Source organism: Tiliqua scincoides, chromosome 3, assembly GCF_035046505.1.
Source record: "Tiliqua scincoides isolate rTilSci1 chromosome 3, rTilSci1.hap2, whole genome shotgun sequence".
Classification (NCBI taxonomy): Eukaryota; Metazoa; Chordata; class Lepidosauria; order Squamata; family Scincidae; genus Tiliqua; species Tiliqua scincoides.
In genome coordinates, this window is record NC_089823.1 from 45,344,953 (window position 1) to 45,633,310 (window position 288,358).

Below are 288,358 nucleotides of genomic sequence, written 5' to 3' on the forward strand. Positions count from 1 at the left end.
AGAAAAGCACCTTGAACTAGAAACAAAGAGAGAATCAGTGAAGACAATACAATCCCTGCTAGCAGGGATCCATGCTGCTAGATTTTTTCTAGCAGGGATATTTTGGAACAATTTACATTTCCATTCACTTTTCAAGGGCAACCCCACACAGAGTGCCTTACAGTAAACTCTGAGTTATTCAGTGGTCTTTCACTTTTATAGCACTGAGTTTATCCTTTCCTAGTTGTGTTATTCGGAATTCTCCCGGAACATCATATTGCATCTTTAAATTACTCCCATTTCAGTGGTGTTTGTTCCCTGCAGGAGGGACCACTTGTTATGATCTGTATCTCTCATTTTAATCTCAGAAAAAAGCTTGTAAAATTGGGCTAATAAACACACATAAATAGTGAGGAGCCCCTGCATATACGATTAGCAGTGGAAATGGCGGGTGTTGCTTAGCACTTTCTGCTGGCATTGTAATACAACAGTTCGTGAAAATAGTGTCCTAGATAAGTTGAATTTTTATTAATAGATGCTTATTAATTTGATGTTAAAGGACAGCAACTTCTATAACTGTACATTGTTGTACACTATTTGTGTGGACATTTACTCTTTGAGGAATACCCAGTGCTTTTTTTGTAAGAAAAAAGGTGCAGGAACTCACAATTTGTTAATCTTTTATTTATTTATTTATTTATTTATTTATTTATTTATTTATTTATTTATTTATTTATTTTTAAAACATTTTTTATTGGAGAAATAAAATATTTTTTATGTGCTTCCCCCCCTAAAGATGAACTTACTTCTGAGTAGACATGCATAGGATTGGGCTGTCAATCTCCACATCCCCTTTCCCCAGCTACTTTTTCTACACATGGGGAAAAATACTGTACGGGTGCACTTGTAGCGTGTAGTATGTAGTGTGGCACTACTTCGAGGAGAGGAAGCAGAGAATGGATTCCGGAAAATGGCTTACATGAGTTCCATGTAGTAAAATTACTCTAAGCAACTGTGGGAGTAAGAACAAAAAAAGAATTCTTACACGAGAGGGGTCCTTAGGTGCTCATAGAAACAGCTACGTTTGCAAACAAGCGATTAAATATGGTTTAATTCAGAATACTCTGTGTCTTTGGGAAGGCACTTGGCATGCAATTGTATGTTCTCTGCTGCCCTGAGCAGCTGCTGTGCATTGCTGGAGAGGAGCTGCAAATGCTGGCTGGCGGAGGGCATGCTTGTGGGGGAAGGATGAGGAGGATCTCTGGCAAGGCAAGGTTGTACACACCTAGAATCCCTTTTCACCTGCCCTTAGCAAGTGAAAACGGGTGCAGATATATATCTCTGCCAGGATTGAGAGCCCAATCCAAGGTATGTCTACTCTGAAGTAAGTCTCGTTCTAGTCAATGGAGCTTACTCCCAGGAAAGTGCCTAGGATTGCAGCCTAAGAGCCCAATCCTATGCATGTCTACTCAGAAGTCCACTTTAGTGAATGGGGCTTACTGTGGATAGGATTGGGCCCAATCTGTGCCCAATCTGGGCCCAATCTGTGCCTGTCTACTCAGAAGTCAGTCCCATTAGAGTCAATGGGGCTTCCTCCCAGAAAAGTGTGAAGAGGACTGCAGCCTCAGAGCCAAAGCCTATGGCTGTCTCCTCAGAAGTCAGTCCCAGTAGAGGCAGTGGGGCTTCCTTCCAGGAAAGTGTGGAGAGGACTGCAGCCTCAGAGCCCTTCTTCTGCCTGTCTACACTTTCCCAGGAGTAAGCCCCATTTAACACAATGGAACTTACTTCTGAGTAGACATGCATAGGCTTGGGCTCTCAGGCTCCAAGGCTATGCACCCTTTAAGAACATAAGAACATAAGAACAGCCCCACTGGATCAGGCCATAGGCCCATCTAGTCCAGCTTCCTGTATCCCACAGTGGCCCACCAAATGCCCCAGGGAGCACACCAGATAACAAGAGACCTCATCATGGTGCCCTCCCTTGCATCTGGCATTCTGACATAACCCATTTCTAAAATCAGGAGGTTGCGCATACACATCATGGCTTGTACCCCATAATGGATTTTTCCTCCAGAAACACGTCCAATCCCCTTTTAAAGGCATCTAGGCTAGATGCCAGCACCACATCCTGTGGCAAGGAGTTCCACAGACCAACCACACGCTGAGTAAAGAAATATTTTCTTTTGTCTGTCCTAACCCCCCCAACACTCAATTTTAGTGGATGTCCCCTGGTTCTGGTATTATGTGACAGTGTAAAGAGCATCTCCCTATCCACTCTGTCCATCCCCTGCATAATTTTGTATGTCTCAATCATGTCCCCCCTCAGACATCTCTTTTCTATGCTGAAGAGGCCCAAACGCCGTAGCCTTTCCTCATAAGGAAGGTGCCCCAGCCCCATAATCATCTTAGTTGCTCTCTTTTGCACCTTTTATAGTTTCACAATCTCCTTTTTAAGATGTGAGGACCAGAACTGGACACAATACTCCAGGTGTGGCCTTACCATCAATTTGTACAACAGCATTATAATATTAGCTGTTTTGTTCTCAATACCCTTCCTAATCATTAACAGTATTAATGATCCCAAGCATAGAATAGGCCTTCTTCACTGCCACCGCACATTGGGTCGACACTTTCATCGACCTGTCCACCACCACCCCAAGATCTCTCTCCTGATCTGTCACAGACAGCTCAGAACCCATTAGCCTATATGTGAAGTTTTGATTTTTTTGCCCCAATGTGCATGACTTTACACTTACTGACATTGAAGCGCATCTGCCATTTTGCTGCCCATTCTTGCTTTCCCAGGAGCAAGCCCCATTGAGCACAATGAGACTTACTTCTGAGTAGACACACCTAGGCTCATGCTGCAGATTGGCAGCACCAGCCAGCTTCCTTCCCCTCCTCCTCTGCAAAGCCAGTACCTGGGCATTCCGTGGGTGTCGCAGCCCATCTCCCTGGCTGGCTGGCTGGCTGGCTAGCTGGCTGGCTGTCCGTCCTCCTCTTCCTCGGCATCGGCGCATGTCCCCCGTGCCCTCCACGCGTGGCCTTCCAGGCTTGGAAGCTGCGCGGGGAAGCAGAGCGCGCAGGGAGGGGAAGCAGGCTGGGCTCAGGCAAGAGCTTGGGGATGGGGGCAGGAGGGGGTCATTGTGCGGTCAGGCAGGGGCCAGGCGCTCGCACACCCTGCACCCCCAGCACCCACCCAGCGAATGCCTCTGTTTTGCTGCCCCCCAATGCCTCTGAAGGGGAGGGGCACCTGCAAAAAGGTGCCGGAACTCCGTCCCCCCGCGTTCCATTAGAAAAAAAGCCCTGGGAATACCAAGTAATGCAGGCTTCCATGAATTTCCATTTCATTTTATAAAGTAAAGGTGAATGCAGTATATATTTGATTTTGGGTTACTCATCTGCAGAGTGGAATTTGAAATGGGACGGACTGTAGTCATTTAGGTCTACGGAGGTTGCCATGCAGATCATCTTCAGAAAGTGGAAAGCTCCAGTCTCACCACACATTGAAGTTCAGCTGAATGATGTTAGATTGACAATGCAAGGAAAAAGGATCACTTTGATGTATGAGAGGCTACAGGAAAGCATTTAAACATACAACCAGAATTGTTGAATTTAATTATAATTAAATTTTGAATAGTCTTGGATTCCAAGGTCAGACAGGTCTTATACTTCCTTTCTACTTTCTTCTCTTATATGCTATTGAGAGAGAGCGCGCACTGGCGTTGCTAGGGGGTGCGGGCCACACCAGGTGATGCACCCTGGGGGGGTGACATGCCTTGGTGGGAGAATGCGCCCTGGTGGGAGGAAATGCTAACATTGCAGCATTAGGAGCTACCGCATCATGCCATACACCTGAGGTATTCACACCCCTAGGGAGGTGTGGCTAGCCTCCAGGGACGTCGCCAGGCATCTTGGGGAGAGAGCTGGTCGGCAGCTGCTCTGCTGCTGAGCTCTGCTGTGCTGCCTCCTAATTTGCTGCTTTTCTGCAGCTGTGAATGAGGTGGGTGAGGCAGCGTGAGGCTGGGACGGTGTGTGAAACATGGTGGGGGGAGGTGGGAGAGAATGCTGGCTGGGCAGGCAGAGGTGCTGCATCTCATCATGGAGCTCTCTCCATGTGCAACCTCACCCCAAGGACTACATTTCCCAGTGTGCCCCTCGCCCTGGGCCCTGGGCATCCTGGGATTGGTCAAGGCTGCTTGGGAAGGAAGGAGCCAGCCTGCTCCTAGAGGTGGGGTATCCAAATGCCCCAGCCTGCATCCCTCCGTCTTGCCTGGGGGAACAGGGGTGGCATCTGCATGCTGGGTGTATGTGTGTGAGCAGCCCCCATCTACTTTGGGGTGAGTTGTAATCTTGCTGTATGTGGCTGCAATCCTTTCCACACTTTCCTGGGAGTAAGCCCCATTGACTCAAATGGGGCTTACTTCTGAGTAGACCTGCATAGGCTTGGGGTCTGTGTCAGCTTAACCCAGGATCCTCACCTTTTCCTCCTCCTTCAAAAAGAAAAAAAGCCATTCTTGATGGTGTTATCTCCAAAAATTGATTAAAAATAAAAATCCCCATTCCTTTTTAGCCACTCCCCTTTTTTCCTCCTGCCTCCTTTTTTTTGGGGGGGGGGTACTCTGTTGGCTGCTATTGTAAGACAAAAGGCACAATCCTAGCTAGGTCTACTCAGAAGTAAGTCCTATTGTGTTCAGTGGCACTTACTCCCAGGAAAGTGGGGTTAGGATTCCAGCCAAACAGTCTCCAGGTCTCAGTTTGCATCAGTTTGTAATTAGGAGATACACACAAAACAAAGTCTTCCCCTCCCCCAGCAAATTCATCACTTCCCCCCTCCCTTTCCAAAACCCTCCAGGTGTGCTGCTAACAAACTCAGTGCACAATCCTAACCAGGTCTACTCAGAAGTCATTCCTATTTTGTTCAATGGGGCTTACTCTCAGGTAAGTGTAGTTAGGATTGAAGTCTCAGAGTGCTGGCAGCCTTGTTTCTAGTGTATAATTATAACACCTTCATTCTCATTTTGGGGCTAATTGAGGTGAGGTGTTGCAATGGGGAGCTGTGGCCAATGGCTACAAGGATCGGGGAGATGTGAGCCTGAAAAGTTTGAGAATGACTGCCATACACCATTGGATACAGAATGGCAGGCGGAATGCAATGCAAAAAACGGAATTGAAATAGCTCCTTTCGTTCAAAGTTATGGCCAAAAAACCAGAAGGAAAAAAATGCATGGAGCCCTATGGAAAGTGAGCCGTGTCGTGCGTTTACTCATGAATAGGCTTACTTGGCATAGTCCATCAGAAAGGGCAGGCTGAGAGGAATCCAATGACACCAGAATGGTCCTGATCCAATGAATGCAACCCAAAAAAAACACCAGAGAAGCTCCCCCCTCCCAGCTTCAAGTCTGAGCCGGAAACGAAGCCATGTGGCTGCGTTTAGTCATGAGTAGGCAAACTTGCCTTAGTCAAGGCAGGCTGAGAGGCTCCAAGGATGTCAGAATGGTCCTGATCCAATGAATGTAGTCCCCAAAAACACCAGAGAAGGAGGTCCCTCCTCCCAGCTGCGAGTCTATGGAACTCTATGGAAAGTGAAGCAGCCTCACTTCACGTTTACTAGCGACTAGGCAGACGTGCTGTGACTGGTGGTCAGGCCAGGCAAAGGGGAATGTGAGGACACCAGAATGGTCCTGATCCGATGGAGCTGGAGTGCAACAAATGCTCCAGAAGGCAGCCTCTCCCCCCCTTCTAAAAGGACAAAAAAAGAGGCTTCAACTGGTAAGGGGAAGTTTTCTATTTTGCACTTGCAAAGCCAGGTGGCTCTTTATCTTGATATACTTGAAATAGAAGAACTCTAAACTGGGCACTGGGAGGGCTGAAGAGCTCACTGATTCTTTTTGGGGGGTTGTTATTGCAGGCAGACTACAGAGCAAGCTCCATTGACCACTATGGGACTTACTTCAGAGTAGACATGCATAGGATTGGACTCACAGGCTGCAATCCTACCCACACTTTCCTGAGAGTAAGCCCCATTGACCACTATGGAACTTACTTCAGAGTAGATTCACTTGGTGGAACAGGACTGGCTCCCCCTTATTTAATTATTTCACTTATTTTAATTTAATTATTTATAATTATTTATTTTAATTTGCTTGATGATGTCACTTCTGGCCATGACATCACTTCCAATGGGTCCTGAACAGATTGCCATTCTAAAAAGTGGGTCCCAGTGCTAAAAGTTTGAGAACTGCTGCAATAAGGTGTTAGTAAGTTGACAGGTGGGGTGGGGTGGGGTGCGTGTGCGTGTGACTCTACACATTTTCAAAATCACGGAAATCAGAATTTGGAGGAATAACACCATCATGTTATATATCAATCAATGCGTAATTTCATGCAGAATACAATGAAACAAACCACATTTAAATATCTGTGTTCTAACAGAAGGTACAGCCAAAAAACCGGTGGGAGCGGGGCGATGGTACATCACCACGCCCACCTGGGGCGTTGCTCCGCCCACTACATGGGGTGACGTGCAGGCCTCCCGCACCAGGTGACGCGAATCCTAGTGATGCCACTGAGAGAGAGAGAGAGAGTCTATTAGTTTGTGAATTGATAGATGGGTAGGCCAAACCTAACTAATGGCCTCTGCTGTATCCACTGCGGGAAGAGAAGCTGCTGTAGGTCTCCCTGAGATAAGGGGACATTCATTCCATTCCCCTGCGGTAAGCCCCAGCAGCCGCTATGGAGTTGCTCAGGCTTGCACCAGCAAAATCTCTGGTGCAAGTGTGAGCAGTCCTGTGTTGGAAAACAGGACCAGGAAGGGGACAGAATAAGGTGGTAGCCCCTGCTGCTGTTCTAGCCCCCTCCCTGCCCTCCCTGCTCCCTCACCACCTGGAAGGAGCTTACCTGATCTGTGGGTGCTGCACTGGGATCTGGCAACTGCAGGTTGGTGCAGGCCTTAGTGCTGGCCCCAAGAGCACCTGTACTGTTGCTTTCCAGCATGTTTTCAATAGTGCATGCACTCCTTCTGCCAGCGATAGGCCAGTTAGGATTTCACCCTGAATGGAATGTACATGTTAAATCCATGGAGTACACAAGGAAGGAGTGGATCCATTAAGGATGGAGGGGCGCAGAGTACACGGCTTTATTAGTATTGTAATTTTCTAAAAGGCAACAAAATCTCCACAAAAAATATGGCAGGAATGTTGGGCACATTTTTAGCCAATGTGGCTGCAAAACACCCACATCCCATGTAGGGACTGACATGGGTGGCTGTTTCTAATGCAACTACATGGGTGTCTTTGTGTCCCAAGCCATCTTCCGGATTGTTTAGCTGCAATGCCAACCAACAGTGGGCAATGGTTGGCCATTGCTGCTACTTTGTGTGCTCTGTCTTTTGAAGGATGAAAGGAACAGCTATAAATGGTTTGTGCCCAAAGGAGATACTGCTTTAGTCACAGACCTGAATATATATTGTGGAGCAGGTCATACATATTCTGTACATATTCTGTTCTCTAAACCTGTGCCAATCAGCAGTTACGCTGAGCTCCTGAATATGCTCAGTCTGTGCCTGCAAGCAATTGCCACTTCTTGCGAAAATGTTGGCACTGCCAGCACAACAGAAGAAGTTACTTTTGTGGCACCTTTGCCTGCCATGTCTGGTAGAACTACAATCATGAAAAGCGGCACAGAACATGTGATGGCATTATGTCTGTTTTTCAGTGGCAGAAGACTAGGAGCTGTAATTAGCTCCCTGGCAGTCCTCACCCTGATTCAAATGTCAACTAAGATCCAGTGTGGGGGGGGGGGAGTCAAATGAATCTTTTTTAGCTTAAATATAGGCTGCTACAACACCCACCACATTACTCTTCTTAGAGAAGTGTTTTGCTTGCCTTTGATCAATGTCTTGTCAGGATTGATTTGCCTCCACAGTCATCTTGCTGCCACACAATGGTGCCCCTGCTAACACTCCGTCACAATTCTGACAGTGTCTCAGGAGACAGCTAATTAACAATGCTGAGAGAGAGACAAAAGCTCTGAAGGCTGAGATCGTTATGATATGCTAGATTTATAAAGTGCCTCACTTAATACATTCATTAATCAAGCCTCCACACTCCTGATAGAAAGAGTTAAAAATTAGTTCCGTCTAATACACAAATGAGCAGAGGCCATGAAAATATCTGCTCAAAGAGCATGCCTGGGGTCATTGGCAAGCGAATGCTAACCCAGTCCAAAAGAAAATCATGCCAGACATGAACAGACAACAAGATCTCCGGTAATAGTCAGGCCCTTTCTTTTCCTTCTCATCCTAAAACGCCAGCACCAATCAAAAGATATCATGAACAATACCAAACTTCATTCCTAATTGTATTGGCTGTAGATTCCTCTGGGTGCATAAGTTCTGAGGTCCTCCAACTTCACACACCCCCCCCCCCAGCTAGGGGCGTTTGAAAATGGTGTTACCGTATTTTTCGCTCCATAAGACGCACCTGACCATAAGACGCACCTAGTTTTTAGAGGAGGGAAACTTACTTCTAAAGTAAGCCTGCCCTCCCCCTGTGGCGCCTGCGCAAATGAGGACCTTGCCCCTGGTGCGGACCTTGCCCCCTTTGTTCTCCGCCTGCCCTCCCCCTGTGGCGCCTGTGCAAATGAGGACCTTGCCCCCGGTGCAGACCTTGCCCCCAGTATTCGCTCCATAAGACGCACACACTTCCCCCCCCACTTTTGGGGGGGAGTGCGTCTTATGGAGCGAAAAATACAGTACTTTACTCGGAAGTAATCCTATTGTAAGCATCTGCATCTACAGATGGGCTGTAATTCTACCTTGCTCACTGGAAATGAACACCTCTATACACAGCATATCCTATACCATAAACAGTAGATATTACCTATTTATAAGATTTATTTATCACTGTTCTCTTTAATAAATAAATCTCCCAAGGCAATTGACAACAAATACAGTCAAAAATTCTGACAATAAACAATACCCATAAAACAAAATATAATAAGTGTACAGATTAAAGCCTTTTAAAAGGCACAGGAGAAGTGCACACACAGAATGAATGAAAGTAGCTGATTTTAGTAGCTGATGGAGGTTACCAGCATATGGATAAACAGTGACTTGGTCTGCATCGTCAAGAGGACACAGATGGCTCCCCAGTTTAACACCCAATCCTTCCTACCCAAATCTCCCTGCTGCCTATGCAGCTGCACCAGTGGAGTATGTGATGTACCCATGGGGGAGGGAGGAATCAGAAAGCTCTCCTCAGTATAAGTGAATTTTTGTTCACTTATGACAGTGAAAGACTGGGAAAGCCTCCACCACCCCTATGGGTCTCCTAGGATCTATGCCTGCTGTTTAGCAGTCATTAAGTCCAAGGTGTGTAACGGCAGTGGTAAGGGAGAAGAAGAGGTTAGGATATCACTACATGCAAGTGCTGCCAATACCACCCCAGTCTGTCTCCCTCCCTGCCTTCCAACCCACCTGGATAATAATAAATAATAATAATAATACAGGTATTTCTATACCGCCTTTCTTGGTCCTCAGATTTCTCCTTAGACTTTATTCAAGGCAGTTTACATAGGCAGGCAAATTAAATCCCCGTAGGGATTTTTACAATTTGAAAGAAGGTTTCTATCTTTCAAGAAACCACAACATTCAGATGTTTCTTTCTTGATCTGGTCACACATTCTGGCCTCTATCCTCCCACGCTCAGAGCAGATGGAATAGCTCAGTTCAGCTTGTCAGCTGCTTCAAGGACGCACGGTGCCGGTGGCCTCGAACTGGCGACCTTCGGATGTTATCTTCAGGCAAATGGAGGCTCAACCCTCTAGACCAGACCTCCTGCCCAAGGATAACCTTGTCCCCCTACTTGCCCCATTCCACCCTCTTTGCCATCACACTTACCTGTGTTGATCCAGCAGTGAACCTCCTGCACTGCCACCATTTGTTGTGCACACCATCACAAACCATTTTACTATAGCTGAATTTGGTTAGGGTTAGGTAAATCTGGTAAAGCTGAATTGGGTAAAAGGCCCTCCTAGCCATAAGCTACCACCTAAGATGTAGAGGAGCATTACTAGATCCAGGAGCATCTCCAGATGTCATTTGCTCATTCAAGGGGAGAATGACCCCCATCAAGAATGGAAGACTCCAATCAGGGCCTATGGCCTGATCCAGTGGGGCTGTTCTTATGTACTTAAGACTCACCTTCCCTGTATCATCAGGTCTGTCTGCAATCTGCACTGGGGATTCAGCTTAGTTTTGTTCACTCTCATTCAGTCTGTAACTGCATCTAGGTACCTATTCAGGGAATTATTTACTGCTCCTGAATTGAATGCAAAAGAAAAAGAGCTGGATGTCATCAGCATATTGATGACACTGCACTTTGATGAATATTCTCTTCCAGCTGCATATAGCTGTTGAAAAATTCTGGGGACATGATGGAACCTTGGAGTACCTCCCAAGCTAATTGCCAGGGTATGGAACTGCAGTAGTCTCCCAGTAGTACTGTACTGTTAGGTGGGACTGAAATCACCACAATAAAATGCCTCCAGTTCCCAACCCTCCTAGGCTGTTTAGAAGAATTCGATGACCTTTTACAAGTCCCAGAAGAATCTAAGGGTCATCTTTCTCCTAGAAGCGGATAACTGACCAAGAGTCCTCAAAACAGTTTCATGCTGCCAGACAAACTATTGGAGCTGGGCCATTGCAGTCCATGGGATCCAAAGGTTTGAAACAGGTACTGAGTTGCAACCTCTTTCAAAGAAAGGGGCATTCAAGCCTTCAATCAAAGAGACGATGGTCATAAATAATACAAAGCTCCAATCTCTCATTACAAGCTTTACTAAACAGTGAGATTCTAGGCATGTTTTCTCAGTAGTAAGCCCAACTGAGTTTAATGGAATTTATTCCCAGATAATATGTATAGGATTGTAGCCTAAGAGGGGCAAGGCTGAATCATGTACAAAGCACTTTGCCTACTTCCTCAAGGGAAACCAACTGAAATCGACTCCCAGCAGCAGCAAGACAGCAACTGGATTTCTTAAAAAGGCTCTGCCTCCTGCAGAGGAAAGGTTTCCATTTTAATTCAGCATAAGAAATTAACCACAAGAGGTTAAGAACATGAAGCTTTTTCCCCCTGTAAATTCTTGTGCTTTTGTATTTTTCTGTTATGTCTTTTTTTCCCAGTGATCCCAACCTGGAGGATAGAATATGGCAGAGCAGGGCTACAATGAACCCACTCCCTCCTGCCTGGGTTCCTCCCCCACCCCACCCCGCCTTCCAACCACCCCCAAGGTCTCTCCGCTGCCTGGAGCTCTTACCGTGCTCTAGGCGGCATCTATCTGGCACTGGGTTCAGCACCGGCACTCACACCTTGCTGGGTGCAGCAGACATGACTAAGAGTACGTTTGCTACACTCATCGTCAGCACTGGTGCAGCCCCACATTAGGATTGGGCTGTAAGGGCCCAAACCTATCCCCGGTGTCTGCACCATGGTACAGCAGTGCTGAAACTGCCACTGCTATATTCTGCAAGACCTGGGAAGCAGCCAGAGGTCTCCTTGGGTAAGGAAACTTGGGTTCCCTTTCCTGGGGTGACCCCCAGCAGCCCCAGTGGGTCTACTCAGAACTGAGGAGACTTGTGTCAGGCTCTGAGACCGAGAGGCAGCTGCCTCTGCCACCATACCACCCCCCCAGGTCTGAACCGCCTCCCAGGCCACCCTTCCCCTGCCCAATTTTGTCCTCTTCCTGCCTTCCTCCTACCCTCCCCCCATTCAGGAATGCTTCCCCGCCACCCAGCAGGAAGCTCACTGTCTCTGGCTCCTGTTTGGTGCCCCTCTGGCACAGAGGCCCAGCACCAACTGCCATTGGTTTCTCTGCTGGTGTCTCTCTACTTCTGGCAGCCACAGCCCCAGTGTAGGATCAGGGTGTGAGGCTACAATTCTGTACAATTGGCCTTCTTTACTGCTGCCACACATTGGGTCAACACTTTCATCGACCTGTCCACCACCACCCCAAGATCTCTCTCCTGATCTGTCACAGACAGCTCAGAACCCATCAGCCTATATCTAAAGTTTTGATTTTTGCCCCAATGTGCATGACTTTACACTTACTTACTTTGAAACGCATCTGCCATTTTGCTGCCCATTCTGCCAGTCTGGAGAGATCCTTCTGGAGTTCCTCACAATCACTTCTGGTCTTCACCACTCGGAAAAGTTTGGTGTCGTCCGCAAACTTTGCAACCTCACTGCTCAACCCTGTCTCCAGGTCATTTATGAAGAGGTTGAAAAGCACCGATCCCAGGACAGATCCTTGGGGCACACTGCTTTTCACCTCTCCCCTTTGTGAAAATTGCCCATTATTATTATTAATTATTATTAACAGTATTTATATACCGCTTTTCAACTAAAAGTTCACAAAGCATTTTACAGAGAAAAATCAAATAACTAAATGGCTCCCTGTCCCAAAAGGGCTCACAATCTAAAAAGATGCAAAAGAATACCAGCAGACAGCCACTAGAACAGACACTGCTGGAGTGAGGTGGGCCAGTTTACTCTCCCCCTGCTAAAAAAAGAGGAGCACCCACTTGAAAAAGTGCCTCTTACCCAATTAGCAGGGGTAATTGACACCCACTCTCTGTTTCCTGGTCTTCATCCAGTTCTCAATCCAGGAGAGGACCTGCCCTCTAATTTCCTGACTGTGGAGTTTTCTCAGCAGCCTTTGGTGAGGGACCGTGTCGAACGCCTTCTGAAAGTCCAGATATATAATGTCCACGGGTTCTCCCGCATCCACATGCCTGTTGACCTTTTCTAAGAATTCTATAAGGTTCGTGAGGCAAGACTTACCCTTACAGAAGCCATACTGATTCTCCCTCAGCAAGGCCTGTTTGTCTATGTGTTTTGAGTTCTATCTTTGATGAGGCATTGCACCATCTTACCCAGTATAGATGTTAGGCTGTCTGGCCTTTAGTTTCCCCGGTTCCCCCCTCTTTCCCTTTTTAAAGATAGGCATGACATTTGCTATCCTCCAATCCTCTGGCACCATGGCCGTTTTGAGGGACAAGTTGCATATTTTAGTCAAGAGATCAGCAACTTCATTCTTCAATTCCTTAATAACTCTAGGGTGGATGCCATCAGGGCCCGGTGACTTATTGATCTTTAATTTATCAATGAGGTCTGAAACCTCTTTTAACCACTATCTGACTCTATGCCCATATCTTCTGGGTCATATGTATATGAATTAGGGAGCAGCTGCATAAATAAGTTCCCTGATCTGCAAACAGATGTCAAAAAAGATAGTTGCATGCCAGGCACAAGTTATAAAATATACTTTTTCCAACAGATAAATAATAAAAATGCCAGATAAATATATTGTAAGACATGGGCCTCATGGTCCCACTTAATTTCAAATTTCCAGAATTTTTTATTATGACATTTTCATCCAGTCTTCCTTTCAAGGAGCTTGGAGCAGTAAAGATTATCTGCCCATCTTATTCTCATTACTATCCTGTGAAGTAAACGAGAATGATAGCCTGGGCAGTTTGAGTCAACTGCTGCCCAAAGCAACCCTCAAATTCTACTGCCAACTCCTACTCTCTCCAGTGTATGCACACCCCCTCAAAGTGCACTTTGAGGTGGCCAGGTGGAATGGCTGGGTAGGCAGTAGGCCAGGGATACAGGACAGACTGTGGCAAAAGAAATGTAAGAAGGTGATAGGGGAGGCCAAGCGAGACTATGAGGAACGCATGGTCAGCAACATTAAGGGGAATAATAAAAGCTTCTTCAAATATGTTAGAAGCAGGAAACCCGCCAGAGAAGCGGTTGGCCCTCTGGATGGTGAGGGAGGGAAAGGGGAGATAAAAGGAGACTTAGAGATGGCAGAGAAATTAAATGAGTTCTTTGCATCTGTCTTCACGGCAGAAGACCTCGGGCAGAAACCGCTACCCGAACGGCCCCTCCTAACCGAGGAGTTAAGTCAGATAGAGGTTAAAAGAGAAGATGTTTCAGACCTCATTGATAAATTAAAGATCAATAAGTCACCGGGCCCTGATGGCATACACCCAAGGGTTATTAAGGAATTGAAGAATGAAGTTGCAGATCTCTTGACTAAGGTATGCAATTTGTCCCTCAAAACGGCCACAGTGCCAGAAGATTGGAGGATAGCAAATGTCACGCCTATTTTTAAAAAGGGAAAGAGGGGGGACCCGGGAAACTATAGGCCGGTCAGCCTAACATCCATACCGGGTAAGATGGTGGAATGCCTCATCAAAGATAGGATCTCAAAACACATAGACGAACAGGCCTTGCTGAGGGAGAGTCAGCATGGCTTCTGTAAGGGTAAGTCTTGCCTCACAAACCTTATAGAATTCTTTGAAAAGGCCAACAGGCATGTGGATGCGGGAGAACCTGTGGACATTATATATCTGGACTTTCAGAAGGTGTTTGACACGGTCCCTCACCAAAGGCTACTGAAAAAACTCCAGTCAGGGAATTAGAGGACAGGTCCTCTCGTGGATTGAGAACTGGTTGGAGGCCAGGAAGCAGAGAGTGGGTGTCAATGGGCAATTTTCACAATGGAGAGAGGTGAAAAGCGGTGTGCCCCAAGGATCTGTCCTGGGACCGGTGCTTTTCAACCTCTTCATAAATGACCTGGAGACAGGGTTGAGCAGTGAGGTGGCTAAGTTTGCAGACGACACCAAACTTTTCCGAGTGGTAAAGACCAGAAGTGATTGTGAGGAGCTCCAGAAGGATCTCTCCAGACTGGCAGAATGGGCAGCAAAATGGCAGATGCGCTTCAATGTCAGTAAGTGTAAAGTCATGCACATTGGGGCAAAAAATCAAAACTTTAGATATAGGCTGATGGGTTCTGAGCTGTCTGTGACAGATCAGGAGAGAGATCTTGGGGTGGTGGTGGACAGGTCGATGAAAGTGTCGACCCAATGTGCGGCGGCAGTGAAGAAGGCCAATTCTATGCTTGGGATCATTAGGAAGGGTATTGAGAACAAAACGGTTAGTATTATAATGCCGTTGTACAAATCTATGGTAAGGCCACACCTGGAGTATTGTGTCCAGTTCTGGTCGCCGCATCTCAAAAAAGACATAGTGGAAATGGAAAAGGTGCAAAAGAGAGCGACTAAGATGATTACGGGGCTGGGGCACCTTCCTTATGAGGAAAGGCTACGGCGTTTGGGCCTCTTCAGCCTAGAAAAGAGACGCTTGAGGGGGGACATGATTGAGACATACAAAATTATGCAGGGGATGGACAGAGTGGATAGGGAGATGCTCTTTACACTCTCACATAATACCAGAACCAGGGGACATCCACTAAAATTGAGTGTTGGGCGGGTTAGGACAGACAAAAGAAAATATTTCTTTACTCAGCGCGTGGTCGGTCTGTGGAACTCCTTGCCACAGGATGTGGTGCTGGCGTCTAGCCTAGACGCCTTTAAAAGGGGATTGGACGAGTTTCTGGAGGAAAAATCCATTATGGGGTACAAGCCATGATGTGTATGCGCAACCTCCTGATTTTAGGAATGGGTTAAGTCAGAATGCCAGATGTAGGGGAGAGCACCAGGATGAGGTCTCTTGTTATCTGGTGTGCTCCCTGGGGCATTTGGTGGGCCGCTGTGAGATACAGGAAGCTGGACTGGATGGGCCTATGGCCTGATCCAGTGGGGCTGTTCTTATGTTCTTATGTTCTTATGTCTCTGCTAGTTTGCTGCCTCCTACCAGAAGCAAGTGGTTCAACCAGCCTCATGGCTGGATCAGACCTGTGGAGAGATATGACTGCTCAGGGTTACCTAGTGAGCATCATGGTTGAGTAGGATTTAAACCTGGATCTATCCAATCTTAGTCTAACATCTAACTATAGTAACAAGAAGTCAGAATTGGAATACATGCTATACCAACCAAAATAAGCTGCCCCATGGCAAGTGTTTCCCATTCCTACTATAACAACTAGGAGTACTCACCACATGATGCAATGTGTGATTGAACATGCCCTTGATCTAAGACAGGGGTGGCCAACCTTTCAAAGTTAGGGCTCCTGGACCTTTAACAATTGGGTAGAAGAGGGAATTTCAGCAGGTGCACCAGACCAAGGCAGGAGGTCTGGGCTAGAGGGTAGAGCCCCCGTTAGCCCGAAGATAACATCAGAAGGTTGCCAGTCCAAGGACAGCAGCTCCCTGAACGGCAGAGAATGGCGAGACCTTGAAGCAGCTGACAAGCTGAGCTGAGTGATTCCACCTGCTCTCGGTGTGAACAAGAAGCGTCTTGGTTGCCCTCCATGTGAGAGATGGAGCTGCTTGTCAGCCTGCATGGGAGAACTGGAGGCCAGAAGTGAGACCAAACCAGGAAGATCCATTCTGAAATGTGGTTGGTTCTTGAGAGAACCTCTATGTTTGTAAAAATCCCCTTGAGGGATTTAGAAATGCCTGCCTATGTAAACCGCCTTGAATAAAATCAGAGGAGTAATCCGATGACCAGAAAGATGGTATATAAATACCTAGTTGTTATTATTATTATTATCTCATAGATGACAAGCTGCACCTGCCGGAATTCCCTCTTGCTCTAAGTTTTTGGCTTCTGCTGGGTGGAGACAGGAAAAACCACCAAGTGATGATGCTACCTCAAGGTTGTCTGAAGCTACCATTAGGGCTACCCTCCCTGCTGCATTTGCCACCCCACCACCTCCTAAACCCACACTCCCCTTATCTTGTTCCTTCATCTGTGTGGGCTCTTTAAACAAAACAGGAAATGTGGCACACCCTAGGAGTATTCCGAACACGCCACACTTTCTGCTTTGCTTTAATGCGGCGGAAGGGGGGGTAGCTCTGTTTGCAGCAGACTGGAGAGAGGTGGGAAGCATCTGTTCACCTCTCCTCCCAATTAGCAACCTGATGCAAATGTCATCATTCATGTCACAGATGGGCCAACCATGTGCTGCCTCACAATATGAGTGTTCCTAAACTTGAAGATGTGAAGAAGTCATGTTGGGGATACCACTCTGAGCATCATCTGTGTGGAAGACGTATATGCAGCCCAGCTCTGACTAACTGAAGATGGATCTTTCTCTAGTTGGTCTGAAATTTAACAACAAGAATCCTCCAAGGTAAATAGTCCTCCCAAAATTACCTTTCCAGTATTTCCAGAGAATGCCTAAGATTCACTTTCCTTCAGAAGAATCAGGTGGGAAAAGTTAGCTTGCTGAGGTATTAAATAAATAAGTGGCTGGTACTCTAATGATAAAAGCATTAGGAATAGAAACCAAGAGGATAGATTTCAAAAGGTGGAGGTCCCAGGATTAATTGTAACCAATTACAAACCCAGACCCTTCCATTAATAATCTGCTGTGGGCAGTTTGTCCCTGAAGCTACAAAACTGAGGACCTGAGAGAATTCTGCAATAACCATTCTTTTATAATGGCTGACAACAAGGCTGCTGAGACAAAAGTAATGAAGCTGGCCTCACACCCCCTTAATATTGCAGGTACCGTTGGATTGTTAAAACAAGGAGACCATCTTGAGCACACAGAGCAACAAGGAGAAATGGAAAGGTTTAGTGTATCGCCTGCTGGCCTCATCTGCGAGACCAGCATTTTAGGTGATCTCTCTGGTCAGCCCAGCAAAAAACACATTTTTCATCTAGTGTTCTTTTCTTTTAGTTACATGCAGTGAAAATTAATTGGGGCAGACCAATCTGGCTTGAGGTCACAGCGCATAGGCACTGCTTTAACCCTCTACCCCTACGTTCATTTCCTGGCTGAATTCATGCCCATCCACCCCCAGCCAGCAGTTGCTACGAGTATAAACAGAGAGGGGAAATTTATGGCCAGAATTTGTGCCTGCAGATTTCCCTCTGTGGGCAATAGTAGCTTGGAATGATTTGGATCAAACCCCTCAACCCTGGCGCAGTTGCTTTTGGGGGGAAAGAAGAACAATAGCTAGCATTTGTATAGTGCTTTCAGGTCATGCAAGGTAGTTTGCATCTATCATTTTAACATAAGAACGTAAGAACAGCCCCACTGGATCAGGCCATAGGCCCATCTAGTCCAGCTTCCTGTATCTCACAGCGGCCCACCAAATGCCCCAGGGAGCACATCAGATAACAAGAGACCTCATCCTGGTGGCCTCCCTTGCATCTGGCATTCTGACATAGCCCATTTCTAAAATCAGGAGGTTGCACATGCACATCATGGCTTGTAACCCATAATGGATTTTTCCTCCAGAAACGTGTCCAATCCCCTTTAAAAGGCATCCAGGCCAGACGCCATCACCATATCCTGTGGCAAGGAGTTCCACAGTCCAACCAAACGCTGGGTAAAGAAATATTTTCTTTTGTCTGTTTTAACTCTCCCAACACTCAATTTTAGTGGATGTCCCCTGGTTCTGGTGTTATGTGAGAGTGTAAAGAGCATCCCTCTATCCACTCTGTCCATCCCCTGCATAATTTTGTATGTCTCAATCATGTCCCCCCTCAGGCGCCTCTTTTCTAGGCTGAAGAGGCCCAAACGCCGTAGCCTTTGAACCCGTCCCTGGTTAAAGCTCAGTCTTGAGCAACTCAATCTATCACCCCCCCCCCAGCTGCTGCCAATGTAGCCATGCCACCACTGCATCCTGTTGAGGGGGGTTCCCAGAGGTCTCCTCCTCCGGGATAAGCCTCCACCATCTGAATGGTTCTACTTGGACCTGTGCCAGTGATTAGGTATGAGTGGACCACAGAAGGCAAGTAGAGCAAAGGAAGGGGAATAGGGTATTGACGGCACTGCCACCCCCGATACCAGGACCTTCCTGGCCTCAATCCTCCCTGCTCTACACCCAGGTCTCCACCCCATTCCCCTCCCTCTCTGCCCTGCTCTGTGTCTCTCCCCCCCCCCCCCCGACTTGCTGGCACTGGGGTTTGTTGTGAGGCTGCTGGCAAACAGCTACAACTACTTGCCACAGAGGCCAAGCTGCACTGAATAGTGTGTTACTGTTGTGACATGTGCTGCTGGAATGGTAGTTCCAAGATAGGATTGGGGCCTTAGCCATTTTACCAGCTGTCAAGATATGGGGAAGCCCAATCAACGAATTCCCACATCACGTCTGTTTTTGTCTTCAGTCTCCTCCAGCGTGGTGGATAGGGTAGTTAAAAGATTATATTAGAAGGCTCTCCACAACACTCATTTAAGTGGGCAGACCTTTTGGGGGTTAGGAGGACTCTTGTCCTCATCCAAAGGGCACTTGGGATGTTGAAAATAATTGCTGTAGAAAGTCTTGCTGTCACAGCAAGGTTGGGGTGGGGGGTTAGAACAGAGTGCCTGAAGATCCACCTGGAACAGGGACAGACCTGAGTGCATAATCATCTCTGGGGCAACCAGTTCTCTCTGCAGCTGCTCTAACAATTGTGGCCTGTAGTTCAGGGACATTCATGCCCTTAAGGGAGAAAAAGAAAAAGAAAACATGAATTGGATTGCGTAAAAAGAACTTCACACTCTTTAAAAAAAAATGCCTAGGCTCAAAGCCAGCTACGTTCTAATTAAAAATTTGGAGCAATGTAAATGATTTAAATATGCAAATTAGAGTGCATCTGGTTCTTAAAAGGTGCTTTTCTCTAAACAGGTTTCAGGGCAGAACCTCCGATAGAAGCTGCATTTGGTGTTTCTAATATCCAAGTCACTATCAGTGGAGACTTGTATATCAAGTCAAGGCTATATTTGAAGTACAAAGGCAGTGTAAATTTTTGCTGAGGATTATCCCTGGAGACAAACGCTTCCTGCATTATTTAAAAGTATCCCTGATGCATCCTTGTTAATAAGGCTAGCTCTCTTGCTAAGCCTGCCAGCCAGCAGGCAAAGAAAAGCAGAGCAGAGCAACTAAAGCCTCTTTCCCTTGCACCCGTAAACTGGGCCTGTTGCATCCAAGTCTCAATGATGTCAAGATCCATTTAAACAAGCACCAGGGTTGCACTTCCCGGTCCCTAAAATGTGTTAATCACCTTCAAGATACATGATCTTTCTAAATCTGTGAATACCATATCAGAAAGTGGATTTACCAGGGATTCCCTCTGATACTAATAACTTTTACAGAACAGTGAATAGGGGGGCTCTGCAAACTGGGTAAAGAGTCATCTTTTAAGTGACAGTTGTCAAATGTTTATCAAGGGGAAAACAATTATCTCTATTCATCCCAGCATAGTTTATTTTTCCCCCTCCTGCAGCTCTTTGCTGGTGTCTCTCTTGCGTCTTTTTTAGACTGTGAGCCCCCTGGGGACAGGGAACAATTTTTTCATTTATTTTGATATATACGCCACTTTGTGAACTTCTCTTTTGTTGCAATAGTTTGCAAATATTTTATTATTAATAGTAAAATAAATAGAGTAATGTTATACAGTATTGCATTTTGTCAGCTCACAAAGGGATAATTTTGGTTTTTATGAACTGATATCAATGTACATTTTAGGGTAGGTCTGAGTAATCCATGTGCCAGCAATAACAGTATCGCACTGGGGATAGTTCTATTTTATCTTAGACTCCCACTAATGATATAAAGCATCTCTGAGTGCCACACACAACTGGTACAAGAGTGCAGGACACCATAGCTGCATTGTTTGGGAGCAATTTCCTGATGTAAGCAGCAATGCAGAGGATCAAGCTGAAAGTTTCCCCCTTACCTTAATGACTTTTTTTCTAAAGGATTTTCCTCTTCTTAGAGCAGCATAGTTCTCTGAACAAGCCATTCTCAACCTTTTTTGGGCTAAGGCCCCCTAAGGAACCCCTTAGGAACTTATGCACGGGAAGGATAAACTGGATAGAGAGATGCTCTTTACACTCTCACATAACACCAGAACCAGGGGACATCCACTAAAATTGAGTGTTGGGTGGGTTAGTACAGACAAAGGAAAATATTTCTTTACTCAGCTTGTGGTTGGTCTGTGGAACTCCTTGCCACAGGATGTGGTGACGGCATCTGGCCTAGATGCCTTTAAAAGGGAATTGGATACGTTTCTGGAGGAAAAATCCATTATGGGTTACAAGCCATGATGTGTATGTGCAACCTCCTGATTTTAGAAATGGGCTATGTCAGATGCAAGGGAAGGCACCAGGATGCAGGTCTCTTGTTCTCTGGTGTGCTCCCTGGGGCATTTGGTGGGCCACTGTGAGATACAGGAAGCTGGACTAGATGGGCCTATGGCCTGATCCAGTGGGGCTGCTCTTATGTTCTTCTCAGGTTTGAGGATTAAACAAGGATTGTCCATTAGACTGCAATGGTTTATTTAAGTTTAGACAGCACATAGTATTCAATATGTTTACATTCAATACATGTTTACAGCCTGACTCTGTCAGGATTGTAGTTTACCACCTCCCACGTCCATGGTCTTGCCCACCTCCATAGTCTTGCTTCTTGTAAACTCAGCTAAGAGGCATGTCCTGTGCAACCCAGATCCTGACTCCAAATCCAAGGTACACATTGACAGGGACTTGGAGGTGATAAACAGGGGAGGAGAAGAGGAATCGTACCGATAGTGGCTGAGAGAGCATAGCAAGTCACGGTGCCACTCCCAGGTGCCTAAATTTGTGGCTCCCAGGGACATTTGCACCCCCTGCCCCCCAGGGTATGCCATTGCCTCCGCCATCAGGTGCCTTAAGAGTGGTGTGCAGCTAGTACATTGCAGGCTAGTGCTGCAATGGTGTTAAAAAGACAGAAAAGTAGCCACCAATTCAGGTGTGGAAAAAAAGAGAATTAGTCAGAAAACACTAGAAAGTAATACGTTAGCAATGTCGTTATATGGATGCTCTGTAAAAAGTGATTGCAATCGTAAGAAATTGGGAGCAGCCCTGCATTCAGGTTCTTCCTTAGCCATTATGTTCATTGAGTGACCTCAAGCAAGTTACTGATTTCAGTCAAGCCTACTTCACAAGGTTGCTGTGAGGATAAAAGAGGGCAACTCTTTGAATGGTGCCCTGAGTCCAGGCAGATAAATTAAAGGCAGCTGAAGATTAATAGGTAATCTGAGAAAGTAATTCTTTATGCATTAAAGACAAAATCGTTTTGCAGAAATGTATGCAGTGTGAGATTGTTGGAGCAAATACTATGCTGCATGAAAACAGATCTTGGCAGAAGTCTATTCCATTTGAACTGAACAGATTCAGATTCACCTTCTAGTCACAATAGCTAATGAACCAATGTAATAAAGTGACAGTGAAGACTGTGCACTGATGGCACCCCAATCAACACTTTTCTTAATGTGTCACCATCCTAATTACAATTTCCTTGACCTCTGGTTTGCTAATGAGTTATCACTGAAAAAACCATTTTAACTAAGATTTCACTGGTTGAAGGTGGGATCTAGCCCTTGACAATTTTGAAACCATTGTTGGTATTATGCCAGCAGATCTGGTTTCTGATCATTTCATTATTATTAAAGAAATAATAAATATTAAATATTAAATATTAAAGACAGACTGACATCAGATGTCAGACATCAGATGTGGCAGATTGTGTCGGGGTTTCTATGGGTGCTAGGGGTGTTACTGGGAAGGGCTGTGCCAGCATTACTGGGAGGGCTGCCCTGACATGGTGTTGCCTGGACTCACTTAGGATGCTTGATGTTGGCGCAGTGTCCAAATAGGATTGGGCTGTAAGCCCACTGAACAGGTTCTGTTTACTGAGCATCTAGTTCACTGTGGATGCTAAATAAATTAACATTTATTTAAGAGCTGAGGTGGTCAGGGCTTTTAGAACAGAAAGGAGGTCACATCTTACTGATTTACTGCATACCGCTGTGCCTGGCAGTACAGTCTAGCGTGGTATCACACTTATCTAAATAGCTCTGCTATGAATGGGCATGCTGTAAGACACATGTAACTTGCACACACAGGGGAACTCTATTGCATATGCTGGAATCAATGCAGTGGCCTATGACACAACTGGAAAGGCAGGGATCAAAAAAGATAGCACACTACAAAGTACACAAACAATCATTCATACAACTAGGCCCCAAACATCAGTGGTTTCCTAGTAGGAAGAAAAAGAAAGATGAAATCCTTACAAGGAGAAGGAGGCATTTCTGTATTATGATACAAGCAGAGGAAGGGCAAACAGAGGAGGAATAAGATGTTAGCATCTTGGGGAAATTGGAGGGATTACACGGGGGATACAGGGGTTGAAGAACTGGGGGACCACATGGTAGTGAGAGGGGAAAGAAGACTGATAATGGGAAGAAGGAGGAGAAGAAGAAAAGCACCAAGGTTCCAGCCTCAGTGCGAGACCATGGCTGAGCAAGTGTCCTCTGTAGCCGGAACCAGGGCTACAGACATGGAGTAAAAAACTCCTGCAGGCTATGAAAGCATTTCACTTGCTGCAGTGGAAGGCATATCAGTCTCCCACTTTCCAATCACTCCTGATGTTGAAAAGAGACTTGGTGTTGCATGTCTCCTAGATGCAGGTCCAGTAGAAGCATTAATCCTTGTTCTAAGACATCCCCCTTCAGTGATGACAGACCAACGGGTCCAAGACTCCCATACACACCAAAGAAGAAAGGAACAGAACACCAAGCATGTCATTGATTTGGTGGCACACAAGACACATGAGTTCAGGGGTTTTATGGACCAACAGCCAGGGTTCTAATGCCAAGGGTACTTCTCTGTAACTGCTGGGGTGAAGACTGCACTATTGTAGGAACCTCAGGGCTAGGTTGCCAAGACACAGCCATTTCCTGGTTCAGTGGTAGGGAAGGGAGGAAGTGAGTTTGAAAAGCACACCCAGTGACTGTCACTGAAAATAGCACAAGGATTTGATGCAAACTGCACCTCACCCCCTTTCCCTGCCACAAGGTGTCCCTGATTAGATAGTCCCTTTCCTGTTTTTCTCTAAGAAAGTTAACTGTTCATATAAGAGGATTAATCTTCCTACAATTAGTTTGGAAAATGTTCCCTGGTGTCTCTCATTTTCGTAACTACAACGATCCTCGTCTTTCCTTCGCAGAGCATTTTCCTTTAAAAATAAGAATAATAGTAATAGATTCTACTCATATTTATCATAGATAGTGCGTGGGTATCTTCTGGTTTCTGTTGGAAGCTAGGTAGGAAGCGTCCTCGAACTGAGTCAGACCACTGGTCCAGGGTTGTCTAAGCTGACTGGGAGTGGCTCTCCAAAATTTCAGACAAGGATCTTTCTCTGAAGATGGCTGGGGTTGGATCTGGGAACCTTCTGCATGCAGTGCCCTAAGCTTCCCCTACCCAAAAAGTTCAATAATATTAACTGTGCTGCAGAATGTTGAGCAGGTAGAATTGCCTCAGCACTTCAGCACATTTTAATGTGCTTTCCCGATTGCAGGAGGTTACCCTGCACATGCCCGATCTCATCTGATCTCGGAAGCTAAGCAGGGTCAGGCCTGGTTAGTACTTGGATGGGAGACTGCTTGCGAATACTGGGTGCTGTAGGCTTATACCATAGTCTTTCAAGACTGAAGGTTGCCAACCAATGTGCTTTCCCACATTAAAATAAACCTCCCTACAAATAGAAAACAAGCACACCGGGGAGAACAGTTGTTGCTCAATGCTTTGTCTGCTATGCAAGTTCTCTGTTGGAGAGAACTTTTAGGGCACAATCCCAACCCCTTATGTCAGTGCTTTCCAGCACTGGCATAGTGGTACCAATGGGACATGTGTTGCATCCTGCAGTTGGGTGTCACTTACGGAGGCCTCCTCAAAGTAAGGGAATGTTTGTTCCCTCACCTTGGAGCTTCATTGCCCTTATGTCAGTGCTTATGTCAGGGGTTAGGATTGTGCCCATAATGTTGGAAGGGTCAAGAAAAAGATGTGGTCCTTCACATGCTACCTGAAGTGGTACAATCCATTCTCTCACTTCTGTTACTACAGCAGCATGAGCAAACGGGCTACTTCAGTCCCATGGAGACATCTCAAGGTCATTGTACACACACTTTCTGCATGTAACCAAAATGATTGTGTGTGTGTGCATATAAATGGGTGTAATTATGCACTGCATGGTTTCCTGACTGAACTTTTAGAGACGCTGCGGTTGCCCAGCTTCTGATTTTCGTGCTTCTTTTGCTTCCCCTCCCGCCCTTACTGTCCTGTGTCATTGTGATCATTTCAAGAGAGTGGTTGAATCTCCTGTTTAAAAATACCAGGTCCCGTCTTCCCCTTTTCAAAGGTTGGAGGTGTGCGTGAAAGAGGGATTCCTTCCTGCTGACTATAAGATGGAAAGCAATTTGCATAAGTGTACCAGTTTGCTGGCTGCAGCCAGAATCGCACTTGTAGCCAGTGTGATCCCTTACAAGCAGGCCTAGCAGTGATAGTCCTGGAGCCCCATTTTAAATTCATGTTACTATTTCTGAAGGGAATATCTGTGGAGCACTAAGGTAACCCATGGCAACCATCTGCTAAACTGCAATTCACACTGCCTAGTTTTATCAGAGGACTGGTGAGTTATTCATGCAAGAGTGTGTGTGTGTGTGTGTGTGTGTGTGTGTGTGTGTGTGAGAGAGAGAGAGAGAGAGAGAGAGAGAGAGAGAATGGGGTGGGGGAATCAATAATAGATTCCAAATATAGGTAACACAACCACCTTCTTCTGGTAACTTTGTTTTTTATTGAATGGACCCCATTCATAGCAAATACCTCACTGATCCTTTGTTAATAATTTGCTTCTAAATATAACCACGTTTCCAAATTACAAAATGACTTCCAAGTTTTTTCTAGCCTCAACTCCTGCTCTCTAATGAGGAGGATCCTTCTCTGAAATGTTGAACCATTGGGAAACATTTGGGGCAGTACTGAACACGCAAAGCTCACTAAAGTACCATTTCCGTACTGATGATCTTACCTATTGTCTGCTTCTCCTCTAACAAGGATACATCTTCTACACTACATGATAAATTGAATGTCCCTTGAGCTTTCCAAGGCTGTTCCTGTGAAAGGCTGAGATGGAGTCTAGCTGTGCTTGTCCAATGAACTGTTCCCCACAAGCAAAACAGTGCATTCCAAGGTTTTTCACTACCACATATTCAAAAAACTGGATTCCATTTAACACAATCTAGAAAGGGGGCTAGGAAAGGATGTCTCCTACACACCAACACCTTCCGCTCCTGTTTGGCTCCAAGTGCTTCAGGGGACATCGACTAAAGTTGAGTGTTGGGAGAGTTAGGAAAGACAAAAGAAAATATTTCTTTACTCAGCGTGTAGTTGGTCTGTGGAACTCCTTGCCACAAGATGTGGTTATGGTATCTGGCCTAGACGTCTTTAAAAGGGAATTGGACAAATTTCTGGAGGAAAAATCCATCAGGTTACAAGCCATGATGTGTATGTGCAACCTCCTGATTTTAGAAATGGGTTATGTCAGAATGCCAGATGCAAAGGAGGATGCAGGTCTCTTGCTGTCTTGAGTGCACCCTGGAGCATTTGGTGGGCCACTGTGATATACAGGATGCTGGACTAGATGGGCCTATGGCCTGATACAGCGGGGCTGTTCTTATGTTCTTATGTTGCAGTGATGTTATCAACCCATGTTGTCAGTCAAGAAAAGTTACAGCTGCTGCCTCCATAGAAGAGAAGGGGTAAGGATTAGGGTTAGGCTCTCTGGTCATTTTTATTAGCAGTCATGATAACAATGCCTGGGCCGAGCCAGAAGTCCTGATTTTTCTTTGCACAAGAACCACCAAGGCCTTCCTATTCATTACTGCAGGTGGTACATCCATTTTGAAGTCTGCTGTAAAATATCCTGTACAACATACTACCTGCCTTTTCTGGGTACTGCTCATTACACTTCCAGTTGAGCTCCAAAGCATCAAACTGGCAACACAGGGAGCTGTTAGGTAGGCAGGCCTTTAAGGACAGGGGTTTCAATGTATGTGACATTTTAATCTGGCTTCTCTAGTGATCACACTATTAATAGATAAGAGCAGGGTGGTGGAATTATTGTACCCTTTCCTGCTAGAGATTGAGGATACCACTTGTGAGAGCTCCCCTCACTCACTTTTGCTTTAACAAAAGCACTCTACAAATAAACAGGTGCCAAACTTTGATGGCAGTCAAATAAAAGTTGGCACCAAGACAACAACTATTTGGGGGGAAAAGGTACTATGCAGAGGTCATATCATCTGGCCCAGGCCAGGGTTGTCAAACATAAGGCCCAGGGGCCGGATGCGGCCCGCGGAAGCTTTTTATATGGCCCTCAGGCTTTCAGCTGCTGAGTAGTGCTGAGGTGTTACTGCTGAAAGAGCAGCCCACATGAAAATTGGGCTCTCCCGTATCTTGAAATATGATCAAGATTCATATATTTTCTTCTGTTATTTGCAGCTAATAAGTTCCTAAGTGAGAAAAAAGTGCTTATTTTTGGTTATGACCTGTTTAATGACATCACTTCTTGCCTAATGACATCACTTCCAGCCCTATCATGAATGCTATGTGGCCCTCCGTATGAAATGAGTTCGAAAACCCAGATCTGGCCTATATAGGAGCTGAATAAGTGCATTTTGAAGTTTGTAGTCTTTTAAAGGTAAGTTTAAGATAAGATTGAAACAATAATTACATACAGCTTCTTGTGTGCATAATACTGCCACTGCTTTGTTCTTCTTGTGGATATTGCTGCACTATCTCAGTGCAGCAGGCAACTGACACTGGAACCAGAGTTGTGCCTTAGCCATTTTTGCACCTGAAAAAAGTCAAAGTGATTTCTAGACCCACCCTGGGTCTTTGGAGTGGGTTCTTTTTATGATTTTTTAGTGGCCCTCAGGGACTGTTAGAGGCATAAAAATAGCACCCTAGACTGTGGTTCCTGAAGCAATTCAGTCTAGTTCTTCCTAACCACATTTGTAACACTTCACAAATCTTTACAAAATTCCCTTCCTAGCACTTTTATCTCTGTGAAATGTTCTGCCTGACACCCCTGTACATTTTCTTTAGCCAACTGCTGTGGAAATTTTGTGTGCTAGACTATGTCGCGGTTATGGTGGTGAGATCTGCCATGGAAAGCCCTGGGCCAGTGATGTGGCAGGCACTCCACTATTTGGCAGCCTATGGCTGCCAGTGCAAACTCTGGAAGCCTCACATGGGCGACAGTGGCCCCCACTGAACTTCACCTGCCCCTTATTATCACCAGTAAGTCAGCAGCAGAGAGGGGAGGATTGTGGGCAGATCACGGTGGGGAGCAGGCAGGACCACGGAAAGGAGGTGTAGGATCTCAAGATCCTATCCCCCCTTCCCAGCCTGGTCATGCCCCCAGGAGTATCCTTGGCTTTACATCAGCAAAAGAGCTGGTGTGAGTCCCAGAAGACTCATTGGAGGCCAGGTGGCCAACAGAGAGGTAAGTAAAAATACTTTATACCGTTCTCCTGGGCCATCTGGTTGCATGCACACACACACACACACACACACACACCATAGCATGCAGCGTGCACTCCGTTACTGGGCTGCATGACTTAGGCTGATGGGGGACAGGATTGTGCTATTAGAGTTGATTTTTTGAAAAATGACAGATCACTACACTACACACTGAAAGCTGTGTAACCATGCAGACTTAAAAAACTTTGTTGAATCAACCAGATTTTGACTGAAATGCTAAGAAATGCTTCTACAGCTGTGAAAGGACTATTGATGTCTTTGTTTTCATATTGCGCAGGGTTGGCTGAACAATCAAAGTGAGATGTCCAGTGCATTTCTCCAAACAGTCATAGATAGCATTTAAGGACAGCATGAGAAGGTAAGTTCATGATTTTTTAAAAACTACGGTACCTACTTTGGTGCTTAAACAAACTGAAAGTGTGATGCTAATTAAGAAAGGACATGAGATTGTGTGCAGATTTTGTGGTCTATCTTAGGGTCTGTAGCTCAGTAGTAGAGCACCTGCTTGGCCTGAGGAAGGACCCAAGTTCAGCCCTGGCATCTCCAGGTAAGGCTGGGAAAACCTGAAACCTGCTGCCGGCCAGTACTGAGTTAGATATACAAAGCAGATTCTATGTGGTTATATGTAGCTTTCTAGATATAACAATGCATTTCCCACCTCTGCAAAACTCATTCTACTTTCCTGCTCAGACTCCTATGTTGCACCTAGTTGTTGCCTAGCTAGGCCCTAGCTGTTGCCAACAATAAAGCTAGCTGTCTTCTGATAAAGTGGACTGTTGTCCACAAAAAAACTTATGCTGAAATAAATTAGCTAAACTTTAAGATGCTACAAGTTTCTTTCAGCCCAATCCTGCACCAGTCCCAGAGATCACCTCCAAGTAAGAGAACATTTGTTCCCTTGCTCAGAGGTAAGCCTCAGCTGCCTTAATGGGTCTAATTGGACCAGCACCAGTAATTTAGCTGGCACAAGTCCAAGTGGACCCGGGAAGACAGCTCAAGACTGGGAAGGGAGAAAGGTTATCGGCAGTGTCACTGCTACCAATACTGCCTTCTTCCTGGACTTGATCCTCCCTCTTCCCTGCCCCGATCTGCACCTCATTCCACCCCCCTCCCTGCCTTGTACCCTCCTCCTGCCCACCCCCGCACTGACTCACTGGTGCCAAGATTTGTTAGAAGGCTGCTGGCATGTGGCTGCTGGCAGTGGCGGCCCAGCTATGCAAAATGGCATGTCACTATTTGCAATAGTCATAAAACATGCTGCGTCACCAGAACTGAAGTTCTGGTGGCACGTAGTACCCATAAGATTTGGCTGTTTGTTGTTTTTGCTACAACTCCCTAATGTGGCTACCCTCTGAACACTGTCTCCTGTTGTGTTTTTGAGTGCCTGCTACTGGAACAGTCTTTCTGGAAGCTTTGTTGTGAATACGACTGTTTCCTGAACATCTACACACAGGCCAGATCATGCAAATGTGAACAACCCTCACCTCTTTGTTTAGAACTTCCTTTGAAAGTTGCTTCTTGCCAGTTGCCCATACATTCAACTTACCCACCCACTCACCCCTGAAATCATGAACTCATTATTGATACTCTTCTAGATTGAAGGGAATCACAATCAGGGTGACCTGTCTCCCAGTTTGAAAGCATGAAGAGAGATGACGGCACCCCTTTCACTTTTTCCTGAACAGTCTTTCTACTAAGTAAAATTTTCCCTCATCAGCATAAAGCTATTTGCTCTTTGCTGCTATGTCACTTTATAGATTATGCTGGACTGTGATTTCCAGACTCCCTGTAGCTGCACATTTGGGCAATGTCTTTAAAACCGGCCCTGCATGGAGTACAGATCTAGGTGGACTGTCACAGGGTAAGTGTTAATGTCACCAACTCCTAGGAAGTGGAAAAACACAAAAGCATGTTTCTTCTCAAAGTGCCTGCGGAGATAATAGCAGTTTTCATGGAGTGATCACACAGTGAAGTGAGGTAGAAGCCTTTGTTTTAAGGCTGCTTCTCATGATTTGACTATTGCTCTGTTTTGGCTGATTGTATTATTGCAAGCATAGACCATATGGGTATTTTTCATAAATGATGCAACCACATGAACTAGGTCTTCAGATACCACAGATTTGGAAGGGATCCACAAGGTCATCTAGTCCAACCCCCTGCCTGTAGCAGGAAATTCTCCTAGAACATGGTATCAGACATAAGGCCCACAGGCTAAATGTGGCCTGCAGAAGCTCTTTATCCTGCTTGCACAATAGTTGGGCTCTCCCAGCACCACCACCAGCTGCTCTCAGTTGCTGAGTTGTATTATTGAGGTGTCACTGCTGAGATGGCAACCTGTGTGATAATTGTGCTCTCCCATATCTTGAATGTAAGATGAAGATTTGCATATTTTCTTTTTTGTGATTTGCAGCTACTGAGTTCCTAAGTGAGAAAAAAGTACTTATTGCTGATCTGCTTAATGATGCTGCTTCCTGCTTAATGATGTCACTTCTGGCCTTCAGGAGGAATCATGAATGCTATTTGACCCACTGTATGAAATGAGTTTGACACTCCTGTCCTAGAGGATCTCCAGCCAGTACCTGTCAAGCCTGTGCTTGAAAGTCTCCAGTGAGGGAGAATCCACCACTCCCTCGGCAATCTGTTCCACTCCCTTCCCGTCAAGAATTTCTTCTTGATATCCAACTGAAGTTCCCCTCTTGCAGTTTATACCCATTTGATCTATTCTATTCTCAGAGGCAGTCGAGAACAGGTTTGTTCTTCCATGTGACAGCCCTTTAGGTATTTGAAGAGCGCTGTCATATACCCTCTCAGCCTTCTCCAGGCTAAATATACCAAGTTCCTTCAACCTTTCCTTGTTGGGCTTGTTCTCCAGTCTTCTGATCATCCTCATCCTCTTCTCTGAACCTGCTCCAGTTTGACTGCATCTGTCCTAAAGTGAAATGCCCAGGTGCTTCTTCTTATTTATTTATTTCTTAAAAGTACATGTGTTTTCTGCCCTGTACAAAGGATTTAGAGAAGGTTGCAATCAATGCAATGTATCCTTAGCCTATTTTATCCTCACTGCATGCCTCCAGGTTTAAATGTTCTTCTGGTTTAAATGTGCAGGGAGTGGAGAGCACTACCCTGTGGTGGAATAGCGCTAGAATTGGGGAACAAGGTTATGGCTGTAGTATCTGCTTTGCAGATGTCTGTGGGAAGCCCACAAGCAAGGGAGAAGTCATACTTTTCCCCCACCTTTGCTCCCCTGGAGCTGGTATTCAGAGTCATACTGCCACTGAAATTCAAGATAGCACTTAGCCATTGATAGACCTGTCCTCCATGGATTTTTCTAATTCCCTTTTAAAGCTATCACACCACGCTGCAGCAACGAAGTCCAGAGACAAATAATGTGTTGTCTGAAAAAGTCTTTTTGTGTGTCCTGAATCCTCCTAAATTACTTGGATGAGTAAGTTAATGGAGTGTTCAACTCAAATGGTTTGGAAGACCACATTCTCTAATCAGCACATGTCCTCTTTCTCCTCCCTCCACCATTTCTTGGATCAATATCCCTCTTCCAGCATTGCCACCAGGCTTTTGCTACACTCATTTTTGTGAAACATGTCGTTAGGCCCTGAAGATAATTCAGGGCAGCCCAATCCTAAACTGCCCGGTATGTGGGGTTGCCGTGGCATCAAAAATGACTAACGCAGCATCCTGAGCACAACCGGGCAGCCCCTGGTGGCTCCTCGGGGGAAAGGGGCATTGTCCCCTTCCCCCCCCCCCAGTTAAGGCAAGTACTCCAATAGGGCTACCTGATTCTGCAGCAACCCTTGGGCTGCCATAGAATCAAGAGCCTCTGTGTTGGGCTGCACAGAACAACATAGAGCTCAGGATTTGGTGGAGCTGAGCTCCACCAGTCCCGCCTTCCTCCCACCCCAGGCTCTCCCTTGGCACACCTCCTCCCCACCTTCCCTTGCCTCCCTCTGCTCAGGTATGCCGTCTCCCTGCCTCCCCCCCACACCCCCATCTACCTCTTTGCTGCCCAGCGGTTCAGGCAACTGCTGAATAGTGGAGCACTGGCCTTCCACTGGTGCTAACCCAGCACTGGCTGACAATGGGCTAGCTCTGGTGCTGGGTCAGTGCTAATTCCTGCAATTGTGCCTTACGGCAAGTTTGCAACAGTGCATGCCAGTGGTAAGCTGGTGTGCACTGTTTAGGATTGGGCCCTGAGTTGCCTGGTTGTAGTAGGGATGCAACAGGCCACACTGGGGCTTCCAAAGGGCCTTATGTTTGACAGCCCTGATCTAAGGCTAGATGGCAAGTCCGAAGGAGTCTGAGTTTAATTCTCTGTTCTGCCATATATTGCTAGGCTGACCTTGGGCAAATCATTAATTTTCTCAGTGCCTCCATTCCCCTTGAAGGAACTGAGGGATAATAGGTTTCTCTCTCACAGGGATAATAGGTTTCTTTCTCACAGTGCTGTTGTGAGGATATATACATTAAAGAATAGGAGGCATTCATATATACAGCAATAATTGGACTAACATCTATCAGGCACAAAGGAAAGTAAGCTGGAGCCACTGGTGCAAAGACAGACAGTGAAGCTAAGAGAGAGAATGAGGTAGTAATAGAAGTTAAGTGGTATGGTGTCCTGTGGATGTGTCAGGGGAAACAGAGAGAATGGGATGAAAGGATAGATGGAAAGAAGCTACAGGTTCCTAAATCCCCGGCAAATGCATGAATCTAGCTGTAAGAATTTGATTCAAACAGGCAATGCCCAATGCGGCAGTGGTCTTGGGTTAGCTAATCTCACATCCTATAGATACAATTAATACCTACCCTTTTGCCAGAAAAAAATGTGACACATTCTATGATCACATCATTGAAACACTGATTGTAATGATCAATGTTTTAGATCAGTGGTCTTCAACCTTTCCATGTCATGATCTAAATAAATAAATAAAATAAACTGCAAGACTGGGGACCCACCATTGGTCCTGCCCCCCCTCCTGGGACCCTATCTGTCCACTCCCTTCCCCCATCACCACTCACTTCCCACCCTTGGTACTTCCAGCACTGTTCACTGTTACCAAATATTCTTATTAGAGAGAGCAAAAAAAGTTACTATGAAGCCTGGTGCTAGTGAAAGCTTTTAGCACAATTGCTAAGAACCTGAGCAGGACTGGGACACAATCTTCTGGTACCTGAAGGGGTACACCAAATGCCTCCCCCTTTACCTGGTGCTGCTGTTGTCTAGTCCTCTTCAACATTTTTTGTTTCTGTAAGTTGCCACAACTCCACAACTGAGATGTCCCAACCCCAAGGTTGAAGAACACTGTTTTAGTTTATGAAGCGGACTTCATAATCTAAAACATCAGAGCAAGTTGGGGAGACCCTCTGCAGTTATTAACCAACTGGTTTATGAATGGTGAAGATTCCTCTTATAGATGATTCCTGGGATCCTGATGCAGCTGTAGCTGATGACATGGAAATGAGAAACAGACCCTATGTTACAGATATGCAGAAATCTCTCAGTGAACAGGAGTCATTCATTTTACTGAACTACTGCTTTTTTTTTCTTTTTTTTAAGGGCATATGGTTATATTCTACTTTATTGTGGATGATTTTATTTCATACTTTTGAGTAGCATACTACTTTCAGGAGGCATTGCTAAAATGTATGTAAATCTTGGCAATAAATAGGAGTATTTGGTTTTGGTATTTATGAAATAAAATGAATTAAAACCAATTTTAGCCAATAAAACAAAATAAATCTTTTTTGGTATATTGCTAAGTATCACCAATTTCATGCCATGCTGACCAGCCGCTCCTTGACCTCTTCCAAATGTCTTCCATCAGCTCGGGCAGCACAAGGCCTTCTGGGGTGCAATTCCACAGGTAGGTGCAGGCTGCAGGGACAGCTTCCTGCCTCAACCTGAACAAGAAGACCTTCCTCAACCCACTGCCACGTCAACAAAAACAAGCCCAGGAGGTCACGGAAGGTGTGACTTTAGGCTGGATGCTAGCATAGGTGTGACTCTCTCAGAGCCACAGGGGCAACATCCAACCTCAGCCATGGCCCGAAGGTTGTGGGTGGACCTTCCTCACCCTGCCACCATGGCATGCCACACCACACTAGCAAGAATGAACCTGGGCCAGCAAGCGTAGGCGTGACTCTGCAGGTGCCATCAGGTAGCTTCAAACCTTACCCTGCTATCATGCCAGCAATGTATAAAATTGTATATATTCTTCTGTTTTCCAGATTTGGAAACAAATCACCAATTCTCTACTGTTTGTGGACTGCATCTGGTTAAAATATATTATTTTTCCATTAATTGTTATTTTAAAAAAAATTTAAAAAAATTAAAATGTGAGTTGTATTTGAATAAAAACACAAAACACCACATTTTGCATTTTTATTCAACAAATTATAGAAAAGAGTGATTTTCACCCCTAGCAATAAAATAAAATAAATAAAAAAAGTAACACAGGGCAGCCTTCTATTAAAATTACTGTCCTCTGCTTTCACTCTGTGGTTTTTTCCTTCCCACCCCAGTCTTCAGAGTGGATAGTCTAAGAACAGGGTAGGAAAAAGAGTGAATGTGCATTTAACTCTTCCCCAAAGGCCCCTGCAGATGTACAGCACAGATTTTGGTTTTTAAGCCAGTGAGAATGCTATATAATTCTCTGAGCAACTATCACTTTCTCTCCTGTATTCATATCCATCCGATAAAACAGCAGCCCCATTAATTATAGTTATTGTACCCAACCAATTTGTCAGTTTGGAATGTGTCTCAAGATCAGAGTCTTCTGTTTTGCAAATAACCATTCATATTTGCCCTGTCTGTAGCAGTGGGAGACAATTATCCTGAGACAAGACTGCATTGAACTGATACAATCTCTTAATTATATGGTACTCTGTATTATGCTATACCATTATTATAGTAATAACCAAAGAAATGAATGCTCGCTCTAAGAAAAATTGTACTCCCACCCTTTGAAACTTGCCTCCAGACATCTGAAAGTCACCCTGCACATGTTGACACCTGGAGGGATGAAACCCTGTGTCCTCTAAAAAGTCCCAGCTAGCACACACTGCCACAATGTGCCTGTTTCATCTCACAGAATACCACGCCTACTTCTGCATTTTGCATTGGCTTCTGTCCCACAAACCATGATTAAGTCCCCTTTTATGGTATTAACCCAAACTACTTGGCAAATCAGTTTTAATTCTGACGTTAGTCCCTGCTGTGAAAACAACAGACCGCTAAAATAGCGAAATCTGTCAATCAATAGAACTAGAAGCATAAATGTAGGGCTCTGAAAGCTGATTGGTTCTGGGAACTGTATGAAGGAATTCATTCTCTGAAAACAGCCATAGGCCTTGCTGCATTTAGAATCAAGTGCAAAACTGGCACCAACAACTCTTATTACACACACACACACACACACACAGAGTGTAGATGTACTGTGCACATGAAAATGTACACTTAGTCATTGTAGATCTCCTAGTATCACAGTAATGGATAATGTTATATCTGTCAGTACAGGCAGAATTAAATTATATTTCTCTCTTCTCCATTCAGGAATTCAGGAGGCAGGCTGTGCAACATGGCCTTTCCCAGTTTGAAGAGACACTTGGCCAACAGTCTGAGGCTAAGAGGCAAAGAAGGAAGGCCCATAGCCAGGGCGACAGGCCAGGGACAGACTGCACTTGCTCCCAGTGTGGAAGGGATTGTCACTCCCAAATCGGCCTTTTCAGCCAAACTAGACGCTGTTCCAGAACCACCTTTCAGAGCGCGATACCATAGTCTTTCGAGACTGAAGGTTGCCAACTAACTATTCAGGAATTGTTCCTTCCTCTGTACCGAAAGACCTCTTAAGGTGAGATCACTTATATATTCAAAGGATAGCATACAAGTTACCACTAGATAAGCTGAACATGCTGAAATTGCCATAAGATGGGATGAGTCATCATTTATCACTTGTTTTTATCACATTAGGGAAAAAATGTCTATGCAACTGGAAGGTGATAAGCTTTCCATAGGCTGATTTTTACTTCCTGTGTGATGACAAGTACTTAAACTAAACATGGGAACACACCTTTGAGGCAGGTGGGAAAAAACTCCTACTATTATATCAATATGTAGATTGCATTTTTTTCAAGATGCGTAAACAACTCTCCACTGAACGTGTTCGTGACAACATTTTGTACTTAGGGCTTAAATTACAGGTGCTGGTGAGCCAGCTTGCTTAGAAATGCTTCTTCCTAATGCAGTGGTTCTCAAACTGTGATTCTGTGGCCCGTCAGTGAGTGGGTCACAACTCAATTTTTGGTGGTTCATGAAACTGACATGGTAGATTAGGCTACATGCATCAAGGGTTAAACAAGCTGCTACTTGGAGGGAGCACTACACCCAATCACCATTATAGACCGAAGAACGGTACATTCCTTCTATCTGGGAGGCCATCCTCTTCCACTGAGCACGCAGCTTCGGGAGGGACGCACATGGAGCGGTGAGGGAGGAAGGGGACACCCGCCTAGCCAGCCAGATCAGCCGAATCAACCCTGGCGATCAATGGGGTGACAGATGTCGCAGCCAGATCGCCCTCACATCCAATCACCATTATAGTCACACAGGCTCGAGTGGCTAGTAAAGTGAAACATTCTTTGTAGGTGTGTCCCAATGCGAAAATGTTTGAGAACCACTGCCCTAATGTATAGAAGACCAATTTTGGTGACACAGGGAACAAAGCCTTGTATTTACAAGTATTTCAGTTGAACCCTGACATAGAAAAACATGTTTCTGAGATAACCCTGTTTGTGCCAGAAAATACTTGTCTAACTGACCTTGGTCCACATGTGTCCTATAGGACACGAATGAGTGCGTCTGCTCCCCCCTCCCAGTGCCCTTTCTAGGTTTAGTGATTGCGTGTGGGTGAGTCTCAGCCACACTACCTCCCACTTTGGGGAAGACAAAGCAGAGAAAAGCGACAATGGCTGCAGTGAGGCTATGATGGGAACAGGCAAGCAAGGGAAATGGAGAACTGATTGGAGAACAATAAGCAGATTAGAGACCAGAAAGAGGAATGGGAGGAGAGACTGGGGACAGTGGCAGGGGAAAGGATAAAAAACTGCCCACCCCTGGGGAAAGCTGTGATCAAACTAAGACCCAAAAGGAAAGCCTTCCTTTAAGAGCAATTCCAAGCAGAGGACCCTCTTTTGTGAGAAAATTGCCCTCCCCACCCCAACCCACCCCCCAGCTACCACCACTACAGGGGAAGGGAGATGCTGGGGTTATGGCAGTCCACCTGGCAAGTTAGAAACTGAGATTCACACGCAATCAGCCTGTATTCTCCAGAGGGCACAGGGCATCCACATGAACACCCCCCCATCCTAGACTATCTACTTAAGGCAGCGGTTTTCAACCGCTGTGACGCGGCATCCCAGTGTGCCGCGAGGCTGCCTCAGGTGTGCCGCAGGATCAGAGGAGGCAGGCAGCAGCTGCGCACCCGCCTGCGGGAGAAGCGGCTGCTTTCATCCTCCCGAGGCAGGGAGAACAAGCAAGGGAGCAGCCAGGGAAAGGGCTGGTCGTGGCTGCTTTGCTTCCCATGCAGCAGCTTGGAGCTTGCTCCTGCTACTGAGCATGACTCAGGCTGCAACCTGATCCTCACTTTCCTGGGAGTAAGCCCATTGGCTACTATGGGCTTACTTCTGAGTAAACATGCATAGGGTTGGGCATGAAGGCGGTTGTTGCCTGCCTGCTGATTGCCCAACCAGAGAAGCCCTGAGGAGGCAGGAGGTGGGAGCTGTGGAGTGAGTGAGAAGAGGGAGCCAGAAGCGGGCAAGCAGGTACACAGTGAGCGAGTCTGCTGGGGCCCCCAGCCTAAGGACTGGTTGGCTGAAAAGTGTTCCTGAAAGTCCCTTTTCCTTGCCAGTTTGCCTGCAATTCCCCAAAGTGACCCTCCCTGCACTTTGGGGCTTTTAGAGGAAGGGTGCTGGGCCACAATCCTATCCACACTTACCTGGGAGTAAGCCCCATTGACTATAATGGGACTTTCTTCTGAGCAGGCATGCATAGGAGTGGGCTCTGGGGATGCTATCCCATCCACACTTACCTGGGAGTAAGCCCCATTGACTATAATGGGGCTTACTTCTGAGCAGGCCTGCATAGGATTGGGCTTTTGGTTGCACTCTTTTTTCTCAAATACACAAGCAGGCAATTGGCATTTCTCTCCTCTTCTCCCCCACCCCACCCCCTTCCCCAGGCATATTCCCCCCCCCAAAAAAAATCTCACAGTAACTCCCTTACTGTCCCTCCCCTCACTTGTCCACACCTTCCAAAGATACAGAATCACTGCCTCACATTCTCTCTCTCTCTCCCCCACCCCCAGTTTAATCCTGCACTTGTTTCAATCATGTCTCCTCACGGCCCCTCACTCACTATGTGATCAACCTGCCTTGCCAACACTTTCTGGCACTTTTGATAAGAATTTGAACATAGAATTTTTCCTCCTTTTTAGAAACCACATATACTTCCCTCTCCATGCTTCTTGTCAATTTTTTTTGTCATGTAATGATTTAATTGTATTAATTTTATTAATTCAAGATTAACTGTAATGTAATAATTTAATGTAAGTAAAAAACTGGTAGTGTGCCTTGACAATTTTAGTGCCTTGTCAGTGTGCTATGAGCTGAAAATGGCTGACTTAAGGTATGCACCTTGAAGCAAGGAGAATTCAAAGGTGAAGCAAATAACCCTTTGTATTTGTCTCCCAGCTGGGACTTTTGTGTTGTTATATTAAAAGAAATAGACTGCACCTGTGAGTCTGCTGCATCTGTCTGAAACAAAAGTGATGACTTTTCCACAATTCAAGAATGTGGACCTACCCCTGTGAGTGTGGGTTGGGGCACATGCTACAAGTCACCAGGCTGCAATCTAAAGCATTTCTGGCAGTTTTAAGGGTTCCCAGGTTTTAGGGTCTGTCCCCTCCCTGTTGCTTACTAGGCTCTCCTAACAAGGAAGAAAAATGAAAATAATACCCAAGAATGAGTTTGCAGCTTCTTGCACAGGTGTCCCCAACTAGGTGCAGCTTGTGGGCTTTACAAGAATTCCAAGAAGAGACTGCTGGGGCCGCTGCAAAATGGTGCCAACAGGAGAGTGGAGCCCAGCACCAAATGCTTGTCAAGACAACAGGGCCAAACACAACATGAGAGCTGGCCCTTCGGTTATGCAAATGAGCCTATTTGCATTGGGCAGTAGATTGGGGCCTGAGCACAGGGGTGATGAACAAACACTCACCCCACCTCACTGCATAGATGGAATCAGCCTCCTTACCAGCCCCTTCCTTCACATGGCTCATGAATCAAAGCAGGGAATTTGGGGGCACTGGGAGTGATCCTGGTGTGCATCACAGTTCCTGCTTTGATTCAAGTGGCTGTACAGAAGAAGGAACCAGACAATGGGGGTGGCAGAGCTGGGGGGGGATGCAGTGGAACAATGTACTGCCTCAGGCTCCAATCTAGCCACATTTTTGTGGGAGTAAGCCCCACTGAACACAATAGGACTTACTTTAAAGGAGGAGGTGCCACTGAGAGGGAGCTGTCCTGGCATCGATGAAAATTGCTGCCAGTTTGGATTTTGTTTTCCAACTGCTTCAATGCTTGTAGAACAATTTGCAGTTGACCTTCTAGTCTGTTGAAACGTTCGTAGATTGTTAGAAGGGTCTGAGCGGGAGTTAGACAAGCATCTCCCAATGTTTTTAATTTTGCCACAGAAGATATGCCGGCATCCAAGCTTGTCTGTATTCCACCTAGCATCTCAGAGACTGTGTTCTGGGTGATTTCTTCCTTATCCGGGCCAGATAAACATACTGTTGATAAATCCAAAGAGGAAGAACAGAGAGCCTCAGACTGTTGTTTAGGGTTTGGGGGCGGGGGATGTAACTTAGTCTGTGAAAGAAAGGGCTCAATAGAAGGAGAGGCCTTTACCGAATTATTTAGATTCTTCTTTTTCCTTTTGGCACCTTTCTTATCAATCCCACTCGTCCTCGGGCTGATTCTCAGTCTTTTCTTTGAAGAGGCTGTCGGCACAGTTGGCCTTTTCTTTAAAGAAGCTGAAGAAGCTGACGACATAATGCCCTTCAGGAAATTTTACTGTGCTGTAAAACTTCTCAGTATCTCACTCAGCTCATGAAAAAAGATAAACTTTAAAATAAACAAATGAGGGAGCAACGGGAATATGGACTTACTTCTGAATAGACATGCATTGGATTGTAGCATCAGGCTGCCTGGCCTTTCACACACACCACCTTCCATCCATCCATCCATTCTTCATCTTTCCATTCGTCTAAACACCCTCAACTTCCACCTTCCAGGCGCCATCTGTGAGAAACATCAACTGTGAGGAGAAAGAGAAAAAGAAGCCAGCAAGGTAGGAATCACGATTGCTGCTTCCACCTGCTGTGGTTTTTAAAGCTATGTATAAACTATGTTCTTAATCAAGTGTGAGCCACTTGGAGCTGTTAGGAGGTGGCATACTAATGCCCAGCTAAATAAAATAGGAATTTACCTTCCACCCATCCATTAATCCATGCACATGCATGCACCATCCATCCATGCACATTCATGCATTCTCTTGTACAGCCATTTTCAACCACTGTGCCCTGGCACACTGGTGTGCAGCCAATGGTCCCCAGGTGTGCCACGGAGTTTGGTGGAGGGTCATTTATTAATAGGACCATTGGGGATATGAGCCCCCACCAACAGCAAGGTGTGCCTTGTCAATTTTCCAAAAACTAATGGTGTGCCTTGACAATTTTAGTACCTTGTCAGTGCGCCATGAGAAGAAAAAGGTTGACAATCACTGCTCTAGTACATGCCATAGAAATTCCTGAATCATGACCTTGTTCACCTATGTGAATATGAGGTCATAATTTCAGTTATAAGATAAGGGTGCAGTACAATATTAGGAATTTTTTACACACCAAAAAGGTAAAGAAAAGTGATGGAGATAACCATCACTGGATTTTGTAAAAATAATGCAGCAGGGATAGTTTGTGGATAATTTTTAATGATAGCATTAAATATATGAATTTGTGATACCCTTTCTAGCCCGGCAGATCAATACTCTGTGATCCTTAAAAACTCTAAGTCTTTGGGATCATGACAAATTTGAACTTGGTATCTGCACTGGTTGTTCTTCAATCCATTGCTTAGGCAGCCTGACAGAAGCTTGTGCTTTGGCTCTGTCCACCACTGTGCTTATTGAACACAACCCTCAAAAGTTAGTCACAACCCAATTGCATTGAAAGCATTGGAATAGGTCTTAATTGTGTCCAACATAAATACCATTGATTTCAATCATGGCTGTCATCCAATTAAATAAATCTTGTATGAGTTTTAGTCAATTAACCTACCGATTAAATGTGCATATGGAAGCAAGAAACAAAAATTCTTTTTAGATGATGCACACATTTATCAAAGCCAGTGGCAGAACTTGGAAAAAATATGCAGGAGTGTCAGTCACACACACACACACACACACACACACACACACACACAGAGAATGATTGAGAACACCTGCTTAATCAATTACAGTAAAAGGTTTTTTAAAAGTTTACTTTCCAGATAAAAAATCACACACACACAATATTTTATATATACATACATATAATATGTCAAATCAAATATAATATGTATTATATACATATAATAGTCAAATCAAAAAGATAATCCATTTACAAGAAAGAAAATAAACAGTAAAGAGTTGTCATATTGGTATATGATAAAGAAAATTCAGTCTTCTACAGATTGAGATATAAACTGTGATGACTCCTTGGTCTCCATTCCATCTCAGTGAAAAGTCTTTTCATTCAACAGATCTGTTTAATCAGTTAAACACTGCAAACCTAACTTTAGTGAGACTAGTGGCCCAATCCTATAGAGGGCCTATGGCAGCAGATTTCCTGATCTGCTGCCGTAAGACAACATCAAAAATGTCACGCTGCCATCATGTGTGTTGGAGCTGCCAGCACAAACAGCTGGAGGCGCCATGCATCAACCAGAGATGGACCCAGTCTGTGTCAGAGTAGATAAGGTAGGATCAGGGGTGGGATATGAGCAGGGGAGGTGTGGAAGAGGATTGGGGGAGGGAACAAGAAGGGCAGGGGCAGGAGGGAGTGGGAGGGGTGGATCTTGGTGGCAGCAAGGCACATTGGGAACCCATTTTTGTTTTTCCAGCCTGAGATGCCTCTTGCTGCTGATGCCAGCCAACGACCTACCAAGGTTATTTGGCACCCCAGGCCCAAAAATTTTTGGCACCCTTCCATGCAGTATGTCGTGACATGAATGAAAGTGGCCAGAGAAGAAGCACAGACAGTGAACATCTTCTTTGACTGAACTTTTTAATATTTGTATATTTATATATAACTTTTTAGCTTCATATATATAATCACACCTATAAAGAACTGAAAAATAAGTTTAAAAGAAACAAGTTTTCCAGAAAAAGAAGTTTAAGCATCTTCAGGCGGCTTCTTGGACACCTTCCTGCAGCCTGGTACCTAGCAGTGGCAGTCCTGGGAGGGTCAGAAGGGCCAAATTCCCAGGCGCCACACCTGTGGGGGTGGCACTGCTGCACCTGCCACAGCACCGCCACCACTACCACCACCACCCTACCACCTCTGGAGCCATTCTGGGGGTAGGTGAAGCCCTGCACTGTGTCTGCAGGTGCTCTGAGGACTCTGGAGTGGGAATGTTATACAAGGCTGTTATGGCTAGGTAAATATCCTCGGGGAGGGGGGTATTGCAGGGGCATGACATGTTGAGGTCCTGGGCCCTGGGGCAGCATGGGGGCCAGGTCCACAACTGGTACCCAGGGCCCATGGGGCAGTCACCCACTTCATATGCCACTGATGCCAGCAAATAGCTGGAGTGGTCTGAGGAGACCCACTGATGGCCAGATGGCCTATGGAGAGGTAAATAAAAAAATACTTACCTCTCCCAGGCTGTCTGGTCACCCCCCACTATTGCATGCAGTGCCCACTCTGTCAGCATGGCTGCAGTAAAATGGTGTAAATAGTAAAATGGTGGGGGATAGGATTGGGCTCTGCTTTGCAGCCGACTTCTGCTAGATGATGGTCACTGTATGATAGAGCTCTTTTATGTTCAGGATGACTTGTTCAGCATTATTCTTGTCATTCTTGCAGCATCCCATGTTGGCTGTCTGAATTCTTTCAAAATCAGAGATGTTGGGAGGTCCAATATAATGTTGATATATTATGCAAATACAAAATAATATAATTTCTAGATACCTCTCAAATATATCAAATCAGCTTATGAGAAGGTGATTGGCTTCTTAAGCATGCAACCAGCTTTTCTCCAGTCTGCGTTCACAGCTGCTGTGTCTACAGAATTCATTTTGCATTCCCTTCGCCCAGCCTTTTTGCTACACAAGCTTGTTCACTGCAATTTGTTATAACTTCACATTGTTTGATTTGTTCCTGCACATAGACATATTAAACTTTCCTTTTGCCTAAATCTCTTCTAAGGAAGAGATTTCCTTTCCTTGGAAAGGAAAATATTTGGAGCTGTCAACTCAAGGAGCAGTCTCGGTCCCTGACAACCTTGCTGAAATGATTAAATTACATTCATGCCAGCATAAAATATGAAGTTGTGTTACATTTCTTTATACGCTGCAAGTAGAAGGGAGGGAGGGGGACTGCAATGCCTTATGATTTATATAAAAAAGTAATATGTTTCTTTGATGCTGATATCATATCTAAGATTTTCCATCATTTGTCTTCATTGTCTCTCAGTGTGTATCAAAGTGAAGAAATAAATGAACAGATATGAGCAGAAGTATCCAAATATACCTCAAAACACAGGCCTATGATTAAAAGTTTGGGATTATTTCTGTGTTCAGGATCCTGGCTAACCTAACCTCACTGGTAAGAGGGTTTGGGTCAGAGAAGCATGAGACAGCCATACATGCATGGCTATGGTGGAAGGTCAGGAATTGAGAGCGTCCAGGAGACCTCCAGGCTGCATGAAATGCTGCTGGGAGAAAGAGCCACGTTTGGCTCTGTTGCCAGGGTGGTGGCCCTTCCTCCTGAGGTCTTGTGAGAGGTGCTCCTTTCACAAGGCCTCCCACAAATGGGCTGCACCAAGCTATTTAAGTGACAGGGAGAGAGTACAAGTGTGCACCACTGAACGACGGGAATACGTTCTGCGATGAGGTCATTAAGTGAACTTTCAGCCCAATCTAGTGCCTTTGTTGTGTAAACAGAAATGAACTGAGGAGGAGACAACCAGGCTGATGGCTCTGCTCTTGGAGAAGAGCGGGTTGGGGGGCTGGCAAAGGGGAGGAGGAGCCAGGTGTCACATGTTAATAGAACCTACTCCCTGAGACAGTGGCAGATGACCATGTGATTGGGCCATAGAGATCCTCTTCTGTCAACTCTAATTTGGCCCTAATGATTAGGGGAATGCCATTACTGGAGAAGGAGTCTATAATGATGACAAACACATTTAGGGCCCAATTTATCCAGCTTTCCAGTGCCTATGCAAGCTGTGCCAACAGGGCGTGCCCTGCATCTTGCAGTGGGGGAGGGGCAGTCATGGACGCCTCCTCAAGGTAAGGAAACATTTGCAGTGGCGTCCTGAGCATGAGCACTACCCAGGATCCATGTCATCCTCTGTGCTGCAAGACACCCCCATACTTACCGAAGTGGTGGTGCAGCATCTGGAAGTAATTCAGTGGTGACGCAATTAACATCATTGCAATTGTGCACATCACCAAATTGCTCCCAGCTCTTTGTGGGGCTCCAGCCACCCCCACCGTTATGCTACTGAACGTTTGTTCCCTTACCTTGGGACTGCATTGCGGCTGCGTCAGCTCAGGAAAGTGGGAGAGGATTGGACCCTAAGTAGGTTTTCCTGATGTTATCAAAAGAGATCTGACTTGCCATGAAGATCTGACTTGCCTGCAAAATGGTGTGTTTTCCCATAAGACGTAAACAATCATTTCGGTGAATATTTCATGGATATATGGAGGGTTCTTTGCTTACCATTTTCTCAAAATAAGTCTCTCAGGTACTAGAAAACCATGACTCAACCGTTGTTGCTGCTTGTATGATAGCTCCCAAGTTGCAAGACAAACCCTGAATATAGTTGGCATAAAAGACAAAGATCGTATACTACTCTAAGGCCAGTTGGAAAATCGGAACACTCCATGTCAAAATATCATCATGATAGAACATTTCCAGCGCATATGCATTAATGAAACTTTAGTGGTATTATCATACCTGCATACCTGCCTTAGGGACGGTAAAACTGGGTATGGGGGGAGTGGCATTGCTGTAGCAGGCTCTGCCCCAGTCTATATACATTTTTTTGAACACTTGGGAAGAACCTACATGTGTATGTTTATATGTATGCTTTTCCCATGCAATAAGGAAAAGGTCCCTGCATATGTTCAAAAGTGGGCTCTCATCAGCTGTGAAAACAAATGCCCAACAAGTGGAGGCTGCCACTGTGGTGCCATTTGTTCTGTCTTTCCTGTTTATTTGTTACAGCCAGTTTGATCAAGAGGCTCCTGTGTCTGAACTAGGCAAAGTTCTGCATTGTAATTATAATGCCTCTGATCTTTCTATACATTCAAGAGGTTTTTGTTGAAGAACACTGAAAGAGAAACTGTGCTTCTTGGTCTACAGACATCTCTCTTCTCTCTCTCTCTCTACAGTAAACAATTGCCAGTTATTTATCTTTGACAGGTGGCATTATCACAGCTGCTCAGGAACACATAGAAATAGAAATTGACTTACACATGTACCCAAACAAGCAAGCTGAGCAATTGTTGACTGTGGTTGGTTGTGGGGCACTTTGGGAAAATGGGTATTTTATAAAAGGGGAAAAAAGAGATAACCCAGGGTTCAATATAAAGTTATCTAAACACACCATGGTGCTTAGAGCAGAAGAGAGTGCAAGCCAAATTTCAGAAAAAAAGGCTCTAGAGGACAAGCAAGAGAGGAAAATTGAGCATGGGGCACAAAGAATGGAGAGAATGGCCAAAGCATAAGGTTGCACAAGCAATGAGTTGGAAAGAAGAGACAAGTAGAGGAGGCTAGATCTAATTTGCATTACTGTTCACTCACTGTGAGGGAGTTTGCTCTCTACTACAGAGACTCTTAGCTAATGTTGCAATCTCTCTGAGATGGGGGGGGGGGTAAATTGCTGGCACAAGTCCACGTGTACCCAGGCCACAGGATTAGGTCAGGGAAGGGGTCTAGGATTTGGTGGCCACTGTTCTGCCAAACTTGCCCCCTTCCTGGACCCAATCCACCCTCTGCCCCCATCATCACCCCACCTTGTCTCACCTCCTCGCCAACTTACTTGGGTCAACAAGCTGGGCCTTGAGCCATCACCATGCGAGAGGCCTCTGCGGCCTCCCTGCTGGCACGCCAGCTGCGCATAGCTTCACACACTGCTGGAGGTCTTTTTGCCATAAGGCTTGTTCTGCCAGTGGAAGTGCCAGACAATATTGGGTGGCAGAACCCCAATCCTATCCCAGTGATAAAGCAACATATGAAAGAGAAACACACAAGCAGGCTTGTCAACTATATCTTGTTAGAACAGTTGTGCCATTGCATGTTAAATAGCAGGCAGACAAGTGACAGGTGTCAGTGAGGTCTGGCTGCACCAGTTGATTCACACTTGGTCGCAGAGTTTGCAAAGCAATAGAGTTCTGACTGGAATGGGCCGCTCAGCAACCTTACCCAGCAGCAGCCAGGCTCATACTAGTCATTGGAATGTGTCCTGGGGCAAGACTAGTAGGAGCCAGGAACCTCCACATGACCTGGAAGTGGGTCTTCCAGCTGTAAAAATAGCGCTAGAGGCTTGGAAACGGCACGGTTTTGCCAACACGGTAAAACAGCTTGGAAACAGCACGGTAGGAAACCCGGTTTGGCAGGTTTTTTTTTTTGTTAAAGCCCTTTAAATTTGTCCCCCTGGTATCTGCTGGCACCCTCGCGGATGCCAAACCTGTGGATACTGCAGGTTCACTGTAAGCATTTACTGAGAGTAAGTCCTATTAAACTCAGTGAGACGTCTGAATTGTGTTGTTAAGTTTGGCTGGGTTGTGCCCCTAGTATTTTAGAAATGTACATCTCAACTTAGTTCAGTTCTTGTGCCAGACTTTTCCTCAGTTGGGAAAATATTCTGTGTCAGCAGTACCATGTGGTCAGAACAAGAGAAAGCTTTCACAGTTCCATGCTTTTCAGAATCCCTTCTACTGTGTATAATTCATTCTATATGAGCACCTTGTAATCTTTAGTGTAGAAGAACTGGCTCATTTTCTCTATCAGGAGTAATAGCCATCTACAGAATCAGGCCAAAACCACTTCTCCTCATTTGGCTTCATGCTCTGTAAAAAAAAACTTATGAAGTTGGGTTTCTCCTTTTTTTCAGAAAAACACCTTCTGGTCAGAAAGAGGCCTTCAAGTGCTATGGATATGTGACTCCAAAGGAGTAAGGACCCAATCCTATCCAACATTCAACTCTGATGCAGACGTACCAATAGGGCATGCACTGCATCCTGTGGTTGGGAGGCGGTCACGGAAGCCTCCTCCAGGTAAGATAACATAACGTGCATTACAGCTGCACCAGCACTGAAAAGTTGAATAGGATTGGGTCTGAAGTAAGGAATGTGATACAGTGAAAGAAAAGAGGATACTGGACAGTAGCCATTGTTCAGTGGCACAACACCTGCTTTGTGTGCCAAAGCTCTCAGGGTCAAGGCAGCTTCCCATGTCCCTGGCTGGATGCATTAAGCTACTGAGGGATAATTTTGAACTTCTTAGTTCTAACAAAGATTAGTTGGCACAACAGGATTCAAACAGGATGTTAGGTAAGAGTGGTGCCTTACTTTAAGGGCTGATTGCATATTACACACAAACACAGCTGATAGAGTCCAAACTCATATCTTATTTATTTAAAGTTTCAGGAGTTAATGCCTCAGCAGAGACACAGTAGGTAAAGAACGGGTTTCATCTTCTGCCTTTTCTATTCTCTGTTCAAAATTGCCCCCTCCTGATGCTATTCTGTCAGTTATCAGTATGGCACTCTAGCTCTGTTGCAAATGTAGGTGGGACCCCGGTATCCACTGATTTGACATTCACTGATTTGACTCACCACTTATACCGGGGTCCACCTTTAAATGTCTTGTAACAAGGGGAAAAATGCACCAAAATCCAATTTCCTACCTTCACATTGTGAAATCATTCTGGTTTCAAGCTTCTCAAGGTTAAAGATAGCTTTAAAGAACCATTTCTGGGTTTCATGCTCCTCCATAGTCACCCCAAAATGCATTGGTATAGATGCTATACCACATTCAGCCACTAGATGGGATGAATAATGGAATCTAACGGAATGAAATTATTCCATTAGATTCCATTATTCACCCTATCTAGTGGCTGCATGCATGCAGGGTATAGCGTCTATACCAGTGCTTCTCAAACTGTGGATTGGGATCCACCACGTGGATTGTGAGCCAGTGTCAGGTGGGTCCCCATTCATTTCAATATTTTCTTTTTAATATATTAGACTTGATGCTACCATGGTATGTGACTGCATTTGGGGAAACGTTACAGACCTGAACTTTTAAGAAGCTACTATGTATATTCTTTTAATAATGATAGTCAATAGGACTTACTCCTGGGTAAGCGTGGGTAGGATTGTAGACTAGAATTTTCCTGCTGCATGACGTCACTTCAGGTCATGACATCACTTCCGGTGGGTCCTGACAGATTCTCATTCTAAAAAGTGGGTCCTGGTGCTAAATGTGTGAGAACCACTGGTCTATTCCAATGAATTCTTGGGCAACAACAGAGAAGTAAGAAACCTGGAAGTAGACCATTAAAGCTATTTTTTCACTGATTTAGTATCCACTGATTTTTTTTTATCCACTAGGGGTTTCAGAATGGAATCCCAGTGGATAATTAGGCACGATCTGTATTTGTCTCTTTATACATAATGTGTAGTTAGTCCCTTAGAATGAGACATTCATCCCATCCCTTGCTTGGCTCAGAATTTTCTGCCATTATTTGCTAAATGTCAATTTTCTTTATTTTGATTCTTGTTTGGTTCTTAATTTTATTTAAGATAAACATTAATCCTTAAATTTAGAAATCTTTTCAGTGGTTTATTTTTGGTTTGTGGTTCCCTACATAGTCAGCATTTTTAATGGACGTGCATATGTGAGTGAATGGAGAACACTCAAACAAGTACTAAATCTGCTCATAAATGTGAAGTATATGTGCATGCGTGGTGCCTATGAGGTACATGTGTACAATGTGCAAGATGCACAAGGTTTCTGGCAGCAGGTTAGCCTGTGGACAATAATGAAAATTTGGAAAAGAAGAAAATATTTCAGTTTTACTTTAGCTTTACTGTTGTGACAAGGTGTATTTTTCACTCTTTGAGAGAATACTTATGGGTGAGGTGAGGATTCTAATCCAATTTAGGGATTATGTGGAAGGAACTTGTAGTCAATTAATGCAGAACACTGGCATGTGTTCTTGTGGTGCCCCTTTCATCCTTCACCCACTAAAATAACGACAAAAGCTCGCAAAGCTTTTTGTGACAAACCTACAAGAAAATGACAGCCTTTTACTGTGCTGCAAGAAAGCTACAGCTCACCCAGATTTTTCTCATGGATTTTCTCATGGAGCTTGCCCTGCTTTTCTCATGGATGGTTCAATACAGGAGTGTGAAACCAGAAGTGGGAAAGTACAATGGAAAAAGAGGCAATTTAAGTGAAGTTTCACAAAACTAGTATTCTGACTGTGCCATTCTGAGCCAAACAATGCATTACACTAAAGACTTGTGATGGGATCTTCTGATGTGGGGGCCATTTTGAAACAGGGTCATGGTGTACTTGGAAAAGGTTAACCTCTCCTTCTCTCACACTATAGCCTTTTATGCAAAATTTGGCCCTTCTATGGCTGCTTTTCAGGAAAGAAAAATACATTAGGAGATCTAATCCACTAATTTTTTGTTTGGCCTTTTACTGATCCTAACTGTTTGAGCCAACAGGATCCTGAATTTATATATATATAATAACTAGCTAATTGAAAATCACTGCTGACTCATGAACTAAGGCTCAAATCTTAACCAACTTTCCAGCACAGACACAACTGCTCCAGTGGGGCATGTGCTGCATCCTGCAGTTGGCTGGCATGCACGGAGGTCTCCTCAAGGTAAGAGAATGTTTGTTCCCTTACTTTGGAGCTGCACCTCATCTCGGTGCTGGAAAGTTGGTTAGGACTGTGTCCTAAAGCTGTTCAGGTAGATCCATAATGTTACGTATGGACTTTTCTCCACTCAACCACTGCCACAAAAATGGACACCAGGTAATTCCAGCATGTGGTGTCAATGAGTCACCACTATTTTTTCTCAAGAGAAGAACTCAATGTGCTCAAAAACACCAGAGCCTAAGATTCTCTATTGGCCATTCCAGCATTACCTTTCCTTCCATTCTTTTTTTGGAATCATTCCCCTGAATCAAACAAGTCATATAGAAAACATGCATAGAGCTGAAAATGCATGGGGCTTTTTCAGAACAAAAAGCATCCATCAACGAGATTGTAGATCCAGAGAAGAACTGCAAGATGTGGTTGGTAGTGGGCACTTACTTCTGAAAAGCTAACAATCCTACTTACTAAGTTAGAACTTATATTGCTGTTATTTCTCCAGATTAATAAACCCATGGGCAATAAATACATGATCTACATTTGCTTTCGTATTCAATATATTTTACATGAATGGAGCTCATGAATAACTTACAACATTGACAAAATAGTGTGTCCATTATAAACCATTATTCCAAACCCAGCAGAATTTGTTTTGCTAGTAGTAGGTGTCACGACCTTCTGTTCCTAATAGTCTGAAAGGATTTTGCATTTCCTGCTCATAAGGGAAAAGCATCCAAATGAGCTAGATTCTGTTAACCACAAGTGTTTGTTATGAGCAAAAAAGACAGAAGGTTTTAGTTGGACAGCATCAGATGTTCTCCCATGAACATTTTCAGGATGAAAGGTGTATTTTTAAAGGGTTCCAGAACCTCACCTTGCTTATCATGTTTACTGGCTGTTTTAATGCTATTCACTCCCTGATCGGCAATGGCTTTGGATCTTTTTTTTTTTTAAGATCTTCCTAGATCTTCCTGGAAATGTGATCCCAGCCAATCAGGGATCATGTAGTATACATCATGCTGTCCAAATGCTATGTAACCAAACTTGTTTGACTACAAGACAATGTCACAATTTAGAGTGAGGACAGTGTTTCATACTCTCATTCTGAATGGGCAGACACTTTCACCATCTTCGCAGCATCTGCCAAATAACATTAAAGAGGATACTATTGTATTTGATGAAAGTTTTTTCCCCCCGAAAAGTATCCCCCCCCCCCAATCATTTCAGGTCTAGCTTTTTGTATCAGTGAGGTCTTGTTTAATTTCTTCTCTGGTTCATTTTCAATAAGATTGTAAATATCTGGAAGAATTTCTCCTAATTTTGAGGAATGTCCATTGCTTAATTAAACAAATAATTAATTGTTTGAACATTCCTTATCAAGTAATAGATCAGCAGTTTAAAATGTGAGTGATAGATTGCAAGATCTATCACTCCAAATTATAGACACAGACAATGTAAGCCTAAGCAGCCTCTTGAACACAGAAGTCTTAAGTGTCCCATGTCAAAATATGGGCCTATTTCATACGAATATATGAAGACTCTTTTACTGAGTGGGACCATTGGTCCTTCTAGCTAAGGCCATCCCATCCATGAGACCAACAGAAGTGGTCACCTCAAACTGAAGGGCTGTTTGCCTGTCTGCCTTCACTGCTCCTCATCGTTGCCATTCCTTGGCTTGAAAAAGAAAGAGTGGGAGAGAAAGGAAAAGGAAATGTGAAGGGGAGGAGAGTACTAAACTAGAACATTGATGTGTGAGAAGAGGAAAATCTGGCACATCTTGGGCTGGCTCTGCATCTAGCTCAGTATTGTCTACGCTTATTGGTAGTGGCTCTCCAGGGTTTCAGACAAAAGGGTCTTTCTCAGCTCCACCTGGAAATACCAGGGACTGAACTTGGAACTTTCTGCATGCAAAGTGTGTACAATACTCTTCCACTGAGCTGTGACTCCTCCACTTTCATACTGAACCTATGGGTCACATCAAGAAATACCTGTTGAGACATAATGAAACTTTTCATTTCTGAGTTGGCCAGAATGTTCTTTTTGGTGTCATCTTTTTTTGAAATGAAAAATCACAAATGGATGGCTTTGTGTTTTCATACCTACAACGAGGGCTGGGCCAAGACCTTCTGGTGCCTGAGGCAGCATGCCAGATGCTGCTCCCGCCCTTACCAGGTAAGGAATGAGCCTCTGCTCCTCCCAGTGGAGGTGCGGGGGATGACACACAGAGGTGGGTGCCCCTGGCCAATATGCTGCCCGAGATGACTGTTTCAGTTGGCCTCTTTGATAGACCGGCCCTGCCTGTTAGACATTTTATGCTGCCCACCAACATTCCAGGTTGCATTATTATCTTCTGCTTCCTCCTACTATGTAGTTCAACGCAACAGATCAGACACTGGCTGAGGGTCCCTGCCCATCTGAGAGCCTATCTGACCAGGTCATATTCTAAATCCTGGATTGTATGGACTCTTAGCAGGGCTCTTTGTATGGCCTTAATCCTCGAGACTGATGGCATTAGTTGCACTTGATGTGCCAACAGGAGGTGCCATGGGAAATCAGCGCAGAGCTTTGTCCCAGGGCCCCCCAGTAGCCTGACATCAGAACTGCACACTACGTTTTAGCTGGAGCTAAATTCATAACCCGTTTCCAGTGCTGTGACATCTAGAAGTAATAATAAAAGAAAATGTAGCATTAAGGGCTGATTTACAGAATATTTTCTCCAAGCCATCTCAGCAGTCCAAAATGCCACTCGGTACATATTTATGTGAGCCCGGCAATCACAGGTAGAGATCCATAGCGATGGCTGTGATTGCAATGCCAATTTTTGCAGCTGCTGTAGCCACAGGAGTTGCCGTAGACCTTATTGATGGTTGCCTGGATCACAGATTTCTCCATATGTGAGAGTGTATACACAGCAAGGGCTCTTTGAGGTTGCAGGCATGAACGAAAAATTTATTGTATGATGAACTAGTCCAAGATAATTACAGTCAATCTCAACATAGACTGGATTTGGGGTCACACCTTTAAGGTCAGGCAATACAGTGTCAAGACAGGTTTGAGCCCCCCCCCCCCCACATCTCTTTTACAAACTTAGCACTGGCCCCACGGATTGGAAACGGAGTCTCCTTTTGTGCGCTGGCTCAAACGTTTGTGTAGCATTCCTGTTTCATGGCAGTGTGTTGCCTCACAGTTGGCAGCCTAACAAAATGCTTTCTCCCTCCTCCAACTTCTACAGATGAAAGTCTGACTGTAGATGTGAGGTATTTATTTCCACCAAATGCTGAGGGGAGCTCACACACCTATTTCATGACTCCCAAGAGCCGACAAAAATGATTAGCACGATGTGGCCACAGTACAGTTCAGTCCTACTGGGGTGAGCCTGCAAATGGACTAATTGGGACAATAAAGGAACTAATGAAACTTCTGCTCACTGTGCATTGGCAAAGTTGTCAGAATGCAAAAAAAAAAAAAAAAGGAAATGTTCAGCATTCGAGGCATTTCTGTAGGTGTTTCTAGCAAAGAGGGTGCCCGCTTAAAACACATTTTGACTTGAACACAGCATATGCTTATTGCATCTGTTAGCTTCTCCTGACATAGTAACTATGGGTCTAATTCTCTCCAATGATCCAGCACTAATGCAGCTATGCCCACTGGGTATGGGCTGCATCCTGTGGTTGTGGTGGGGGCAGTCATGGAGGCCTCCTCAAGATAAGAGAATGTTTGTTCCTTTACCTGGGGGTTGTATTGCAGCTGCATTGGTGTCAGAAAGTTGGATAGGATAGAATTGGATTGGGCCCTTAATTTATTATAGTCCTGTTCAGTCATTATGCCTTAGGGTAGAGCAGGGGTGCCCAAACCCCAGCCCTGGGGCCACTTGCGGCCCTCGAGGCCTCTCAATGCAGCCCTCAGGGAGCCCCCGTCTCCAATGAGCCTCTGGCCCTCCTGAGATTTGTTGGAGCCCACACTGGCCTGACGCACTTGCTCTCAGTATGAGGGCGACTGTTTGACCTCTTACGTGAGCTGTGGGATGAGGGCTCCCTCCACTGCTTGTTGTTTCACGTCTGTGATGCAGTAGAGGCAGCAAAGGAAAGGCCAGCCTTGCTTCTATTGCAAGACCTTCATTCATTCATATAAGTTCATCTTTAATATATTCATTTATGTAAACTTATGTAAATTTATTCAAATTTTAAATGTAAACTAATTTTTTTCCCCGGCCCCCCGACACAGTGTCAGAGAGACAATGTGGCCCTCCTTCCAACAACTTTGGACACCCCTGGGGTAGAGTGACATGTCCTGGGAGCAATGGAATCATACCTATTAGCCATGCCTGATGCCATGCCCCCAGGCCTCCCTGCATTCAGCGTTTGTCTGCAGATGGCAACAATGATTGAGGAGGGCATCTCCACTTGATGTGGAATCCTGGGGGCTTAGGGTTTCACATCAAGTAGTGGACAGCTTCCCATGTTTGGTGCTGCCACCTGCAGGCAAACACTGAATCCATAGATGCTTAGGAAAGGAACTGCGATCTTCCCAGCGCTCCCCTATGTATTCTCTATTCATGTAACATCTGAGTAAGGCTAGTGGCAGCTAAAGGAAAACTTTATGTTATTTAACATCAAACTAGACATGGCTTTAAACATGTTGTTCCCTTCCCCAAGGAGCTTGCTTTGGTTTGTTTGCTTGTTTGTGTCAATAGCAGCTATGGGGGTGCCTCATCCAGACCAGAATCACAGCACAGGGAAGAGGAATTTAATCTTTTACTCCTGCCACACTACCAATCTTGATTGGGGGTGGGGGAGCTGCAGTTACTCTTTATCTCAGAAAGGTTACTGCCATTGGTACCAATTCCAAAGTAAAATTATTCTGCAGTTGGCTTGAATTCAGGCTGACAACTGAGAATGGACAAGACAGAATGAAATACACTGATGAAGCAGGTTCTCTTGCTTTTATTCATAAGCCATCTGCTGTCAAGGAGGTTCCCCCAGAGCCCCATCCCATTTGGTTCTTGGCTAGGATGAGATTTGAGGGTGACACTTGCCTGGGATGGACTTTACATGTGGAAAGACATGCTAGTGACTTTGGAAGATCTCTGGCTTCTCACGTGATATGTAGCTGGCTCCATTGTCTGAGCCAGCTGGTGCCATGTGATTTGTTTGTGTCCATAGTTCTGGGCATACTGCTTATAGCATTATTTGGGTTGATTTCTGGGAAATTAGATGTGTGGAAGAACTTGGCCTGGCATAGGAAATTGGCTATCTGGTCCATCTCATTCTTAAGCAAGAAGGAGATCTTTCTTCTCTTGCCCTTCCCCACTGGCCAATGGGAACTGTTAAGGTTATGTTTGTATGGGATGGTTGGTGTAGGATCCCTGCTTGTCCCAATGTGAGCAGGTTGCAAGAAAACCAGCAAATACAGCAGAGTACTTTCAGCAGATGTATTAGAGCAAGGAATATCACAAGTAGAGTAGTCAGTTAGCAGTCCAAGAGTCAACACGAAGAGCAGTCAGTCCAGGTATAACAAATCCAAATCGGTTTCCAACAATACACAGTCAAAGGTTCAGTCCATAAGTCAGTAATAACATATACAAACAGTATCCAGCCTCCTCAGTCACTGGCAGCAGTTCCACAGTTATCTCCATCAACCCCTACTGCTGAACCGGAAGCTCCAGCAGACTAACCTTATGTAGTCAGCTTAGCCAATCAGTGCTGGCTTGGTCACACCCAGGGTGTGTCAGTCCCAGGTGCCTGCTGATTCTGCTGACTCAGCAATCTACACCTGCTTCCTGAACCAACTTGTAAGCTGTGGTTCTGCTTCCCTCAGAACACAAAGCTAACAGGAACATCCCCTAGAGGCCCCATGATGACATGGGCCTCTGGGTGATGCTCCTATTTGTACATGGGGGTGCCAGTCACAGCAGTGGTGTCGGTCAACAGACTTGTGCCACTGTTTCCACCATTACCAGGGAGTGTTCAGGGGTTGGGTTGGCTGGGTGGGCCCTCTGATGAAATGGGCCCTTGGTTGATGCCTGACCTAGCCAACCCTCAAGGTCAATCCTGATTGTTCCCCAGGCTAGATCAGACTGTTTATTCCATATAGAAATTGGAGGATAGAAACTGCATTTTTTTTTGTTCTCTCTGCAGGGTGCTGCTGTTCAATGTTTGTTGTAAAAGAACAGGGCAACCACCGCTAGTCCCATAGGAATTGTTCCATGGCTTGCTTAAATCTATACAAAGCACTGAAGAAGAAAAGATCGAAACAAAAACAAAGGCCAAGAGGTCAAAGCACAATCAAGCTGCTTTTCAAAAGTTTTTATTTCATATAGCATTTTGCAGAAAGGAAAATGGGATTTTTCTTTTCAGGATGGTGTTGGGTATTTGTTCCAGACAACAGAGCAGCCACCGGGAGGAAATGCACACAGAGAAATATTTGTTCCAAAATAGCAAATGCTACAGAGGAGAAAATGCCTTGGAATCGACAGGGGTGCTGCGTGGCAAGAAGATAGACAGGCAAAGAAAAAAGAAACAGGAGAATGAGAAAGAGGTGTGCTTTCCCGACATAATGCCAAGTTCTGCTGCCTGGTTGCTGGGCCAGCAATGCTGAAAAGGACACGTGGAGCCTGATTCTATAAGACAAATGTAGTTCTCCCCAGAGGGTGGGCCCTACAGAGAAGGCTTGACAACAGAACCTGCCTGAATTCTGTGATGTCCTCCAAAGTCCCCAAGGGAAGCGGGATTAGGGGCTTGAACAGAATGCACAGCATCGTTCCTGCTTTGTTTTTTGCAGAAGCTATTATTGGACTTGAGGAAAAGAAGCAAAGCAGAAACTACAGTGCCCCTGAGAAAGACAGGCACCCACAGGGAGACAGACAATTCCTTCCAAAGCCTCTCCCTCTCCTTGTATAAACTGTGGAGCAAAGATGCTTATTAGAGGGTGAGAGAAGAGCCGGCACAGCTGTTGCTTCTTGAAGTGGAGAGCAAGGCCAGGTGAAAGCCTGAGGTGTGCTTGAAAGCCTGAGGTGTGCTTGCCTGTGGCTTCAAGGACTAAGTAAAGATACAGATTTGTACATGAGACAAAGTGAAAGCTCACTCATGCTGGTTTTAGTTCATGACACTTTGTCATTAGGCAAATGAGGGCAATTGCCTAGGGCAGCATTGGGCAGGGCAGACAAAGCAGATCAAGCCCTTGGGTGCCTGAGATGAAATGGTGATCTAGGATTCTTTCACCTGATTCTTCTGAGTATGCACAGCACATCCCAATCCCCCACCTTCTAAATCTCTGTCCCCTGGGCATATGAAGTGCAACCTATTTTCACATTCCCCAGCCTTTCACCACACCCAAGTAGCTTCCCTCCCAACTTCCATGGCTTTCTTCCCCATCCCATCCCATAAGCAGCAGCTTCTTTTCTATGGCTTCTTCCCAATTCAGCCCCCTTGCCTAACTCTCTGTTGAACTGCTCATCAGTGAGCTAGCTCTAGAGCAGGGGTGTCCAAAGTTTTTGGCAGGAAGGCCACATCATCTCTCTGACACTGTGTCGGGGGGGGGGGGGCGGGGAAAGAAAGAATTAATTCACATTTAAAATTTGAATAAATTTACATAAGTTTACTGTAAATGAACATATTAAAGATGAACTTATATGAATGAATGAAGGTCTTGCAATGCATGTTGGCAACCTTCAGTCTCGAAAGACTATGGTATCGTGCTCTGAATGGTGGTTCTGGAACAGCGTCTAGTGTGGCTGAAAAGGTCAATTCGGGAGTGACAATCTCTTCCACACTGGGAGCAAGTGCAGTCTGTCCCTGGTCTGTCTCCCTGGCTATGGGCCTTCCTTCTTTGCCTCTTTGCCTCAGTCTGTTAGGTAAGTGTCTCTTCAAACTGGGAGAGGCCATGTTGCACAGCCTGCCTCCAAGTGGGCCGCTCAGAGGCCAGGGTTTCCCACTTGTTGAGGTCCACTCCTAAGGCCTTCAGATCCCTCTTGCAGATGTCCTTGTATCGCAGCTGTGGTCTACCTGTAGGGCGCTTTCCTTGCACGAGTTCTCCATAGAGGAGATCCTTTGGGATCCGGCCATCATCCATTCTCACGACATGACTGAGCCAATGCAGGCGTCTCTGTTTCAGCAGTGCATACATGCTAGGGATTCCAGCACGTTCCAGGATTGTGTTTTTTGGAACTTTGTCCTGCCAGGTGATGCCGAGAATGCGTCGGAGGCAGCGCATGTGCAAAGCATTCAGTTTCCTCTCCTGTTGTGAGCGAAGAGTCCATGACTCACTGCAGTACAGAAGTGTACTCAGGACGCAAGCTCTGTAGACCTGCATCTTGGTGTGTTCCGTCAGCCTCTTGTTGGACCAGACTCTCTTTGTGAGTCTGGAAAACATGGTAGCTGCTTTACCGATGCGTTTGTTTAGCTCGGTATTGAGAGAAAGAGTGTCGGAGATCGTTGAGCCAAGGTACACAAAGTCATGGACAACCTCCAGTTCATGCGCAGAGATTGTAATGCAGGGAGGTGAGTCCATATCCTGAACCATGACCTGTGTTTTCTTCAGGCTGATCGTCAGTCCAAAATCTTGGCAGGCCTTGCTAAAACGATCCATGAGCTGCTGGAGATCTTTGGCAGAGTGGGTAGTGACAGCTGCATTGTCGGCAAAGAGGAAGTCACGCAGACATTTCAGCTGGACTTTGGACTTTGCTCTCAGTCTGGAGAGGTTGAAGAGCTTTCCGTCTGATCTGGTCCAGAGATAGACGCCTTCTGTTGCATGTTCCAAAGGCATGCTTCAGTAGGACAGCGAAGAAAATCCCAAACAAGGTTGGTGCAAGAACACAGCCCTGCTTTACTCCGCTTCGGATATCAAAGGGGTCTGATGTGCAGCCATTGAAGACAACAGTGCCCTTCATGTCCTTGTGGAAAGATCTGATTATGTTGAGGAGCCTGGGTGGACATCCAATCTTGGGGAGAATCTTGAAGAGGCCGTCCCTGCTGACCAGGTCGAAAGCCTTCGTGAGATCTATGAAGGCTATAAAGAGTGGCTGTTGTTGCTCCCTGCATTTCTCCTGCAGTTGTCTAAGGGAGAATACCATATCAGTGGTGGACCTGTTGGCTCGGAATCCGCACTACAATTCTGGATAAATGCTATCTGCAAATACCTGGATCCTCTTTAGTGCAACTCAGGCAAACAACTTTCCTACAATGCTAATGAGAGAGATGCTGCGGTCTTGCAATAGCTCAAGGCCTATAAAAGGCCTTGCACCACAGACATGAAACAGCAAGCAGTGGAGGAAGCCCTCATCCCACAGCTCACGCAAAAAGGTCAAACAGTTGCCTTCATTGTGTCGGGCCAGTGCGGGCTGCAACAAATCTCAGGAGGGCCAGAGGCTCATTGGAGACCTGGGGCTCCCTGAGGGCCGCATTGAGAGGCCTCGAGGGCCGCATGTGGCCACAGGGCCGGGGTTTGGGCACCCCTGCTCTAGAGTCTTCCAGTCTCCACCTCCTCACTTTCTTTTTCCAGTCCCTGTTCCACTGCCCTTCCTTTTCAAAAGGCAGAGAAACGGGAGTAGGTGATCAGGAAGACAAGAAAGGAGAGAAGAGAAATGTTGGTGGTAGCAGCCACTCCCAAGTGACATTTCACCACCTTCATAGGTGAGACCATAAAGTATTATCTAACAAACCCTAATCTCTAGACTTCTGCTGTTGGTTTAGTTAGTGATAACAGCAGCGGTGACAATACGGGCATCCCAATTCTATCCTCTGCCAGCACATAACATGCAGTGCTGTCAATGCAATGTGCACTGCATGCTATGGTGAAGAGGGGCAAGCAAGAGGGCCCAGAAGCGGAAGGTAAAAATCTTTTTTATTTACCTTCCTGTAGGCCATTTGGCCAACAATCACAGACCAATGCCCAATGACATGTCCAAGGAGAGTCATGGTGTGCTGGACCAGAAAAAGGGAGATAGGATTTTGGCATGACCCACTGAGGAGGGGGACAGGCCTCCCCCTCCTGTCCCTGAACCATCTCCAGTCAGCCGGCAACCCCCCAATCCTCCCCTGGAATTTTACCACTGCCACTTTACCTGCTCCACAGCAGGCTGAGTGAGCTGGTGGCACAAGCATGTGGCTGCAGGCCATTTGCGCCAACAGCATCTTTCTCACTCTCAACAGCAGCATAGCTTTCACACTGTGAGACCAGGACTTATGGTGGCAGATTGCGAGATCTGCCACTGTAAACCCAAAATAAGATTGGGGAGCTAGTTGTATATGTAAAATTAGGGATATCTCTCCATCAATGTATTTATTCATTTTAAAAAATTTATAACCCTGCCTTTCTCCAAAGGGACCTATATAAATGTAGGTGGAACATTTTTAGAAGAAATGCTCACATGGCTTATTTTGTAGATTCTACAGGGTGACAGTACCATTGTATCCTAGACAAGTGTGTTCCAGCCAAATGCATCCAGGTCATTTGTGTCCCCGGATATTTGTGCCCAGTTTTGTTTTTGTTTTTTTGGCATTCTGGACATTTCCAGAATGGGCAGGAGGTCTGGCTCAGTTGGTAGAGCTGCCGCCTTGTATGCCTGAGGATCTGAGGCTGCCAGTTCGAAACAACCAGAAGTACCCAAGAACTGAGGACACGCTAATATACTGATGAGCTGACCCTCGGTGGCAGAGAGGAGTTGCCATCAAGTGGAGCGTGGGAGGCGAAGGGCCAGAGAGAGGCCAGACCGGGAAGGAATCCAGCTGAAAGGAGGAGTTCTATGAAAGACTAGAACTATTCAATTGTAAAAATCCCTACGGGGGTTTAGAACAGCCTGCCTATGTAAACCGCCTTGGATTAAAGTCTGAGGAGAAATCTGATGACCAAAGAAAGGCGGTATATAAATACCTGTATAAAATAAATAAATAAATAAATCCCCCCCCCAATATAATATTTATATTAGATGTACTTTTTATTTTTAAAACACAAAGTTAGATGTAGGGCAGCCATTTTCAACCACTGTGCCGTGGCACCTTGGTCTGCCACAGGAATTTGGGGGAAGGTGCAATCTGGGGAATTCATGCAATCACACACTCAGTTACCTCTTGGTAAACGGGACAGATTAGATAGGGTGGGGCTGTGTCTCAATGGAACAGCAGCTGCTATGTATGCAAAAAGTCCTGGGTTTAATCCCTGGCATCTCCAGGTAGGGCAGAGACAAAGTCCTTTCTGAAACCTTGGAGAGCTGCTGCCAATCAGTGCTGACAGTACTGACCCAGTTGAACTAATGGTCTGACTCAGTATTAGGCAGATTCCAATGTTCCTACCGCTTGCCAAGAGAAAGCTTAGCACGGAAGTTCATGAAAGCACTTAATAGGCAAGTCAAATTCAATGTTCTGTCAAGATAATTTTCCCACACGTTTATATCCCATTGGGGTCAGTTAGGACAGGCACTTGTTAAGGGTCCACCTGATTGGGCCAACTCCTGAACCCTCAGTAGTGATGGCCGTGTTTGCACCCAGTGCACCATCAGAGGGTGGATGGTCCACAGGTGTGCCACAGGAATTTGGGGGAAGGTCATTTATTAGTAGGACCAATGGGGATTGTAGGCCTCCACTGGCAGCATGGTGTGCCTTGTCCATTGTCAAAAACCTGATGGGGTGCCTTGCCAGCATGCCATGAGATGAAAAAGGTTGAAAATCACTGATGTAGGGATAGGGCTGAGATAAGAGGCTTGGCATCTTTAACATGGGGTTTGTTGCCCACTTATAGTTTGTTAGTTTGTTGCTCAGTTATAATGGCATGCAAATACGAGGGTCGCCCAGAAAGTAATGCACCACATTTTTTTTCTCAGCCTACAGTAATGGTACGAATGCGAAACTTTAGATATACATTATTTGAATTTTCAGGAGTGCGCTCACAAATTTTTGGTTTCTTCAGACAGATAGTGTAGCTGCAGCAGTGTTTCGAAATGGCGTCTGTAAATGTGGTGCATTACTTTCTGGGCGACCCTCGTAAATGGGACGCAAAACAAAGAAACAAAAAACCCCGGGCACGAATGTCCACGGACGCCAATGACTGGGATACATCTGATGGGATACAATAAACTGGGACGCAAGTATCCTAGTACAGTTCTACTGGTAAAACAACTCTTTGGCTATCCTTGGATAATCCTTTGGCTATCCTTGGATAATCTGGGGCAGTCTCAAGAGCTGGCGCTTCCACAAGTGAAGTGAATTGCCTTACTTAGAGTGTCTTTAGGAGTTGCACTTTTCATCAGCTTCTTAGTAGAGTCTCTGAAAATTTTGCTTTTACTAATAGGAAGAAAAGATGGCAACCTAAGAGAAACTGTGCAATAAAGTAGCAACAGCATAGCAGCACTAAGACCAGCAAAGGGAGGAAATCTACTTTCTTTTCAGCTCACTGGAAAAGGTGCATGATATTCTTTCTCATTTTTTCCAAGGGCCATAGGTGAAGGAAACCAATGAGAATGCCAAGAGAAAAACAAATCAGGCACCATTCCATAGGGAGGACTCGGCTTTCAAATAATATCAGAAAACTTATGAAACGTATAACCTTGGTGCCCTGGAGATGGGTTAAAAGGTTTCTTCATATAGGCAAAACTCCATCTTATACATATAAATAAGGGTTTCTTCTAAAAAAAATTTGCAGAAAAATGTGTTCTTGCTCTGAAAAGAATATTGGAGCCAGTAATACTGTTTTCGGCTCTCAAGAGCAGCTGCCTTCCTTGACACAAGAAGGAGGGCTTTGTGCTCTGTCCTCCAGCAGCTGTATTGAATGCTCATGGGCCAGGTGCCCACAGAATTATGGAAATGCCTATATAGACAAGAGAAATGGGTCAAATTTTTATTTCATTTGCTTTCCCAGGGTTTAAGGTTGCAGACTGATCACATAGTGAAATGTTGGGCATTATCCATGCAATGGCATGCTGGGACATATTTTTTGTTTCTTAATCAACAGCAAGAGGAGAAATGTAACATGTTTTCTGCTATTACTTTTGGGGCTAAAAGAAAGTCAGGAGCTATAACATTTGCCACTGACATTATGAGCAAAATCAACACTGCCATATAGGTCCAAGATATACATTACCCCAAACTCATAACTTTGCTCTCTCTCTCTCTCTCTCTCTCTGTGTGTGTGTGTGTGTGTGTGTGTGTGTGTGTTTAAGGTCACTAGGGTGGTAAGACATAGCTAAATCATGCAGTGGGGGATAGGGAGTGTGATTTCGAACAGTGTCCATTTCATCCCTGATCACACCCCTTCCCATTGGCCTTGTTAAAGTGGAAAAAAAGGCTTTTGCTTAAAATCAATTGGATTTTTTCTCTATGCTTTTAAAACAGTGAGGAGGGCACAACTGGGAGCAAAACCATGGTGGAGATAAAGTTGAAAAGACTCACCAATGTTCTACTCTGTTTTGCAGCCCATAGGCTGTTATTTATTTTAAGAATATGCACATTAGGCCATGTTAACTATCTAGGGCAGTGTTTCTCAACCAGTGGTACTTGTACTTGTACCACTGGTGGTACTGGAGGTGATGTCCGATGGTACTAGCAGGTTCCCCAGACCCTTGCTGCCGGGCAGCAAGACCAGCAACGCAACATGACAAGCAGGGATAGGAGGCTCGGTTCAAAAGGCAGAGCTCCAGTGTGCACTTTTCATGTACTCGGAAAAGCCCTCACCATGAACTTCTTACTAGTGTTTATTGAGTCACGTCTGGCGTCCCAATGTGGAAGTAACTGGCGATGACTTCATTACCAGTTATGTCTGGTGATACTTCCAATAGGTGGACCATGCAAAGTGGGACAGCAGGGGACAAATGTTGAGAAATGTTGGTCTAGGATAATTTGTAACTTGGGCCTAATGCTGTTCATATTTAGCAACAGTCTTGTCAATATTTTAGCACTGCAAACTCATTTGTCAGTGACAATAATAATCTTGAGATTGGTAGTGTCTTCTCAGCCTTGAAAAAATTATGGATTCCTTCACCAACTTTTTATGCTAAGAATGTTCCTTTTGTTGACAGATAAACTAACCTCCCAATCCTATCCTGGGCTGGCCCAGAGTGCACAGTGGCACTGGTGTGCATGCTCCACTGCATGCTATGTATAAGCTGGAGTCAGGCAGAAAGGTAAGTACAGAACTTTTATACTTACCTATCCCACCACCCCCGGTCCCCAATAGACCTACTTAGATCTACACCAGCTCTTTTGCTGGCATACATCCAAGTAGATCCAAAGGGGCATGTTGGGTCCTGGGGCATAGGAACTGGGGCTACTGCTGTCTCTGCCTGATCCTCACACAACACCCCCCCCCCCGCTACCTTACCTGCACTAGTGGAGTATCCAGACATTTCTGGAGTGTGTATGGAACCCCCAGCCTTTGGTCCCTGCAGTTCCGAAGTGCACAATGGCAGCACAGCTTTTGTACTTCTGTAACTTAAGGCAACTTAAGGGGCTTAAGGCAATTGATCATGCAGTCTACTGTTGGGCTGCCCGATCCTATTCCAGGCAGCGTTGCTGGGTAGTGGCGCCAAAATGATGACCACTGTATCCTGCAGCCCCACAGAGGCCACTGGAGGTCTTCTTGGGGAAGGGGACTTTAAAATGAGGGGACATGGTCCCCTTCCCCTGAGTCCTGCGCAGGTCCTGCAATGGGGCTATTTGAGTCTGCATCGGCCGTTTTGCTGGTGCAGACTGGAGAGCCTCCACATCAGGCTTTGCACCACTGCCCAGTAGTGCGACTTACCTCCAGGCACTCCTACAGCGTCTTCACTCAGTGCTCCACTGGTGCTGCGGACATGCATTACAGCACGTTTGTGACACCCAGTGTCAGTGCTGGAGCTCAGTGCCGATGATGGGGGAAGTTAGGATTGGCCCCATAGGCCCTTGATAGAATTGGGCTCTTAGGCATAGTACTGGCAAATAGCTTGGTAGGAATACATCAATGGAAGGATTGTACACTTAACCGAGATATTTTTTAGACGAGTAAGGAGCAAACTAGTTGATTCAATGGAGAGCCACAATTCTTGTAAAAAGTCCAGCCCTGGGAGAAGGAGGTTGATGTAGATTAGACCTGTAGCACTGAACTGGGCTTTTCTGCAATTGCTTTTTACATACAGTTTATTTAAACAGGCAGAAGACTGAATCATTGTTCAACATCGTCTCACGTTCTTTGGCCTCCAGATTCCACTTGAACCTTTGCTACCTGCAGGGTTGAATCTAATATTTCAATTAATTGCTATGTGATTGGAATGAATTTTAATTCAGTTCCTTCAAGTGCATCTCAGAACAGGCTACCAATTCCATGCTGCATATCAAAAGACTTGTCTTGCACTCAAAACTCCCCCATTTCACTCTCTAGTAATAAAACTTTGCAGAGCAGGAATTTAGCATGAATCAGAACTGGAATGTAGATCTGGCACGGTAATCTAGTTTGAAAATTGCGCTTTCTGAATGCAGGCCATGTAATACAATTTCATACTATGCTAAACCATCAATATGAGAAATTCAGAGAATATGAATGAGGCTGGGACCAGGGGAGAAGCTGAGTGGGCTGAAAAAAACAGATAGTGTATATATGTCATCCAATCAGTTTAGTGACCCTTTAAAAAAAATAACAGTTGTCAAAAGTGGATCTCTCCCTGACATATAGCTGCAGGGAGCATGAATAAAATTCCAAATAAGTGGGTACAGTATTGGGGCACAAGCAACCAGCAACAGTTTCTTAAGTTGGAATGCAACATACAGGGTACCTCTTCAGACTGCACCTAAAGGAAGACTAGGTGCTGCCTAAAGACCTTCATGCAGTACAATCCTATATATCAGAAGCAAGTCCAACTGAGTTCAAGTACATAGAGGATTCCAGCCTCATGGCCCAATCCTATCCAGGGTCAACCTAGAACATGCAGTGCAACTGACTCAGCATATTCTGCATCTATGGGCTGGGCAGGGACCAGGCTGCCCAGGAGAAGTTAATATGAATTGTGAGATCTGCCAGCATTATGCTTGAATAAGATTTGGCCATCACTCATTGATTCCTAGCTCGTTAAGGCCTTATGAGGATGTGGTGATGGCATCTAGCCTGGACGCCTTTAAAAGGGGATTGGACAAGTTTCTGGAGGAAAAATCCATTACGGGGTACAAGCCATGATGTGTATGCGCAACCTCCTGATTTCAGAAATGGGCTATGTCAGAATGCCAGATGCAGGGGAGGACACCAGGATGAGGTCTCTTGTTATCTGGTGTGCTCCCTGGGGCATTTGGTAGGCCGCTGTGAGATACAGGAAGCTGGACTAGATGGGCCTATGACCTGATCCAGTGGGGCTGTTCTTATGTTCTTCTGTCCTATGTTCACTTTCCTCAGAGTAAGCCCTACTGAATATACTGGAACTTACTTCTGAGTAGACATGCTTAGGGTTGTGCTATAAGACATTCTACCCATTGCTATGACCTCTTGCTATCCTTGGTTCCTCTGAGTCCAGTTTGTCAATATCACATTCCAAATTGCCCTCTGGAAAGAGATTTTGCCAAAGGTTAGTAAGGCACCTTGATATGACCCCAGGCACTTTTTGCACACCTTGCCACAAATGTGACTAGATTTGTTGGACACCATCAGAGGAAAAAATTCAGAAGTATCGACTTACTCGTGCCAGATGTTGATGATAGCCTTAGCAGAGAAATGAACGTACGATTTTGCTTCATGTTGACTCAGTCTATTGACCTAGCTTGCTCTGTATTGTCTACTCTGAATGGCAGTAGCTCTCCAGAGTTTCAGACAAAAGTGTTTTCCAGTCCTTTTACCTGATAGTTTAAAAAAACAACAACTGGAAAGATCAGGGATTAAACCTGAAAGAACCATGTGCCCTGCCCTGAATGAGTTACATGTCCTCTGAAAAAATTAAGCTGACCCTCTTCAAGAAGTCCTTCCTGGATAGAAATATTGCATTGACATGAAGCAAATACGAAAACTCTGATGAATAAGAAGCAGGTATGGCTCTCACTTGGGTAATTTTCCTCTGATCAAAAATTAATTGTATTTATTCACAGATTTCTAAGATACCATATTGCCCACAGGCATTGAAATATTACACAGAAACAAACAATTAACAATGTAAACAAACAATACTCTCATGCCTTCTGTGGCTGCAGCTCAGTTGTAGACCATGTACTTTGCCTGCGGAAGGTCTCTGGTTCAAACCCTCTTATTATGACATAGGGCTGGGAAAGACTGGGAGAACCTGCTGCCAGTCAATGTCAACAATACTGAGATAGACCAATGATCACTCAGTAGAAGGCAGCTTAAATGTCTGAGACAATAGGACTTACCACTGAGGAAACATGCAGGAGGTGTGGTTTAGAAGTTAAGCTGTTGCCCTGCCCAAAGATGCTAAGCGGGAGTAACCCTGGTTGTGCCTTGGAGGAGAGACGGAAGTAGCTGACAAAGCCGTTGTGAGACGATAGGGTCACATGGAGTTGCTGTGATCACGGGACTGTGAGAGGCGAAGGAGTCACTGTGATAAGCCGCTGCAAGGCAGAGGAATGTGGAGGTCAGCTGCCAAGAATGAAGAACAACCTGGCTGATTTGTGGTTACTCCTGCTGGAATCTTGGAGGACAGTTGTGCAGCAAAAAGAATGATGACCACATTGTGCAATAAAACATCTGGAAAATGAAGCGTTCTATGAGCTTCTTATACAGAATATTAATTGTAAAAACTCCACTTGTTAAAATAAAATGAGTTTGGTCATAGCCTGCCTATGAAAACAGCCTTGGATCTGTAAGACTCTCACGCTCTGTGAGAGTCAGTGAGAAAGGTGGTATATAAATACTGATGCTGCTGCTGCATAGGACTGGGCTGTAATGTATTTAGAAATTACAAGAGGCACAGAGCTCTGTGCTTCTCCTTCCAGCTCTTGCTTCCTTACAATGTCCAGTTTAGCATAACAGATGATGTTACATTATCAAATTGCACTACCCTACTCGTACCAACAGCCAACAATATGAGGTGGAGTCAGGCGACACTATGATGATGTCACGTCATGCATTGTCTTGAACCAAATGTAACTTATGCAAAAGAGAAGAAAGACTACAGAACGGTAGTAACTCTACATCTCTCCTAACATGTACTTCTGCCCTTAATAATCATGTGCAACGTGACTACACAAGAAAAACAAGTTTTGAGTTTAAATCACATTTCAGCTGCTATTACTCTTGACACACCTTCACTATCTCCTCTTTGACATTTGACAGACTTTATCGATAGCTTCTTACTGTGCAGTAGGGAGAGCTGGTGCCAGTCTGGATCACAAGCAGCTGTTTGGATGCCCCTACTGTGTGCTGATTGTCTATATCGGGGGAGGAACATGAAAGTTCTCAGTGTCAAGGAGGTGCCTGTTTCAATTTTTCTCAACTCCTTTTAGCCTCTGACAGAAAGACAGAATGGGAAGATGAAACCGTGAGAGGGAAAATCTCTAGCCAAACACTTTCTGACCTCATGAGGAGCAAGCTGTTTGAGACGAAGAACATATTGTTGATCAAAGGAAGTATGTTCCCTATACACGTGACTCTATGATTTCTGTTAGCAGTTACAATATTCCACCTCTTGCTGCAGTTTAAAAAACAACAAAGACCAATGTTCCTTTGGTTATGAAGAAGGCACACTGAATAAGATCCCATTCCAGTTATCCTGAGTGCCTGATCCTTGGATATACTGTACTGCTATCTACCCAAAGCAAAACTCTGGTCTTTTAAAGTTAATAAATACACACTGGGACCAGCAAATACAATAGAAGTCAGGCACAGGCTCTCAATGGAACCAAAAGCATTCTCCATGGAACTTGGGTCTTTTGATTCAAAGGTAAATAAGTCTGCACTCAACCAGTAAGGAGGCCTAGGGAATTTGTGCTGGCTTCTGTGGCTCCTATGGGCTAGAACAACTCAAAAGGATGCAACATGACAGTATCCAGAAAATCCTTTCCAACCCTGTCCTCCCAGAATGGTATAATGATCCTGTATGGCACAGCTATGTGGCTTAGGGCCTGGGGAAGAAAGCACCAATGCCTGAGGCTTCCAGGTTTGATCAGAGATAGGGCTGGTTATAAGACACATGAGGGTCTTGAAGGACTCAAGCTTGAGCCTCTGCTGTCCCAAACTACCTTAAGTCACAGGGTGTCAGGTGAACACATACTTGGAATCTAATTGTCTTACATCTATATACATATTTTGAAAAGGTTTCTTCAAATGTATCTCATTTATTTGTCATACTTGTATTCACCTCATCTCATAGTAGGAGAGAGCACGACTTGCCCAAGTCCACCCAACCGGTTCTATACCAATCAGATGATTTTATTCTTTCCATTCAGATCATAGTTCACAGACCCAAGACACTGCCAATGACATGATATTGACGAAAATAATGACACAGATATATCAACAGACTTTCCTATCAAGTAACCGTTAAAAGAAAATCTGTAGCAGGATTAGCCAGCATACACTGTTGTGTCTGCTGACAGATGCCCTGAAAATCTGGAAACATGCTGATTTATCTTAAAATAGATTTCCCCCTCCCCTATTTGATCTGGGAGACAAAGCTCCCAGACATAGACAGAGCTCCCCAACATATACAATACCACCGGAGAGTCATTTTGTGTCTGCTGCAAGCTGGCTTCCTGACCCATCAGTACACTGTCAGTATAAATATCTCAAGACACTCTAATTATACAGTAAATGCCCACTTTTTACTATCACAGTGATCATTCCACTGTACAGCTACAGTAATTGCTGTGTTTTTAAATGCAATCTTCAGCTGCCTTTGTTTCTAAGATATTGAAGACTGGTAATAAAAACAAACTCTCACCAGATTATATTAAGAAAGACTGGATTTGGCTGTTCAATGAAATCCACACTGATGTAGCCAGCTTTCAGTGGCAGTCTCCCCTCTTTTAAGAGCATGGATTGGATAACAATTTGGCCCAGATTCTACAATCTCACATATAATCTTGAGGAGTTGAATGAATTGTGCTTCTTCAAGCTAGTAAAGTTAAGGGTGTGCATGATTGCAAGATAACAGTTTGAATACAGAACTAGTAATATCTAGTAAAATCTTTATTGGGATAAACAGAGACATAGACATTAAGCAAACTTTCGAGTTCCAAAAATTTTCAAAAAGCTGAAAAGGGGAGACACACCAGGGAAAAATTTACATTTGCTCCCAGTGTGGAAGGGATTGTCATTCCCAAATTGACCTTTTCAGTCACACCAGAGGCTGTCCCAGAACCACTTTTCAGAGCACAATACCATAGTCTTCCGAGACTGAAGGATGCCAATGAGAAGCAAAACTATGGTGTAATAGCCCCATATTTAGAAAAATATTTTCTTTTTTCTGTCCTAACCCGCCCAACACTCAATTTTAGTGGATGTCCCCTAGTTCAGGTGTTGTGTGAGAGGGTAAGGAGCACCTCTCTATCCACAGTATCCATCCCATGCATAATTTTGTATGTCTCAATCATGTCCCCCCTCAGGCGCCTCTTTTCTAGGCTGACGAGGCCCAAATGCCGTAGCCTTTCCTCATAAGGAAGGTGCCCCAGCCCAGTAATCATCTTAGTCGCTCTCTTTTGCACCTTTTCCATTTCCACTATGTCTTTTTTGAGATGCGGCAACCAGAACTGGACACAATACTCCAGGTGTGGCCTTACCATCGATTTGTACAACAGCATTATAATATTAGCTGTTTTGTTCTCAGTACCTTTCTAATGATCCCAAGCATAGATTGGCCTTCTTCACTGCCGCCGCACATTGGGTCGACACTTTCATCGACCTATCCACCACCACCCCAAGATCTCTCTCCTGATCTGTCACAGACAGCTCAGAACCCATTCGCCTATAAGTGAAACCAGCAAACATTAGCCTATAAGTGAAACCAGTGTCAAACCAGCAAAAAGACCTTAACAAAAATACAATGAATGTTGATGAGGTCTTGTGCAGGTAAAAGAGAGCAGTCACTGTCACCTATTTAGTACAAGCACCAAATACCTTGCCTTACATAATCCTTTCACAAGGTATTGAAATTGAATCTGAAACAGAATTTTGCTTGACTTCATAGATATTTAGTTTCATTTAGTAAAGAATGAGGAACAAGGTGTTATTTGCATATAATGACATGATGATGGGGGGGGGGAAATCAGTGAACTCTTTTTTTCAAAGCTTTAAACATATTTTATTTTATGTATGTTCCAGTCAGAGTTTTGGAATAAGGGATGTAAGTAAATAAAAATTCAACAAAAATTCAAAGCTCATAGCTTGTATTTTTGGGTGGCTATCATAAAAGACTTTCCAGAGTGAGTTGTAGCAAGGTAGTCATTGCAATGACAGTCTGCTGCTATTGACATATGCAATAAAATTTACCAAACTTCATAGCTTGTTTGTCCTTTTAAAAGGCATACGAAACCAAGGTGCTGCCTAACACCGAGGCAGACTATTCACCCATCTAGTTCAGTATCAAAAGTGTAGTAAAGATATTTTCAAGCATGGATCTTTCCATGGGAGGTGCCAGGGACTAAGGGCCAATCCTGTTCAAAGGGCCAATTTCCAGCACAAAAGCAACTGCAATGCAGCTCCAAGGTAAGGGAACAAATGTTTTCTTACCTTGAGAAGGTCTCCCTGACTTTCCCAGCACCAAAGAATGCTGTGCATGCCCATTGACTTGGATGCATCAGAACTGGAAAGTTTATTTATTTATTTTATTTATTAGATTTGTACTCCACCTTTCTCTCCGAAGGGCACCCAAGGTGGCTAACAATCAAACATTAAAATACAGAATAAAATTGGATACAGAGGAAAGTTGGATAGGATTAGGCCCAATATCTGGAACTTTTTGTATGGAAAGTAGGTACAACATCTCCTCTAAGACTACTCTCAGATGCAAGCTTTTCTAGTGAGGTGATATGCCAAAACCTACAGTACCATGAGTTTCATGCAAGTTTGTTATTTTCCAGTGCATCTTTATACCAATCATATCAGCACTGGCCTGTCCTTGGCTAGCATTGCTATTCACTAGATAGCTAAATGAGCACACATTTCTACATTTTTTTTAAACACAATGACATTGTTGATAGGATTACTTTCCATTTCTGCAGGTTTCTCTTTTTTTTTTTTACTTATACTAGTGATGGTTGTCTCATAATGCCTTGCAGCTAGTGAGAAAGGAGGTAGCTTTTGAGTAGAATATCCCAACCTGTCTTTCACTGGAAGTTATTCTGAATTCTTCAGCCATCTGCATTTGGCCTTTATTGATACACCTGGGATTTTTGGATATGTACATGACTGTTCCAATGGGAAATACCAAGCTACTGCTGGGCAACTGTAAATCATACAGTGTGAAGGAAAGGAGTATGTTATAGCTGTTTTTACCAACACACTTCTGAATACCTGGCTGGTTTCCGCGCAAGTATTATGTGGAAAAGCATGAATAAAAAAAGCAGTGGCATTTTGGTTTGTGCATAGTTAAAGCTGCCCTTGAATTCTTGACAGCATAAGTGTGTGAAAGAGATGATCTTCTTAAACAGCCTGATTGCCCAATTCTGTCCTTGGTTGGTCTGCATGGTGCAGGGCTGGTGACGCAGCAGCCGCTGCATCCCATGGCCTGGCTGGGAACCAGGCCAGCTGGGAGAGGAAAGTGAACTTTTTAATTACCTCCTCTGCTGCCTTGTCCTCTATGGGCTTACTCAGATCGGTGTCAGCTCAGCTCTTTTGCTGGTGCAGATGTTAGGCGAAAGGGGATGTGTCTGGATGGGGGGGGTAACATTCAGCACCCACTACTGCCACCACATTCTGGTCCTCCCCAGTTTGCCTCCCCCATCATGACTACACCAACAGCCTCTCTGTGGGGTACCACTGTCTGCACACAGCCTTCTGGGTCTTGCATTGGTGGCAGCACTGCAGAGACCAATAGACAAACTTATGTTGACTGCGTGGTATGCAGGCAGACCTTGTGATGTGCCAGCATAATGCGTGGATAGGATTGGGTCATAACAGATTCAGCCTATTCAGACTTTAAACTTAGTGACCAAGTTTATGCTTGTGTTTAGGATCAAAGTCATCTTGGGCTTGGTGTGATGCAAATTTAGTGAATACAGCACCTTGAAAGCTTTCTGAGAGAGAGAGAGAGAGAGAGAGAGAGAGAGAGAGAGAGAGAGAGAGAGAATCTTTAAACACAACATTAAATAAAAAAGGGGAATTCTTGAATTATAACATAGCTCCATTACAGGATGACAGTGGGAAAGCCAGTGAATTTGCCTATACCTCAATTATTCTGTCTTTGCAATGGGGATAAATAACAGGCTTGCCTTGAAAATCCTTTTGAGGATTTATAAATACTTTCAAAGAGTTATGAATGTAACAGCAAGAGTAATGAAAGCTAATCTATTTTTATGTTATTACTGAGGTCAGGAAGGAGAGCAGGCATTGAGATTAAAGGGTTCCAGACAGAGCACACAGGTGCCTATTAACAATCTTTAGCAGACTGTGCTTATTATAATAATCTAATTTAACTGAAAAGGGATTAATATTATAATGCTATAAAGTCATTTCCATGGTTTCTTTATGTAAACTATTGTTACCATGCATTAATGCAGTATGCTGAAAGAAGGCTGAGAAGAAGAGGATGTGGAAGCCTTTTACAGTATTAAGGAGTACTTGCTAATTTTTGGCTCCTTCTAAAGATCTAATATATTTCTATGGTTACTCTCTGCTAAAAATATCAAATGTTCAGTTCAGACAGTACAGGGCCATGCTACAGAAAGTATATCAACAGAAGACTTATTCAGTTCTAGTTTTGTCATTTACTGGTTCTTGAGTTACATCATTTGCACATTTTAAAGGATGTGCATTAAGCATGTGTGCTCAAGGAAAAATAAAGAGAGAAAAACAATAGTTTAAATAGTGTGAACAATTCCACTTGCCATTCCAAACACACGCAATGATAACTCAAGTGCCAGTGTTTAACCAGAGAAGACCCTTCAGTGGATGTACTATTGGGAACAAAGTAGAAGAGTACCATCTTCCCACTGGGGGTCCCAAGCAGGTTTTCATATACCCTGACAATGCATTTAGATCCAAATGAGAGGAGAAGCAGCTGGTGGAGGCAGCAATAGGGAAACTGCAGACAGGAAAAGGGTTAAGTAAGCATTCTCCTCCACTGACTCCAATCACACCCTCCCACAGCAGCTTTTCCAGTTGAAAAAGCACTGCCATTACAAACATTTACCCTTATTATGTAGGTACTTCTTGCTACATTCACGCACATGCCTAAACACACATTTCTATTTGCCTAGACATAAATGGAAATTGAGGCTCAAAGAGCCAAGGATAAGGAAGACATTCTTGAAAAGGTAAGGTGGCATAGGAATAAAACAGGAGCACCTGAAGCTTCCCAACTTCTCCCCTAGTACTCAAGGCGTATGTTAGATTGGCTACATTGGTGGGGTTGTCAAATATTGGAACAGGGAAATGCTTTTCCTGCTGTTGGGCTTTGAGACTTTTTTTTTTTTAAACCTCTTTTTGAGGTCTTCTTCTCCTCTTAACCTGGGGCCAATATTTGCTCCCCCACTTATTCTCCCAAGCCACAATTCCAGCTCTTCTGCCTGAACTATCAGGTGTACTTCATAGGAAGGCAAGGGCTCCTACTGCGCATGCCCAGAAGCTAGCAAGAATGGCAGCCATGAAATTGGAACCCAATTAAATTCTCCCCACTCCTGTAATCTCTTTAATCTCCTTTTGTGGCACTCAAATTGAAGCAACTATTTAAACACATTCACATGGGTTTTTGGGGTATGGACAAAAACCCTGTTGTCAGCCTGCCTATTGCACTCCAATTGTTTCCAGGTCCAATACCACATGCTGGTTGTTACCTTTAAAGCCCTAAACAGCTTGAATATCTAAAGGACCAGCTGTTTTCATATTAATCTGTCTATTAGTTAAGAACACCTAGAGTTCTGCCCCACATACCCAAACCTGGAAAGGTTCACTTTACAAACATATGGGACAGGGTCTTTTCAGTACCTGTGCTCAGGCTCTGGAACTCCCTGCTAAAGACCAGGTTGTTCCACTAGGAACATGGTGTTTGGGACTGGCTGATGCTGGTGATTTTTTTAAACTGGTATACCTTTTTGTAATTTATCATACAAGTGTTTCATTGAGTGCTTTTATTGTATTTCTTTTGTGCTGTGCACTGCTTTGGGGCTCTGCTTTTAAGTAAAAAGTAGTTTAGAAATGCAAAAAAATAAAACAAAAATAAAACAATCCCTTCCACATGTGATCTCTACTGCATCACTACAACCTCCACACAATTAGCTCACAGATAGCTCTGCCCAGAACCTCTGTTGCTTCACTTCTCTCTTGCTCATGTTCTCAAGGAAAGACCCTTTTCACTTGCATCATCCTGCTGTTACCTTACTGTTTAAATACTCTTTCCTGCCCTATCTAGATCTCATGAACTCTCTGTCAGAACATCGTGACTCACAATGACTCAACATGTCTTCGGTTACAAAACTGCCCAGTCAGCATCCTGAATTAGTTACAACAGAGTTGTTCATCCATGCTCCTCGGAAGCACCCATTGTCACTCTGGCATAGTTGATCCTGCAGGTAGAAACAAGTAGCTAGACTTTTGCATTAAGCTTCCTTACAGGCTAGATCCTGCTGCAGCTTGTTTCTACTCTGCTCTTGCAGGAAGCAAAAGGCACTGCTATTAGGGATCAAGGAAGGGTACTTGTGCTGCAGCTGAGCTATACCCCTAGGGTATACCCCTAGGGTACGAGAGACTATACCCTAGGGGCCAGCGAGCATTCATCCCTACGTTAATCCCAGTGATTGGGGTCAGCACCCTGCTTCTTCTGACAGCCCTCAAGCTCAGTGACCCCGGGGCAGCACATGCCCCCCAACCCACCAGACAGTGGGTAAAGTAGCGTTGAAACTCGTATAGCAAGTCATGCCCCGGGAGGCGTGCATTTTGGTGTTATGGAATAAACCTGAAAGTTGTTATCTGCCTTTTTGAGGAAATTCTGGTCATGGGGTTGAAAGAAGGCCCCCAGGAGAAGCCCTACACGGGGGAAAAAACATAGCCATCCTGGGATGGCTGTGCCCACTCAGGGTCACAAGTGCCATTTCTGGGTGCCCGGCCAGCAGGTGGTACTGACAGTGGTGCCTCTTGGAGGACAGACCTGAGGGGTGGAAAAGGCAGTCTTTGGGCTCCTGCAGACCGTAGGTACCCTCAGTCTCCCTTCATTGACAAAGGGGTGCAGCACCATTTCGATAATCTGGACTTGTTTGGTTCCAGCTGCATCACTAATTAAGTGCTATGTGGCTATCACTTGGTTACACTGACACTCTCAGTGATGACCTGTGGTTCAAGTTTGGGTATGGTATCTGGGCGCATAGTGTCTTGTGAATTTCGTATGAGTGGAAGAATGCCCATATGCTATGCTGCAAGCCACAGGCATGGGCACCTTAATGCACCTCTTTGCCTAGGTGAGATTGCCTCGGGGCATTCTTATTGCCAGGGGCAAGCCATTCACACCGAATCTGTGGCAATGACTGTCCCAGTTCCTAGGAATCAGATAGTGGTTCACCCTCAGACTGATGGGCTGGTTGAAAGCTGAAAACAATGATCCCCACATCAGCTGGGAATCACCCCTTGCACTGGGACCTGTATTTAAATGCTTTCATGTTTGCTATTAGGGAGACTCCACAAGCATCCTTTGAACTTCTGTAGGAGAGGAGATCCTGAGGGCGATGACCCTCCTGAGAGATACATGGGCAAGTCGTGAGGACCCTCAGCTAGTACTGGCTGACAGTTATGTGAACCAATGGATAGAGTGGTCTTACACCAGTGGTCTTCAACCTTTCACCAATGGTCTTCAACCTTTTTCATGCCATGAACCCAATAAATACATAAATAAAAACAGTGTGAGACTGGGGACACACCGTCCATCCTGTCCTGGGACTTCCCACCCCTGCCCACATCCCCGTAATGCCCTCCAAGCACTGTTCACTGTAACCAAATATTTTTATTAGAGACGGCACAAATACTGACCATGAAGCCCAGCAATAGTGAAAGTTATTTTAGCAGAATTGCTAAGAACCGTAGCATTATATCACAATGTCTTGATTCCTGAAGGGGTACACCAGATGCCTCCCCCTTGTCCTGGTGGTACTCTAGTCCAGTGGTCTTCAACCTTTTGTATTCCCATAAGTTGCTGCAACCCTCTGCAGAAGCGCGCGTGACCTCTGGGAAACCAAGTGCCTCGGGAACAAAGTGCCAGGTAAGGCACTGCGAGCTTAGCATCTGTGCGAGTTCAGCAGCAGGGCGAGGAAGCCAGAGCCCCAGATACTGCCCTTTCTCTTCCCTTGAGAAGAGGGTTGCTAACCACTGTAGGGTTTTTAAGTACACCTAAATAAAAACAAACAAAATTAAAAAGCTATGCAGTCAGACAGACAGCAGCAGGGCGGGGGCTATCCAGTGTTTTGCATCGAGTGCCACATGTATGACTATATGCCTCTGGGGCATAAGTCATGGGTGTGTCCTCGGTGCAAGGAGCTCCAGGGAATCAGGGAACGTGTCCATTCCCTTGAAGCCTTGGTGGTCGACCTGGAGAAGCAGAGGCAGGCAGAAAAGGACCGTAGGGAGACTTCCGGGGACGATCGGGCTTTGTCCCAACCTCAGGCATGCAGCTCCTCAGCTGCCCGGGTGGGAAGTCTCAGGGCTGGAGGACGTCATCCTGGAGAGGAGGGAAAGAATTCCTTAGGGGGGACCCCTTCTCCAGGGGACGGGCCCGTATCTGAACGTACTCAGGATACTCCTCGGCGGGAGGAGGGTCGGAGGCTTGTAGTGGAGGATTCACTTATCAGAAACATAGAGAGGGGGGTTTGCAATGAATGTGAGGACCGCATGGCGACTTGCCTGCCTGGTGCAAAGGTTGCAAACATCACTTCTCGTCTAGACAGGCTGGTAGATAGTGCTGGGGAGGAGGTAGTGGTTGTGGTGCACCAACGACGTGGGCAAGTGTAGCCGGGAGGTCCTGGAGGCCAAATTTAGGCTATTAGGTAGGAAGCTGAAAGCCAGGACCTCAAAGGTAGCATTCTCTGAAGAGCTACCTTTTCCACACGCAGGGCCAGCTAGGCAGGCGGAGATCAGGGGTCTCAATGCGTGAATGAGACGGTGGTGTAGGGAGGAGGGGTTTAGATTCGTTAGGCACTGGGGAGCGTTTTGGGACAAGCGGGGCCTGTACAAGAGGGACAGGCTTCACTTGAACCAGAATGGAACCAGATAGCTGGCGCATAACATTAAAAAGGTGGCAGAGCAGCTTTTAAACTGATCCCTGGGGGAAGGCCGACAGGAGCCGAGGGGCATCCGGTTCAGGACTCCTCATCCCTATGGGACGAGGATGGGGAGGTTAGAGAACAACAAGGCAAAGACAGAGTAGGAGAAGAAATTGGGAATGGTAGCGCGATGGGATGTGATAGATGGTTTGGCACAATGAGAGGATTCAGGGATAAAGGAGCTAATAAGCAGCCCATCCTGGGGCATTCCATGTACAAATGCTTTTATGCAAATGCGGTGTGCCCCAAGGATCTGTCCTGGGACCGGTGCTCTTCAGCCTCTTCATAAATGATCTGGAGACAGGGTTGAGCAGTGAGGTGGCTAAGTTTGAAGACGACACCAAACTTTTCCAAGTGGTGAAGACCAGAAGTGATTGTGAGGAGCTCCAGAAGGATCTCTCCAAACTGGCAGAGTGGGTAGCAAAATGGCAGATGCGTTTCAATGTAAGTAAGTGTAAAGTCATGCACATTGGGGCAAAAAATCAAAACTTCACATATAGGCTAATGGGTTCTGAGCTGTCTGTGACAGATCAGGAGAGAGATCTTGGGGGGGGGGGACAAGTCGATGAAAGTGTCGACCCAATGCGCGGCGGCAGTAAAAATGGCCAATTCTATGCTTGGGATCATTAGAAAAGGTATTGAGAACAAAACAGCTAATAATATAATGTCATTGTACAAATCAATGGTAAGGCCACACCTAGAGTATTGTGTCCAGTTCTGGTCGCCGCATCTCAAAAAGGATATAGTGGAAATGGAAAAGGTGCAAAAGAGGGCAACTAAGATGATTGCTGAGCTGGGGCACCTTCCTTATGAGGAAAGGTTATGGCGTTTGGGCCTCTTCAGCCTAGAAAAGAGACACCTGAGGGGGGACATGATTGAGACACACAAAATTATGCATGGGAAGGATAAAGTGGATAGAGAGATGCTATTTACACTCTCACATAACACCAGAACCAGGGGACATCCACTAAAATTGAGTGTTGGGAGAGTTAGAACAGACAAAAGAAAATATTTCTTTACTCAGCATGTGGTTGGTCTGTGGAACTCCTTGCCACAGGATGTGGTGACTGCATCTGGCCTGGATGCCTTTAAAAGGGGATTGGACAAGTTTCTGGAGGAAAAATCCATTACAGGTTACAAGCCATGATGTGTATGTGCAGCCCCTTGATTTTAGAAATGGGCTATGTCAGATGCAAGGGAGGGTACCAGGATGCAGGTCTCTTGTTATCTGGTGGGCATTTGGTGAGCCGCTGTGAGATACAGGAAGCTGGTCTAGATGGGCCTATGGCCTGATCCAGTGGGGCTGTTCTTATGTTCTTAACCCCACAACTGAAGCTTTTCGATCCCACTGGTGTCCAGACCCCCAAGGTTGAAGAACACAGTGTCCTGGGAGAGCGGAGGTATATATGTACAGGTCAGGGATGTGTGGGTCAGGAAGCAGGTGAGGGACAGCCTCCCTACTGGAGTCCTTCGAAAAGCACTGCCGCCATGTCAATGCCTAGTAAGCAACCCCAAAGACCCCCAACAGGGAAGACAAGCAAGCCCTGCCCTGGGCTCGGCTGAATGACAGACAGGCAGTGATTTCTTTCCCTTGCTAGTGAATGATTGCAAGGAAGTGCGCACACAGGGGAGGCTTAGCCTCTGCTGCCCTCGCCAGCCGGGAGCGGGACTCCCCCCAGCCCGCGCTGCTGAAATCTGATCCTGCTGCTGCTCCCGGGTCAGCGGCGAGCCCTGCAGAAGCCGCCTGCTGCTTGCCTTCCTCCCTCCCGGCCGGGGCGCCGCCACTGAGTGCCCGTGGGGGGCAGAGAAGCGGCGGGAGCGCCTGGGAAGGAGCGAGGAGAAAGACCTGGGCGAGGAGGAGGAGCCTCCCGGCCGGGAGGAAGCGCTGCCCCCCGCCGCTCCGAAGGGGGGATGAAGCCCGAGCGCAGCCGCCGGAGAGGTGGCGGAGGCGGCAGTGTTCAGAGGAGCACAGCCGCGGCCAGGTGGGTCGAGGGAGCGTCGTGCGCCCTGCGCGCAAAGGCGAGGGAACGGCGGCGGCGGCGGGACTCCAGCAAGAGAGTCAGGGGTGGAGGGGAGAGAAAGCCAGGCGGCAGCGCAGCCGGGACTCGGGGCACGTGGAGGAGCGGCGAATGGGCGCCCAACCCAGCCCGGGAAGGGAGTGGCTGGAGCACCGGGGAGGGCAGGCGGGCAGGAGTCCTCCTCCTTCTCCTTCCCCCCCTCCCGTGTGTACGCGCGCGCGCCCTGTTTGGAGAGCAGGCTGGTGCCTTTGCACAGGTTGCCCTGTGGGGCAGCAGGGGGAGGAGGAGGTGTTGCTCTTGGCTGGCCGGCCACCTCCCTGCCTCGGAGAGTTGGTTCCCCCCCTTCCTCCTGCTCTGGGAATCCCGAGTTGGTCCCAGTTCCGACTCAGCGGCTGCTCATCTCCTTGCAGGGGCTCCTCGTCAGCGGGGGGAGAAGGGGGGTGGCGGCTGCCGGCGAGGCGGGAACAATAGCGGGCTGGGCTCTTCCCCCCTTGCGCAGACGGGGGCTCTTGGAGGGGAGGGGCGGCAACCAGCTCCGTCTCGCTGAGCGTCCCTCCCGCCTCTCTCTGCACCCGCTTCGCAGCAGCGCCGCTGAACAGAGTCCCTTCAGCCTTGGCCTGATAAGTTTCCGTGCTTTTCTCCAGGAAGAAGCAGGCGGGATCGGTGGGCGTCCAGGCCAGCTGAGCAGAACCGGCCGTTGGCGGGGCATCCCAGCCTGTGCCCTTTCCATGCCCACTCCTGGTTGCTTAGCATCAGGCAGCAACAGATCACCCGCCCAGCATCTGGAAGTCACCAAGGCTGCAAAGATCTTCACCTTGCTTTCCCCCCCTCCACCCAAGAGCTGAGGACTCCTATCAGACTGATTGATTCCTCCATGCAAAGCTGTTTTGATCTTCCGGACTTTTTTTTTAACAAGGGCAGCTTGGATTTTTCAAGACATCCAAAGTTGTTAGGTGCTGGATGCGCATGCCGAGCCCCTTGGAGTCCAAAGGTGGTTGACCGAGTAGATGAATGCATTTTCATGCGCCTTTCCCCTTCCAGGGAGGGCTGATCAAGCCAGGAACGGCAGCCTCCAACTGTGCTGTCGAAGCCGGAGTGGGAGAAATCAAAGTAGTTACTGCCAAATGCAATGTGTCAGGCATTGCTGGAAAGGCAAGGGTGTCTGTTTGGAATCATCCTTTAGCATCTGAGGACACTTTTACGCCTCCCACCAAGCCTGTCCTTCACTCTTTTTTTGGTTCTGTTCCCAACCCCCTCTCTCCTTGTGTTTCTATGCCACCAAATTTTTCTTTTTCTGGAAGTATAAAACCAGTTACTGCTTGACAGCTGAAGATAAAAGAATAAGCAAGAGAGGAAGTGGGAAAGAGAGCAATGCCCTTTTATCTTTCCTCTTTTACAAAGATGAGGTGCCTTCTGCTGGAGCTGACTTCTCTTCTGCTACTGGGTAAGAGGCTGCCTATCTCTGTCAACAATCTTGGGCAAGTTTAACTCACTGTTCTCATTTTTTTTCCAGCAGCTCTTTCTTGTAGCAAGACCGGCATTTATCAGGCTCATTCCGTTTTCTGAGCAGCTCCATGTTCCTCCTCTAAGCAGAGATGCTTCTGCTACTGGGGGAAGGAAGAGAAAATGCAAGACAGTGGTCTTTTTATCATTAGCAAGCTTATTTATATTATAGCTGGTGCCTCTTGTTATACGATTCTTCCTGAGCAGGCATGTGAAGCTAAAGCAGCAAAAGGAATGATTTCTGACTCTTCTCTGTTCTACCTTAAACTGAACTGGGTTTTGCTGTGAATCTAAGCCTGGAAATGCCGCAAGCTGACTTGAATGTAGTGAGCAGTTCTTTACTTTGGGATGGCACTAGGAAGAGTTTAGTTCTAGAGGTAAGCAGATTGGGTAACACAAAAAGTGAGACTGGACATCTTTTTTCTGAAAAATATGTTCCTTCTCATGCAGTGTCATGACATGGTTGGACAACATAGTTTTGGCAAGGAAAAAAAAGTCCTGTGGCTTTTTTAAAGTCTAACAATTGTATTTTGGCATCAGCTTTCATGACCTGAGTGCATAAAGTAGGCTCTGCTCAATCAACACTTATCCACAACAAATCTGTGTTGTTAGGGTGCCACATAACTTTTCTTGTTGCAGCAGACTAACAGCCCCCACCCCTTAAAATATTTTACAGCAGTAAAGGTGGAGACTTGGCAAAATTCCAACTTGGGAAATGAGACATCTCCCTCTAGCTAGACTATTCTCTGCTATCTGCTGTCGTAATTTGTAGTGCTGCTTGTATGCATTTTAAACAGCTGTTTGTTCATATCCCAGCAGTGACTATCAGTGGATGAAGCGAAACCACGTATGTCGTTCTGTAAAGCATATTGGGATTTTTCTGGATGAGAGTGCTACAACACTGTAATTGTCCTTGTACATGTTTAAGAGGTCTGAATACAAGGCAATGAAAGCATCCATGTGTCACATCTAAGGTTCTCATAGTTAGGAGCAAATCCTTTGGTTTCCCTGTGGTGCTGGAACTTGTGTTTCAACAGCGGGGTGTGCTTGCCAGAAACTTGAAAGCCTGGTTGCTACTGCATGCTACCTGGCCATTACCACAAGCAGGCAGCATCAGCTTGAGAGGCCTCCTTTGGCACTGGTAAGTTGGCAGCCGCAGCGTGTTGTGGATGGGAGGGGAAAGGTAGGGGCAGTTTTGGGCAGGGAGGAGGAAGTGGTGATCCTGGCAGCATGATCTTGCACCAAGATCTGGTCTTTTCTCTCCTCGGACTTAAGCCAGAAAAATGCCTGGTGTAGGTTTGAAGATACTGATAAGTAAAAAAATATTTTTACTTACCTCCTGCAGGCTGGACTGGCAATGATATGACCAGGTTATTGAATAAATTGGGGGCCATGAAAATTAAAGCATAATAGTCGGAAAGGAAGGGGGAGTTCCTGGTGAAGGCAAAGAAAAGGATTTGCACTCTGCTGATTCAGTCATTTTCTCTTCTCATGGAACTGAATAACTTAAAATCCTCCTAAATACTTGGAGGAAATGAAGAGCTAACAGCCAGCTTGTCTTTTCGCTTGATAGCTTTCAGACAGCCTTGTAACTAGTCGCTTGCCTGCTCACCAGCAGGGTGATAGATGAGTAGCTTTCCAATCTTTCTATGATATATAGATGCACACAGGTGAATGGGCTGGTACAGTAAGAAGGTAAAGTCTGTGCTTATTTGCAAGAAAGTAAATTCACTAAGGCTGCAGTCCTATAGGCACTTACCTGGGAGTAGGTGCCATTGAACTCCCTGAGTAGACATTCATAGGATTGTGCTGTGAGACCTTGACATAGGTACAGGTTCTGTTTTAGAGGTCTGTCCAGAAGTCAGAATGTACAATAGATTGAAATGGCTGATTCTTGCCAACTCAAAGTTATTGTGCCTGTGCAAAAGCACAGCAGACACTGTGCTGGTGCAGCCTCTGATATTTCAGGGAGCCAGTATAGTATTGTGACCAAGACAACTCAGCAGATTGCTTTGTTTGATCCACAACTCCTTTGACCTTCTGTGTCAAAAGATTTTTTAAGATAACGCTCTAGTGGTGTGCATGCTTATTTGAAAGTTTAAGTCCCATTGATTTCAGTGAGGTCTACTTGGGAGTAAATGATGACAAGATTGCTGCCTCAGGCAAAATCTCCTTGTTGAATTCTGATAGCTGTTGTGGATGGACTGGATTTGATTATTCCATAAACACTACATGCTTGAGCACTAAATCCTCTTGGCTTAAGGGCAATATTACTGTGAGTAGTGTATTCCTAATATGGTGTGTTCTCCTGTTCTCTTTTTCTCCTTTTAAAGTCAATATGCCAGCACGACAGTAGAGGGCTCTGTGTTGCCAGAGGTTCTGACAACGGTTTTTCAAACATTTCAGCTTTGACTCCAGTGTCCCTACTAGATGCCAACCTCTTAATTATCTTTCTTTGATTCCTTCAGTAAAAATAGAAACTTTCTTTAATTTTATGTGAAGCACATTAGTTATAGCTTGCAGATCTGCCCCAACATCATATCACTCCTCTTTTTTTCTCTGGGCCTTGCCAAAAAATAATGAATGATAAATGTGAGATAGAGTTTGGGTTCATTCTCTTTCATAAGACTATTCCTATTTCTGAACCCTCAGTCATTTTTGCTAGGGTTGCTGGAGCTAATGTTTTAAATTACAAAGCAGGTCTAACAATCCCTTGATTGGTGTTCTTTTTGGTGGCCCCGGGCTACTTGAAAGTTGTTGAGGATTGAAAGTTGTTCAGGGCCTGCAGGCTGAACTTGATTTGCTTTGCTAAAGAGAAGAGTAATGGGAGGTCAAAAGCTTTATCTTGTTTTGTAGCTTGCATTTTCTAACCCAGTGATTCAGAATGCACTATCTTGTTGAATGTGCTAATTATATAGCATGGAACTTGGGGCAGGTGACTTCAGATCCCACTGCAATCCATCTTTGTTTGTTTTTATTTTTACCATTTCATATTAGAATTGCAGAAATGAAGCTGATAATTCTTAAAGTGAACAAGGATAAAATGGAGCACTGTGTGTAATCATGAGAAAAGCCAGGGGAAAATACTCTGTAGAGCAAAAGATTGAAAAGTCTCATCTGGCATGTGGGTATCATACGGAGGGGACTGCTGAGTTTCTTTCCCTTGCGCAGCAGTGCTTCAGTTCCAAGGCTTTAAGCAAGTGGCACTTTATCATGCTGAGTATATAATGGGGCAAAATAGGGTAAAATTGTAAATAACCCTCATGCAGTAATGAGACTGCTAATGCCTCTGTCAGGTGCTGCTAGGCATGTGTGTACTTCAAAGATTTACTAGCTTCCTCCAAAGATGCAAAGTCTAATGCTAATATCTGTAGCATAATATATAGGAAACAAAACATAATAGGCTTATGGAAAGTTAGGAAACTCATTTTCCCCTGGCTGGTTTATGAGTAGGTTTCCTCTTTTATAATAGCTAGACTCCCAGCAGTGACTAAACACCAAAGAACTGTAAATTGTATTGCAAACGTGTATAAAAGAAGTTCTGTATATTTCTGTGTAAGCCCTTCCTGCTATCTTCCCTGTTCGGGTTTTATTTTCCCCTTTTTTATAATCGCTGATTTTTAGGTGGGCATAGAAGTATCTGTAAAAGCTTCTGTATTGTCCCTTGATTGCCAGTGTAGTCAGAGTTGGTTTGTTGGATTTGGAACATGGAGCCCTGAATTCCGATGTCATCCCAGCTGTAGGCAAGAGATTGTAAAGAGATAATATCCTACATTGTGCTGAAACAGATTTGGTCAATCTACTTGAACTGGTAGCAGTTCTCCCAAGTCACAAGCAAGCAGTTGTGTCCTAGCGTTACTGCATGAGATCCTTTAACGAGAGATACAACAGTTTGAACCTGGAATCTCATGCGTACAAAATTTGTGCTCTGTGACTAAGTTATTGGCTTTCCTTTCATGAAAATGTTAATAAGATATCTCATAAGCACCTTGTGAGACTGAATGAAGTATTGACTGTAGAGCACTTTGTTACCCCAAAACTGCAGTAGAAATGATTGGTTGTAATAATCTCGCAAAACAGAATTGTTCATTCTGCCCTTATGTGGATTATGGGAGTCTTTGCCATTGCTCCTTCACTATAAGTTGTTAGGGGAATTGCTGAGACTGTGCGGCCATATGCTTCAGCCACTGAGCTCTACAATTTGATTTTACCTTTGCAGACTCTTGAGATTGCTTATGTTCCTTGGTTCACGCATGGGAACATATCTCATGTAAAATGCAGAGCTCTTTAATGAGATCCATACTAGGCAAAAGTAGTGCTGCAAGCCAGCAGTAGAAGTAATGATCCAATTGCCTCTCTCCAAAAAGTTGCAGTTTCAATATAGGGGCAAAAACAACTGCTTCTGGCCAACGAAAGGTTTCTCATGCATCTTGGCCAGTGCATAATTTATGCAACTAGTGGTGCTTTTGCTCAAGTGTAACTGGAAGTCATACCCTTTATCCAGGAGTCATATTATTGGTTTTGTTAATTCACTGTTGAGAAAACAATCCTCTGCACATGTTTAGATAGGTCACCTCCATATTTTCCAAGACAGACATTGAGCACTGAGAACTGGTTTTGAAGTTAAACCTTAAGAACTTGTGGTTTTTGTCGTGACCCTGGGATATTGGCCAATTCAAATTAGAAAATTTGATATCCTGTGTACTGTAGATGTTTCTAATGAAGTGGATCACTTCCTTCTCCTATTGATGTGTATTAGAAGTCCATGACACTAGCTCACTGGGAAGTATTGATAACTTTTCTGTTCCCTTCAAGGCAATTCCAACTTTATTCATTTATTTTCTGCTTATATCCAGGAGCAAGTTGCAGATTAATTCTGGGAGAGTTCAGTCCTTGTGTCTTGGTGACTGTCAGTTGCTGTGATGTGTTATGACAGAAATGTTACATAAAAGGAAAGCCTGAAAAAACAAAATTTTGGACCAAAGGCTAGACAATTTGTTGTTGGGAGGCAATTCGGAAAACACAGATCCAATTCTGTGTCTGAAAAGCTGTTGAATGTTTAGAGCTGGAAGCTTTCAGAGCATGTCTTGGGAGAGATTTTCCTTTGACTGTCACTGATTGCGTTTAGCAATTGAGTTGCAGTACAGTCTACATAAACAGTTGTCTAGGAAGAGTAAAACGGACGGTTACTCAGCGTAACAGTAAGGTAATGAAGCATAACTCACTCTGACATGCCTTCTGTGGTGCAATGCAAACTTTGATGTTGCCCAACTTTTAGACTGCAGACCTCCTTTTTCCTGCTCTTTGTGCCAGACAAGTTAGTCCTCTTGAGGGGAAGATAAAACTTCCCAGACACCAGTGCTTTGTCATGATTGTTGTCTGTTTGTGCAAAGCACATAGGGCCTCAAGCCGTTGTCTGACATGAGTGTCAGTAGTATAACTGCTTTTGGCTTTTAAGTTCCTAAATACACTTTTGTGAGCATATCCTATATGTGTTTTGATTCTGTGTTTGTATTGGCATCTGTTCCCCTGTTGTCTCCAGAGAGTGCTCTTAGGTACTTGCTGGGTAAGTGCTGAGTGTTTTATTAGCTGCTAGTTTTCAAATGTAGGAAAACTGCAGTAGATGTTTCTCCAGGCAGACTTGAGACTAGTGTTGTTGAGAAGGGGAATGGATGATCTCACTTCTTTCTGGGACTGGTCCTGGCTTCACCTTGACAAGCACTCCCCCTCCATACATTCAATGATAGCTGTCTTTCAGAAAAATGCCATTAGGAAGTTTTGTCATGATTCCATGAAAGAGATGTTTGCCTCTCAAATAGATGTGCAAGGTTAGAGTTTTATATAACCTGAGAAAAACAAAGAAGTTAGTATAGTAACAGCCCAGTCCTAATTAAATCCCCTCACATTGATGCAGCTGTGCCAGGGGAGTGCATGCTGCATTAATGGGGGGGGGGAGGCCTTCTCAGGGTAAGGGCGGTGCGAACCTCTGCTGCCCCACTGGATCTCCTTGGATCTGCACAAACTAGTTCGTCGGTGCAAGTCCAAGGAAAGTAAGGGAGAGGGAAGAGAAGAGGGAACAGGGTTACAATCCTGGTGCATGCTGGTGATGCCAGGTCCATCCCTCTATCCTTTCTGTCTCCTGCCTGCCCCTCATTTGCCCAGAAACCCCCTGTTCCTCCCTCCCCCTCCTCCATTCCACCGAACTTCTACCGCCGACTTCTTTGCTCTCGGAGATAGCTGGCTATGACAGTAGGCCTCCGGCACCGCTGTCATTTGTGATGGCAGTGCCAAAATTGCTGCCCGTGATGTGCTGCGCGCACACTGTATGACCATTTACAATGGCAAAACTGTGTTCTGCTGTCATAAATGGCTGCACACCTGCAGTTAGAATTGGGCTGTACGTGTTTAAAAAAGGCATGTGGCATATTGACCCCCTTCAAATGCACTCTCACTCCCACTCTCCTTGTTTATGAGGACAAGTTGTACACAATTATGCAGTGTGTAAGAATGAGACAGTGACTTCCAGCACATATGTATTTTCAAGGTCTATTTATGCGCTGTATCATAACCCTGTAATCTCATATCCTAACCAGAATGTAAATATGGGTGGAGATTGCAAGTTAGCCAGCTGTGACAGAAGCCAGGCAAGAAGAGAAGAGGGCTCAGTCTCACAGTAGGCTAAAATAAGCAAGGCAAGATAATGATAGACAGTGGATCTTGTGATCCTGAGGGAACTAACTTGAAAATTGATTCTGTGTGGATGTAGTAGCCAATGAAAGGGAAAAGGCTTGATTGTCAAAGAAGCAGCAAATAGTGTACGCATAGGAAACTGCCTTATACTGACTTCATGAGTCTTCATGAAGACTTCATTCATCTACCTGAGTATTGTTGTCCCTGATTGGGAGCAGTCGCTTCAAGGTTTCTGATGGGAACTTTTCTCTGCTTTATCTTGAGATGCTGTGATTTGAACTTGGACCTTCTATATGTTAGGCATATTCTCTACCACTGATCTACGGCCTCCAGCCCTATGGGGAATGCATAAAGTTGTGGGTAAAGCTTAGGTCCTCTGTAGGAGAGGCAGGATGTGTGGGTGGCAAAGTAATAAAAGTGACTGGAATCTGTGTTGAGTTGAGGGAGCTGAGTTGTGGCTGGACACCTAGCCATTACTGAAAAATGACCTTTAAGCTATTTTAGGTGGTTGGTGGTAGTTGCTGCCTTCCCTCATGCTCTTCAGAAACTTGTCCAAACCTGAAAGTAAGTAGATCTCTAGTATGTCAGGATCTCTAAGCTGGAAGATGCTGCAGCAGAGTGAAGTATTTACTGTCCTTCAAGGATGGCATTTTATCCAGTCTATGGCATCATCTGTGCAGCGGAGGCAATGCTAGTTTCATGGTTGTTGCCAGCTACTTGGACGTTTATTCGTATTAGTAGTAGATTTATTGATTTGCAATGGACATGTTGTTGGAAACCTGCTTTTTCAACTTTCCCAAGATTGGAAAGAATAACTTAGACCCAAATCCTAACCCACTTTCCATAGGCATAGCTGTGACACTCACGGAGGCCTCCTCAAAGTAAGGGAGTGTTTGTTCCCTTACCTCAGAGCTGCATTGCCCTTGTGGTGATGCTGGAAAGTGGGTTAGAATTGTACCCTTAATCTGCGTACAGAAGAATATACATTATGATACGAAAGAGAAGAGAATACTGTACAGTGTATGAGGCACCTCAAAGTTTGGAAGGACTTGGTACATAATGTCCATCTTTGATCAAGTATTTTGAGTTGCCTTGAGTATAATTTTTAAACATGAAAATACGTATATTAATATATTTCAGAAAAAGGTTGACTTGTCTAACTTTACATATCAGTCTCACTCTATCATGCCAAGTAATTACACCAGCTGCTATAGGTATCTTTTGCTTTGATTTGTAAGAGTGGTAGGGAAGCATGGGACTTTGGACTACCTACCTAAATAATTTGCTCCTTTTTTGTAGGCTGTTTCTAATGATGCTCCCTTCTGTTAGATCACTGTGTGGGTAGAATGTGCTTATACTTCTATTCATTCCTACAGAGCTTGCTCCTGTTCCCTCCTACTGTCACCATTTATCTTCTGTGTTTCTGTTCCCACCTGCATCTTGTTTATCTCCTGCACAACCTTGCATTAATTACTGCAAATACATTCTCAGTATTTTCGAGAGAAGGAACAATAGGTGTTTCACAGAACTGTAAAGTTGGAAACGATTCCGTGGACAGTCTTACCAGTTGTCTTGCCCTAAAGCAGGATACCTTTTATCTAAAACATCTTCGACAGATGTTGCCTAGTCTCATACTGAAAATCTCTAAGGGAAAGTAGTTATATAATATTTCAAGACAGAACTGAATGCTCTTGTCTTCGTGCCACATTGCAAAGGATTCAAGCCCCAGATAAAGCTATGGCTTGGGGGTTGTGTACATGCACACCACAATCTCAGCTGCAGATAAGATGCTGCTGATGCTGGGATACATCATCTGCATGATTCAGCAAAGCAGATGTGATACTAGGCCTTCTGTTGCTTGGTCCCTCCTGTCCAAAAGCACCCTACAGAGGTTGACTTGTTTTCTAAAAGCTTTTTTCTGCCTGTAAAGTTCTTCATTGTATGTAGTCTGACCACCCAACACTACGTGCACGTAGTTACTTTTCTCGTGTTTATCATCATTGTGTGCTAGGATCTTGTAGTATATCTCAGCTCCTGTGTTGTAATGAAAAATTAAGGGAAAGTTCAATGTACACATTAATCTGGGATTGTCCATATTTTCTTCACAGACCCATTTGCGTAATCTGAACCTCCGTGTGTGTCACAGTCCAGCAGTAACTTGTTCCATGAGTGGGAGGGAAGCCAACTATGCTTACTTGGCTCCCTTCTAGCCTCTTCCCTTTGTGGAATTCCTCATTGCCACTAAGTAGAAGTTCTTAAGTAGAAGTTCTTGATATCAAGTTCATTCTAACTTCAAGTAGAAGTTCTTGATATCAAGTTCTATCAGAGAGGAACAGGTGAGGAAGGCATATCAAACCTAATAGCTACTTCTGAAGAAGTTCTCTGGGATTCAGAAGTAGCTATTAGGTTTGATATGCCTTCCTCACCTACAGCAGTACCTTGGAAAACACTATGTTTGTTGTCCAGCGTTTTACCAGTATAGGGTAGAATGGTACCAGCTATTACGTGTGGCGTGGGAAAACCCCTAAATTTAGAAAAGCAAGGTAGAGGAACAAGAAGAATAAATGTTCTTTAAATTTAGTAAAGCTTTTGGTAAGCAAATGGTTGCAGGGGAAAATAGCTTAAAAGTAGTTTGGGTAAAGAAACACAAGAGAACGTGGGTTAGAAAATAAACAGGAATAAATATATGTACCGTGTTCAGACTTGGCTAACCTTGGCTAGCTAGACTTGTGCCCTATGGCAGTGGTTTTCAAATTGTTTAGCACTAGGACCCCCTTTTTAAAGTGACACTCTATCTGGACCCGCCTAACCTTATGAAACTTTAAAAAATGTGATCTAGAAAGAAGTAAAGATAAAAAAAAATTCTAAGTAATATTTTTTATTTATTGTTTGTACATTTGCAAAAAAAACACAAAACCCTAAATCCATTTCTTGTAGTGAGGCAGCCTTAATGAATAGCCTCAAATTCATTAGTTATGGGGCTTAGTTATGTGACCCAGCCATAACCTGTCCCCACTGCCTGTCATTGATGGGTTTGATGGGAGGAACACCAGGAAAAAGACACTCAAACATTTATCTCCCCATATGGTATTTACACAAGCTTGCAAATTGCGGGAGCTGGGCTCTTTGCAGGGCAGTTAGAAACTATCTTTTTAATACCTCAGACCTTGAGACAATTAGTTATCTGATCTTTCCATCACTTGTGTTTTCATTGGAGACTCTGTGAAACCCACCAGAAATCAGGTCCCGACCCACAGTTTGAGAAACGCTGCCCTATTGTATCCAGGTTCCAAATGAAAGCAATATTCATACATGGTTCATCAAGGTTCTTGTCTACTTGAAGCAGATCTTTTCTGACCCACACTGCTTTTGTTTGCAATGCATCCTGTTTGTTTCAGTGAGAAGCGGCATGGACCAGGGAAGCTGGCCATCACTTTTGTCTTAATTAGGAACTCATTAGCTGCAAATGATTGAGAAAAATATGCAAATCTAATATTTTATATTAATATCAATATTTTATCTAATACTTTCAAGATATGAGAGAGCCCAATAATCATGTGGGCTGCCCTTTCAGCAGTGCTAGTTCTGCTGAGGTTCACTTTGCAGTCACTTTGCAGTTCAGCAGCTGAGAGCAGCTAGTGGTGGTGCTGGGAGAGCCCAATTATCACATGGGCTGGATAAATAATTTCCATGGGCCATCTCCTGCCCACAGACTTATATTTGATACCCCTACTCTAAGAAATGGTGTCATTCAGGAACCAAGAACAGCATTCTGGTTTATACTTCCCTCTGAGTTGATTCTCCGAGCTCGTCGATTACATCAATATCATTTAGCTGCGCCTAACAACATTTCTCTGCAATTCAGAAGTAGCTATTAGGCTTACAAGTTTGTTGCACAGCAACACTTATCACAAGCATCTTGCTATCCCCGAGGAACCAGTAAAGAAAAAATCAAGCCTGGCATCAATACTTCGTATCCCACATGTATGGCATTGTGAGGTAGATGTGCTAGTAAGAGGTCCTCTAACCTCCAACGATAAGAAAATAATCACAAGGCAGACCTGTGATTGAATAGCCTCTTGCTGTATATTTGACAAACCAGAATAAACACATAAACTGTCATCCAAGTTTCCATCTGCTTATTTTGAGATCCACCAGCTTCCTCAGCAAAACACTACCACTGCAGAAGCAACAAGACTGTTCTGTACTACTACTTTAAACCAGTTTTGCCCAATGTTGCATATTTGTAACGGGGACCAAATGTGTACGCCTGTGGACCTGGAAAAAATGGGTTAAGAGGCAAGTGCAGAAGGTTTCTGGATGGAACAGGTTATGGGAGGAACTGGAGGAAATAGTTTAACTTTTGTAGCTTACCTTTTCTGTGTGGGTGGTTGAGTCTGTATGATCTTTAGTTCTAGGCCTAGATTGACCGGTAACCAGAGAGAGTTGTTGGGTTCTTATCAATTTAGGTCCCCATTCCTATCCTCTACCAGGCTTCTATATGTGAGAAGTTCAGTAGTCTGCCTTTAAGAAATCAGTTGGCCTAATATTGATAACTGTGACTCCAAAACCCATTTCCTAATTTCACAACACTGTTTCCATGTTTAGGAACTGTTTATCCAATGCTTTAGTAGTGTGCTCTCCAGGAAAGCAGACTATTGGGGTTGTAAACCTGCTGTATGCTGAATATCCTTGGGGAAAGAGGCTTCCAGGAAGTGATGTGCTTGGAATCTATAAATATAACTCCCAAGTGTTAGGAACATGTCTTTCCACCAGTCTATACTGTTGCTATAAGTCACAGGAAGTTTTGTCTGTGTACCTGTGTATGGTGTTAGCAGTTAATATGGAAGGATTCTCCTCTGTATACTGTTTGACATGTGAATAAGCTTTGGTAGTGACTGTTGGGTGGTATCCAAGGGAATCAGCTTGGCACAGAGGCCTCCTTAAGGTATGGGAACATTTGTTCACTTATCTTAGGGTTACATTCCAGTTGCACCAGTGCTGGAAAATTGGTTAGGATTATGCGCCAAGGCTGCAATCCTATACACATTTACCTGGGAGTAAATCCCACTGAATGTGACTTACTTCTGAGTGGACTTGTATAGGATTGTGTTGTAAGGTAATGTATTTGACATTGATTTTTGTTTCTGAGGACTGTAGATGTATTGTTCTTCAGGCTCCTACATAGTTTTGGCAACTTTATGTTGCTTTTCCATATCTTGAGAGGGGCGCTGATAGGATACATCCTATTTAAAACATCCCTCTTCTTGTCTACCTTTACCCTGATCTTCGGGACCATTGCTGATCTGGTTTGGGGCTCATGCTACTGTTATGCCAAGGCACAATTTTGTTTGCATCCTCCATCGTAGATTCCTCTGACTGCCAGACCAGTTCACGCATTACTTTTTGTGGAAAAATCTCACCTGGTCACTGTCTTGGTAATGCACAACCTTCCCTCTCTTTGCAAAGAGAATGTAAAAAGCAAATTGAGCTGTACTGTGACTTCCAGATCTGGGAAAAATAAATGGTGCTGTGAGGAACACTGTATAAATGTGACTGTATAACTGAACGGTGGACAAATGGCTCTTGATTGTAGCTATAAAGATAGAGGTATTGATGAATTGTCACAAAACATGCAGATGAAGAGAGAAGGGGATGCTATTATCTGTAGCCATCTAGTTTTTAGAGTCACCTAAATAGCCGTGTGTTTTAAAATGTTCACTATAAGGCAAGTGGGTTTGTTTAAATTGGTTCTGTTTCCTTCAACATGCTATAAAAGTCACAAATCTCTTAAGGTTTGAGTGTTTTGGGAAAGGACTTGGGAAAGTGACAGAATGAGTATTTAAAAATTACTTCTAGTAGCACAAATGAGAGAGAAGCTGTTGAATAGCCTTTACACTTTGCATTAGCATGGTGGTTTTCGGAAATTGTTATGTTTTTAGACAGGTTTCATACCCAATCTCTGTTAGATGTGTAAATGTACTAATAATTGGACTCTTGTGTCTTGGCTGTTGAGCATATAGACACTTGTCTCTTGTTTTTCCCTACTGATAGAGACTGTACTTCTAGCAAATTTCTCTTCAACCAAATATTCTAAAATTCTATGACTTGAACTATATTTTGCACTGAGGTGTGTGCGTGTGTGTGTTGCCTTCTGTTAATAGGTAAAGGAGCTGCATAAGTATACATTGATGTTACTGTTCATGATGCAAGTACAGAATTGAAAGAAAAACATGGGTTGTAGTCTTCTACCATGTGTGGTTTTGCCACATATCACATCTGCATTGAGTCAGAAGTTAAGGGGAGTGGTAAATTTTCATTTGACAGAATTCTCATTTGACCGTAGATATCAGGTTACTAAGTAATGGCATGTATGCTCTGAGTAAAGTTATTTGCTAAACAGTCTTCTGTATTCACATAGTCCAGGTTTGTATTCCTGTACCATACAACATGGGTGGAGTATATGCCTAATTGCTTATGACAACTAGCCCTGCCTCTGTCTTTTTGTAATATAGCATTGTGCAGTGTGGTTTAGGCTTTCTGCCAAAAAAAGGAATCAAGGCAGTTTGTGTATACTTGCATTCTGTCCCTGTATATCTGCAACTGTGGCTTAGATGGCAATGTAGCTGGACTTGGATGGTACACGCTCCTGACAATGTACAAACCTCTTGAGAATTGATCCACACACCTGGTGTACCTTTCCCTCAGGGCACAAACATTCTTGCCACTTGCAGGTTTCTTCAACTGTTTGTCAGTGCTTGCCTCCCTATTTTTAAGCTGGCTAAGCAAACCAACATTTCTTATCCAACACCCCTAACCATATTGTCTGGAATTGATGAATGTAGTACTTTCACTTTTCTCATTTGTTAACAGGCTGCTCTCTTTATTCATTTAACATCTTTGTACTGGGCAAGATAGGGCAAACCTCTGTTTTATGTGTGGGTGAATGAGTGTAGAGCTCCATTTGTGTGTGTTCGTGTTTTAAGCTGAATCCTTAGTTCAACTTTTCTTTCTGTTAATCAGTATTATCTTTTCCGTGGTCAGATAAAAAGGACATAGAATGCTTTATAATAATAATAATAATAATAATAATAACTTTATTTTTATCCCGCCTTTCTCCCCAAAGGGACTCAAGGCGGCTTACAACATATAAAAACATAATTTAAAAACAAATAAAAACATTTTAACACATCATAAAAAAACAGCAGTCAGAGTAAAAAAATAGGTAAAAAAGAGCATAGAGCAGCAGCAAGTCATAAAAGAATCAGGCCTGTAAAAAATATTAAAAGATGTTAAAAAGATGTTAAAAGGCCGAGAACTCAGAAGGCCTGTTTAAACAGAAGGGTCTTCAGGCCTTGCCGAAAGGTCTCAAGAGAGGGAGCCATTCTTAAGTCAGGGGGAAGGGAGTTCCATAGCGTTGGTGCCACTACTGAGAAGGCCCTGTTTCTTGCAGCCGCCCCACGTACCTCCCTATGCGGCGGCACTTGTAAAAAGGCCTTCTCTGATGACCTGAGAGGGCGAGCCGGATTGTACGGGAGCAGGCGATCTCTAAGATACCCTGGTCCAGAGCAGTATAGGGCTTTAAAGGTCAATACCAGCACCTTGAATTGGGCCCGGAAACGAATGGGCAGCCAATGCAGCCGCTGGAGAAGCGGACCGACAGAGTCGAACCGCCTACCTCCAGTAACCACACGGGCCGCCGCATTCTGCACTAGTTGCAGTTTCCGAACCGTCTTCAAGGGCAGCCCCACATAGAGCACGTTACAGTAATCTAATCTCGATGTCACAGAGGCATGGATCACCGTGGCCAGGTCTGCACGATCCAAGTACGGCCGCAGCTGCCGCACCAGCCGAAGCTGAGCGAAGGCCCCCCTAGCCACAGCCGCCACCTGGGAATCCAGGAGCAAGCTGCGGACCTGCTCCTTCAGAGGGAGTGCAACCCCATTCAGCGCAAGCCGATAGTCCAGCACCTGCATCGAGGATTTCCGAACCAGGAGAGCCTCTGTCTTATCCGGATTTAATTTCAGCTTGTTAGCCCCCATCCAGATCCTCACTGCCTCCAGACAGCGCTCCAGGCCCTCAACCGCCACCCTGGAGTCTGGAGGAAAGGAGAGATAGAGCTGGGTGTCATCGGCATATTGATGCTTATGCTTTATGCTTAACCATTTTCTGTGGCCATCTTACTCAGTAATCTTCAGTATAATGTTTTCAGTCATGTTGTCAGATGCCTTTCAGAACATTCCTTGGGAGTCAGCCTGAGATACAGGACCGATGGGAAACTGTTTAACCTGCGTAGACTCCAGGCTGTCACCAAGATAAAGGAGGCTGTGCTATGAGACCTTCTTTTTGCTGACGACTGTGCCCTGAATGCTGGATCAGAACAGGAAATGCAAACCAGCATGGACAAATTTGAAGGAGCATGTGACAACTTCTGTTTCCTCATCAACACAAAGAAAACCGAAGTGATGCACCAACCAGCTCCGAAGGCCCAACACCGAGATCCCACCATCATAGTGAAAGGACAAAAACTGCAAGCAGTGGACCAATCTGCATACCTTGGCAGCACCCTCTTCCGCGCAGTGACAATTGACATCGAGGTCAACTGCAGAATCGCCAAGGCAAGTTCTGCATTCGGCAGACTGCGGACCAACGTGTGGAATCACCGTGGAATAAGCCTTGCTACAAAGCTTAAAGTCTACCGAGCAGTTGTGCTAACTACTCTGCTGTATGCCAGTGAGACTTGGACTGTATACAGGAGGCATGCTAGGCAACTGAACCACTTCCACATGACGTGCCTCCGCAGCCTTCTGCGGATCTTCTGCGGCTCCAGTGGCAGGACAGGGTGCCAGATACAGAAGTCCTATCCAGAGCAAGACTGCCATCAGTTCACACCCTGCTGATGAAAGCCCAGACACGCTGGGCAGGTCATGTTGTAAGGATGCCAGACCACCGCATCCTTAAACAGCTCCTCTATGGTGAGCTGTCTCAAGGAAAGTGATCACATGGGGGACAAAAGAAGCAATATAAAGACACACTGAAAGCTTCTCTCAAATCCCTGGATATTGACACCACTGCCTGGGAAATCCTGGCACAAGACCGATCGACATGGTGCACGTTGATCCACCAAGGCTGTCAGACAACTGAAGCCAGAAGGACAACCATAGCACAAGAGAAGCGAGCACTCCGTAAAGCCAGAGCTGCAAATGCTGCAACAGTGGTGCCTACTGTCCAACTTGTGGCAGAGCATTCCATGCTCATATCGGCCTTATTAGTCACCTGCGAACACACCGTGGACAGTCCACAACCCCTTAGATGTCAAGGTCCTCTTTGAAAATGATGAACAAACATCATCAATCTTTAATGCCTTCATAAGTAGCCCTTGCCAGATAATCTAAACCTGAAACATGCCCCCTCCTTGTTTTGTCATGTGTCCTTTTTTTCTACTGATCTTTTTCTCAGCAAAACGTTTTTGAGCATAACTCAGATGGAGGTTACAACACACAGCTGTACAGTGAGAGGTCTCAGAGGTGAGGATTGGAATAAGGCTGTGTTTCCCAAACTGTGAGTCAGGACCCACCAGTGCTTTGCGACCTGTTTGTTGGTGGTTCATGAATCTGAAACTGACAAGCTGATAGCTGACTAGGAAAATGCATTGAGCCCTATGGAAAGTGAAACTGAGCCACCTGTGTGTGCTTCCTTGCGAATAGGCAAACATGCCCTAGTCCACTTTGAAGACCAGGCCAAGAGAATCACAACACAACCAGAATGTTTCAGATCCAATCACAGCACGCAAAAAAAAAAAATCTCTCAAGGAAATCCTCCCTCTCAAGGTTTACAAGGAAAAATGTATTGAGCCCTATGCAAAGTGAAACGGAACTGCACCTGTGCATTTACTCTTGAGTAGGCAAACATACCTCAGTTGTTGAAAGCCAGGCAAAGGGTGCCTGGTAAAGTGACAGTTTTTCTTTTTCAGTCTCGTAAAGTGAGGGGGGTCCTGAAAGAGTGTCATTTTAAAAAGTGGGTCCTGGTCCTAAAACGTTTGGGAACCATTGGAATAAGGTATTCTAGCTCCTGTCTCAAATGGCTGTTAGTATCTCGCTGGCTCTTTCCTCATCTCTGTCTTAAAAGAGTTTCTCTCTTTAAATGTCACTGTTCAGGAAAGGTTACCTGGAGGACCTCCACACTATTTGACCCACCTTTACTTTCCAGGCAGCTTGGAAAGTAAAAGCAAAAGCATATCTCCCCCCTCCCGAATCATATTTTGTTGCTGATCAGTTTTTTCCAGATTGCTTACAATATTCTCTTGCTTTTCCTGGAAACACCAGAAGGTTGTCTTTCTTTCTGATTGGGCTGGTTGAAACCAGGAAGAAAGGGAATGAGACCCCTCTCTTTCCTTGCCCATTCTGTTTAACAGATCTAGATGAACCCACTGCACCTTGTTGGTAGTCAGTTTCTGCCCCAATTTTGTGCTGGGCATGCCAAACAGGGCAGCACTGCCTGAGTTCCAGGACTGCTGCTTCCATGCCCTCTGATGTTTGTACTGTGTTCCATGGAATCCTGGGTGTTCCCAATAAGGTCCTCAATGAGAAAACCAGTAATGAAGTACAAGTTGTCTCGAAGGCAGCTTATCCACTATTCTTGATTTTCTGTGCAAGTGTTGGATGTATTCTTGAGTATGCACTGAGGAACTGGCCAGCAATCCCACATGAACTTAGAATGTGCTCTGGAGCCCTTTAAGATTTGCAGGGATCATGAGACAGATGCTCTGGGCCTCATCCATAGTCAACTCAGTTAATGGACAAATCCTGTCCTGTGCCAACCTGCAGAGGTCAGGGCCACTAATGCAGTATCCTGTCAGCCAGCTGGGGACCAGGTTGTCAGAGAGAGGTATAGAAAAACTTTACTTTTCTCCTTGAACATTTTGGTACTCTCAAAGCTTATGCCAGTTCTTTTGCTACTATAGCGTTAAGGAGCCCACTGGGGAGCTGATGCCATTGAGATCCAGCCTCACCCCAAACTTAACTCTCCATCCCCTGGGGTCTGTTGGTGGTGAATCTGTGGAGTGCTATTGGTGGCAGTGCTCTGTAGCATGGTGGAGAGGCTGCTGCGATGGCAGACCTTGCAGTCCACCAGTGTATCATGCAGATAGGACTGGACCTGTAGAAATTCTTCTGAAGACAGTCAGGCAAAAAACATCACCCTATTCTGCAAGGTGGCAATCATTGTGTTGGAAGCTACAGGAATTTTAAATTTCAGTACAAGAAGCAAGATGGGTTTTCTCTTCATACAGGAAAATGCTAGATAACAAGATCACAGCGAGAGGCCCCATTTGGCTTCAGGCCACCTTATCAAGTAGCTGTGTGTGTTTAACTTCTACCAGTAAGCCAGTGTTAAGGAGTATAACAGTGTAAAGTCTGTGGGGTATAGATACTTACAAGGAAGAACCTTCCTCCCTTGAATCAAGCAAGTGTTCTCATTCATTAATGAATCCCTCTTGAGTCCAATATCTTGGATGTATTGAAATCAGATAAATAAAAATCCTTTTCCTCTTGTTACCTATGCAAGCCTTGCCTACAGTTTCTAATCAGGAAGGACCAGATATGCAAAAAGAATAAATTAAATGCAAAACCTATCTGTGTTTTGATTTCTGTAAGGAACAAACACCCTGTTGTTGTGGTTGATGCTGCTTTTTCTTTGTGTCCTTGCTTTCAAGTGTGTACTCAATCTGTATGAAAAAACAAAAAGGAATTGCATAAGTTTAACTTGAGGGGTGCATCTGAATTTGATGTGAAAGTGAAGCTCTTCTTTGTATCTTTAAGAGCAATTCAGAAACTATAATTTGAGCCACAAAGAGTGATCCGGGAGACTGCAGAGATGTTCAGGTAACCCCATGATCCTGCAGTTGTGACTATAGATTACTGTTTTATTTTCAGGACTGGCCCAAGTCCTCCTAGTGCCAGAGGTGGTATGCCAAATTTTGCCCTCCCACCCTCTATTTCCCCAATGGTACATCTTCTCAGGGCCAGTCTTAACAAGGCCAACTGAAATCCTCTCTTCAAGCATATTGCTTGGGGGGTGGGGACCCATGAACTGCTATGCACCCCATATCTGCCTTCAGCCACCCCACCCCCTGGCCTGCCACAATTGAAGCAATTGAATTGCTTCAATTGGCTCTTCATTTGAGAGAGTGGATAGTTGTCAGTGAATGAGAAAAGGATTGGGGCAGCTGCAGCCCACTTCCTGTAGTGCAGCCAAAGGGGGGGAGGTTTCAAGACAGTGCTGCTTCCTCATGATAGCTTAGGAAAGCAGTTAAGGTGGGCAAGGCAAGTTGGAGCTCAGAGACCTTGCCTCCCACTTCCTTTCCTTTAGCTCCAGCGCTGTCTCCTTGCTCTTATTTCATGTGGTCCTGCTCACATCGTGCTCTGTTTAAAATAAACAGGACCATGTTTAAGGACGAGTGGGCCACCTTACTCAAAGGTAAGGAGACTTGACTTCACATTGCCTTCCTTTCCTCTCCATCCCAAGTCCATCTCCATCCTCTCCATCTCCAGCTACCTCTTAAGTAGCTGGGAGGTCAAGGAGGAGGCAGCAGAATGCATGTTGGGGTGGTCAGTAGTGGGGGAGGGGGGTAGCAGGGTCAGTGTCTGTCTCCCCGCCCACAAATCAGTTGGCATTTCTCCATGGGGCACTCCATTTCTTTAACTCCTGCTGCCTAGAATTGAAGAGAGAGGTTGGATGAGAGGGAGTGATGACCAGAGTATGCACTAGTCAAGCAACCAGTTTTTTGGTGGGTCACAAAGCTGATAGCTGACAAGGAAAATGTATTTAGCCCTATGGAAACAAACGAAACGTGTGTGTTTACTCATGGGTAGGTGACCATGCCTCTGTCCATTCAAAGGGCAGACTGAGGGAAATGTAAGACCTCCGGAATGGTGCTGATCCAATGAATGCAGGCCCCGACAAACTCTGGAGAAGGAAGTCTTGCCACCAAGCTGACAAGGACAATGTAGTGAACCCCACAGAAAGCGAAACTGAGCCACTCATGCATGTTTATTTGTGAGTAGGTGACCGTGCCTCAGCTTCTATCAAAGGCAAGGCAAAAGGGGACACAAGGCTACCAGAATGGTCCCGATCTGATGAATGTGGAGCTCAGCAAATGCTCTAGAACAGTGGTTTTCAACCATTTTCTGCTTTTTCAATGGCACACTGACAAGGTGCTAAAATTGTCAAGGCACACCATCTGTTTTTTGACCATTGACAAGGCACACCATGCTGCTGATAGGGGCTCAAATCCCCTAATTGCCCTACTAATAAATAACCCTCCCCAAAGTCCTGTGGCACACCTATGGACCATCCATGGCACACCAGTGTGCCATGGCACAGTGTTTGAAAATTGCGGCTCTAGGAGCCCTCTCACCCATAGAAAAAGGATAAAAGCAGAGGTTTTGTACAAAGTGTTTTTTGTAAAGCTACGGGGGTCCCAGTAGAGTGTCATTTCAAAAATTGGGTTCTGGTGCTAAAATATGGTTTGGGAACCACTCCTTGGGAACTACTGCTCTAGTTAACCCTTCTCCATGCCTCCTTTTCTCCTTCATTCCAATTCTCCTTTTCAAATCCAGGGAGCAGAAAGAAGAGCAGCTCTCCCGCACCTTACCCTTGTCTTTCCAATTTTTGCTGCCACTGGCTGCCTCAGGCTGCAATCCTATCCTCAGTTACCTGGGAGTAAGCCCCTTTGACTATAATGAGACTTACTTCTGAGTAGACACTCATAGGATTGGGCTCTCAGTCACCCCATGGGCCAGACCTGTTTCTGTGATTCCACAGAATGAAACTTGCATTCCATCTGTTTATCTCTGAGTCTCCAGCTGTCCTGTTCTGTCTTCATGTTATATGTTGACCTAAAGATGCCATTACTCCTGTGACCTGAAGGAATAGAAAGGAGAAAGTTCATTTTATACTATCAGAAGAAAAAAAGACCAGTCTCTATCAATTAGAGCTGTGGTATTCAAACTGGGGCATTGTGATGCCCCAGCCTGTGGGTCTTGGCATCTGCCCCTTTAAGGGGTGGGGGCAGCCAGGAGCCAGGGGAAGGCAGCCTCCTGCAGCTTCCTGGGGGTGCGGGGAGCCCTGCGCAACCTTCGGCAGGGCTCCCCATGTCAGGGAAAGTGAAAGCAGAGCGATCGCGCCCCGCTCCACAAAACCGGAAGTGGTGCACGATCACTTCGCTTTCTCTCCTGACAGGTCTGCAGGGACTGGGGTGCACCCTCCAGTCCCTGCAGCAGCCGTCCCTGTGTGTGGGGAGCCTTGCACAAGCGCCTGCAGGGCTCCCCAGGTCAGGGAAAGGGAGAGTGGGGCAATCACGCTCCTGCCCCTTCCCCCTGCCGCCGCCACTGCAAAGACTTACTGTGGGTTTCAAACTCCCGGAGAGTTTGAAAACCGCAGAATTAGAGGTTTTGTTACAGGCTTCTGCTGTAAAAGGTTGCACTCTACAGTAAACATTAATGTTGTTTTTGCTATTAAATCTCTGTTATCCACAAAGTGTTTTGTGATGCAGCAGCTACAGGGCACACAGCAGACTTGATTGGTCAAACTAAGCTAAAGTTTCTTGGGCAAGAAACTGAAGAATAATAAACAAAGTAAAACAATGTGAATTAGAAATCTCTGCAATGAGATTTGTAGTCTCAATTCATGGATACTTACTGTATAGAAAAATAATGTTTTCAAAAATGACACAGAGCAAAAAGGGAGAACATTAAACACTAGTGAGTGCTGTTGTTTCAGCTGCAAAGATCCAACATGTTGGCCCAGTTCAGATGTAATTCTAAATTGGCTCTCGCCAAACTATGGCCAGCGAGCCGGATCCAGTGTTTGGCAAAAGTCCCACCTGTGAGCTGCACTACCATTCTGTTGCACTGCTGCTTTGTTCTTCACCCGATCTGGGCACAGGGGTGCTCTGGGCAGTCATGTCTGCCTGGACATCCTGCTGCAAAACCTACTGGGACATTGGGCAATAGACACGACTGCCCAGAGCATCCCTGTGCCCAGACTGGGTAAAGAACAAAGCAGCGGCACGGCAGAACAGTAAGCGCTTGTCGGGATGGGGAAGACTTTTTTGGAGCACAGTGGTCTCCAATTTGGAGACTGTTGTTCTAAATCGTGGTTTAGCGCTGTATGAACCCGCATTAGGGAGCTGTGAGCTCACATGTTCTCCCCTCTTATGAGAGGACCATGTCGGCTTCCTTTTTCACTTTATGAGCAAACTGCAGTTCTCCATTATATACAAATTTAGGAGACCAACTGTAGTTTTGTTAACTGCCAAGGTATCGGACTGTGGTTTGATACCTTGATTTGTTCTTACTCTAGTTCAGGGGTGTCCAGACTTTTTGACAGGAGGGCCACATCATCTCTCACACCCTGTGTCGGTGGGCCAGGAAAAAAGATTTAATTTACTTACATTTCAAATTTGAATAAATTTACATCATTTTACATAAATGAATATATTAGTGATGGAACTTATAAGAATAAATGAAGGTCTTGCGATAGCTCAAGGCCTATAAAAGGCTTGCACAAAGCAAGGCCAGCCTTTCCTTCGCTGCTGCTGTAGCATCACAGATGTGAAACAGCAAGCAGTGGAGAGAGCCCTCATTCCACAGCTCACGTGAGAGATCAAACAGTTGCCCTCACGCTGAGAGCAGTTGCGTCGGGCCAGCAACTGGGTCACTGGAGTTATCATTAACAGTGTAGGGAGAGATTGGGATGGAATCATGCTTCGCATTGAAGCATGAATGAGTGGGGTCAGGACTATTGCTTAATAAATGTCAGGCACTGGCTTTTGCAAGAGACAAATAGACATTGGATTGTGGTAGCTATCTTAAGTTTGATGCCTGAGCAAAATTTTGTTTGTGTATTCCCTTTTGTGATAAAACATGCCATAAACCATTTCAAAGAGAGAGAGAGAGAGAGAGAGAGAGAGAGACGGGGCATATGGCCCACTCAGAGCCACTTCTGAAATTGTAACATTCTCCTTCAGAAATTTAAGCAGCGTATCTATTCTTCCCTTCTCATAAGACACAGAACAGCTATGACTCTCTTTTGGCAGCATGATTTAGAAGTAGGGCTGGAAGCTGGGCTGGTGCAGTAATACAGTATGTTACATTCTATGCAGACATAGAATATTTATGTAGATCATTTCAGTAGCTAAGACTTGGCCTTTCACTCAGAAAGCAATTCATTGTAAAACTCCTACAACTGTTAAGCCCAGCAGCACAGCAACAATTGTGTGTCTAGCCTTGGTTTTTGTGTTGAATCTTAAGCTGCTATGTACAATGGTTGGCTTGCACAAAAGGAGATTGTTTTTGAAAACACAAAAGCAGTGTTCCTCTGATGTTCCTGTGAAAGATTTTATTAAAAAGAATGGTTGTCAACTCTCTCTGTCATACTATCTACTTAATACATAGAACCATACATGGAACTAACAGTATGACAGTGTTTTGGAAGCAATCGCAAATTCTAATGTATGGCAAGGTATAACTTCCGTTTGCTTTCCAAAACAGCTTTTTGTATAGATATTAGCTATAGGCAGACTGTTTTTTTTTTTTTTTAACCAGGGCAGGGAGCTGGAAAATATGAAAAGTTCACATGTACTGCCCCCTCTCCACACATTTAGTTAAAAGTGATGTAGAAGTTGTACTGTATATATACAACTCTATACTGTTAGAAGCCCACTGGGTTCCCAATTATATCAAGCTGGAAAGCCCACCTACATGCATATAGGGGTGTGTGCAGATGGATGGATGTGGGATCTATGCAGACTTTTAACTGAATGTGTATGGGTCAGGCATGTTGTATGCCGAAGCAGTGGGTATCAGTGTCTATGCTGCATGGACAAGGCCGCTTGCCGCTTCTAGCGACGGTCAGGCCACACTCTCAGCGGAGTTGCACTTGCAACAGCTACAAAGTGTGCTATTATTATTATTATACTTTATTTTTACCCCACCTTTCTCCCCAAAGGGACTCAAGGCGGCTTACAAAACAAGGTTAAAACAGTTAACATAATTTAAAAGCAGATAAAAAGATAACATATCATAAAAACAGTAATCACATAAAAAACTAGTCAGATGAGAGCAGCAAATTAGAAAAGGATCAGGCCTGTGAACAGATGTTAAAAAATGTTAAGAGATGTTAAAAGTTAAAAAGGCCAGGAACTCAGAAGGCTTGTCTAAACAGAAGGGTCTTCAGGCCTCGTCGGAAAGTTACAAGAGAGGGAGCAGTTCTTAAGTCAAGAGGAAGGGAATTCCATAGCATTGGTGCCACTACTAAGAAGGCCCTATTTCTTGCTGCCTCCCCACATACCTCCCTAGGCGGCGGCACTTGTAAAAAGGCCTTCTCTGATGACCTAAGAGGATGAGCCGGATTGTACGGGAGTAGGCGTTTTTTAAGATACCCTGGCCCAGAGCAGTATAGGGCTTTAAAGGTCAAAACTAGCACCTTGAATTGAGCCCGGAAACGAATGGGCAGCCAGTGCAGCTGCTAGAGAAGCGGACTGACAGTCAAACCGCCTACCTCCAGTAACTACGTGGGCCGCCACATTCTGCACTAGTTGCAGTTTCCGAACCATCTTCAAGGGCAGCCCCACATAGAGCGCGTTACAATAATCTAGCCAATAATCTAGCCCAGGGGTGCCCAAACCCCGGCCCTGGGGCCACTTGCGGCCCTCAAGGCCTCTCAATGTGGCCCTCAGGGAAGCCCCAGTCTCCAATGAGCCTCTGGCCCTCCGGAGATTTGTTGGAACCTGCACTGGCCCGACACAACTGCTCTCAGCGTGAAGGCAACTGTTTGACCTTTTTGCGTCAGCTGTGGGTTGAGGGCTTCCCCCGCTGCTTACTGTTTCATGTCTGTGATGCAGCAGCGGCAGCAAAGGAAAGGCCAGCCTCGCTTTGTGCAAGGACTTTTATAGGCATTGAGCTATTGCAAAACCTTCATTTATTCATATAAGTTCCATCCCTAATATATTCATTTATGTAAATTTATTTAAATTTAAAATGTAAATTATTTCTTCCCCCCCCCCTGGTCCCCGTCACAGTGTCAGAGAGATGATGTGGCCCTCCTGCCAAAAACTTTGGACACCCCTGATCTAGCCAAAGTGTGCTATGCTCGTGGAATGTACATTCTGCTAGCATAGCGCATGGTTAGGATTGGGCCCATGATCTCCTTGCTTTTCTTCTTTTTATCTCTTTAGTAAAATATTAAATGTGATCCTGTGGAAGCCAAATAAAAATAGTTACCTGTCCAGGTACTACACTCGTTTGGTGTGAGGTTTAAAAGATTCTTACCCTGTACTAATGCATATGCATGCAGGATTCATACTACAGCAGTGTATGTACGGGTGTTGTGCTGGTGCACAGATATTCCAGAAATGGACCCATGCACAGGGAAAGGGCTGCCTTATGTGTTTATGCTGGTTGTATACGAAGCATGTCAGCAATCTTGTTTCTGTTTTAATTGACCCAGATGTGATAAAGCAAGACCACCTGGAACTTGATGCTGCAATAGAGTGGACCTATATATATTTTTCATCTGCGTTTCAGCTTCTAGGGCTGGTCCTTTTTAAAGGACAAGCCTGTGTTTTTCTTCTTTTCCCCACCCTCTCCATTACAGTACTGCTTGGCAATCTGCAGTGCTTGTATTGTTGGTATATTGTTCAGGGTTTGCAGTTGGGTGCCAGCTGTGTCACTGACATATTAGCCAGATGCCATCCCTAATTGTAACCCAGTCTTTTCAAAATTGTTCACAATGTGAGCATTCGCCTCCCTCCAGTGGAGATTAAAAGCATCTGCTAAAATAGGGCTGTGTTTAAAGGAACATGCATGCTTACAAACAACCAGCCCCGAAACAGTATGACAGGGAAGTGATTTGAACTGGAAAATGGCTTGAAACTTGTCCCTTGAGATATATTTCCTTTAATGGGATGCATTTTATGCTTGTGAAATACAGTATACTAGGCTTCCTGTTTGCTAGGTAGTCGTATTAGACTTCATCTGTAGTGACCCCGTTATAAGGCATTATCAGAGACCCAAATTCAGTGCACATTTTTATTGGCTTTATTTCCTGTAAATGGTTTTTTTGAAATATAAGCCAATCTAACATAATAGGCAGCAAAGAGTCCTTTTAGTCTCCTTTTCCAGTGCCCTTTAGCTAAAAATTTATTAACTTTTTTTCCTTGTCTTTCCCCTTAAACCACATTTTTTGATAATGAGGGAAATATCATTTGGAGCAGCAGTGTGTTCTGCCCAGCCTAATAGTTTGAATTGCACTCCATCTGTTCAGCTGCATGGTTTGATGGATCTGCTGAGCCATTTTTCACAATTTATTTTAGAGCTGGTAAGAACATGTTTTCCTGGACTTGTTCCAAGGCTTCTGGTGGGAAACTTCTTATCTGGAGTCTATTGTCCAGCAGGAGAAGAGGACTAAGCGGAAATGCTTGGATATTGAAATACCCCTTTCTCATTTTCAGTGGTTTAGGATGCAAGTGTGTTTTAAATATTAAATTCTTTATTTAATTGTTTCTTTTAAAAAGAGATTCATAACCATTACATGATTACACTATAACTAGTGTAAATTGCTTAGTTCTGTTTTATAGCCATAAGTCAAATAGCAGCGAACACTGAACTGATTGCTTTACCAAGATCTTGTGTTGCTGGTAACCCAGTAGCTGGGGAGAGATTGTTTATGAGTTCCAAATCCAAGGGCCTCTGCTGCTGCGGCAAATAAGCTGGATAACTGTGAGTTGCTAGCTTCACTGCCAGTATGCCAAGAACTACAGGCAACACATAATTGCTATACAATGAAGCAGAGAGCAGCTGTCTTATTCATTCGACTCTTTCCTTGTATGCCAGTGGTGCAGTTTGCTGATCATCTTGTGTCCCAACACACAGTACTCACTTTTGATCCAAGTGCTAAAGGATGATGAGACTTTGTCCTTCTAATTGTTTTTATTCTGCTTTTGTTGTTGCTTCAACCCTTTTGTTTCAAGCTGATTTAAAACTCACCAGGCTGGCTGAAGTGCCAAGCTCTAGGTTGGGGGAAGATTAAAGTATAAGTCTAACAAATAATAAGCTTAACTTTGCCAAATATGTTGAGTTCTCTGAAAAAGGGGGTGCTATTGTAGACCAGGGGGTCCCCAAAATTTTAGCTGTCGGGACCATATCACCAGCAGCCTAATCCTATCCTGTGCTGGAATAGACAGGCCGGCTGGCCTGCGCTATATCCAGCGCAGGGTTGGGGCTGGCAACGGCACAACCTGGGGCAAGGGGAATCAGCTCCCTTCCCTGGGTAATGCAGCAGCAGCCCAACTGGAGCTATTCGAATTTGCACCACCTAAAGAGATGACACAGATCTGAGCAGCCCAGCACTAGGCTGGGCCACCCAGGAGGAAAGTTAGGATCTGGCCTAGCTTCGCTCCACTCTCTGGTCCAGTCTGCCCATGGGCCTGCCCGCCTGCACCTGCCCCCCCAGAAGGCCCCCTTAATGCCTCCTGCTCTCCCCAGACTCCTGAACCAGCAGCCTGCAACTTGCACAAACTTAGCTTTTGCTGGCCTTCTGGGGCTTCATTCGACCGCCAGAGGCCAGTGCAAGTCCTCCGCACTGGCCTCCCATGTCACTCAGTGATGCAAAAGTGCACTACGCCACTTTTGCAACAACAGGACAACGGTCCAGGGGACTTGCGTCAGCCTAGGGCGCACTTTGGATTGCACCCTTAGTCTTGTTAGAGGTGAGTTAGAGAAGGTCAATGACAGAAAATAATATATTTTCTACATAACTTTTAAGTATTTTAACAATAGAATAAATAAACAATAGAATAAAAATATTTGCAGTAAATCCAGCATTAGGTCTGCTTGCTGCCTCTCTTCCTCAGTTGTGCTTTTCGCAACAGTGACCCAGTTCAGTTCTTGTTTCTCCCAGCAGGTGAAAGAAGGTGCATGATGGTGGGCGTGGAGGGAGAAAAGTAAGGAGTTGAGTGGGGTGCACACATAGTTATAATTCTACTGGGCTCAGCAGTTGATGGAATAGTTGGGGGATCTCTGTTGTAAATGTTTTGTGATCAGTTTAATGCATCAAAAGTTGAGATATCCAGAGTTCGTTGCCTTTATATTCTTGTCCATGTTGAGCAAATCTAGGAACCAGAGTGGGTAGAAAAAGAAAGCATGGCCAAGGCTACCTGACTACACACATAAAGTTTTCAGTTTCTAACTTTTTTGGAACACTTTCCATTATCTGTGACTATCTCATTCACACATGGCAATGTGTGAATGAGATAGTCAGACTGCCAAGAATCTGGAGTGCCTGAGAAATTTGGAGGAACTGTTTAGATAAAAAATTGGATGTTGATCAGCTTTATTACTTAAACTTTCTTATTTAATCTTTATCACAGGTTTTTGTTTTTGCAAAGTTTTTTTTAAACCATCCTTGTGAAAGTAATTGCTGTCTACAGAATTTATAGCAGAGAAATTGACATGCCTCTCTTTTTTGTACGTTCTCATAGCCTTGGGAAATGTTCTCTGAGTTGAGACTTGTGAATTTCCAATGTTGTTGAATGCTACCCCTACATAAAATACCAGTACTGCTTTCACTACTACTTCATATTGGTACTAGGAGCTTAATGCAAAATATTTCACTGTCAGCTATCACAAGTGAAAGTTCTCTTCATGTAGACTACCCCTTGCACAACTAACAGGTCTTAACTGAGTTATCTGAAATTCATAAGCGCAAACAAGTCAAAGAATTGTTGTAGAACTATTTTCCATGCTCTTCTCATTATTGTTAAGAATCCCACACCTGCTTCTGAAGGTTAGGTTAGGAAGTGTTATCTTCTCCTATCTTGTTAAGAAAGCTCATGGAAAGAGAAACCAAGACCAAAGACCAGACTGTTATTTAGGACTATAATAATAGCATGACATGCTACCATCATGCTAGACATGCTACCATCAGCGATAGGTTTGCAGCCCTTAGTGGAACAGATTGTGGAAGGAGATTCTGCTGAGTAGTTCTTCCTCTGTTGCAGTTGTGGCTTTTCAGTGGATTTCAACTCTAATACTGGGGCATGCTATCGTCCTCCAGACTAGAAACCAGAAGCGGACCTTGAAATGAGGAAACAGATCAGGGAGGTGTCGAGGAGGGACATGGTTATAATCATGGGGGACGTCAATTATCCTCACATCGACTGGGTTAATTCGTGCTCTGGTCATGAAAGAGAAACTGGTTTTCTTGACATGCTAAATGACTGTGCTTTAGAGCAACTAGTCATGGAGCCCACCACAGGACAGGCGGACTGTGGATTTAGTACTGTGTGGCACTCAGGACCTGGTTAGAGAGGTAAATGTTACTGAGCCATTGGGAAACAGTGATCATGCTGCAGTTAGTTTCACCATGCATGTCGGGGGAAGAGTGTCAAACAAATCTAACACAAAAACCTGAAGGAAGGACTTCCCTCAAATGAGGAGGTTAGTTAGGAAATAGTTGAAAGGGAAGGTAAAGAGGGTCCAATCTCTCCAGAGTGTGTGGAAGCTGTTTAAAACAACAGTAATAGAAGCCCAGCCAAAGTGTATACCACAACAGAAAAACGGCTCGACTAAGTCCAGGAGGGGCATGGCTAACAAGCCGAATTAGAGAGGCTGTAAAGGGCAAGAAAGCTTCCTTCTGTAAATGGAAGTCTTGCCCTAATGAGAAAGATAAAAAGGAACATAAACTATGGCAAAAGAAATGTAAGAAGGTGATACGGGAGGCCAAGCGAGTATGAGGAACACATGGCCAGCAACATTATGGGCAACATAAAAGCTTCTTCAAATATGTTAAAAGCAGGAAACCCGCCAGAGAAGTGGTTGGCCCTCTGGATGGTGAGGGAGGGAAAGGGGAGTTAAAAGGAGACTTAGAGATGGCAGATAAATTAAATGAGTTCTTTGCATGTGTCTTCACAACAGAAGACCTCTGGCAGATACCACTGCCCGAACGGCCCCTTCTGACCAAAGAATTAAGTCGGATAGAGGTTAAGAGAGAAGATGTGTTGAACCTAATTGACAAATTAAAGATTAATAAGTCACCAGGCCCTGATGGCATCCTTCAAGAGTTATTAAGAAACTGAAGAATGAAGTTGCTAATCTTTTAAGTATAATTGGCAACTTGTCCCTTAAAACGGCCCCAGTGCCAGAGGATTGGAGGATAGCAAATGCCATGCCAATCTTTAAAAAGGAAGGAGACGGGACCTGGGTAATTATAGGCCAGTCAGCCTAATGTCTGTTCCAGGTAAGATGGTGGAATGCCTCATCAAAGATAAAATCTTAAAACACATAGACGAACAAGCCTTGCTGAGGGAGTATCAGCATGGCTTCTGGTTTGCCTCATGAATCTTTTAGAATTCTTTGAAAAGGTCAACAGGCATGTGGATGCAGGAGAACCCGTGGACATTATATATCTGGACTTTCAGAAGATGTTTGACACAGTCCCTCACCAAAGGCTGCTGAGAAAATTCCACAGTCACGGAATTAGAGGGCAGGTCCTCTCCTGTATTAGGCACTGGTTGAGGTCCAAGAAGCAGAGAGTGGGTGTCAATGGACAATTTTCACAATGGAGAGAGGTGGAAAGTGAAGTGCCCCAAGGATCTATCCTGGGACCTGTACTTTTCAACCTGTTCATAAATGACCTGGAGGCAGGGCTAAGCAGCGAGGTGGCCAAGTTTGTAGATGACACCAAACTTTTCCGAGTGGTGAAGACCAGAAGAGATTGTGAAGAGTTTCAGAATGATCTCTCCAAACTGGGAGACTGGGCAGCAAAATGGCAGAAGTGTTTCAATGTAAGTAAGTGTAAAGTCATGCACATTGGGGCAAAGAATCAAAACTTTACATATGGGCTGTTGGGTTCTGAGCTGTCTGTGACAGATCAGGAGAGAGATCTTGTGGTCGTTGTGGACAGCTTGATGGAAGTGTCGACCCAATGTGCGGCAGCAGTGAAGATGGCTAGTTTCATGCTTGGGATCCTTAGGAAAGACATTGGGAATAAGACAGCTAATATTGTAATGCTGTTGTACAAATTGATGGTAAGGCCACACCTGGAGTATTGCGTCCAATTCTTGTCGCCACATCTCAAAAATAATATAGTGAAAAGGTGCAAATGAGAGCAATCAAAATGTTTACTGGGCTGGGGCTCCTTCCCTGTGAGGAAAGGCTATAGCATTTGGGCCTCTTCAGTCTAGAAAAGAGACGCCTGAGGGAGGACATGATTGAGACATACAAAATCATGCAGGGGATGGACAGAGTGGATAGAGAGACACTCTTTTCCCTCTCACATAACACCAGAACCAGGGGACATCCACAAAAGTTGGGTGTTGGGAGAGTTAGGACAGACAGAAGAAAATATTTCTTTACCCAGCATGGAGCTCTTTGCCACAGGAAGTAGTGATGGCATCTTGTCTGGATGCCTTTAAGAGGGGATTGGACAAATTTCTGGAGGAAAAGTTCATTATGGGTTACAAGTCATATTAGGTATATGCAAGCTCTTGGTTTTAGAAGCAGGCTGCCTCTGGTTGCCAGATGCAGGGGAGGGCACCAGGTCACAGGTTGAGTCTGTTGTCTTGTGTACTCCCTGGGGCATTTGGTGGGCCACTGTGAGATACAGGAAACTGGACTAGATGGGCCCTTGGCCTAATCCAGCAGGGCTCTTCTTATGTTCTTATTTGACATTTGTTCCCCCCCCCCCCCGTTGAGAGGCTTCCAAGTTGACTGTAACATCATCTAACAGCAACATGGTCGTCTGTAGAAGCTTGTAGGAAGATTGTAGAAGATGAAATTAGAATGGAAATTGAAGTACCTTCTGAGAATTTGCCTGCGAATAAAACAGATACATATGCTTTCATTTACTTTTCTAACAGCAGTTAGAAGAATCTTATCTTAAACATTCCTGTGAAAAAATGTATAGTTTGTGTTTTTCATCAGGCCTGTATATGTGAGGGATATATGTGCGCTGGTGCCTCTCCCCAGATCATTCTTGTAATGGGAAGCTATGGTTTCCCATAGCTTCTAAATCCTAGAACAGTGATTCCCAACCTGTGGTCCAGGGACCACAGATAGTCCGCGAGACGCTGAGAAGTTGTCCGCGAGGTCTCAGGAAAAAAAATCATTTGGATCAGTTCCAGCATCTCTGAGCAAGCAGTCCCCCATGGATCACCAGAGAGAGTGGAAAACGAACTGCCTGCAGCTGGATGCAAAAGCAGCAAACCACAAATCTTCTCTATAAATAATAAATCTCTAGTAAATCTTTTCTAATTACAGGCAGCCCACATTATCCGTGAGTTTGGTACCCATGGATTTCTTCATCCAAACCTGTAGTGTGGGCCAAACTGAGCTTCCAGAGGTGGGGGGAGCTGTGCTCCTCTCTCCTCCGGAGGATCTTCTGAAGCCCACAGAAACCATGCACATCCACCCGTGGCCTCTGCAGCCTTCAGAAAAGCCGACAGACTGACTGGAGCTCAGTGAAAACCATAGGTTTCAAATACCTGCTGTTTTCCTTATCTATAGGGGTTCTGGGAATGGAACCCCTGTGGATAATGAGAACTGCTAGTATTACAAATTTAAATGTATTTTTTGTGTACAGGGGTGGGAAGTTGCACGCGGTCCCCAAAAATTCCAGTGTTGGCCTCAGTGGTCCGCAGTCTCCTAAAGGTTCAGAACCACTGTGTTAGAGAATACGTAGAGGTATTAGAGAATGGTTTTATTTTTCCTCAGGTTTCACAGATGTCGTTTTTTTTCTTTTTTTACAAAAATGTGACGTGCAGAAAGTAGTGTTATGTATTTTTATTTTGTTGTCACCGAAAAAACCAACCTCTGCCCATGGGCATTTGCATTCTGAAATGACTTTTTCACATGTAGTAATCCAGAGATCCTTGTTCTTGAATATGCTTGACATTTGTTTTCTGTAAAAGAGTGGATTTTGTTGGAAAGCAGTATTAATGACCTGAGTGGAAACTGAAGTATGAATGTTTGAAGTTTGATTGCAGATAGCTGGTGACCTTAAGAGCTTAACAACCTCATTAAAAAAAAAATAAAGGAGTTGCATTTCATTTGCTTATATAGGGTCAACTTCCTTTGGAAGGCAGGAGCTTCCATGTGCAGCTGAACAAACTTCTTGAGAACTTTTAACTAAATATTAACACATGTATTTTATTTCACTAGATATTTGATACTGATTTTTGATACTACTTTGAATGCATTTTGTTTGATATACTAGATTTGTCTAATGTTCTCTTTTCTTCTTCTTCTTTAGGGTTGGCATTTGCACAGCGTCAAGTCACTGTTCAAGACGGCCCTCTCTACCGTACTGAAAATTCCCACATCACCATCTGGTGCAAGGTCAGCGGTTACCAAGGACCATTGGAACAGAATTTTCAGTGGTCCATATATCTCCCATCTGCCCCAGAAAGGGAGGTACAAATTGTCAGCACAATGGACCCATCTTTTCCTTATGCTATCTACACTCAGCGTGTTAGGAGTGGGGAAATCTATGTAGAGAGGGTCCAAGGGGATTCTGCTCTACTTCATATCACAGAGCTCCAGGACCGGGATGCCGGTGAATATGAATGTCACACACCTACCACTGATGAACGGTATTTTGGGAGCTACAGTGCCAAGATGAAGCTAATGGGTAAGGTGTTGATTTTATGTATCTTTTTTTTAACCTTATATGAAGATATTGGCCTTGTTCAGATGTAATGGCAAACTATGATTCAGTGTGACATGAACAAGCATCAGCACATCCTACTCCCTCTCCTTTTCTATGCATGAGAGAAGGAGAGTGAAAGCTTCTGTTTCCACTTTAAGAAGAAAGCATGGGCCCCCATTTATGTATGAATTCGGGGAAACTGTGGTTTAAGTAGAGTGGAATAAGCAAAGATATCAAACCACAATTTGATATTCTGGTTTGTTATAACTCATAGTTATAGTAGTTAACAAACCACAGTTCCCTAGTAATATGGAACTGCATATTAGTGTTAAAGTGAAAGCAAAAGCATTCACTCATCTTCCCTGACACATGTGAGAGGAGGGGAGGGCAGGGGAAGTCTGTGGGTCCCTAAGCACATTCACACAGCGCTAAAACATTGGCTAAATCAAGTCATTATCTTGTTTAGATCAAGATTGCTGACAGCATAGAATGACTGTGAAGTGCTAGGTGTGGGTTGAGAGAGAAATACCAAGAGCTACAATAATGTTTTCATGCCAAGTACCTTCTGAAGTATTGTTAGAGAAGATGTTTTGTGCATATGTCAACAAGTCAGCAGGCTTTGGATACTTAGGGCCCAATCCTAACCAGGTCTACTCAGGAGTAAGTCCTAGTTTGTTCAATGGAGCTTACTCTCAGGAAAGTGTGGTTAGAATTGCATCCTTAGTCTTCTGAATGCTGACTTTGCATCTGACTTGCATTCCAACCCCAAGAAGAACTTTGAGAGAGTGTGCTGTTTTCATTTGTAATACAGCCTAATATTATGAGCTAGGCAAATCCATATACTAAACCACGTAATTAGAAACATTGAGAATCTCACTAATGATTTCTGTTGGCAGTAGGACATAGATATTTTCTCCTTTATATGTGGGAATATATGTGCTCACTCAAATGCTTCTGAGCTATGAGTGAGTTACTGTTTTTCATTTTCTCAGAAGTGGAACCAAAACTTTCATTGCTATGAATTTTTAATTTCCTCATTAGGTTCAGGCAGCTTCTATTTGGCAGCAGATTGGCTCAAGGGACTGTGGGGGAGATGGGATTTTTAAATTCTTCTGAGCTCAGTGATGGGCATGGCGGACGGAGAGTGCTTAAAGAGGAGTTTTTAACTGCATTTGCTGGTTCACTACACCACTTAGTGCCCTGGTAGTTTGTGGTGAACACCAATTGATCTTTTTGTCTTTGTTCTGCTGTTATTTAAAGATGTGATTCTGGGGGCCAATTCTGACATTAAAGTCTCAAGAAAGCAGAAGGAAATGGCTGGTCTGCTTGCTATATGAAAACTGCTGGAAACAGCGTACTACTTTTAAATATTCTAGCAGTCCATTCCTAACTAAGGGCCCAATCCTATCCAACTTTCCAGCACCAGGGCAGCTGCAATGCAGCCCCGAGGTAAGGGAACAAATGTTCCCATGCCTTGAGGATGCCTCTGATACTGCCTCCCCAGCACAGGAAGCAGTGCATACCTTATTGGCACAGCAGCACCGGCATGGGAAAATTGGATAGGTTTGGGCCCTAAATCTCCCCTCTGCCATTGCAGCCTCACCAATATTGTGTATCCTGTGGGGAGCAATCCTGGAGGCCCCCTCCAGGGTAATTCCTTTACCTCAGGGTAAGCCTTCACTTCCCTGATGAGTTCTACTCAGAACTGTGCCAGTTCTTTGGCTGGCGCAACTCCTGAGTGAACTCAAGGAAGTCATTTGAGGCTTGGAAGGGGGATAGAATGTTGGTGGAGCTGCTGCCTGTGGCGTCACTAGGGGGTGTGGACTGTACCAGGTGACACCACCAGTGGCCAAAATTGTAAAAACCTTGATATTTACGAATAATACCATAATGTATACCATTCAATAAGTAATTTAATGGAGAATGCAATGAAACAAACTGCATTGAAATGTCTGCATTCTATAAAAGTTATAGTCAAATAACCAGAAGAGGAAAACACAACATCTTATGTAACAATAAGTGGATTTTCTTAACTTCCTTAATTCTTCATCTGTTTCTTCATCTTCTTCATGACCCAGATGACATTCTTCATCTGTTTACCTCAGACGCCATCTTTCCACTGCGGTCTTCCTTTAGTTGTTTTTAGATTGCAAGCACTTTGGGATAGGGACCTATCAGTAACTGTAAAACACCATGTACGTAGATGGTGCTGTAGAAATAATAGAGAAGAGTTGTATCTGAATTAGCATTAAGAACACCTTCACTGGAAAACATAAAGCGTGTTCCATTGAGATTTGTGATAATTTCTCCCTGCCTGGGGTAACTTTTCACACAGCCTTTGAACTTTGTGAACTTTTGTTTCTCGGCATCAATCAGTTTTGTTATGCTTTGGTCAACATGAAGGGAGGGCTTTCCAAGCATGGATTTGCATTCCTGTTTCACATGATTGTTGTCTGAAATGGCTATCATAAAATGGGAAACACAATAGCTGTTTAACTGTTGACAAGTGTGGGGCTTTTATTAAAAAAAATGATTTTTTAAAAAAAGGAAATGTCTCCACAAATATTGAGCTGAAAACCAGAAGTTATTCATGGTAGTTTGTGTAGCTCTTCTTGCATCTGCTTAATTCATGTGTACAAATACAAATAATTATTGAATATGGTGGGTATCTAGCATCAGCCACATCTGATATGTTCTGAAGCTGTGTGGAACGCTTAAACAAGGAAACAAGCATTGTAGTGGATTTGATTGAAGCTGATTTTGGTAACATGAAGTGAAATTTTTCAGCACCCTCCTGTCCTCTTTCTCCCCCTGCCCTGACTTGTGTTGTAAGAACAACAGGAGGCGTGTTTGGACAGGATTCAAGCTTATCGAGAGAAGCTGAAATATCTTCATTTTGCACCAATTAAATATGCCATTAAGATGTCACATCCGCTTTTAAGAGATTTTAGAAACTACTTTAACAGCATAATGAAAAAAAAACCTGTGTGTTTGGAATCTGATAAACAGGAAGGATAAAAAGAAAGTGAGGAAATTTTGTATTCAGCAATGAAAGGAAGAAAGATCATGTCCATTTGCTAGATTCCCTACATCTCTCCTTCTCTTCTGTTTGAAGATTTGCCATGGGCCAATTCCACTTGGCAACCACTTTGAGCAGAAGGGATAAATCATGCTTCATGGTACTCCTTGGCTTTATATCTCTTGATTTTTCATTAACATCCTGCTGCCTTCTGGACCGAGCTATGTTTTAATAGGCCCTGCGGCCATGAATAGCTCCTATTTTATTCAGTTTGTCAGCCGGGGCACAGGTGGCTTCACTCAGTGGAAGGTTAGTGGGAAGATTATGCTATAATTCAGGGAGATCACAAATATAATTCTGAATAGTAACAGTTCTTGAATGTTCTTGAAATACTGGGGGGGGGGGAGCTTATCATTATCAAGGCTGGACACTGGCAATCAAATATGATATTTAATCACTGCCGGTAGAATGGAATTGTGGTGAGCTGTGACAGACATCTGGATTAGGCGACATGCCTATCATGTGAATGAGATCTGTGTTCTTGACCTTTTGCAAAGATAAGAGTGTGCGGGCTCCCAGTCTGGACGTGTGTGTGTGTGTGGGGGGGGGGGTTTTCTGCTACCACAATCCCTATCTGGATTCCTTCCTTCCTGCAGTACTTATCTGGCAAGGAGAAAAAGCTCCCATTTGGTCCCATGCTGCTGCCCCTATCTGATTCAGGGCTGAACATATAACACAGAAGGCTGCCTTACACTGTGTCAAATCATTAGTCCCTGTAGTATTGTCTGCATTCTCTTAAGATTTCAGATGTGGGTCTCTTCAGGGATGGGCACGGGTCCTGATGAGTTGGCTCAAGTTGCGAAAACGTGTTTTCTGCAACTCGTGTTGACTAGAATCTGGACATCATTGACGTGGATGCTACTTGCAACTTGGGGCCAGTGACTCAGAAGAGAGTTATGACTCAAATTAACTTGGATTTGTATGTGCTTGCAACTTGGTTTGTGTTTGTGCAGACTTGCTTTTTTTCTTTTTTTACCACTTCGACATTACACCAAAGACCTTGTGAAGCAATCTGGAAAATGGCATTTAGATACTGGCAGCAGCAGATGTGGTGGGAGGAAGGTATGGGCTCCAAGAGGTGGGGGCTGAGGGGGGAGGACACGGAAATAGGACACAGAAGTGATACCAGACCATGAAAGATCCATCTGAAATGTTGTGCGGTTCTTGAAAGACAGAACCTTTCTGTTATTGTAAAAATCTGTTCGGGGGTTTAGAGATAGCCTGCCTATGTGAACCGCCTTGAATAAAATCAGAGGAGTAATCTGCTGACCAGAAAGGTCAGCGGATAAATACCAGTATTATTTATACCAGTATTACCAGTATAAATACCAGTATACCAGTAATTACCAGTATCAGTAATAAATACCAGTATTATTTATTATTCACCAGTATTTATTATTGTTATTATTGTCAGTGTGAACAATACTGAGTATGATGGACCAATGTTCTGGTAGAAGGCAGCCATATTTGTTCACATATGGAAACAGCAAGAAACTGCAACCGTTTTGTTGGACAGCCCAATAAGTAGTAGTCATAATAATAAATAGCAACCACTGACTGTTCTTTACAGTGGTGGCATGCATATTTTTTTCCCTGTAGTTTTAAAAGCAGAGTGACTGAAAACATGCATAGCCACTATATCATTACCATTGATTTTTTTTTTTTACTACAAAGAAAAATGTGTGCATGTGGGATGCTCCAGGGGGGCAGTATCTAGGTTGCTGCTGAGTCACCTGCCTTGCAGTAGACCAGGACAGACCCTACTCTTTTCTATACTGTTCTAGTTGGCTATTTTTGTGTACCTGCCATCTGCTTTCCTGTTTCTGCTTTTGTTCAGCAAACTTAAAACATGCACCTGGTGTGTGTCAGAGGCTATTATTTCATTTCCCCTTTCATGCAGTGTTTAGCAAAAGTAAGGTAGGTGTGTGATAAATCCTGTCAACTTGCAGCAGTCATGAGAATCAATCTACTGAGTCGAGGGAATGCTGGCCCTGGGAGTCTCTTATGTAGGCGTGGCACTAGGAGTTGCCTTTGACATAAACAAGTATATCATTCCTGTTGTTTTTCTGTGATCAATAATGGGGTATAATACTTTTATGGGCATACATCTGAAACAATTCTGCAGCAATAGTGAAAGCTCTTAAGAAGAACATGCAGATGTTATGACTAAATGGAGCCCTGCTAAATTGAGATTTACTTCATTTAAGTCCTCTTGCTTTGTTTCTTGTTTTCGTGCGACGGTGTATAGCCGTTAAGTGCACTAGGCACTCTGTTGGGAGTATTGGAATTGCCACAGCAGCTTCAAACAGTGATCCATCTAGCTTAACGTTTTAGCTGACATGGATTGTTACTAGATGGTCCAAGCAGAAGTCCTTGAAATTGCCTCACATCTGAGGAAGTGTCTCTTTAATTCTCTCATCAGTTAAAGATTATGTTATGTCTTGGAATCAGCATGTTTTGTCATTCTGCCAAACTTTTATGTCTGTTCACTTTTTGAATTCTGCTATTCTCTCAGTTTTTGTCTTGTAACAATGAATTTGCAGGCTAATGGTACATTATGTATGAGAGCACTAAGGAGGGTGTAGAGTTGCCATTTCTACTTAAATGATGTACTGCTCAGTTTATGGAAATATGGCTGGCTGCTGTTCTGTGAAGGAAGGAACAGGCTGCATTTTCGATTCCACCCAGTAGTTTGTCTACCATATTCCATTGCTTGTTGCTCAGCTGCTCTAAAGCAACACAGACCCAGTTATTCACCTTTTGATAAAGTGTGCCATCTGGTATTCTATCAGATTTGCAATTATATGCTTGATTTTTTGACTGTATAATTTGGCAATCCTCTCCCACTCCTCCTCCTCCTTCTCCTCCTTTAAACAAGCTGTCATGATGCAGTTAAAATACGCCCTAGAAGCAAACAGTATAGTTTGGTGAGAGAGAGTGTTTGGTGGTCCAACATCCTTAGTTAGACTGCCACTGTTGAGGTATGCATCCTCCAGAGTGCACTTCCGATACCCCTTCAAATGACCGTTACTGTTCCTGGCTTTTTGGACACTAATAATACAACTGAAATACACACCTATTTGATTTTCCCACCTCTGATGAGGGGAGAGAAAAGTCTCAGCTGTGAAGCATGGGATAAGCATCAGGCAACCCTGAGGAAAGTCATATTTAGTTTATTCTTTAAATCCACAGTCCTAAGTAGGGTAATGTTTTTGAGCTCTGTAGAACTTCAAGCTTTTGAGCACTGTTCAACTCATCTGCCTAATGGAAAGGGGCTCCCCTAGTACCAATTCATTTCCCCTTCTCATTGACCATTGTTCCTGTAGGGCGAACTCATAGAACATGAGATCGGGTTCAGACATACACCTGTTTCTGATCAAGTGCAGTTACAATGCTCTGTCTAGAAATACTGCAATTAAAGTTAGTGCTTATTGTGCTTCCTCTTATGTCTGTTAACAGCATTGCCAAAGGGCAGCTAAGAGGCACCTTCCTTTCTCTTCTTGATGAGTGGTCACAGTGGTTTGGCAGTCTCTGGAACCTGAGACTGTCTTGGGACTTCCTTCAGCTTGCTGACAGGTCCTGTTGTGGTTTATGGCAGTTATGTAGAAATAATGGGTTGTCTGGGCAAGAAAGGCAGGGGCTGTGCAGGTTTGTCTGCCTCAGTGCCTCAGAATAGTCTCTCAGCATTAAACAGGGAAGTGATAACCGTAAGTGCAGCTGGTAACATATGGCACCCATCCCCTGCCTTAGCAATTGCTCATTGAACTCTGAAAGCAGAATGTGGTCCCTGTAGCTTCAACCAGATGCAGCTCTGAGGAAACCCTGTAATGGAAAGAGGCCATTATTCTATTACCAGTGAAAATTTCCCATTTCGCGTCTTTGCCGTTCCCCTGCTGTTTCTCTAAGGAGGCTTTAGTATACTTCTCATTCTATTCCCCCACTCCGTCCTCTACAAAATTAGTTTTCCCTGTGGAACTGGTTCATTCTTTCTTGCTCTGCCAACACTTTCTTGACATCTTAGTCATTTTGCATTAGTTTGTCTGCTGCCTCCTGCATTTAGAGCATCCATTTTCAACCACTGTGCCGTGGCACATTGGTTTGCTGCGAGTGGTTCACAGGTGTGCCACTGGAATTTGAGGGAAGGTCATTTATTAGTGGGGCCAATGGGGATGTGAGCCCTCCACTGGCAGCATGGTGTGCCTTGTCAATTGTAAAAAACCTGATGGTGTGCCTTGACGATTTTAGTGGCCTTGTCAGTGTGTCGTGAGATGAAAAAGGTTGAAAATCGCCGATTTAGAGAATGGGGACAGCTGTTGGTTCAGCTGATGCCAGAGTTTTACTTTGGCAGCCATGCTGTACTGAATGAGTGTACTTCTGTCCCAAAGGAGTTGCAAGCACGAACAAAGGCCAAGCTTTATAAACATATGCAGCTGTTTTATATTGAGTGAGACCATTCCCCCATTTAGCCCATCTTTCAACTTGTGGCAACTCTCCAATTTCTTGGACAGTCTTTCCTGGCCCTGCTACTTGAAATCCTGAACTGGTCAAGTTGGAGGTTGAATCTGAGATTCCTGTTTGTAAATGTTTGAGGCAAAGGGATGTTCCTGTTAACCACATTACTTGTTAGGGCAAACATTTAGAATCTTTTTATATTACAGCTGCCTTGGGACCTCTTCATATGACAGCTGCAGGGGGCCGGGAGGAAAGTGAAATATCCTACAGGTATTGGATCAAGTGCATCTGTTAGCATAATTATCCAATTTTTGGTATGCTACTGCAAGATGCAAGGTAAACAAAGTTTGCAGTGGTATGCCAAAGCCCATTTCAGGACATGGCTCACTTCAGTCTGGAAGACAAGATGCACAGGCTTTTCCTGCAACCTCCACATTCCTAGAAGTCATGTAAAAAAATTCTTATCCCAGGTTTGCAAATAAGGCATCCTAACTGTATGGGAACCACTCGTCCATATCACCCATCCCCTGCCTTAGCAATTGCTCATTGAACTCTGAAAGGAGAATGTGGTCCCTGTAGCTTCAGCCAGATGCAGATAGCTTCACGTAGCTTCAGCCAGATACACAGCTGGGAGAACACTGTATGTGGGTCCTGACCATGATATGGCACCCTGCTGGATGGGAGTTCCTAATTTCATGGGCAACTCCCACAAGCATTCATGTGGGAGAATACATCCTAAGAGAGGAAAAAAACAAATGCACTCTAGTGCAGGGGTGCCCAAACCCCGGCCCTGGGGCCACTTGCGGCCCTCGAGGCCTCTCAATGCGGCCCTCAGGGAGCCCCCAGTCTCCAATGAGCCTCTGGCCCCCTGGAGCTTTGTTGGAGCCCACACTGGCCCGACGCAACTGCTCTCAGCTTGAGGGCAACTGTTTGACCTCTTGCGTGAGCTGTGAGATGAGAGCTCCCTCCACTGCTTGTTGTTTCATGTCTGTGATGCAGTAGCGGCAGCAAAGGAAAGGCCAGCCTTATTTTGTGCAAGGTCTTTTATAGGCCTTGAGCTATTGCAAGACCTTTATTCATTCATATAAGTCCATCTTTAATATATTCATTTATGTAAAGTTATGTAAACTTATTCAAATTTTAAATGTACATTGATTCTTTTTCCCCGGCCCCCCGACACAGTGTCAGAGAGACAATTTGGCCCTCCTGCCAAAAACTTGGACACCCCTGCTCTAGTGTACAATGCCTTCCTTGCCTGAAGGGAGGTCCTGCTTCCCACTGGCTGGCAGTCTGCTAGCTATTTATGAGCCTGTGCCCCTCCTCTCTTCATGGTAAAAGCAGAAGGTATAATGAGGGCTTCTCCTTTCTTGTTGCTGGTTCAGAGATTTCTACTCTACAGAAGATGTGTGTTTCACAGTAGAGTGCCTGATCATTTGGAACTGTGATCATACTGTCCATGTTTAATTCTCACTAAAGACCTAGTGGTGTTCTAACTTTGAAGAAACCAGTGACATCAAAGAAAATGACAAATAATTTTGAGTGTGGAGGTTTGTGAGATGTATAGAAGCAGCAAAATCATATGCCCTGCAGAAGAAGCTGCAGAGTAGCCTTTTTTTCTTTTTACTACTGAATTGGTGGAATCTTGTACAAATCTCTGTCCGTTTGCTTTTGTCTATAAAATGAGGAAATAATAAGGAATAAGTAATTTGAGAGGCATTGTGTTCAGACGAGAGGAACTGCAAACATTGTATAAATCCATACCTTTCTGGTTGCCTCTCACACCATTAAAAAACAAAAACTGTTTTTGTAGAATAGTAGGGTGGACAGGGCTCAAAAGGCAGCCATCTGTTTCAGGCAGGCAGACCCCTCCATCCACCAGCAAACATCTATCCTGCAGATCAATTCATGTAATCCTATCCACACACTGCCACAAACAAGCGCGCTGCAGCAAGAACATTTCACAAGGCAAATCGCTCAAGATGACTAGCACCAACTGTTTACAGATCCGGCTCTATTATACACTAGTGCAAACCCCATTGGTTCCCTTGTGCCATCTTGGGTGACATAATGTTCAAAAGTCATGACCTGAATTATTAGTCATGAGCTGCTGTTTGATGTTGAGAGGCACTGGAAAATGTTTTCCATCTTATGTAGCTGCCCAGTGAGCTTAGAACGATAACAGTTTTACAGTCTTTATCTGATACAGGTTTAAGAGGATTTATAAGGGCTATGGGGAATTACTATAAGTCAACAAACAGCCTCCAGCTGATAATATTCTTTTAGAAAGTATTTATTTTTAAGTGGCCTTCACTGTATTTAATTTTTCTTCTGCATTTGCTATCTGTAAATTGTTTAGGGGGAGTGTAATATAATATCTGCTTTGGGAAATAGGTGAGACCTAATTGAGAGCCTGTTGGAGGTAAGAAAGAAATGACTTGTAGTAATATTGGCAACTGTTGCCTGACTCTGATGCAGTTGTTTCTGTCTCTGTCAGAGGTGGTTCCTTTTGATGTGCTACAAAACTCTGTGGAAAGTCCTGCTTTGCTTGAGTCTGTGCCATGTTTAATGCAACCTCATAGTCCAACAAGAGGGACCACCTCCAACAGATATAAAAAGGTGTCATGTTAGACTTGGAATAGTTGCCAGAGAAGTTGTTTCGGTCTCTCTGAGGGCTGACTATCTCTTCTTCAAATCAAGTTTATAGAATTCATAGTAGTATAGAGAACCCCATATTTTAAAAAAAGTGAAGGTAATGACTGGTAAATGCTCAGGGCCTGACACATTTCTGGGGCAAAAGCATTCATTTCACTAACTGCAGCTTACACGATATATGGTATTTAGTCTACTAAGATTAATCTTGCTGGAGGAAGGAATGGGCATGTCCGGAAACAGTCTTTGGAGGCCAAATGGGATCTGGTTCGCTTCGCCCAAAATGCTTCCTCCCTGCCCTCCCCAGGCACCCCGAGACCACTGCGCCAGCCTGGAAAGGTAGACACAAGCTCACTCGGTCTGGGGTCTGCATCAGCACAGGGAGGTCAACGCACGTCCTTGTGCCAGCCTCCCCGACTCAAATGGAGGTGCAAACGTGCTTTACGGCACGTTTGCAACTCTCCGTACTAGTGCAAGGGACTTGTGCCAGCCCAAGGGTGCATTAGGATTGCGCCCTAAGTCTGTCAGCCGCATCACAAAGTTTTAAAAGAAAAATAAGCATTTCAAAGAAAAGCTCACTGTATATACTCGCCTAGATGTCGAAAAATTTATGCCTAAAAATGGAGCCTGAGATCCTGGGTCGACTTATACCTGGGTCAGTACAGTGGATGGGGCAGGGTCCTCTGGGAGCTTCTGGGAAGCTTATGGAGGCTCAGCAGCTGTCTGGTGAAGTGGGGGGGGGCTGGAAATGGGCTGAGAAGCAGGAGCAGTGGAGAAAAAGGAGAATTTTTACCAGTAATTACGGTTTTCAGAGGCAGCCACTTTAGCCTCTTCTCCAGACAGGAAGAGAAGTGAAGGCGCTTCTGGGAACTGTAGTCTGTATGGGCTGCTGCTATGGAATGCAGCACATGCTCCCACAAAGCCTCCCCACAACTTCCAGAAGCCCCTTTGTCTCCCTTCCGGTTTGGAGAAGAGAGGAAATGCCTCCTTCTTTTGCTGCTACCTCTGAACATTCCTGGCAAGTCATTTGCAAAGAATTTCACACACCCCCCCCCAAGTTTAGGGGTCTGGTTTTTAAAACCCCAGGATGGGATCTCCATTTCCATCTGAAACAAGGTCTCAGGCTGCAATGCATGTTACTTAAGAGTAACACCCTTGGAAAGCAGTGGGTCTGCTTCTGAGTAAAGAGGCTTGCAACTGTGCGCAGCTCAGTCCTTGTTGCTCGTGTCCCTGCTGTGAACTGAACTGCACACTCCTAATTGCATGTTTTATGTTGCATGTTACATTTAGAGCCTCTGGCTTGACACACCAGGCACCTTAAAGAAGGATCTGACTGATGGTTCTACTGGTATGTTGCTTACAGGCACAACACTTACTCTGACAGTGTTTACACAAATGTTGTGAAGACCAGAATTTTAAAAGTTAATGAACAAAAATGCATCTTATGATCTTTTATTGCATTTTTAATAAATTAGAAACTGTACAGTTTTTAGGTAACAATTACTGGAAGGTTATTTTTCAGGATCTGGCTTCAGATAAAATCAGACAAAATTATAGTCAGACCCCCCTAAGTTTAACCCCCAACTTATCCGAGGGTCATAGAAGATTCCATGATTTGGGGCCCAAAACCTGTCCTCGACTTATCAGTGAGATCGACTTATGGGCGCGTATCTGCGGTGAGTCTTTCCTGGGTAGCTTGACTTGTGACAATTGCCACATTAAGTCTGAAACGAACTCTTTCTATGAGCAGTGATTGTGCCCTCACTGTGGTGCTGCCTTTCTGACTGCATAGCTTTGCGTGTTTGTTTTGGCTTAATTAAGAAAGCTTAATGTAGTTGGACACCTCCTATTTTCAAGGCAAGTGAAGGGCAGTATTAGGGGTCTGGTTTCCTTGCCCTGCTGCTAATTCGCACAGATGCTTAACTCGCTGTGTCATATTTTACCTTGGCATTTCTTCCCAACAAGGCACTTGGACCCAGGAGGGTCACCTTGATCGAGTAGGCTCTTTGTATGGTCTTAAATTGTATATTTTTCTTTTAATCTGTCTTAAATCATATTAGTATTTTAATCAGTCTTTAATCATATCTGTCTAGTGAAACAACACAAGCAAATTGGATTGTAGTTAGAAGTTGCTTGGCAGAAATATCTGTTAAAATCCCATAAGCAAGAAGCATGGAGCTGTGATACCTAGCAACTCTGTCATCCAGTACTAAAGTTGCAATCCTACGCTCAAACATTTGGGACTAACAGCCCAATCCTGTGTGTGTCTACTCAGAAGTAAGTCCCATTAGTGTCAATGGGGCTTACTTCCAGGAAAGTGTGGATAGGATTGGGCTGTGTCCTTCAAACTTACTGGGACTTTCTTCTGAGTAAATATGCATAGGAATTCAGCTGCACATAAATCAGGCACACCTCCAAAGGCTATCAATGTAAAGACCAACTGGTCAATGTTATAAAGACAATGCAATGATTATATTGAGCAACCAAAAAAATAGTCTCTGGCAAAATAAGTAGCCGTAGGACACCAGCTGTCTGACTCTGTGTTTGTGATACATTGCTCTGATTATACCCCTTTTCCTGTTAGTTTTTTCTGCCTGTTTAAAGGAAGCTCAGGATTTATAATGCAGTCATAAACTAGCACAAAACTCTGATCTTGTTCATAATAAACTGCTATTTTCAAGGTCAGTTTGTTTGTATTTGTTGAAATCCCTGTATATACTTTTCTCGTTTTTCCGTGCTTGGCCAATTAAGTAGCTTTGCTTGTTCTTTCTGTGCTGAATAACTTGTGTTTTATTGTTGGAAAAAAATGTTGAAGTCTGATGATAAACAAGAGGCAAAGAGCTCTCCAGTCTCACCGGATAAAGATAATTTAATTGCAGATAAAAACAAAACTAATGAAAATACGGAGCAAAGAATTTGATCAAGTGGTTAATGGCAAGTTTGTATGTATCTCAGTTTTGTAAAGTGGTATACCATTTATCCCTTTGATGATTAAAGATGGATGGCTTGCATAGCAATAGGGATCTATTATGCGCTGTATTTCTTACAGCAAAATAGACAGGTTTCCTTATTGCTAGAAGTCACAACTTGGAAAACAGCTGTAGTCAGTTTTTCATTGTGGCAATTGTCTCATAACTATATGGCATGCAGAGACATTCCTCTTTCAGTCCTTAATTCCTTGGGAAACGGAGAGCTGGGGCCTGCTTCCATGTGGAAGCCTGTTAATGTAATATGTGAGGCCTCTTGATAGTTACCCAGTGGTGAGAGAAATACTCTCTCCACCTGGTCAGAAGGACTTTTCCTTATTAGAGTTGCAGCTGATACTGAAAGCTGTTATTCAAACTGTAGTCTTACTCAGACTGCAAAACCAAATGGATGAACAATGGAGATGTCGGCCAACTGGAAACCTCTGCATTTTGATGTAGACTGTATTGTGATTTTCAGATTTGTCACTTATGAAGGGGTATGTTTCGCATGATGTGAGAAAATACAGTCCAGCAAGTCTTAAAATAAAACCATGAGGTAACTAAAAAGTATTTCATAGGAACCTCAGTCACTACCTTATACAGAGTCAGACTATTCGAACTCCGTATTGTTAACACTGAGTGGCAGAAGCTTTACAAAATGTTCTGTGCCCTGGAGATGCTGGGGTTTGAACCCAAAATCTTCTGCTTGCAAAGCAGATGCTCTTTCATTGAGCCATGCCTCCTTACACCTCATATGAAATGTTGTGTTGTAAGGAAACCCAGTGAAACACTCAAAATCTCAGCTGCAGATTTAGAGGCAAAAAATTCTTTTTAGTGGGGTATGCCATCTGTGATGGTTTCTTGTTGCCTGGAGACCAGGGTTACCAGGAGCTACATGTTCTTTGGACTAAATTCTCCTTCAAACAGCTTGAGGAAGTCAGGATTTTCTGTTGGAGGAGTTGGATTCTTCTAGGTTGAAAATAAACTTTCAGCTAGGTTAGGGTTGGTTATCTTGCTTCTAAGACCAGTGCTTGAAATACAGTTGTTATAGAATGGGAACATTATTGCCATTTAAGATTTCATTCTCATTCGCAGCTTGGGGGTCCTCCTGGACTCGCAGCTGCTCCTGGATTCCCAGGTGGCGGCTGTGGCTAGGGGGGCCTTCGCTCAGCTTCGGCTGGTGCGCCACCTGCGGCCGTACTTGGATCGTGCAGACCTGGCCACGGTGATCCATGCCACGGTGACATCGAGGTTAGATTACTGTAACGCGCTCTATGTGGGGCTGCCCCTGAAGATGGTTCGGAAACTACAATTAGTACAGAATGCGGCGGCCCATGTGGTCACCGGAGCCAGGCGGTTTGACTCTGTCAGTCCGCTTCTCCGGGGGCTACATTGGCTGCCCATTCGTTTCCGGGCCCAATTCAAGGTGCTGGTTTTGACCTTTAAAGCCCTATACTGCTCTGGGCCAGGATATCTTAGAGACCGCCTACTCCCGTACAATCCAGCTCGCCCTCTCAGGTCATCAGAGAAGGCCTTTTTACAAGTGCCACCACCCAAGGAGGTCCAGGGGGCGGCTGCAAGAAATAGGGCCTTCTCGGTAGTGGCACCAACATTATGGAACTCCCTTCCTCTTGATTTGAGAATGGCTCCCTCTCTTGAGAGTTTTCGGCGAGGCCTGAAAACACTGTTTATACAAGCCTTCTGATTTCTGGCCTTCTTAACATTTTTATACATCTTTTAGCTTTTTACAGGCTTGATTCCTCTGTGACTTGCTCTTTTATTCTGTCTTTTAATCTGACTACTGTTTTTATGGCCCCTGTTAGTGTGTTTTTAAATGTTTTTATCTGCTATGTGTTAATGTTTTTTAAAATCTGTTTTGTTTTTTTTACATGTTGTTGTTGTTGTTGTTGTTATGTTATCCTTAGGAAAGAAGTGGTAGACAATTGAAACCAGGTCTTTAAATTACTTGTGGCACAATCCTATCAGTGTACGCTAGTATAGCAGCCGCTTTGCCAGCCTAGGGTGTTGCGAACCATAAAGTATTTTGCAACATCTAGAGAGTAAGCAGTGCTGGTGGGACAACCTGTGTCATCCCGCTGGTGTTGAATCCAGAGTGCACAGCTGGCAGAGCAGTCAAGCACCCACTGGGCAGTGCAGAGGCTGGGAGAAGGCAGGGAGAGGGTGTCACAGAGCCTGGGAGGTTGGAGACAGGGAGCATTGGGCCCAGGAGGAAAGTGGGATCTGTGGCGCTTGTGCATGCAGAATCCTATTCCCCAGGCTTGATCGCCTGACACAGGGCTTCTTAGATTTGCACTGGTCATTCGGCAGGCACAGATCTGAATAGGCTTATCGAGCAAGCTGGAGCTTTATACGCGGTATGGGGAAAAATGTCCGCTTATCCTGAGGAGACTTCCAGCCTGCTCCCTCATGGGAGCCAGGTTTTTGGTAAATGCAGTTAAAAAGGCAAAACACTACTGGTGGCAAGGGAGAAATGAATGGGTGAAGGAACACAAATTGATGCAAATGTTTTAAGAGTAGGCGAATGTGCCTCAACTCTTATCAAAAGCCAGAGGAAGGGGAACACAAGGACATCATAATGGTCCTGATTCGATGAACATGGAGCTCAACAAACGCTCCAGAAGGCACCTCCTCCCACCATGAAAAAAAGGATAAAAACAGAGGCTTGAGCAGCTGGTAAAGTGAAACTTTTTTTTTAAGTCTTGTAAAGCTAGTGGGTGCGGACAGAGTGTCATTTTAAAAAGTGGGTCCTGGTGCTAAAACATTTGGGAACCACTGCTATAAGTCATGATTGACCTAGCAGTCAGTTGAAGGAACATGAGCACAGTTCATTGCTAAAACAACTTCCCAGTCAATTATCAACATGACTGTCTAGTATTTGAGATGCGAGTGGGGGTTCTTTGCAGACCCACATGCGACAAGAGAGTACTCCTGTCTTAAAGTATGTCACCGTGAAGGAAAAAAAGAGTCCAGTCTCTATAAGTTGGGCCTTTGTGCCCAATTTTCACCAGTGTGTCAGTGTCAATGAATGGACAGCCCAATCCTGTGCTTCCCAGTGTCTGCTAGAGCAGCAGTGCCAAAGCGGCCACTGCTGTATCCAGCAAGAGCCTGGAAGTTGCCGGGAGAGTTCTCAGGGGAAGGGAAGCCTTTTGTCCCCTTCCCCCAGGGAAAGCCTCAGCCCCAGTAATGGATCTCCTCATGTCCACGCCAGCTATTTTGTCAGCTCAGACATGAGAGCCTCCGTTTCAGGCCTTTTGGAGTTCAGGATCTGGCGGAGCTGGACTCCACCAGTCCCATTCCCCTCCCACCCTGGTTCCTCCTCCCCGCCCCAACTTTGTTCCACTGTCCCCCTGCCCCCCAGAGGTCACACCACTGCCTGGTGATCTCACTTACTCCTGGCAGTGATGTGTCCTCCACCTGCCAGCACCTGACTCAGCCCCAGCACACTCTACTCACCACTTGCCATAAATGTGCTTTACGGCACATTTATGGCACCCAACTCTAGGCTTCAGCATGGCACTAGATTGGGCCCTTAAGCTATCCAGTTTTGCGTGCTTTGTTTTAGCTGAAAGGATAGGCATTATTATTAGTGGGAGCTTCCTCCCTAGAATAGACTGGTAGAGTAAACCTCCAAGAAAACTTAGAGTACAGTTACTAAACTAAAAATTTATAGAATCTGACAGGGAAGCAGCCTAAAGCAATGTGGCTGCAGGCCATTTAACTAGAAACCATTCCCACTAAACTGTAGTGTTAACACAGGATTTGTCATTTGTGAGAGTGATGTGAGTCACACATTGTCATACTGTGAGTGTGATGCTTTTGGCAGTTGGAGATGACCTCCCCCCCCCCCCCCAATTTGTTTATGTTTTATGCCTTCTCTTGATTTGGCTCAGAACTCAATGTATGGTTAAAAAAGATGGAGCTGTATCCTTTCCTCCCTATTAATCTCAAAAATAGTGGTGTTATCCGTGTGTGCAAATAAGATGTTGGCTGATTTCTAGTGTGTTTTGGCTTGGCCTCTTGTATTCTTGCCTCTTCTTTTTGTTAGCCAGCATTGGTTGCTGTTGTATTAGTAGCACTGATTCTTCTGTTTTGGGGTGGGGGAAAAAGAGTATATGCAACTGTTTGGGGTTATGTTTCGTTTTTGTCTCCATCCCTGAATGGCGGAAGTGTGGGATGGGAAGGGGCCCTGTGACTTGTCTGATTATAAGTATGTTCCGTGAGTGAAGTTCTGACCAGCAATGGACTGCATATACGAGGGTGGTCACACCAACCTCATCAGGCTAGCATCCTTCCCTCCTTCCTTATCGGCTCACTGGCTAACCTCTGTTTTCTGGCTTCCATGTGAGCAAGTACCTTTTTCTGAACTGGCTCTTTTGTGTGTGAGAGAATAATAAGGTGCTGAGACAGTTGGAAATGCCACACACCTTCAATGTGTTGAGTAATTAATCTCCCTAAGCTATTTGTTAATGTTGTACCTTTGTAGTTTGGCATTCTCTGCTTTCTCTAATGAGATTATCACTCAAGTTCTTTAATTAATTGCCAAACTGACAGCATGTCTTTTGTTGGGCTTTTTGTATCGCCCTATTCTTGACTGACTCTTTGAATCAAATGGCTTGCACTGTGGTTTTCCCTGCACAAGTCAGTCATTACTAACCAAGAGTGATTTGAGTGAGTGGAGAGCATTATACTCTTTAAGCATGCTAATATCCCGGCACACATCCTTTTTGTTGTAAGACATGACTGAAGTCTGTTGGACTGAAGTCTATACTCCTGCCCTGGTGGAGTGTGCAGTTTCCAGGCCTGCTGGTGGGAAGGGAAGGGAGCACTGTCCACCAGAGCAGGTAAGTTTCTGCTGGACAGTGCAGGGACAGGAGAGGGCAGAGAAAAGGTGGAACGGCAGTGGGAGGGTAGGGGTGGGAATCGCAGATGCAAGCTGTATACTATCCCCTGTCCCAGGCCTAATCTGCTGACATGGATCACCACCAGCAATTGCGCTGGTGTGGGTCTGAGTGAGACCTGTTGCACTGACTGGGTTTTTCCTCAGGGCAAAGGGAAGAATGTCCCCTTGCCTTGGGGAGACCTCCAGAATGCAAAATTCACTTGTGGGATGCAGGGCAAGCCATGCTGGCACTACCACATTGGTGCAGGGGGATTTGAACTGGATTGGTCTGCCCAAGGCTTCAGGTAGTAGAGGCAAGAGAGCAGATTGCAAATGGGTGAGAGTTAGACTCTTGTTACCTAGAGCAACAAAGGAAATTATGAGCAAGTAAGTGCCAGAATAAGTGAAACTGGGGTAACTGTGGGTGTGAAAATATTTAGTTCTTGCCTTTCCATCAAGAAACACTCAAGACAGCTAACATCAAGATCAAACAAAAACAATAATAATAATAATAAAACAAATTTTAAAGCACAGCCAAAAGGAGAACAAAAAAAGGAAGAAGAAAAAGCTAAACACAGGGTGCAGAATAAATGGCAAGAGTAACACTTGCCTATCTTAAGTACCCCAGTCCAAATGTCTACTTGGAAGACTTGTGTCTTTGCTCACTGAAAGGCAAAGAGCAGGGGGTGAGAAGAGCAATTCATAATTTAAGTATCACGGTTTTCACCTGCTGTGGTTAAGGACAAATAGGGGGGAAGTGGTGTCAGATAATGCAAAAAATCTATTAAATCTGACTACACCTCACTCCACATTAGAAATCTCCATGGGTGCTGCCAATCTGCTCTGCTCCCCACCAATGTGCTCTAGGAAAAATACCCTGGTGAAGAGAGGAGCATCAGCACTGATGGAGCTCCCTAATAGTTGGGAGGGTCTGAGAGGGACAGGCTTACCTACCTTCCAGGGCTGGTGCTGGAGCTGCTTTCTCCATTTTGCCCTAGAGCAGGGGGTTCTAGGAATGGAGACATTTTTGTTCCTGAGGACCCTATAGAAGTGCAGTGTTTCTCAGGAAGTGAATCCCAGTGAGTGGCCTCAGGAGTGGAAACATCTCAATTCCTACAGTGACCTGCTCAAGGGCAAAATGGAGACCAGTAGTTCCAGCAACAGTCCTGGAAGGTAAGTAAGCCTGCCCTCCAGCACCTTCTGACTTCCTTATGGAGCTCCTTTTGTCATTGCTTTGGGAGGTCTCTAAGGTGGGTTTTTTTCTAACTGACCTGTGGGACCTCAGAAATCCATTGAATTGAAGTCCATAAATCATGGGTTCATTGTACTTGCATTTGGGCCAGCAACTAATTGGAAACTTAATGAAGTTAACAGTAATGCTGATTTGCTCTGGCCTTGCCCTGTATGCCTATTTGGTTGAAGGATCTAAAAAAATGAACACACATACGTTTTGCCTTCATAATAAAGAAACTTTGCTTCAGCTGCACCCCCGGTTTGCACAATCAGAGTCTATATTCTTTCAGATCTTTGGCTGACCATGGTAAAAAGTTATTGTTGGCATCCTTCAGTCTCGGAAGACCATGGTGTCACGCTCTGAATGGTGGCTCTGGAACAGAGTGTCCTCTCCAGTGCGCGAAGCCTGGGTAAAGTAGGTATGGAGGACAGGCTGTTACCCATGCAGCAAATCCCCCCTCTCCACGTCGCTGAAATGGTCCAATGGAAAGGCAAAAGCCAATACGGTTGGTTCCAGCAGCGTCGCAGGAGTTGCCAGAACGTGACTGTGTTCAGCCATGAACTGCCTCAGGGACTCCGGCTCCGGATTTTGCCTCGAGGTTGACTCCTGAAGCCTTTTCCATAACTGGATGTAGCCACAAGGCAGTGGAGGTTTGGGATCAGAGTTTTCCTTCTCTCAGATGAGCTGCCTTCCCAGGCTGACGAGTCCCATCTACCCGGTGGCTGTTCAGTCGCCTCTTACGACAAGTACAGCCAAACTGAGGGCCTATTCTTATCCCCAGCCTCCGGGGGGGGGGGGGGTAAAAAGTAAGCCCATTAATTTTTATGCCTCATGTACCTCTAAAAGTTGATTTTCACAAACCCATCTGTATCAAGGGTGATACATTTTGGTGCTGGGTTAGCATCTTTCATAGATATGTACCTTGTTTTACAGGGAATGCAAAATGTGGATAAACTTAGGAAGTCTGTAATAAAATTGAGATAAAATTTAGGATATTGAATTTACGGTAGATCCTTGCACTCTTCATTATTACCATAAGGTGTGTGGATCAAATCACCTAAATGATATTTTCAAAGTAAGATCTGGCACTTGGGTGGGTATGTGCAAAAGATGCTCAAAACCTTTTATTGTACTCTTTTTCCAGGAAATTTCTGGTTGGGAATGTATGTTGTATGTTTATAGTTGTTAAGAATGTAAGCTTCATTCTACAAGTATCTGAAATGTGATTTAGATATGGGAGGAGGGATGCAAGACCCTCAGCCAATGAAGCTCATCACAAGGTAGTTGAGGTGAGAATTTGCCTTTGTCACCTCTTGCTTAGACTTCCAGACTATTTTGTGCATGACCTTTTTTGTGCAGACTATTTTGTGCATGACAGTTGATGCTGCATGACCTTTTATGGAGGGAAAGGTGAAATTCCAGTGAAATGAGTAACTGTATGACTGTCCCCCAGCTGCACATTTTGTATTGGTTTGAAGTAGCTGGTGAAAAGACCATATATGACAAAAGACCTACTGTGTTTTGCACAAAAACATTAACGTGACATGCAGGGAAGGACTGAAAGCTGAATTGTAGAAGAGTGGCAAATGACATTTTGACAAATTGTTTCTGTATAGGTGGAGATAGTAAAGTCAAACAACCAAATTCTGCAAAGGATAAACTTGTGTTTAGAGTTGATATGCATGATTGTTAGTTATAGGACAGGGGTGCTCAATAGGTGGATCGCGATCTACCGGTAGATCGCGAGGCAAAATGAGTAGATCGCGGAGTGCCGACCCCCCCCTTTCAGGTGCCTCTGGGAGGAAATGCCGGGAGTAAGGCCCATTGTACTCAATGGGGCTTACTCCCAGGTAAGTGTGGCTAGGATTGCAGCCTCACAGCCTAATCCTAGGCATGTCTACTCAGGAGTAAGTCCTGTTATACTCAGTGGGGCTCAAGGTACACTAACATACATTGTACACATAAATGTTATATGTTATGATGGCGCGAACATTGTAAAAAAAACTCTGGTAGATCTCTGGGCCTTGCTGGGTTTCAAAGTAGCTCTCGAGCCAAAAAAGTGTGAGCACCCCTGTTATAGGACATGAACAGCTTGCTCTTTTAATGCCATGCTTCTTCCATCATCCACTGTGTAGTTTGCAAGCTCTGTTCATTCAGATGCAACTGAAAACCTCCCAACTGATAAAGCATAAGCACAGCAACTGACAAATGTGCAAATAAGAATTTTACAGTCCTGCTCATGGTTGAGCTCCTGGCTTCCAAAATCCTTAAAGGGTTCTGCACTACCTGGAAATAAGGCTCTCTAAATAGTGTACAAAGTACACTGTTTCCTCCCCCGTTTCTACTTTCTTCCCACCTCCCCCCTTTCTACTACCTTTCTTCTTCTGTAAAGAAGTAAACTTCTTTACAAGCATAGGACTACTTGGAGCATGTGTGATCTTGTGAGCTCCTTGTGTGAGCATGTGTGGAGCTCCTTGTGATCTTTTTAAAAGATGGGCAGCCCAATCCTATTGGACATTTATGGTGGCAGATCTGATCCATAATCATAAATGCCGGTATGGTACTATAAAAGACTGCTGCTGTGTGACCACAGGCACAAATGGCTGGAGGCCCCTCACGTGCACCAGTGGCCTGCCTAGGCAAGGTTACACAGTGGTGAGTCATTTGGGGAAGGAATGAGTGTGAGAGGGGGTGGATCTTAGCAGGTCCTATCCCCCCCTTTCCTGGCCCAGACCCACCCTCTGAGCCCTTTGAACTTATGACACCTAAATAGCTGGGATAGGTCTGAGTAAGCCCATTGGTGGCCTGGCATTCTTCTAGGAGGTAAGTAAAATGTATTTTTACTTACCTCTCCCAGGTTGTCTGGTTGTTCCCCCACCATAGGATGCAGTGTGCATTCTGTTGGAGCCGCTGCATTACATAAATTACTGCCGGGGATATGATTGGTGCCTAAATTAAAATTAGCAGTACTTTGCCTCTTTATTACTAAGACTAGTTGAGAAGAATGGTTAGAATAGATGTGAGTAATGGCATTGGGTTTCTCAAATGCCAGTGGTGCTTATGCCAGTGGAGAATGCAGTCCACCAGTGGGGCAGTTCTTATAAGATTGGACTGTGAGTGGATTAAGAACATGTGGGTTAAAGTAGCATTTCCAGGTTCATTTCTTGGAACACTTTTGTCTAAGACCATACATGGCTGCACTACATAGAACCTCACTCTGATGCTGCATAGACCAATTCCTTAGGCTTAGAACTACAAAATGTAGTGAAGGAGGTGCCCAAGATAAGGAGATGTACTCTGCACCATCCTGTACTCCTAAGAACTCAACCGACTGTAAAGTCCTAACTTTCTAATTGTTGTAACTTTGGGAGATATATTTTTTCAGAAGAAGATATTGGTGGGAAAAGATTGTTGATAGTGTCCTTTTTCTTCCTTGCAGAACCATTTTCTTCATCACAATGAGTGTGTTTCTTTGCTAAACAAGAAAAGAAACAAGGTTTGTTTGGTTTGTTTGTTCCAACAGCTTGAATGGCATTTGGCCTTCACAGAGAGCTGATGTAGATAGATGTTTTCTTTCCAATCACTAAGCTCTTAAGTACTGTTCACATACTCCTGTTTGGGTAATCCAGAATGAGAACTGATCATGTTTCATCCTGAACCCTACTCTCATAAACTCTCAAATATCCACTGACATCATGACTATCCATTCTGCTGAGCAAGCAGGAAGTTCTAGCTTTATTGCTCCTTTCCTCCCCATGTTGAAGCTGTCACCAAGTCAAGTCTGTTCTCCGTATGCATTACAAGCTTGTGAAAATGTGCCATTTCCTCTCTGTCTCCTCAGCTAAAGATGTGGTTTATACTCTGGTCAGCTCTTGCTTTGAGATGCAAAGTTCTTTGACCTTTTCTTCACATCCCGATCCTCTCACTTTTATCTAGAATAGTGCTGCCAAAATGATTTGCTTCTCTCATCATTTATACGAGGGATGTCAAACTCATTTCATACTGAGGGCTGAAGTTTATGGCATTCATGGTGCCTGCTGAGGGCTGGAAGTGACATCATTAAGCAGAAAGTGACATCATTAAGCTGATGATGATTAAGCTTAGAAATAAGCACTTTGTTCCCATGCAGAAACTCATTAGCTGCAAATGACAGAAGATGTTTGGTTACCTCAGAATGCCAGATGCAGGGGAGGGCACCAGGACACAGGTTGTGTCTTGCAGTCTTGTGTGCTCCCTGGAGCATTTGGTGGGCCACTGTGAGATACAGGAAGCTGGACTAGATGGGCCTATGACCTGATCCAGCAGGGCTCATCTTATGTTCTTAAGACAAAATGTGCAAATCTTGTTCATATTTTCAAGATATGAGATGACCCAATAATCACATTGGGAGAACCAAATTATAACAGAGGCCAGATAAATTACTTCTGGGGGCTGCATTCGGCCCATGGGCCTTATATTTAACACCTCTGATTTAGAATGTGTTTTTCCTTCTTAGAATAAGAATTACTGAAGTAACTTTCTACCCCCTTTTCTATCCATCAGAAATTCCATCTCCTGATCATTCCAACAAAAATCCACAGCCTTGCACTTCCACTGTCTGCACACACATCCTTGTATATGTGACCTTGAAGTCAGCTGCCTGAAGCTCCTACTGTCATAAGACTCCTCCTGACATTTCCCCTTGTAACTGGAACTCCATTCTTATATGGTGCCATCCTTGTGTTCGTTCCTACTCCTTTTCAAAAATCTATCACTTCTGTAAAGTTGTTATCCCTAATTACAATGCAGTGCAACAGCCCAATCCTAAACTGCATGGAGTGTGGGGCTGCCATGGTGCCAAAATGGCTACTGTGGCATCCTGAGCGCAACCGGGCAGCCTGCGGTGGCTCCTCGGGGGAAGGGGACTTTTATCCCCTTCCCCTAGGTGAGGGGAGTAGCCCCACAGTGGAGCGACTGATTCTCCAGTGGCTCTTGAGCCAGCATAAAATCATAGAGTCCCGTGTTGGGCCACATAGCCCGTCATGGAGCTCAGGATCCGGTGGAACCAAGCTGCATCTGTCCCACCCACCTCCCATCCTGCTCCCTCCCCCCACCTCCCCTTGCCCTGGAATGCCTCCTTCCTGCCTCCTCCCACACCGGGCAGTGGACTGCCAGCCTTCCTCTAGTGCTGGCCTGGTGCGGACTTGCAGTGGGTCAGCTCCAGTGCTTAGCTGTCTCTAATTCTTGCAAATGTACTTTATGGCATGCTTGCGAAGGTGCGTGCTGGTGGTAAGCTGGCACGCCGAGCTCAGGATTGGACTCTAAATCATGTGCAAATACATTTGCTCGTATTTCTGTCCTGTTAGCCTTCTCATCCTTGTTCCTCCTCCTTCCACTTGGCTCTTTTCTAAATCTTGATTATATAGTTTAGTAAATAAAAATGATGAAGTTTGAGGTCCTCACTCAGGAGGAGGAGAGTGATGGGTGATGTAATCATTATAAAAGCAAAATATTTTTCTCAACTGCCAAAATTGGCAATGGGCATAGAGAATGAACGCTCCTAGCATTGAATCTGTGAGTCAGAAAAACTGTAATTGAGAAAACATATGTTCATATTATTATATGTCGCAATAAAATATTCCAACAAAAATATTAGCAGATCTAAAATATTTAACTAGGTTTATATAAAATATGTGTAAATGCGCCTCATCTCTTTCTCCAGTACATTCAGCATAATTTCCTCTCCGTCCCCCTTTCCTCTTTCCCTCGCAAAGCAGGTTTCAGGGACAGATGCTTTCACAATGCGGTCATGTTATATCTCTTATTATAACATATATCTCTTATTATATGCTGCTGTCAGTGCCACATTTGTGGTTGCTTTGCATCTTTTATTTCTGACCGGACACATCACATGGAAGCAGAAGCCTAGATTTATAAGCCAGTTTTGCTATTTGAATGGTTGGTCAGTCTTTATATGTATCTACCAGACTGTACCTGGGTGCCATTCTTTCTTTGGGACTTCTTGTCTCCTTATGGTTGTGGTGCAGGCTTGATCTTTTCAGAATATGTGGGCCCTTTTTCAAAATTAGGTTCTCAAGTGCTATGATTTTCACGTTTGCTGAACCTGAAAGAGATGAATCTGAGATAAAACTGCCAATTTGTGTACTCACTACCTCTGTTTTTTGCTGGTGACTTGAGTTGTGACTGATTTACAGCCCAATTCTATTCTCCCTCCCAGCTGAGGCAGTGATGCCAAAATGGCTACCATTGCATGGGGGGGGGGGGAGTTGCGGAAGTCTCCTCTGGGTAAGGGAGCATTTGTTCCCTTACCCAGGGGTAATTCCCTGAAATATTTGCTGGTGCGGGTCTGCATGGACCTGTGCCATGGGATCAGGTCTGGGGCTGGAATCAGCCACTACCACTGCCACCGAACCCACCCCCTTTTGGACCCGATCCACCCACCTCTTGCCCCATTGTTCCCCTGTTCTGCCTGCCCCTGACACTGTCTCATTCCACCTGCATCCATTCTGCCTTCTCTCACCCTGTCCTGCCTCCCCTGTCACCTTGCCTGCCTCAGCAGGTACGGATCCCCTGGCGCACACAGAAGACTTCGACCTTCCCTCTGACACTTCAGCAGCATGTACCTCTGCACTGTGTTGGGGTACTGTTTATGACTGCCATGAGGCAGTTGGCAGTGGTAGAACACTATGGACAACTGCCCATAGTCTCAAAATCAAACACTTGTTGCAACCCAGAGGTGAGAACAGAGGGAAGAGTTCATTTTAGGAGTAGGGTTGCAGTGTTCTGTCAGTTAAAAAGATGCCCCAGTATATTGAGTAGCATATTGTTTTTCTATATTATAGAATCTGCAGATGGCAAAAAGCACCATCATTAAGTAGGCTTTCTTCCTTGTCTCACATACCATGGGAGATACCTTTCCTAAATGCCTGTTATAGTGCATGCGTGCATCATCTTAAACAAAGAAAATGTGCTGTTTTCCTCAGACTCTTCCTTAAATTTATAGGCAGACTTAAGCTGCAGTTCCATACATGCCTATCTATGAGCAAACCCTAATGGGATTTTGAACCTAGTGGGATTATTTTGGACACTTTTTGGATGATAGAACAATGGGTTCTTGAGTTGGGAGCATAGGTTTTAATGCTCCCAACCTTTAACATAGGTTTTAATATTCTACCTCCCAGCATTTATGTCTTTACACCTCAGAAGCTGCCTGGGAAATGGAGTGGAACTGTGAACAGCAGAGATTGCTCATCAACAGGGTAACTTTGGCCAAAGAATGTTGCCGAAGGTATCTAGCCGCTTGTAGGCTTGACAGATGGCATTCAATCTTAATGTGTCTCTGAGCCATAGACATTGATTGGGAGGGAGGAAGCACATAATCTCTCGGATGTGACAAATCTAGCATTATGACCAGCACACTACACAAGAAATCAGACCATATGTAGCTAACTAGGTACGTCGGTCATGCAACTGTCTCATTTAAACATTAACTGATGAACTGAATGGTTCCCTTCCCCCATCCCTTCCTTGTCTTTTCCTAGTGGAGAGGCTTCTATTTATGTATCTAGGTAAGTATTGGTAAAAGCCAGAACTCACATGGTGTGCATTTGTTTTCTCATTAAACACACTTAACTGGAGCCCTTGGGCTCTTGGCAAGTTGCCATTGTGATTCATGAGTGCCCCTTTTGGAAATAATTGTTCCAGCTTCAGTAGAGGTGTTGCTGCTGTATGATCTACTCTAGACAGAATACACACTGTGTTTGGTGGATACCATAGAGATGGCTATAAATTCTTCGTTTAATTGTTGGCCTGTTAATGCACATGTGCATGTTCACTGGTACAGTGTCTGTTTGCTTTAACCCAGCTCCTCTTCAGAGAGTCTGGTAAACACCTCATTAGTCCCTTCAAATCATTTTGAAAAGAAGCTCCAAACCTTATAACAGGAATAATGATTCATTGCTTGTGCTTTTAATGTGTAATGAGTTGACCTCTTTGATAAGCTCACTAGATTGTTTCTTTGACTTCTCAATTGCAACAGCTACTTTGTAGATCCTGAGTAAAGCTACCCACATCCAGAGGAGAGGGTCATTCTATGGTACATATGTTCGCCTCAGTCAGATGAAGAACGCAGACCTTTGCACCATGAAGCCGGCAGTGTTCCCCACAGCCTGCAACAAATGCTGACCCACAATCCTCGCCTTAAGTGTATCTGCTACTGGTGTCTTTGTCCCAGTGAGGGGCCTGCACAGCTTAGGACCTACTCCGAGCATCTGCTGTATTTTAGGGCTGTGATATTTTTAGCTGGATCAGATTATAATGCTGTCTTGTAACTGCTGAATAGGTAGTTTAATTGTCTTAAATGAGCATGTGGATCAGGTACAGTACATGACTAACAGACTGTAACACCATGTCTGGGGGAGTTGAGGCCTTGAGTCAGAGAGCTGACCTAATTTTGTATTTGAAAGGAACGTTCAGTAAATTACCCATGGCCCCCCCACTTTTCTTTATTTCAGCAGTTTGACCACATCCAGTTGCTTTGACAGATGCGTTTTCGTCTCGTTCAATGTACAGTAATCGTTTGACGCAATCAGTAAAGCCCAAACAAGGATGCTATTGTAATTGGAGGATTTATCACCAGGACTGCTCCACAGCATTGGCCAGTGTAGTCTTATTTTTCACCCCTGATGGAGATCTACAAAATCAAGGGAATATCCTGCTAACATACCCCAGAACAATAGAAAGTTGCAATAAAGTTTACTTTTCTTGGCAAGATATTTTGAATTATTACTCAGTTTACAAAGAGGTGAGACTTAAGATGGGGTGGTAGCCTTTCTTTAGGAACTAAAATAGTTGCTTGTAACATCCAGCTGTATCATCCTGCTCTTAGGATACACCGTTGGGTATTTGTGTATTGTTCAAAAATTAAAATCTATTCAGTTGTTCAGAGATGATATACTGTAGCAGCTGAGAGTCTGAACTTCGAATTGGAACTTCCTGGGTTTTGAATCTTGCCTCTGCCATTAATTCACTAGCTGGCCTTGGGCAATCAGAGGCACATTGAGGAGGCTCCCCGGCAGAACAGTAAGCTCAGTTCACACTGGAGAAGGGTTTTCCACAGCACAGCGGTCTCCAGTTTGGAAATTGCTGATGTAGAACATACGATAAGTTTTTGTGTTTTTTTAGGGCTCAAAGAAAAACAGAGCTCCCTCCTAGTACTGTAGAGAAGAAAACTTCTCATTTGGAAACCTTGTCACTAAATGCCATACAAGATAATTGCACAATTACCAGCATTTTAGACAAATAAAACACAATGCCACCATATCTCATACATAAGAACATCCTCACTGGATCAGGCCATAGACCCATCTAGTCCAGCTTCCTGTAACTCATAGTGGCCCACCAAAAGATTCTCCTCCACATAAAGGAATCCTCACTGAAGGATTAAATGACAAATTAACATAATGTGTACAAACTAGTATACTCTCATTCACTCCAATGCATTTTTTGCTGTTTAGGCATTTAAAGTGTATCTGGTGTAACTGCATTAGGTATGTATAAGTTTCAAGGGTTTGTAGGTTTGTTTTACAACAGGACCACAGGATGAACTTCCATATTTATAATTCACTAAAGCACCAAGGGTAAGACTAATGAGAATATGTGTTAATTGCCTTTAACAAGTTCCTTTTTCATGATACATTGTGGCTCTTTAGGAAATTCCTTTTAATAATTCTGTCTGCAGAAGCATTACCACTTCAGCAGTCTGTTCCCCATGCGTGTACCATGGAAATATTTTTGAAAGGTATCTTTTCCAGACCTCTTTCTCCCTGTACCCTAAAGACTAATACAGCTGTACCCTGTATCCATGGGGGTTCAGTTCCTCAGGGGCTTCCCATGCCTCCCAATATCTTATAAGGCATTAAAACCATCACTTCTGGTTTTTCAAAAAACCAGAAGTCAAGTGTTTTTCACTCTTAAGGTTCATTCTGAGCCCGGCAGAGGCCGTGGACAGACGTGCGCAACCTCTGCTGGGCTCACCCTCCGGAGGAGAAGGTCCCCTTGGCTCCGAAGGGTGGTGTACACTTGTTTCCATTGTTTCACTTAACTATGTGTGTGCGGGGTTCCATTCTGGAATTCCCCGCATCTTTCAATTGAGATGGAGGGAAGTAAGACGGGATGGAATGGTGGCTGAATAAGCAAGTAAGCAGGGAGAGGGGCATGCCCCCTGCTGCCAGAATTTGTGTTGTGGAGCTGGGGGGTGACTGCTGGGGGTCACCACCATCAGTCTCAGGAGTCTCTGCCACCTTGCCAGAACCAGCTGTCCCTCCTAGTTTCCTGCCACCTTGAGTACCTCTTCTGTCAAAGCATCTTATTGCTTCCAGGAGTTGGTACCACTTCTGCCAGGGTTCCATGTCAACTTCCTGTCTTCCACCAGTTCCTCTAAACTGGCCAGGCCAGGAGTAGATGGAATTTGACTAGTCCATAGGAGGAGGATATATATTTTTTTTTAAGCAGATGGGCTGAGAGGTAGAATGCAACAGTGGCCTCAGGTGCCAGACCTGCTTTGGGCAGCTTGTAACTCAGTCTGTCTCACAGAAACTGCAGAATTAAGTTTACCTTTTAGCTCCTCATTTAGATATGTCTGCTGGTCTATTAACCACTGATTTCTCTATTGAGGAAATGGCCTTTGACCACCAGAATATGTTTCTCTCTCTTCACGCATGCACATGCATTCTGTGGGGGAAAAAATTGCCGGCCTGCGACTGTGGACATTTGGAAAAGCACTGGACCACAATATCTGGCTGCTAGCTGCTCTCCAGGATTTCAAACAAGTTGTTTCTGGGTGTCTCCCAGCCCGATCTGGAGGTCAGTGATTGACCTAGGTGGGACCTCTTCAAGCAAAGCAAATGCTCTCTCACTGAGCTATGGCTTTTCAGTTAACTGAATTCAGCAAGAGGAGCTAGTTATTCCTTTCCCTCTTGCAATTTTGCTGCTTTGTTAGTTGAGTCTTTGCTTACATTACAACCTTTCTGATCTTACCTCCCCCTGGTGGAAAACTGTAGCATTGAAGAAGCTGTTGAACATCCTTAATGTGGGACACTTCTGTTGAATAGAGCAGCTTCACCCATCTCTTTCCCCTTCTCTCGTCTCCACAAAACTACTGATCTTTCTTTCACCTAATCAGACTGAAAATAGCAGCAGTATCTGTATTTTCAGCTGTCCTTAACACGTCAAGTGTTAAAGTGCTGTCTGGTGTAACTCTCTTGAAGCTCCATTTACCAGTATCTGCTCTGTTCCCTTTTTCTGTTGTCCCATGAAAGGCTCACTGCTTAGGATTCCTCTTCTGCTTTGTGCAGCGCAAGCACAATCAATTTCTCCAGGGCTGACCCATTCCAGTGAATTAGATGTGCAAGTATGCTCTCATCTCAGGCAGCCAGCCGCTTCTGTGGTGTTGGCTTGCAAAGTAAATCACATGTATTTTGGAGATAAGTGATGCTGTTTCAATGGTTATGGGTAGTTGCATGGTTTTTTCGTACATTTTGTGTAATGCAGTGGTTCTCAAACTGGTGGGCCACGACCCACCAGTTCATGTACCGCTTCCCCTGTCCCCTTAAGGGGCGGGGGAAGGCGAAGGGGGTGCTTTGCACTTACTTCAAGAAGGCAGGGCTGCAACAGGCTGCAGGCTGCACTCCCCAAGCCCTGGAACATTTGCTAAAAGCAGGTGCAAAGCTCTTCCGTCTTGCAGGAGGTACTTTGTGCCTGCTTTTAGCCAGCGTTTCAAGCCTCGGGGAGCGCTGTGCAGGGTTGCGCAGGGCTCTCCGCACCTCCTGCAGCCTGCTGCAGCCCTGCCTACATAACATGAGTGAAAAGCATCCCCTCTTGCCCTCCTTAGCAACGTGATCCTGGGGATCACGTCGGGGCCCTAGTCCCTTCCCTGCAAGTAAAGCTCCCTCAAAGTTTAAGAACCTCTAGTGTAATGGCTATGAGATTGAGCTGTGAGTGAAAATGGTCCTAGTTTGGAGCTTTCCTGTGCCATGAACCTACTTGATGGCCTTGGACAGACCATTTCTCTTCAGCCCAATGACAATATGGAGATAAGCCTACCTGACAGGGATGTTATGAGTTGTATCAAAATAATTACTTGTCACCACCTATGGGTTTTTAGAATTATATGATAGTACTTGCTGTGCTGGCTTTAAATGATGTTCTAGCATTTAACTGCTCATTTTATAATTTTATGCTGTATTTTATGTATTAGTTTTGTAAGCTACCTTGAGCTTTGGGGAAGGTGGGGTATAAATAATTTGTGTGAGATGCTTGTACACCTTAAAAACTGCTATAAAAATGCTTTGTTTTAAATTTTATTTTCCTAACACCTGATGAACAATTAATTTTTATTTTTCCCCCTCCTTTCTTTGGTTGGGTGCATTGCTTTCAACCAATTTCTATCTAAATCTTTCAGTATGTAATGAACACTTTATTTGGTCTGGGAGTAGATACTGGTATTGGTTAATCAGGAGAAGTGGTTTCCAATAAGTCAGTCATATCTTCAGTGTGCCTTTAAAATAAGATATACTAGATGTTTCTGTTTGCTGACCTGCACTGTTATTTTTCAGATCTCATTTATAAATAACAAGTGGCAAGTGTTATCATACCTACATCAGGGTTGGTTGAACCACAGCCCGAGGGGTCCAGAGAATCCTGGTGTCAGGTCTTCCAGGACAACAAGAAATGTGGGAGCTGAACCAAAAGCTGTAGTCTGGACAGGGACCACATTTTTGGAGGACCACGGTCATGACTTTGGGCGCCACATTGAAATCTCTCTCCTGTACCTGTTAACTCTTTTCTTTTGTGACGGCAGCATAGTGCATGAAGCTTAAGTGACCTTAACCTTGATGCTGAGTATATAAACAAAGCGTTTTGGATTGCTTGGCAAAACACCTGGCCTTACTTAGGACCTAATTCTATACCCCATCAGCTGCTTGGATGCAGCTGTGCCATGATGGTATGTTCTGCATCCAACTGTGGGGGAGGGGTGACCTAAGGGCAAATGATAAGTATAAAACGTAAGAACAGAAGAACAGCCCCACTGGATCAGGCCATAGGCCCATCTAGTCCAGCTTCCTGTATCTCACAGCGGCCCACCAAATGCCCCAGGGAGCACACCAGATAACAAGAGACCTGCATCCTGGTGCCCTCCCTTGCATCTGGCCTTCTGACATAACCCATTTCTAAAATCAGGAGGTTGCGCATACACATCATGGCTTGTAACCCATAATGGATTTTTCCTCCAGAAACTTGTCCAATCCCCTTTTAAAGGCGTCCAGGCTAGACGCCATCACCACATCCTGTGGCAAGGAGTTCCACAGACCGACCGCACGCTGAGTAAAGAAATATTTTCTTTTGTCTGTCCTAACCCGCCCAACACTCAATTTTAGTGGATGTCCCCTGGTTCTGGTGTTATGTGAGAGTGTAAAGAGCATCTCCCTATCCACTCTGTCCATCCCCTGCATAATTTTGTATGCCTCAATCATGTCCCCCCTCAGGTGTCTCTTCTAGGCTGAAGAGGCCCAAACACCGTAACATTTATATTTGTTTTCCAGTAAGCCCTGCGGCCACCTTTTTGGTGGTGCATGTCTGATAGAGAGCAAAGGGGTGGGGAGCTTTGAAAAGGAACGGGTAGATACTGGCATGTGCCATTGCCACCTGATAGCCGCGGACCTCCGCAGCCCCATGCCCAGGGCAAGCTCCATGATAGTGCCCCCCATGCGCTATCACTGCCCCTGTGCAGAAATCTGCCCCCCCCCCCACTCACCAGAGGCTTAAGGAGCCTCATACAACCTTCTCCCATGCCAGGGAAACCTCTCTGAGGTTCCCCAACGCTATAAACTGTGCTTCCAGCAAACCGGAAACACTGTTCCCCCCGTCCCATCGGGAGCCTTAGAGAGGCTTCCACGGGGTCCTAGCAGCTGGCGCTTGGGGCATTTGCCTCAGGGAAGTCTATAGTAGGTATGCAACTGCCACCAGGTCCACCCCTTCCACCTCCTCCTCACCCCTAGTTCTTCCTCCCTCCCAGCTCAGTTTTGCCCCTAGTTCTCCCCCTCCCCGTCCACCTCCACCACTGACTTATGGGCACAATGGGATAGGCTGCTGGCATGGTGGGTTTTGGCTGCAATGCCTCCTTCTCTCGCAGCAGTGCTTGGATAATGGCTGCAGGTAGAGTGCTGCGTGGACCATTGACAGCTATTTTGTGACATAGCTCCACCTATTGGTGCTCCACTTAGCACTCTAACCCTCCATAGGATTGGGCTGTTAGTGTAGTAGAGTAACATAGAATTGATCCTCAAGAACAGGGGTGCTCAATAAGTCGATCGCGATCTACCAGTCGATCGCGAGGCAAAATGAGTCGATCGCAGGCTTCTCTCCCGTCCACGCATCCCTGGGAGTGAGCCCCATTGACTCTCCTGGGGATGTCTTACCTTTCCCCTGTTTTTGCACTGGTATGTATGGAGATCTGCCCCCCCCCCAACTTCCATCTGTTGGTTCTGTGTGCAAGGGGTTTTGCACTGGTCTTGCTGTAATGTCTATATAGAGATCTTCCCTCCCCCACACCTTTCCCTTGTTTTTGCACTGGTCTGTATAGAGGTCTGCTCCCACCCCCACTTGTATTGGAATCAAGGAAGATCTGGTGAGGAGGTAGATGTGGTGTCAGCAGTGGCCCCTTTAAGGTTAAGGCCTGGGCATCCAGCAGAGTGTGCTGCACAGCTGCAGCCACTGGAAGGCAATAGGGTCCTCAGGGATATAAGAGCACCTGGAGTGAGCCCAGTTGACACACCTAGGAATAAAGATTTAGTGGTAGTAGTTTTTTTTCCTCCAAGGACAAATTGCTGTGAGGACCTACAATCTGGATTGGGATTGTGATGAGGGCAGGGGGTTAAGAGCCCAATCCTATGCACATCTACTCAGAAATAAGTCCCATTATAGTCCATTGGGCTTACTCCCAGGAAAGTATGGGGAGATTGTAGCCTAAGATGCCTTATGCTGCAGTTTCCATCAGTGGGGAGGCCAGTCTGGGTGCTATTTACAGACTGACTGACATGCTTGAATTAATTACTAGTTTGACCCTAAAATCAATCATATAATTTTCTTGAAACTTATTTATTAACCCAACAGGAATCTAGAAACCCATTCATAGATCCATCCAAGAAATATTGCAACCCTCACCTGATGTTCCACATGTAGATATCCGCATTATCCTTTCACAGAATTAACTGTAATAAAGAGGTTCTGCATTAAGATCCAAAATGTCTCTCAAAGTGAAGAGGCGAGAGCCATATGTCATTCAATTTTTAAAGCCAGTTCCTTTTTTTGTATATTTTTTGAGAGAGCAGTGAGGCAGTACCATATACTGTATAACAGAGGTTCTCAAACTTTGAGATAGCTTTACTCCCTCAGTAAGTTCTTGCGGGGGAGGGGCAAAGCACCTCCTGCAAAACGTAAGTGATTTGCGCCCGCTTTTAGCGAATGTTCCAAGCCCTGGGGAGCCCTGCCTGCTGCAGACCTAACTTCTTGAAGTAAGTGTAGAGCACCCCCCTCACCCCCCGTTAGCGAGCCCCTTAAAGGGAAGGGGGAAGCGTTACACGAACTGGTGGGTTGCAACCCACCAGTTTGAGAACCACTGCTCTATAAAATTTTTACATCAGACTTGATTAATACTGTTTAAGTTGCACAAGAGTGCCATGGCTGCAGGGCAGAAGAAAGCTGATCTGCTTTTGAAATTATTCATAGTTCATTTTAATGAGAATTTTACAATATGATGTGAGAATCATGGGTAAAGGACTGAGCTGCTGTTTATTACTTGCTTAGAAGGATAGAAATGAGAACACATAGCATCTTCCTCAAAGGGAGAGGGAAGAAGTTTAGGGGTAGAAAGAATATCAGATGCATTTTTTCTACTTGAGATATGCGTGTTTGTGAGACGTTTTCATATACCACTGTTAGCCTGAGACAGCACATCAGTGATTTTGTCTTGTTGTCTGTCGAATTAGTGAATGCAAAATCAGTTCATGTTTCCCTGAGTTGGTTTTGATTCTGTGAAAATGGCCCCTAATCTTGGGTGTTCAGTTCTCCTAATTCCTTTTACCCACATAACAGAAATGGAGCAGGGGCAGGGTTAGTTTGCACAGTCCAAAGGGCTTATATCCTGTACTGAATGGATGAGTGCAGAAAAGATCAAGAACAAAATATAATCCCATCAATGCATCACTGTTTCGCAAATCTTGCCTTTCCCAGTTGCTTAGCCAATAAACTCTACAGTGTTCTAACCTTTCTTTTCAAATGTCCAAACTTGGATATACAGTGTGTTAAAATGCTTTTTATCATCTATTATGTTAATGATATTGATATTCATTAATGCTTATGTTTGTAGTTGTGTTAGCATTTACATGATTAGTATTAATAATTGTGATTATTTGTACAAAAAGACTTTCACATAATAAATAATTACAAACCACTGTAAGGGGCAAACTGCATGTTGCATGGCAGCTGTGCGTTCTTTGGATTTGTTTGCAAGAGCAACATTAAGATGTGATTGATTGCATGCTTTGCTTCAAGAATAAAGGAAGCGGTATGGCAAAGTTGTGAAATTGATTCATAGAAAGCTGCTTTATATGGAATCAGGCTACTCAGGGTCATGGTCAGTATAAACCAGCCATTTTCAACCACTGCCGTGGCACACTGGTGTGCTGTGAGTGGTCTACAGGTGTGCCACAGGAATTTGGGGGAAGGTCATTTATTAATAGGGCCAATGGGAGATGTGAGCCCCCACTGGCAGCATGGGTGTACCTTGTCAATTGTCAAAAACCTGGTGGTGTGCCTTGACCATTTTAGTGCCTTGTCAGTGTGCCGTGAGAGGTAAAAGGTTGCAAATCACTGGTATAAACACACTGACTGGCAGCAGCTCTCCAGAGTTTCAGACAGAGGATTTTTTTTATTTGTTTGTTGAAAATACTTTTTGAAGATGTAAGGGATTGAACCTAGGACCTTCTTCATATGTGATCTTCATATGTGATGTGATCTTCCACTGAACTACAGCCTATCAGCCTGCTCTGGGTTTTGGAATCTGTGCTGAAAAATAATTACGTTGTATGCTGAAGAAGCATCTCATAAGATTTGAAAGTATTAATAAGTAGTTTAATAACTAACTATTATAAATAGTATAAATAACTAGTTGTTTAAATAAATCTTAAAGTTCCTTCTCTCCTTGCACATCCTGAATGGGGAGGAGTGCAGGATTGTGCCCACTGGTTCCATTCCTGTGTGTTTCACTGACATACAAAAACCCTTTTTGTACTACCAACTAAGCCCCAGCTCCAGAGGATGGGCGGCAGGTGTTTGCCCATATCTGTAGTTTTAGGTAACGGGGGAGGGGGGTTCCAAAATGAAACCCTGTGGATACGGTGGTATGTCTGTATATGAGAAAGCTAATAGTACTAAGGAAAAAGGCATCATCTGTGTTTTAGATTGTGCAAATGTGTGTACACAGCAAAAACCCTGTAGCTCACGTGGGAGCATTTTCCCTTTCTCTTGTGTGCGGGGAGAATGCATCTTATAAGATGTTGCTTGTGTCTGCAGCTTTTATGTTGAAAAAACATACTCATTCACAGAGAAACTGAGTTACACAAAGCGTTTTTATATGCTGCAAAATAAAACAAGAGAAGTAACTGATCATGACCACTTAGGCCCCATAAGACAACAGCAGCACAGGAAAAGGAGCAACTGAGAAGCCTAGTCAAAGCTGGAGGAGGAAGGAATCCACAAACCTTTAAACTAGGTAAACTAGGTAACTACTCTCCCTTCTGGTGAGGAGTAACACAATACCCTCACCAATTGTTACTGTACAGGTCTAGGTCACACGCTGTCACTCTTCCAACATTTTATACACACTTGCATCAAAAATAATCAAAATTAGTCTGCTGCTCTGTTAATGAGGAGCACCTTTTTAGATCAAATGTTTTTAGTCAATTTGACTTTCAATGGTTCCCAAACTTTTTTGACTCATGGCTCCTTTGACCTACACAGTGATGGACGTCCCCAGACTTTCACCCCTTGGCACCCATTGCAAGATGCTGCCGCCCCCTGTGTGCAAATCCGCCCCCCCCCACTCACCACAACGAAATGGAGCCTCGCGTGACCCCAGGATGAACCAGGGAAGCCTTCTGAGGCTTCCGCGCAGTCTTAAACTGTGCTTTCGGCAAACCAGAAGCACAGTTTCCAACCACCTCGGGAGCCTCAGTAAGGCTTCTATGTGAGCCTAGAGGCGCATGGGTCTCCATGTCTGGGGCATTTGCCCCTTTCAGTTAATGGCAGGTCTGTTACTGGACCTACAGGCTGTTGGCCACAGCTCCCCATTAACATTACTTTTTGGGGGGAAGGTGCTGGGGTAAATCCAATCTTAGTAGTACTTCCATTGTTCTCGCTGAATTGGGTTGAAGATATTACAATTATAAGATGTAACAAAATAAAAGTACATAAGACTCCTGGCCTCCATGGGTGTGTTTTATGAATGGAAATATGGTATCGAATGAGAGTAATGCAAGCAAGCAAACAATGGTGGATATCAAGGCTGCAAAAACACACCAAGCAGGGGAGAAGTGGGTGTGTATGGCTAGAGAAAGGCACCCTGGCATAAGAACAATGGCAAACCTAGAGACCAAAGGAACAGGGTGAAAATCAACATCTGGCGGGGAGGTCAACATGCATAGAACAGAAAATAAAGCAATCCACAACACATTGTATTTATCCAAAACACATCTAGAAAGGGGTCTTTTAAAGTCTGTCTCTCTCCCTGCATCTCACACACACCCGCTCTCTCGACAGGATTTGCAAGGAAGGAAGGCAGCCAAAGAAGATGGTAATTTGTGAAGACCTTGCTGGTTGCAGATGTGGATTGAAGGAGGGGGAATTGGAGGTGGAGGAATGACGGTTATGGGAGCGCCCTCAATGTGCAGGAAGTCAGCAGGGCACAGTGTTGGCCCGTATGCCCAGGTGCAGCAGCAGCAGTTGGAGGCTTCATCTGAGCCCCATTGCTGCCTTCAGCAAGAGGAAAGGGTGAGAGGTGTGGCTTCTGAATGAGCCAAGAGGACTCAGTGGCACCACTGGCTGGAAGAGCTGGAGCACACAGTTTGGGAACTACTGGACTAATCAGTGTCCTAGAAACAATCAGTTGCCCAGTAAGAAGATTTCTGTCTCTGATGTATCCCAGTTACGTACCGCATAAAATCTCCTTGAACATTATTCTACTTTGGGGGCAAGGAGGACTGGAGAGGCATATGAAAGCAGGTCCTATGTGAAAGCTTTTTGTTGCCTAGTGCGTGATCATCTGATAATGCAGGGATGGCCAACCTTTCAACTTTAGGGCTCCTGGACCTTTAACAATTGTGTAGAAGAGGAAATTTTAGTAAGTGCAGCTTGTCATCTGTGAGAAATGTGAAATTCCCTCCAGGAATTGTGAAAGAACAATTCTGTGAAAGAACATTAAACCAGGAAAAACATTTTCTGGAAGGACATACTATTTAAATGTCCTGAGTGAGCCTTGTGAAACTCCTTCATGAGCATCATTGCTCTGTCCTTTAGATGATTATAACATTGAATTAAGTTTTCGCGTGTGCTGGGGGAATTTCCAACAACTCGTGTAGCAGTTTGAACTCTGAAACATTGTGGTTTTCTGCAATAGGATCACCTGCTTGTGGAAGTCATCTGGATTCTGTGCTAGCAATTACTGATGGCTGTGCTGCCCCTGCATGAAAATCACAGGGCTTGGAAAGGTGCTTTCATGTTGATTCTCTGCCAGTTGCCTTCAGCTGCAGCAAAGTGTATTTGATTCTGCAGTTTGCTACCCTTGCAATAGATGGTTTTCCTGCAAGTACAACACTTTTAAATTTTGCTTACAGATATTGTTAAATTATGAAAGGACATAAGCAAAAAAGAAATTCTATCCCATGGCTTTTCTATAATGACCCCACCCCTGGGGAAAAAAAGAAAAAGCTATGGTAGTGTAAATACCAATAAGCCAGGGGAGGAAAAATTCAGGAAAATCTGAGCAGATAGGACCAAGAATGGAATTAAGAAGAAAGTTAACAGTCCAGTCTTATCCACAATCAGCCTGCAGGGTGCAGCAGTGCTGAAGCAGCATACTGGTATTGTATGGGGATCAAGCTTGCTGGGAGAGGTAAGGAAAGAAAACTTTTACTTACATCCTTTGCTGCTTCCTGGTCTCCTATGGGCCTACTCAAATCTGTGCCAGCCATATTGCTGGTGTAAATCTGATAGATTTAATGGGGCAAGTTCAGACCTGAGACAGCAGCATAGGATCTTGCAGACGTCGCTGCTGTGCAGATTTGCCCCTCTCCCAGCTCAATCCTTACCTAGTCCTCTCCCACTGCCAACTTACCAGGCTTGGCGACTGTACAGTCTTCTGGTCCTTGCACTGGAAGCAGCTCTTCACAGAATGGCAGAGCAGCTGGGTACCAGAAACCCATGGGATCATGAGATCTGCATATCCCATGGATAGGATTGGGCCTTTAGTTACATAAAATGCATTCTAAGCAGCATCTATTTAGTTATACAGTAGCAAATGAAGAAAAGCAATAAGAGAGGTCTTTGTTTAGTAAAGGCTTTTGATAGTTAACCTGTGGAACTTCTTGCCACAGCATGTGGTGATGGCATCTGGCCTAGATGCATTTAAAAGAAGATTGGACACATTTTTGGAGGAAAAATCCATCCCAGGTTACAAGCCATGATGTGTATGCGCAACCTCCTAATTTCAGAAATGGGCTATGTCACTGCTAGATGGCAGGAAGGGCAACAGGATGCATGTCTCTTATTGTCTTGTGTGTTCCCTGAGGCATTTGGTGGGCCACTGTGAGATACAGGAAGCTGGACTAGATGGGCCTATGGCCTGATCCAGCGGGGCTGTTCTTTTGATATTCCAGCCTGTAAGCAAACAGAGTGCTATTATATATGTCACAGGTATTATACTGGCTAACAGCTTTCAAGAGAGCTTATCTGAAGATTAAATGTGGCTTCATATGAGAAGTTGCCTTCCTGAATCAGACCAATGGGCCATCTAACCCAATACTGGCAATTTGGGCCTCCATCTGTGGCACAAGCCTTGCAGGATCTCCATCTATAACCAAAAAGGGCTCTCTGACTCTGATCCCTGCAAGGCCTTTCCCACTGTCGTTCAAATGATAAACTAGTTCAAAGGAACTCTTTCTAGAATACTTACTAAGTCTTCAATTTTATTTGCTTTTCGCACAGGTTGGCTGAAATAGCATTAAGCACCAATAATCATTCTTCCCCCCCCTTTTTTTTCATCTCTTTGCTGCAGTTATTCCTGACTCTCTGCGGGTGACTTCAGAAGCCCAGACCCTAAACAAAGTCCAGCACGATTCTCTGGAGCTGAAATGCGAGGTGTCCAAGAGTACTGAACAACACAGTCACGTTTCCCTTGCCTGGTACCGAAAAAAAACAGATGAGCCTGCTGTGGAGGTGATCTCCCTCAGCCGTGATTTTGTATTGCGTGCAGGAAGTGACTACATTCAACGGCATGCCAGTGGAGATGTCCGCCTGGATAAAGTGGGCGAGACTCAGAACAAGCTTACAATCTACAACTTGCAATCTTCCGATGAGGGCGAGTTTTACTGTGAAGCAGCCGAGTGGATTCAGGATCCTGATGGCTCTTGGTATGCAATGACCCACAAACGTTCAGAGGGCACCATGGTCTACGTAGAAGGAACAGGTTAGTGTCAAGTTGTTGGGGTTTTGTCTTTGCGCCATTGGTAGACGTGGGAGAAAATGGTTTTGTTTTTTCACGGATTTCGATGTTTTCCAAAAGTTAGAAATGCAAAAAGCAGTTTGTGTTTTTATTCAAAATTTACATTGTAATTATAAATTATAATAACTTTTAAAGTGTACTGGTTGGTGATATAGGTGGCATAGTGTCAGCAGATGCCACCACAGTCCCATGCACCCCCACCCATTAAATAATAAATAAAAACCAGAACGGTTCCCCCCCCCCCGATTTTGGGGATTTTTTTTGTCTCGTTTTTACAAAAATTAGAAGCGCAGGAAGTGGTGTTATGTGTTTTTATTTCATTATCACCATATTCTCCCACCTCTATCCATAGGGTTTAATATGCTCTTGGGAAAGAAAAAAGTGCCCTAATCAAAATCTCTAACAATGACATGTGGAGTTAGTTGTCAGAGTAATTGACTTACAAGAAGGTTTTTCATAGATTAGACTGCCCAGTGAGTGACTTAAATCTCTAGGCATAGTTTTTTTCTGAAGGTAGTGGGCGAGTTCAATATTGTCTAAATAATTTTCCCAAGTACTGTGGTTGGAACCTTGAAACCATAATCAGTCATTCTTACTTTGAAACTGGTGAATTGCAGATAAACTAATACAGTTACACAGCAGAATCTCTCAAAATCTTATATAAAATATGAATCTGCGCATGGATGTGTAGAAGATGATTTTTGTAAAAAAAATGGTAGAGTTCTAAATGTACCTTTTTTCTTTTAGGATGGTTAATGCTTTAAGGCCAAATCCAATCCAATTTTCCAGTGCTGGTGCAGTCATGCCAATGGGGCATGCACTGAATCCTGTGGTGGGGAGGCAGACCCAGAGGTCTGTTTGTTTGTGTGTACACTTATGGGGTACATCAGCAATACAAGTGGGGGACACAAAGGATTTCCAGTAAATTCTTATTAATGCCTTTCTTCCCAGTTAATATTTATTCATGTGTCCTGAATATTTAATCCCCTGTTTTTCTTAATATAGAATCAAGGCTGCAACCTCCCTTCAGGTGTCTTATTAACAGCATTTTGCCCTGTGTTGGTGTTGTCCTTTGTTGTGTTATTTTTTGAATGGTGGTGTCCTCCTTTTGGCCTATCAGTCAGTACTCCTAATTTGGGTAGGATTTGCTGGTGCTTCTTCTTTTTTTTTTTTTTTTATAAACCACTTCTTTCCTGTCTTTTGATGCTTTCAGTGGGTAAAACCATAGCTTAGTCATGTGCCAAGCCAAGGCATTTGCATAGAGTGCATGGCCTGTAAAAATTAAATTGTGCTACGGTTCACAGCAAATTATGAATAAAATTATGTAAACTAGGAAGGGAGAAATAATTTCTCAATATGGCAGTGTGTTAACTAGTATAGAAATAAAAACAACAGAGCATCTCATGGCACTTTACAGACTAACAAATTTATTTTAACATAAGCTCTTGTGGACTAGAGCCCACTTCATTGGTTGCATGAAGTGTTATTCTCTGTTGGCAGGTAGCTTTTGTTTTCTATTCTGTTGTACATCTAACAAGCAATGGTGCCTTAAATTAGCTTGCACCAAACACCACTATTTGTATGTGTTGACCTCTATGTACAGATTACACAGACAGAGATATTGCATTTGGAAAGGTGGGCAGAATCCAGTAGGAAGGAAAATTGCAGATGCATTTGTAAAAGAAGTGTGGAAATGTCTCACTGCCTGTTCAAGCTCTCATTAGTTCTTTTCTGTGTGTTCAGTGCTGTGACACAATTTCATTTGGGGTGTGTGTGTGCCTGTGCGTGTCTTTTGTTCCTTTTAGACATGGATATCAACGTCCGGTTAGAGACAGAGAAGCGAACATACACAGTTGGCGAACCAGTGGAGTTCAAGTGTATTCTGGAGGTTCAGAACGTTGCAAAGAGATACTTTTCCATCTCATGGGCTTTCAATAGCTCCCTGATAGCCAGCTTTGGGGCCAACGCTGTGCCAGTCCTTAACAATGAGTTTGCCCAACGAGAAGCTTTGGGACAACTGAAAGTAGCGAAAGAGAGTGACAGTGTCTATATCCTAAAGATCTACCGACTCCGCCTGGAGGACAGCGGCAAGTACAATTGTCGAGTGACGGAGCGCTTGAAGACATCGACTGGTGAATTTATCGATGGAGAAAGCAAACGGCCAAAGAACACACCCATCACAGTCCTGCCTCTTAGTAAGCAAGGGGTTTTTGGTGGGAAATGTGTGGGAAATGTGTGGGAAGAAGGGGTGTGGCTATGTAAAACTAGCAGATTCTTGACTGTAGAACATAATTTTCAGAGGGTGTTCAGATTGTTTGTCTGATTTCTAAGCTACATTATCCAAACGGCTCAAGGGAGCTTATGCCAGATAAACTCATTAACATTATAAAAACTAATAGAGCATTGCAATGTGAGCCTCTTTCCTTACATAGAAGCAAGATAAAGTTCTCAGGATCTCAGAAATACTGTGTACAGTGCAGTGTCTTGTTTTGCATTGGGAAGAGTTGGAGATTCTGGGTTGCACATTGAAACTAGACTTGCCGCCTGCTAATCTCAGTGGGGCTTCCTTCTGAATAACTGCAGTTTAGGACAGGTAAGCTAAGAGGGAAGGCACAGGTTCTGCCCCATCTGCATATATTCAGAACCTAGCAGTTGCTTCCCCATTATAAATTGGGAGGGCATGATTTCCCCTAGAGAAGCTGTGGATGGGAGAAGGACACTTAAGAGATCTTATGACACTGGAGAGCTCACTTGTGGGAGAAGCTATTCTTAGGAGATGCTGGGCACAGGCTGTTCTCCAGTGGTTCCAAGGTGGCTCAGTTTTTGCATATGAGAACCTCCTCTTGATAGCAGGCAGGGTCACATAATCTGAAGAACACCAAGGTGAGAGGATTCCCCAGACTGACTAGCAGGCAACTGGGTCTTTGCTTGGCTCCTGCTGAGCTGCATTTATTAGCAGCAATTTGACCATTTAATTTACTTGGCTTCTTTCTTAGTAAAAAGAAATGGGAGAGGAACTCTTGTCTAGCTTCAGTGGTTTCTCTGACAGAGCAGTCCTAGGTTGTTCTAGCAGCTTCCCTAAGACAGGCCCTTTGAAAGGATGAAGAGGAAGTGTGCAGGGCTTCGGTCCTTCCTCCCCATCTCAGGGAAGGTCATTCCGAAGGGCCATTACAGCTGGTGCAAGCACTGCAGGAACAAAGAAGGGCTTTAGTCTCTTTCTAGGAGGAAGAGGGTAGGCTTTAATCACTTTTCTCCTCTAGAAAGTAGCCTCCTTGCCATCTCCTGGCTGGAAAGGAGAGGGAGCAATTGCATCCTCTGCAACAGATGCATTTTTTTCTTCCTTCGTGCCAAACACTCCCATCATTAATTCCTCCAGTAGTTCTGGCTGCACTCTCCTAATTGCCCACAGAATCATGTCCTTTATTATTCCATTCCTTGTTTGTGTTTCCTGCCATGTTTCTTGCAGGGATAATGCCATAGAGATGTCTGGTGTCCTGTTGATAAAGAGATGTTCAAATGTGATGCCGCTTTGGCCAGAAAAAAGCCACCAGTTAAACCTTGTCCAGGTTGGCTTCAGTAAAGGCAACTGTCTGCTGAACTGCCTTGATCAGTTATGTTTAGGTTTTGCCCATGTCTAAATGCTACACATCAGTGATGTACCCAGCGGGGGGCAAACAGGTCAGATGCCTTGGGTGCTGCACTGGGGGGGCACGCTGCGACCCATGGTTCTGTGCTGCCCTGAGGGCTGTCCCCCTCCCCTTTCATTAAAGGGAAGGAGAGCGGGGTGATGCAGCCGGAGTCAGATGCAGCCGGGAATGCGGATTCAGAGACAGATGCAGGAGCGAAGCCACTCTACGCAGTTCCCTGTGGAGTGGGGGCAGCGGTCAGACCAGCAGGGAACCATGCAGAGTAGAGTGGCATCTCCTTCCCTTTAACAAGAGGGGAGGGGAGGGGCGGCCCTCAGGGTGGCGGGAAGTGGTGCATGCCTCCTCCAATTTCAGAAGAGACGTGCACTGCTTCTCTGGCTCTGATGGAGCCTTTCACGTTGCTTCTAAGTGGTGCAAAAGGCTCCATCCGAGTGCTTTGGAGCCGCGGGAAGCAGCGCTCGGGTGGAGAGTGCCACCCACCTTCTTTGAAGTGGTATTTGCCTGTCCTGGGTGCCACTTCTGAGCAACCCCCAAATGCTCCAATGGAGCCTTCTGCGCTGCTCAGAAGCGGTGTGAAAGGCTCCTTCAGAGCCTTGGCTGCCTCCTTCCTTCCCAGAGGAACAGAGGAGGTAGCCCGTGGAAGTAATAGCGGTGATGATGATGTCGCCACTATTACTTCTGGTCAGGGCGGGGAGGGGTGTGTGTGGCAAAGGCACAGGTGGCTCCAGACGTGGGAAAGCCCAGGACTGCCTCTGCTGCACGTATATGTCAAAAGGGCAATACATGAAGTACATGAGTAACAAGAGTCAGGCCTGTGATTCATTTATACATTGTCTTGCTCTGCCATTTACTCTGCTAATCTTTTTTTGATATGACAAATCATAAGTGTTGTCAAAACGTTGCATAAAATACATAGAAGATTAGTCACTGAAGAAAAGATATTGTGCAAAGTTTGCCTCCCACTTTCTCATTTGCTGAAAAGATGGAGTCTCTTCCAAACCTAGACAGAAATTATAAAATACAGGGTGACCCAAAAGTAGCTGGACAGTAGGTGGAACAAATGTTATCAAATCAGGATTACCTGCCTGATTTTATTTTATTCGGGCATTTATATTCACCCTTCACTGTTGCTCCCAGAGCAGCTTAGAATGGTAATTAAAACAAATCAGAATGAATGACAAAACATTTCTGAACAACAGAAGAAAATATTTTAAAATGGCAAAACACTAAAAATTCAGGATTAAAACTCAGGACTCAACAGTACTTGGAAAGGATCTTAGTCTGGCACCAAAAAGACATGAGTGTGTGCACCACGTTCCCTAGGGAGAGACCCTCTCTCCAGCCATGTAACCTCCAAAGGGAGCAGCACTCAGAGAAGGTCTTGTGAAGATGACCTTGGTACCAGTAGAGGTTCCTATGGGAATAGACCGTCTCTACTTTGGGCAGCTTGATTATCTATCAGTTGTTTTTTGTAGAAGTGGACGCAGTGGCATCATGACCCGGAATGCCACTTGATGCTGCCTCTATACCAGTGGTTCTCAAACTGAAAACCATGGGTCATGACTTACCAGCCTGTGAAGCACAATCTCTGCTCCCTTATTATTATTATTATCCCCAGGATTGGGCCACCACAGGAGACAGAGGGGCTTTTCTTTACTCAAATTCTGTCTGTGCAAGCTTCCATGGTGAGCCCCATGGGGCCCTCTGCAGGGCTCCCCACACCTCAGAACTTTGGAAAAATGCAGTCACAACACGATCCAGAGGTGGGTTGTGATTGCATTTTTTCAAAGTTCTGAGGTGCAGGGAGCCCTGAAGAGGGCTCCACAGGGCTCCCTGCACCACCAGGAGGCCAGCACAGACAGACAGTGCATAAAGAGAAGCCCCTCTGTCTCCTGTGGTGGCGCAATCCTGAGGATTACGTTGTCACCATCCCCCACCTCCACAAACACTTAGAGTGGTGCAGATTCAACATGCGAGTTTGAGAACTGCTACTCTACACAATAATGTCATCATCATCATAAATAATAGCAGCCAGTTACCACAATCCTCATGTGATTTCTTCAGCTGTGGGATGCGCAGGACTTCCATGCTGGATGTAAAGGGACCACGGTTATGAAAGAACTCCTTCATTCATGTGGCCACTTAATTCAAACTGGAAGTCCTGCACTTCTGTATTTGAAGAACCCATGCAAGGAGCATGTTAAGGAGGTGGGTGATCCACTTTCTGCTCACTTTCAGCAGGTGGAAAGCGGATCAGTGCTGGTTGCATCTGTGGTGGGCTGGAGGATGATGGTTGCAGTGGCAGCAGACTGTGTGAAGGGCACGCTAAATCCGATGTTATCTCACCCTCTCCCTGCCATCTGCTGCTGATGCAACCCACATCACCTGCCCCATTGGTGATGGGCCACCCCTTAGTAGTTATGTCATTTGCAGAGCAGCAGGTACTTATGGGGCTGGGGGTAGTGGAAGAAGAATGTGACTATGTTTTAAGCGTATCAGCTTCTGAGTCTTGGGGATTTTGAAGATATTGTCTATGCACCTTCATATACGACTTCTGAGCCATGAATTGTTCCTAAGGGGTTAGGGTGCAGCATGACACGGCCTCTGGGAGTTTGACGCTGATGTTATCGCCAAATTTCCAGGTTGCCAAGTTCTGTGCTATGAAGAGCTTGGCTGGGAGGCGGTTAGCCACTCACTGTAGGAAATCACTGGCCGTGGATACTAGGAACTGTATTTACAATGAAAGAAGGGATCCTCTAGTATCTGTACTAGCTATGAGAATTGGCCTCATTGATAACATTCAATTCTCAGTTCTGCCATTTTGGAATACACAAACCGATTGAAACACTCATCCCACCATCCACGTTTCTCCATATCTACTTGAACAGTTTAAGGAATAAGTTCCTGCGGAGAAAAAATTAACAGCATCCAGAGTTTTGTCTTGCTGGCTTTGAACAGAAGGAGAGGTGCACTCATTCCCAAGATCTTTACCAAAATGGAAAGGGTTCTTGCCCAAAGAAATTACATTACTGGAGTGGGCTTTCACTGATGTCACGCTGCTACATCAAGCTTCTGGATGCTGCCCAATGTGTCATTCATTGTACTCTTGGAAAGCTATTTTTGTCATTGCATTGGCATCTTTTGTGGCTATCATACGATCACAAATTGTTTGCTAGGTTATATATATTGTGTGTATATATGCTATTTGCTAGGTTATAGATAGATTTACTGCCAAATGTCACATTATATTTCTCTGCACAATCCTCTAGCATGAATGTGCTTGAGAGCCATCACGTGAGGGAAAAGTGGTCAGTATGATGGGTATATGTATTGGCCCAAACAGTCTTGACTGTAACAGCATGGTTTTGCTTTTAACCTCAGAGACCAATATTTCTGTGGAGGTGACCACCAATGCCACCAACGTTCTAGAAGGGGAAAACCTAAGATTTGGCTGTAGTGTGCGCACAGGATTTCCTCCGCAAAACCGCCTGTCTGTCATTTGGCAACTTGTGGACAAGCAGAACCGTCGCAGTGACATTGTGCAGCTTGACCGCGATGGCACACTTCATCCAGGCCCCTCTTATGCTGAGCGCAGTAGCTATGGTGAGATCCAGATGGAGCAGATACAGCCTGGATCCTTCACACTCGAAATCTTCAACAGCCTCAAGTCAGATGAGGGCCATTATGAGTGCCGTATCACTGAGTGGACACGTAGAGTGGATGGGGAGTGGCAGATGATTGGGGAGCGACATAATGGCTCTGCAGTATCCATCAATGCACTGGGTGAGCATAAGAAGATTCTGTTAAATTTTATGCAAGTGTATGCATTACCTGTCTTCTGTGAGACGTTAAGTCAGGGGTGTGAAACTCATTTCGTACCAAGGGCCAAATGGCATTCATGATGCCTGCTGAGGGCCGGAAGTGATGTCGTTAGGCAGGAAGTGATGTCATTAAACAACTCATAACCAAAAACTAGCACTTTTTCTCACTTGGGAATTCATTAACTTCAAATGACAGGAGAGAAAACATGCAAATCTTTATCATATTTCAAGATATGGGAGAGCCCAATTTTCATGGGGGCTGCCCTTTTAGCAGTAACTCCTTAGCACTGCTCAGCAGCTGAGAGCCTGAGGGCCTGCTTTAAGTCATTTCTACTTTAAGTCATTTCTGCCCAACGTTGCATATATGCAACAGGGATCAAATGTGTACACTTGTGGGCTGGGCAAAAATGGGTTAATTAGGTTGATTTAGTCATTGTCCTGTTAAGAGAAATAATTAAACTTATTGTGTTTGGTGACTGTGGAAGATACATGGGGCATTTTGGCCTTTTCACAGCTTATGTGCACACCCATCCTCAGATTATCGTGGAAACTCAGGGTACAACTAGGTGCAGTAAGAAATACAGAACTTCTGGCGCTTGTGTCTTCTCTCTTGATTTATAATGGCAGGGGCTTGGAATGGCATAGCACAGCCATCACAATTGTATTATAAATTACCAGGAAGACGAGAGAGACTGTGGTGTGGTCTGCAGACAAAACTCACCGGCGCTGGCCTCCCAACTAGCACCTTCCTTCTCCCAGCTGCCGCAACATGCCTTAGGGCCCGATCCTATCCAATGTTCCAGCACCGGTGCAGTTGCAATACAGTCTTGTTAAGTTACATGTTTGTGGGAACGTAGCCAGGTTTGTTGAAGTGCCAGTGCATAGCTGTTGTTGAAAGTCCAGAATAATCATGCATTTGATGGAATCAGGTCATTCTTTAATTCGTGGTTTTTATGCTTAGTTTTATTCCTTGAAAGATTAAACATTTGGAAGATGTATTTATATAAGTTGAATTTGAGTTTTCGTAAGTGGCCCAAACTAGTTTTGTGGGTTCTGTTCCTCCTTTCGTATATCCTGGAACATTAGCAGTCAAAAACAGAGATTAAATCTTGGCTTCTTCCATTCTGTTGGTCATTCTAATACTGGTCATTGAAGGTCTTTAGTATGAGTCATCTTTTCTGCTTTACAGCTGGTGTTCTGCAAACACAGCTGCAGTATCAGTTCAGTTACAAAAAAGAAGCAGCTTCTGTAAAACGGCTACTTGAAGCTGTTTCTTTTTTGCATGAACTATTTCATCTTCTGAAGAGGGAGTAACAACTCTCTGACATCCAGAAAAATAGATCAACCCTATTCAGCATCCATCTTGAGAGTGGGCCATCTCCTTCCTTTATTGCTAAAGTAATAGAAAAAGAGCAGCGTAATTATCCCTAAAGTTAAGTGCCCCATTCAATAAGATATGACACAAAAAGTGGATTTCCTTACAGCTCTTCTGAGCTTGTGCACTGCTATTCCCTATCCAGCATGCTTGTGGAAAGGGACATGCTTGCTTTAGAAAACAGAAACTGCAGAATCAGGCAGTCCTTTTGGCCCTTCTTACTTATCACTAAAATTCCTTTTTGTGAGACAGCCAGTGCTGTAGAATCTCTGGAATGCAAATGTCTCAAAAACCATTTAGATGGGTTTTTGTGTTTCTTTGACAACAAATCCAAGGTGTGTGCCCTTAGGTTGGGTTGAATGGGCAGGCATATAACTCTGTCAAGCTTTCCTCTGTGGAAGTGGTAGAGTTTCCATCCTCATGTTTCCCTTGTAATTGTATTTTGGGATAGAGGAGGCACTTACAGGTGATAATCAGTGGTTAGGTGAGTGCTTAATGTTTCCAAACAGCTGATTGTTCCTTATTGAAATACTGAAACTTAGCCTGTGTTGGCCTATAATCTGGAAGGCCAGATTTGGGGGGGGGGAGTGGAAGCTTGTTCATGAGAGGGCCTCTCCTTCGGTCATCTTTCGGAAGTATTTTGATGGAAATCAAGGTGACCACTTGACCATTATTGATTGATTCAGTTTACTATTAAAATTAACACTTGATCCTTTGCTACAGCTAAATGTGCACAAAGGATTCTTCAGAAAATAACTTGGGGCCCAATCCTATCCAATTTTCCAGTCCTGGTGCCATCATGCCAATGAGATATTCACTGCTATGTGTGGTGGGGAGGCAGTCACAGAATCACATTTGTCCCTTTAGCTTGCTGCTGCATTGCGACTGCACTGATGCTGGAAAGTTGGATAGGATTGAACCCTTAGGCTTCAGTTTTCCAAGATCAGGGAGATGTGCATCTGACTTCTACAAGAGAAGAACAAAGAATCTTCTACCTTCCTGACCTCTACTAGTTGGGTCTGAAGTATCTGTCCTGGACTTGACCTGACAGTTCTAGGTAGGAGAATTGTCACTTGTGTAAGGATTGCATTCACAGTGTAGTGAGACAGGGAGCATGCTTCCTCTTCTCCCTCAGCTTCTTCCTCTTCTCCTAGATAATCATTAAACACATTTCCAAAAGGCTTTAATCTCAAAGATTGACCTGTTTTTGCTGTAATTACACGGGCCGGAGCTCTGCCATAGTGACGTCCTTTGGTGATTAGAATCCCTGAGCCCTTCGATGCAAGTGTGCAGGGATCTCTGTAGTAGCTGTGGGACAAGACTGGCAGGCAAAAATTAATCTGCTTGCTGCAGTTAATATCCTAGATGTCTGGCATTGTTAATTAATACCTTTTAGCTTTTCGGTCAGGAGTTGCAGTACAGATCCAGAGGCAATTACCTTAATACCATCTTGCACAGTCAAACAAATGGAATGGTCACCTGGCTTTGATGTAACATAGAAGAGACATACAGATGCATCTCTGCAAGGCAGAGTGTTTGTGCAAGAGGCCACATAACTGTTATAGCACATGTCTCGACCAGCATCCTACTGGAGGTGCAGCTTTTGGTGCTATGACTCCTCAAGAAAACCTGCCTTTCTTCTCCTCCTTTTAGACTGATGGCTGTTCAAGAGCTTTCAAGGCCCTCAACCTGGAGGAAGGATGACCATCTTTGAATAATGTCCTCTATAGTTTATCCTTGCATGTCGGTGCAGAACAAGATGGGACATGTGTCCTGGCTGTCTGAGCAGATACTGATACATTCCCTCCTCAAATAAACCCAAAAATCAGAATGCTTTTGGAATGAACTTGAAAATGTTTCGAAACCATGTTCTACGTTCCCTTACCCCCTCCCGCCCTAACAGGGAAGCTGTCTGCTGCTATCCATGTTGCTTGGGATACCATTTTTAGACTGAGACACCAGTTTCCTTCTAATATGTTTCTTCCCCCAAATACAGCAAGATCAGTTGTTTTGAAACCTGGAAATCTTTCAGAACCATTCTCTACCCCATTCCCTTATTTGGTTTGGCTCTAATTAGGGAAACTGCCTGCTGCTGCCCTTTATTATATGGTGTGTCATTGTTTCCTTCCAGTCGCCAAGAGAGATGATCCCAATTTGCTTTCTTTGACCACATAATAAAAAGATATGTAATTACTGCATCCAGTTAATTGAGTTCCACGTATCAATTGACAGAAAACATGGGAATGGCTATGAAATCTCTTCCATTTTCATACTTTTATAATATTTTTCAGGCTACAAGGAAACTGCTCTGTGCTTGGGAGAACTTAAAAGAGCATATTCAGCTCTTTGCAGCCTCCAACACCTGATTCTACTGTTGGTTAAAGCACAAGCAATTTGGTGACAACCAGTCAAAACAACTTTCTAGAACTGAAATTGCCTCTATAATAAACTGCTGGCTATTGGAAGACCACAGCTAGATACTATACAAATCCATGTATGGAATTGATGTTGGCGTGGTCTGTAATGTGATGTTTGGTATGGGTGAGGCCCCTGGGTTGGCCCTTCACCCCCAAGGCCCCCCAAGCCACGCACTTTGCTCCGGGCTGCCTTCTGCACAGCTCAGCGCCAGCTGCACTATGCCAGCTAGTGAGCTACCCAACCAAGCCAGCTGTGCTTTGCTCCCTGGTATCAGGCAACGGAGAAGATGGTGCAGAACTGAGCAGGCAGCCCAGTGGGTCTTGCAGGGAGTGATAGGAAGGGGCAAGCCATACAAAGTATTGTGGACCATGCCTACATCAATTCTATGTAGTACACATGGATCATTCTTTGCTTCCAAAATTAATGTACAGGTGTCATTGAAAACCTTCACTTTTTGCTATCTCTTTTTTTAATAGATGCTGGCTTTGCAGTCACAGCCATTTCTCGCACTCCTGGAGTTACCTACAATGAGTCATTTGATTTACAATGCATCATCAAGCCACATTACCCATCCTGGGTCCCCGTGTCTGTGACGTGGCGTTTTCAACCAGCAGGCAGCACAGAGTTTCATAATTTGGTCACCTTCACTCGAGATGGAGGTGTTCAGTGGGGAGATAGGTATGCTGGGTTCCGAACCCGAACAGCCATTGAGAAATCAGAGTCTAGCAACAACGTGCGCCTAAGCATCAGCAGAGCCAGTGACACAGAGGCTGGCAAGTACCAGTGTGTGGCAGAACTCTGGAGGAAGAACTACAACAGCAGCTGGACACGACTCGCAGACAGAACCTCTAACCTTCTGGAGATCAGAGTCTTGCGGCCTGGTAAGTGTTCAGTTGGTGATACCACCCAGAAATGTCCTGGTGCAGGGGCTTTGCTTAGAGAACCTGTTGCTTTTAGAGGACAAGATTATTCATAATTCTTGCATTTTAGAACTTTTTTCTTTTGGAAGTCTGAGAGATGACATTCTGGTTTGCTTTTGTGTTGGTTTAAGAACATGAGGTTTCAACCAGTGTTTAAACATTCCCAGCATTAAAAAAAAAAAATCTGTTTCAGCCTTCCTGAGTTTATCAATGTAGGGAATAAAATTGATGACATTCATATACTTTTCCATGGTGTACCTGTATATGTCTGTTAGAGAGTGTACTCACAGGAGAAAAATGTACCTGTTGCAAAGATGAATGTATCTTAGGCTACAATTGTTGTTGGCAACCTTCAGTCTCGAAAGACTATGGTATCGCGCTCTGAATGGTGGTTCTGCTTTCCAGGGAGTAAACCCCATTGAACACAGTGGATCTTACTTCTGAGTAGACATGCACAGGATTGTGTTGTAAGAGAGTTTAAATCCTCTTTTAAGATACAGCTGTTAGCTCATAACTGTGTTGGCAGCTTCGTGGTGCGTATGATATGGGTATCCAGGACCAGTCTCATTCCTTCTTTTCTGACAGAGTCTTGATCTTGACAAAACTTGAACCATCCCATCTTTATAATGAGCACTGGACAATGATTGGAAAGCTTGCCTGTCCATTACTTAAGTTTTAGGCAGCCTTCGCAGTGCTTCTCATAACAAATGTGAAATGTTTTCTGCTGTCTCCTCTGTGCTGTGCCTTAACTAGTAAAGTATAAGAGGATTAATAGCCAATCTATGTGCTCTGAAAAGGCATATGGTGCAGCTCATCTTTGGAGTATACAATTTTAAAATGAATATGGGAGAACACATTTTTGAATGATCACCCATGTAAAATAAAAAGTTCACTGTATGTGGAAAATTAACATGTGGGTGAGAAGGTAAGCTTAAAAGTTACATTTGGTGGGCACTTAGTCTGGGGCAAGGAAGAGCGGCTTGATCATGCTGTCCCTCACCTGTATTTGTGAAAAGGTTCTGTGCCAAGAGGGCTGCACTTTGTGGTTTTTTTCTTCTTCTGAGAATGTAGATTGCCCCTTAGACTTGTGGTTTGAATTATCATGTGAGAGAAACCTGCTGCATAAGTACAGTACCTGTTAAGAAGAACTTCCTGCTGAAACCAGTGCTGCATCAGGAAATTAAATGGACCACTGCACTGTGTTTATGATCAGATAAGACCATATGGCATAACTCTAGTTTACATTGGTTGTTAAAAATTCAAGTGAATGTTGTTTAAAGGAGAGAGGGCACTGAACACAATATTTGGCTAGGTTCCAGCATTAATCAGCGATTCTATTTAAAAATTTTCTCTCACTTAAATTGGATGCTATTTTTGTGTTTTGTAGATCTGCATGTCTCATTTGTAGTGTTTCATACCAATCAGATTGTATGTGTGTTTGGGACATGTTCATTTTGTCCTTGAATGATATCTTTGGACTTCCCATTTATCAAAATGCCTTAATTTTTTCCATGTGTTAAATGTAGAATCTCTTGATGCTTCTTGCCTTCTCAGTTACTCACAACTGTGAGTTTGTGCAGTAATGACTGTAGAAACCACAGTAAGAATAATTCTGTAAAAGGAAATTAACAGCCAATCCTACCCCCTCCCTCACCATGCTATTCTATGCACCTGTGCCAATGAAGTGCATGCTGTGGTTGTGGGAGGAGGCCTGGGAGAGTAAGGAAAAAAATTTTTCCTGTCACCTCCTGGTGGCCTATGGCTGCTATATAACTGGCAAGGAGAGAAAAGGGGAGGGGCAGCTTCAAATAGAGGGGATAAGATAGTGGAACATGCCAGTGCCACTGGGATCCATCTTTGTCCCTCTTCCCCACCCCAAATCTCTCCCTGCCTTCCTCACCCAAAACGTGCCCCCAGAGTGTCCTACTGGAATCAGTACAGTCCAGGTTCCACGATGGTTGGGGTGCAAAGCTGCTGCTGGTTTGTATCAGCTCTGACTGGCCCATCAGCGCTACAGTGTTCATACCATTGCTGGACTTTTTACGATAGTGGAACGTTTGTTCCACTATCATAAAAGGCCTATAGAAGGGGGTCGCTTTTCTCAGCGTGATCCGAAAATAGCCATTTTAATCTGCTGAGACTGGCTGCCACTCTACAATGGTAAGAAAAGCAGTTTTAAACCACAATTTAAAGGGAAGGTTTTAAAGCAGATTTTACTATCTGGTTTTCTGCATCGGCAAGCATTCTGGGAATGGAACCTCCGTGGATGCCAAGGGCCAACGTGTATACAAGAGTGCCAAATACAGGGATGATAATCTATTGGTATGCTATGTAGTTTGGAATGAGGTTAAGACTCAAAGACTCAGGTAGAAGCTACTGATGAAAATCAGGTTCTTTTTACACCTCAGTGTACTAAAGGTTGAACCAGTAAAACAGACCAAAGACTCAGAATTGTAACTGAAATGCATCACACCGTTTATTGATTTACTGTATGTAAAAGATAACAAGGCACATATGACTATGGAGCAAATAAAGACACTAAATAAAAGTGAGATTGACAAAGCAACAAGCATAAAATCATAAAATATAATAAATGAGGCGAGTAACTGAACATGAGAAGGTGATAACTCATGATAACTCCACCCAAGAGTTATTAAGGAATTGAAGAATGAAGTTGCAGATCTCTTGACTAAGGTATGCAACTTGTCCCTCAAAACGGCCATGGTGCCAGAAGATTGGAGGATAGCAAATGTCACGCCTATTTTTAAAAAGGGAAAGAGGGGGGACCCGGGAAACTATAGGCCGGTCAGCCTAACATCTGTAGCAGGTAAGATGATGGAATGCCTCATCAAAGATTAGAATCTCAAAACACATAGACGAACAGGCCTTGCTGAGGGAGAATCAGCATGGATTCTGTAAGGGTAAGTCTTGCCTCACGAACCTTTTAGAATTCTTTGAAAAGATCAACAGGCATGTGGATGCGGGAGAACCCGTGGACATTATATATCTGGACTTTCAGAAGGCATTCGACACGGTCCCTCACCAAAGGCTACTAAAAAAACTCAACAGTCAGGGAATTAGAGGGCAGGTCCTCTCATGGATTGAGATCTGGTTGAAGACCAGGAAACAGAGAGTGGGTGTCAATGGGCAATTTTCATAATGGAGAGAGGTGAAAAGCGGTGTGCCCCAAGGATGTGTCCTGGGACCGGTGCTTTTCAACCTCTTCATAAATGACCTGGAGACAGGGGTGAGCAGTGAGGTAGCAAAGTTTGCAGACAACACCAAACTTTTCCGAGTGTTGAAGACCAGAAGTGATTGTGAGGAGCTCCAGAAGGATCTCTCCAAACTGGCAGAATGGGCAGCAAAATGGCAGGCGCATTTCAATGTCAGTAAGTGTAAAGTCATGCACATTGGGGCAAAAAATCAAAACTTCACATATAGGCTGAAGGGTTCTGAGCTGTCTTTGACAGATCAGGAGAGAGATCTTGAAGTGGTGGTGGACAGGTTGATGAAAGTGTCGACCCAATGTGCGGCAGCAGTAAAGAAGGCCAATTCTATGCTTGGGATCATTAGAAAAGGTATTGAGAACAAAACGGCTAATACGAGCCGTATTATAATGCTGTTGTACAAATCTATGGTAAGGCCACACCTGGAGTATTGTGTCCAGTTCTGGTCGCAACATCTCAAAAAAGACATAGTGGAAATGCAAAAGTTGCAAAAGAGAGTGACTAACATGATTACTGGGCTGGGGCACCTTCCTTATGAGGAAAGGCTATGGCGTTTGGGCCTCTTCAGCCTAGAAAAGAGACGCCTGAGGGGGGACATGATTGAGACATACAAAATTATTCATGAGAAGGATAGAGTGGATAGAGAGATGCTCTTTACACTCTCATAACACCAGAACCAGGGGACATCCACTGAAATTGAGTGTTGGGAGGGTTAGGACAGACAAAAGAAAACATTTCTTTACTCAGAGTGTGGTTGGTCTGTGGAACTCCTTGCCACAGGATGTGGTGACGGCATCTGGCCTGGATGCCTTTAAAAGGGGATTGGACTAGTTTCTGGAGGAAAAATCCATTATGGGTTACAAGCCATGATGTGTATATGCAACCTCCTCATTTTAGAAATGGGCTATGTCAGAATGCCAGTGCAAGGGAGGGCACCAGGATGCAGGTCTCTTGTTATCTGGTGTGCTCCCTGAGGCATTTGGTGGTCCACTGTGAGATACAGGAAGCTGGACTAGATGGGCCTATGGCCTGATCCAGTGGGGCTGTTCTTATGATCAAAGTAATAAATATAAATCAAATGCACAATACAACATAATCAAATATTACTTTGCTACACTACTCCTCCTTCTCTGTACTTAATAAAGCCATAAAATATTTGATTAGTTTCAGATTGCTCATCTTTCAAAACACCTCACAGAAAAAAAAAGTCCCACTGAATGCAGTGAGATTTGGTTCAGAGCAAATGTTTACAACTGCTAGAAGTCCTCTGACCCAGTAAGCCATCCTCAACTATATTAAAGGAAAATAATCAAGTTCATAGGTACCAAACTTGCTTGAATCTCTCAGGACTAATTGGTGGAGATGGAAAAAATATCCTCTAGAAAAATACAGTAAAATTCAAATGGTTTGGTCCTCCTGAGGGCCCTACATCAAACTCTTATCAGGTGTGTCAGCAGTCAGAGGTGATTTCAGCGCAAGAACAGACTCCCAACTTCACTGACCCCTGCACAGGTGTAGACAGGCTACAGAAGCCACTCAGGGTCAAATAGTAGGAACCCTGTCGCTATAGCAACAAAGATGCTAGATCAAGAGGGGAGGAAGAGAGAAAGCCGGGGAGCATACATGATAGGTTGGGTGTGTGTATGTATCACACACACACATTTCATATGTGTGCACATGCATGCACGCACCCCTCCCAATAGCCCAGCACAGTGGTTCTCACTCATTTAGCACCGGGACCCACTTTTTAGAATGAGAATCTGTCATGACCCACCGGAAGTGATGTCATGAGTACAAATGACATCATCAAGCAGGAAAATTTTTCACAATCCTAGACTGCAATCCTACCCATTCTTATCCAGGAGTAAGTCCCATTTACTATCATTGTTAAAAGAATATGCATAGTAGCTTGTTAAAAATACAGGTCTGTAGCATTTTCCCAAACACAGTCACATCTCATGGTAACATCAAGTCTAAAAAGTATTGAAATGAATGGGGACCCACTTGAAATGGGCTCACAACCCACCTAGTGGGTCCCAACCCACAGTTTGAGAAACACTGGTCCAGCATATTAGATCATCAGACACCACCTGACAGTGTCAGATTGTTGAAAGTTTCTTGGATGTTATTAATCCACAAAATAACCCAAAAATGAAACTACAAATCTGACAGGAAAACTGGTTCTTTGAGGCAGGAAGGGGTTGAGGGAGGGCTGAACAAGGGAGGATGGAATGGTGTGGTGACAGTGGCCAGCACTGAGTGGATTGGTCCTGGAAAGGGAGGAGGTTCGGCAGCAGTGGCACCTGCCAAATCCTAACCTTCTTCCTGGACCTGGATCTGCTTCCACAGATCAACACAGACTTCCACCAGTGGTATTGCTGGCACAGGTCTGAGTTGACCCATGGCTGGGGTTTATCTGGGGTAAGGAGACAAATCTCCCCTTACCATGAGGGGACCTCTAGCAGCCAAAACTCCCTTGTGGGATACATGCATTGCCACACAGGGAATTAGGATTGGGCTGTTACAAATCATATTGTTCAAACCATTATCTGTGATTTTCTCTTAGGCAACTCAGTCAGACTCATTTGTGCAACCTTCAGCTTTTCCTAGTTGAGAAAACTCTAAACCACCCATCCTGAATAGGTCTCTGGTGCATCCTTCTGCTCAGAAAAGCAGCTCACTGTTAGTGCTTTGAACCGCACACTTTCCAGGACCAGACTAGCTCTTCCATTTTCATTTGCTGTCTGTTGATTACCTCACCCTTCTGCAAGTCAATTTCAGGATGAAATCAGTGCTGTGTGCTGAAGGGAACATGTCTAGGGGGCTCAGACAAGGACACTAGACAAACTTCAGGAACTGCGCACCTAGCATATGACTGTATTGCAGACTGCTTAGCTGAGATGTTTATATATGACCCCTGGCAATGTATTCTGTCAGATCATTTTGTGCCTGTATCAAATTGCTGCAGACCTTGTCTTCATTAGTAAGTACATTTACATTTTCAAACATGAGATGCATTAAAGCTGGGAAAGGACCAAGAATAGAAGCATAGTGTACCATATGCAAATGAGTAGTGTCTCTGTTGAGACCAAGCAGTAACCTCTGTTGCCCTTGTTTTGTACTGGAATGGCAAAGGAAATACACAGGGAAGTATTACTGGCTGTCATGTTCCCTGTACTGAAAAAGTTCAGCAGAGTCTGTTTTTGTCTGCTAACTGGTTAAGAGGCACTTTTTCAAGTGGGTGCTCCTCTTTTATTTAGCAGGGGGAGAGTAACTGGCCCACCTCACCCCAGCAGTGTCTGTTCTAGTGGCTGTCTGCTGGTATTCTTTTGCATCTTTTTAGATTGTGAGCCCTTTTGGGACAGGGGCCATTAGATATTTGATTTTCTCTGTAAACCGCTTTGTGAACTTTTTGTTGAAAAGCGGTATATAAATACTGTTGTTGTTGTTGTTGTTGTTAATTCCTCCAGCTCTGCTTTGGGCTCCTTATCTGGTCTCCCTGGAGACCAGCATTGGAATGTGCTGGCTGACTGTCATCCTTGCTCACAGGCATGAATTGGTCTTTCAGGAGCTTCTGCCAGTAGGACTGTTGGCAAAACTCTGCGCTGCTGCTAATCAACACAGACCTGGTCTCTGGGCACCAGAAATGCCATGCCTTTGATCTGGCTTGGTAATCCAAGAAAAATGCCCTTTTCGCCTTGATGGTCCCCTTTTCTGTGCAAAACCCTAGGGACATTAACATAAAATTCAATTCCAAAGGGGTGCAAATTGTTTAAATTGGGGGCTTTTCCATGGAGCAGCTCATAGGGAATCGCTTTGATGCCTGAATGCCACAGGCGATTTAGAACATAATTTGCACACAGGACACTTTCTCTCCAGAAGCAGGGAGACAGTGTGCTTCCCTGCAACATGGTATCCGCCATGCCCATTAGTACCGCTCCTCCCTTCTCAATAAGCCCATTTTCAGCAGATAAATAAGGGGTCATTAAGTGATGTTTGATACCAGACTTCTTTAACAGAGCTTTGAACCTTTGGTTTGTAAACTCTGTCCTATTATCCGTTTGGATCTGCTTAACCTTCTTTCCAAACCATCTTTCCACAAACATAATCCGTGGTGAAAACATCAAAAGACTCATCCAGGGAACTCAGCACAATGGACACCTGGTGCAGCTCCAGAAAGACAACATCCTGTTGTTGCGAAGCTTACAGGGTGCGCCTCATATACGCCAGGTGCTCCACTAGGTCCCCTCCTTGGCTCAGCCGAGCCAGGAACAGTTTTCGGGTGAGGTGAATCTGCTGCCACAGAGTCTCTCACGTGGACTCTCCTCAGCTCATTCCAGCATTCATTCACTGAAGTTATGCCATCTACGTGCACCAGCTGGGAATCCTCAAGCGTCAGCACAATAGTGGCCAGAGCCTTTTCGTTCTGCCGGACTGCCTCGTCTTCAAGGACACGTGAAGAGTTAATTGCCACCGACCATAAATTGTCCTTTTTCAGAAGCATGCTGACCTTCTGCCTCCAGATAAGATAATTCTCAGAGTTCAGCCGGGAATGAGAAACCTTGACATAGACATCACAGACTCCATGCCGAAACTCACTTGAGCTGGAACAGCACACACAGCTCTTCGCTCCTCCCTAACACACAGCAGGACACAAAACAGCTTCTCCGGACACCAAGGCTTCACAGCTGCAGCACTCCCACACTCCTTGGCACTGGGCCCATAACCTGTCAGGGCAGCAGGGGAGGATAGCCCTTGCTTTCCCGATAGCAGAATGGTACGGGAGCATAGGGAGATAGCAAAAGAAGCAGGTGATCCCAAGCAGAGCCAAAGAAGCAGACACAGGCTTGTTCGTTGCAGTAGCATGTATTGGTAAAAGGAGCAGGCAGAATAGTAGTCAGTCACACAGTCCAGAAGTCAGGGATACAGCAGGTCACAGTCACGAGAAGGCAGTCCAAAATCAGTACACAAACCAGCAGCACAGCATGCAGAAACTCCACCACAACAATGCACACTTTGGTGCCTGTGCTTGCCCCATATATACTGGGGCCAGCCAATCAGAGTGGGTGACCTCATAGTCACAAGACAGTCTTGTGACCCACTCTGATTGGCTGTCTAGTGGTGCATTGCACCACTCCACCATAGCCTACGTGACTCTGCACACATCTCCCCAGGTCACATGGCTCCCACCTAACACAGGTGCATCTGATTACATACATGTAATCATACATACATACATCTGATCACATACATGTACAGTGCAGCTGTCCCTAACCTACATAAAAAATATTTTGTGTATAAGAGAATATGAAATTATACATAGTTTTTACATGCAGGTATTTCACACATATCTGTGTAGGAAATTGTTCAAGTCTGAAGTGGACCTTAGGCTGCTGGATCTCAGATTTGTTTTAAGCAGCTTAATTTGCTCTGTTGAGATATCCTGAGTTAACTACATTAAGAACATAAGAACAGCCCCACTGGATCAGGCCATAGGCCCATCTAGTCCAGCTTCCTGTATCTCACAGCGGCCCACCAAATGCCCCAGGGAGCACACCAGATAACAAGAGACCTCATCCTGGTGCCCTCCCCTACATCTGGCATTCTGACTTAACCCATTCCTAAAATCAGGAGGTTGCGCATACTCATCATGGCTTGTACCCCATAATGGATTTTTCCTCCAGAAACTCGTCCAATCCCCTTTTAAAGGCGTCTAGGCTAGATGCCAGCACCACATCCTGTGGCAAGGAGTTCCACAGACCGACCACGCGCTGAGTAAAGAAATATTTTCTTTTGTCTGTCCTAACCCACCCAACACTCAATTTTAGTGGATGTCCCCTGGTTCTGGTATTATGTGAGAGTGTAAAGAGCATCTCCCTATCCACTCTGTCCATCCCCTGCATAATTTTGTATGTCTCAATCATGTCCCCCCTCAAGCGTCTCTTTTCTAGGCTGAAGAGGCCCAAACGCCGTAGCCTTTCCTCATAAGGAAGGTGCCAGCCCCGTAATCATCTTAGTCGCTCTCTTTTGCACCTTTTCCATTTCCACTATGTCTTTTTTGAGATGCGGCGACCAGAACTGGACACAATACTCCAGGTGTGGCCTTACCATCGATTTGTACAACGGCATTATAATACTAGCCATTTTGTTCTCAATACCCTTCCTAATGATCCCAAGCATAGAATTGGCCTTCTTCACTGCCGCCGCACATTGGGTCGACACTTTCATCAACCTGTCCATCACCACCCCAAGATCTCTCTCCTGATCTGTCACAGACAGCTCAGAACCCATCAGCCTATATCTAAAGTTTTGATTTTTTGCCCCAATGTGCATGACTTTACACTTACTGACATTGAAGCGTATCTGCCATTTTGCTGCCCATTCTGCTAGTCTGGAGAGATCCTTCTGGAGCTCCTCACAATCACTTCTGGTCTTTACCACTCGGAAAAGTTTGGTGTCGTCTGCAAACTTAGCCACTTCACTGCTCAACCCTGTCTCCAGGTCATTTATGAAGAGGTTGAAAAGCACTGGTCCCAGGACAGATCCTTGGGGCACACCGCTTTTCACCTCTCTCCATTGTGAAAATTGCCCATTGACACCCACTCTCTGCTTCCTGGCCTCCAACCAGTTCTCAATCCACGAGAGGACCTGTCCTCTAATTCCCTGACTGTGGAGTTTTTTCAGTAGCCTTTGGTGAGGGACCGTGTCAAACGCCTTCTGAAAGTCCAGATATATAATGTCCACGGGTTCTCCCGCATCCACATGCCTGTTGACCTTTTCAAAGAATTCTATAGGGTTCGTGAGGCAAGACTTACCCTTACAGAAGCCATGCTGACTCTCCCTCAGCAAGGCCTGTTCGTCTATGTGTTTTGAGATCCTATCTTTGATGAGGCATTCCACCATCTTACCCGGTATGGATGTTAGGCTGACCGGCCTATAGTTTCCCGGGTCCCCCCTCTTTCCCTTTTTAAAAATAGGCGTGACATTTGCTACCCTCCAATCTTCTGGCACCATGGCCGTTTTGAGGGACAAGTTGCATACCTTAGTCAAGAGATCTGCAACTTCATTCTTCAATTCCTTAATAACCCTTGGGTGGATGCCATCAGGGCCCGGTGACTTATTGATCTTTAATTTATCAATGAGGTCTGAAACATCTCTTTTAACCTCTATCTGACTTAACTCCTTGGTCAGGAGGGGCCGTTCGGGCAGTGGTATCTGCCCGAGGTCTTCTGCCGTGAAGACAGATGCAAAGAACTCATTTAATTTCTCTGCCATCTCTAAGTCTCCTTTTATCTCCCCTTTCCCTCCCTCACCATCCAGAGGGCCAACCGCTTCTCTGGCGGGTTTCCTGCTTCTAACATATTTGAAGAAGCTTTTATTGTTCCCCTTAATGTTGCTGGCCATACGTTCCTCATAGTCTCGCTTGGCCTCCCATATCACCTTCTTACATTTCTTTTGCCACCGTTTATGTTCCTTTTTATTCTCCTCATTAGGGCAAGACTTCCATTTACAGAAGGAAGCCTCCTTGCCCTTCACAGCCTCTCTAACTTGGCTGGTTAGCCATGCGGGCACCCTCCTGGATTTAGTGGAACCCTTCTTTCTTTGCGGTATACACCTCTGCTGGGCCTCTATTACTGTTGTTTTAAGCAGCCTCCATGCACTCTGGAGAGATTGGACTCTTTTTACCCTCCCTTTCAACCTCCTTCTAACCAGCCTCCTCATTTGAGGGAAGTCCGCCCGTCGGAAGTCAAGGGTTTTTGTTAGAGATTTGCCTGGTATTCTTCCCCCAACGTGCACTTCAAAACGGATCGCAGCATGATCACTGTTCCCCAATGGCTCAGTAACGTTTACATCTCTAACCAGGTCCTGCGTACCGCACAAAATTAAATCTAGAGTCACCTGTCCTCTGGTGGGCTCCATGACTAGCTGATCTAAGCCACAGTCATTTAGCACGTCAAGAAATCCGGTTTCCTTATCGTGACCAGAACACAAATTGACCCAGTCAATATGAGGATAATTGAAGTCCCCCATGATTACAACCCTGTCCCTCCTTGTCACCTCCCTGATCTGTTTCCTCATTTCAAGGTCCCCATCAGATTTCTGGTCTGGAGGACGATAGCACACCCCCAGTATTACATCGCTGCACAAGCCTGGTAATTTAACCCACAGAGATTCTACGGTGGAGTCGGACCCACCTTCAATCTCTACTTTGCTGGATTCTATCCCTTCCTTAACATAAATGGCCACCCCACCTCCAACACGCCCCTGCCTGTCCCTCCTGTAGAGTTTATAGCCCAGGATTGCGGTATCCCACTGATTCTCCGCATTCCACCAGGTTTCCGTTATGCCCACTATGTCAATATTTTCCCTTGTCACCAGACATTCCAGTTCTCCCACCTTTGCTCGTAGACTTTGGGCATTCGCATAAAAGCATTTATACACGGAATGCCCCAGGATGGGCTGCTTATTCGCTCCTTTGTCCCCGCATCCTCTCATTGTGCCAAACCGTCTATCACATCCCATCACCCTTCCTTTCCCAATTTCTTCTCCTACCCTGCCTTTGTCTTGTTGTTCTCTAACCTCCCCATCCTCATCCCATAGGGATGAGGAGTCCCGAACCGGATGCCCCTCGGCTCCTGTCGGCCTTCCCCCAGGGATCAGTTTAAAAGCTGCTCTGCCACCTTTTTAATGTTATGCGCCAGCAGTCTGGTTCCATTCTGGTTCAAATGGAGCCCGTCCCTCTTGTACAGGCCCCGCTTGTCCCAAAACGTTCCCCAGTGCCTAACGAATCTAAACCCCTCCTCCCTACACCACTGTCTCATCCACGCATTGAGACCCCTGATCTCCGCCTGCCTAGCTGGCCCTGCGCGTGGAACAGGTAGCACTTCAAAGAACGCTACCTTTGAGGTCCTGGCTTTCAGCTTCCTGCCTAAAAGCCTAAATTTGGCCTCCAGGACCTCCCAGCTACACTTGCCCACGTCGTTGGTGCCGACATGCACCACAGCCACTACCTCTCCCCCAGCACTGTCTACTAGCCTGTCTAGACGAGAAGTGATGTCCGCAACCTTCGCACCAGGCAGGCAAGTCACCATGCGGTCCTCACATCCGTCGCAAACCCCCCTCTCTATGTTTCTAATAATCGAATCCCCCACTACAAGAAGCCCCCGACCCCCCTCCCGCCGAGGAGTATCCCGAGTGCGCTCAGATACGGGCCCATCCCCTGGAGAAGGGGTCCCCCCTAGGGGATTGTTTCCCTCCTCTCCAGGATGACGTCCTCCAGTCCCGAGACTTCCCACCCGGGCAGCCGAGGAGCTGCACGCCTGAGTTTGGGACGAAGCCTGATCGTCCCTGGAAGTCTCCCCACGGTCCTCCTCTGGCTGCCTGCGCTTCTCCAGGTCGGCCATCAAGGCTTCAAGGGAGCGGACACGTTCCCTGAGACCCTGGAGCTCCTTGCACCGAGGACACATCCATGACTTATGCCCCAGAGGCATATAATCATACATGTGGCACTCAATGCAGAACACTGGATAGCCCCCACCCTGCTGCTGGCTGTCTGACTGCATAGCTTTTTTGTTGTTGTTGTTGTTTTATTTAGGGGTCCTTTTAAAAACCGTACACTGGATAGCAGCCCTCTTCTGAAGGGAAGAGGAAGGGCAGTGTCTGGGGCCCTGGCCTCCTCGCCCTGCTGCTGAACTCGCCCAGATGCTAAACTCTTGTGCCTTACCTGGCACTTAGTTCCCGAGGCACTGGGTTCCCAGAGGCCACACGTGTCTGCAGAGAGCCTCACGCGATGGCCCGCCTAGCTTTATACTCCTGGCTGGCTCCTCCTCCCTCCTTCCTTCCTGATTGAAAGGGGGCTGGCCTTCCCAGGTGAGTTTACAAAAGCTCAGGAAGGCAAATGGATGCTGATGGGCGTGACCTACTCTGCAGGCTCCTGAATGGACTGCTTGGATTAGCCTAATGGGGCTCTTAATGGGTTGGGAATTGGCCCTTCCTAGGTTCTTTCCCTCCTAGTTCTGTTCTCTTGGGCTGGACTCAAGCTAGTTTTTATTTGGGTTTGTTTAATTATTTATTGCTCTCTAGATCCTGTGTCCCAATTTACTGACCTGTTTAGGTTATGTTCTAACGTAGATTAAGTTTAACCTGGGTTAAGTATAGGTTTAATTTAAACAAGTAGAAAAACCTGCTTTCCACTTTATCCTCCTCCCTCCCTTCGATTAGGTGCTACCTTAGGTGCAGCTTTCAACTTTGATTTAAATGCCTGACCCTTGGGCTCCTACTCACGAGTAGGACTCTGCTCCTACTCACGAGTAGCCCTATGTACCTCCCTTAGGTGCTAACTTTCAATTTTGATTTAAGGTTGCTTTAAAGGTAAGGGTAAGGTTAGAAGACAGGGAGTTAGAAAGACAAAGCGTTAGAATGAGTACACTTACCTCCTCCTCCTGCTCCTCCTCCTCTCCTTCTCCAAAACTCAGAGGTCTCCTTGCCTTCTCCTCGCCCAGATGCTAAACTCTTGTACCTTACCTGGCACTTAGTTCCCGAGGCACTTGGTTCCCAGAGGCCACACGCGTCTGCAGATACATTCAATATCTTGGAAGCCCTATGAAAATCACAGATAGCATTTGCAAGAGTGCATGAGGATGCCCATATATCATCTCTATGACGATGTGGCACTCTGGACAGTATAGCTTAAGCAATCTCTAGTGCTGTGCCTGCCTTTTGTAAAGATCTCAAAGAATCAAAACGTGAACTTGAGATTTCACAAGTGGTTGCTGTGGCATGTTTTCTTATAAGTTGCTGCAACCCCACAACTGAGGCTTCGCAACCCCATTGGAGTTCCGACCTCAAGGTTGAAGAACATCGTGGTATACTAAATGCTGTCCTCCCTTACTAAGTGATGTGCCAGCCTCTGTTCATCCAATGGGGAAAAGGAAGCTATCTTTAGGAATCCCAGAGCCCCATCCTAGGGGTTCTGAGTGCCAGCGCTGAGCAATAGCACCATAAGGCACGTCTGTGACACTCAGAGAGGAGGGAGCACCAACACAAGCCTAGATAAGTGCTCCGGGTGGCGGTGAGGGCCTTGGGGGCAGGGATGAGGATGGGGGGAGCAACCAGGGCGGAAGGTGGTGGAACTGATGCAAAGTCTGAGCTGCAAAGCCTGACATGGAGGTTCTCAAGTCTGCACTGGCAAACTACTTGTCTTGAGAAGCCCTATTGCAGAGATTGGGATTTTCTTTGGGGGAAGCATATGAAAGTGCCCCGAGGAGACCTCTGGCGGCCCCAACAGTGCTGCTGGATACAACTGTAACAATTTCGGCAACCAAACCAAGTATAGTAGGGGTGTCCAAACTTTTTGGCTGGAGGGCCACATCATCTCTCTGACACTGTGTCAGGGGCCGGGGGAAAAAAGAATTAATTTACATTTCAAATTTGAATAAATTTACATAAATGAATATATTACCAATGGAACTTATATGAATGAATGAAGCTCTTGCAATAGCTCGAGGCCTATAAAAGGCCTTGCACAAAGCAAGGCCAGCTTTTCCTTTGCTGCCACTGCTGCATCACAGACATGAAACAGCAAGCAGTGGAAGGAGCCCTTGTCTCACAGCTCACACAAGAGGTCAAATAGTTGAAAATGGAAGAGGTCAAACATTTAGGGCACAAGCCTAACCAGGTCTACTCAGAAGTAAGTTCTATTTTGTTCAATGGGGCTTACTCTCAGGAAAGTGTGGTTCGGATTGCAGCCTAAGTCATGGAAATAATGATTATGTGTCCTACCTAATTCTGTCCAAGCTGATGCAGCTGCACCAATGAAGCATGTGCTATGTCCTGCAAGGGGGTGGGTAGTCCCAGAGGCCTACTCAACATAAAGGAATGTATGTTCCCCCACCTTGGGGTAGGCTTCTCCTTCCCCGGTAGATCTACTTGGACCTGCCTCAGCTCTTTTGCTGACGCAACTCTGAGCAAAACCAGGGAGGTGGATTGAGGCTCAGAAGGGGCATAGAATATCGATGGAACTGCTACTGCCCTTCCTGTCCTCAGCATACGCCCATCCCCGCCTCAGTCCCTTCGTCATTCCTCTCTATTCTGCCCACCTATTGCCCAACCCTTGCGCCGACTTACCGGTGCTGGGGCACTGTCTCAGGTTGCTGTTGCTTGGCCAGCACCATTAACCATTTCCACCAGTAGCCTGGTTGTATTTGACAGTATGTCTCAATTTGTGACATCGGAAAAGCCGCTGCACCGCCAGAACCCAATTTCCAGTGGTACAGCAGCCTGATAGGATTGGGCCCTGTGTGTGTCTTTTTCTGATACACCAGCATTGGGAGAAATTCTTTTGCATGTCATATGGTTTATTTGCTTAACTTCTTGGTTCCTTCATGCACCCCAAGCTGTCTCTTCAGCATTTACTAACAGATTAATGGACCACAAAGGGGCAGATATATTTGGATATCACAGAGAGGCAAGACAGCAGAGAGCTAAGTGAGACTTGAGAACATATCATAGGAAGGGCCTTGATGGATCAGGCCAAGAGTTCACTAAGTCTAGCATCCTCTTTCCAACAGCAGCTAGCCAAATGACTCCACAAAGCACATTCCCAAGACTTGGGAGATCTGGTTGACAAGCTGCTGCTGGGGGAAGGTTAATAAAAACTTTCATTGAATGAAACGTTGTAGCCTGCCTGCCAAGACTTTAAAGTGACGTCTTTGTGCCAATTGGGTAGTCAGTCTCAGAACCTTTCAATGAAAATGCTGGCAAATGAGACTTGCTTTCTAAGACTATGTGCTTGGAATTGCATCCTGGTCATAATTGACTGTATCCCTGGAAGTGATTGACAGTCCATGTTATTTGTCAAATCAAAGACAGCAATTTCAATCCTTTGGGAAAAAATCCACCAGCCATAAAAGGTCACGACTTCTTCTGGGACCAACTACAGTCACAGGCAGTAAGCAGGCATGCTTTTGAATTCTCCAAAGGATTCTCCAAAGGTCCGGGATAACAAATATAAGGCCCACAGAAGATCTTTATGTGGCCCACGTGATAATTTGGCTCTCCCAGCACCTCCATCAGCTTCTCTCAGCTTCGGGCTGTGGAGTGATGCTCTGACAGAAGCGGTGCTGCTGAAGCACAGGGCTGGGAGAGCTAGGTGTTAAGCAAAGAATGGGTTAGGGAAGGGTAGGAAGGAAATTGATTTTATGGCATCTTCTTGTGCATGTGCATGTGCTTCCTGCCAGCCTTATTTGGTATTTCTTGGAACTTCAGTTACATAAACTCTTCGAAAACTATCACTTTTATTTCCCCAGTTTGAACCTTTATTGCTAGATATACTCAATACATAATGAAAGCTACTTCTGAAATTGCAAACTTGTGCGTTGATAATACTGAAAAGTTGGGGCATGCCCTGACTTTGCATCTACTTTTTAAAGAGCCTCATCACAGATCTTGGTTCTTGATGAACAATCTGCAGAGTAAATAAGTGAATTCCTTCACAGGGCCACTTCTTTTGAATAGAGTTTAATTGAATGTTTTCCTACTTGTGCCAGCACCATTTATTTTGAAGGCTTTCTGATGAGCAATTGATGAAATAGCTCAGTTTGTGATTTTGCCCTTTGAATCTGCTGCTTGATGCAAGTTCTGTTTTCCATTTTTCTCATCTCCATATTCTAATTCACTAGCGATCAGCGAGGCGTACATGTTTTCTGATGGCAGATGCATCTTGTGCTGAAACTCTTCTCCCATGGCCTTTTTATTTATGTGTGCTTCAAATTTTTGACATGTTGTGAAAGGCTCCATTTTCAACTTATTTTTTTTGAAGGAAAAAACTGTGGGTAGTGTTCATCCTCCTCCAGCATAACATTTTATAGCTACCTCCCTCAGAGAAAAATTGGCACCTGTTATGTGTAGTCAGACTTTTGATTTTTTTGAGTATGCACTAAATCACCTTGGAGATTTTAAAATATGAAATTCAGCCAAGTTTTGAACCCAGGGTACTAGTCCACCTTATGTGACTTCCCAACTATTTCATATAGCAAAAGTATGCCTCCACTGACCTTCAGCAAGAGGTATAAGTACACCAGTAATCATTAAGCTGTTCCATTTTTGGGATGATTGCTAGATGCCTTCAGTGAGAGAGATCCCAATTCTATCCAACATAGGGGCACTGGCACCAAACAGCAGGCGCTACATCCTATACTGGTTGCAAGCAGGCTGGAGGTCTCCTCAGAGTAAGGGAACATTTGTCATCTTACCTTGAGTAACACCCCAGCCTACTTTATAGGGCTTCTCAGAACAGTGCCAACTATTTAGCTGGCGCGGACTTGAGAAACCCTGTGTTGGGCTTTGGAGGAGGCCTCTGCTGGTCCCACCTCCCTCCTGAACCAGTCACTCCCCCCATGTCACTCGGCACTTATCTTGGTTCCACTGGTGGCCAGGGCCCTGACGACAGCATCCATGGTGTGGAGCAGGTCTCCCTTCCAGTGCCGCTTACTCTTTGAGTGCCACAAATGTGCTTTATGACACATTAGCTATACCCACTGCCGGTGCTGCAGGTACAGCACAGGCAGTGGGACAGCATTTGATCAGGCTGATTAAATCCCATTGAGATGAATGTGACTTAATTTAGGGTGTAATCCTAACCAACTTTCCAGCACTGGCATAGCTGTGCCATTGGAACACGTGCTGCATCCTCTAGTTGAGGAGCAGTCAGGGCGGCCTCCTCAAGGTAGGGCAACATTTGTTCCCTTACCTCAGAATTGCATTCCTCTTATGTCAGTACTAGAAAGTTGGTTAGGATTGCTGATTTAGCCATGTTAGGCCAGCCACTTTCTCTTAGCCTCAGCTCATATAATCCCTACCTTACAGGTTATTGCAAGGATTGCAGCAAGATAACAACTGTGAAGCACTCAGAAGTGCTAAACAAATGCAAAGTATTATTATATATTAATTAAATGCTATCAGGGCTGTTTTACAAAACTTTTGGTATCTCTGCAAACTGTGGAACTGCTGATTTGCATAAACTGGGTTAAAGACACTCTCAATCTACTTTTCAGTGTGAGAAGTGCCCTCAAACTAGTGCAGAAATAAATCTCTTGTAGATCTAACTGAAATTAGTTCTCGCAAGCATGGCTAGTTGGTGCATATTAAGGTGGGGAATATTTTGCAGAGCTCATCAGGCAGGCCATTCAGTGTCCTAAAGTCTAGACCAGCCATTTTCAACCTTTTTCAGCTCACGGCACACTGACAAGGCACTAAAATTGTCAAGGCACACGACCAGTTTTTTACTTACATTAAATTACTACATTGCAGGTAATCTTGAATTAATAAAATTAATACAATTAAATCATTACATGACAAAAAAATTGACAAGAAGCATGGAGAGGGAAGTATATGTGGTTTCTGAAAAGGAGGAAAAATTCTATGTTCAAATTCTTATCAAAAGTGCCAGAAAGTGTTGGCAAGGACAGGGCAGGTTGATCACATAGTGGGCGAGGGGCATTGAGGAGACATGATTGAAACAAGTGCAGGATTAAACTGGGGGTTAGGGAGAGAGAGAGAATGTGAGGCAGTGATTCTGTATCTTTGGAAGGTGTGGACAAGTGAGGTGAGGGACAGTAAGAGAGTTGCTAACTGTGATTGTGAGATTGGGGGGGAATATGCCTGGGGAAGGGGGTGAGGTGGGGGAGAAGAGGAGAGAAATGCCAATTGCCTGCTTGTGTATTTGAGAAAAAAGAGTGCAACCAAAAGCCAAATCCTATGCATGCCTGCTCAGAAGTAAACCCCATTATAGTCAATGGGGCTTACTCCCAGGTACATGTGGATGGGATAGCACCCCCAGAGCCCAATCCTATGCATGCCTGCTCAGAAGTAAGCCCCATTGTAGTCAATGGGGCTTACTCCCAGGTAACTGTGGGTAGGATTGTGGCCCAGCGCCCTTCCTCTAAAAGCCCCAAAGTGCAGGGAGGGTCACTTTGGGGAATTGCAGGCAAACTGGCAAGGAAAAGAGACTTTCAGGAACCCTTTTCAGCCAGCCAGTCCTTAGGCTGGGGTCCTCAGCAGACTCTCTCGCTGTGTAACTGCTTGCCTGCTTCTGGCTCCCTCTTCTCACTCACTCCGCAGCTCCCACCTCCTGGCTCCTCCGGGCTTCTCTGGTTGGGCAATCAGCAGGCAGGCAGGCAACAACAGCCTTCCTGCCCAGCCCTATGCATGTCTACTCAGAAGTAAGCCCCACAGTAGCCAATGGGGCTTACGCCCAGGAAAGTGAGGATAGGTTGCAGCCTGAGTCGTGCTCAGTAGCAGGACTCTTCAGCTGCTGCGTGGGATGCAAAGCAGCCGCAACCAGCCCCTTCCCTGGCTGCTCCCTTGCTTGTTCTCCCTGCCGCGGGAGGCTCAAAGCAGCCGCTTCTCCCGCACGTGGGCGCGCAACTGCTGCCTGCCTCTTCTGATCCCGCTGCACACCTGAGGCACACCAGTTGAAAACCGCTGGTCTAGACTCATAAATTGATCAGAAGACTAATCCTTTTTGAGATAAATATTCTGTTAGGAGCCTGCTCTGGTGGTTTTCTGAAGCTTTCTTATGCCTTATTGGGAAATGTATAGGAGGGAGGAATAGCAGGGAGTAGTGGCAACATCCTTAGGAAAGAGTTAATGTCATATTTACCAAGAAACAGTTCTCCCCTCTCCTTCCCCTATAACTCAATCATGTTGACTTGCTTTCAGGCAATAATTCATTGTTACTGGAACACTATGGGCAAAGTGACAAGTTAATAACTGCCGTAATAATAGTAGCAGAGCCTAATGTTGTTTTCCCCTGCTCATACTCTCATTGCACCATCCAGCCGCCCATGTTGCCTAATGTAATTTCCAGTATTGTTAATCCAGTTTTGAGTTGGAATTCCGTTCTATTGTATGAGAGTATTGTGCATGCAGGAGCTGGGTAACCCTGTTCCTTAGGGAGGTGCCACAGTATTTATGGCTTCTTTATCTGTTGTAATTATATTATCTTTTATTTATCCTTGATTCTCCAAGAGAGAAAATAATCTCGTTGTGAACAGCTCTTTCCTCCTTGTGCATTTTCTACAGTCCTTTTTATAAAAGAGTTTACCCCAAAATGACTGCTTTTTGCTTTCCCGTTTAATTATTCTAAGCACTACCTTCCTTGCCAGCGAAAACCACCAACTAACTTCCTCCCTTACTCAAAAAAAATCTTCATGCCATCTGTAGGCAACTTCCTACCTGACAGCAAAATGCAGGGCCAGATGTGCCTCTTCTGTAGTGCGTGGTAAATATACCTGGAAGCCTCTGCCAGTTTACTGCATCTTTTCAGGTGTTCTAGAACTGTGGTGGCTCCAGTGTTTAGTAGCTTGTAAAACAGTTCTTGGTCTTATAGCTTCACATCACAAATAATTGGACTAACAATCTCAGAGCCCAATCCTGTCCCCCACCGTCTTTCGCCATGCAGCCTTGCTGAGGGAGTGTGCACCACATGCAGTGGGGGTGGGGGCAATTGGACGGACTGGGAGAGGTTAGTAAAAATACTTTTTACTTACCTCTCTCTAGGCTGTCTGTCCATCAAATGGTCTCCTCGAACCTATGCTAGCTATTTTGCTAGTGTAAGTCTGAGGAGGGTCGGGGTCATGCTGGGCTAGGAAAACAGGACTAGCTTCCTGACCTGTGCCGCTGCTGCCAGGATCCACCCCCTCCTGTCCTCCCTACCCTGAAACTCCCCAAATTGCTTGTGACCTGCCAGTATCCTACTTGCTCCAAAGCAGGCCAAGTCCACCTGGGGCAGACACTCAGAGCCAATGGCCATTTGCACCAGTGCAGGCAGCGCACCATTTACAGTGCCACAGAGGTATATATAAGTGCAGATTGTGAGATCTGCCACTGTAAATGCCCAGTAGAATTGGGCCATCAGTCTCTGCATGTGCATGGAAGATAGTTCTGTAGTGTGTGTGTGTGTGTGTCTGTTTCTGTTGTTGTTGTTCTTTCTATTGTTGCCCTTCCTCTTCTCACATCAAAAAGGCCAAAATCTGTCAGAGGCTTTAAAAACTAGGGCAAGCACTGGAAAACTTAGTAATATTTCATAAGTTCTCTCCAGGAGAAGTCTTTCTTTGAAGGCAGGCTTTGAAGATCTGCTGGCCTCTGGGGAAGTGGGACAAAGCAGCCTTTGACTCCTCCCCTCCCTGCTCATATGAGTGTTGTCCTGTGGGAAACTGCTCTGGTTTTGACACTGCTCTGTCTAAACATTGGGGGTCTGCCACACACACACCCATGCCAGTTCCCCTTCAGTCTTTAACCAATTGCTGCAAATTCTCTTCCTTTTCCCACATTGTTTTTAATGGAACATTTTGCTAGGAATTTCTTTAGCTAAATAAACTATCTTGATTTGCTGAATTATGGAAGAGCAGACTGCACCCTACATCTGTTGCTTCCCCCCCCTCCCCCAGTATAAAGACCTATGAGATTTTGGGCTCAATCTTAACCAACTTTCCAGCACTGCCATAGCTGTGCCAACATGGCATGCACTGCATCCTACAGTGGGGAGGCAGTCAAGGGGGCTTCCTCAAAGTAAGGGCATGTTTGTTACCTTGGGGTTGCATTGCGGCTAGGTCAGTGCTGGAAAGTTGGTTAGGATTGAACCCCTTATTTCTTTTTTATCTTGCAAGATAAAGTGGAAGATGCTTTAAGGTGGGTGTGGGTGTGTTGGGGTGGTGGTTGACAGCTCAATGAAGTGTCGACCCAATGTGTGGCAGTGGTTAAGAAGACCAAGTCTATGCTTTGGATCATTAAAAAAGGTACTAAGAATAAAACGACTAATATTATAATGCCGTAGTACAAATCGATCATAAGGCCACTCCTGGAGTATTTTGTCCAGTTCTGGTTGCCACATCTCAGAAAGGACATAGTGGAAATGGAAAAGATATAAAAGAGAGCAACTAACATGTTTACTGGGCTGGGGCACCTTCCTTATGAGGAAAGGCTACAGCATTTGGGGCTCTTCAGTCTGGAAAAAAGGCACTGAGGGGGGACATGATTGAGACATACAAAATTATTGCACGGGAAGGATAGAGTGGACAGAGAGATGCTCTTTTGCCTCTCGCACAACACCAGAACCAGGGGACTTCCATTAAAATTGAGTGTTGGGAGAGTTAGGACAGACAAAAGAAAATATTTCTTTACTCAGCGTGTAGTTAGTCTGTGGAACTTTTGCCACAGGATGTGGTGATTACATATGGCCTAGATGCCTTTAAAAGGGGATTGGACCAATTTCTGGAGGAAAAGTTAATCACGGGTTACAAGCCATGATGTGTATGTGCAATCTCCTGATTTTAGAAATGGGCTACATCAGAATGCCAGATGCAAGGGAGGAACACCAGGTTGCAGATCTCTTGTCGTGTGTGCTCCCTGAGGCATTTGGTGGGCCACTGTGAGATACAGGAGGGGGGACTAGATGGGCCTATGGCCTGATCCAGCAAGGCTGTTCTTTTATATGTTCTTATGAGTGTGAGAGAGAGATTGACATTTCTATGACTCCAATTAGCATACATGGGGCTCCTAGTTGATCCCCCAGGCACTGACCAGTTTCAAATAGACCTGTCTGGCTTCAACAAGGTGGTTTTATCACATGCTATCAGACCATATTCTGAGTCTAAAAAGAACATTAATTTTTATTTAAATTTTTTTTTTAAATGTTTATAAACTTGGAGGGGCCCTTTAGAAGACCAAGAGATAAGGTGAAAATTCTTACATAAATACATTAATACAATTTTGAATTGATTATAATATAGTGGTGATTGGCTACCTATGTAACACTTTGGGATATTGGTTCTCGAGTCGGAGAATGGAGAGTAGATATGGTCCATCATCTAAGGCACTGGTTCCCAACCTGTGGTCCTGAGAAGTTATCTGTGAAGTCTCAGGAAAAAAGAATAGCCTTTGTTCACTTCCGGTGTCTTGCCAAGCAAGCAATCTCCCACAGACTACCAAAGAGGGTGCGGATCACCCACATCCACTTAAGTGCCAGCTGTGGCTGTAGGCAATTCATTTTTTGTCTTCTCTGACAGTCTGTAGGGGAGTGCTTGGAAGACAGACCACCAGAGAGGGTGGAGGCCAGACCACCTACAGCCGCATGTGGTCTATGACAACACCAATTTTTGCCTCGGTGGTCCGCAGGCTCCTAAAGGTTGGGAACCAGCGATCTAAGGGCAACAAAATGGAACTTTGTAGTCATGAAAGGCAGGACATGTTGCTTTGGATCTACTAATGTTGAATCCTGGCTCAGCTATAAACTCACTAGGTATTCCCTGGGGAAATCATGAAATTCTCCATCTGTCTAAAAGTAGAAATAGCGACTGTCTCCCTTTCATTTCCACAAAAACTAAGATTTTTGTTTTTTTTGTTTGTGTTTTTGTTAAGATTTTTGTTTTTGTGTTAATGCTTAGGTGGGCAACCTATAAAGACTGCACTGAATGCTGCCAGAGCCTTTTTTTTTTTTTTTTACTAACAGTGGAGATAAGGCCAAGAATTGCTAAGGAAATTAAGAAATCTGGTTTCCAACTGCAGAGTTTTACAAAGTATCTAAAACCTATGTTGGCCACTTCTGCTGGAAGATGCTGTTCCACTTTCTGTAAGAGCAAGGATGTAGGGGATTGGACTCTAGTAGATTATCACATTCTCATTGCCAAATTTTCTCAGCTGCTTAGATAAGCATTCCTCACTTGTCACCAGCTGGGTTTGCTGCTTCCCTGTGTGTTGAGAGATATTGATTACATTCTGCCCTGGGGGGTAAGGGAACTATGATGGTAAAATACCAATACCAGAGGCCAGTTTTAGACCCCAGATCTAACATACTTTGGCTTGTTATGCCTTATCAGGATTAAGCAAGAAAGTAGTCAAAATGAAATCATGAAGAAGCAAAAGCAATCCAAAATCAAGAGTTTTATGACCCCCACTGAAAGGCAAATAGGGAGGGTTCAGTTCTAAGCTCAGTAGAGAAGGTGTTTCGCCACTGAAGAGAAGGCCCATCCTCCTTGTGGAAGCTGAACCTCAAAAACTGGTGGCACCCCCAGGAAGACTCCCTCAGTTGATCTGACGGGACAGAGGCCATCAATATATCACAGCGCAAAGCTGTAAAGGGCTTTCACGGTCAAAACCAGCACTTTGATTTATGCTCAGAAACAAATTGGGAGACAGAGGAGAAGCAGTCCAAATAAGTCAGACCACCTCACTCTCATAACCACACAGAGGCTGCTGCTTTCTGTCATAATTGCAGTTTATGAATACTCATCAGACAGCCTTTCGTAAACTATGTTATAGTAATCGAGTCTCAAGGTCGCCAGTGCAGGCCACAATGATCAGGCCGGAATTATTCATGTATGGTCACAACTAGAGCACAAACTGAAGCTGAGCAAAGGCACCTCTGGCCACCTGAGCACCCAGAAGCAGTGATGAATCCAGAAGGTATCCCCAAGCTGCAGACTTGCTCCTGTAGGGGAACAATACCCCATTGAGAACAAGTTGCTCATCCAATACCTTTATCACAGATCTCTTAATCAAGAGTACCTCTGTCTTGTCCAGATTTAATATCAGCTTGTTTGCCCTCATCCAGTGCCTGGCATCATAGTTCCATTATATTTTTTGTGTGTGTGTTTGTAAGAGAGAGAGAGAGAGACATTCTGGTGACTGTGGTTCTCCATGGTGTAATTTTATGCATGCCTGGAGTGAGTGGCAATTGCCCCCAGGCAAGCATTCCAGTTGCAAATTGCACCTGCCGCACAGAGAGAGTTTGTGCTGTCGTCTCAGGAAACTCCCCACATCGATACCTTGTGTTTAATGCAGTACCATGGCAGAAGCATGTGTGTCATGACTTAAAACTGTGTAAGACTCGAAGACAGCGCTGCTGCAATGGTCAGAGTTTGATGGCTGCACCTCTGGTTTGGGTTTTCTCTTCTCAAGCTCGATCCAACTATTAATCCTGGAATGCTAGAAGATAAAGAATAATAATAATAACTGATAATAACTAGGTATTTATATACCGCCTTTCTGGTCATCGGATTACTCCTCTGACTTTATTCAAGGCGGTTTACATAAGCAGGCATTTCTAAATCTCTCAAGGGGTTTTTTACAATCATAGAGGTTCTCTCTTTCAAGAACCAACAACATTTCAGAATGGATCTTCCTGGTTTGGTCTCACTTCTGGCCTCCAGTTCTCCCACACAGGCTGACAAGCAGCTCCATCTCTCACATGGAGGGCAGCCAAGACGATCACAACAAGAGCAGGTGGAATCACTCAGCTGGACTTGTGAGCTGCTTCAAGGTCTCGCCATTCTCAGCCGTTCAGGGAGCTGCTGGTGTCTCCGAACTGGCGACCTTCTGATGTTATCTTCAGGCTAACAGAAGCTCTACCCTCTAGACCAGACCTCCTGCCCACTGTTAAGAACCACTGATCAGCTGGATGGGGGTGGAAGAAGGAAGGAGGGAGAAGCAGCACTTCAGAGGAGATGAACAGGTTGTGAAAGACCAACCTCTAAGCCAGTGCTGGCTTCACGCTTTTGGGGAGCCTTTGGCAAGGCACGCTTTGCAGGCCCTCGTGGAAGAGGTGAGACGTGCCAGATCTCACTATCCTCTAAAGCCAGTTTTGCCCTAAATAACTGTTTGCAACATTGCTTATAAAGCTTCTCCCCCTCTCAATGCCATAAGCATTGGCAACCATAATTCAAAGCAAGCTTTACACATGCATGTTGGGCCACACAGTAATGCAAAACAGATTGCTTTTGCTTGGTACATCATCTGCTGCCCAGTCTTGGTGCTGTTCTAGGGCAAGAGGTCTGGTCTAGACCAGGGGTGTCCAAAGTTTTTGACAGGAGGGCCACATCATCTCTCTGACATTGTGTTGGGGGCCAGGGAAAAAAAAGAATCAATTTACATTTAAAATTTGAATAAATTTACATAAATGAATAAAGATGGACTTATATGAATGAATGAAGGTCTTGCAATAGCTCAAGGCCTATAAAAGGCCTTGCACAAAGCAAGGCTGGCCTTTCCTTTGCTGCCGCTACTGCATCACAGACATGAAACAAGCAGTGGAGGGAGCCCTCATCCCACAGCTCACGTGAGAGGTCAAACAGTTGCCCTCTTGCTGAGAGCAGTTGCGTTGGGCCAGTATGGGCTCCAACAAATCTCCGGAGGGCCAGAGGCTCATTGGAGACTGGGGGCTCCCTGAGGGCCGCATTGAGAGGCCTCGAGGGCCACAAGTGGCCCCAGGGCCAGGGTTTGGGCATCCCTGGTCTAGACCAGGGGTGCCCAAACCCCGGCCCGGGGGCCACTTGCGGCCCTCGAGTTCTCTCAATGCGGCCCTCAGGGAGCCCCCAGTCTCCAATGAGCCTCTGGCCCTCTGGAGATTTGTTGAAGCCTGCACTGGCCCGACGCAACTTCTCTCAGTGTGAGGGCGACTGTTTGACCACTCACTTGAGCTGTGGGATGAGGGCTCCCTACACTGCTTGCTGTTTCACGTCTGTGATGCAGTAGCGGCAGCAAAGGAAAGGACAGCCTTGCTTTGTGCAAGGCCTTTTATAGGCATTGAGCTATTGCAAGACCTTCATTCATTCATATAAGTTCATCTTTAATCTATTCATTTATGTAAACTTATGTAAATTTATTCAAATTTTAAATGTAAATTAATTCTTTTTTTCCCCTGGCCCCCAACACAGTGTTAGAGAGCTGATGTGGCCCTCCTGCCAAAAACTTTGGACACCCCTGGTCTAGACGGTTGAGCCTCCAACTGCCTGAAGGTCGCCAGTTGGAGGCCGCCGGCACCATGAACAGCGAAACCTTGAAGCAGCTGACAAGCTGAGCTGAGTTATTCCACCTGCTCTTTGGAAGGAGCTGCTTGTCAGCCTGTGTGGGAGGAGGCCAGAAAGTGATAACAGACCGCAAAAGTTCCATCTGAAATGTTGTGTGGTTCTTGAAAGATAGAACTTTTCTTTAATTGTAAAAATCCCTACGGGGATTTAAACAGCCTGCCTATGTAAACCGCCTTGAATTAAAGTCTGAGGAGAAATCTGACGACCAAGAAAGGCAGTATATAAATACCTTTATTATTATTATTATTGCTGTTGCTGTTGCTGTTGCTGTTGAAGGAATTGCAAGTCCCATCTCTTACCGGCACAATGATCTTGATATGTCAGGTCAGGGGTTGAGAAACCAAAGCCCAACATGTTCCAGGCCAGAGTTAGATGCTTCAAAGTGCCAGGTATTAATGGTCCCCCCATTTTTTCATCTTAGCACATGGTGCATAGTGCTTTATTAGCAGATATAGGCTGCCCATTTAACATATACAGTTACTATAGCAACTGAGGTTTCCTTAGCAACAGTGCTGGAAAATAATCCAGTACCAATTAAAAATAAACTGTTAGCAAGGGGTGGGAGACGAGCAGAGAAAGGGAAAGAATTTCTGTGAATCGGTTCCTTTCCATTATTGCTTTTTCATTCCAAGGGCTCCAAGACATGAAATAACCTTTGTCTTCCTGTAACAAGCCAGGAAAGTGTGCTGGGTCACATTGTCACCTCTTGGTGACTGAGGTTATTCTCCTAAAATTAATAAGGTGGAAAGTATCTACTCAGCAATATGAGCAAGAGCCTCCCTATTAAAGCAAGCTCCCTAGAGAGAAGAGAGGAGGGCGTTTCTCCTCTATATGTCATGTCATTGCACAGCACAGCTATCTAGTCTATATTAGCATACTGATTAAAGCCAATGGTGACATAAGCTCCAGGGGAACTTTTTAATGTATTACCAGGATGCATAAACCTTGCACGCTGTATTGGAATAGCAAAATTCTATTGTCATGAGAATTGCCTCTTTTTCATGGCCATGTTTAGTACCATTTCTATTCACCTTTCCATTTCCATTTATGTACCCTACAGAGCAATCTGACAAGCAAGGGTTCACTGAGTAGAACCTTTTGAGACTTCAGTGGGGAATTATTATTATGCCATGAATGTACATGGTGCTTTATACAGAGTAAAAAGACAGGTACCTGCCCCAGGTGATTTATAGTCTAGACCAGGGGTGTTCAAACTTTTTGGCAAGAGGGCCACATCATCTCTCTGACACTGTGTTGGGGGCCAAGGAAAAAAAGAATGAATTTACATTTAAAATTTGAATAAATTTACATAAGTTTACATAAATTAATATACTAGAGGTGGAACTTATATGAGTGAATGAAGGTCCTGCAATAGCTTAAGGCCTATAAAAGGCCTCACACAAGGCAAGGCTGGCCTTTTCTTTGCTGCCACTACTGCATCACAGATGTGAATCAGCAAGCAGTGAAGGGAGCCCTCATCCCACAGCTAACGTGAGAGGTCAAACAGTCGCCCTCATGCTGAGAGCAGTTGTGTCAGGCCAGTACGGGCTCCAGCAAGTTTCCAGAGGGCCAGAGGCTCATTGGAGACTGGGGTGTCCCTGAGGGCTGCATTGGGAGTCCTTGAGGGCCACAAGTGGCCCCAGGGCCAGGGTTTGGGCACCCCTGATCTAGATAATGGCACAAGGGAGGCAGTGGTGAGGAATGTGGGGCAAGCAGGGGGAAGCATATGTGATTCTTTCAGTCACAAGTACTTAAGCTTAGTTATATTAGTGGAAAAGGAATGACATGTGATGTCAAAAACATTACGGGAAAAGTTGGTTTTAAGAAGACGTTTTGAAAGGTGGAGAAGCATCCTGCTGGCATTCCAGAAAGCAGATCTATGCACAGACAGGATAGAGTGATGCCCTCCCTCATGTTTCGGATCAATAGGAAAATATCACAGCTGTATTGGACCAGCTATGTGCATGTGCGAACTGTTCTGGAATATAAGTTTTGTTTTAGATTATGATGTGATGAATTGTGGATAAGGACTTAATAGGGCAATGCCAGTCTGAGCAAAATTGTGACAAACTGTTTTTTTGCTCTAGAAAGACTTCAGGTGCTTTATATGGTATCTGTAACTTCCTCCATCATTCTCTGAAATGTCTATCTCCCTGTAAAATTCTCCTGGGCAAAATCATTTGATCAAAATATAAGGTATACATCTTTAAAATAAAAACAATTCCAGTTTAATTCCAGATAACATCTGCTTATACATGCAAGTGGTTAATTGGAGACCAAAAGAAACTTCAAGAGGAAAAAGCTTTGATAAAACAAGATCTCATCATTCACTTTTTGTGTTAAAAATATTTATTTTAGATATCAGGTTGGTGATGTTTTGTGTGAGATACTGTGTTATGTCCCAAATGGAAGAAGATGGAGAGGTTCCCTGACCAGGGAAGATTATAGCATCAGCGACCAGCACTGCCCAGAGAAGACTATTATTTACCTCATTGTACTGTACTTTTCAAATATTTTAAGCCACTTTGGGGGCCTCTTCACAAGCAGAAACACAGGGTATAAATGCCTGGATAAATAAGTTACGCTGAGGTGTGTAAATCTAAACAGGGCTGGGCACTCAAAAGTAGGAACATTTCAGTCCAAAGGACTAAAGTACAGGTGGGGCCTTGGCATTCACAAGGGATCCATTCTCTGACCCCTTGCTGATACCAAAAATCATGGATAATCAAATCTGTGATTTTCCGCCCCCCCTTTCTCTCTCCAAAGGGGACTGGAGCTGCACTTTGATTGCTCCAAAGGGCTTTCTGAAGCCTGCAGAGGCAGCACATGTCCACCCGCTGCCTCTGCAGGCTTCAGAATGGACTTCAAAATGGCCCAGAGAGTTTAATAAATAAATACAAAGCCACTTCCAGCCTCCAGGGGCCTCTCCAGGCCTCAGAACGCCTTATATGGTGAAAAAACATTACTTTTTTTACCTCTCTGGGCCATTCTGAAGCCTGCAGAGGCATCAGGTGGATGCACAGTGGACTTCAGAGTGCAGCTTCGGTCCCCTTCGGAGGCCTCAGGTGGAGCCCAGTCTGGCTGAGTGCAGTCTGGGGGGGCCTGCATTGAAAACTCTGGATGGATGAAAAATCTGCGGATAGCCTCCACCTGTAGAAGTAACTAGGCTAAGGCACCAGTCCTAGACACTCTTACATGGAAGTATATCTCATTGAACTCAATAGAATATCCTTGTGATTTTGCTGTATTCTCAATTACAGTCCAAAAGTCCAAAGCCAGAATCTGAATATTAGAGAACTGACAGACAGATCAAAACGGGTCTGGGCACTGACCTGGATAGGCAGGATGCCGAAACAGATACGAAATTTGAGAATGTGACACACTTGGAAACTTAACCCTCTCCTTACCCTGGAGACTTTGAATAACAGAGCTAAATCCTGGAGGATAATAATCTGGCAGGTGTTTTTTTCTTGTTTTTTCTAATAACTTCTTGTTATTAGTCCACTAATTAGTCCACTTTTTCTTGTCCACTTCTAATTTTTACAAGAAAATCTAAGAAAATGCCTAACATTTAAAAGAGAGAGAGAGACCCAGATATAGGAAGGTAGATGTGAATAGATATGCGTACAATTGTATAAAAGCAATTCCGTGAACTCCATAATATCCATGAATGTGGCTAAGCATGGACATGTGTGAGTTGACTGTTGATGCAGTCGTGAAATAAAGGCACTGTGCCTACATTCAGAGAGACACTGGATGCTTAATGGATGTTACATGGATGTTACAGGTTAATGAATTAAAAACATTTTCCCCAGTGTTCAAGATAGCAGACTTTCCATCTTCAACTGTATTAACTGATCCATCTCTTCTTTTTCTCCCTTTTCACCCCTTCCCATCCCCCAGTGACAAAGCTGCAGGTCAGCAAATCAAAGAGGAGCATCACCCTTGTGGAGAACAGGCCCATCCCCCTGAACTGCTCAGTGAAGTCCCAGACCAGTCCAGACTCTCACTTTGCAGTTCTCTGGTACGTCCACAAACCATCGGACACAGACGGCAAGCTCATCCTGAAGACCACCCACAACTCTGTGTTTGAGTACGGCACTTATGCGGAGGAAGAAGGGCTGAGGGGAAGGCTGCAGTTTGAGAGGTCACTATCCGGAGGGCTCTTCAGGCTCACGGTCCAGAGAGCCCAAGTCAGCGATAGTGGCAGCTATTACTGCCACGTGGAAGAGTGGCTGCTCAATCCTAACCACGCCTGGTATAAACTGGCTGAGGAAGTTTCTGGTCGAACAGAAGTCGCAGTCAAGTTGCCAGGTAACTGGTCTTGTGGGACACACGGGCACAAGTAGTGGACAGGAGGTTCTGAAGGGCCAAATCTCACCCAGGCTGCTTTCTTGCACTTTTGCTCTGTAATTGAACCGGCTCTTCTCCCACAGTGAACTAACATGTTCTCAGTTCTGCCCTGCCTTTAATGTTCTGTGTCTTGGCTCATACCAGCTGCAAAATCTGACTTGTATACTTTGTTTCATGTCAAGTCCACACAGGAGCCTTACCACAGACCCGTTTTCATTCTTTAATGGAAATGGGAATCTAGGAAAGCAGATTTGAAAAAGAGGAGTTGTATTATGTCTTGGGCATCCTTCTCTGGCCAACAGACCCGTTTTCATTCTTTAATGGAAATGGGAATCTAGGAAAGCAGATTTGAAAAAGAGGAGTTGTATTATGTCTTGGGCATCCTTCTCTGGCCAACAGTGCATTATTTTCCTCTCTGTGGATTGTAGCAGGCAGTGCACAACCCATTTGCTGCTTCTTCCACACAGAAGAATTTCGGAGGATCCCCCCCCCACCCCAGGCTGTATGACTGGGAGAATCCAATTTGTAGAATAAACATAGCCAAAGGGTGCAATCCTAACCCCTTATGTCAGTGCTTTCCAGCACTGGCATAGCGGTGCCAATGGGACATGTACTGCATCCTGCAGTTGGTTGTCACTCATGGAGGCCTCCTCAAAGGAAGGGAATGTTTGTTCCCTTACCTCAGAGCTGCATTATCCTTATGTCAGTGCTTTCCAGCACTGACGTAAGGGGTTAGGATTGCGCCCAAAAGCATATTAAAACGTGATGTAGAAAAGACCTTAGCATGCTTCTTTGTTTCAGTCTTTTAGCCTGGATTTTAATGGCCCAGGTGTTCTCTTGAATGCTGTTCTGAGCACATTTTATTAAGTAACAGTCTACTGCGGGCTAGTTAAACAAGAAAGTGTTTTCTTTTGAGTTTGCTGAAAGTGTGTTCAGCATTAGGAAGGCTGTCCCTTATTAGATCTTTGAGATGGTCTCTTGTGGCTGGTGATCTGATGATAAGCTGTTTGCTTGGGAAGACTCTGTAAATCTTCTCCCTTCTTCCCCCTGCCTCCTGGCAGTGAGAGCCTGTCCTGAAGTGATTGCCTCAGGTGTTAAATTTGCAGGGGCTGTTGCATCCACCTGCCTGCCTCTGCTGCTCTTCCTGCTCTCACTCTCTGGCTTCAAAAGTAGAAGGAAACAGAACAGAAGTGAAAGTGTAGAGTGTCTCCTTCATACTTCCTCTTCCACATAGCATTCCCTACTTTTTGGAATCTAGGAGGTGGTAAGGGGAGCAGAGGAACTGGGTGAGGGGTGTGGCATTATGCGCAGTAGCTCTTTGACTGACCCTGCTCTCTAGTATACTCTAATTTTTCTTCACTGGGTCCCAGTGGAGGTGTGGAGCTTTCTCTCTGTTCTTTATCAGGCCACACTGATGTGACTTTAGTGCAGCTTGCTGTTAAGAAGCATTTTCGTTTCCTTGACAAGATTAGGACATGAAGGAAGTGCTGAATAAATCAGGAAATTGCCAGTCAACAGGGACAGACAGGAGAGAGACAAGATGTATTGTACAACCAGCCTGGGAGAACTGGACATGTGCACTGTACACCGCTCCAGCAAGTTTGTGGCTGGTTACTTATTTTGTCCTTGAAAGACAATTGACTTTTTCTATCTGTTCTGGCACAATTGGGAAGGAGGGATACCTATAGGATCAGCATAGGAGGGTATGAGGCAGAAACAAAGGCACTTGTTTCCCGATCTTGGAGAAATACTTAGCCTCTTCCTTATGACATCAGCACAGGAGGAGTCTTCCAAAAGTTCAGTCATTGATGGAACTTCTAGGCTGTAATGCCTTGGGTTTCTGTCCGCGCAATCCTAACTATGAGTTAGGCACCAACCTAGAAGGGTCGCAAACATGCCATAAAGCACATTTGCGCCTCCTCTAGAGCAAGCCGCGCCAGCGCATGGAGGTGCGCTGACACACAGTGGCTGCATCTAGCCTCTGTGGCAGCTTGCAGGGCAAGCCCTGCGTCAGCCAAGCTTGGCTGATTCAAGGCTCTGGGATGGGCAGGGAGGATGCGGGAGGGAGGAGTTCCAGGGTACACAGAGGGCAGCCTTGGGGGTGCGCTGGTGGGGAGCGGGAGGCAGGGCTGGAATCTGGCTGTTATGCTGGATCTCAAACCCCAATCCCAAGCAACCTTCAAACTGCTCCACTCTCCATGGACTTGTGCCACCTCAGGAGGTGGCACACATCCAAGGAAACCCATAGGGACTGCAGTGGCTTACCCAGGGGTAATGGGAAGAGTTTCTCTTACCTTCAGTTGAGCCACTGTGGAACCCTGTCTCGCGCTGAATACAGCGCAAGCCTCCTGGCTTGCCTGTTCCAGTGCAGGATAGAATTGTGCCCTGTGTGTGCCACAGAAGGATGCAGTAATTGGCCCAAAGCTTGGTTAGTCACCAGTACCATAGAGTTGAAGTGGATGGATTCAGAGCATCATATGATATGTGGTGCTTTCACATGCACCAAAAAGAGTTCTCCAGTAGATTGTGGCTTTTACATTTCTGTCCTTGCATTAAAAATGGAACGTTTTTTGAACTGAGGAAATGGGCAGATGCAATGTACTGTGCTGTCCAAGAAGCCACATTGGCATCTTAGCATTGTTGAATAAATCATGCTGGACTAACATAAAAGAGCTCCTTGCAGTCACTTTGGAAGGAAGCTGTCCAGCAAAGGGCCTGCTGTAAAGGAAACTCTTAATCTCTACTGATGACCTACTGCTGCTCCAAATTGTCTGGTTGCTACATTTGCAATCCCTAAATCTTATTAGCAGATGTTGTGTGTCTGTAACACCCCCCATGTACTCACTCTTTAAGCTTGCCTGCATTCTGTTGAATCTTTCCCATGGCATGGAATCAGAATCCTGTGTGGTGTTCACATTCCAGAACTATGATGGTGTGCAGAACACAAAAGAATCCAGTGGCCTTCTTCCACTAGAGTGATTTTTATTTTAATATTTATTTATTAAACCCACCGTGAAGAGCAAATATAAGGCAGCAAAGCTGAAATTGTAAAAAAGGAGCAGCTGCCACATTTTGTGAGTTATGTAAGGAATTGAGTTTTTTGGGGTGTGTGCCTTTTTTCCCCCCTAGATAACCTCCTGGAAGTGAACCAGACCCAGAATAACATCACAATTCAAGAGAATGAATGGGTGACACTGGAGTGCCTGGTCATCAATCGGAGCAGCTATGCTTCCCAGTTGTCTGTGGAATGGTACGTGTGGAGATCTGGCCACTCGGAGAAAGAAACCATTGTAAAACTTAGCCGCCAAGCTACCCTGTTGTATGGAGAGCTGGCAGTCCTGAATGATCTGAAAAGCAGGCTGCGGTTGGAAAGCCCCTCTCCAGGGCTGTACCTGCTCACCATCCAGAACATGACTGTACAGGACAGTGGGACCTACGATTGCCGTGTGGAGGAATGGCTACTGGATCCCTCAAATGTGTGGTACAAACGGGGAGAAAGCTTCTCTGGACTGACAGCAATTATAGTGAAGCAGCCAGGTAAAGTTTTTACGTACTTAAAACTTTGGAGCAGTAGAGAAGAGAAAAGAACTTGGTTACACTCATGGAAACTTGTCAGTATGGGATAACTTGCTGTGAGATTTCCAGCTTTAATAGATAATACCTCTCTCTGCTGTCTTATATTTAAATGCGTGCACACATATGCTTGTGCTCATTCTAGCTGTGTCTTATAGTGGGAAGGCATTGCTCTCCTGGATATGGCCATCTTACTTCCCTGTGAATTCCGTTTTATTTCCTTGAACCTTGCTTGGTACAGCTAAGCAACTGGTATGGAGTGGGCAGCTACAGGAGTGTGGTTATCTTCTCCATGTCTGTCTGCCACTATCATTTTTTGTGTGGAAGGATAGAACCAGCGGTATTCCGCACATGGAGATATTTCACTAGGATTTCAGAATATTATTTATTTTTCTTACAATCAAGGAAGGACCTGTCATTACTTTCCTCCCACGTTCCCCATTTCCCTGATCCCAGAGGTCAGCCAAGGGCAAAGAGAGCTGGAGGATGTTTTGAAAACAGTCATCATGCCTTGATTTAATGTATTTAAATGACTTGGGTAGGGTTATAAAATAGCTTTCTATTTACAAACTGACATTTGTATGTTGTGACCTTGTGTGTGCATTTGATGGGAGATAATTGTGTGGTTTGGACATCTCCTTGAACACGCAGGTTAAGAATTTAACCTCAGAGTTCAGAAAAAAGCAACGCAGGGGCAAAATGTAGCTGTAACTGATATGAGGCCCATGTGGAAAGTGGCAGCTATTAAAGCTTGACAAAGAACTATCCACAAAACCATTTCCCAGGATGGAAACATTTTAAACTAGATAAAATGGAAGTAGGAAACTTGTTGCAGGAATGATCAGGTGAAATTTGGTCTGTGCAATACCCTTTAGCTCAGGGAATCTGCTCTTAGGTGCCTTGCACAGATACTATGTGCTTCAGCAGAACTTGTGTCTGTGAAAATATCCATAATACAGTTTGCAAATAGGCTATAACCCTCTAGACAGGATTTGTACTCTGAAGAAAAAGCAGATGCTCAGAAGAATATGAAAATCTTATTCCTGACGTCTTGGCTAGATAAACTTTCTTTTCAACTGTTCTGGCCTGTGAAGAAAGATCTCCATGTCTCTGGGGAAAGATGCCTACAGGCAATAATAATTGTGAATGCTGCACACATTAGAGCCAAGTTTCCAAATTCTCCTTTTGGACTGAAAGTTCTCAGAGGGTCTGTCAGCAGTCTCCAGATAACTGAAACTGACTAATCTGAGCTGGAAACCATGTACATAACTCTTTACAGACTTTGAGGGATGGGGAAAAAAATAATTAACTCAGGTTTTTAAAATCCCAGAAGCTTTTTGACTCACAAGCAAAATTCAAGAATAACAATTGTCTTTGTACTTTGGCAATCCTTTGTCCTGTTCATTTAGCTCTGTAAATTCTTCCCTTCCCCAAGAAAATGTCCTTTGAAACTTCTTATAAAACGTTGTTGTTGTTGTTAAGTCATGTCCAACTCTTCGTGACCCCATGAACCACAGCATGCCAGGCCCCCCGTCTACCACTAACTTCCAGAGTGTATCCAATTCATGTTTGTTGCCTTAGTGACACTATCTAACCATCTCATCTTCTGCCGCCCCTTCTCCTTTTGCCTTCAATTTTTCCCAGCATCAGGTCTTTTCTAGAGAGTCCTCCCTTCTCATGAAATGACCAAAGTATTTCAGCTTCAGCTTCAGCATCTGTCCTTCCAATTAACAGTAAGGGTTGATTTCCTGTAGGATTGACTGATTTGATCTCCTTGCAGTCCAGGGGACTTTCAAAAGTCTTGTCCAACACTATCATTCAAAAGCATCTATTCTTCGGCGCTCAGCCCTCCTTATGGTCCATCTCTCACAGCCACATGTTACGACTGGGAAAACCATAGCTTTGACTATACAGGCCTTTGTTGGCATGGTGATGTCTCGGTTTTTCATTAAGTTGTCTGGGCTTACCTTAGCTTCCATCCCAACTTACCCACCTTGCAATCAGTGTATAATTTCAAAGAGGATTTCATTCTTAATCATGCAAGAAGTACTTTTGTGATTGGATCGTTCAGTGATCCATTTGTTGCTCAGAGTAAATGCCTAAACATTACCATGAATTTCCTAAATATATTTTCAGCCTGTGTGTGCAGTTGATAACACCAGTGCACTTTGCTTCTCTGTCTTGCATAATAATAAATAATAGCATTTGCATAGTGCGTTGTGTGTTCAAAGTGCTTCACCTGTATTATCTTGATGTAGTCCTTAAAACAGCTCTGTAAGGCAAGTAGTAGTATCCCTGGGAAGCGTAGAGGGAGTGGCTGGCCTCAGGTCAATTTATGTGACCTTTATGTGTTTATGATAGAAGGGACTTTTGAACTGGGGAAGTCATGATTTGCAGCTCAGTCTCTTAGTTACTGTGCTACATCAGTATGCGTCCATGGCCTTTCTTATGCTTATTAGTGTGTGCTACAAAGGCACTAGCATGCCAAGTTTCCAGCCTAGAAAATGTCTCAGCTGAACACGTGATATCCGTTCTTACAGCAATCATATGCTAGTCATATGTTTCAGGGAACTGCATTTTGTAGGAAGCTCATCAGGATAATAGTCAGTCAACAGTCAATAAAACCTTTATTAGGCATAAACATTTGATAGGTGAGGACTCTGTGCAGAAATCGTAGCACCAGGATAATATTGTAGAACCCCTGCTTGGTTGTCATAAGTGTGCCTTCTGTAAAATGTGTGTGAATATATGTGGGCACATGCAGTGAGATAAGCTAATTGCTATGTACATGTCTCCATAATCTGCAGTCGCAAGGTTGCAAGTGGATACAACAATGGCCAACCTCACTGTGCCGGAGCAGGGACATTTCCATTTGGACTGCAACATCCTGTCGCTCTCCAGCCAGGACTCCCGCTTTGCTGTGACATGGTTCACAGTAAAGACAAAAGAACGAAGTGGGCGAGCCAGTCGCAACAAGGATGGAGAAGAAAGGGAATCCCTGTTGAAAGTGAGCAAGGATGCCATCTTCAGCCAAGAAGCCAGCCCCTGGGAAGGCAGGCTGCGCTTTCAAAGGCTTTCAGCCACATCCTATCGACTGACGGTACTGCAAGCAGGTGTTACGGATGCCGGCAATTACTCGTGCCGAGTGGAAGAGTGGCTGCCTGACCCTAGGGGAAAGTGGTACAAACTGGCTGAGGAGGAATCTGGCCCCATAGCTGTTTATGTGCAAGGCACAGGTAAGGAGATGGTGAGCAATATTTGAAGGAGGTTAGTGGGAGTTATGTAAAGGATCAATAATACAACTTTAAAGCAAGTTAAGGGTGCTAACAGTATTCCCAGAATTCAACTAAGTGCTTCAGCCATGAGATTTTACTATTTCTCTGTAGGCCAGAACTATAGTGCCAGTGCCCACTGTTCAGTCATGCCCCACTCTGTCAACAGTATTTGAGAAGACACCAGGGCTTGTCTAAATTTGTAGAGGAAATTTCTGTATATAGCTACCACCCTTGGCTGTTTCCAAAGTACTTGTGGTCACATGTGCAACTTTCACACATACATTTAGGGCATAATCCTAACCCACTTTCTAGCACCGACATAAGGGTAATGCAACTTCAAGTTAAGGGAACAAACATTACCATACCTTGAGGAGGCCTCCGTGACTACCCCCCCCCCCAACTGCAGGATGCAGCACATGACCCACTAGCACAACTATGCCAGTGCTGGAAAGTTGGTTAGGATTGCGTCGTTAGAGCTGAACATGCTGTTAGTTCCTAACATGGCATATAACCACAAGGATGGAAATTTCTAGGAGCAGCCACAAGATGGCAGCAATCCTGCCATGTTGGGTGATCATGATATAGCCCTGTTCTTCTAAGACAATCTGGTTTCAGTCGCATAACTTCTCGGACTTGCTGGGTAGAAGCCCTTACCCAAAAAGCTATGGGTAAAAGAAAAGAAATGGAAGAGCAGGGAAAGAGCCCTGATCATAAGATAGAGATCTAAATATCCACTCCCACTCTGGGGCCATTCCATAGCCCAGCGATTTTCAACCTTTTTCATCTCATGGCACACTAGCAAGGCACTCAAATGGTCAAGGCACACCATCAATTGTCAAACAACTGAGGTGGCCCTACTAACAAGTGATCCTCCCCCAAATTCCCATGGCACACCTGCAGACCATCTGCGGCACACCAGTGTGCCACGGCACAGTGGTTGAAAATGGTTGCCATAGCCCAGCGTTGCATATACGCAACAGGGATCAAATATGTACACTTGTGGGCAGGGCAAAAATGGGTTAATATGCAAGGCAGAAGCCCCAAAATATTTCAATGACTCATATTTTACCTTGTTTCGTAGGACCAACCTGGGCTGTCACAGCCTTACTTAGAAGTAGTTTGGTTTTGTGCAGAGGAACAACTGAAGTATTCAGCTGAACATTTACCTTGATCTCTTGTCACTTCTTTTTTCAGGCTCCTCTCTACAGTCTGTCATTTGCTCCAACGACTCCCTTTTCTATTTTGTGTTCTTTTATCCGTTTCCCATCTTTGGCATCCTCATCATCACCATCCTGCTGGTTCGGTTCAAGAGCAGAAACTCCAGCAAGAATTCAGAAGGCAAGAATGGGGTCCCCTTGCTGTGGATCAAAGAGCCACACTTAAACTACTCACCCACTTGTCTGGAACCTCCTGTCCTCAGCATTCACCCGGGGACTATAGATTAAAAGAGGGAGCCCTACGAAGAGGAAAACGAGAGGTGAAGATGCACCTGGAACCCAAAGGAAATGTGTTTTGTTGTCTTTTTGTTTCATCTTGTACTTCTTTGGATCATGACGTGGCTACACTATGGCATTCCTGTTGTCTTTTGGGACTGCAGCTACTCATGCACCCCAGGATGCCTGTGAACGACAAAGGAGGGTAGAAGGTCCATATGTTCACTGTATATAGTGGATTTTCTTGGGTTTTTTTCCCCTTGGTTCTCATTGATTTGACCTTTTGGACTATAATTCTGTTGTTCAAAAACACATTCTTCTTATATTATGCAGAGAAAAATCCCCAGCGTGTACTGACTTGGGTGAGGGCTTTCATGGTGCCAGAGTTGTGCACATTATTTTGAGTAAGTGTGATTCATCAAATGGACTTGGTTTCGCAACCTTGAGCCTTCTTATTGAAGAGAAAGGCATGAAGATGTGGACTGGTTGCCTGTTCTGAGAAATACAGGAACAAGACTGCTCTCTGCCAAGCATCAAGCAGCAGTGTTTTCTGCCAAGTCACACAATCTCTGCCATTCTTCCTATCCAGACAGTTCTTCCTTCCCACTGGAAATGCATACAGGTAGCTTTGTAGTGGCTTAAACAAAACAGCTTGTATCTGCTGGAGCCAAGAAAAGGCCAATGTGAACAAATGAAGAACTTGGCCTTGTTGGCCCCCCCCCCCATTGCTGCTGCCTCTACAATTCTGTTTACAAGGAAGGCACCCAGTTGCCCTTTTGGTTTGTGGTGAACCACACTGCCGTTCTTTTGGAGACTAGAGGGACACAAGCCTGAACTCCTGACTCTAAAGACAAAGAGACTGACCAAAGTAATGATTTAGGAAGCGGGGATGGATGCCTCTTTGTTAGGCTCTGTTTTTGTAATGATTCTGGGATATATTGAAACATGGGACAGAGGAAGTATGGACATGACTCCCAAGTTTTTTTTCCAGGTGCACTAGTTACACAAATGAACTTACAGCAGGCAAGAAAAGAATTGAATGCACCCCGTTCCCTCCTGTATGTCTGTGTGCCATTTTGTTACTTCAGCTTTATTTTTCTCCAGGTGCAACACTCCTCACTCCAGTTCTCCACAGCCCTGCAAAAACCACAATGACCAGCTTTGTGGACTGAGAGGACATGCTGGGGCAAAACAAACAAAAAAAAACTGCAGTTCTTTCTATGAAAGATGTGGTGTTATCAAAATTGGGGCTCAGTATAGGATGGGCACCTACTTTCCACCAGAATAAGCCAACTACTGATGTCCTTTACTGCATAGGAAATGCTTGCGTTTATCCGATGGACCTGCTTGCTTGTGCTCCTGGTTCCAGCCCCAGATAGAAACATAATTCCGATAAAAATGGTCACTTGCTATCTTCCTAAAAGTCTTCCTGGCAAAGCTGACCATTATCTTTTCCCTAAAATGAGTGAATCTGCGTAAGGACATATGGCATCAGCCACATTCCAGCATGTTCTGCTGCCTTTGCAAGGAGGGGAGAGTAGCAACAGTTCTTGATGTCATGCTAAGTCATGCTACATTCCCCCTATTGGAGCAGTTTGTGGGTATGACACAAGAACCCAATTAATGGTGCTTCATAGTTGGTTGAAAATCCAGGTGGAGTTTTTTGTCATCTGTACACTCTGCCAGGAGGAGGAGGATAAGGAATGGGATGTCCATGTTCAGCTCATTCTGTGGGTAAATTCATCCTCTAAACCAGGGGTGGACAAACTTTCAACTTAAGGCATCCTGGACCTTTAACAATTGTGCAGGAGAGAGAATTTCAGCAGGTATAGCTTGTCATCTGCTGAATTTCATCTTCTGTACAATTGTTAAAGGTCCAGGATCCCTAAAGTTGAAAGTTTGCCACTCCTGCTCTAAACCTGAGCTTTAAGGGAGTGTGTATTTTTAAGCATCCCTTCCCCTTCATCAGGGAGGATTCTGTAGCATCAGAAACATTCCCTAGACCAAATCTGCCTCTACAAACTGTTGTTCTTAGATAAAGCCCCTCTGTGTGTAATTTGAAAATACAGTTGCCTCCTTCCTCCTGCCTTTGCAATGTATTCAGAAGGGAAGAATCAAAAAGCAAATGGGAATGAAGACCTAAGCAACAATAACAACAAAAACAGAGCTCCTAGCTTGTCTCTACTGTTTTATAAATGTAAAATGTCCTGTACATACAGCATACTGCTTCAGGGCAGGAGCTATAATTCAATTCAGCTCTTCAAAAGGAAATGAGTCAGCAGGACTATTTCCTGCCCTAAAGACTATTGCTCTTATCCTTGCATTGGAAATCTGTTGTACTGTCTGGGTAGCATCAGTGCTTCTCTCTACATAACCAGCAGCCCTTCCTTCTATGGAATGCTGTCCCACAGCAACCTCCAGTGGCCAATAATTCCTATCTGTGGTTATAGACGCAGTGGGGGGGGGGTGCGACATGCAGGTTTGTCCAAGCTAGTAACTAGAATGGGAGCATTGTGTCTTCAGCATTTGATGATCACAGAGATTATCTTGCAAATGAGTTGTCCATTCTGCCACCAGTCTACTTCCCAGTGTGGGACCATGACTGTTTAATAATAGACATTGCCTATAAAAAGCTTTTTAAAAAAAGCTTTTTGGACCACTTTTTCTCTGCTTTTAACTTTCACTCATGAACCCAGAGGAAAAAGAACAAGCTACCTTTGCATGATGCAGGAAAATGGTGTGAGTTTTTTTTTAAGAACTTTGTACCATGTTGCACTAAATGTTTTATACAACACACATGAGAAAGCTGTAGTAAATTGTGTGAAATTGTGACTTAATGTCCTGTGTTGATGGCTACCCAAGATTCCCTCTTCCTTGATCCAATCTGCCTGTCATAAGGATGACTCTTCCTGCCTGTGCTGTCAAATTGTAAGTTCAACTGTAGTCAGCTCTGGGATTCTTTCTTTAGCCATGCGCTTGGCACAGCTGTTGCACATGAGAGCAATTATTCTGAAAGTGTGAGTGAGCAGCTGTCACATAAGTTGCTGTTGCCAGCACTTGGATAAATGCCTGATCCCAGACATTGCCAAGTGGCCCAAGATGAGCCACCTGTAGTACTAAAGGATGGATTTCATTGATTTACTCTTTTCCATTGTGCTGAAAGCTAACGGTATGATGTTACAGCTTTGTCTGGGTCAGAAGCACCTGATAAGGGGTTTAGCTGAATTCCCTGCTCTAGAGCAAGCAAAACAGAATGCTGGGAGAAGAGCTATGTGTGGTACATAGCTGGCCATTGTGGTGTATCTTCCCAAGCTGCCCTGGGGCCACTCAGTCAATCGTTGCCCTGTTGGAGGGATGCCCAACAGCCTAAATGTAGGGACAATCTAGAGTTCATTTGCAAACCCCCAGAACTCTCTGAGTCCCAAACCAGGCAAATTCAGATATGGCTTAGATTGCCTGTAAGTTTACTAGTAAACATCTATGATGTAGGGATGTTAGTCTGGTTTGGGATCAGAAGGAGATGAAAATGAATCTTGATGCTTCTTCTCTGGCCTAAGGCCACAAAATACTAATTCACACTTTTGCATGGTATTTGTATTATTAAAAATAGTTACAGATGGCTTTTTAACAACCACCCAAAAAGGCCACAAAATGGTTTACTCAGCAAAAGAATAAAGATGGTTCTGTGTTCCAAAGGACATGAGCAGCCCACTCCTATTGAAATTCCCCCAGGCCAGTGCAGTGGAGTCTGGAATCCTGCAGGGGAATTTTGCAGTCTGAAGGTCTCCTCAAAATACAGGGACATTCATCTCCTTCCCCCAAGGAAAGACCCAGCTGTGACAACAGGTCTACTTGGACCTGCACCTGCTAAATCACTGGAGCATGTCTGAGTGGATCTGTGTTGGCAGCTTTTATGCGGGAAGGGAGATAGGATGCAGCATGCACCAGCACCACAGATCCTGGACCTGATCTGCTCAATACCTCCTTGACTCACTACACCCTTCCCTGTCCTTCCCCCACCTCTCTGCTGCTTGGCTCAAAACTTGCCTGCTCTGGTGTTCGTGGAGGCCTGCACTGGCTCCGGCAGGACAGCGCAGGCTTTCTTGGCAGCACCACTAGCTTGTCATGGCACTTTTGCAGCAGCCTGCGCTGGTGGAGCGCACACTCTGCTGGTGCAGGAAGACTATAGGATTGTGCCATCTATCTTTTTCCCCCAGACACAAACCATAGCCAAGTTAACGGACACTAAACTGGAAGGGATGAATGGGAATAGTTGTTCCCCACCTAAATCTGAGAACTACCACTTTAAAAAGTCCTATGTTCTGTTAGTAGGGGTATGAAACAATCTTGTCCATCCTGAAATCCAATCTTTAGGATCAACACTTCACAATCATTTCTACATGAAATGCCATACATGTTGATGGCATTATAAAAAAACAACAACAGAAGTAACTGTAAACAGCTGAGGCTAAGAAGATCCAAATTCCAACATTCATGGGGGGGGAGGGGAGTTCCTTATGGTGTGGTTCTTGGATTTTAATATCCTGCTTTTGGAGCCTGTTATTTTGATCTTTGATGCCAGAGCCTTTCTTGACAATTAACATTCTAGGGTGAGGTAGGGTTCTTTTCAGAAACATCCGAAACATACCTGTATGTTAAATAGCCTTTGGCCAGATGTGAAAACAAACTACTTGTAAAATCCTCCCATAATGTCTTTTAAAAAGCTCTTCTGACTGGGCAAAAGGTCTTTGCCCTTGCCCATTGGCTATCGTATGCAAAGCTTACATGGAAATGCCAAGCAAGTTCTAATTCTGATATGACTGGATTTGGACTGGCTAACAACCTAAAAGGTGCTGTTAGTAGTAAGCCATAACCTACTGCCAACAATGGAAAGGTTTTGTATCCTAGATAGTGCATGAGGATAGAGGTACAACATGCACACTGAAGGCTCCACTACTTTTAGTAAGTTGGTGGCAGGAGTATGTCATGGGTGAGGAGAGGGAGAGAGTGATCCCAACAGCACTAGCCTATGCCAGAATCTTATCCCCTTTGAACTTGTCCTGTCTCTTCTCTCCTTGGACTTACACCAGCTATATAGCTGGCATAGGTCTGAGGAGACCTATAGGCTACCAGGAGGGCCAGCACAGCAGTAAGTAGAAAATAATTTTACTTATCTCTGGCAGGTTTCCTGATCACACACACACCCACACACACACACAGTGTTGGCAGCCTTCAGTCTCGAAAGACTATGGTATCACGCTCTGAAAGGTGGTTGTGGAACAGCGTCTAGTGTGGCTGAAAAGGCCAATTCGGGAGTGACAATCCCTTCCACACTGGGAGCAAGTGCAGTCTGTCCCAAGTGTGTGTAGTGTGCCCCCACACACACACACTATCAGATGCAACACATGCTCAGCACAGCTGCTTCATTGTGGGGGATAGAATTGGGCCTGAGTAACCTAACAGCTATATGTTAAACTAAATGCAGTTTCTAAACAGTCTTCAAAGGTGGCCCCCCCATACAATGCATCACATTAGCCCAAATTAGAAGATATGGTGACAAGATGTTCTCTTCCCCCACCCCAAATGGGGACACAACTGGTAAAACCAGCTGATAAAAAGCAGTCAGTGCTATTGACAGCACCTGATCCTCCACTGCCAAAACAATCTATTGGCACCCTATACAACAAGTGTTATTGTTTTGGAGTAATTTAACTCCACCTGGAATGGATTTCAATACTACATCTTTAAGCAGATGAACAGTACTTTCTTGTCAGGTCAGAACTCGCTCATTTGCTTTTAAGTACCAAGTCAACACTTCTGCTGCCTCACATGCATTGGATGTAAAAGACAGAGAGACAGCTAGATGGCAGCATCATAATGGTGATGCAAAACTCCAAAATCCCAAATGACCTCACTCAGTGGTTTATGTAGGTGTTGAAGAGCATTGGAGAAAATAGCATTTATGCATCCTCAAGCTTCACTTTCTTGAATCAATCAGAACACTCTGCCTCTGCTTCCCAGCCCAGTCTGTCCAGGAGGCTATTTCAGCTGATGGCATCAAAAGGTTATTGAGGGGTCTAGAAGAATATAAGTTAAACCCTGTTTTTATTTTAAGAAATTTGTACCCTGCCTTTCCCATGCCGAAGCAAATGGGCTGGAATGTATAGAAGGAGGCAATATTTCAGGTAGCCTGAAGCCAGGTCATGGAGGGCCTTCAAGGTTAGAACTAGCATCTTGAATTGGGACCAGAAACAGATGGGCAGCCAGTGTAACTGCTGGAGCAGTGGTCCAGCCAAGTCACAACATCTGGCTCCCATAATCACTCAGGCCACTGCATTCTGCACTGATTGCAGAATTAGGGTTGCGCTGCCCCTGCTCTTTTCCAGCCTCAGGATAGATTCGATCTGGGTGACCAAAGTGACTTCCATCAGTGTCATCCAAAAGTAGTAGACCAGAAAAGCTTGCACGAGTATTCCCCTGATAATGTGGATCAACGGGCGGCCTTATTTAGGATTAACACATCAAGCGGTAATTTAATTTTGCTATATTTACATCTTTAATGTATGACTGTAAAGTTGATAAGGATGTTTATTAGCAAATTCTTGTCCTGTCAGTGTCAATCACTGTGCGCTAGTCAAGCTCAGGCGATAGAGTTCCTCTGCTACTTTCTCCAAGCGTTCTCTGTACTCCACTTTCTTGTAGTTACTTGCCTTGACTCCTTTGAAGCCATGACTTGCCCCCCACCAGCATGCAGCAATGGTTGCTGTAGAGTCGCTGTCTCCACCGTGGAAAAAACCCCTATGGGCTAGGTCAACCCAACTCCCAGAACCAAGAAAGGCATCATAAGCAATCATGGGAGCATCATGTCCACTGGAGCCTCCCCAACCAGAGAAACTCACAGATTTATAGAAATTATCTCTCTCTTTCACACCATAGTCTGTAGGGAAAGAAGGAAGAGACATTCCATCTGCGATGCCTCTGGTTTCCAGGTACTTGTTCCACTGGTTTTCAAAGTAGTTCCTATAAAATACAAAAAAAAATAACCCAAGGTTTCTGTCAAGATTCTAAACTCAGAAAGATGTATAATAGAGATGACAAATGTGGGTCTAAGATTCTACATTAAAGTTGGTGTATCTTTGGCCGGATCCCAAAGAATCTCCTCTATGGAGAACTCCTGCAGGGAAAGCGCCCTACAGGTAGACCACAGGTGCGATACAAGAATATCTGCAAGAGGGATCTGAAGGCCTTAGGAATGGACCTCAACAGGTGGGAAACCCTGGCCTCTGAGCAGCCCGCTTGGAGGCAGGCTGTGCAGCATGGCCTCTCCCAGTTTGGAGAGAGACTTGCCCAACAGACTGAGGCAAAGAGGCAAAGAAGGAAGGCCCATAGCCAGGGAGACAAACCAGGGACAGACTACATTTGCTCCAAGTGTGGAAGGGATTGTCACTCCCAAATTGGCCTTTTCAGCCACACTAGACACTGTTCCAGAACCACTTTTCAGAGTGCGATACCATAGTCTTCCGAGACTGAAGGATGCCAATGATGATCTTGTGCTGAATTCTCGACAAGACAAATGTAGCCAAAACACTGCTATCCACAGACAGTGTGAAGGTATGTAAATGTAGTTGTTACAGGTTTGCAGAGTTCCCAAAAGTTCAAATATCAACCAAAAGATTAGGGGACACAAAAAAAATTTAAAAAATAATTTTTTTTAAAGCCACATGCTTAAAGGAGAGTGTGCATGTATCAGTAATTGACCAGCTCCAAATAAAACAAAAATCAGCTGCATTTGCTTTAAGTGCTCTTTCTAGAATCATCAGTTCACAAAAGCAAAGTCATTAGAGTAGCGGTGGTGCAGGGGTGCAGCATAAAACTAGGTTAAGAAACTAACAACCCACTCCTAACCTGCGTTGGAACAGGGAGGCCGGCTGGCCTGCCCCATATTCAGTGTGGGGTTGGGGCTGCTCGCAGTTCAGCCCAGGGAAAGGGGAATGCAGTCCCCTTACCCCGAGTAATGCTGCACCGGCCCCAATGGGGCTACTTGGATCTGCACCACCAGAAAAGGTGGTGCCGATCTGAGCAGCCTGGAGCTGCTCCAGGTTGCCCAGGAATGGGTTACGATCCCATCCCATGCTTGGCCATGGCCCACCCATAGGCCTGCCCACCCCAAGCCCCTGCACTGGCTGAACTAAGCCGGCGTAACATTACTTGTTGCGCCGGCCCCGTAGAGCTTGGGTTGGCCTCTGGAGGCTGGCACACATCCGTGCACTAGCCTCCCTCCTCACTCCATGGTGCAAGGGACTTGCGCTGGCCCATCCCAGGGACAGGATTGCACCCTAGGTTAGTTTTCCTAGTTTCAGAGGGTACCAAATGATAGGGAACACACTCCTAAAGGTTCACGGCCCTTGTGATAGCTCCTATGATGGAGAAGGAGAGGAAAGCATGCCTCACCTGCTCAACTAGCACACTGAAGGAAAGAAGGGAAGGGAGCAAAAGGAAGAACATGGAAAGAAGAGGGGTGCAAAAAGCTGTTTGCTTCATTCAAGGACTTGTTAAAGACATTCTGACTTCATTCTGCATACCTCAGCTATTAATGGGAGTGAGCCAGGTTAGGGAAATAGAACTGCCCATATTGGAAACAGATTTATGAAAAGGGAGTACAGGGAACAGTTTCTCAGTGCTAGCTACTCCAACACAATCAACCTAACACGTTGTTGGCATCCTTCAGTCTCGGAAGACTATGGTGTCACGCTCTGAATGGTGGTTCTGGAACAGAGTGCCCTCTCCAGTGCGCGAGGCCTGGGTAAAGTAGGTATGGAGGATAGGCTGTTACCCATGCAGCAAATCCCCCCTCTCCACGTCGCTGAAATGGTCCAATGGAAAGGCAGAGGCCAATACGGTTGGTTCCAGCGGCGTCGCAGGAGTTGCCAGAACATGACTGTGTTTAGCCATGAACTGCCTCAGGAACTCCGGCTCCGGATTTTGCCTCGAGGTTGACTCCTGAAGCCTTTTCCATAACTGGATGTAGCCACAAGGCAGTGGAGGTTTGGGATCAGAGTTTTCCTTCTCTCAGATGAGCTGCCTTCCCAGGCTGACGAGTCCCATCTACCCGGTGGCTGTTTAGTCGCCTCTTACGACAAGTACAGCCAAACTGAGGGCCTATTCTTATCCCCAGCCCCCAGGGGAACAACCTAACAATGAGGTCCTAAAAATGCTGACTCTGAGGTAGACCCTATGCAATCTAGTGGGGCTTACTCTTAGGGAGATGTTTAATTAGATGCTCTAACCTGTTTAACCTAAGCCATCCAAACAAATATTCAGACCAAGCATTGAGTGGGTGTACTGGGACTCTTGTGGACCCCTCTTACATCTTAAACAAAGAAAGAATGTCTTAAGTATGAATGCAAAAGGTTTAGACATCCTAGATTATCAAAACATGTTTGCAACCGTCTGTAGGTCAACATGCTTTCTCTTTTGTAGACTGTATAGTCATATACATATACAGTCCTTCCAATTTCATTTCCTTCTAAGTAAGAGTCATCCACATAAACATGGGATATGTTGCTTTCTGGTTCAACAAGGTACTTTCACCACTTTTAATCTACCAGGTGCCCTTTAGAACAAAGTGCTCAATCACTCACCACTCTTGCAAGTTCTCTTTCACAAAGCTGCCCGCCTTCTGGACATAGGCCTTTGCCTTTGGCAGTACCTCCATCAGGCCTTTCCCCCACGTGTGAGGCGGTTTGCGATTCACAGCATAAGAAGTGAACAGTGCAGAAGCCAAGGCTCCAAGGTAGCCAGTGGGATGGTGGTGAGTCATTCGTCCACTTTCTATGCTGACGGCAATCAAGTTCTCCAATTCTTCTGGGTGGCGAAACCTCAGTCCAATACACATTGACCGCATGGCTGCTCCACAGCCGCCACCTCTGTTATTAAACGGTATTTTCCAGCCATCTGCCGTGTCTGGGTTCAAAAGCATTGCACTATGCATGCAGGTACCACCTATAGAAAGAGAAGAAACCTCAGACAACCAACCGAACTGTTTACACATTACAGCATACATCAACCTGTAGTTAACTGTCCCCCAATTTGGCGTACAGAGCAAGCCAGTTACAGGCATGCCCCGATATCCATAGGAGATGTGTTCCTGTCCCCCTCCCTCCAGATACTGGAAACCACGAATATGGGGAAAGCCTCCTGTGTGTCCATTTAAAAGTTTAAACACCTATTGGGGTGAAATTCTTCTCCCTTAAACTTTGAAGCTTTGAAGTCTCCCTCCTGGCAGCCGGAATGCTTAAAAAAATTCTAAGGAGGTCAATGGGAATGATGTTTCCTGTTGAGATCGATCTAGTTATTTTCAAGCAACCAGGCTGTCAGGAAGCAGCCTGAAGGTTGCTTATAGTGACTGGTTGAAGGAAGAATCTTTGCCTGGGATAAGTCTTTAAACAAGCTAATGGGCAGGGGGCAGAGGGCTTGTATTCTGGTGCGCATCACCAGCAGTTATTTCATCCACAGGACAACTTTAGGTCACCAACAGGGCTTTTTTCTCTTCACATTTGCCAAACAGAATATTTCAATCAGGTCATCTCATGCCAAAACAGCTCCAGGTCACTAACAACTCACAACTGGGTATCAAAAGTATACCATCCCTCAACAGTTTTAAGAGCACAAGCGACAGTGGAACACCAGGATCCAGGGTACCTAACATAAATGCAAAGGTCAGCCAGGATGTTAGCATTACTAGAGGAAAGCCCTGCTAAGGTAATCTCAAAACAAAGAAGGAACCTGGTGTCAGGCCTCTGCAGATCTCAGTGAACATACAGGTTGATTTGAGAGAACCTTGAGCATTTTTCAGGCTTGGGAAAGGGGAAAAGAGGAGCTTGTCCAAAACCCCAAGTTCCCAATTGCTGTATCCAAGGGTTGATAAAGGCAGAAAGTTGGATGGTAGATGCAAACACACATCTCTGGCAAGCTGCAGTCAAGCAAGAAATTGTGTCGCCTTCTTCCCTGCTGTGTGCAAGTAGTACACATCCCTGGAGAGGCTCCAGCATGGAATCTCTTTTTAAAAGCACTCTTAGACCTGAGGAATACAGCCCATTGTTAATCTGTACCAGGGGGAAAGTGCATGCAGGCTGCCTTTTGTAACTAGAAAGAGTCCCTGGTAGAAGTGTCCTTCTGCATCAGCTTCCAATAGGAGAACAGACTCTTTGAATGCTTCAGAAAAGGAATGGGGGGATTCAATAAAACTCAGTCAACCCAACCACTAGAGAAAGTGCCTTATAGTGAGCCAATTTATTTGTCCATCTGGATCAGTATTCTTGACAGTGACTAGCTGCGGCTTTCCAAGGTTTCAGAGAGGGATCTTCTCAGCCCTACTTGGAGAATTCAGGCATTGAACCTGGGACCTTCCACATGCAAAACAGGGACTCTACCACTGAATGACAGTCTCTCCCCTAACCAACCTAGTAGTTAGTTTTAGCAAGCTTCCAATAAGTGGAATTTTAGGGTATTGTGTAGCAATTTAAAGCCCCCCCAAACCAACCTGGGAAGTTACAGATCCCTACAGCAATAAGGAGATTCACAAGTTTTAGCATGGGTGGCAAGATTTGAATCAGGGACTCTCCTATGATTGTTCCGCAAAACCCCACAACTTTGTGCAGCACCTCATGTGCACTAGGTTACGCCATCAATTTTCACAATGGAGAGAGGTGAAAAGCGGTGTGCCCCAAGGATCTGTCCTGGGACCGGTGCTTTTCAACCTCTTCATAAATGACCTGGAGACAGGGTTGAGCAGTGAAGTGGCTAAGTTTGCAGATGACACCAAACTTTTCCGAGTGGTAAAGACCAGAAGTGATTGTGAGGAGCTCCAGAAGGATCTCTCCAGACTGGCAGAATGGGCAGCAAAATGGCAGATGCGCTTCAATGTCAGTAAGTGTAAAGTCATGCACATTGGGGCAAAAAATCAAAACTTTAGATATAGGCTGATGGGTTCTGAGCTGTCTGTGACAGATCAGGAGAGAGATCTTGGAGTGGTGGTGGACAGGTCGATGAAAGTGTCGACCCAATGTGCGGCGGCAGTGAAGAAGGCCAATTCTATGCTTGGGATCATTAGGAAGGGTATTGAGAACAAAATGGCTAGTATTATAATGCCGTTGTGCAAATCAATGGTAAGGCCACACCTGGAGTATTGTGTCCAGTTCTGGTCGCCGCATCTCAAAAAAGACATAGTGGAAATGGAAAAGGTGCAAAAGAGAGCGACTAAGATGATTACGGGGCTGGGGCACCTTCCTTATGAGGAAAGGCTACGGCGTTTGGGCCTCTTCAGCCTAGAAAAGAGACGCTTGAGGGGGGACATGATTGAGACATACAAAATTATGCAGGGGATGGACAGAGTGGATAGGGAGATGCTCTTTACACTCTCACATAATACCAGAACCAGGGGACATCCACTAAAATTGAGTGTTGGGCGGGTTAGGACAGACAAAAGAAAATATTTCTTTACTCAGCGCGTGGTCGGTCTGTGGAACTCCTTGCCACAGGATGTGGTGCTGGCGTCTAGCCTAGACGCCTTTAAAAGGGGATTGGACGAGTTTCTGGAGGAAAAATCCATTATGGGGTACAAGCCATGATGAGTATGCGCAACCTCCTGATTTTAGGAATGGGTTAAGTCAGAATGCCAGATGTAGGGGAGGGCACCAGGATGAGGTCTCTTGTTATCTGGTGTGCTCCCTGGGGCATTTGGTGGGCCGCTGTGAGATACAGGAAGCTGGACTAGATGGGCCTATGGCCTGATCCAGTGGGGCTGTTCTTATGTTCTTATCAGCAGCTTGACAGGGATGCCCTTTAGATTTTAGGTTTACAGCCCATGTCCATGCACCATCTCCACTTTTGGAAAGTCTCAAGGAAAGAGACTTCCTCAGTCTTAAACAGTAGCTTTTATATAGCACATTTTCTAAGACTTCAGCAGGATTTCATACATCTACTCAATAATCTCAGCACAACTGAGTAATATTGGGAAGCGACATTTATTGTTCCCCCTTTTAAAAGATGGGTGATTGAGGTCAAGAGACTGGGGCTTGCCAGTGTGGCTGAGATGAGATTGGAACAGGGCATTTCCCAACTCACTGCTCATGCCTTGCCCTTAATTTCTATGGTAGAGCCCTCAAATTTTCTAGTTCACAACAGTTTCACCAGAACAAGTTTAAAAGAACAAAAAACTTGTTCTCAGTTTACGGGAGTCCTGGTCACATGCTTCACTTTTCTGTCTATCTGCTTCATGACAGCTGTTCACTGAAATCTTCAAGAAGCTGCTATAGTGGCAAGCAAGAAGAGGCAAGCACACTAACTCCGGCCCTTTCCACATGACATTTTCACAATTGGTTAGAAGCTAAATAATAGGCCTGTGATTCCACTCCACATGCAATATAATGCCACAACCCATGAAGATCCTGCAATGGCTATCCACACAGTGAAATGCAGGAAAAACCCCAAATGCTGATTGTTAAATGTCTTTTTTTTAAAAGCATACTCCACTCCAGCATATTAACAATTTTTTTAAAAAAGATTAATATAATAAGAAACCTTGGAAAAAGATCTGGAGGTTCTCAGTTCTTAGGGAAGAAAGTTATTTTAAGTAGTGACTCTGACAAGGAGAAGGAGCAGAGGAATAATGAATTCATAGCAATATTCACAGCCCACATTAGGATTTTTTTTTCCTTCACAAAGAGAATGGGTACTTCCTTGTTGCACTGAAAGAAAGTGGGGGGGGGATTTCCCCCCCACACATGCACACACAGCCCTCAATTGCATTGATCCTTGAACAGGTATGCAAAACCAGACTGTGCTTTGCAAACCTCTTCAAAGATAAGTCAAATAGGGGGCTCCCCCTACTTGCTTTGCAAGTCTCTAGAGTCAGTGCAACTAAAAGGGGTGTCCCCTTCCTTTCTCCCTGGAGGAGGGAATCCCCCTTTACATGACAAGAAAGTATTTCTTTACATAGCATGTAATTAATCTGTGGAACTCCTTGCCACAGGATGTGGTGATGGAGTCTGGTCTAGATACTTTTAAAACGGGATTGGACCAATTTCTGGAGGAAAAGTGCATCACAGGTTACAAACCGCGGTGGATATGTGCAACCTCCTCATTTTAGAAGTAGGCTGCCTCAGAATGCCAGATGCAAGGGAGTGGCAACAGGCAGGGCTGTATTAACCTATGGCCAGGCCCCTAGGCTTTCAGGTATTTCAGACCCCCTCTGGCACTTCAGTCTTTCACCCCACTACAGCTAACAGCCTAACTCGGAACAGTAGCTACTAGACTGCAATACATAGACTTAGATCTATTTTGAGAGTCTCCTGAAGAATACTATTCACAATGCCTCAGCAAAAACTATGATGAGCCCCTAGTCCCTGTGGGGCCCCTAGGTTTCAGCCTAGTCAGCCTTATGAACAATATGACCCTGGCAACATGATGCAGGTATCTTGTTGTCCTGTGTGCTCCCCAAGGCATCTGGTGGGCCACTGTGAGGTACAGGAAGCTGGATGAGATAGGCCTTTGGCCTGATCCAGTGGGGCTTTTTTTTATTTTTATAACAAGTCTTTGCTGCTGAGCAAGTCTCTCTGAAATTTGTTGGGACAAGACAACACCTCCCATACCCTGCTCTCCTAAGTGCACAAATTAAAAAATATATATTTGTTACAATTCTTCATTTCAGCATAACATGGGCAAGACAATAAATAAATTTATCACTGGCCACTGTCTCCCCAGCTGCCCGGAAGCCAGGAATGCAAATGCCACCCTCCTACCTGGAATGTGCCCATGGGGACACCGCGGGAGGAGTGAAATGGCAGCACCGCATCCCCTGTGGCACACACTCGGCCAGTACTTTTTTCTGAAAAAAGCAAAAAAAAAAAAAAAAAGGCAGCTGCAAGGGGGGGTACTACCCATCTTTTCCACTTATTTTGATAGCAATAGAGGTGGGCGGCTGCTCTAAGTCCCCCCCCCCACCTCTATCCCGTTGAGAAAAAAGCAAAAAAACAGCAGCTGTCACTTTTTGTTACAAGCTATAGAGGCTGGAAACGGTCAGAGCAGACACCCGCCTCTATTGCTATCGCAAAAAGCAAAAAAGGCAGGCAGCGCTGCAGCGCTGCCTCTTTTTCCACTTCTTTTTTTAAAAAAAAAAAAGATTCTGCAGGGGGAAATCACAGGGGGAGTGGATAGTGGTGTGGCAGCACCCCCCCAAGTGTGCCTCCCCAGGGGCATGTGTCTGCACCGACCCCCCCCCCAGGTACACCAGTGTCACCAGCTGTAAATGTAATAGGACATGTAAGGGAAGAAGTGCAAGCCAAGTGAACCATTAGTGCATTGCAAATCAAAAAAACATTACCAGTCATTCGCGACCCTCAAAAGACAGGAGGGCAACAGGGCCAAACAGGTGAATGTACCTCTTTGGAAGTGACATCTTCAGAATTCTTCCCAATGTATAAGTGAATGAAGAATGGCAAACCTACAGAAAACAGCTAATGTGGCAGCACCATTGCCCGTTTGCCCAATGACTCCTACTGATCTACTGCAGTTCTGACATGATAATTGCTTCTGTTTAAGAAACAGAAAGACATACACCCAAAGGAAATTTTGAACTATGTTTGTCTCCTGTGATGAATGTATTGTCCTTATGCGCTACAGCTATTTCTTTACAGAGCATGTGGTACAACCTTGCAAGGAAAGATTCAGCCATCAGATTTGCCAAATCCAAGCCATCATCTTTGTCACACGTGGCTCCTATGTGGTGCAAAAGCTCAGATTTCACATATCTATCTTCCATCAAATCTGTCTTCCATCAAGACCAACACTGGCACCTACAATCAATCAATCAATCCTCCTCCACAAATTCCCCATTCCAGTAACTGGAGAGGAATGAATTCATGGATGCATTCAGAAGTTGGAGGATGGGGCCTCCTGCTCTTGCACCCCAAGCTCCTATAAGACAGAATTTCGAATGGTACCTTACAAGAACAGGGCACAGAAAAAAGCCTCCAAAATAGGTTGAGTTCCAATCAAAACATTCGTGACAATGCATAACATTTGAGAAATACAATTGTATCAGTGAGAACTGAAATGAGGAAAAATTACCTGGTGCTCGCCCTACCATGTCATGCATGCAGTCCTTGTAATTTTTTGCAATGAGAGAATACATGCGAGCAAAATCTGGATTTTTCCCAGCTGCCACCAAGGCTTCAGCTGTAGCCAAGTGCATGACGGTATCATCGCTGACCTTCCAGCTTGCCACATCGATTTTGTCCACGCCTCCCATTGTGGCCAGCTGACTGTGAATCTCTTCACCGTTGAATTCAAATTCCCATTTGCCATTGTAAAAGCCCATGGCATCTCCAACGGCACTTAGCACCATGGCAGCCATATAGTTTTCTTGCAGGCCGGAACACATGATCTGAACCCAGAACAAGACAGAAAATCCTCAATTAAGAATAGGTTTTTAAAAAAGGTAACATGATTGATTCCTTGTGCCTCTCTATCTACAAAGAACAAATTTCATTAGTTTTGTCAAATGCAATTTCAGTCCAGTTTATAGCATAATTTTGTCTCTAACAGAGTTATCAAGCCCCACTAGCTCACTTTCACTGTTCTGGAGTACATTCTGAGCACCATTTTGGGGGATAAAAAAAAGTAGACCCATCTGAATCCATATTTCCTCAACTAGCAATGAAATTTCTAGTCTGCTTTGAAGTTGAAATAATTAGAGAAAATAAGGAAGACTGCAAGATGAGAGGGCAAGACTGGACAATGGGAGATGATTCGTGGGATAAGAATACTCCTTTCCCCTCTTCCAAAAAGTGCCCAATTCCTTCTTACTTTTCTTTGAAATTTACCCCAAAACATTACACTAGTCAACCCCCAGAAAAGCTTCTCTGAACCAAACTCTCAGGAAGCAGCCATGAGGTACAAGACAGAAAGCCAAGCACATGTCTTTGTGTGAGAAACAGCAGAGGTGGGAGCAATTAAGGGTAAAAATAGATTGACATAGAGAAGATTAAGACACACTTTCTTATAACCATTACTGTGAGCAAACTGGCACCCTGTATCACCAGAGCTTTTGAGCCCCAGTCTGCACACACAATATAGCTAGGTGGGGTGCCACTTTGATTTCAGGGAAGGGCTAACAATGCTGAATCACCACAAGGGTAAAATTAGGCTCACCCGCCTCCTACTTGGATGTCATTTGAGCTCCAAGCAAAGACCTTTTTTAATATTTCTAGACCTCTTAATCTCATGACTGTTAGGATGGTTTTAAGTCATTTCTCCTCAACGTTGCATATACACAACAGGAACCAAATGTGTACACCTATGGGCCAGGCAAAATAGGGTTAATGCTGCTCTCCTCTTCTGCTATTCTGTCTGCCATTGTTGTTGTTTTGGGAGTTTTAACCCATAAACTACTTTTATTATTGAAAAGCTGAATATAATTTTTAGAAAACAACAAAAGCACTAGAAGAACTAAACTCAGTCTTCTGGATGTACGGCTGGGTTTTTGATTTTACTTGCAATGAGTTTCTTTAAAAAAAAAAAAACTTGCAGAAGCATTAAAAAGCGAGCTCCTTCTTGGCAACCTGAAGTGCCACCACCTCATTTTGTAGCAAGTGTAGACAGGACCAGAGAAATGAAACAGTGTTCCACTTAAACTGCACAGCTGTGGAACTCAAAAGCCAGCCAAGCCTAGCTCCATGCAGCTCAGCATTCCTGGAAGTCCAGTGATGATTTATGACACCATTGCCATTTGTCCAGAAATGCCACCAAGCTGCTGTGCAACCAGCAAAGGGGTTCTACACAGTGGCATGGACCCCTTAAGGGGGATTAATTGTGTGGAGGCCATCCTATAATTTGTAAGAAAAATCTCACCCTAATGTAAGAAAAATTGCATTGGGCAGGGAGTGGGCAAGATTCTGGACTGTACCATCTCAGGCTGTGAGTGAGTCATCAGTATATTAATATACATATTAATGCTTCCCTATGTATTAAAAAGGGGGGCCTGTATGTTATAAACCAGCACATCAGGGTAGAAGTCTTTCCTTCAATGTGCTGTTTAGTAACTACACCCAGGATAGTAGCTTTTGGGGAGGATGGGGACCACACATCCTACCACGTGTAGTCCAAGGTGGAACAGTCCAGAATTCTAGCACCTTATGTGCTGAATGTGTAAATAGGTTCTGGTTTATCAGATTACATTTGTACGCTGTTAATGTAATGATCTGTTTGGTTATGATAACCATCTCTATGGATTGATGCATCACAGGTGTCACTTTCTCCTTTACTCCAAGCAGAGCAAACATTCCTCCACACCCTGCAGACGCCTTTTAAGAAAAGGGAGAAGGTAAATCTCTGTCCTTGTTTTCTGGCAGGTGGGATCTTGCTGGGGCCCAGCAGGGCTACAAACATTTCCTACCCACTTCACACAACTGCTCCAGTCTCTCACAGAGATACCATTTCTCATGACTTTCTATTCATGCTGGGGGTGGGGAAGGGCAAGTGTATGTGCCACAGAACGTGTGGAGTGAGTGAAAGTGAAAGCATCTGACAGCCTCTCCCCCTGCCCAAAAGGGCTGAAGCTGAGATCCAAGGCTGAATGGGTTTTTTTTTTTACTCTCAAGGAAGTGGAGGATTGGATTGCAATCACTTGTACAGACCCTTTACAGTGAGGCCCATTGAACTGCCTGCTTGATCCCAAGTAGGTTTAGCACACCTACTTGGGATCAAGCAAGTAGGGTCTTCAATGGGACTCACTGTAAAGGGTCCATGCAAATGATTGCATTGAAAGGCTTCAATCCTCCACTTTCTTGCGAGTAAAAAAAACCTCATTCAGCCCAGCAAATTATCTACTTGGTGATCATCACACAAACACTCGAAAACCCCAGTAGCCAGTTTGAGTTGCATGCAACTAAGGGCCCAGTCCTATTCAATTTTTCAGTGCCAGTGCAGCTGTGCCAACAGGGCCTGCACTGCATCCTGTGGTGGGGAGGCAGTCACAGAGGTCTCCTCAAGGTATGGGAACATTTGTTCCCTTTACTTGGGACTATATTGTGGCTGCACCAGTGCTGGAAAATTGGATAGGATTGGGCCCTCAGGCTATAATCCCAAACTTGCTTCTTAGCCAGTCAGTCCCACAGAAGCCCAGAGAGCTTGCTTGCTTGAGGGCATACTATTTTGTGCAGGGTGATCAGATATGATGGAGGACAGAGTGCCTATGCCTTTAACCATTGTACAGAAGAGGGAATGTTGGCAGGTGTAGCTTTTTAAACCTTTCCATACTGAGTTCCACCTGCCAAGATTTCCTCTTCTATACAGTGGTTAAAGGTATGGGTACTCTGTCCTCCATAGTATCTGGTCACCCAAATTTTGTGCCTCTCTCTAAGGCAGTGGTTCTCAAACTGTGGGTTGGGACCCACTTGGTGGGTCACAAACCAATTTCAGGTGGGTCCCCATTCATTTCAATATTTTATTTTTAATATATTAGTCTTGATGGTGTCATGGTATGTGACTATATTTGGGGAAATGTTACAGCTCTGTACTTCTAAGAGGCTACTCTGTACAGGTTGAGACTAATTATTCACATGGGTTCCGTTCCAAGCGCTCAGGGGGATGGCAAAAACACACTATAGAAAATCAATTTAAAAAACAAAGTTTTGTTGCTCCAGTGATTTAAAAACAGCCTTGCTGACCTTTGTGATGTAAGATAAGAATCATTAAGAAGAGTCATCAATCAGTCCTCCTCCAAGAACTTAGAAAGGAGCTTCACTCAGCCCCTTCCTTCACCAATGCAAAGTGATCATCTTTCTTTCATGTGCTCAGGGAGAAGGGAAGGGTCACCTGGAGAGAGAAGGACTGGAGATAGAGTAAGAAAATATTGGAAGTTTTTTTATGATTGGGTAGATAAATTTAGATAAGATTGAGTGTTTCGTAAAAGTCAATTTTTATATTGATAAATATGCAAGCCTTTGTTTTGATGATTATTGCGTTTTTTGTGTTAACTGAATGATGTATGTTGGAATCTGGGGCCAAACCTTATGTGTAACCTGTGTCCTACCCACACAAAGTTAAACCTATTTCCTTTCCTGTATCTGTAATAAATAAATAAAATATATTTTTTTTAAAAAAAGAGAGACAGAAGGACTGATGGATTGTCAGCCAGCTGCCCTCTCTCTCTCATTAAGGAGGCTATTGTTAAAGGACTGTTCAGTTTTTTAAACTGACTTTAAAGGGGTGCATTTTTCCCTTCTCCAGGGATCAGCACATTCCTTCTCATTTGCAAGGGCCATTTGTGTTGACTCATATCCATGTATAAAAAAAAGTGTACAACAAGGCTGGACCTGTATATGTTTTTAACAATGGGACTTACTCCTGGGTATGTGTTGGTGGGATCCCAGTCCAGGATTGTTAAAAATTGTCCTGCTTGATGATGTCACTTTTGGTCATGACATCACTTCTGTTGGGTCCTGACAGATTCTTATTCTAAAAAGCGAGTCCCAGTGCTCAAAGTGTGAGAATCGCTCCCTGGTAAGCATGGCTAGGATTGCAGCCTTATTCTTCAGTCTCCAGCAGGTGTGTTTATGCCTTAGATCAGTGGTTCTCAAACGTTTAGGGAGATTGACTCCCTAAGTAAGTCTTTGCGGGAGAGGGGCGCTGACAGTGATACAATTCCCCAATCAAGTCGCTAAGGGGGGAGGCGCTTTCACTTCCTTCCACTCAGGTAGGGCTGCTGGAGGCTCCAGGAGGTGCCAGAAGCACTGCACAGCCCTCTGCAGACGGATGCTCGAAAAATGAAGAAATAAGTGAGCACACATCACCTCCGGTTGCGCAAAGAAACAGTGGTTTGTGCTCATTTATTTCTCCATGTTCCAAGCAACAGCGAAGGCTATGCAGGGCTCCCCATACCTCCTGGCGCCTCCAGCACATGAATGAAAGCACTGCCCCCCCCCCCCGCTTAGCGACACGATCCTGGAGACGACTTTATCGCTGCCCTTGCCCCGCCCCTGCAAAGACTTACTTAGGGAGTCAATCTCCTTAAACGTTTGAGAACCACTGATCTAAGGCATAAACACACCCGCTGGAGACTGAAGAATAAGGCTGCAATCCTAGCCACACTTACCAGGGAGTAAGCCCCATTGACTATAATGGGACTGACTTCTGAGGAGACATGCATAGGAATGGGTTCTTAGGCTGCAGTTCTAACCACACTTACCAGGGAGTAAGCCCCATTGACTATGATGGGACTTACTTCTGAGGAGACATGCATGGGATTGGGTTCTTAGACTAGTTGTAACACTTACCTGGGAGTAAGCCCCATTGACTTACTTACGACTTATAATGGGACTGACTTCTGAGGAGACATGCATAGGCTTGGGTTCTTAGGCTGCAGGTCTAGCCACACGCCCCATTGACTAGAATGGAACTTACTTCTGAGACGCATAGGACTGGGTTCTTAGGGTGAAGTTCTTGCCATACTTACCTGAGAGTAAGCCCCACTAACTATAATGGGACTTGCTTCTGAGTAGACATGCAAAGCGTTGGGCTCTAAGCAACACTGAAAAGTAAGCAGCTTTACTTCCTGGCATAACAAACGGGTTTCTTGGGAGCGAATCCCACTGGGATCTCCGGGACTTACTTCCGGGTCAGTGTTGGGCGGAGGACTGAGCTGAGTGCTGCGATTAACCCGGGAAGAGGACAAGGTTTGGAGCGTGGCTGGCTGCAGGCTGAACAGAATCCAGGCAGCAGAGATGGGGGGGGGGAGGGATCCTGCTGCTCATTCTGGACCCTGGCAGGGACCCCCCCTACACACACACACAAGGAAAGGCGGAGATCTCAAAGCATTCGGGGGCTGAGAGAAGAAGGTGGCTTAAAAGTACTTGCAGTTCAGTTTTGGCGTCTCTGGAGGTGAAACCCAGCAGGAAACCCCTTTGCAGAAGAGTGAAAGCTGAGCCAGGAAGGCAGGCGCTCACTGACAGCTGGGTAATGCAACTGCCAGGAAGGAGTGGCTGGTCCCTCCCTGCTGTGGCCATCTGATAGGGTTTCTGATAGGCAGTCTAGAGCCAGTGGCATCACTAGGGTTTGCATCATCTGATGCCAGTGGGAAGGAGACCACCCCAAGCAGAGGGTGTGGTGATGAACCATAGCCCTGAACCCCAATGGTTTTTTGGCTATAACTACTGATAGAGATATTTCGCTGTGGTTTGTTTCATTGCATTCTGCAAGAAATTACGCATTGACCAATATATAACATGATGGTATTATTCAGATTTTAAAAATGTTGGCAAGTAGTGATGTCACCCACCCCATGTGCGCCATCTGGTGCAGCCCGCACCCCCCCTCCAGCAACGCCACTGGATATAGTTCAGCATTTGTCCCCCACTGTACCACTTTGCATGGTCTGGTGGAAGTACCACCAGATTTATTTATTTGGCATATGACATATAATACATGGACTTATATATCAATTAGACTAGATCAAATGACATATAATACATGGACTTATATATCAATTAGACTAGATCAAATGTCAGTGTCCAGTTTGTCCTGTCATTCAAGGACAGAGTTACCTTCACTGAAAAAGTCAGACCACAGGCCAGTATATGCCTGCAGTTTGCAGCCAGACACAACTGCATATGTATATGGTATATGCATATGCATATGTATGTGGTATATGGTTTGGCGGGAGAACCCGCAATCACACTGTGGGGTAGCTACTATCCCCCATTTGAACAATGAGTCCTGACTAACACCACGTAGGGTACGGATCCTGTTCAAAGTTTACCAGTGCTGATGAGGTAAGTCGAAACCTAGCACCTTAAGTGTAGGGCCATCTATATAACTACCCGTTTCTGGGCGTTCGACTGCCCATTTAGCTTTCCATTGGGCATTGATGTTAAAACTGTTGTGCAGATGTTGTGCGAGTGCCAGAGAAGTCTTCCTGGATTTAAGCCAACCGATTGACAGATAAGGAAGATTGGCATGTACTGGTAAAAGTGGGTTGGTGATTTTTCTATATTCTTTCACTAAAGCCTCTTATCTCTGTAGGGTTGGTGGCGCTATGTGGCTCAAAACGGGGAGCCAACAGACATAAGAATATAAGAACAGCCCCACTGGATCAGGCCATAGGCCCATCTAGTCCAGCTTCCTGCATCTCACAGCGGCCCACCAAATGCCCCAGGGAGCACCCCAGATAACAAGAGACCTCATCCTGGTGCCCTCCCTTGCATCTGGCATTCTGACATATAAAACAGGAGTGGGTCTTATACAGCTGCTTATGATCCTCATGGTTTCATTTAATCTGGCATCAATTTTGCTAGTATGACAGCTATTAAGCCATACTGGAGCACAGTATACTGCTGCGGAGTAGATCAATCCTAATGCTGATGTTCTGAGAGTGGTGGCTGAAGCTCCCTAAATTAAATTACAGGAAACCTTTATTTGCATATTTAAAATCCAAGCAGTATAAAACAAAGGATTGGATGGAGGGATACATGAATCAGACAGTTCACCTTCAACCATGACCAACCAGGCCTTGCTGCCATGTATCAACATATCCCTATCTTGTTCCTATTAATTTCTGAGGGATGTTGTTCCTGGTATTGATTTTTGCGGACATGTTCTTGAGGTGTGGCTTATAAGAGAGAGTCCGATCCAAAGTTACTTCCAGATTTGGAGGCCAGATGCAACATAACAAACACTGATAAGTTTTGGTGCTTAGGGCCAATGTAAAGCTCACAAGGATTCTCCAGAACTCGGCTTCTTCCTCGGGATTCTTGGTTACCAAAACGGGGGAAGACAAACATCAGATTGCAGCCTAAATGTCAGGCTGCAATCCAATATGTACTGACTTGGGAGTAAACACCATTGAGTGCAATAGGAATTCTGGCTGAGTAAATATGCATAGGAATGTGCTTAGGAATATGCATAGGAATGTGCTTTTAGTTGATTGTGCCCATTATTGTACAGCATTTCTCAATGTTTGTCCCTCACCAGACCACTTTGCATGGTCCACCTACTGGAAATACCACTGGATGGTATTACTTCCAGACTGGGAGGCCAGACACAACAAGCCGAACACCGCTAAGGGGCTCTGGGTGGATGGGACAGCTTTTTCAAGCGCGCAAAAAGAACATGCTTGAGCTCTGCTCACTGAGCCAAGCCTCCTCCTGTTGCTTGTCATGTTGCATTACTGGTCTCGCTGCCAGGCAGCAGGGGTGCGGGGGGGAGGGGTCACTTACCACTAGACACCATCTCAAGTGTCCCCAGTGCTACAAGTACCACTGGTTGAGAAACACTGGTATAGTGTAATGGTAAATTCTGAATTGCAGGAGCTCATCATGACACCCCCCCCATCACATTTCCCTAACACTGTACAACAATAAAATCAACTTAAATTTCATCATTAGAGTTTTATTTTTCTGCCACTTTTTTCTACTTTGAAACATATATTTCATTTAAAGATCACATTCATTTAATCCTGAATTCTTTGAGCGGGTTGCAGTAATTTAATCCAAAATGTATAAACATTGACAGCCGTCTTTCATCTTTTTGAAAGAGGAGAATCTAGAAATTCTCACATGCCCCTAGGCATGTTTCTGAATTTGCCATCTGCCGAACCTGATGCTGCTCAGCAGGGCCGTCCCTGGAAGGGTGTGGGGAGCCCCTATCAGGCCTGAGGAGAGAGGGGGCAGGGAGGCAAAATTCCCACAGCCTGGGCTTACAGGGGTGCAGGCCATTACAAAACAAACTATTCCGTACAAATCAAATTGATTTGGGTACCTAAATCTCAGCCTATCTAGGTCTGCTTGTTGAAAAAATTTATTAACACCTGGTTTGTAGGAAAATTTAGGAAGGGGGTCCCAATCAGACATCTTGCCCCAGGCCCAGTGCCAGCTCTCTGTGTGTGTGTGTGTGTGTGTGTGTGTGTGTGTGTGTAAAATAAGGCATAAGAAGTGCTTGAATTAAGATATATCCCAAAATTCTAATTAACAATAAATTTGAGCCCATTCCTTTATAATGAGCACATTCCCTTAATTCCTTTATAATAATAGAAACACTTTCACTTTTCTTTAGTGAAATATATTCAAATAACTAAGAGCCCAATCCTGTGCTCGGAGGCAGAGCTCCGTGCCGCCGAGCACTGTCACAAATGTGCCATAAGGCACGTTTGTGAGGCTCACCGCCAGGCTCCCACCCATGCTAGCCTAGCTTCCACAGCTCAGTGGTCTCTCGGACCGCCAAGCCGCAGCACAGTAAGCGGGGGTGGGGACAGGGGCGGCGAGGAGGCATTCTGGGGAGGGCGGAGGCTGGTGGGGGCGGAGAGAGGGCAGGGGGAGACATGCCGGGGGCGGGCTGGAGGCATGCTGGGGGAGGGAGGTGGGTCCGCAGAGCTCTGCTTTGCAGGATCCAAGGCGCTCGTGTAGGGCGCGGACCCCTACACGAGCGCTTTTACCTTACTGCCGACCTTTTGGTTGACGGTAGTGAGTTGCCCCATTGAGAGGCTACTTACCTTACCTGGGAGAAAGGGACGAAAGTCCCCTTCTCCAGAGGCACCTCCCGCAGTAGCCGGGGAGGATCCGGAGGCAGCCCTTCTCGGTGCCGCCAAGCCTGGGCGCCCTGGGCAGCTCATGATTGGGCTGCCCCCCAGCTAATAAAGCAGACAAAATAACTATTAAAAATTGAAATAGAAAATACCAATTAACGCATTTTAAATTACAGGTTGAGACTAATTATTTGCGTGGGTTCCATTCGAAGCACTCACATGGATTAAAAAAAACGCACTGTAGCAAATCAATTTAAAAAACAAAGTTTCTTTGCTCCAGTGGTTGAAAAACAGCCCTGCTGACCTTTTGACTCTAAGATAAGAGTCATTACCAAGACAATCCATCAGCATTTCACTCAGCCCCTCCCTTCACCAATGCAAAATGATCACCTTTCTTTCACTTGCTGGGAGAAGGAAGGGGTCCGAAGGAGAGAGAAGGATTGATGGATTGTTAGCCTGCTGCCCTCTTTCTCTCTCATTAAGGAGGATGTTGTTAAAGGACTGTTCAGTTTTTAAAACTGATTTTAAAGGGATGCATTTTTCCCCTACTCCAGGTATCAGCACATTCTTTCTCATTTGCAGGGGCCATTTGTGTTGAGTCAAATCCGTGTATAAAATATAAGTGTATAAATAGGCTGGGCCTGTACCGTAAACTCAACTTGCTCCCAAAAAGGGGGTGATCTCTTTTTAAATATATATCAAATATGTATTGTCAAATAGTAAGCATCTCAAGGGGAAAAAGAAGTAAAGAAGAAAAAGGTGGAAATAGAACACCAACTAGGGAGCAAAGTAGAAAAAAAAAGGGGGGGAAGGCTTGTCATATGGAAGAAGATATGGGAAGCACCCATACCTAAAATACAATTCTAAAGGTGCAATTTTCATATACCTCTGCAGCAGAGAGAGAGAGAGAGAGAGAGAGAGAGAGAGAGAGAGAGACCACCACAGATTTCTAGTTTGTAGCTGGCACACTTGTTACCAGATGTGTTTTTCAGAACCTGTGTAGTAGCATGCACACATGGGGAAAATCAGTTGTATGCACGGGGACTGTGTGCAGTGGCCAATGGCACAGCTCAATAGTTTTGGCGTTTAAGGAAGAGGGAGATGAAAATGAAGTTGCAACAAGGACTTAATATACATAACGCACATAGAGAAAAGGAGAATCAAAAATAAAAAGTAATGCAATGTTCTTTAGCCATTCACACAACTAGGCCCAAAAATCCTATATTAAGAAAAGGAAAAAAAAAATCCTTACTAGGAAAAGGTGGCATGTCAAGGCATGAGAAAGGAGGGGAAAGAGGGCATGCAGAAATCAGGAAGATTAGGAGGAATTAGCGCTGGAGAACTGGGGGTTTTACAGTGAAAGGAAGCAGGGGTAAAATGTGGCGTCCTATATTGCCCAAACCTCAGCCCTGGGGCCACTTGCAGCCCTTGAGGACTCCCAGTCTCCAATGAGCCTCTGGCCCACCGGAGACTTGCTAGAGCCTGCGCTGGCCTGACACTACTGCTGTCAGCATGACGGCCAACTGTTTGACTTCTTGCATGAGCTGTGGGACGAGGGCTCCCTCCACTGCTTGCTGTTTCACATCTGTGATGCAGCAGCAGCAGCAGCAGCAGCAGCAGCAAAGGAAAGGCCGCCCTTGCTTTGTGCAAGGTCTTTTATAGGCCTTGAGCTATTGCAAGGCCTTCATTTATTCATATAAGTTCAATTAATATATTCATTTATGTAAATTTATTCAAATTTGAAATGTAAATTAATTCTTTTTTTTCCTGGCCCCCAACGCAGTGTCAGAGAGATGATGTGGCCCTCCTGCCAAAATGTTTGGACACCCCTGTTTTAGAGGGAAAGACAGGATCAAAATCTTTTAGGGCACAATCCTAACCCACTTTCCAGCACCAACATAAGGGCAATGCAGCTCCTAGGTAAGGAAACAAACATTCCTTTACTTTGAGGAAGCCTCCATGAGCGCCACCCAGCAGCAGGATGCAGCACATGTCCCATTGGCACAGCTATGCCAATGCTGGAAATTTGGTTAGGATTTGGGCCTTAATTAGATAAAATCCTACCAAAACTGTGGGGCCAAGGCCTCCGTGAGGAATTTTAATAGGGGGTTCAAAATTTATTTAGGGCCTCCTCCCAAGGGAGAGGTGAGGGGTGGTGTGAAACACAGCGGGTGGAGGGTGGTGATGGTTTAGCAGAACAGGCAGGGAAGGGACAAAACACGGTGAGGGGAAGGTGGCAACAGCCAAAAGTCTTTGGAGCCCAGGTCTACTGTGCTTCGCAATACAGAGCCTGGATCTTCCTGCCCTCATGGCATCGGCAGCTAGATACAGTAATACGGAAAACCAAACACACTCTTAAGTCTCTCTAAAATCTTTTAAAGAGAGAAGATCATTGCAGAAATTAGCATCATCGTATTTCACACTAGATTGGAAAGTGTCCTGTGCGTACCGAAATGTGCTTCTGCAACAGCTGTAACCCTGCAGCAGTGTCCCTAAGCTCCTACACACTCCTTCATGGTAAGCAGATCTCACAAGCCAAAGAGCTGTGTAGCAGGACAGTTTTCTCACAGATTTGACACTATGGGCGCAATCCAAAAGTGCCCTTGGGCCGACACAAGTCCCTTGCACCAGCCCAGGAGGGTCGCAAACATTCTATAAGGCACAAGCCTCCACGCTGGCTTCCTTCTCATAAGTTCCATCAGCCCAGCTGGGCCGACACAAGAAAGAAAGGTAAGCGGGGGGGGGGAGGCAGAAGAGAGGTGTTCCTGGGCAGGGAGAGAGCGAGCATTGGGCGGCCCCAGGGGCGGGCAGGGAGCGGGAGGCTGGGCTGGGATCCAGCAGTTATGCCAGATCCCAACCTCCATTCCCGGGGAGAATGGAGCAGCTCCAAGCCACTCCGCTCTCATCGGATTTGAGCCACCTCAAGAGGTGGTGCAAGTCCGAGGAGACCCATAGGGACCAGTGGCCCTTACCCAGGGTAAGGGGAAAAGTTTCCCCTTGCCTCTGGCTGAGCTGCTTATGGCCACTATCCTGTGCTGGCTACAGAGCAACCCTCCTGGCTTGCCTTTTCCAGCACAGGATAGGATTGCGCCCTATGTTAAGGAGTGTCATTCTTCAGGTGCATATGCCTGGCTATGCTCATGTAGTGCCCCCAGCATCCCACGCAGGTAGTGAGTCGGGGTGAGATTGGAAAATTTAAGATTCCAGGGAATTTCTGGTTCTCCTCCTTCCTGGGCCCCCTTTTTGACCCTGGACCCAGGTACAAATTTCCAGAAATGGACAAATCCAGTGCGGCTTGACTCGAGTCTCCACCCTCTTTAACTTGACTCGAAAATGAGTCTAACCGGCAAACTGCTGCTGGAGCCATGCCATTTTTCCTGGATAGGTAGGAGCTGTTCTCCCCTCACCCCGACTTCTCTCCTCACTTGTCCAAGGGAAATTTCCTTCATCCAATAATCATTGGATCCTTCAGAGATGGCCAAGACAGCCCGCTCCTGCTTCCTTTCTCCCCCCACCTCCTACTCGATGCAAAACCTAAACATTAACCCTTCCCTGCCTCCAGGCTGAAACATCTCTGCTGCTCGCCCAGTCTGAATGATGGCCCCCACGAAGTCTTTCATACTGCAAAGAAAGTAACCAAGCACACCCAGACTTGCCAGCACACAGCAGACTTGAGTCTGCATGCTTGGGATCTCATTTCTGAGTCAATATGGCCTCAGACTCAAGTCACTGACTTGCCTGACTCAAGTGTACATGAGTCAGCAAAAAACATGTTTTTGCATCTTGGACTTGAGTCACCTCACTAGAGTTCCCATCCCTGCAAATCACCCCCTTTACCCCCCTCATTGGCCGAGTACGGGCCCTCGGGTGCAGACCAAGTGATCGCCTAGGTTGAAAGTGGGCTGCAAAAAGGCAGAAGGTGCTTGAAAATCAAACCCAGAGATTAGGCTGTAGATGTAGATAGTTGTAAGGACGATGCAGGACAAGGGAGCCAAAGCTGCTTCCCCAGAAGAAGGAGCACACTGCAAGGCAGCCCACAATAGGGTGGAGTGTCTGTATAGTGGGTGCCACAGGAGCAGTTCCCCAGCTGCATTCAAGGAAGAAAATGGGGGAAATGCTGGCAAGAGAAGGTTACGAATCCTGAGTGTTGGCCTGGCACAGTGGCATTTGGGTAGCAGTTGGAATGGGATTCTTCAGGCAGCACCCACAGGTCAGAAACATGATCATAACAGCAAGGCAGCAAAGGGGAACAAATGAAACATGTGTGAAGCCCTGTGACCCAGCTCTTTATATTATTTTCTTCCCAAAGAAAACTACGGGATCTTTTATGGGGCAAGATAATCAAGGAATGACTTCTGTGACTTGATGACCCTTGAAGGCTCATCCCCAGCCCTAAATGGGTGCTTCTGTTGTTATGCTTCCTGTGAAGGGTGAAACAGCCAGCAGTGGAGGCTAGTGCTTCATTAGCATGAACTCTTTAGGCTTAGACCGCAATCCTAACCAACTTTCCAGCACTGACATAAGGGCAATGCAACACCGAGGTAAGGGAACAAACATTGCCCTATCTTGAGGAGGCCTCTGTGACTGCCCCCCAACAGCAAGATGCAGCACCTGCCCCACTGGCACAGCTAGGCCAGTGCTGGAAAGTTGGTTAGGATTGCGCCCTGAATTTAGTAATGGAGTTGATAAAAGCAGCTAGTCATAGGGAACCTTTTATTGCAGTGGTTCTAAAACATTTAGCACAGGGATCCGCTTTTTAGAATAAGAATCTGTCAGAACTCACCAGAAGTGATGTCATGACCAGAAGAGACATCATCAACAGGAAGAGCTTTAATAATCCTAGGCTGCAATCCTACTCACACTTACCCAGGATATGTTCCACTTACTATCATTGTTAAAATAATAATAATAATAATAATAATAATAATAATAATAATAATAATAATAATAATAATAATAATAATAATAATACAGGTATTTATATACCGCCTTTCATGGTCATCAGATTTCTCCTCAGACTTTATTTCAAGGCGGTTTACATAGGCAGGCTATACTAAATCCCTATAGGGATTTTTACAATGGAAAGAAGGTTCTATCTTTCAAGAACCACAACATTCAGATGTTTCTTTCTGATCTGGTTTCACATTCTGGCCTCCATCCTCCCACGCTCAGAGCAGATGGAATAACTCGGCTCAGCTTGTCAGCTGCTTCAAGGTCACACGGTGCCAGTGGCCTCGAACTGGTGACCTGTGGATGTTATCTTCAGGCAAACGGAGGCTCTACCCTCTAGACCAGACCTCCTGCCCTCTAGACCTTAAAAGCATATACACTGCTGGCATCCTTCAGTCTCGGAAGACTATGGTATCGCGCTCTGAATGGTGGTTTTGGAACAGAGTGTCCTCTCTAGTGTGCGAAGCCTGGGTAAAGTAGGTATGGAGGATAGGCTGTTATCCATGCAGCAAATCCCCCCCTCTCCACGTCGCTGAAATGGTCCAATGGAGAAGCCAATACAGTTGGTTCCAGCGGCGTCGCAGGAGTTGCCAGAACGTGACTGTGTTCAGCCATGAACTGCCTCAGGGGCTCCAGCTCTGGATTTTGCCTCGAGGTTGACTCCTGAAGCCTTTTCCATAACTGGATGTAGCCACAAGGCAGTGGAGGTTTGGGATCAGAGTTTTCCCTCTCTCAGATGAGCTGCCTTCCCAGGCTGACGAGCCTCATCTACCCTGTTGCTGTTTAGTCACCTCTTATGACAAGTACAGCCAAACTGAGGGCCTATTTTGTGTATATTCATGTACACAGTAGCCTGTTAAAAGTACAGATTGGTAACATGTCCCCAAATGCAGTCACATACCATGGGAGCATCAAGTCTAATATATTAAAAATAAAATATTGAAATGAATGGAGTCCCACCTGAAATTGGTTCGTGACCCACCTAGTAGGTCCTGACCCACAGTTTGAGAAACACTGTTCTATTGTGTTGTTGCTGCTGTTGATAATGATGATGATTGTGCCTCCACCTCCCCCCAGTCAGGAAGCTCCCAGGATGTGGCTTTTGTTCACTGGTTCAAATGTGCTGTGCAAACAAGGTGCAGCTGTTTCTGGAATTTTTTGAGAAATGAAACCCAGGCAAGGCTTCTCCCAAGCCAGCATATGGGGGTGAGGTAGGGGAAGAGAATTGCATATTAGTGGGGGGAGAAAGGAAGAGTCACATTCCTCAAGTCTTGTGGGATCTCAGGCCTCTTTGCCATCAGGCCAGCCTCACAGTTTCATTACTGGCCTGGGTCATGCATGCTCTCCTGGCAGGCATCCCAGCACCACAGACACATGTGTGCAAATATGTCATGCATCATGCATTCAGATAAAATAAATGGAAAAGGTTGAAAGGCAACATGCTATGCTAGATGATCTGGGAAAACAGAAAATTGTTGTCAGTGTATCAATATTGCTTCATCATCATATTTTTTTTGTTAAAAGCTCAAACCAGATTAATCTCTGGTAAAAGATTAAACAAAGTATTAAGGTGGCCCATTAGAAACCTTGAGTTAATAATAACAAAGCAACTCAGTTTTAAGAGACATACATCAAGCTGGAAACATACATCATGCTAAAACTTACCAGTCTTTTTTGTTTTGTTTCAATTTTCTGGAAAAAAAGGAACAAACTCAATGCTTGGTATTTTAAAGGGGTGAGGAAGGCTCTTTCAATAGAATTTAAGTTTTCCATGACAGAGACAAGGGAAGGTTGTGGTGACTTTCTTTGTAATTGCTAAATCGGCTGATCTTTATAACGGGCTGTAATAAGAAAATCCAGCAATAACATTTTAATTATTAAAATTATACTGGTGCTGATCCCATCTGCATACAGAAGCAGGGCTCAATGTATGGATCACTCTCCTCCCTCTGCAAGCAAAAGGAGCAGTTGTTGTGGGGGAGGAGCTGGGAGGGGGAGGCTCTTTGCCACTGCTCCAGGTCCTGAATTCAGGCAAGGACCTTAATGTGCATGCCTTCCTTCTCTTAGGGCATCAGTTTAAGGAAGAAGAAGATAGTGAGTGAGCACCATTCACTAATAATGCTGTCCATTAAACAACCAATCAAGCAGCAGCAGGCACTATTAACAAGATATATAAATATGAAATAAGTGGTATTGGAGTGTCCCTGGTTTGTCTGAACATTTGAAAATGATATCAGTGTAGCTTTCCAAACTGTTGCATATTCAGTTTGATAGAGCTGTGTAGGTATAATATCAAAAAGACTCACTGGCAATTTTAAGTACCTCCTTCTCACTCTTACTCCAATAGTCTCTTTCTAGGAATCCCCCCATCCCATCGCACGTTGAGGTTTTTATTTAACATGGTATATGTGAAGCTTATAATGCCCTAGCCCATTAAACATCCCCTGAAGTTCCACTCCTACTGTAACAACTTCTCATTTCTGATTGCATTGGATGCACTGTGTTTTATACCTAGAAAAACGCCATTTTTTCCCCCAGACAGCAAGGGCATCCATCACTATTGTGTTTACAATTGTTTAGCATGGTTGTACAACGGAGCACCTACTTGTTATTTTTCTGTGACAACATGCCGTGGTGAGGGAAAAAAAGTCAACATCGTAGGCTATGGAATAACTACTTCTTCATTTCTGCCTACATTTTCCATGCGTTTGCATTTTGGAGAATTGGGAAGTGCTGGTGAACATCACAAGAGGAACAGATACAGGTAGATTGTATTACTAAGTAGTTTCAGAAATTCTAAAAATAAGGATAATCCATCCACAGTTAACCCTTATGCCTTTTTTCTCAGTCCCACAGATTCAGTGTTTTATTTTGGGTGGATATTTTTTATTCATATTTTGGTGCTCTGTGTACTGCAGTTCAGCTCTTATCCTGAACTAGCAGAGACAGCAAAAGGTTGGAGTATGTGCCCTCATTTACCTTTGTGTGATGTCTTTTAACTTAGTTAAGTAACTTGTCAGAAGATGACTTTCAATGGACCCATGCTAACCCTGAAGAGCTCAAGCAATGGGCCACAATCTCCCACTGGGCCTCTTCAGCCTAGAAAAGAGGCCTCTGAGGGGGGACATGATTGAGACATACAAAATTATGCAGGGGATGGACAGAGTGGATAGAGGGATGCTCTTTACACTCTCACATAACACCAGAACCAGGGGACACCCACTAAAATTGAGGGTTGGGAGAGTTAGAACAGACAAAAGAAAATATTTCTTTACTCAGCGTGTGGTTGGTCTGTGGAACTCCTTGCCACAGGATATGGTGATGTCATGTGGCCTGGACGCCTTTAAAAGGCGATTGGACAAGTTTCTGGAGCAAAAATCCATTACGGGTTACAAGCCATGATGTGTATGTGCAACCTCCTGATTTTAAAAATGGGCTATGTCAGAATGCCAATGCAAGGGAAGGCACCAGGATACAGGTCTCTTGTTATCAGGTGTGCTCCCTGGAGCATTTGGTGGGCCACTGTGAGATACAGGAAGCTGGACTAGATGGGCCTATGGCCTGATCCAGTGGGGCTGTTCTTATGTTCTTATGCTTAAGCTGGTGTACCAAATGGAACTACCCCTTGCACAAATCTGTGCCTTGCCAAATGTTGTCCCTGCAGCAGTGTATCAGACAGTAACATCCAGGCCCCTGCTCTCCTCTTCTTTACAGTTCCTCTTCTGCTCCATTCCCTTCTTCCTTTTTAAATTCAAAGAGTGGGAAGAAGAGCAACAGAGATGTGGACAGGCAGTAGTGTAACTGCCTCAGATTATAATGCTATACATCAGGGGTCTCCAAACTTTTTGGCCAGAGGGCCGTATCAAATATCTGGCATGGTGTGGAGGGCCGGGGAAAAAATTTAAATATAAAATTTAAATAAATAAGAGATGGAACTTAGATGAGTGAATAAATGAATGAATGGGCTCAGTCATTCAGCCTCTCTGGCCCTCAGAACACCCTCCAGACACAATCAGAGCACAGTTCTATTCATGTTTAGTTGAGCGGGCCAGAGGCTTTCAGGGGACAAGAGGTTGGCCGTGGGCCAGAAAGAGGCTTGCTGCGGGCCGCATCTGGCCCCCAGGCCAGGGTTTGGAGACCCCTGCTATACATGATTACCTGGGAGTAGGTTCCAGTTACTTAAGTGAGACTTCTGAGTAGACATGGATAAGCTTGGATGCTGGAGCTCTTTGCTTCTGTCACTGAAGTGATGGCACTTCCTGACTGTGTGTGGAAAGCTTTGTACTTGCTAAAGGAGGAAGATGATGAGGATGCAATCCACTAATCAAAAATTTAGAACAATGGGATAGACTTGAGGTGACCAACCTTTCAACTTCAGGGCTCCTGGACCTTTAACAATTGTGTAGAGGAGGGAATTTCAGCAGGAATTCCTGCAGAAAATCCCTCCTCTACCCAACTGTTAAAGGTCAAGGTGCCCTAAAGTTGAAAAGTTGGCCTCCCCTCAAATAGACACACACCTTCCTGTAAATTGTCCCCATGTCAGCAGAAACTTTTCCTTTGGAGACCCAAGTACAATATGTGCAGTTCTATTTTAGAATCCCTCATTCACACAAATATTAAAATTTAGTTACGACTACACACTCTCACAGAAAAGAGGATCTGAAAACAAGAGGAATGCACTGTTGGGCCCAGCTGAAACATTCCAAAGTTGCGAACAAACATGTGCATGTATCAGTGCTCTTCTCTGGCGGGATGTTATGCAAGACCAAAGGATGTTCGTGGGTGCGATGACAAAAATCGCAGACTGTAACAGTCTTAAAATGGAATTTAAGGGATGATGCCTGGTAGTGCAAAATGCTCTTGGGTTGCAGCAAGGCATGCTGGGGTGAAGGACCAATGGATGCTCTCCCTTTGAAAGTGTAATGAGTGTAAAAGCCATTGACTGTAAAGCAGATAGCAGAAGTGAAGGAAAATGTGTTGGTCCTCATGTAAACAGAGCTAAGAGCTAAGGGCTAAGGGTACATTTGGTGATGAGTCCATAGGGTTGTAAATAGGGTTGTATCATTACCACCTAATGCCACATTGGGCTAGTGTAGTTATCACCTAGAAATGGGATTTTGCCCAAGGAAGAATTTGCCATCCAACCACTAAGCAACAGTTCTGTTGACTCTTTATCTAGTGTGCAACCTAAACTTAGAGCGCAATCCTAACCAACTTTCCAGCACTGGCCTAGCTGTGCTAGTGGGGCATGTGTTGCACCCTGCAGTTGGGGGGTGGTCACAGAGGCCTAGGATTGCGACCTTAATCTCCAACTTTGCAAATATAACTCCAACTACAAATATAACTCCAACTACAAATATAACTATAAAAGAACTACCATGCTGTTCTTCTCTCTTCTTCAGAGGAGACCAGTATGTTCCAAGTCACGCTAGAGACAGATCCAAATAACTGACTGGAAAGTGTCCATTCCTCCCTTTGCTGCCCAAAGGGCAAAAGGGGGGGGGAGAGAGAATTGATCTCTAAGGACTCTGAGTTCCCACTTCTTACATGAGCTTTTACCTGCAAAAGGGCAGGACTCTCAGATGGGACCATGGGGGTACTCACAGGAAGGAGAGAACTCCAGACCCTGGTAAAATAAACATCTGCCATAGACCTGAGTAACTGACAAATAAAATTTTCCAAGACTTACCACAAGAGCTTAATCAGTTCTCCAGAATGATGTGTAGCTTTTGAATAGTTTCTATTTTCCATAATTTGAGTTAAAAACAAGATTCTTGCCAAAAATGTTCCTGATATTTTCATGTATCTTCCTCTTTTTGCAATACTACTAGTTTTTTTAGATTGCATACTTCCTTTTTCATACTAAAGTGCACATTAAGTCCTTAGGAAAGAATTTCATCATCATCATCATCATCATCATCATCATCATTATTATTATTATCATCATCATCCCATTTTCACACAGTCGTGTTATTTTTAACTGGATTTTGTATATATCTACCTATAGGACCTTGGACAGGCAGTTATTTTTTGTTTTTATGTTGTTGCATTACAAATATCACCACAGTATATGTGCTATTCCTAGTAAGGCGGCCTTTTGTAATTGACTGATGGTGCTTGTGCTCAGCCCAATGGTGTCCAAGTGCTTTTCCAGGTGTTTTGGGATAGCACCCAAGGCCCCTATGACTATTGGGATTACTCTTGCTTTCTCGTGCCCCAGTCTTTCAATTTGTAGGTCCTTATACTTGGTGATTTTCTCCAGTCCTTTATCTTCTATTCTACTGTCATCAGGTACTGCAATGTCTACTATTCAGACTTTCTTATCCATCTTGTCAATGACGGATATGTCTGGTGTGTTGTGTGGCTGTTGGTTTGTATTCTAAAATCCCAGAGCACTTTGACTTCTTCATTCTCTACCACTTTTTCAGTTTTGTGGTTCCACCTGTTGTTACTTGCAGGCAGTTTATAGTTTTTGGAGTCAGTCTGCATCGTCTTCTTGCAGCAGCTGACCAGGTAGTCCACAGTTTCATCAGCATCTTTACACAAGCAACATTTGCTGTTGTTGGTTTCTCAATTTTGTTATAGTTTCTCAATAGTTGTTTTCTCAATTTTGGCTCTGTATACATTCGTCCTTAGTGCCTGGTCTTGGGCAGCCAAAATTAATCCCTCTGTCTCCTTCTTTAATCCACCTGATCTTAGCCAGTGCCAGGTTTTGTTGTTATCAGCCTTTCCTGCAATGTCTTTTGTGTATTGTCCATGGAGAGCTTTGCTTTGCCATTTTTCTTTCCTGATATTCATTTGGTCTTTTTTATAAGCCAGCTTTGCTGTTATTGTGTCACCATCCCCAGTACTTAGCATGTCTTCTTGCTAAACCAGCTTCTTCACTATCCTTTATATATTTTTGCAATGCCCTTTTCTCTTCTTGCACAATTTGGTGTACTTGTAACATCCCTCGCACACTTGTGCTTCTGGGTAAATAAAGTCTATCAACATCACTGCATGGATGTAGGGCATGATTCATTGTCATTCTCTTCCTGGTCTTCCTGTCTAGCACTTCTAATTCAGCCTGGGTCCAGTCTACTATGCCAACTGTTTATAGTTTGACAGAAAAGTTTGACAGAAATTGCCCATGTGTTTATTGGTCTGATGGTGTTTCCTGCATTGAGTTTGGATTTCAAGATCCATTATTATTATTATTATTATTATTATTATTATTATTATTATTATTATTATTATTATTATTATTATTATTATCTGATCCTTCTTTCAAGAAAAGTAAGCTGTTGAACATAATTCCCTGCTCACATTTGCCTTACAATAACCTTGTAACATAGGTAACCCCCTAAGACAGAGGTTTTCAGACTGGGGCATCACGACACCCCAGCCTGGGGACCCTGGCCTCTTTGCCCTTAAGGGGCAGGGGCAACCAGTAGGCAGGGAGGAGGCAGCAGCGTGATCCCCAGGATCTTGCCACTCGGGGCTGCAGGAGCTTGTCTGCACTTATCAGAGCCGCCTGCAGCCTCGCAGGGGTGTGAGGAGCCCTGGCAGCTGTCCACAGGGCTCCCAAAGGCTTCCAAAGTGAAAGTGGGGTGATCACGCCCTGCCTCCACTAAACCGGAAGCGGAGCGTGATTGCTCCACTTTCACTTCTGACAGGGCTGCAGGCACTAGAGTGCACTCACTTCTGGGTCCACTGCCGGTTTTGCGGAGGCAGAGTGCGATCGCTCACTTTCACTACTGCTGACCTGCGGAGCCCTGCAGAGGCTCGCGCAGGGCTCCCCTCCCCGCACCTCCAGGACGCTGCTGCAGGGACTGGTGAGTGCAGCCCAGTCCCTGCAGTCCCCCTGAGCGAGGCAATCCTGGGAATCACTTCGCTGCCTTCCTCCCGCCCCTGCTGCCTCCCGCACCCCCGCAAGGACTTACTGTGGGTTTCAAACTCTGGGAGAGTTTGAAAACTGCAACCCTAAGAAATAATGATTAAAAACCCAGTGATTTTACAGATGAATGGGGAGTTGAATCCAAGCGTTCTCAGTTCTAGTCCAGTACTCTAGCCACCACACCCTACAGTGGCTTACACTTTCATTTTGACAGTAGAGAGCCAGGGTGGTGTAGTGATTTGAGGGGTGGATTTAGACCTGGAAGATTCAGGTTCAAATCCCCCCTCAGCCATGAAGCTTCCTGGGTGACCTTGGGCCAGTCACTTTCTCTCATCCTCACCTACCTCACAGGGGTGTTGTGAGGACAGAATGAGGGGAGCTGCTGTGTACACTGCCCTGAGCCTTCTTTGGAGGAAAGGAGGTATAAAAATGTGAAAAATAAATAAATTTTATCCTGCAGTTGATTCACAGCCCAATCCTGAGCTGCCCGGGGTTCGCGGCTGCAGCGGCGCCGATAATGGCTCCCACCCCATCCTGCATGCCTCAGCCTACTGTGGGCGGTGCCTTGGGGGAAGGGGACTTTCCATCTGGGAGCAGGAGGAAAAAGAGCAGTTGAAGTGCCAGTCTGCCACCTGAAGCAACCACCTCAGCCAGCCTTGATCCAAAGCTGCAACACAGTCACCATCAACATACAGTGGTACCTCGCATAACGAATGCCTCGCGCACCGAAAAACTCGAAGAACGAAAGCATTTTGCGAAGTTTGGTAACTCGCACAACGAATTTTTATGACCCGTGCTTCGCAAGATGAATTTTTTTTGTTTTGCTTTGGTTTGTTTTAAGGGGAGGATCTTCATGTCAGTTTATGATCCTGTCCACCCTAGTAAGGGGAGGATCTTCATGTCAGTTTATGTAAATAAGTCCCATTGTGCTTGCTCCCAGGAAAGTGTGCACAGGATTACAGCCTTCAAGCTCCCCACTCAGCATCCCCCCCTTTTTTGAAATCCTCAGTACAGTATGTATGCCTTTAAAGAGTACTTAATAAACACTTTGTAAACCAAATTTGACTTTGTTCTGACTTTTCTTGCCCATAGGAACGCATTAATTAAATTTCAATGCATTCCTATGGGAAAACGTGCTTCGCAAAACGAAAAACTCGCATAAGGAAAGGACTCGCGGAACGAATTAATTTCGTTATGCGAGGCACCACTTACTTATCAGTGCAATTTTATGTCTGTTGACTTGGAAATGATACCTACTGTGTGGGCTTAGCACCAGGTCACTAAATTGCATTCGGAGCTCCATCTACCAATACAGCAACATTGTCCAGGCCACCCAAGTCATAAGAGTGCCCTGCCTTCCCCCACCCATCCTGAAACACAAGCAGAAAATACCTGTTGAGGAGAAACACATAGTAGGTGACACTGCAACCACCAGGAGTACTCATAGAAGCAATGGAACTTTTCACAAGTTGCATCATGAGTACTTGGTTACGCTGAAGTTTTTTTTTAATATCTCCTCACTTCTTTGGGAAAAGTCAACCATGCATCTGAAACACCCCCCCCCCCAGTCTTCCATCACTTTTGAATGAGGCTAGACAAGCATCAAAACTTATTTCCAGACTTCAAAGGGTACTCCACTTTCTTATTCCATAGTAGACATTTCTTTGAAACCCAAATGTTGCCCTGTACCTTTGGCTGAGGCCCAAAAACTAAATACAGCTACTTTACATCCCCAGTTAGGTACAGTGTTCTTCCAACTGTGGGTTGTGAGTCCAATTGGATTGCAAAGCCTGATTTAGGGTGTTGGGGCAACCTTTTCAAAGCCTGTGCAGGACAGAGCTTGGATCCAGTCCAGTAATGGTACTGCCTTATCAAAACTTGATATAATCCGGCAAATCCTCTTCCTACTGTCTTGCCCTGCAGCTCCTAAGGCTGGCCCTGGTCAGGCTGCTACCTCACAAGGTTGTTGTGTTAGGTAGGGGTAGGTAGATTGGGTCCCGGAAGGGGGATGAGATTGGTGGTGGGTCCCAATCTTATACTTTGTTTTGTTTTGGGGGGTTGTGGCATGAAAAAAGTTTGAAGACCTGGAGCCAGAGGACCCAAGAAAGACTTAGGTTTTCACCTGCATTTTACTATGTAAAGAGGAGACTTGTCTGGGTTTTTTTTTTAACCATGAGTAGAAATTGTAAGTCATGCTTAGTGATGTTTATGCAAACTTCTTTCCTGTATCTATATGACGTGTTTTTTGCTAAACATAATCCAAATTGTTTGGAACTGATATTGTTGCCAGTTTGTCTTAAATGATCCTAGCTCTGTACAAATGTTTGTCACCATAGGGAAGTGAATGCATGGAGGGGAGGGGAGTGTGCTGGCACGGTCTACCCCACACCAACGCACTCACTAAGCTCTGTTACCTCCCCTCCCCCCACCATGCACAGTCTATGCAGGCAAATGATGGAACCAGGAAGTGATTTTCTACGTGATGAAGAATTGGAAGATCAAAAAGGACCAACACCAAAAATTGGCACTGAATAACTACAAATATCTGATGTTAGGGTGGAACAAAGCGATGAAGGGGGAAAGGGAAAATTAGGGAGAAAAATCCAAAAGTTTTTTCAGAGGAGTTTTTTCCAGTGGAAAAATTGCAACAAAGTAGTGTTTTAAAATGATATTGTTACAATCAGTTGTATTGTTGTAAAACTGCTCCTGCTCCATGGCTCCACCACCTCACCTTCCAGACCAGTTGGAGGAAGTGGAGTGGTTTGAGAGCAGCATGTACTAAAAGGCTGAGTGGTGGGGAGAGGGGAGGCAGCAGAGGTGCCTTTCCAAAACTTAGGAGCCTCAATGTTAAGCATGAGTTGGCCCTCCAAAATCTGAGTTTTGGGCCAAGAAGCGGAGATGTGGCAACCCTGTTCCCAGGGACAACATCTGTCTATGAAGACAAATGATGTACACATGGGGGGCAGGGATTAGGACTGCAATGGTGTGGGGCTTACCAACCTGCTCTCTTTCTCTTCCCTCTCTTGAGACCACATCTATAGAGGGCTCCTGTTTCTACTGCTTTTTAAAAAAATTTTCTCTTGGTCAGGCAGGCACGAAGATTGAGGTCATGCCATTCTTCAGCTACTGCTGGGTCCTATCACAGTAAAGTACCAGATTTTTCAGCTCTTCTTTCCTTTATGTTGAAAATTTTATGGCATCACCAGGTCCTGACTTCTGACCTCAACAGGCACTTGCCTCAGAGATCTCAGGGTTTGGGGTGTATTTGACCTGGCAACTCTAAACCAAACAGGCACCATTCTGAACAGTGAGCTGCCAGCCCAGCCTCCTCAGGCCCTGCCTAAGTCAAAGAAGCACCCAAAGATCCTGCCCAGCCCATTCGGAACCCCCCTAAACCTCCTTCCTCCCCAGCAGTGCTTGTCACTTATTCTTCATAAGCTGGGCATCCTTGTGCCCAGCCTATTTAGATGAAGTGGTAGGCACTGCTGGGGAAGGAGGAAATGGTAGTAAGGGCAGTGTTTTCGCTCAGCTGCACAGCACAAATTGAAGCCCCGTGCAGCTTCTTTGAAGGTGCTTGTGAACTCACAGATGATGATGACATCAATGCTGAGCTCTCAGGGGCTGCCATCACGCAGCTCCATTAGGGCTCCATGCAGTCCCAGTGGATTACAGGAAACACTGAATAAGGGTATGTGTGATTCTCCTATAAGGAGACAGGATCGCGTGAATGCCATGATGCCTCACTTGCTGGAGGAAGTGATTGGTCACTGCCCAGATCTTTTCCTTGTCAATCATTCTCCTTTTCTTGTGGTTAAGAGAGTGGCCAAGCAGCCTGCCACTCAAAGCAGTCATTTTATCCAGCATCATGGTCCTGGGTCGCCCCCTAGAACAGAGAGTGAGTGAGTTTTTAGGAGTTGTGGTTTGTGAGACTGGGAGATGTGGTGCTTTCCTATAGGACCTACTTTCCCAAGGACTACAAGTCTTGGAGTTTTGCAGTTCCTGAAGATGTTTCCTGTGCAAGAGAAACCAAGAAGATGTAGCAGCCCCCCCCTTTTTTTACGTTTTCTTTTTTTTAAAGTATGTGTAGTGGTTGTTCTTTGGCAGCCAAAGGGAAGGACAAGTGCCTTAATCTTTAGGGACACTGTGGTCCCAGAGAAAGTGAAAGCCAGTACTGCTGCTAAGATTCACAGGCCTCAGAATATAAGTAAGCAAATGAGCTACATCTCTTTTTGTCCCCAGGGTGCATAGAGCAATTGACACTAGATTCCAGTAAACAGTATTTAAAAGGCGTTTGCAACTCTGGGCTGGTTTGGTTGATACCACTGTGCATTTTATGAGGAGAAGTGTGTACCCACATTTCCCTGAGTGCGTCCCAAATGGTCATGTGAGGAGTGGACTCAGTGGCATTACTAAGAGTGCAGACTGCACCAGGTGACAGCCTTGGGGGGTGGGGGGTGGTTTGACACCATTAGTAGACAAAATTTTGGAAACCTTTTGGAAAATTTGTATTTAGATATAATAATATCATGGTATATGTCATTGGAAAGATAATTTCTTGGAGAATGTAGTTAAACCATGGTGAAGTGTCTGTATTCTGCAAAAAGTTATGACCAATTAGCCAGAAAAAAACAACTGCCTTATGCAACAAAAAGTGGACTTTTAAAACTCAGAACTGACCAGTGAGACTGATAGTTCCAAGAGCAAATCAGGTGTTGTTATGACCCAGCAGGGAACCAATAAGGTGTTAGAATGAGTCTATTCTCATTTCCACATATCAGAACTATACTAGAACTCTTATTCAGTTGTGTGAGTGTCATCAAGTTGGCCACAAGTTTTTTGTTGGTTACTGATTTGATAGGTGACCTGTACTATTATTAAAATAAAGTTAATGGGGGTGACACCAACCCTAGTGATGCCACTGCATTTAGGCTGTACATATGATAATGTAATTTATTCTGTATGGTCTAGTACGGGAAGAGGTCCATCACAGGGGTGATGCAATGAGCTCTTGCATGAGTGACGCCTCTGAGTGGACTATCTAAGGCAGTGGTTCTCAAATAGGATTGCTTCACTAACAAGAGTGGAAGGGGGCTGCTTTTACTTACAGGTGGCTGCAGGACGTTTCAGGAGATGCGGGGAGCCCCATGCAGCCCTCTGCAGTGCTCCCCAATGCTTAGAACACTGAAAAAAGTGGGTGCCAAGTGGGTTCCTCTTTGCATTCACAAGTAGGGAGTGCTTTGCACCTACTTTTTTTCAACTGATTTTTTTCCCTGATTCTAAGCATCAGGGAGCCCTGCAGAGGGCTGCACAGGGCTTCCCACACCTCCTGCAACATCCTGCAGGCACCTGTAAGTAAAAGCACTCTCCTTCCATCCCCATTAGCAATGCAATCCCAGGGATCATGTCACTGTCCTCACTCCCTCCCCCTCAAAAACTTACCCCAGGAGTAAAATTCCAGGGAAGTTTGAGAAACACTGATCTAAGGTTCAGATTCTAAACTGACCCTATTCACACTATTTGAATAGTACTTAAAAGTATAATTCAAACATTCTGTAGTCTGTGCAAGTACGCAGGAGTGGAACAGCACAGTGGGGTAGGGGAGATGTATGTTCCTTATCATGTGATGTATGCCGAAATTGTTCAAGCCAGCCCTATAATTAATGCAATGGACATGTCATACAGGTATCTGTGGCTTTAAATACAGGCATTCAGAAACACAAGGTGCTTGAAAAGGAAACTACCAGAGCTAAAGCAGTGCTCCTCAAAGTCAAAGTTTGCGGATTAGTGTCAGTCCACAAGCCACCTGCTGTCGGTCTACAACAAATATCCAAGAAAAACAATAGTAATACTACGGCACAGATACTATGACATAGTAATACTATGGTACCAGTCCCTGGCACACTGGGGGGAAAAATGTTGGTCTGCCACATCAAATAAGAATCACTGAGCTTAAACTAAGAATCATTGAGCTAAAGGACACCAATCAGTTGTCCAGTTTTTCAAGTCAGTTGAAGCCTTTCTTTTTAAGATTTACAAACAAGCAAGAGTACATGCTCTGTACCACACCCAGAGAGACTAGGCTTTGGCACTCCCTAGCTGTGGATTTCTTCCACCCATCCTGTCCCTCATTAGGTGATAACTAATTTGAACCTTCTAGAAACAGGTTTGTGTGGCTGCTGGCACTGAGGAGACAAATAAACAGTCTTGCATTTCAAACAGTACAACATGATCACTCAAAACCATTAAACAAAAAACCCCAGCCACAAAAGCTGGTGAATCACTAGGGGACTCCCAAGAAACAAAAGCTAATGTGTTCATGGAAAACCATTTTAAAGTGTGTAGTCTGAAAAAATAAACATGCACAGAAAAACACAGGCTATGTGAACATCCATAAGACCACCCTAAAAAAATAAAATTTTCCACATTGAAACTATACATAAAGCATTGTAACACCCCTTAAGGAAATCCCGTAGTAGCCCTTATTACCATGAACTATTTTGGGAGGTAGTAACCAACCTATGGATGGGAACGTGCTTATGAACTGTAATCTATATGACATAATATTGAAAGACAGAAGTTGGGGACCAGAATGGTAGGTACATGGAACATGAGATGTGAAAGTTGATGAAGTCACTTTTTTTTCTAGCCACTTTTTAGACACTTCCTTTGGGATCCAGCTGCGTATCAGTGTGCCACAATGTCGCGGCAACGTAGCCTGCTTCTGCTCCTCTAGTCAAATGGAAAGTGTCATGCTGGGAGAAGGAATGAAAGTTATAACTTTTCAGACATCGGAAAAGGGAAGTTGTGGGGGTGGTGACGATTGACGCCTTCAAGTCATGTAATTTGTCCCTCAGTACAGTCATAGGTTAAGAAGTAGCAGCATGGAGCTTTGTTGTGTGTGGGCCGTGACCAGATGAGGACCAGTGTTCATTCTGCTTGCTAAAGGAAGAGGCACCAATTTGGGATGCCAGTCACTCTTCTCTATCTTAGTTTTCTGCTTACCGTAAGTTGACCATAAAAGACCTTAGCATACATCTTGCTTCCTTTTCCTTCTTTTGCTTGCTGTCTCTGTGAACTGATAGCTTGTTTCTTGTGACATGGGCTCACATGGGGAGTGAAGATCCAGTTATTTCATTTTTCCTGATGATTTGTTCCTGCCTTCTTTCTTAAGAGGAGGCAAGTACGGCAAGAAATAATAAGGAGCAGTATGTGGGGATACTGTATACAACCTGACGGAATACTGAAAGCAAAACCTTGCATCTCCGTTCTATTCTGTTTGCTTCTTCTTCTTTTTCCTTGTTAGCACTATTAATATACTGGGGGAACTTCAAACATGGAAGGGTGCCTCCACAGATTTTCTGATTCAGCTTGCCATATGGCACAAATTCTTCAAAACCTCCAGCAAAGCCAATTCTACAGCCTCACCATTAACTTGCTCCCATTACTAAGTTAGAATGTTGAAGCTCCACTCTTCCCCAATATTTAGTAAATCAAATCTATCTTAACGTTTAATCCTCATTGAATATAGTAAGCACTTTTCTTTCTGAGATACCCTTTTCCATGTCCCTTCTCTTTTTCTTCTCTTAGTTCTTTCAACTTTTCCTCAGTGATTATTATTTGAACTCCTTTATAATTCTTATAGCTGCACTTTAAACTCTTTCCTATCCTAGATAATGTATCTTGTAACTCCACTGCTCTTGAATTCAAAGCTTCTGTAAACCTAATCTAGAAAGAATTTGCTCTTTCTTTTTAACACTATTATACTATTAACTCATGCTCATGTTTTTTTAACTGTTACCACTAAAACATTTGTGAAATTCTGCTATTTTGCTAGGGATCTCTCATTTTTTACTTGAACAGTATATCTGTTTTTTTCCCCTTCTGTCTTCTATAGCTTCTCTATGAATATTGTTCTGATTTTTCTGTTCATTGGGATCAATTTGACATTTTTTGAACTGTGCACTGAAGTGTTCTTAGCAATTCTTAGAGCTGCTTCATATATTATGATTTTTAAACATAAGAATACGAGGTATGTATATAACAAGTGCATATTATACAGGTAGATGTGGCAGAATTGGCGGCTGTTTTCTACTGTGTGAGCCTACTGTGTCACATACACTTTTGCCATTATGTAGCATGTGAGCCAGTGCTAAGTTTTGTAGGATCTGATACATGCGATGATGCATTTTCCACCTTTTCATCTAAACAATTGATGGAGATGTGCTGCATAGATGTTGAAAAATCTTGCATCCTATACTGACCTGGGAAACCCCATATGTTACTAGTTAATTGCATATTGATTCATTAATTATTGTGCTACAGTTGTATATTTACATGCGAAGGGCTATAGCTCAATGGCACAAAACATGTTTGTATGCAACAGGGCTCAGTTACAGACCTACACATCTCCAGTGGAAAAGAATCTCAGGAAGTAAACACAGGGAAAAGCCTTTGCCTCGAGACTATGGAATACCTCTGCCACTCAGAGGAGACGATGCTATGCTAGATGGACCAATGAGCTGATTCAAAATCAAGAGCATCATATGTTTATCATAGGGCACAATCCTAACAAACTATCCAGCACTGCAGTAAGGGCAATGTAGCTCCGAGGTAAGGGAACAAACATTCCCTTATCTTAAGGAGGCCTCCGTGACTGCCACCCAACTGCAGGATGCAACACATGCCCATTAGCACAAATATGCCAGTACTGGAAAGTTGGTTAGGATTTGGGACTCTATGTGTTTATTAATTTCTTCAAGACCATCTTTCACCAGTGATCTCTAATTAATGTCTCTGAACATTTGGGTAGAAGTGATTTTTAGAACATTAGGAGGATGGTCTGGAAACAGGATTCTGAGGCTACAGCAACACAGTCTATATACGTAGTATATACTCTCTTCGTTTAGTGAAAGCACTCTAATTTTACAGCAATGCTCTTTTGCATTCTAAACATTTCAGAAAGCCTGCTTTCTTGCTGTTTCACCGCTTCTGGCAAGATCACCTAGAGGAAATGATGCACACAAAGAAGATAGAATTGATGTTCTCCAGACCCAGTCTAAAAGGATTCTTCTGGCTTGGCCTCTTTGTGCTTCAATCTAGTAGTTTAGGTAAGCCCAGTATTCAGTCTCTGTTCAAATACAAGATTGTTTATTGATTTTCCTTGTTTATTCTCAAATTGAAGAGTCTGGAAAAGTAGTTAACACTGCAGCCCAATGCACTGAGCTCCATGGGATTTACCACCAAGTGAACTTGTATAGTACTGGGCTGCACATTCAGGAAGTCCCTGGTTTGAATGAACTGACTTTTGTGCTGAACTGATTTGGTGGCTTTTGGATAAACTGTTCTTCAATCTTCATACTGGAACATGAGGATAGAATTTGCCTCTTAAGGAACTCAAATGTGGAATTAATGATCTTTTAACAAAAATAAATAAATCAGCTTGTCACTAAAATTGGCCTCTGTACTAGAGCATCATAATGAAGCCGCCATCATATTTAATTTTTAGGAAAGGGATCAAAGGCAGGGGGAACTCTAGAAATTACGGGCAAAAGTGCTGTGAGCTTCAATCTGGATCCTGACGCTTCCACTGCCAGAACATGTGTTAAGAGGCAATAGGCTGCTCCATCCAAACCAGAGACCAGCAACAACCCAAGAGGGCTATTGTCTTCAAGTACTACTTGTGGTCTTCCCCAAGGTAGCTCACTGGCCCCCGCAATAAAAGGGATGCTGGCTGGTCCACAGGGTGGTTCTTGTGGTTAATATTACCAGCAGTGCTTGCAGGGTGGTCATTACAAGATTATGTACATGAAGCACTTCATTGTATTGTCAAGATATGACAGAAGAGAGTATCATATCGAATGTGCCAAGTCTGTTACCATTCCTTTAGATCAGTGTTTCTTAAACTGTGGGTCAGGACCCACTAGGTGGGTCGTGAGCCAATTTCAGGTGAATCCCCATTCATTTCAATGTTTTATTTTTAATGTATTGTGATGCTCTCAAGGTATGTGACTGCATTTGGGGAAGTGTTACAGCTCTAAATGTGTGAGAACCACTGCTTTAGATGTTGCTGTTAAAATTGAGGTAACAAGAGCCTTTTGGCTCTTTTGTTCCAGATCTGGATGACTCATGCTGTCTTTGCCCTGATCTAGGCTACTATAAATTTCTATAGCCCAATACTAAGCGGTGTTGGCGAAGTGGGGCTGCATGGCCTGCACTGCATCCAGTGCAGCTCAGGAGGTGGCTGGAGGACATCTCAAGGCAAGGGGATATATTTTCCCTTACCCTGAGTAAAGCCCCAGCTATCCCTATGGGGTCTCTTTGATCCATGCATACATAGCTGGTGCAAGTCCAAGAAGCCTAATGTAACACCAAGAGGGCCAGGAGGGGGGGGGGCTTAGGATATGGTGGAAGAGGTCTCTGCCAATCCCACCCCTCCTCCTGGACCCAATCTGTCCGCTGTTCTGCATGCCCTTGCCCTGCCACCCTCCCCACAGCCCTGGGCCACCTGGTGCAACTTCACCTGCACCACAGCCGATCATTGGGATTCAATATCAGCAGTGTGAAGCAGGCCACTCCACTGGCTCTAGAAAATTAGGTCAACTTAAGGAGGTGGTCATTATAGAGAGGTGGTCAACTTTGCAGGTTCTACTGTATTTATATATTTGTGTGGCATAGGCAAAATTGTGAGCAACTTTCTGTATTGAATGAAAAACAGTGTAGACATATTTATATCTACAGATAATCATTTATAAAATAGAGGATAATTCACTCTCTAGTGAATGAGTACTGCGGCAACCCTGCTTTTTTGTGTGAGTCACGTACACAATAGGCCTTAGATGGGCTGCATTTTTATTAGATGCATTTTACATTGTACATTTTACAACAAACAACAGTTTGCATTTGTATTAATTGGAGAGGAATGCAAGTATGGTTCTATTAAGTACTATCCTGTCCAATATTGTCTGTAGTGAAGACTGATGGGAATAATTCTTGCAGCTTCTCTGAAATCTCCCTACCAAACCTCAACCATCTTTTCCCACAACTTTGCTATTCAGTCCCCTTCCTGTCTGATTTGGATGTAAAAAAATTGACAGATGGGGGCCTTTTTATCCGTGGATTTGGCATCCATGGATTTGCCTCACCGCAGATACCAAACCCCCAGATCACCCCCCTGCAGATCTCCCAGATGCTACTGCAGGGCCTCTGAGAGGAATTTTATCAGGGGTACAAAGTTTCTTTTGGGCCCCTTCCCAAAGGGGGAGGGGGTAAAAGAGCGGGGGAGGGTGATGGTGTGGTGGGCAGTACAGGGGTGAGGAGGAGCAAAAGAGGGTGGGGGAGGGTAGTGACATCCAGTATAGTCTTTGGAGCCCAGGTCCACTGTGCTTCCTAGTGAGGACTCCCAGTCTACCTGCCTACATGGTGCTGGCAGCTGGAGACTGTAATATGGAAAACCAAACACAATCCTCTCTAAAATCTTTTAAATATAGAAAAGCATTGCAGAAAATTAGCATCATCATATTTAGGTTCATATAGAATGGAAAGTGTCCTGTGCATATCAAAGCTTACTTCTGCTGCAGTCCTGCCGCTGTGTCCTTAGCTCCTACACACTCCTTCAGGTTAAGCAGATCTACAAGCCAAAGAGCTATAGTAGCAGGCCAGTTTCCTCCCAGATTTGGGACTGTGTCAAGGAATGTCAGGTAGGCATTTCTCAGCCTGGCACATATGACCTGCCGCAGCAGCCACAGATGCATGTCCTCAGTGAGTCCAGGTGAGATAGGAAAATGTAAGATCTCAGGACATTTCTGGACCCCCTCCTTTGGCTCCTAGGTCCCCTTTTTGACCCTGGGCCTGGTACAAATTGCCTGCTTTACCTTCCTCTCATGGGCCCTGCATGTCTGGAACTTCATTCTGTTCACATCTGGGAGTTTTTCTGAGCCTCAGAGAGACCACGCGTCACAGCACATGGCCTCTCCAAGGCTCAGAATGGCGCCCGGAGCATTTTTTCAACAACTTCTAGTTCTTGCCGAGAACTGAACTGGTAGTTGTAAAAAAAAAAATGCTCTGGGCACCATTCTGAGCCTCAGAGAGGCCTCACGCAGTCTCTCCAAGGTTCAAAACAGCTTTGGTTGCATTCGGAGCTCAGGTGGGCTCTAAAAACTGTGGCTTTCATTATCTGTGGATTTTTGTATCCGTGGGGGGTCCGGGAACAAATCCCTCCTGGATACAGAGGCACCACCTGTAAACTGCTTCACTCAATATTTTTTATGCATAAAAGCATCAGTACTCTTCAGATTCTTTTTCACTTGCATTACTTTCAACATATATTTCCTTTGGTGGAATTTCCTTTTCTTTGTTTTCATTTGGACAAGACTTTGTATAGGAAGCCTTGTCTTTGATAGCTTCCCGGCTGGTATAACCATATTAGCAACATCTTGCAGGTTCTTTTCCTATAGTGCTAAATAAATAATCTCCTGCAGTATATATTCTGTCTGAGCTTTCATTATCAGTATTTTTAAATTACCTCCAAGCATCCTGAATTAATTGGGGTCTTCTGCTTTTTGAGAAGCTCTTTTGAATTTTCTGGGTGGCTTTCCACTTGAACCTGATAGCACTCTGGCCATTTTTTGTGAGTGGTTTGATATGGGAATGTTGGGATAACCGAGTAATGAATGAGGAAATACTATATAGCATTTGATAATAAAGTTATTGAAATGAGAATTTGCAAGACCACTTGCCCAAATCTTAGGCTGAGATTTTCCAATGATGGGCATCCCAATCCTGAGCTGCCTGGGTCACCCAGGCTCAGTGGCACCAAGAAGGGCTGCCGCCAGATCCTGCACCTCCCAGCTACTGCAGGAAGGCATCTCAGGAGAAGGGGACTTTCATTCCCCTTCCCCTGAGTAAGGTAAGCAGCTCCACAATGGGGCTACTCACTTTACCGCCGGCAGTAAGGTAAATGCACTCATGTAGGGCACAGAGCCCTACATGAGTGCCTTGGATCCTGCGGAGTGGAGCTCCACGGACCCGCCTCCCATCCCTCCCCCAGGCACGCCTCCAGCCCGCCGCCTCCCCACGTCACACCTCCCCGTCACACCTCCTCCCCGCACTCTCTCCACCCCCGCCGGCCTCCCCCCTCCTTGGAACGCCTCCTCCCCGCTCCGCCTGTGGCTCCATGGTCTGGGAGACTGCCAAGCTATGGAAGCCGGGCAACCACCCCACACTAGCCCAGCACCGGCCGGTGCTGGGCTAGCAGTGGCGGGAGCCTGGTGGTGAGGCTGGCACATTTGCGACAGTGCTCAGTGGCACAGAGCCATGCCGCAGAGCACAGGATTGGGCTCTAGACTGGGAAAATTTTGGGGGGAGGGGGGAAACTGGGAGAACCCCATGGATCTGGGAGCATTCCTACATTTGGAAAGGACAATTTGGGAAGATGCCTAGAATCATATTCTTCTCCCAACAAATTTAGGCTGTTCCTGCCTGTACCTTGAAAAATCTAGCTTTGGAGCAGGCGGGATTCCCACATCTGGTTTCAGACATTTATTTCACTCCAATCTGGGGTACTAAATTCATTTCAATCTCCATGCTTCATTAGTTTTTCACTTTCTTAGATTATATAGAATGGAAAATACCAGAAGGTTTGGGAGAGATATTTTTTTTTTATATCTCAAATAACTAATTCCGTGGTATACTTTTAGGTTGTATTGATGAAACATGTCCTAGCATGTTTCACAATGCTTTCAGTATTACTGAGGCTCTGTTACAGTTCAGTGGCAGACTCATCCTGCCCTGCTCGCAGGGTAAAGGTCTGAGATGCCACCGCCCCTGTGCATGAAGCTGCCCCCTTACCTTTCTAGCAGCCTCTGTATACTCGGATTTGGGCCCCATGGTTTTCTAATTGTTTCCTTCCCCTTCCTCTCCCCCACTTGCTCTTTTCTTTTCTTCTATCCCCATCATTTCCCACCAGCTCTTTGGTTTGGTTGGTTTTGTTTTTAAAATACATCAAGTTAAGTGAAAAATATACATTAAAAAAAAGTCTCTGGGTGGGTGGGTGGGTGGATGCGGGTGAATGCTAGAACACCATGCTGTTCATATCAGGCAGTGCTGAGTTATTTTTGTGAATTGTCAATAATGTATTTTAAGATGCTTACTTTTTCTAGTCTGTCTGTAGCAAAAAGACCAAATAGGCTGCTGGCTTTTAAATCAGTGGAGAAGCAAGTGACTGCAGAGTAAATGAACACACTTGTCAGGAGGTGAATGGGCTTCAGCAACGTGTACAGCAGTGAGCTCTAGCATGTTGTTGTTGGCAACCTTCAGTCTCGAAAGACTCTGGTATCGCGCTCTGAAAGGTAGTTCTGGAACAGCGTCTAGTGTGGCTGAAAAGGCCAATTCTGAAGTGACAATCCCGTCCACACTGGGAGCAAGTGCAGTCTGTCCCTGGTCTGTCTCCCTGGCTATGGGCCTTCCTTCTTTGCCTCTTTGCCTCAGACTGTTGGCCAAGTGTCTCTTCAAACTGGGAAAGGCCATGCTGCACAGCCTGCCTCCAAGCGGGCCGCTTAGCGGCCAGCTCTAGCAGTGGTCACTGATATAAGAAATGGGAGGTTAGAAGTACAGTATGTCCCTATTTTCCTTTGTGAATTTTTTTTGGGGGGTAGGGGCTATGTAAAAACCCCATGTTTCATTCAGAATTCCCAGGCACAGGGCCTCTGAGAGGAATTTTATATTTAGACTTACACTAGAATGGAAAGTGTCCTGTGTGCACCAGAACATCCTTCTGTAGTCCCACAGCAGTGTCCCTGAACTCCTATATGTTTCTTCATGCTAAGTAGATCCACAACCCAAAGTGCTTGTGTATCAGGCCAGTTTGCTCCCAGATTTGACACTGTGTTAAGGAGTGTCAGGTATGCATTCCTTGGCCCAGCATGTACAGCTAGCCAGTAGCTGCAGCCAGATGCCCCATAGTAGTGCCTCCAGCATCCCATGTGTGGGTTTTGAGTCCAGGTGAGATTGGAAAATGTCAGATCCCATGAAATTTCTGGGCCCCCTCCTTTGGCACCTGGGCCCCCTTTTTGACCCAGGGTACAAATTGCCCCCTTTACCCACCTCTCCTAGGCCCTGCCCAGACAGACTGATGTCTAAAGACAGAAGTATTTTTTGTCGTCTCTCATCTTGGGGACTGAAAGATAGAGTATGAATCACGAAACAATAAATAATGTAGTTCACACTATACGAGTGCGCCATGGAATGGTACACAGGCAGGGAACAGAGAAAGTACAGAGATGCGGGGAGTCGGGTCCCCAGACTTTATCATGACTATTGCATCATTCTGAAAGTTGTAACAGAGAACAAAACTATTTTAAGTACATCTTTATGTAGCTTTGTTCACTCTCCATTCAAGTTTTAGGAATACTTATGCAATTCTCCTGAAAAAAATTATCCTGTTTCATATGACCAGAGTTGGGACATGCTCACAGATGACACATTACAACATGGCCTCATGATGCAAATGAAAAAGACTGCAGTCACCACAAATCATCATTTCTAGAGTGTTATTCATCTCACATGAAAAGGGTTTTGCAAGAGTTTTGGTGTGTTCCTCAATGTTCATGTCTGTCACCACTTTCACATCATTTGATATCTCCAGGTTGTGGTTACGTCAGGTGTAAACAATCTGAGAGCTTGGTGGGGGTGGGAGAGAATTTTAAATAGAAAAGGCTAGATGTCTCCTAGTTTAGGCCTACACAACTTGTGATCCACTGTGACAAATGCAATTAATTAGAGATGTGTCCTGCTACCAGTTGCTTCACCAAGTCCTAGGCAGGCAGCAAAACCAGGAGATTGTTTTATGGAGTCCCTGGTGGGCTGAAGAGGTGCATTAGGCTTGATGGGGCAGAAGGCTCAAAGTGCTCTGCTTTCATTTAAGACCTTATTGCCACAGATCAAGGGCCCAATCCTATCCAGCTTTCCAGCAGTGCCAACAGGATGTATCCTGTAGTGGGGGGGGCAGTCTCAAGGTAAAGGAACATTTGTCCCCTTACTTTGTGGTTGCATTGCAGCTGAACTGGTGTTGGAAAGTTGGATAGGATTGGGCCCCAAGTTTCTTCCAAGCCTCAGATACATTTTGCAGAAAGGTAGTTTATATATTTTATAATAAACCAATCAATTTTTTAAAAAACAATTTCAACAGCCAAACTTACTAGGTGCAAAGAAGCAGCCGCTGGGGATGCATGGCATTTCAGTCATGTCCACGGCACTGGGGAAGGGGAATGAACTCTTCCCCACCCTGTCACTGTTTCCTCTTATACTTCTTTCCTTCTTCCCTCCCTGATGCTGCTGCTGGTTGTGAAAAAGGAAAAAAGGAAGGCAAAACGTGGATACTATTCCCTTTTTCTTGCCTAACAGCAGTTTGGTGAGTACAGTTTAAACCAAGGAAGGCTAAACCTCACTCTCACTGTTCCAATCTAAATTCTTACCTACTTCCAACTATTTTCAGTCAAAGAGCTAGTTTTGTATATTAATGGGAGTGTTCGATTCGAACACTGTCAGTTTGCCCGGGGGGACGGGGACGACAGCAACTTAGGAGCAGGCTGCTTTTAGCATGAAAAACAGCAAAGGGGGAAAGCACAAACACAAGACCCTCATGTGCTAAACCAGACTCCCCCGCAGTTAATCAAGAATTTAAAAGGAACTCAACGCATCCATTTTCCCCTTTAAACTGGCCTGGTAAAGACAGGTTTAAAATACAGTAAATAGTTTGGCTTGTAGGGTCCCTTTGGGGAGAAGGGCGGGATAGAAATAAAGTTTTTATTATTATTATTATTATTGTTGTTGTTGTTGTTGTTGTTGTTGTTGTTGTAGGAAATCCTTACATGTATGCCATCTAGTACTTCTAGAGAACAGGTGGGAGAGGTAAAATTTTAAAACATGAAATAATAAAGATCTCAGGAAATCAATCTACTCTGTGGTTTTTGTGGTCCTATTTAGTCCCCCCCCTCCAAATGCAAACAATATGAGAGTGAAATAAATGCAACATTAGGGCACAGATTTTTACTCAGAACATTTCAGTAAATCACACTTTTAACTATAGTTTCAGTTTATTCTTTTCATGCTAACCTCTCCCAGTTGAGGACTTTCCCTTGTTTGTTGTCAGGAGTTGTTTTTGTGTGTGTGTGTTTGTTTTACTGTCATTTAAGGTTTAACCAGAAAAGGGAAACAGGAATTCTTTGAATCCAAACTTTGGCAAGCACTCCAATGGTATACGGCAAAATGTTATACTAATTGCAAAAACCATTTATTTGCAATTGCAGAAAGGGGAGAGGTTTCATGTTCCCATTCCAGCTTTTAGGATAAAGACAACCATTTCCGAAGTGATAACTTAGCTCAATGTATATGTAACCACTTGGTTAGCTGGTAATCTGTTATGTCCTACTAAGGATTGAAGAACTGCACATTTACTTGGGAGTAAGCTCCATGGACTATAATGTGACTTAATTCTGCATAGAATTCTGCATAGGACTTCATTCTGCATAGATGTGTATAGGATTCAGCTGCAAATGTGATACAAATGTATACTCACATAGCTGTTCAAGTGGTTTCAATAAGAACTATACAATGTCAATATTTCTATAACTGTAAACAAATATACTCTTGTTTCTGCTGGCAACTATGATATGCAAGATAAAGGTCCTGTCCCACACCAGGATCAATCTTGCTGGTCTTGAGCACTTCTTCCTCAGATTTATGGGTGAAGAAGTGAGCAAAGCTTTTCCTCACCCTATAATCCAATCCAAACAATGAGTGTGGTTACATGCACATTGTGGTAAATGACCACTTAGCAAATGATCATTCTAGTCATGCCATATCAAAAACCATTTCCTCGATCAGGAAATAGTGCGAAAAGGGACGACTGGGATTATCAAATTGAAATGAGCATGAAGAAAGACTAAAGTGTTTGGGACTTTTTGTTTTAGACAGAAATGCAACTGGTGGGGAAAAAGATAGTCGCTTAGAACTGGGCATGCTGCAGAGAAAATGGATACAGAGAAATCCTTCTCCTCTTCTCAGAGTACTAGAACTCCCTGCCATATAATGAAATTGATGGGCAGTAGATCCACAACAGACAATTCAGCATTGTGTTTTTTAAAAAGTCACTTTTGTAATTGACCACACAATCCTAGGCATGCCTAGGCAAGTCTACTCAGAAATATGCCCCACTGAGTTTAATAAAACCCCCAGATAAGTGCATATATCTGGGAGTAAATTGTATTAAATACACACTGTGCACTCGTTCCTGGGAGTAAGCCCCATTGACTTCTCCGAGCAAAGATGGGAGAACTGGAATGTCTGGTGACAAGGGAAAACATTGACATAGTGGGCATAATGGAAACCTGGTGGAATGCGGAGTATCAGTGGGATACCGCAATCCCGGGCTATAAACTCTACAGGAGGGACAGGGAGGGGCGTGTTGGAGGTGGGGTGGCCATTTATGTTAAAGAAGGGATAGAATCCAGCAAAGTAGAGATTGAAGGTGGGTCCAACTCCACCGTAGAATCTGTGTGGGTTAAATTACCAAGCCTGTGGAGCGATGTAAGACTGGGGGCGTACTATCATCTTCTAGACCAGAAATTGGAAGGGGACCTTGAAATGAGGAAACAGATCAGGGAGGTGACAAGGAGGGACAGGGTTGTAATCATGGGGGGCTTCAATTATCCTCATATTGACTGGGTCAGTTTGTGTTCTGGTCACAAAAAGGAGACCGGATTCCTTGGCATGCTAAATGACTGTGCCTTAGAGCAGCTAATCATGGAGTCCACCAGAGGACAGGTGACTCTGGATTTAATATTGTGCAGTACTCAGGACCTGGTTAGAGATATCAATATTATGGAGCCATTGGGGAACAGTGATCATGTTGTGATGCGTTTCAACATGCACGTCGGGGGAAGAATACCAGGCAAATCTCTCACAAAAACCCTTGACTTCCGATGGGCGGACTTCCCTCAGATGAGGAAGCTGGTTAGAAGGAGGTTGAAAGGGAAGGTAAAAAGAGTCCAATCTCTCAAGAGTGCATGGAGGCTGCTTAAAACAACAGTAATAGAGGCCCAGCAGAAGTGTATACCGCAAAGGAAGAAGGGCTCCACTAAGTCCAGGAGGGTGCCCGCATGGCTAACCAGCCAAGTTAGAGAGGCTGTAAAGGGCAAGGAAGCTTCCTTCTGTAAATGGAAGTCTTGCCCTAATGAGGAGAATAAAAAGGAACATAAACTGTGGCAAAAGAAATCTAAGAAGGTGATACGGGAGGCCAGGAGAGACTATGAGGAATGCATGGCCAGCAACATTAAGGGGAATAATAAAAGCTTCTTCAAATATGTTAGAAGCAGGAAACCCGCCAGAGAAGCGGTTGGCCCTCTGGATGGTGAGGGAGGGGAAGGGGAGATAAAAGGAGACTTAGAGATGGCAGAGAAATTAAATGAGTTCTTTGCATCTCTCTTCACGGCAGAAGACCTTGGGCAGATACTGCTGCCTGAACGGCCCCTCCTGACCGAGGAATTAAGTCAGATAGAGGTTAAAAGAGAAGATATTTCAGACCTCATTGAAAGTCACTGATGGGCCCTGATGGCATCCATCCAAGAGTTATTAAGGAACTGAAGAATGAAGTTGCAGATCTCTTGACTAAGATATGCAACTTGTCCCTCAAAACGGCCACGGTGCCAGAAGATTGGAGGATAGCAGATGGCATGCCTATCTTTAAAAAGGGAAAGAGGGGGGGACCTGGGAAACTATAGGCCGGTCAGCCTAACATCTGTACTGGATTGTATTGGCAACCTTCAGTCTCGAAAGACTATGGTATCGCGCTCTGAATGGTGGTTCTGGCACAGCGTCTAGTGTGGCTGAAAAGGCCAATCCGGGAATGACAATCCCTTCCACACCGGGAGCAAGTGCAGTCTGTCCCTGGTCTGTCTCCCTGACTATGGGCCTTCCTTCTTTGCCTCTTAGCCTCAGACTGTTGGCAAAGTGTCTCTTCAAACTGGGAAAGGCCATGCTGCACAGCCTGCTCAGAGGCCAGGGTTTCCCACTTGTTGAGGTCCATCCCTAAGGCCTTCAGATCCCTCTTGCAGATGTCCTTGTATCGCAGCTGTGGTCTGCCTGTAGGGCGCTTTCCTTGCACGAGTTCTCCATAGAGGAGATCCTTTGGGATCCGGCCATCATCCATTCTCATGACATGACCAAGCCAACGCAGGCGTCTCTGTTTCAGCAGTGAATACATGCTAGGGATTCCAGCACGTTCCAGGACTGTGTTGTTTGGAACTTTGTCCTGCCAGGTGATGCCGAGGATGCGTCGGAGGCAGCGCATGTGGAAAGCGCTCAGTTTCCTCTCCTGTTGTGAGTGAAGAGTCCATGACTCGCTGCAGTACAGAAGTGTACTCAGGACGCAAGCTCTGTAGACCTGGATCTTGGTATGTTCCGTCAGCTTCTTGTTGGACCAGACTCTCTTTGTGAGTCTGGAAAACGTGGTAGCTGCTTTACCGATGCGCTTGTTTAGCTCGGTATCGAGAGAATGAGTGTCGGAGATCGTTGAGCCAAGGTACACAAAGTCATGGACAACCTCCAGTTCATGCTCAGAGATTGTAATGCAGGGAGGTGAGTCCACATCCTGAACCATGACCTGTGTTTTCTTCAGGCTGATTGTCAGTCCAAAATCTTGGCAGGCCTTGCTAAAACGATCCATGAGCTGCTGGAGATCTTTGGCAGAGTGGGTAGTGACAGCTGCATCGTCAGCAAAGAGGAAGTCACGCAGACATTTCAGCTGGACTTTGGATTTTGCTCTCAGTCTGGAGAGGTTGAAGAGCTTTCCGTCTGATCTGGTCCGGAGATAGATGCCTTCTGTTGCAGTTCCAAAGGCCTGCTTCAGCAGGACAGCGAAGAAAATCCCAAACAAGGTTGGTGCAAGAACACAGCCCTGCTTCACTCCGCTTCGGATGTCAAAAGGGTCTGATGTGGAGCCATCGAAGACAACAGTGCCCTTCATGTCCTTGTGGAAAGATCTGATGATGCTGAGGAGCCTGGGTGGACATCCAATCTTGGGGAGAATCTTGAAGAGGCCGTCTCTGCTGACCAGGTCGAAAGCCTTTGTGAGATCTATGAAGGCTATAAAGAGTGGCTGTCGTTGTTCCCTGCATTTCTCCTGCAGTTGTCTAAGGGAGAATACCATATCAGTGGTGGACCTGTTGGCTCGGAATCCACACTGCGATTCTGGATAGACGCTCTCTGCAAGTACCTGGAGCCTCTTTAGTACAACTCGGGCAAACAGCTTTCCTACAACGCTAAGGAGAGAGATGCCGCGGTAGTTGTTGCAGTCACCCCTGTCACCTTTGTTCTTGTACAGCGTGATGATGTTTGCATCCCTCATGTCTTGAGGTACTCCACCTTCTCTCCAGCAGAGACAGAGGATTTCATGCAGCTCAGTGACGATGATCTCTTTGCAGCATTTTAGGACTTCAGCAGGGATGCTGTCTTTTCCAGGTGCCTTGCCAAAGGCAAGGGAGTCCAGGGCCACGTGAAGTTCTTCTAGGGTTGGTTCACTGTCAAGCTCTTCCAGCACAGGCAGGCACTCAATGTTGTTCAGTGCTTCTTCGGTGACTACATTTTCTCTGGAATATAGCTCAGAGTAGTGCTGCACCCAGCGTTCCATCTGCTGCGCCCGATCCTGGATGACCTCGCCTGTGGCAGACTTCAGAGGGGCAATTTTCTTCTGTGTTGGACCTAGGGCCTGCTTGATACCATCATACATCCCCTTGATGTTGCCCGTGTCAGCTGCTATCTGTATCTCGGAACAGAGCTGGAGCCAGTAGTCGTTAGCACATCTCCTGGCAGTCTGTTGGACTTTGCTGCGAGCAGTTCGGAGGACCTGCAGGTTGCGCTCACTGGGACAGGCCTTGTATGCTGCTTGAGCTCTCCTCTTTTCCTCAATGACTGGTGTCAACTCCTCAGAGTGGGCTTCAAACCAGTCTGCCGCCTTGTTGGTCTTCTTGCCGAATATGGACAAGGCGGTGTTGTAAACGGTATTCTTGAAATGTTCCCATCTGTTGGATGCGTTTGCGTCGGCCGGGCCTGGAAGAGATTCCTCAAGCGCTTGTGCAAATTCCTCCACTTTTCTCTGATCCCGGGTCTTGCTGGTATCAATGCGAGGTCTTCCTTCCTTTTTCGTGTGATACAGTCGCTTTGTTTGCAGTTTCACTCTGCTGCACACCAGGGAGTGGTCAGTGTCGCAGGCAGCACCATGATAACTGCGTGTGATCTTGATGCTGGGAAGGCTGGAGCGTCTGGTGAGGATCAGGTCGAGCTGGTGCCAGTGCTTTGATCTTGGATGTCTCCAAGAGATTCTATGTTGGGGCTTTGTGTTGAAGAACGTGTTGCTGACACAGAGACCGTGATGACAGCAAAACTCTAGCAGGCGTTGGCCATTTTCGTTCATCCTCCCAGTGCCAAACTGACCTAAGCAAGTGGGCCATGAACTGTTATCAGCACCAACTCTAGCATTGAAATCGCCGAGGATGAACAATGGCTCTTTTACAGGGATTTTCTTGACAGTGGTGGCCAGGTCATCATAGAATTTGTCTTTGGCTTCTGCTGGAGACGACAGAGTCGGTGCATAAGCACTGATGAGAGTGATAGGTCCTGCTGATGACTGGAGCTGCAGGGACAAAATTCTTTCACTTCCCACAGTAGGTGGGATGATGGATTTCAGCAGGGTATTTCTGACCGCAAAGCCAACGCCATGTTCCCTGGTTTCGTTTGGTGGTTTTCCCTGCCAGAAAAATGAGAAATTTCTCTTCTTGACAGATCCGGAATCTGGCAGCCTAGTCTCTTGAAGGGCGACGATGTCCATCTGCAGTCTGCTCAGCTCCATGTCGATGACAGCTGTTTTGCGTGCGTCGTCTATTTCTTGCAGGTCATCAGAGAAGCCAGGTGTCATTGTCCTAACGTTCCAGGTGCCCAGCTTTAGGGCAGTAGTTTTCTGTTTTCTGTTGCATGGTGCAGAGTTGTCGATCCGCTTGTCGGTTTTCACCCTAAACCCCACGCACCCCATGAGGTTAACGGACCGTGGCGAGGCAACACCTTACTGGCTGGGGACTGCCCAGCTTAAGGCGGGCGGTAGCTGCCCAATGAGATGCAATGATCTCTCCCACCGTCGGAAGCAGCCCCTGGCGTCATGCTCTACGCCAATCGAGCAAAGACTTATAACCGGTAAACTGCTGCTTCCCGTGTTGTGCCGACGCCGTATGGCGAAGTTGGAGTGTCCTCTCCAGTGCGCGAAGCCTGGGTAAAGAAGGTATGGAGGATAGGCTGTTACCCATGCAGCAAATCCCCCCTCTCCACGTCGCTGGAATGGTCCAATGGAAAGGCAGAAGCCAATACGGTTGGTTCCAGCGGCGTCGCAGGAGTTGCCAGAACGTGACTGTGTTCAGCCATGAACTGCCTAAGGGACTCCGGCTCCTGATTTTGCCTCGAGGTTGACTCCTGAAGCCTTTTCCAGAACTGGATGTAGCCACAAGGCAGTGGAGGTTTGAGGTCAGAGTTTCCTTCTCTTAGATGAGCTGCCTTCCTAGGCTGACGAGTCCCATCTACCCGGTGATATTTTGGTACACAGCACATTTTCCATTCTAGTACTGTACTTATCTGTACTTATCTGTACTGGATAAGATGGTGGAATGCCTCATCAAAGTTAGAATCTCAAAACACATAGATGAACAGGCCTTGCTGAGGGAGAATCAGCATGGCTTCTGTAAGAGTAAGTCTTGCCTCATGAACCTTATAGAATTCTTTGAAAAGGTCAACAGGCATGTGGATGTGGGAGAACCCGTAGACATTATATATCTGGACTTTCAGAAGGCGTTTGACACAGTCCCTCACCAAAGGCTACTAAAAAAACTTCACAGTCAGGGAATTAGAGGACAGGTCCTCTCATGGATTGAGAACTGGTTGAAGACCAGGAAACAGAGAGTGGGTGACAATGGGCAATTTTCATAATGGAGAGAAGTGAAAAGCGGTGTTCCCCAAGGATCTGTCCTGGGACCAGTGCTTTTCAACCTCTTCATAAATGACCTGGAGACAGGGTTGGGCAGTGAGGTGGCAAAGTTTGCAGACGACACCAAACATTTCTGAGTGGTGAAGACCAGAAGTGATTGTGAGGAGCTCGAGAAGGATCTCTCCAAACTGGCAGAATGGGCAGCAAAATGGCAGATGCGCTTCAATGTCAGAAAGTGTAAAGTCATGCACATTGTGGCAAAAAAACTTCACATATAGGCTGATGGGTTCTGAGCTGTCTGTGACAGATCAGGAGAGAGATCTTGGGGTGGTGGTGGACAGGTCGATGAAAGTGTCGACCCAATGTGCAGCGGCAGTAAAGAAGGCCAATTCTATGCTTGGGATCATTAGAAAAGGTATTGAGAACAAAATGGCTAATATTATAATGCTGTTGTACAAATTGATGGTAAGGCCACACCTGGAGTATTGTGTCCAGTTCTGGTTGCCGCATCTCAAAAAAGACATAGTGGAAATGAAAAAGGTGCAAAAGAGAGTGACTAAGATGATTACTGGGCTGGGGAACCTTTCTTATGAGGAAAGGCTATGGCGTTTGGGCCTCTTCAGCCTAGAAAAGAGGCGCCTGAGGGGGGACATGATTGAGACATACAAAATTATGCAGGGGATGGACAGAGTGGATAGAGAGATGCTCTTTACACTCTCACATAACACCAGAACCAGGGGACATCCACTAAAATTGAGTGTTGGGAGAATTAGAACAGACAAAAGAAAATATTTCTTTACTCAGCGTGTGGTTGGTCTATGGAACTCCTTGCCACAGGATGCGGTGATGGCATCTGGCCTGGGCACCTTTAAAAGGGGATTGGACAAGTTTCTGGAGGAAAAATCCATTATGGGTTACAAGCCATGATGTATATGTGCAACCTCCTGATTTTAGAAATGGGCTATGTCAGAATGCCAGATGCAAGGGAGGGCACCAAAATGAGATCTCTTGTTATCTGGTGTGCTCCCTGGGGCATTTGGTGGGCCGCTATGAGATGCAGGAAGCTGGACTAGATGGACCTATGGCCTGATCCAGTGGGGCTGTTCTTATATGGGACTTACTTCTGAGTAAACATGCATAAGATTGGGCTGTAACTTATATGGTATAATTCCATATACAGGTGTGCACGACTTTGCAATGGGGATATGTTCTCCTATTACTGTTGTTATGTGATTAGGTCATTAAGTGAACATTTGGCCCAATCTATTGCTTTGATGTGTAAACAGACACTCTCTGCCAGACACTTGCTGGCTGCACAGGCTACTGGAGATAGATTGCCTCTTCTTTGCATTAAGAGCCTCCCTGTTGTGTAAACAGACAGTCTGCTGCAGGCTATGGGAGATGCATAGCAACTATAGCAGTACAAGAGCATCTTTATTGTGCTTTGACCACTGCCATATATGCAATCTGTTGTTAAGAGAATGGTTGCTAAGCACTGCACACCTGTAATGCGATAAGATGTGATGGCCAGTTAGGATGGCTGTGGGCCTTAATAACCTCAAAAGGAGTTTAAACAAATTTGTTGTCTTGATCATCAGTTGGCTGCCCTTTCAGTCTGTTTGTCTGGTCTCTTGTCTGGTCTCTGTGAAACATGATGTTGGACTACATTAACCTTCTGTGTGGTTCAGCAGGTCTTTTGCTATGTTCTTGTTGATAAGGGGATTTCCTAAACCAATCCAACTACCTCAGTGGAATTCCCAACCAGTTCATAAGATGTTCCATATTTTTTTTTTCCAAATGTGGCCCAAATCCTAACCAACTTTCCAGCACTGACATAGCTGTGCCAATGCGGCATGTGTTGTATCCTGCATTTGGGGGGCACTCACAGAGTACTCCTCAAAGTAAGGGAAAGTTTGGTCCCTTACCTCGGAGCTGCATTGCCCTTATGTCGGTGCTGGAAAGTGGGTTAGGATTGTGCCCTGAAACGGCAGCGGGGGGAGGGAATATATACTTTTTAAAATCCAGTATTCATTCAGAAAGTTTTAAATTATATAGTATAGATACATTCCATCAGTGCACCTGAAGGGGATTCCACATATCCATTCTATCTAATAGATATTTTTGATCTTGACTTTCCCTTTTACCATAAAAAGCCCAAAGCAGCTAAAAGTATAAAATGCAATAAAATCTGTAAAATACTATATAATACATCAACACATAAATAAAAACAGCAAGCAATAATCATAAGAGAGAAGGCAGCATGAAATTAAAATGTATTTTGGATCCCTGCCAAAAAAAACCAACAGGGAAGGTTCAGTTTTTATTCAATAGGCAGGGAATTCCATAACTATGACACCACTACAAAGAAGGCCCTTCTCGAGTTGCCACCAACAGAACCTCAGATAATGATGGTACACTCAAGAGGATACCCCCACCCGATGATATCAGAGTCTGGTCTGTCTTGTATGGGAGGAGGCAGTCTTTTAGATACCACTGTCCCTGTCTTTAAAGACCATCACTAGCACCTTAAATCAGACCCAAAAATTGGTGGCCAGTGCAGTCAAAGGACTATTAGCCTGACAGAGTCAAACATCTTAGTGCACATGTGCTGCCATGTTTAATTTCAGTTTATGAACAGTCTTCAAGAACAGCCCCACGAAAAGCTGAACTCCTGATCATATGCACATGTCCAACATGCATCATACAGAACTAAAGCTAAAATAAGTGGGAAACCATACACCACCATTGCACAGCAAGATGAAAAAACAAATTGCAGAGTTCCCAAAACTCAATTCAGATCCCAATTCTGACTTTACTGAATATGGAGATTCCTCTTCCCCCATTCATATTAGAGTACAGAAATATTGCTAGTGTTTATGTTTCTTTTCTTCTGGAATTTCAATGTACACACACACACACACACAAAATTAAATTAAGTTTTGAAAAATGAGCCCTTTTGCTTGGGTGGTGATACTTGCCTGATTAGAGCTATTAATTTTGGCATCACCAGCTGTGGCCGTCCTCTCTTAAAAGAAAATGATATTGTCCCTGCCAATCTCTTCTTTTTTCCACTGAGAGAGAGAGAGCGAGAGAGATCGAGATCTGCTCCTTTGGCAAAGCCAAATTTAATGAAACAATTGGTACATGTGCCATTCCAATCTGATAATCTGCATGTATGCACACTGAGAAAACATGGCCACTTACATTTTCAGCTACAACCATTTATACATGCAACAAAAGCACAATGCACAAGACCTTTTGCAGTGCAAAACTGTGATATAGGCAAAAACTACAGAATATCCACAGCCAACTTATCAAGTCACCAGCTCTTTGTTTTTGCATACCGCCACAACAGCATTCCAGTCAGAAAGAAGAAGAGAATTCTGGCCGGCTACCGGTCCAGAGTGCCAACTGATAAGCTTATAAATTTAAGCTGCAATGGTTCTCCCTAAAGGAAAACCATGTATGATGAGGCTGAAGTGTCCTAGTCAATTCTGAACACCCTCCAAAAATGACAACCCCTGAGCTCTTTGATGGAAACCATCTCAATGCACCTAGAAGCAGTTTTGGTTTGTGTAATGAAAATGTGACCATTGCTGAAGGACTGTGTTTCTCCCCAAAAGAAAGCTATTGCAAATGTCTATGGAGATCCTAATTCTGAAGTGGTGTAATGCAATATAAATGCAATGCAGTGAAGCAATGTTATGCAGGGGGCTTTTTAAACTGTTTTTGCTGCACTGTCCCCATCTTTTGTGCTGTATTTTATATGGTGCAACAGGCAAAAACAAATAGCCAAAAGGTACGATCCACTAGGCCAGTGGTTCAACTTCTCAAACTGGGCCACAGCTCAATTTTTGATAGGTCACAGAGCCAGTGCTACCCAGAAGCTGCAGAATACTCTGGGCCACATTGCACCCCACAATTCCTTGCAGCTTCTGAGTAGTGCCGGTGCACAACCCATTTGATTGGCCATGTCACACCCCACTATGCCTTGTGGCGTTGCATTCTGGGGCGCAACCTGGAAGCCACAAGGCATTCTGGGGTATGCCATGGCAAACAAGAGAGTTACAGTGATAAAAAGTTTGAGAACCGCTGCACTTCCTATGCCATTTTTGACTGTAACATTTAGAATACTTGAGGAAAGCATCATTTTGCACTGTGTATTGATCCCTTACATCCACTTGAATATTTGAATAATTGAGGGCCCAATCTTATCCGACTTTCCAGCACCAATGCAGCCCCAATGGAGCCCCAAGGTAAGACCCCTTGAGGAGGCCTCCATGACAGCCCCTCCACCTCAGGATGCAGCACATGCCCCATTGGCATGGCAGCATCAGTGCTGGAAAATTTGATAGGATTAGGCCCTGAATCATTGAATGACCGCTTAAAGGCTTTAGGAGGTTTGGGGTCATTGCTGTGCATTCATCAGGTGTCTGGTTGTACTTATCAAAATAACATCATAAAGAACTTTTAACCTTTGGAGAAATGTGAGATGTGTCAAGAGGTGCCAGCACTTTTAAAAATAAGATTTGAACTGCTTTGTAATGAGACTTCACTAGAAATTTCATGTCTGGAACTGAGAATGCTTTTGAATGAACACTCACATTCACTTACTTGATGCTGTAGGCTGGGCTTCCGCTTTTCTCTGTTATGCTTTTAAATATCACAAGTTCACTCGTCTCAGGGGATTCCCTGACTGAAAATGAAAACGTTTTCTGTGCTGAGCAATGACATATTCGGCCTCTTCTGGAAGTAGTTGTAAGATGTGGTGTGTTGCAGCAACATCTTTCCATTTCCTCCCATTTGATAGACCTCGAACCTGCGGCATGAGGAAACAGCTGGCCCCGGCAACTTCAAGCTGTTCTTTGTAGTGGAGAAATGAGGGTGATGGCACAAGCTGGCACACGTGGTTACAAGTCATGATGTGTATGTGCAGCCTCCTGATTTTAGAAATGGGCTATGCCAGAATGCCAGATGCAAGGGAGGGCACCAGGTTGCAGGTCTCTTGCTGTCTTGAGTGCGCCCTGGGGCATTTGGTGGGCAACTGTGAGATACAGGAAGCTGGACTAGGTGGGCCTATGGCCTGATCCGGCGGGGCTGTTCTTATGTTCTTATGCTCACATTGAGAACAGTGGGTTGTAGTGGCCACCGTGCTGCAGTTTGGCTGGGGTTTTAAAAACATTGAGGGAGAAGCTTGAGAAAGCAAGTTCAGGCTAAAACAGCAACAGCTGCAAAAAAATCACATTGTGCCACTGAATTGGGATACATGCCTACTGGACAAAGAGGGCTGATGTATATCTGTATTTGTACAAAACATTGTTCAGAAAGGTCAACTGTTTGTGCCTTTATAAAGAGAGTCATGACTCATGGTTTGCGGGGAAAAATCCTTTTTCTCTAAATAGTAATCATGTTGCTATTCTTCCAGGACTCCTTTATCTTTAACAACTGGAAAAACAGGCAGAAATTTCATTCATTCATTCATTCATTCATTCATATCCCACTTTTTCCCTTGCTGAAACAAATGCCCAAGGCAGCTTACAAGTTCAAGGTATAGTATGTGAAAACAATAAATGAAATCATTAATAAAAGCAATAAATTAAGGTTTTCCATGCGTAGCAAGTCAGAACATAAGAACGTAAGAAAATATCACCTGTTAAATTTCTGCCTGTTGCACAACTCCAAAAGACATAGGAAGCCTGTCAGTAATTATTCTAAACCCAGAGGATTTGTAGAAGTTCATAAAATTATGCATGATCTGGAGACAGTGGCCGGAGAGAATTTGTTTTGTTTTTAATTGCCAGCAGGACCCAGGACAAGTAAAGATACTGTACATTTTTGCACAGCTCATTAATTTACCTAATGGAGTGTGTTGCTGCAAAACACTGTAACGGCCTCTGGCTTGGAAAAGGAATTTGCACATTCATTTTGGATCATCAACTGCTATTCACCATGATAGCTAAACGGCACGTCTATTACAGGGTCTCCAAAATAATGGCACAGGAGTCACATTTGGCCTGGCACATTTTTTTTCAACCTGCAACAACTTTTTTTTTTTTGTTAGAGCATTTGCTAATGTTTGACATTTTTACTTATTATGTATCATTTCTCTATTTAAGCACTGCATTGCTTATTTGTAATTGTCAGTTTCACTTTTGTTCTTTCTTTGAGTTTGGAGCTCCCTGATCTATTACATGTCCAGAGGCAGTAATACTGTTAAACAGCAGGGGTTGGAGATGGATGTGGAGGGAAAGGCCTACTTGTAAGCCTCCTGTCTGGCCTCTGTGGAGAAACAGCAGGGATGGGAATTCAAGTCAGTAACTTGGATTCGAGTCGCAAAAATGTGTGTTTTTCATTGACTCATGAGTTGCTTGTGTGGAAGACTCTGAAAAAGCCTTGAGTCAGGGCTCCCGACTCAGCACTCGTCCCTATGCATGCTGACTTGAGTCTGCCTGTGTCTGGGTGTTCTTGCTTACTGTTTTCTCAGTATGGGGCCAGCATTCCAACTGGGGTCAGCTTTCCAACTGGGCAAGCAGCAGGGAGGTTCTAGCTGGAAGGCAGGGAAGGGTTAATGTTGCAATAAATGGGGAAAGGCGGAACTGGACTCTCTTTTCCTGTCTCTGATAGGAAGGAATGAATGGATGATCATTGAACAAAGCATGAGCATTCTGATATTTTCATTGGCTGAGAGGGAGCAGGAGAAGGAACCAGGGAGAGGGTCTTGCCTTACTAATGACTTGAGATGCCCAGGGAGGGGAAGGAGACTGGGAAGGAGAGAGGGAGTTCATAGTGATCACTTTGCATCACATGGCTGGTGGGGGGAGGGAGCTTCATTGAATGACCTGCTACAGTGGGACTACTTCTGAGTAGGACTGCAAAGGATCAGGTCATCCTGACAAGTCTTGCAGCTGCTGCACATGACCCTCCTCCATCTTGCCGCTTCTGTCCTCGCTCTCTCGCACACCCTCCCACCTCTCCCACCCTGTTTACGGATGGGTGGGAACATCAGGAGAGTGTTCAAAGAGAGCTTTGACACACACCCCCAGCAGCAGCCCAGTTTATTTCCATAGCGGGCTTTTTAAAGGGGGGGTGACTTGACTCTAGTCTTTTAGAGTTGCAAAGGGGTGACTCAGAGACTTGGAAAGTGCCCCCATTATGACTCGTTTTCAAGTTGAGTCATGGGGGACGATGACTCGGCAACTCGTCCCGAAAGAAGCCACGCTCGAGTCAAGCCATTTTCCCATCCCAAACGGGGTACTTAACAGAGAACCCATGGTCTGAACCAACAGCGCTGTCCTTACGCCAGTCAAGACTATTGGATATCAGACCTAGCTTGCACTTCTAGAAGCTAAAGAGACCATGAGTCCAGTCCTATACAGTTTTCCAGAGCTGATGCAGCCATGCCAATGGGGTGTGCTCTGCATTCTGTAATAGGGAGGCATCAGGGATGCCTCCTCAAGGTGAGGGAATGTTTGTTCTCTTCAGGGCTGCATTGCAGCTGCATTGGTACTGGAAAGTTGGATAGGATAAGGCCCCTTAGTGCTATAATTACCTTGATTGTCTTGTTCATGACAAGTTGGAGTTAAAATTCATGTTTGTGAAATCTGGTGTCTTTTGGGTACATATTGAAAGCAGCTCTCTCTTGTATGTCCAGGAAGCATAAGTGTGTATCTTGCTACTTAGTGTGAGAGCAGTTCTAATTGGATCTTGAACGAGTTAATAAACCCACTTGGTTTTTAAACTGATGTCCTACATAGACTGACTGGCAAGAGAAGGGTGAGCAAGATTCCCTCACTGCCACCCTTTCTCCTTGTGAGCATGCCATGCACAGGAGAATGCTGAGCACTATGTTCTGCTGCTCTCCTACAAATGCATCAGAGTCCTGTTCCAGTGACATGTGCCTCCCGTGCAGTCTAGTTACAGGGAATGTTTGATATGCACAGTTTGTGCCAAACTCAGTTTTCATTTTTGTTTTACGGGTCACCTCTGAAATGAAATAAATGGACTTGCAGAATTTCTGTGGGCAGCATAATTTCCCCTAGTGTCATTCTGTGAGCACGTTCAGGTTGCAGTTTCATGGCTGAACTGCCCTTCAAAGCTAGGTGTGACATTATATGAGCCGAAATTTCCAGGTTGTGCATTTGCATGTGCGCGCACCCTGTCCAGGAGGTTTTTGTTCTCTTTTTTTTTTTCTGATCAGAGAAGAGATGAGGTGACAAACCACAAAAAGCCTTTGACAGGTCATGATGAATTGTTCTTTCTGACATAACTACGCCCACAGCCTTTCTCTCTTGACTTCCTCTATTAGTGTGGCTAGAGCTGTGAAAATCCACCCCCATAGAATTCCATGGAATAATATGCCCATCCTCCATTTTCAGGGTAGAATTCTGCAGAAATGTAATTGTCAAGTGGTCTGGTGGATTCCAGGCAGAATGGGGGGTAAATCACAAGATGTCGCTGTTAGGGGGTGTCAAAGTGTGCGCACAAGGACTTGAAGGTTGCAGTCTCCAAAGAATGGCTTTGATTCTGACCAAAGCCAGGCAGGCCAAAGGTCACACCTGGAACGTGGTGGCAGTCCAAGTAGCGGAGTGATTCAGGGCACAACCCCAACATAGGGTAGGAGGAGATTTTAATTTCTTTGTGGGAAAGGGGCAGATGGGAGCAAGCAAACATGTTCTCATCTTTCCTCCATGAAACCTGTGTTACCTAACATCCCTGTGGGACTGTGAATAGATTTTAGGCAATTACTGCAGCTGGGAAAGCGTAAGAGAGGATGGAAGCAAAAACTCTGCATACCTCTGTGATTTCCTGGGAGATGAATCGTGATGGGGTGGTGAAGCTGGTACTAAATGCCTTGTGACTCCCTGTGGTGCCTCCTGGTGAGAGAAAATGGAAGGGGGGAAGAAGAAAGTGTAACAGCCCCCCTTTCTTGAGGTTCTTTGGCAGCACAGTCCCGTCAAGCTATGCGGCAGTGCCTCCCCTTCCTGCTATGTGGGCTGCAGAGGACTTGTGAGGAGGGGTTGAATCAGCACCCTGATCTTCTGCCACGTAGCGTGCAGGGCAGGTCTCACTGAGGAGTTAGCTCTGTTTATCACCAGCGATGTCACAAATGCTTTGCCAGTGGGGAAACAATCACATTTTTGCCTGCAACAATATGTTGTGGTTTGAGTGCTGACATAAGTGCTTCCTGGAGGAAGGATAGCTGAATCCTGCATATCAAATGAATGCCAAACGCTCATTTGTGTCCTGAACTGATAATCTAAAAAGGTCCTTTATTCTGAGTGAGATCATCTAGCTTCCCTGAATTCTTTAGCAGTTTAAGGAATAGCTGTGGTTCAGGTTATCACACTTTATCCACGTGCATTGCAGTCCTTCGTTTCTTGAAAAGCATATTTATTTTTTATTCTACCCAGCCTCAAAAGAGCTTTCCAACCACAGACTTCCCTCAGTGGCTGGAAAGGACTCACATTAAGATCAGCAGGTGGGAAGCCTGCAGGCCTGAAGGCACTTCTCTGAGCTTGCCTTAGCTGACACACACAAGCACTCAGGGGAACATCTGGGAGAGCAGGGAGGAGGCAGGGAGAGAAGGGGGGAAGGCCAGCTTGTGGGGAAGCTACAAAAGACTCTGCTTGCCTGTACTGAGGAACTTTGGGGAGAAGGAACGGAGGCAAGGTTTACTGGACTCCCACCACTCCAGGAGGCCTCCTGAATCCCCATTGTGGAGAAGGAGACAGGTTGCCTCAATCTCCTTCTCACCCCAGCTTTGAGGTAGCAGTACAGGTTCTAATGGCTCGACAGTGGTTTTCCGCCCCCACAATTGCTCAGTCCTGAATGGTGCACACTCCCTCAGTGGTGTGGACCTCTTGGAGTGGTAACAATCCCCACAAGTGGCAGGGTGGCAGCAATGCTCCTTTATAAGAGATTAGAGTGGTGCTAACAGTTTGTCCCTGTTATCTTTACAACAACCCTGTGAGGGAGGTTAGGCTAAGAAAGAGGTTTCCAAACTAGGGCCCGGGGGCAAAATCTGGCCCACCACAAGTTTTTATCCGGCCTGCAGAAACTTGGAGCGCAATCCTAAAGTCCCTTGTGCTGGCCTGGGAGGGTCGCAAATGCGCCATAAAGCACATTTGTGCTTCCATTCGAGTCGGGGAGGTCAGCGCAAGGACATGCTCCGGCCTCCCTGTGAAAACACGTGCCCTGGGACAGGTGAGTTTGTGCTAGCCTTTCCAGGTCAGCGTGGGGGTCTGGGGAGCGTGGGGAGTAGACATTCTGGGATGGGGAAGAGTGGACAGTGGGCAGGCCTGTGGGTGGGCAGGTAGGGAGACGGGCAGAGCCCTTGGGCTCCAAAGTGGTTTACTACTCGAATTATTTCCCCTCGCCCTGGGCTAGCCTGCAGTCCGCCTGAAACTTGTACTGGATACAGTGCAGGCCTGCCAGCCTACCTGTTTCAGTGCAAGTTAGGATTGCACTTTTGGTATTTTTGTCCAAGCATTTGCTGGTGTTTGACATTTTGACTTGTTATACATGAATTCTCAGTTCAAGTATGGTATTGTTTCTTTGTAATTGTCACATTTCTCTTTTGTTCTGAATCATATCATGCTGATTACAAAAAAGATCCAAGTAAAACTTATTCATTCATTTAAATCTCATTCGTTTATAAAACTGAACTTTTTCAGCCTGCGGAAATGTGTAAAATATAGGATGTGGCCCTACTACTGGATGGTTTGAAGACCCCTGGGCAAAGAGAATGTGTGATTGTCCCAAAGTTGCCCTGTAAGCTTTGCGAATGAGTGGGGATTTGTACTTGAGCCGCCCTACTGATCAATCAGTACTCTAACCACTATGCTAAATGAGCTTTAGTCACCTGTCTTTCAGCAGCTCCAGAGTCTAACAATATTCATTGGATCATAGCAGGTAATGGGGATGGCCTGGAGATGTAAAGTCAAGATGCGTGTTCACCACTTTCACCCATTAAGCTTTTTAAAAACATGTGAAATTGTACATTTCAGCTTTACGGAAGCAATGCAGTGACAGTAATGTAGCTGCAATCATGCAAGAAACATCATAAAACCCAACATTTTCTGTAAGTGGAGGGGGGGGTCTTTAGAGCGAGTGCAATCATTGTTGCCCTGAGCTTCAGAAACCATTCCTCATGAGGTCCTGCATCTCTGGATGTTGGTCTAAAAAGGTGATCACAACAACATATGTGGGTGGATTGGGCTCAAGAATGGGGTGGGTTCAACAGTGGCGGCATCCATTGAATCCAAACCCACTTCCCAGCCAATCTACCTGCATGGTTCAATGTGTACTTGTGCAAGCAATATCACTGGGACAGGTGTGAGTTGGCCATGGCGGCTGCTGGGGCTTAAATCCGGGACAGTAGGACAGAAGTCCCCTTACCCCGAGGAGACCCCCAGCAGCTGTAAATGCCCCACAGGATGCAGCACAGGTTGTGCTGGCATTACTGAATCACATGTGAGTTTAGGTTGAATTGGGCTGTGAATCTTCCTCACCAAATATTATTTCAATGCAGAGATGGACACATTGGCATTCCTGGAAGGCATCTGGCTGCTGGTGTAAAGCAGCCCCTTGCCTTCAGAGCCAGTCACGGCTGCAAAAGCTTGCTTGCTTGCTTGCTTTTGCAGCCATGACTAGCTCTGAAGGTGGAGGGGGCTGCTTTACACCAGTGGCCAGGCACCTGAAGAAACTTCGCATTTTGCCCCCCCCCCATCCAGGAATGCCAGTGGATGGACATCATTAAGAATAGGTAGCTGTGGCATCAGATGTTACTGAGGGTTTTTGTGTGTGTTTTTCCTTTCTCAGGCACTGATCAGATGCACGAAATCACAATTGGTGAACCAGTGATAACCAAAGTAGGAGATGTAGCCAAGCTCTCTTGTGGATACAAAATTTCTGGAAGCCTAAAACCATACAAGATCTACTGGCAAAAACATGAAAAAGATAAGGTTGATGTAGTAATAACAGCATATGTGGATGGCAAAGAAAACGTTTCCTTGAAGAATCCACATTTTTTGAACAGATCAAAGATGGATGAGCAGGATCTTACACTTTCAATCTTCCCAGTTAAAGTGTCCGATAGGGGCGAATATCATTGTGTCATCATACGTAACTTTGATATCCAAAGACAATGCATTGTAAATTTATCTGTGAGAGGTAAGTGGTTTATTCTACTAACATGGCATTTTAAATAACCATAGTGACTTAATTGTACAATTCCGTTCAGCCATTTTAGCCACAGTGGTGCTAACAGTGGTTGTTATATAGATATACAAATTGCCTTTCTGCTTAGGCATACTGAAGGCAACTTACATTTAACATTTTAGAAAACTCACTCAGGCTTCTGAACCCAGTTCTTGGAATAAGCAGGTGCAGAGCTCATTGCAGCCCTATCTTCATGTCAAGGAAGAGGATTCTGCATTATGACCTTGCTGATATTATTTTCTTAAGTTTCTTTAAAAGTAGATGAAAATGTAAGATGTAAAATACAGTCAATTAAAATATCAAACAAAATAGAAGATTTTACTGTTTCTGCAATATGCTTGGAACTTCTATGACTTGGACAACCAGTAAGAATGCTCCTCTGTTTGCTCTTGACACTCACACTGGTACAGGGGTGCTATTGAGACAGCATTTTTGGGTTACCTTATGTATTATGACTGGATTTAGGATGCTCTCTAGAAGGGATATCTGCCTAATCCCAAACCATCCTCCATTTTCACATGCCAATCCTTCCATCAAAAATGCTCTCAAGTGCCCTTCACACCAGTCTGGGAGACCAGTTAACCACTGAAGTGTTAGAATCATTTTCTGTTAAAAGCATTTTCATAATTCAGCATCAGCCTGTGGCCACATGTTTGGTTGAACACACATTATACCTGACTGTGTGGTAAAACATAGCCAGGTTGCTTTTCAGTCAGTGATCAGGTTCATATCAGGGGCTGAAAAATTACTGTATACATCAGTCTGTTTGTAGCAGTCATTTACTATTATCATTATTTATATGGTGCCATCAATGTGCATGTTCTTTGGAACAGAGGAGAGGCTCCCTCTCCAAGAGGCTCACAATCTAAATTACACAGAAAGGAGACAAGGAAAGATAAAGGGAGTAGTGTCAGGGTAAATGAGGAAGAATATGCAGTGCTTTCATGCAGTGATGCTGCTAGGAAGTGCGGGGGGGGGCAGGCTGCACCAGATGATGCGTACGGGGGTGGGGGTGACACATTTCTGGCCAAAATTTTAAAAAACTTGGTATTTTTGAATAATTCCATCATGTTATATATCATTTGATACGTAATTTCATGCAGAATGCAGTGAAATAAACTGCATTGAGATATCTCTATTCTATCAAAAGTTGTAGCCAAAAAAACAGAGGGGGTGGGATGTGATGCATCACCATGCATACCACCTGGGTGTTGCCCTGCTCACTGCATGGGAGGAGGTCCATCATGGGGGTGAGGCTCTGGCACGCACCAGGTGATGCAAACCATAGTGACACCACTGCTTTCATGTTCAAGTACAGAGACTAACAGCCCAATTCTATCCTTTTCCCCACCATATCATACAACTGTGCCAAAACAGCCTGGCTGCAAGCTATGGTGCAAAGAGTGGATCAGGAACCTTGGGAGGGGAAAGGGAAAATATTTTCCCTTATCCCTTCCTAAGTCCCCCTGACTGCCAATTGGGTCTCCTTGGGACTGTGCCAGCTCCTTCTATCATGTCAGTCCACAAGTCCCAGAAGACAAAGGGCGCATGTCAGCTTGTTCTGCAGTGGCTAGCATCTGGCGCAAGTTGCCTGTACAGGTGCCACCTCCTCCCACCTCCAACATACCCACACCCCTCTCCCTTTCCACCCCCCTGCCCTGTTCTGCCTACCCTGCTGACTTACTGGCATTGGTGGAGCTCGCCTTTACCACAGCTGCATACAGGGTCCTCCTTGGTGTCTGTGATAGCAGCCCTGCAGCTCTGCACATTTCTGGAAGGCCCTTAGAAATGCCGTATAAGATTAGTTAGTTGCAGTTTCTAGGATTGTAAGTCTCTTTTCTGCCCACAACGGGCCATCAAAACAGTTTATAGTTTATAAAAATGAGCAATACTGGTAAGATAAAAAGCAAATAGCAGCAGGGGCAATAAGAATAAAGCAGAAAAACAGCTTGCCTAGATGGCCAAGTAGTTCAGTCCCATGCTGGCTGCTGTCATGCATTTGTTATGCAGCTGAGGACCGTTTTTCAACGCTGGTGTCAGCTCTATATTAGCCTAGAATGAATTATTCATTTTCTCCAGTATGGCAAGTAGAATCTTTGGATGGGGGTGAGATTATATCCATTAAAAAAAATTGAACAAACAAATGTGACAAAGAGATCTAGTCACAGATCTTGACTTGTTTACAGAAGAAAGAATCCCCCCATATTTTATGGGGTGGGGGCGTGGTGATGTTGATAGAAGCATTGCTCTGTTAGGGTTTTAGATATCATATAGATGCCATACCCAGGTAATGTGTCTGCTGGAACTTGCCAGATAGCCCCACCCCTGCACTGTCACCCACTGTAATGTATTACAACATTTATTATTGCAGACACACATAAGTGTAGTGAAGAAGGGCAGAACCAGGATGACCAAACATCCTTTTTTTCCAGGACATGTCCTTTTTTTTTAGCCTTGTGTCCTGGAAAAGAACTTAAATGTAATCCTTTTCCCTGCCCCTGCAGGCAGTGCAGAGCCTTCTTGTAATTCTTCTTCCCCAGTTACCAGCATGAGACATTAGCAAGTGAAATGAAATGAAATGCCAAACCTTAGATGTATTTATTATTCTGCTTCTCCTTGGCCACAATTACTAGGGTTGCTATTGATTCCTACTTCTTGCCAATCGGCCATACAGAAAGTATAACAATGCATGTTTGTGGGGTAGCTACTAGCCAGACTGGAGCTAATGGGTACACTGGTTTGACCTATTTTTTGAAAACCAGCCTTTTCGGACTGTAACAAAACATTTTCCATTTAAAGAATGAGGACTTGTCTTAGAGTAGGAACATTTCTAGTTTTCTTTTTAATTTTATCATTGATTGTGGAGTAATCATAGTGCTCTAGTTTCTGCTAATTCATCCTTCTTAGCCCTGCCCCTCCAAGATTCCCACTGGGTCAGAATCCTTATTGTGGGGGGGTCATCCGTAAGTATACAGAAGACATCTGTCATTAGCTACTGTGATTTTGGGCATGGCCGGATAATCTTAAGGGGGTTATTAAGGAAAGCAGTAATCATAAATAGGTAAGATTGTGAACTTCAAAACTAACTGGTCTTTTTCAACTTCTATGGTTCTGATGCTAGCAATTCTGAGGGGGCTTGTTCAAAGGCATATTATTCTATTTAGTGAAGCTCGTGCAGAAGACAGTTGTATGATGTATAATGTCAATAGCTTTACTTGACCAATCTCAAAGTAATCTTGACCTGTCTTTTTCTTTCTTCAGCTGATTTTAGTGCGCCTGTTATAACTCTGTCCCCTAGTAGATGCTGGCAGGCTTCGTTGAAACTCACATGTTCTTCTCATGGAGGATATCCAGAGCCTAAAATGTCCGGCTTTGTCAGCAGTGATCCATCTTTGGAGTGGATCTATCATTCTACATATGACAACAAAACTCAATGCTTTAACATTGAGGGCTACTTGCTGATCAACATGACTGAAGAGATCATCATCAATTGCACAGTTGGGTATCCGGGTTTCCAACTGTCCACCATCTTGAGTAGGTTTTTCTTAATCTTATGTACTGTATTAGGGTTCTTGTCCTCAGTGTCAGTGGTGTACCTGGGGGTCCCTGCGCCTGGGTAACTCCCAGTTTTCTGCCCCCTACCCCTTACCCGCGCCCCCAGCCGTGACCCGGAAGTAATTGAGGTGATGTCATTGTCACCACAATTAGTTCCGTGCGGCTACCTCTTCCGTTCCCCCTTTGGAAAAGGTGCCCCAGTCCAGTAATCATTTTGGTTGCTCTCTTCTGCACCTTTTCCATTTCCACTATACCCTTTTTGAGATATGGTGACCAGAACTGGATGCAACACTCCAGGTGTGGCCTTACCATCAATTTGTACAATGGCATTATAATATTAGCCGCTTTATTCTCAACACCTTTTCTAATGATCCCAAGCATAGAATTTGCCTTCTTCACCGCCACCACGCATTGGGTTGACACTTTCATCGAGCTGTCCACCAGCACCCCAAGATCCCTCTCCTGGTCAGTCACAGACAGCTCAGCACCCATATGTAAAGTTTTGATTTTTTTTGCCCCAATGTGCATGACTTTACATTGAAGCACATCTGCCATTTTGCTGCTCATTCTGCCAGTTTGGCGAGATCCTTCTGGAGCTCTTCACAATCGCTTCTGGTCTTCACCACTTAGGAGGAGGTAGGAAGGTCACTTGCATGCAGCTATTGTACTTAAGGTACTTTGGTTGCAGTCCCTTGATAGGTTTGTCACTATGAGGAGATGATTGACCACATTGTCTACACCTAGTCAGGTTTCATACTTAAGCAGGAGGAAGGAAAGTCAACTTATGTGCATGTTTCTGAATAAGAGGTCTCTAAAATGGGGTCCTTGGGTTCTTCAATACCAGTCTGTCTTCTTCAGTAAAATTTCAATGTTTTTCTTTCAGATGTATCAAGGGACTGTCCTCTGGAGCAACCTCCATCCCATGGGGTCACTATTGCTATTGCTGTGATCCTCACTTTTGTCACACTTATAGTGTTAACAATACTCTTCCGATGCCACAGTAAGTACAAAAACTTTTCGGACTGAGATTTTCAGATGCTGTTGGGCCCTCCTTGAAAGCTATATCTCCATGGAGTATACCCTGCTGTTACTGCATTATTCTGCATGTCTGTATAGATGATACAGACCTTAGCCTACACCAGAGAAAAAAGCTTCTCTGATACCTGGGAAAATATGCTATTTTTGTGCTGACTGACTTGTAAAGAAGAAGAGAATATTAGAGGTTAACCCTCAGATTAGACAAAATTCGTTTCCAAGTCATTTTAGTGAGTTATAATGACTACAGATCAACTGAGAGGACATGTAAGAATTTGAGTCATAGAGGAATGCAGGC

At 44.9% G+C, this 288,358-nt stretch overlaps 3 protein-coding genes and 1 pseudogene across 6 annotated transcripts; 3 read left to right on the plus strand and 1 right to left on the minus strand.

Annotated features, from left to right (window-relative positions):
- Positions 1–24,281: 24,281 nt before the first annotated feature.
- Positions 24,282–24,399, plus strand: LOC136646513 (5S ribosomal RNA; annotated as a pseudogene).
- A 56,405-nt stretch (positions 24,400–80,804) lies between these two features.
- IGSF3 (immunoglobulin superfamily member 3) lies at positions 80,805–211,662 on the plus strand. The gene is made up of 11 exons (XM_066619452.1): positions 80,805–80,874; positions 81,555–82,354; positions 115,414–115,791; positions 156,478–156,888; positions 158,730–159,119; positions 163,953–164,354; positions 168,662–169,066; positions 200,100–200,510; positions 203,679–204,086; positions 206,930–207,358; positions 208,592–211,662. The coding sequence occupies exons 2-11, from the start codon at positions 82,282–82,284 to the stop codon at positions 208,840–208,842; spliced, it is 3,558 nt and encodes a 1,185-aa protein (XP_066475549.1). The 5' UTR covers positions 80,805–80,874; positions 81,555–82,281; the 3' UTR covers positions 208,843–211,662.
- A 3,700-nt stretch (positions 211,663–215,362) lies between these two features.
- Positions 215,363–230,818, minus strand: ADPRH (ADP-ribosylarginine hydrolase). 4 transcript variants are annotated; one of them, XM_066620905.1, is made up of 5 exons: positions 230,345–230,475; positions 228,558–228,705; positions 224,959–225,274; positions 218,472–218,832; positions 215,363–215,850 (listed from the first exon to the last, which is right to left on the minus strand). In XM_066620905.1, the coding sequence occupies exons 3-5, from the start codon at positions 225,269–225,271 to the stop codon at positions 215,451–215,453; spliced, it is 1,074 nt and encodes a 357-aa protein (XP_066477002.1). In that variant the 5' UTR covers positions 225,272–225,274; positions 228,558–228,705; positions 230,345–230,475; the 3' UTR covers positions 215,363–215,450. The 4 variants fall into 4 exon arrangements, with proteins under 4 accessions (XP_066477002.1, XP_066477004.1, XP_066477001.1 ...); XM_066620907.1 differs by lacking the exons at positions 228,558–228,705; positions 230,345–230,475 and adding an exon at positions 230,742–230,818; XM_066620904.1 differs by lacking the exons at positions 228,558–228,705; positions 230,345–230,475 and adding an exon at positions 230,746–230,816.
- Positions 230,819–281,357: 50,539 nt separating this feature from the next.
- CD80 (CD80 molecule) lies at positions 281,358–288,051 on the plus strand. The gene is made up of 4 exons (XM_066621283.1): positions 281,358–281,454; positions 283,072–283,422; positions 286,732–287,004; positions 287,909–288,051. Exons 1-4 carry the CDS (start codon positions 281,358–281,360, stop codon positions 288,049–288,051), a joined length of 864 nt encoding a protein of 287 aa, XP_066477380.1.
- The last annotated feature ends 307 nt before the right edge of the window (positions 288,052–288,358 follow it).

Bases quoted from the DNA above. Each gene is read 5' to 3' on its own strand.
- IGSF3 (XM_066619452.1), top strand. From the start codon at position 82,282: ATGCCCTTTTATCTTTCCTCTTTTACAAAGATGAGGTGCCTTCTGCTG. The intron at 115,792-156,477 runs GTAAGGTGTTGA...TCTTTGCTGCAG, and splicing joins TGCCAAGATGAAGCTAATGG to TTATTCCTGACTCTCTGCGG. The intron at 207,359-208,591 runs GTAAGGAGATGG...TTCTTTTTTCAG, and splicing joins TGTTTATGTGCAAGGCACAG to GCTCCTCTCTACAGTCTGTC.
- ADPRH (XM_066620907.1), bottom strand. From the start codon at position 225,271: ATGTGTTCCGGCCTGCAAGAAAACTATATGGCTGCCATGGTGCTAAGT. The intron at 218,833-224,958 runs GTAATTTTTCCT...CTCTTTCTATAG, and splicing joins CATGGTAGGGCGAGCACCAG to GTGGTACCTGCATGCATAGT. The intron at 215,851-218,471 runs GTGAGTGATTGA...TGTATTTTATAG, and splicing joins AAAGAGAACTTGCAAGAGTG to GAACTACTTTGAAAACCAGT.
- CD80 (XM_066621283.1), top strand. From the start codon at position 281,358: ATGCGCCATAAAGCACATTTGTGCTTCCATTCGAGTCGGGGAGGTCAG. The intron at 281,455-283,071 runs GTGAGTTTGTGC...TTCCTTTCTCAG, and splicing joins AAACACGTGCCCTGGGACAG to GCACTGATCAGATGCACGAA. The intron at 283,423-286,731 runs GTAAGTGGTTTA...TTCTTTCTTCAG, and splicing joins TGTAAATTTATCTGTGAGAG to CTGATTTTAGTGCGCCTGTT.